Source organism: Tachysurus fulvidraco, chromosome 10, assembly GCF_022655615.1.
Source record: "Tachysurus fulvidraco isolate hzauxx_2018 chromosome 10, HZAU_PFXX_2.0, whole genome shotgun sequence".
NCBI classification, from domain to species: Eukaryota; Metazoa; Chordata; class Actinopteri; order Siluriformes; family Bagridae; genus Tachysurus; species Tachysurus fulvidraco.
In genome coordinates, this window is record NC_062527.1 from 8613649 (window position 1) to 8846161 (window position 232513).

Genomic DNA, 232513 nt, shown 5'->3' on the forward strand with positions numbered 1-232513 from the left:
TGCCAACCTTGGAAAAAAAATTTTGAGTAGCAACTTACTGCAGCGACGCGGTGCGAGGTCAGGCACATTTGCTAGGCAGTGTTGATTAAGTTCACAGGCTCACATCACAACTTTTACTATATTTTTCCTATATAAATACTGGCAAATAAAGTAAAACTTGATCTGTGCGTAAAACCTAAACTTGAGGCACAACACCGGTCAAGAACTTCTGAGGGGCATATAGTCGCTTCTTTTTAGATTTGCTTCCCTCTCCCTCCCTGTCAGTATCCTCATCTGACATCATGTGTATAACTAACTGCAAGGCACACACAAAACACACACATCATCATTCTCATGTTTTGCATAATAGGTTTGGCATGTAACAAGATTTGCATTTTATAGTACTGATGTACAAAATGTACAATAACAATACTTGAAATAATTTAGCTGCTACTAAAATAAAGATGTGCATGATCGTTTGTGTATAATATCTGCATACTATTTTAACAACTCTTTATGTATTACCATAAATTAAATTAAACTGGCGCTATGACTGGTCGAATTATTATTTTCCCAGGTTGCTGCCCAATGCGGTTAAACCCATAGGCGCATTGCCTGGTGCGCAAATGCACAGACAGTTGAACTCAAAGGCATCAATGGTTTTTTACAATGCCATTGTAAAAACCAGTTTAAAACTCTTCAACGCTACAAGCGGAGAGCCATCAAAACAATTTGGTTTTCATCTGTCTCTGTCCGTCTTCAATTCTTCTTACAGTGACTGTTTTTTTTTTTTTTTTTACAAGTCATGACCTAACGTTTCAAAGGTAAATGGCCAGAATTGTGAATTTCATCCATTTTAATAAGCCTGCCGAACCACAGGCGTCGTTAGACTCCTTTACTGGGGCATGTGCCCAAGTGTCCGGTGTTGTGCCTCAAGTTTAACTTTTACGCACAGATCAAGTTTTACTTTATTTGCCAGTATTTATATAGGAAACGTAAGTCATGCCTGTAAACGCATTGCCGTCGTACTTTAACGGAAAAGACAAACTGGCGCGAGCACGCAGACATCAATATCCGCGAGCATCTGTGTCCCTTTTATAGCACTCAGTCATGCTATAACATGACGAAACTAATGTCATTTTTTAAATTTCAATCGTATTCTGACTCGATTGTTACTGGCTCCTGTAGATCACATCTGATGGACATCAGATTTTTTTGTGAAAAGCAGGGAAATAGAAGCAGAAAGGATGAGGGAGGTATTATTATATGATCAGCCAGTCAAAATAGTGAAGTCTAGAGTCTTGCATTATTGCTGAGAAAATTAACACATGTATGTGTTGTCAGATATGAAGTTACTGTTTGGTTCATTAGATCTAATTTATGGTAATACATAAAGAGTTGTTAAAATAGTATGCAGATATTATACACAAACGATCATGCACATAACGTTATACTCTTTATTTTAGTAGCAGCTAAATTATTTCAAGTATTGTTATTGTACATTTTGTACATCAGTACTATAAAATGCAAATCTTCTTACATGCCAAACCTATTATGCAAAACATGAGAATGATGATGTGTGCGTTTTGTGTGTGCCTTGCAGTTAGTTATACACATGATGTCAGATGAGGATACTGACAGGGAGGGAGAGGGAAGCAAATCTAAAAAGAAGCGACTATATGCCCCTCAGAAGTTCTTGACCGGTGTTGTGCCTCAAGTTTAAGTTTTACGCACAGATCGAGTTTTACTTTATTTGCCAGTATTTATATAGGAAAAATATAATAAAAGTTGTGATGAGTGAGCCTGTGAACTTAATCAACACTGCCTAGCAAATGTGCCTGACCTCGCACCGCGTCGCTGCAGTAAGTTGCTACTCAAAAATTTTTTCCAAGGTTGGCAGGTCTGGTTTGGTTTAGAAGTATTTTTCATAATGACCAGAGTTTAATCCAAAATAAATTCTATGGTATGATTTGAAGTCCACATGCACAAGAATGTACAAGAATAAATAGAGGCTAAACATGTTCTTGCATAGGACAGACCAGGATCTATATATCTCTATAAGAATAAAGATTGCTGTTAAAAAGAAAAGAGAGATTAGGTGTCAAAATTGTGCCTACCCAAAATATTGATTGCAATTTTACCAATAATTTTAAAATTATTAATTTTATTTTAGAAAACAAAAGTTTTCTGTTTTGTGCTTTAAACCAGGAAGGGTGAAGGGCAACAAATATTTCTTCTAAAACATGTTTAGCCAGCCAATATGAACCAAATCTTTTTGAAAACATACAGGACAACATACAGTTAACACAGACAAAAGTGTTACCTGCACTTTTTTGCATGCAGGACCTCACAGACACCCATGATTGGCGAATGTTCTTTGATTGACAGTGTGATATCCATCCCATCCAGAAATCACTGCCAATCTGAGGTGGCTGTGGCATCATCAAGAATCAAACTCACAATCAGGAGCCAAAGTGCTTCTAATTCTTGAGGGGACTGTATACTCAGATACTTAGTGGCATTAAAATAAATAAAATATGTAAGCTCACATAGTCAGAAAAAAGGGGTGAACTAACTAGCTTTTCTAGTTTCTAGTTCTATTCATGAATTATTCGTACAGCTATAACTGCACACATATTGCACAGTTTGCTCCTTGATTAGGCATCATTTCATGGAGCTCCCCCAGCAAAAATGAGTTCTAGGGCAGCTTGGATGTCTCCTCCAGTGGCCTGTAGGGCTCGCAGAATCAGCTCCTCGTCCTGGATTCCCATATCACGCAGTTGCTGGAGCTGAGATTGCCACTGACTCTAAACAAACACATATCCACATCCACCTAATGTCAGATTTAAAATAAACTACAAACCAGGCTACACATCTTATGAAAACATTTATAAATAATGATACCATTTGAGGGAACTCACCTGTAGAGACGATATGTTAGACACCTGTAAGGCTTGCTGTAGTGCCTGGTTAAAAAGGTCATTTGTTATCGGAGTTCCTGCAGGGATCGGGGAAACCCCTGAAGAAGCTCCCTAGTCAGAATGTTTAAATATAAATGAGAATAAACAAATTCAGAAGTTGCCACTTAACTTAATAGAAAGATATTTTGTTCTATATTTCCTAAAGTTATTTAAATAAAACAAATAATAAAATTTGTATCACAAATCTCCATTATAGTGTAGACTATCAGGTCTACTTTACTTCATTAGCCCAAATTAGCCAAAGTATATGTGTACAGTTATACACACAAGACAATCTGCTACATATTTGGAGGAATATTATTAACTGATAAATTAGATATGATTATATACAATCCTGTATCTTTCACAGAGCAACTGCTATTAGTCTTTCCATTCATTCAATTTCAATTGAACAAAATAACATACCTGGTTTCCTATGGTAGGTGTAACAGCACTGCTTTCTGGAGTGCTGGCTAGGGCCAGAGCTGTAGCAAGTTCACTCTGTGTGATTGGCCTGGGACCTACTGCACCACTGTAACCTAATGAAGCAGGCCTCAGTCCCGAAGAACCTGCAGAACTTGAGGATGGACCACTGCGAGTCCCCTGTAACAGATCAGAACTGTTAACTGAGTGACAAGAACATAATGCAACTGTATGATAAATATGTCTTTAAATGTCTTCAATTATGGCTTACAGACTGGAATTCATCCTCATCGTCTGACATGCCTTCGAAGAGAAATCCACCTGCAGATGAAATAAGAATTTATGCAGCAGTGCTTTAGAATACCTTTAGAATACACCTCAACCCGAATTATAGACATAACTGTGATTTTAAGTAGTTTTGAGGTGATTCCAGTATCGTTTTCCGTACATGTATATGTACCCAGAATTTATTCTAAATAAGGTCCTTTTAATGCCTTGAATATATTTTGGAATGTACAACATCCATTTACATTTACGCCATTTGGCAGTCCATCAACACTCATTCAGAATATTGTCTTGCCCTAGCAGCAGAACACTAAAGATGTATATAAATAAAAGATCTTATTTAAAACCATGTTTTACCTGGCATCTCACTGTAGGAGCTGGAGGATGCATTTCTAGAAGAGCTGGCACTCTGCTGGGTGGGAACACTGCCAGCTACAGAATGCAGCACCAATATAATGGCATTAACCAATGCTGGGTGAGAACTAATCAACCTAGTGGAGGCATAAGAAGATGGGGAAATAAACCTACTTTTAATTTACTACTTGTATCATTTTAAGAACAGTGTAATTCAGCTGGACAGAACAGGGAGTGCATACTGCCAGAAAAGAAATGAAATATGGGTAGGGTTTAAAGTGTCCCATTAATTTACTCACATGTCAAGCATGTTTGGATCTGAGAATTGCACAAAGAGGTCCTTATCTTGAAGCACAGCTAAAAGAATAAACTTCATATTATAAAGCAGTAGGAATAGTATAATCATTGACAGTAGAACTGTAAATAATTGTCTGTCATGCACATTGTATTGTATCGTGTCAGTTGTGTACATTCCTGCATCAAGGAAACTCTTGGTACAATTGTACTAAAAATACAATGAATGCAAGTTCTCAGAAGGTAAGAATAAAGAGGAAGCCTTACCAAGGGCGACTGCATCAGTGCTCAAACCAGGTGTCGCCACAATGATTTGATCCAAAGACTCCTTGTTGTTCAGCATCTTAAAAACCTGAATGAAAGACAAAAATATACAGTCTTTACTAAACAAATCAATTCCTTCAAACAGAATAAATTTGTGGTACAAAAGCTAATCATACTGAGTCTCTGTATGCTGTGCTGGTGTGAAGAGCTGTCTGCAGGACACGAAATTCTCTTGCGGCCGTCACCCTGTCCACGGGCTCTAAAATAATACGAGAAGGAGACGCATTGAAAAACAGTATAGATTAAAGATCAAACATCTTTGCAAACCTGACTGACAATGAAAACCTGCTAAGCTCTAAACCTAAAAGCATACACAACCTAATCGATATACACAAAACACAGCTCTACCGTTGCAACCTGGTGCAAACCGTGCAAGGCAGAAGACAGTGCAAACAAAAAAATACAAGACATTACACAAAAGACACGGTGAAAAAAAAATGTTGTAAACAATGCATCTAGACATAAAGTGTCATAGTGGGAGATAATGCGCTAAAACAATACTATGAATTATTAACATAATATGGTCAGCTGTGCACATACAGTACAGGGACATTGATAGACAGTCTGCTATCAGTACAATACTGTACGTTATAGTGTTTTGTACATACAGAGTGTTGTGTTTGTGGTGTTACTACAAGTCAGTGTCAGGACAGATGCTTACCTGGGTGGATCTCAGGTTCAGGCCATGACTTTCTCAGGATGTGGACTGTTGATCCTGATTGGATCCCATAAGAGTCTAACGTCAGTTCATCCCTCAGCTTCCTGCCACAATACACCAACTCTGAAATGTACATATGTTGGAATTTAAGCATGTCACATGACACAGGTTCAAATGTATCGATTATAAAGGTGATTGACTCACCTATAAGCTCAGGATCTGGAATCGCGTCCGGTATCTGAACTGAAACGAGCTGCTTAAGAGTCGCAACACGATACTGACCAGGTGGGACATCACCGGGCTCAGCCTCTGGGAACTGAAGCACTGACTTCGGAAGAGAAGGCTGGTCTATTAACTTCAGCGACAAACGCCACTCAGAAACCGCCATGTTTCCGGTTTTAAAGGCAAATCAATGAGAAATATTTCACTATCGCTACTATTTTGTTCTTAATAAAAGACTGACAGCAAATTGGTGTTAAAATAACGAGCAACAGTGCTAAGGAGAGCTAATACGTATCAGACGTACCTGGGTATAGTAACTAAGCTAGCACACTAGCAGAATCGTCTTTGTTTACGTTTGTGCGTCATGACGTACTGCAGTGAACGTTACGGCGTTTATGGGATTTGTAGTCGAAGTGACTTTAAACGCGCCATGTTTTGTTTTGTAGTTTTTAGATTATTATTATTATTATTACCTGTCTGTGAACGAGCGGGGTCGCTGTTGTGCACAAATAATAAATATAAATAGAAAAAAAGAAGGAATGATGGGAATACAGTAAATCCATAAATAAATCAAATAAGATAAATTGGGTGTCGGTTATAAATTGTTTTATATATGTGCAATTAAATGTAAATATTGCTGTTTACAATTTGCTTAATTGTTTAATTTACGTCATCGTTAGCAGGACTCTTTCTATTCAGTCAACATCCTTGGAATATTTTCTAAGGCTGAGCTTTGTGGGGTTTTTTGTTTTGTTTTGTTTTGTTGCTGTCATGCTGTTGTCCACAGATGGTCGCTTGGTTGCTTGTGCTTTTCAGTGAGTCTCATTGCCACAGAGCATACAGAGCAGGGCTGACGGAGACTGGGACAACCTGCAATCCACTCAAGCCAAAGCTGCAAATCCAATTTACCTTGATATGTCAGGTGATACTCACAAAAATCCAGGATTTTCCAGGATTAGATGAAATCAACACCAGTTTGGTCCATTTAACAACACAGGCTCTAAAAGCAACCTACAAAATGGCAGATTTTTAAGTGTTAAGCCTGAAATCTCCCGTAGGTTCAATGCACACTGAGACCAGATTGATCACTTACCAGTCACCTAATCCTGGCTCTAAAGTGCTCTGCAGCAATGAAAGAAGATGCCATGGCAAACTTGTTCACCCGCTGAGCCATCACAATGCATCTTCCTTTTATACAAATAAATATCTGTTGTCTTATTTGAAGGGCTGTTGTCTTATTTGAAGGGCTAATTTTGGATTAGTGCTGGCTTGCATGAAATTGCATAATTTCATTATGAATTTTGCATATATTTAGGATTTCTTTACTTATTGACAATGTGAAATGACTGAGTTTCACATGTTTTATTCTAAAAACTGTTGTGAGGGGATCAGTAATTTATAAAATACCGGTACCTATATCCGTGCCATGATAAAAGTCATATAGATCACATGTTGTCTTCATTCTGATGTCTGACATGAACATTATCTGAAGCTCTTGACTTAAACCTGCATGGTTTTTATGCACTGTGCTGCTGCCACATCATTGGCTGATTAGATGACTGCATGAATGTACATGTGTTCCTAATAAAATGGACAGTGAGTGTATGATTTGATAGAACAGGATTTTCAGAATACTTGTTTAAATGCCACTTACATGAGTTCCTCTAATAAAATTAGTTCTCATCCATCCAGCATAAAATATGTAATTAAAATATGTGAATATGTAATTTCACACCCCAGAATATAACCTAACTTATAATTGGGTCACAAGAATATTAAATGAATTGATTCACACTCTCACTACATAATAATAACTATTAATTAGAAACATGTTTAAATTACATTAAGTATAAGCAATTGAATCATGTTTTTGATGAGACATTTTATGTAATCAGTGTAGCACACCTATGACATCCAAATATCATAAAGATTGTCCATGTACTGTATTAATCAGTGAAGGCATGTACATCTGCCCAATAAAACAACAATTATTTATACTAGTGATCCACATTACAACTCTGATTCTTTCATGTTTCTTTGTAACACGCTTTTTTAGCTGTACTGAACTGTGCAAATTTTGATCAAGTCATTAATCAGAGTAGAAACCAGGTATATCAACTTACAACTTCTATTATTAACCCATACATTTATTACTAATCCATTTACTAAGATATTCTTTGTTTGTCTAGCTAATTAAAGAAATAAGCAAATGAGGGCAAGGCCTCTTTATTTCTGTTTAGTTGATATTACTTATCAGAACTCACAAAGATAACTAAGGCATCCCTTACATAAGCACCAGCTACAAATTTGCAGACTGCAAAACCAAATCCGTCCTCTGCAAATCAGATCAGTCCTTTATCAAAACTTTGATTTATTTTGGATCATATTCCATTTTAAATTATTATTGTTTTTCAATAGTTGATTTAAGACACAACATGATATGAAATCTAAAGAAGATTCTTTTTTCACCTACTTTCTGGAAATAAATGTGATTAAATCTGACTTTAATCGCTTGTGTTTCTGTAGAGGTGCTGCTCAAAAAAGGCCAGAGTTTTGTGCCAGGAATCTTCCTGAGCTTGACTATGAGCCTTTGTCTGTCCACCCCACAGCACCATCACTGAAACAAAATCCATTATAACCATTAAAATTCAATCCTTGTAATCTTTTTAACAACGTTTCAACTAATACTTAATATTTATGTGCAGTGATCAGCTCAGGGTTTGTAAACCTACTAAAGAGCCTCCGAGAAAATAATCTGTTGTACACATTATTTCAATTAACAAGGATGATTAACAAGGTAAAATTAAACGCTGTGAAAATGTTTAACTCTTTATCAGTCATTTCTATTATTCACAATGGTCTAAACTGGTCAATTCAAGAGCACAGCATATGTAGTTAATTATTCTTCGGTCAATACGTAACCTGTAGTCCCTGTCCCTGCCATCATGAAGTTACTGGCTCGGCAATGTGGAGTGTAAGGAGGTTCTATAAGGTGGCCGGCTCCTGGGTAGGACAGAACGGTCAAGAAGTGACTATTACCAACTCGCTCCATCATCTGCTTCATCTGATAAGGGAAATGGGACAAGGGTAAAGGGATGGGTTGGACACTGCACCATAAATCACGTTTATGCTATAGGTGTGATCTGGAAGCCCACAACTCTGCCATTATTTATTTACTTTAAAAGAGAAAAGTAAACTTGTCAGTTTTTAGTCAAAGAATGAATGAAAAAAAAATGCTTAAAAAATATTTAAATTGTGCAGTAGTGTGGAACAAAATCGATCACGAAACTATACAAGTGCCTCTACTCACGTCATCTGCTGACTCTGATGCAGGGCAATTTTGATCATCTTCCCCAACAATCAATAAAACAGGACATTTAATACGACCCACCTGATTAAAGCAAACTGTTATTCAGACCGCAAAAAATCAGAACATTAAAAAATATATACTCTTTTATGAACCCTTACGTCAAGTTTGTTCAGAGTGTCAACTGGTATTGGTTTCAGAGATTCTCGCCAAATCTGCCTCTTTTCCTCATCATAATGCATTTTCTGGCTCATTCTTACAGTAGGAACATAGAATATTTGTTTTAACTTAAACTGTCTATAAGCAGGAAAAAATAAATATCTACACTTTAAGACAACTTCATGCTGCAAGACAACTGCAATAATGCATGACAACATGAAATGTGTGCATTTGTAAAAGGTGTGCTTGTATACACTGTGATTGTTTACAAATCTTTAGTCTTGGTATACAGAAAGCTTTGGGCTCAACTGTAGGTATAAGCATGTGTTGGGATTTCTGTCATTTTACCACTCACGTTTTTATCAGTCCTGACATATCAACCCTTGATCCGCTGACAGGTAGAACATGGCTACCACTAATACAGACAATACACCTGGGCTGAAAAAGAGTAAGTAATAGCAAGTAACTCACATTAAAACACCAATAAAATGTCAGATAAATGGAAGACACAACATAGAGTAATATACATAAGCTTCACACAAATTCTATATAAACACATTCAAATGAGTCTCTTAAGCAAATGCTTTTTTTAAATCAAATGTACTGTCATAATAAAAATATATTTTAAATATATTGTCCTGGTCTACCTTTATCACTGAAGAATATATTGCCATGTGCATGGACAAGAAAGCCCCATATGACAAACCCAAAATGGCGACTCTTTCAGGGGACACCTTTGGATGTTGCCTCAGCACATTGATGGCTGCCTAAGAAATTACATTGGATGCCATGTTGTAACAGTTCATTTAAGTGTGTCTTTTCTTCAACAATTTGATTTCATTCATTCATTCATTTTCTACCGCTTATCCTAACTTCTCGTGTCAATTTGATTTTATTTTTTATAAATTCACAACTACACTACCCATATGTTGTAATATAAAGTCCAATACCTCAAAATATTCAATCCCCACAGTCCGTGGCTTGCCAAAAGCATCCTTTTGGTCACTATACTCTAAAGATAATGCGACGTAGCCTTTAGATGCTAGTAGAGCAGAACGATACTCCACTAGACCCCCTCCTCCACCCCAGAGGTCCAGCACAGCTGGAAAAGGACCAGGACCTGGAGAAAAGTATATGCACTGCAGTACACAGTCACAACTTCATCTCATCCATCTAACCTCCTATTACAGAAGGGTTATACCTGGTGGGATAAAAAGGGTCCCCTTTAATCCTTTCTCTGTAACATCAACTCTCTGGACACCAGGGGCCATGTACCACCGCTGTGCCACAACTGATGCTATCGGTGTCTTCTCCTGGAATCTGTCTGTTAATTGGCCTTTGTACACAGATATGTGTAGATCAGTCTGTGCCTGGACATCCTTCTTCCTATACCTTTCATATGTGTAAACACACACACACACACACACACACACACACACACACACACACGCAGATTAAAACTGAAATATCCGTATCTGGCAGATCTGAATTTCTTTACAAATGACAGAAGTCAGAAATATCTGATCTGTGCTGATGTCCACAAGTAAGCATTATCTGAAATTGTTGCCAATAATTCATCTCTGTTTTTCAATGGAGACTGTAATAGCAATATTAAAGTCACATTAAAGTCACTCAATATTGCAAAAATAAGTGTAAGGAAAAGTTAAATAAACTGCTGAGTACACTGAGGAGCAAAAAATATAAGCATTAGAAACACAAAATTCACTGCATCACTGCTAAGGCCAATGACAAGATGAGTCACTTAAGTAATACACTGTATTCATGCCACACAAGCATTTTGATGCACACATTTTATTTAAATATTTCTTATGAAATGTGTTAATCTATTAATCTGGACTTGTGACAAATAACGTGTGTAATGTGTGCTTACAAGGTGACTGTGCACATATTTAAATACTTAATAACATGTTAAGCACAAGTGCACTGAACCCAAAACAGGAATACACCCTGAACCACCATGCACTTATTCACACTCTCATTTACCTGCAATTTTATTATATCCAGTTACCTACACGTGTTTTTCAACTTATGCATCCAAACAACCTCTCTGTGAAGTGCAAAATTTGAGTAAACGTTTAAGAATGTCTTGGTAATTGAAAAGCACTGAATTAATGCAGGCATTTCACAAATTTACTGTTATCACAAAATTTCACAAATTTACTGTTATCAAAAAACTATTATTCTAATAACCTTTAGATTTTGTTTTATGAATCCAATTGAACTTGTAACTGTACAACTAAGTGTTTTGTTTTTACAAAGATCCCATCAACCTTGTATGAACTTGAAGATAATTATTGTATTCATTCTCAGTGTTATTTACACATTCACAGCCATTTTATTCAAACAAACAAACAAACAAACAAATAAATAAAAAAATAAATGAAATAACATCTAGATATATGTATTTCTAGATATGTGGGGACTTTTAACCCAATGATTTGTTGATGAGCTTGCAGCACCTTTAAAAACAAATAATGCTACATGTGTTCAAATGAGTCCAAATGAACCTGTTCACATTATGCTGAAGTTAATAAATATGACTTTTAAATTCCTAATAAAAATGGGTTTTGCCATTTCATTTTTTTAATCACTTCTCAATAAATGAATGTTTAGAAATGTGCATTTTGGTATTTTCTATTTTATGGGCCTTGCAATCTGCACTGAATTTCACATTATCGATTTGTACTTGATAAGAAGTCATTACACTTGGCAATAATCCTTCAATTTTCCCATCCTATAGGCCTAAATTAGGATGCTGTTGAGCCAGAAGGACCACTCAATGTCATATTAAAATTAAACTAGAAATCAGTAATGCTGTATTTAGATACACTGAAGAAGAAAAAAAAGGTAATTTACTGTCTGGGACGTGTTTTACCTGAGGCCTGTCCTGCTTTCAGGAATAGGTCTCATACTCCACAGCAGACCCATGGGTTCAACTCCATCATATGATCCACCAAGACTGGCATCTTTAGACACTGAAACACAACAAATTGTGCGTTAATTCTTACCTGTTGCAAAAAAAAAAATTAAAAACTGGACGAGACATTAACGTTCATTACATTATTTACATGCACCTGTGACATTTCCTGTCTCATTGCTAACATAGTGACCAAAACCTTCCCAAAAATCCCCATCCTCAGACTGGAACTGCGCGTGCAGTGTAACATGAACCCCGGGCAGTAAACCCTGCACGCGCACGTCGAACCGTTCATCCACCATACAGCGAAGCGGACGAACCGAAAGCAACGGGCGGAGAAATTGTTTGATCATTTTGTACCGAAGTCTGTCTTTGAAGTTCTCTTGTAGCTTTCGTTGCACTTGAAACACAAGGAACTGTGTTTTCTATAGCGCACTACACAGCCACTTGAAATAAACACAGACTCGAGTGCAATGAGTTCGGCCTCAACTTCTACTAGTCTCCACCCTTCCACACATGGACTATTATTGGTCCATCATTTTACACGGAAGTCCAGAAAGTACGTGCATTATATATAATCACTATATTATATAAAAAACACAAAATTCATTACTGGACACAGAACACTACTCATGGAATACCTTAGCACAAACTTATTTAGGACAGTGTTAGATCTGAAGCCATGCAACCCAAAGGGTACGTAGGGGATTGCTACTGAACCTGGGTGGCAGTGTGGTGTTTGACTCTTTTTCCCAAACAATTTGCAATTTTATTTAGCAATAAATCAGCGCAACAGGTAGCATTGACACCTCACAGCTCTAGGGTACCTGGTAAAGTCCGTGTTCTTCTAGGTTCTCATGTCTTCTCGGTTCACATGTCAGGAGGTGAACTAGCTACTCTGAAGGTCTAGCCACTCTAGGTGTGAATTTATAAGTGTGTGAATTTACAGAATTAACTAGAGAGAGAGAGAGAGAGAGAGAGAGAGAGAGAGAGAGAGAGAGAGAGAGAGAGAGAGAGAGAGAGAGTCAATACATGGTCTATAAGGTATAGTAGTATACATGTTAATTAAGGCTGCCAACTCTCACGACTCACGCAATTGACCCAAAACACCCCATATTCTCACGCAGACTCGTGCAGCAGTGAGGAAAAATATTGCGCCTCATGATCTCGCAAAGCAACGCGCAGAGACCAGACAGACAGTGTAGTGAGTTTTTGTGACAATTGTGAGGGAAACTGTGTAGTCAGCCGTTCTCCCTCCCATCTGCACTGTGTGAATTGTGAACGCAGGCAGGTCAGTGAGTTACAGGGCGCTCCGTGTCTCCGTCCAGTTTAGGCTAGTAACTAAAAGGCCTATGCTGTTATATAGTTTATATAGAATTAAGTTAGCATTAGCAGAGTTGTTTGTTTTGCAGCACTGAGCAGTTATTTTATATAACTTTATCATAAAAAAAAACTACAAAAGCATTTCCAGATGACAAATATCTGGACATGCCTAGTAGTTAATGTTAATTATTGTTTTCTAAGAACAGAATGTCAAGTCAACATCCCATATTAAAATGATTTTATTTATATCAATCACAACTCATCAATCATGTCCAGATATTTGACTGGTGGCCATCCAAATCAATGATTAAGGCTGCAAAATCAGCCACCAGCACTTACAATAGAGCACATGTTAATCACATGTTAATCCTATTTCTGTAAAATGTTTGTGAAAATTAAATTTAATGTAAATTTCCCAAGAAATTCTGTACAGATACCAAATACTTTGACAATCGATATATACTTAATACACTTCTGCTAATGAAAAGGATTTTGTGTTTGTATTTTTTCCACACCAAGCCACGCCCCTCAACAAGCCCCTCCCCATAACCAAAACCCCGCCCCCCAGAATGTCACGCTAAGCTGAACTCAAATGTTGGCAGCCTCGTTTAATGGTATACAGGGGCGGTTCTAGATCTCAGCCACTCTAAAACTATAAGTATAATTTTTATTTCAAAAATAAAAAATAAAAATTACGTTAAAACGCAGGACATGTCGTCCATAGGAAAGAAAGTTTGATCAGTTTGATCCAAGAGCGAATTTTTTCACTTTGCTATTACGCGCGTGCGCTGTAGTCTTTCATTAGTACGTGATCAGCTGTCTGCTTTATTTGAACGGAGAAGCACAGGAACGCGCAGCGTGCACGTCAGTCAGAGCTGAAGGCGTTAAGAAAACGTTAAAACCGCAAAGCCGGCAACCAAAAGCAGGGAAATTTCACTATTCTTATTACCAGAGTTGATAGCACAAACAAAATATTAATGCAAACAAACAATTCAATATTAAATAAAACATAATATTTATTGATTTGGTCTTTGTCTTGTGATTTTGTTTTTTATTAATGACTGCATTCATTGGACACACTGTTTGTAGAGAATGCACACATACATGAACTGATTTGATTCAAGACTGGCATCATAACACCATGCATAAAATTTTGGTGTCCACTTTTGCCATTTTAAATAATACCATAACTTTTGGCTTACTATGTATTCATATAATATATAATATAAAACTCTTCTTGTTTTAAATTCTCACTGAGGGCTAAAACCCCTAAAGATGAAATCCTAGAACCACCCCTGATGGTATACATATACATTTGCATGACAAAACTACTACAGAATGTGATTTTTACATTTGGAAGATGTGTCAATTGTAAACCTGCAGGGCTAATTGGTTTTACACACAAGCACTTTATTTGGCAAAACAGCTTAGCTTCCTGGGTGAGATGATCAACTAATCATGCTGTTTACAACAATTGATTTATGTTATCAGGGTGTATTTTCTCATACGGCTGCTGAGTCTGGTGTTATAACTTCCGAGTTATTTTATTTGGCACCCTGTTGAATATTACTGTTGTTTATGTTTGGCCTCTTTTCAGGTCGATTGTTTTATTTTCTAACTATTTGGAAATGATTACAAGGTTAAATTATTTTAGGAATGTGCAGATACAATCTTCCTAATCTCCAATTTTTTGGCCTCTCATGAACAATTCAATGTTACAATCCACTGTTTTAATTATGTGACTTTTAATAAATATTGCTCACAACTATTTAGCAAGAGTTACCATTTAAAGCTATAGAAGAGCCACCGATAAGTAAACCTTCATTTGGTTTGCTGGTGTGACCCACTAAAGCCCATGTAGAACATATGTGGAGAATTCTGAGTAACAGGACAAAATGATCAGAAACAGAAACATCTTTACTTAAGTTTAATAGATAGGGTCCTTCATATTCTTTATGTGTGAGAAGAAATGGGGGATCCAGTAATATGGTCAGTGTTATTTACACTGTCTGTGGAAAGCTGTAGCTACAGTATGTCCATCTTCTCAGACTTCCCAGTTTTTGGCAGTTAATCCAGCTTGGTCCCTTTCCCATATATTCATTTTCAAACATACTGATATTTAAGTACTGACTTGATGGCAAGGTAACTCGTTAGCAGTTTGGAGTGAGTAATAATCGATGTTCTCATAGAAAGTCCTGTCCTCACCATGGGAATATTATGTCAGGCAAAGCTGTGTTTATGCTATCTTGCTGTTATGCACAATAACAGATGGTTGCTTGGTTGGATGTACATTTCAATGAGTGCCATTTGCCACAGTGCACACACTACACTCTATGGAGCAGGACTTATACAGCCTGGGGAAACCTGGACAGAGTAGGCATGAAATAGTTACAGTCCACACATTTCTCACCCTGAAAACTGGGCCATCCAATTCAATCAAAAGAAAAACATGAAACAATACTGACACCCTTGCTAAAGGTAGCAGACAGCGAATATCTCATCCTGAAGCAATAGCCCAGAATTCTTACTCTTGGGAAGCCTCTGTGTCGATTTCTTTAGTGTTTGACTGTTGAGAGGGCTCCATATGAAGCTTTTTTAGAAGGCTAAAAACCCATAGCTGTCCAAAATATCACTAAGGGATTTTATGTAAAGTTTTGATGAATTTTTATTTAATTATAATTATTTATTGACTGTCACTTCTGTCAGCACAAAATGTCATTAAAAAAAACATAATTGAACAATTCTCTTGAATTTTGTAAATGAGTGCAGTGCATTTAGATCAGCTGATCTGAGATGCCACTTAGATTGTGGTGTCTCTATAGTGGAGAGGCAAAGCAGAAACTGGAATAAATGTAAAAGGAATTATTTAGTAAGACAGTTAAGGAAAGTAAATATCCTATTTTCATGTCCCTGTTCTGCATGTCAGGTTTTTTTGTTTTTTTTTTGTTTGGTTTTGGTAGACGATTACAATATATAGTATACTCCCTTATACTGTATTTAAAATATATTTCCTAGTTTCTACAATAAAAACTGTAGGGATATTTATATAATCTAAAAACCAGTTTGGTGCATAAGGGTATAAAAAAGTACAGGAATAAATAAAAAATCATTTAGTCAAAAGAAAGGGGAAATATCATATGGATACATTCACATATATATTTCTAATACGGTTAAGTACACAGTTAGATTCATAATTTAGCAAAGTTTGCTATATAGATTAAAATTTACTGACATCCCCTGCTTAAGCATGCATGCATAGCACAGTTCATTTCATACAAGTAGTAAATGTTTTTAGATGCGTTCAGATGCAGCTCGTTGCCTGGCAGGACTGTGGGGCAATGCAGTTTGTGTACTCTTATCACAAACTGTTTGAGTGCTGCAGCTCTGCAGGGATTTTTTCTTTGAAACTGGACTCAACTGATATTTGCGGCCTGATCGGGGTGTCAAGGCAGAACCTAACCTCGAAGGCCTCAGAGGAGAGGATGAAAACACAGAGTCACTGGAAGAGAATCTAGAGGATCTTCTGCCACCACTTTCTTCATCAAATTCATCATCATCACAACATAAAGCATGATGCTCTACACTGTCATATGAATGTATTTCGTCCCTTCTCCTAAAGAGCCAAGAAGCATTTGGCCATGTGGGTCCATTTAGGGCAGGTAAGTCTCCACAGCTCCGTCGGTACAGGACTGGTACTTGTAATGTTGCAGAGTCACAGTTGTGTAATAAGTGGGTTAGACCATTGCTTTCATAATTAGGCTCAACTTTCAAAAGGTTGCCCAGTGCTCTCTCACTGCTGTTTTCACTGCAAGTCAGAATAAATTTGTCATCCTCTGTGTCCTCTTCAGCATCCACATCAATGTATGCTGTCAGGTTGTCAATTTGTCCCACTACCTGTAGAAACATAGGAAACTTTCAATGTTTGTGTGGATGCTTGTATATCTTATGGATATTTTTAACACATGCTCATTCATATACGAGTATGTTTCTATTAAGTTTTAACATTAATACAGAATTAGAATAAGAACAAAGTTATCAAAAACTTTTTCTTATTAAAAGCCTGTGATCCTGGCAACTGGTTAAGCAAGCGAGTGAGGTTTGATTTGAGTGACTTGAGGCCCGAAAAAGTCCAATTTAAGCAGAAATATCACAAAAGACAACAACTCAAGGGTGTAAATTGCCACCTGCTCTGCATCTGTGGCTCAAGCTTGAACACACACACACAAAACAGGGGCATCAGTGCAAGTGAAATGACACCGAGAGATGAGGCAAAGTTTGAGAGCTGAAATTTGTGGAATGACTGCACATATATTCACCAACTAAAAAATTGGTATAAATACAAATTAATAAGTAAATGTGGGTGGGTTTTGTTTTAATCCTAAAAAATTGTAAATTTGAAAGTATGAAATAATGCTATAAATTGTGTGTATTCTAAATAATAAAGACAACTGTTCACTCAGTGCTCTCAGCGCATATCAAACATTTTGCTTGAATAAAAGATAAAGGCATTCGACTGAAGCAGATGCTCAGAGAAAAGAAATACAAATAAAAACTCTTCAGACGTCGACGCAAGTTTGGTTCATACATGCCTCTAATGATGTTTATGAACCACTTATGCTACAGATCTGAGACAAAAGAAGAAACATGAAAAAATAATAAGCAATCATTAATCAGCAGTAATATGATTGAGCAAACATTATAAATCATTCTTATATAAACAGTGGTATTATTTATGGCTGATCTTATCTCTCATGAAAGGCAAACTGAGATGATAGAAAATCAACATCAAGAAATACTATTTAATTGTAAATAGTTATATATGTATAAATAAAGCCAGCCATGTAAAGAAAATGTAATGTAATACTGAAATGAGCAACAGAGCTATACTGACTGGTTAATTTTATCCAGTCCTGGTGTACAGTATATAGAGCTGCATGACAAGACCACATCCCAGATTAAACACCTATAGGAGATTTTTGACTGACTTATTTTGGAAGAATGTTGTTTATCCAATGAGTACATTTCCAAAGACATGCAGGACCTGTTCTGTTGGCTCTTAATAAGACACTTTAAGGTAATATTGTCTATATGCACAGGTACAGTAATGCAACTCCCAACTCTTGCAAATGCCGTATGTAGTTTTGTGGATTTAGTTTGTGTGTAAGTGTGTGTAAGTGTGTGTGTGTGTGTGTGTGTGTGTGTGTGTGTGTGTGTGTGTGTGTGTGTGTGTGTGTGTGTGTGTGTGTGTGTGTGTGTGTGTGTGTGTGTGTGTGTGTGTTTACCTCTCTAAGCTCTCTAGCCACATCCTTCAGCTCATTAAGGATGTCCTCCAGCTGTTCCATTACCATCCTTATGTGAGTACAGATGCACTTCCTCCGATCCAAACTCTCTGTTATTCCCAGAGATCCTAATAGCTCTCTGTGGAACATCCTTCACGTGGATACACCAGTAGCCAAAAAGGCAGAGGATCCTGGGCTTCATATCTGGAGCCCCCTAAAGGCATGACGGTTTTTCCATTAAAAGCTATGCTGTCACCTTGTCTGCGAGACACCTCACAATACTGTGTGTGGCTGTAAAGAGAGTTGGATGTTTTTGAGTGATCTAAGAATATACATCAGGTTAAAAATATTGGAAGATGAAGGGACTGGGTAATATGACAACAATAAAAAATTTACCAGTTAAATTAATTTAAAATGTACAAGATCTTTGTTTCTGTAGACCTTTTAGTTAAATAAAGATTTATGATAAGGATAAGGATAAAAATTTTGCTACTCTAGAAAACCTTATGAAAATGTGCTTATTGATTCATCATTTTCTATATGATTTGTACTCACAGACTTGTACAAGCGAATATATTTTCCATATTGGTAGGTGATTATTCCCTTCGAGTAGTTATCCAGTCATGCTTCTTTATGGAGAGATGAAATTATATCCACGAGAAAAAGCCTTTGACAATCTGAGCCTTTGACAATGTCCAACTTGACCCCAGGAGGAAACAAAGTAGGAGTCTCAGCAGAACACCTCAGCTTCACTGAGAGAGTGAGACAGAAAACAGAAGAGCTGGCCCATTCATTTCCAAACATGCTGCACTTTCATTAAACATCACTTCAGTAGCCATCCCTGGTGGTTTTTCATAGCCGCAGTGGTCTGTGTTTTGGTTTTTGGTAGCTTTGAAGATATAGAAATCAAAGCATGGGTGCTTGGAAGTGTCCATTAAAGACTGCTATGAGGTTGTGTGCTGCTCTGCTGCATCTACACTGTGTACTGCACCTCTCATCTCCATCAGTTTGAGCTCAAACAGTTTGAAGCAGGCTTTAGTTCACTGCTTCTAGCCCCCCTACCTTTTCCCCTTCTCTCCGTCTCTCTCTCACTAACTCACTCACTCACTTACTCTTGCCTTCTCTCTCATCTTCTTCCTCACGCAGCTTTAAAAATGTATTTCCTATGTTTTCCTCAGATGCTGTTCCTCTCATAGACGTATTATCTTTTTTCATAGTCGTTGCCATACACAAACTATGTTTATAATCGAAGCGTATCACTTCCTTCACACTTCAGACACTCACACATCCTTCCTCTTCAATCTTTCACAGAGCTTTCCACCTCAATCATGGAAGAAAATTAATTTCATTCAGTGTTGCAGTGCCAGAGATGAATGCGCTGTTGCGGCAGTGGAAGCTTGGCAAATGATTCCATTAAATACATTAATGAAAAGCATGGAAACAGGAAACCACTCCTGCTCCAGTTCCTGGTGCTGCTGTAATTATATACGATGTTGTTCTTCCTCAAAAGATCATAAAGCACACCATGAAAAGTAAATTGACTGACAGAAGCTCCTAGCAAATCTGGAAAATACAATCTCCTGCACTGAGCTATTTTAGTACATTCCCCAGGCATGAATTTCACAATGGACTCCATAATTTGTGAGATTAATCGACCCATTTATTAACAGCAGGGTACATTGAAATAAATAGATATCAATATCTGAAACCAAAGGACTAGAGTTGATTGTTGTTCATGTTTATAAATTATATTTCCAGTCATGACTGTTGCCAGGATGTCAAATGAATTGTGACAAAGTTCTACAAATACTTTTGGAGCTGTGTTTTACTTGCTCTGTTAAACCTGATTCAGTTTTCAGAAAGGCTCCATTCTCCTGAAAGCTGAGTTCTGAATTCTATCATGTTTCTATCTGTGTATCCATGTATCATGTAGTTACCTGATATTCTGGGGTGTGTGTGTGTGTGTGTGTGTGTGTGTGTGTGTGTGTGTGTGTGTGTGTGTGTGTGTGTGTGTGTGTGTGTGTGTGTGTGTGTGTGTGTGTGTGTGTGTGTGTGTGTGTGTGTTTGTGTACAGTGCACAGTTTCTTTTCTTTTCTTCTTATGTCCTATATGTATGTGTGTATATATACATATATACATATATAAATATATATATACAGTTCCAGAACCTTTTCCCTGAACTTACTCTTTGTATGGAAAAAAATGAAAGATTCAACGATTTTAGCTGATAATGCCTCCTGTTTTAATTAAATCTTCCATGTGAAGGAAATAGTGTTCAGCCACCTTTTCTCACTACTTAGAGGCGACAAAGGAAGCCACGTCACAAAAAAACAGTTGTTCTAATGTGGTAAAATCAATTTTAGATCATGAAGTAATTTTAGGAGAAAATAATACATAATTTATCACATGTGGCCCTTCAGACATCAAGCACAGCTACAACCTTCTCTGATTCTGGGATAGAATGCATTAATGTAAATGTATTTTCTATACCAAGAGTCTTTCTGCCCTCTGCTGGAGAAACCTGTGATAATAAATCTATGAAATGAAAATTCTGTCTAACAAAAAACAACAATATCTCTTTACTATTTAAAAAATACAACCTTTTTTTTTAAATAATAATTTAGTCGCTTGGTTCTTTAGTTACCATACAATAGATCTAAGATTGCTTTTTTATCAGTTAACACATTTTAACCCATCATTTATATCAGAAAGGAATGTTTATTATACCAACATAAAGCAAGGAAATTAAAAAAGAAAAAGAGAAAAATAAAACCCTTAATGTGGACTTTATGTAGCTCTTTCCCTGAAGTCAACAATACATTCCATGTTGGGATGGACAGCAGTAACATCAACATCAACAACACACAAATAACATCTATCTATACATGGCACAAGGTTTGATTAGAGTGGCAGGTTTACCAAGCACCAAATAACACACCATACACAGACAACTACCTTTTTAGTTCTATCAACTGCCACTCATTCACTTTACACTATAAACAAGACTTTATCTATTTTTAACAGTGTTACTATATATGCATTGAGACTTTAGTAGGTGTTGGCAATAGACACTGGGCTTTGCTACTGCTGGTGCATCTGACATCAAACTTGATGTCAATACAATTTCATCACTTTACTCGTTACACTTTTATCAGATATTTTTACCTCAGTAAACTCTGCACTGGAAATACCAAATGGGAATTCAAGTCTGAAGTCAGCATTTCTATGGCAGTAGAAAGCTGTGGACAACAGCAGGGAATTAAATCGCTCTAGGAAGTTTTACATTTTATGCTGATCCAGTTTCATGGACATTCAAGAAAACTGGCAACTTCTACAACACTGTGCATAAAGCCCTAAACTTGGTCCTTGTCCTTGTAACTAGAGCCAAAGACAATACCTGTGAAACAGCTATGATACACTGAACATAAATGCCTCACACACCTGCTGGAAGATAATAGCAATTATAAATAAAAGTCTTTACAGGGGTCAAATTAGAGAACCGCAAACATACACATAAATATACACATGATAAATAAGCACATGGACCATTTCACAGTTCTTGGGATGAGGTGCTACTTTACAAGCCTTGTTTAAGATATTTTGATTACATACTTCATAAACTGTACATGTATAGAGTAATCTTGATCTATCAATGTATTCGTTTTCTTATACCAGTTTCATTTAAGCAGACTTAAGAGTATATAAAGACTGTTTAGTTCTGTAGCTTAAAATCTAACCCCATCCCACTAACTTATTCAGACTATAAGTTCAAAGGGTCACTATAAACATGAATTCATAACAATAGTCTGTCCTGTATTGATTACACAAATTACACGTAGTGAATTATAACAGCCTTATCACTCCACAATGATTCAATGATTTACATATATTCAAAACCATGAATATGAGAATTTGTCACAACAAGTAATAGTCACTATATCATTGCAAATATTTACACAAAAATAAGTATCACTGTAAAATCCATATTCCCTTTAGGAAGTAAGAAAATGCTGAGTTTTAATGGATTTACAATAATTCCTGTGTAATTCAAACAGGGACTAGTGTGCTTTACTTGTAGGTATTTAACTCCTGCTTCCTTCAATGAATGTCTAAACAAAATATGTCAATATATTTGTAGATGTATTCACCAAAATGGACCATACAGTTCACAAATTTGGAATTAATTATAATATAACGAAGCTGAAGTAGAATAATATTTCACTGCATCAGTGGCAAAGGTAATGATAAAATAGATTATGCAGGAAGTGATTTAGAACAAATCAGTATTTCATGGCTCACTGATTCATTATTTAGACTACAAAGTCCTGTTTATTTAAAGGTGTTAGGACACACTTCAGTTGTTCTAAGATATAATCTAAAGACCATTCTAAAGCCAGCATGTTTTTGTAAATGCAGACCTTGACCGATTTTTATCAAAATTTTCCCAAGGTTGAAATTTCACCAGTAAAAAGAACTACTTGAATTCTATTTGAGGTACTGTACAAAGAAATAACAATATGACCAAACTGTAAAAAATTGGTAAAATAAATCAGAAAATATTAGCCACATTTCTGCACTCTGGATAATCACAAAACCAATCAATCGAAAGTAAGTTTATAAATGTATGGCTATTTGTGTCCTAGCAGGCAAACTAGAATGAGGTAATTTTAAAAAAAGACTTAGTGTAAGGCAAATTATGAGGCTGGATTAAAACTGGCTCAGCAACTGAAATGCAAAAGAAACTGTGACACTTTCTGTATTTATTACTTTCACATAAATAACTTAACTGACTTACAATTATTACTCCTAGGGTTAGCCTTTAGCTGATTTAATGTTAAATATCCATATAGAAATACAAAGATACAGATGGCTCATCAAGTTCTCTAATATTACTTAGACACAATGGAATGTTTGCTCAATTAAGTCATTGGGGAATTGAATATAATCATTACAAATGTCTTGATACCACAAAGATCTGTTACTAGTAGAGACTAGAGTACTGTAGCATGTCTCAACTCGTGTCCCGGAGGCCCACTGGAACAAGCTTTTGCTGCTCTCAAACATTCTTGATTCATTCTGCAGGAGCATAATTAGCTTCTGAGGTGAACCAAGTGTGTTAGAAGAAAGAAACAAAGTACAGGGCAGTGGGCCTCTTGGGTAAGAGTTAAGAAAACCTAGTCTTTAAAACAAAAGAAATACTTCACACTACCATACACAACAAGTGAGAAGATTTTTTAATGTCTTATCGTATTGATTTTTTTTTTATTAAATCGATCATTTATTTGCTTTAGTTATTCTTTCTAACTTCCTCTTTCTCTCTCTCCAGCACCCTTGTAAGGCCAGGTTTATACTTGCTTTTAACTATGCACATGCGTATGGAAGATGGCATCAACCCATATACTGTGTTTATTCAATGTGCTGATTGTGCATGTTTGAGGTGATCATTAATGCAGGTAAGTATTCAGTACTTAAAAAGTTATAGTGCAATTTGATATAATATCTGCCAGACTGAACAAACTAAAAGACTTAGGTACTATTCTACTTTTTGTGCATTAACACCAATCAATTTCCCTACTACAGGAAAAAGAAAAGTCTGTTTTGCATACAACATAGAAACCTGATGGACAAGGATGTATGTTTTGGCACTGATATGCCCTCTGGTATGACGTAGATGTTGTTGGTTCACTCAAGTGGTGCGAGTCCTCACACACAAGCATAGTCAAGTGTCAAGTATAAAACAAGCCTAACACATCTAACGGTTTCCTACTAAATACACATTACATGGGGTCATCATAGTTGTAAGTTGGAGGGGCTGAGTACTGTTGGCCCTGCATTGTCCCCTGGGCTGCACCCATAGCTGCCTGCTGGGCTGCTTGTTGTACATGGGGGTTTTTCCAAGCACCTGATGTCCATTCCTCCTGGGCCTTGCTCATGCTCCCTCCACTGCCACGGTAGAGGTTATGGACCTGCACACAAAAAGGTATATCTTTTTTGTTTCTTTCTATATACAGAAATAGTCAAGTATTGAAATTAGTATTAGTGTACCACCTTATTATAAACATCATTAGAGGATTTATTTTTATACAGAACAGTTTACTAATGACACAGTATACACTTGAGCAGTTGATGACTATGGGCCTTAATCAAGGTCCTTTTATCGGTGAGCATGGGTATTGCAAATAAGAAAATGATGAACTGTTTCCCATATCTTAAAGTGAGTGGGGTACCTTGGTAAGGGCGATGAAAGACAGTACAGCAACAGCTGTGAACATAATAGTTGGAATCAGCATCACCACAGCAGAGCCGATATTAGTGCTAAAGAATGTGATGGTGGCCAGCCACCCGCTGTAATGGAGCAAGACATGAACACATTAGAATAATGATGACCTCACTTTAGCTACCAGCTCTAACAATAAATATCTAAATAAACTCAGGTACCACAATTAGAACCTTTTTGTAAACTTCACTTCCAAAGCTCTTACCAGACTCCCCAGCCTGGGATGCCCACTGTCTGGATGATACTGATCACAACCTGAGCCATAAACACGAAGAAAAATGCCATGAAGTTGAAAGAGCTGTCAGTCCTGAAAAAAGAGAAAGGCTAAGAGTTATAACCCATCCACTCATCCATTTTCTGTACCATCCTTCATTATCCTACACAGGATCGTAGGGGGAACCTGGAGCCTGTCTCAGGAGACACAGGGCACAAGCACAGAGAGAACATGTTACAGGGCATGATGTGTGTACTAAGCCACTGTGCCCCCTTCCCATGCATTATACATACAATAATTATAACTGGCATACTTTCAAATTATAAGGAATTTATATGGTACATTGTTGTCTTAATAAGCTAAGGGAGATTAAACAGTGACGCAGATTTTTTTTATACTGACAGGAAATGTAAACAGCAAAATGTCTATCTATCTGTTTTCTCTGAGACTCAATTTACAACTACTTTATGTGTATTGTGTCTGTATTGTACCCTGATAGAATTTTAACCATAATTTAGGTAAACACATTGGCCAGACTTAAATCTGATACCTGCGTTAAAATTTAATTGTAAATCATCTTATTACATTCAACCACCAAATTGAAATCCTGTGAAAGTAAAAGTATACTTATGCATCTACTGGTTGTCCTGTGAGTGATCAATTGTAAAGCTGTGTTTTCCCGTATTGATTACTTCAATGCCATGTTGGCTGGGATGTCTAAAGCTACCCTAAACAAATTACAAGTAGTGCAAAATTCAGCGACTAGAATACTCACTAGAACTAAGTTAAAACATCACATTACCCGTTTTGGAGTCCTTGCTTTGGCTCCCCGTTAGGTTTAGGGTTGATTTTAAGATTCTGATGCTCACCTACAAGGCCTTACATGGGTTGGCTCCTCAATATCTGACTGAGCTTTTAATTCCTTATATTCCATCTTGCGACCTTCGTTCTTTTAACTGGTCTTTTTAACTGTTCCTTTAACCTTCGATCCTTCGTTTAAATATTGATGGGAGATAGGGCCTTCTCTTCACTAGCTCCAAAACTGTGGAATTCTTTACCAACTGAGATCAGGCAAGCAACATCTCTTGGTACTTTTAAATCTCAATTTAAAACTCACTTTTTTTAGGGTAGCTTTTAATTTGACTAATTTGTAATTTTACATAGTGCTTATTTTATAGTTTAGTTTGTTGTTTTAATTTTAATCATTATATTATGTGTGTATTTTTCTTGTTTTTATTTTGCTTTTGTAAAGCGCTTTGAGATGTTCTTTTAAAGGTGCTATAGAAAATAAAGGTTATCATTATTATATTATTATTATTATAAAATGTGCCTGGGTGTCCATTTACACTTTTATTTTATGTTGTAAATGTATGTAAAATCTCCATTGGGATATAATCATGATACTGCAGTGTATATAGGGGTAAGAAACTGTAGGTTATTAATGTGGGAAATGCAACAAGTATATTAGTAGGATACGCATACATGTTTGTTTAAACTCACTTAAAAGCTTTATAGATGGGCCGAAACCAGCACACATAAGAGCAAGGGGTGAAGAGGAGAAGCCACAATATAGCCATTCCAAAGTTAGTGGCCCCGCCCCCACCACACATCCATGCCAGACAGCCAATCAGATTCATCGCCAAGGTAGCACTGTGCACTAAGAGAGAGAATAAACTAAGGTAAATGCCATGTAGTAGTTTACAAACACTGCAAAAAGTAATTTTAAAGATTACATAAAGAAATTAACTCAAGAGCCACTTACTATTTCTTGTCATACATAAGCTTACATAACTCTTATAAATTCTCAATTCTCTTTGGTCAGAAACTGTTAATGAATTTTCTGTTGATGATATTGTTTTTTACAATTTGCACCTTCAACACTAATGCAGGTTTTATATTAATGCACTTATTCTAATACACTAATGTGTCTAAAGTAATAACTTTAAAACAGCAACTTATATGTCTGAATGCCACATAAACAGAAAATAAAATAAAATGTGTGTTTAAAAATTGTTGATATAAGTGACGTTTTCTGTAAGGAGTCATTTATTTTTTGGAAAGACACTCCACTATCAGGGCTTTGTAACAGTCACAGATGATATGCTGTCTTTATGTTTTCTGGCCGGAAATGTCTGCAGGAAGTCTTCTGGTTTTGCACTTTCACAGTTACTAACCAAGCTGCATTTTAAATGTTGTTGTTTTAAAGTAATAGGAAAAAGATATTGTGGTGAGGAAATTATGGTTTCTGGATGTTATAAGTGTGAGTATTATGTATAATGTATGATAATTACCTATTAACAGATCAAATTAACAGATGTTATGTTTTATTCCTTATCATACTCTGAATAATTTATCTTATTACATAAATTCTACTGCTTATTATTCAGCAGCATTTAAAGCCTACATAAGCTAATTAATATTCCATAGATTAATGACAATAACTATTTCTAAAGTGTAGCAAGTTCTTACTGTACATGGTTAAATACAATACAGTTTGACAATTACAACACAATCTGAAATACACAGCAAGAGAATTTAATTTAATATCCAGTGCTTTCAACCAATCTGCAAAACTGTGCTGTATTGTTTTGAGTGAAAACACAGCTGCCATTGTTGGGCCAAACAGTACACAGCTCATTCAGAAACTGTAACTATGACAAAACCATGAATGTCAAAAGATTTATAAACTTACAAATCCATAGGTGGTACAAGCGCTTGCACATAGTGCGGCATTGATCTGGGATCTCGTTGAAGTCTTGGTAAAAGCATGGCTTCAGAGGAATGAAACGGGGGAGAGGTGGAAAATTGTTTTCTGGGGCTGTAAAGTGTATATTGCAAGTCAGTCATTGAATGAATAAATCATTCTTAAACAAAGAAAATTCTATTTTAATAAAAATTGATATTATTACAGAAATATGTATGGAAAGACATAACAGTTGTGTTTATAATATATTCCTAAATGTATCCTATCTACATAAATAAACTCTTACCTGCCATGAAGATGCTTTTTTTAGATTGCTGATGTCAGATGTCAATATTCTGTAACCTAAATGAAACACTGTCCATGAGCACACATTTTACTAACAATTACTGCATGGTCATAAGATAATTTCCAATGAATTCTCTGAAGAGCATCCAGCTCCGGCGAGGGCTACGCACTAACTGTTTATTACTGTACAGTGTAGTAAATTTAACGTGTATGGGTGGACTACTATTTTGACACTCTTTTGTGTCCCTACTCTGGGTTTTCGAACGTAGCCTTCATCTATTTCCTGAGGAGGCGCTCGCACACTGCCTGCAATATCACGCCCCCTAGTGGTCTGAATAAAACATACCCAAAAGGCCTCCTACAAGATTTAAAACCGTGTAGCATCAGTAACAGATTAGAGCTTTATCAATACTACCACCCTATGTTATTAATCAAATGTTTAAATGTAGCTAAATTCGCTGGATTCTGCGTCTCTTCAGACATAAAAAGCTTTATGTTCTTCCTAAGATGATGATGTACTCTATAGAGCCTATCTATAGGCGTCCTGGGGACAGGGCTGGCATCTGCCGACCAGGAAAAGGGAAATCCTGGGAAGCGGAAAAACGACTACCGACCATCCAGAAAAAAAAAATTCCAAACATGATTCACCAGAAATTTGGTTACTTTTCTAGCAGCATCGGTATGTTATCCCAGTGAAGGACAAACCTCCGCGGTTCACGAGCGAATGAATAGCCTGATGATCATACTGGCGAAGAGAATCCTGTAGGCCATCATACATCTTACTTACTTACTTACATCTCAATCCTGTAGGCCATCTTACTTCTTACATGTTACAGCTAGCTATAAGACAGGGTAGCCTGGTACAACCAGTCTAAAATGATGAGTCTGAGCGTTTCTCTGATTCAGAGAGATTGGTGTGGAGGTCGGGGAGACCGCCCTTCAGGAGAGGATACCAAACTCCACCAGATATATTCATACATCACTGGATACACTTGGTTCCCGATTTTTACCCTAAATATATACATATCTCTTACATCACATATTTATTTTATTCTGTAAAGGTTGGGTAAACCATCGGATGGGAAACATCATCTTACCTCTTTCCTTAGGCTAACCACGAACGCTGATTCGTCGACTCCGATAGACTTTCCATTCAAGGTGACTTTTCATTAAACAGCTGAGACTCTTTTCGTCAAATGCCTGGTTTCATTTCCTCTTATTTTGGATTTGAGAGTGAAAAAAAACAATCACGTCACGAGCCTCCTACACGCCGTGTGTCGCCTAGCCTCCGTTCCGCCTCGCCTCAGATATAGGGACGGTGATGATGCTGATGATGATGTTGATGATGCTTCAGATATTCGACCAACGAGCAGAGCCGCTCAGTGATCGCGATACTTTATTCCTGTAGCTTCTCTCCGGTCTATCAGCTCCTCTGTTCAGTATGCCCACCAGTCGCTCTCCTTGGTGCTGAAGCAGATTGTATATATCATATTTATATCTCATATTTTAATCTACAATTGTATTTGTTTGGTGCTTTTAAAGAACACAATGAAGAAAAGCAACTTTACATAAATATATAAATATAAATAAACTCTAAGTATAAATCTATAAATCTATTCCTAATAAGAAGGCCAGATGCAAGAGTAGCAAGGAAAATCCCAGAGGCAATATTAGGAATATATGAGGAACCAGAGTGGAACAGGAACCCATCGTCTTCTGGGTGACACAGTGTAGAAAGATTCTGAAGAGAAAGAGTCAAAAGTGCAATCGTGTAACCTGATGGCTGATGAGTTGATGAGCAACTTATAAATAAAAGCATTAGGGTTCATTATAGTTTGCAAATGAAGTGAGATTTGCTGGAAGTTATCGATCTCATTGATCTTTAGGCTGTTCATGTGGAGCCATCCTCAGTAGCAGCAAAAGGTTTTCAGGTGAAATCAGGAAATCAGGTTGGATTATAGATATTGTATAAAATATAATAGCTCATCCACAGAGGCTTATGTAATTTAGCCTAATAATGAACGGCTTAAAAAGTAGTATGTAACAAATAAAAACCATGAAACCATTAGGCCATGAAACTTTCTGCAGTCTAATTTGCTTACAAGACTTTGTAAAAGTAAGTTTTGTGACAGGATTTTGCACTTTATTGTTTTACAGTAATATGACTAGATGCATATGACAAGACACATATTACTAAGTTCATGAGAGACAGAAAATACAAGCTGTTTAAGGAACATATGTTTAGTGCCCTTCATTAAAAATTAAATTGGTAGCTTTTGGAACTTACATGTGCAATGTCAGTTATAAAAGACTGTAGAACAATCCAAAATAATACACTCTGCTTTGGATATGTTCTCATAATTTCTCAGTTTAGCAAATCTATTGAAGAATACACTAGGAGATCAGAATGCAAACTATAATAGTGCCATTTTAGAGAAAGTTCAGTAAGTACACCAGCAAACTACAAACCTTTCTGAAAAAACTTTGTTATTAAAATAATAACACATGCAATGAGCAATATTTTGAGCTGAAACATATGGAATCATTGTATAATTTGAGCACAACATCTTTTCAATCATACACTGGGCTTTTTCCCTTCTCAACAGCTTCACATGCAGTTCAAAAGGATTTAAGTCAATTCAAGTCAGTCATTCATTCATTATTGTTATTTCAACCATATATATAGCTGTTGCAGTACACCGTGAAATGAGACAAAGTTTCTCCAGGATCATGGTGCGACATAAAACAAAGACAGAGCTAAGGACTTAGTAAGTAGGTCTAGCCACATAAAGTGCATCTGTGCAATCTGGTGCAAACAGTGCAGGACAAGACAAACAAGACAGTGCAGGACAAAAGACAGTGCAAACAAAAAATACAAGACAAACACAAAAGACAATACACAAAAGACAGCCCCAGCCAGTGTAAATACTGTATGTTCAATCAAAATTATGTGTGCATAAATACTGGAATGAATACAGTATTATAGCAGCAGTTACCTGAGATATACTATAGTAAAGGATTGTGCAAAACAGCAATCGACTGAAATGTGAGACAGCATGTGCAAAGAGAGAAAAACAGTGTGCAAAACAGCATATAAACAGTTTTATAGATATATAAATATAAATATAGAAGAGTGTGTATATGGTGTAGGCCTGTGCAGTCCACACAGTTGATGTGTGTGTGTGTGTGTGTGTGTGTGTGTGTGTGTGTGTGTGTGTGTGTGTGTGTGTGTGTGTGTGTGTGTGTGTGTGTGTGTGTGTGAGTATTGTGCTCTTTACAGTTCTGTTCAGTTATTAAGGAGTCTGATGACTTGTGGAAAGAAACTGTTACACAGTCTGGTCGTACCTTTTCCCAGATGGCAGGAGGGTGAAGAGTGTGTGAGGGGTGTGTGGGATCATCCACAGTGCTGTTGGCTTTGTGGATGCAGCCTGTGGTGTAAATGTCCCTGACAGAGTGAAGGGAGACGCCAATGATCTTCTCAGCTGTACTCACTGTCTGCTGCAGGGTCTTTTTCGATCCGAGATGGTGCAGTTCCCAAACCAGACAGTGATGCAGCTGCTCAGAATGCTCTCAATGGTCCCTCTGTAAAAAGTAGTCAGGATGGGGGGAGGGAGATGTGCCTTTCTCAGCCTTCTTAAGAAGTAGAGATGCTGCTGGGCTTTCTTGGTGATGGAGCTGTTTTTTTTGTTTGTTTGTGTTTTTTTAACAAAAATAACAACAACGAAAATATCTATATTTGAAATGGCAAGACCAACAATTATTGTTTCTTCTATACAATGAAGACATATGGGTTGGATTGAAATGAGAAGATGTTGGAATTTCAGCTTTCATTTCCTGATATTTACATTTACTTTAGATGTGTTAACATGTGTTAAACTTAGAACATCTATTGCAAATAGAAACTTGAAGTAAATTATAGTGAATAACACTTAATATTTGGCCACATATCCCTTTCTTCCAACAACTGCATCAAGCTGGTAATCCACTGACATCACCAAATTTTTCTTTTCTTGTTATTTTTTCCAAACCTCCAAAAATGTTTTTGTCATCAACTGCTATTATTTCATTTGCGTCTTTTCTTTCCAGGACTCAGTGCATGTCTCTCAAGTTGTTCCACTCCAATCTTGGCATAACGTTTTGACGGACCTCGCTTTGTGTATAGGAGCAGGGTTGAGATGGAAAAAATTTTAGGGTAGTGTAGGAAAAGCTTAATGGTATTTCTTAAAAAACTATGTAATGTTTAATAAATACAGATACTAATATCTAAAGGTTTGCAAACTTTATTTTGTTTTATGTAGCTTTATGTCTTTAGGTAGCACCAAGGTCCAAGGTTTATATATAAAAACGTCTTGATTCAACTCTTAAATCATAATTGTGTGCTTCCAACTTTCAAGTTTAGAAACTGCAAGTATGCCTGTTATGGTTATCAGAATTTTTTCATATTGTCACACACATGTTCATTCTAAAAATGCATTGCCATTTTTTTTTATAATCAACAACAATAACAAGTAATAATGTACCTTGCTTTTGTCTTCTATTTTGTGCTCTGTAAACAAGAAAACTGTAAACCCAATGAACACAGTGCATACTGTAAATGAGATGAGATCATTAAATGTAGTTCTAACCAAAATATGTTAAGACTAATATTACATGGACGGGATTTTTCATGCATTTAATGTACAGCTTTGTGTTATATTGTTAAGTATCTGTTACTTAAACACACCCAGTCGGATTAAGTATGAACTTTAGCCTGGACTCAACACAGTACACGACACAGGCAAGAGACAGAAGCTGCGTGTCTCTTGTTGTTGTTACACGGTCTCCATTTTCTATCCACGCCAAGACTGAAAAACTGACACAAAATCCTAAATACAGTCTTTGTGTTATGCTGGAAAAGATTTTACAGAATGAAAAAATGGTGAACAGTCAGGAGAAATAACAGCAGGACAGGACACACACTCTGATGACTGTGTCGGCTGAGCTGTAACTCTTTAGCGACGTGAGTAACATTAGCTAGTTTTCAGCTAGCAAGAGGTTTTACTTAATATTTACAACATTTGTCAGCGAACACCAGAATATTTTTGCAAGCCTGTCACTAATCTACGCCACGTTTATCCATATATTTCTAATATGGTTATCTTTGGTTAAATGAAGTACGTGGATTTAGGTCGAACTTGCTAATAACAATTCATGCTAGTAACTGTTACCTTGTCGCTTCATAACATGTAAGATAATAATAATTATAATAACAATAGGACAAAGTATCCTATCAAAATAAATTATCTGGGTGTTAAAACTAGAAGTTTATTTAGGATTTATCGACGTGAAGATGTTTAGCACGAGCTAACTTCAAACTCACTGCCCTTTTAGTTAGCTTGTTAGCTTCAATTAGCTTGGTCCTAAAATGCTAACATATGTGCTACAGCTGTGCAGGAAAAACATTAAAACCAGGCCGTGAATCAGAAACTAAGGTCAAACCAATATAAATATATAAACAAATATAGTTTTGTTTAAAAACAAAGATGAAAAGAATGTTCCTGACCTTTGTTTCAATAAAAGGTCTACTTAGCACCTTAAAACTCTAAAGACTGGTGGCAGGGCAGAACAAGACAATACAGATACCTGAGTTCACAATGAAATCTGAGATATTTTAGAAAAATAAGTTTTAAAATTGGATTTAGAAATGCTTGTTGCAGGGGGTGACTTCATAAAAATGTTCTATAGTCTTATGGCTACAACAGAAAACACAGATGAACACATCAGGAATTGTGGAAGCCATTAAAAAGCAACTGGTTTGGGAAAGTTCCTTTCTTAGGGGTGGAATGGAGGCAGATGATTGTCTCTGTTAAATCTCTCTTTGAACCAGCTGTGATGGATTTTCTAGATTAGCAAAGGTTGTTAAATAATACATGTAAAAAATAAAAGTGTAAAAATGAATGAAATGGTTGTGTGCAGCAGTATTACCTGGAAAACGTACACCTCACAACTAAACTTATTTGCTTAACAAATTTTAAGGCTAAATTAAAAATAACAAAGCCCTGGTCTTGCCAGAATGGCGAGCATATAAATGTTGGTGTTTTTTTTTTTTTAATGTAGTGGAAACGGATTTATGTTCCTAACCCTTGTTTGTTTTGAAGTGTTGGGAATGCAGCCACCTCTAGCACCAGCCACAGTCAGAGAGCTGGTGCGCTCCCATCTCCATCTTGACCCTGTTGCTGCAGATTTGCGGTGCAGTCTTTTTGTGGCTGCTGTGCAGAACTACAAGCGTGACTCTGTCCTGAGACCATTCCCACCTGGATACCTAAGAGGAGAGATAAAGGATTTTGAAGAGTTGGTGAGTGATCTGTTTGTTCATTTTTGATTGTGACTCAGCATAACACTTAATGAATTGGCTTTTGCTAAAAACAAGGTGAAGTATGCAGCATCCAGCCTACAGAATGAATTACTGTAGCATTAATTCACTCAGTTCAAATATTCATCACAAGCCAGCCTGAACTTTATGGGAAAACATCTTGTGGCTCTTACAGCAAAGAGATGTGAGCTCCTTGCCATGCGTTAGAGACTTGGTCCGATTGGGACCAGGAGATGGAGATCATCATCTGGCACTAGTACACTGGGTACTGTCCTCAAAGAGTTTTGCTATAAAGACCATCCAGAAAGAAGAGGTGCTTCTCACATTTGAACATTGATGATTGTAAATATTAGCTGAAAATGGCCTATATTGTGTCATCAATAATTGTGTTTCTTCACTTTCTTTTTTATTCTGTTTCTTTAAATTATGCAATTTAAGTGGACCAGACTCAGCCAACTGACACAAAATGCAGGTGTCTCCTCTCCTGTGCCAGACTTCCTCTTTGAGTTGGAATACTGTGAACAGATGAATTCAAAGTTCGAGAAGACACGGGCAGGACGGGACGTTATCTATGCATTCCATGGCAGCCGACTGGAGAACTTCCATTCAATTATTCACAATGGTCTGCATTGCCATTTGAATAAGGTCAGTGCCTGTAATGCATGTCTTTGTCTTGGCCTAACCCAGGGTATTTAAATTGTAGATTATTGTATCGTGTAAGGGTGAGTTTAAAAATACCAAAATAATAGGATTGTATTAAGTATCCTTCGTGCTATTCTTTACTCATTTTGCATAGGCACTCCACTTATTAAATACACTAAAAGAGAGCACATGTTTATAAAACAAACAGCAGATGAGCCAATTGACATTTGCTTTTTTAAACTCTAATATTAACTGCCATGTTTTGAAAGCCAGTACTCTTTCCAGCCTAGTTCACATTAGTAATGTTTTGGATCATGCTCATTGTGTTTGAAAGATGCACTTGTACAGAGACTTCCCCATCTTCTGACAAGTTAAATGAAGAGTTTCAAATTAATCAAAATATTGTCCAGGTTCTAAAAAGAGGACGTCATGGAGAATGAAGTCTGAGTACATCTAGTCTAACCTAAGAAGAATTTTGCACTCCAACAAGTAATAATACTTCATTTTACTGTGGTCTGTAGTATATTCAGGCAAACTAGCATTTCTGTTCTATCTTATTCTATCTTCTGTTCTGAGTATCACCACGGACTTTTGTTTTTGAATGTAACACACAATATCTTAATTGTATTGCATGTGGTTCAGCTGGCATTAATCAATAATATAATGTTTAGCTCTGTCTTCTGCTTCACTGGCTAGTATTTTGAACATCTATAGTATTTAATGAATCAATAGTTTGTTAGCTGTTGGGAGGGGAATATAACTTTTACATCTCTCCTTCCCTTATCGACTTCCTTTGGACATAAGACCTAGAACATACCCAGATAGTTATTTCAGCATTTGAATAGTGGCACCTCAGTTACCTAAACCAGGTACCAGAATACCCATGCAGCTCTATATTAATGCTGTCTTTTTCCTTTCAGACCTCACTATTTGGGGAAGGCACTTACCTAACCAGTGACCTTAGTATGGCTTTCCTCTACAGTCCCCATGGAAATGGATGGTGTGACAGTGTCCTTGGGCCAGTACTAAGCTGTATTGCCTTGTGTGAGATCATTGATCATCCAGATGTGAAGTGTCAGGTAAAGAAAAAAGGTAATGTACCACAGATCAAGAACAGTGGTGCCATATGCTATTAAATGGTTTGTAAATGTTACATGCCATGATAATGACCTATGTTTTTTCTTCTAAATGCAATACTTAGCAATAGTTTTATGCTATACCTTGGCCTATATATTTTTTTTTAATTAAAGAGAGTTTGGTTTATTTTAACTTGGAATGTTTAAGTATTCAAATATTTTGTTTTGTTTTAAATATATTATATTTTCATTTGGAATATTTTAGACTCCGAGAACGTTGATCGCAAGCGTTTGAGGGCAAAGAACAGCGAGGGTGGGGATGTGCCAGAGAAGTACTTTGTGGTGACCAATAATGAGCTGCTGAGAGTAAAGTACCTGCTCGTTTACTCCCAGAAACGTTACAGAACCAGGTGAGACATTTTCTTGTATATTCTGCTTGAAGGTGGTTGGGGTTGTATAATTTGTAATAAATCACATACTGTATATACCACAGAATTTAGCATTTTCTATAGTAGGCCAAAGTATAGTTAGAACAGCAGGTTGTGAGGATGACTTGGAGGGAGATTTGTGAGATTTTGACAAAGTATTTTTAGGAATACTTGAAAGAAAAGAGGATTGTGAAGAAAAACTGTATTTAGAGTTAAATGAATTAACTTCCATTTCTGTGTTTGATTCTTTTCAGTTTTAAGTAAACCCACATAGAGACAGTGTATTTAATTTTAGTAATATTTATGCTAATTAATTTTACTCTATTTTCTTTGAGCGTTATGTAAGCTTTTTCTTTTTCTTTATACTTCTAACTATTTCTTTTAAAAAAAAAATTTCCAGACATGCTCAAGGGACATCGTGGCTGGTCAGACACCATTTTGCCATTATGATGGGTCTCTACCTTCTACTCCTCATATTCATTGGTGCCTTCAATTCTACTAGTTTTCAGTCATTTTGGCACCGAATATTCAGATGATCTAACTTTTCCATCACATTTGCCTCATTTCCAAAGTGCCTTTTTCTTTGGTTCACAAAGATCACTTAAGCATTTAGTTTAAGACATGCAATGAACTTAATGCTCAGGAAACACTGAACATTTTATCCATCACTTCACATGTACAGTACAAGTTGAACTGCAATCACATTTTAATATGAATATGCATTTATTAGCTTTTTATTTCAATGCATAATGTGTCATTTACATCTTGGGAAACCATGTGGGAGATAAAGCCCTGCTTGTCTAGGCTGTGGCATTTTTTTTAACACTGTGGCATGTAGCTTGCTATAATATTTTTTTGGTATAATACTGGAATAATTACATTAGCTGAACAACCAAATTATGAGAGGCAAAGTGCTGTCCTCTTTCTACCTGTCTACAGGACTGTGCTTGGCCAAGGTCAGTAGCTGCTTACTTAAAATGCTTATGTCTGCTATAAAAAGTTACTGTTTATAGACTGAATACTGCATTTACAATATAGTTAATTTGGGAACTTTTTTAAATCTTTATTGTTTAATTTCCTAAATATGACTAACAGACGGACATGAAACTAGGACCAATTGTGTATAATAATTAATGAAATTTTACAAAAAAATAATGTACATTCAAGATATTATTTTTACAGTTATAACAAACACAACATTGTTGTCTTCATGTAATGTCACAAATATTGACCATTGACCTATTTTTCTGTGAAAAACCTCTTGAATAGTTTACACTTAATAAACGCATATCTTTCCAGAATTTGGTCATGTTTTTTAAGAGTTCAAGTACATAATATTAGTTGGTGTCTTTGTTGTACTGTTTTATTGTACCAGACAACCTAAAGGTTTTTTCCTCCATTGTTATCAGTCAAAAACAGCTGCAATCTTCCTATCATGGTAGTGGCGATAGTAGCTGATAAAAAATATGTATGAAGCTTTGATCTTTGATAATGCAGCATTGTTGAAGTGTACTGAAAGGTTGCACTTATTGTTACAATCATGCATTCATTCATCTTCAGTAACCGTTTTTTCCTGGTCAGGGCCGCAGTGGAGCCGGTGCCGTTCATGGTAACAAGCACAAAGTGGGGTAGTTTTCATCAAAAAAGCACAAAACAATTTGTGTGTTAATTCATACATAAATGAAAAAATCACAACAATGTTTGGGGTTTTTGTCCAATATATTTTAGTTTACATCGAGCAGAATGATTAGCAGTTTTGATGATTTTATGTTTTAATGCTTATTGATACAGTTACAGAGATCTTCCCATGCTCACCAGCAGTCAAGTATCAACCCAATGTTTTGCACCTCATAAACCCATAAATCTCTATTTCTCAGACGGGTTTATCAGAATTGACTATTTCCTCTGCTTGTGGATTGTGATATAAACCAGACATCAAAAGGAACAGACTGCTATTGTCTAAGCTTTTTTCTGGCTTGTGGATCAGTGTCTTATTATGGCCCCATAAATCCCAAGTTATTCAGTAACAGCCCACCAGGCATGAGAGATTGTCCCAGGTGGGCATCTTATTCTCAGAGGTCGCATTGTCTCAATACTTAACTATCTGATCTTATCAGTCCCATTCAGAAATGGCTGCAAAGAAGAGAAAAATCAAATAAAAGCAACACATCAACATCAAATGACTTTTATAATTTCATTCAATTTATTTAAAAAAAAGAAAATCCATTTATTTAATACCGGCATTGATTGAATCTCTTAAAAACATCTAAAAATAAAGCCCATGTTTTATAAATACAAATGCACAGGAATAAATCACATTGTATAAACTGATTCAATTTGCTATCTGTGATCTGCAATCACAAAGGTTAAAAAAAATGAATCATGTAAAAATAGCTGCCTTAATATGCTACATTTTTTAAATCAGTCGATCATGTTGGAGCAGGTCCCGTACAAATGCAGAATTATTCTGCTGCATCTGGACAAGCAGGAGCCAGACACATGAAGAAGCCCTCACTGTTGCTCTGTTGGATAAAATTTAAATTAAACTTTAAATGGTGGAATTTGTTGATTATCTGTATACAAAATGCCACGTTTTATTCTGCAATGTGCGTTTTATTCTGCAATGTGCAGTTTAATCGTATTCACCTGCAGGTTTTGGTGGCAGACTGCCTGTCTGTGCACCTCCACGTGGCTGTGCACACACCTCCCAAAACGATGCAGGCAGGAATGGTCTGTTTGTGCACAAGCCTGAGAACACACTGGACGTCTGAGTATCAAACAGCTGGAGCAGGTGGTGTGTTGACAGAAACCTCCACACTCGCGCTTTTCCACTGACACAGACCTGAAATGGTGCACAGACTACACTGTCTACATTTTTGACAATTTCTATTTGAGATTGAGATTAAGTTGAGTTAGGGCAACATTTCCAAGTACAGACTATAAATAAGAATAAATATTTTATTTTTATCCAGACTTTAGTAGTTGGTGGAGATAAAGCACTATATATGTATAGTATATTTATACCTGGCAGAGCAGATTTCATTGGGGTTTGCCTGACAGAATTCCCATGTACAGTCTGGACGACAAGTGTCTCTTTCAAGGACTTCCAGTACTGAATTGACACACAATCAATGAATGTAACAAGATAAGGTAATTAATACTGGTTAAAATGACAAAGTTTAATTCCCACATAATATAAAAAAATATCCAGAAAAGAGCAGAAACAATATAAAATTTTAAGGTACTGAGTCAAATTGACAAAGTATACCCATGTCCTTTTGTAACTGTAACTTATTGCAGATGATGTATATGCCCGTGTATTTAATGAAAATAATTAAATACTCATTTCATTCTTCAATATATAGCAATGAGTATATCGGTCTATTAAAGGATTTCCTGAATGTTTTATTTCTTCATAGCTCAGGAATTTAATTGATCCTGATGTTAACATTTTTTGAATAACAAAAAATGAAAGAAAAAAAAACGATCCACACACTTTTAAAAAGCTCTTCACTGCCACAGTACTGGAAATGTAATAGCAGACAGGCTCCAATTATGTGGGAAACAAATAAAAGATTTTTATTATTACAGCTTGTGAGCTGATGATTAGGTGCTTTTTGATTTCCTGGCTGAGATGCTGAAGGCTAGACAACACACATACACGCGCGCACACACACGCGCGACTACATTGAGAAACTTACCTGATTTGCAGATCCCCTTGCTCTCTGCTTCTGGCTTACTCTCAGCAGGTTCCTGGTACACACACACCAAGCCTTCATCACACTTCCCCAGGTAGTCCCATGTTCCTCCACAGCTCTCTCCGGCTTGTTTTGCACATGCAGGGCAGCAGCCACAGACGCCTGTAGTTACACCACCCTTACACTGGAGCCTCAGTGCCCTTCTTGGCGAACAGTGGATGCGCTCACAGGGTGGACAATGCAAGGCTTGGAGAGTGCTCGAAGGGCTTGGAGTGCTCCGTACACTACACATGACAGTCACTGCAGTACAAACCACACTGAAATAGTGCAATGCTTTGTAACCCATGATGGCATAAAGTGGCCTGAACCATCACCTCCCTTTTTAATATAAAGATCCCTACATCAGCTGTAGTCACACACTTACAAGTCCTCCACCCCCCCAACAGCCAATGGATGAAGGAGTATCACAGAAACATTTTACTGTTAATTACCCCAAGTCTTATCTTTACAGTCTCTATGCTATGCTTCTCTTTTTTTTCTTTCAAACCCCATTTCTACCTTTTAAGCAATTTGAGATAAGTTGGTACGTAGTGAAAAGACTGGCCCCTTTGTCAAGTAGTCAATAGAGAGCGGCAATTCTGTGAACGATCAAGATAATCACCTCTTCCAACAAAGAATAGATTAGGTCATTGGCAGGTTATCTGAGGAGAGTTTGTGTGTACCAAGTCAGTATGATTGTAATAAAACTCCATGCAGACCTCAACACCTTGACCACTGTTAAGTGTTTATCTTGGATGCAATGTGTTTCATAAGGTGTAAACCTAGTGCAGTATTATCCAACAAGGTAAATCATATAAAATGTCAGTGAACTAAAATTAGAAATGTTTTTTATTTTAATCAGTGTTTTAGTACCATTCCCAACAGTGATTTGACTGCAAAATGCATTGAGAGAGATCACAACGATTTATTTCTCGAAGACTTTTATTAAATTAGATCTCTATAAAACACAGCAGAAGGCTAACGTTCGTTATGCAGACAGTAAAATTTCGTCACGCAAATCTTTCACTTTAAAAATGGAAATTCCCAAGTTCCACCAGAAGACGTCTTGTACGCACTTCGTTTATAAAGTAACCATAATAATAATCGTAAAATCTCTTGTAACAATACCCACCTGCATGGTTTAGTGATACTGTGCATAAAGGAACATGTTAGAACCGCAAACATACCATGACCTTTCAAAAATTAGCGCTGTAAATGAAACAATTTACACACCTTAACAAAACACCATTATTTTAAACGAGTGATTGAATATAGTTCCATAGTTCTGAATCAATGGAAGGCAATCATCAGCTGCTCTGTCTGTGCAGGTAGAAATAAGCTTTGTCGGAGTTGATACACTACACTCAACACGTTAGGCTCAATGTCATCGTCACAGATTTAAACATGATCACCTAGAAGTTAAAAAAAAAGAAACTGCTTACAAAACTTCCATAAATGTGACTGTTTTCTACGGTAATGCTTTACATTAAGCTTCATTTGAAAGAACATTACGTATGAACATTACTCAAGAGGAACTAAATACGTGTATTAATGATGTAATAATCCTTAGATAAATACAGTATACAGACACTGACCGATGTTTATTGTATCCATGACTAAAACGAAGTCAGCAGAAATGAACAATAATGAATTTAAACTATGTTCCTTCATTCTCAGCTTTGCCAGTTTACCAGTCAGACATTTTTGATTTGTTATGGAGTTGAGGGGGGGGTACTGGTTAATGTAGGTTGAGTATTTGGCTTGTTTGGTTAGTTCGTTAAAAAAAGGTTTGTTACACGCGTCCGTTAATGTTATGTATTAATTCTGCTGTTCAGGTAAACTAAATGATGTCAGTTAAGGGAAACTTAATGTAAAGCAGTACTGCTTTTAAGAGCGATCACTTCATGTGTAGTCTTACTCAGCAAAAGTAGTGACCAGTAATGTGTATAAATGTCATATGCAAGGACAGCAGAAATGCGATCAAAATACATAACAGACATTTTTTTTTTCTTCTGAAATTTGCATAGAATGTCAAATTTATTTTAATGTCAAGTAGCTCTTTTAAACAGTAATACTGTCAACTCGTTTATACACTTTCATGTGAAGCGTCTGCTCCACGTCGGTCAGTTTTCTCTTTTTACTTTCACACTTTTACTTAAAAGACGTTACCTGATTGTGACCTTTTTTTTCCACAGCAAACACTAGAATGACTTATAGTCAAAATAAGCCGGAGAAAGATGCTTCACTTAAGTCTTTCTCAGAGTAAACCACTTAAGCTTAGGCTAGTGTGTTACATGGGATATGGTTCAGTGTTTCTAGCTTGATTCTGGACGTTGGTCTGGCTGTAGGGAGAGAGGTCATGCGCTGTAGAGGTGTATGATTCATCACTCAAAGAATATCATGGGTTACGAAGCAGGGGTCACATGAAATCCTCAAAGTCTTGTGCATAACCTCCGTCAAACTCGCCGTAGTCACCAAAGTCATCTTTCATCTTGGCTTTTAAACCGCCTCCAGGTAAACCGCCTTTCTTTTTCTTCTTTCCTTTATTTTGCTGTTTATTTATCATTGACCAAGAGAAAGAAATAACCCAGAAAGTGGTTAGGCAACAAACTATAAACAATTTAAATGTCACGGTTAATCTTGTGTTGTTTGGGTTAAGTTAGTGTGCCGGTAGCAGACGTTTTTGACTGTCTGTTAAATTTGATTCCGTCTGTTACAGAATAAAGTGACCCTTCTATACTAACGTACATAATCTACTGATTTTACACACACACATACAGTCACCAAATCACTGATTAGGGACGCCTACTCATTCGTATGATTATCTAACTGATCTAAATCAGCCAATCGTGTTTCAGCAGCACAATGTGTACAATCAAGCAAATACAGAGCTTCAGTTAATGTTCATATGAAACATAGGAACAGTGAAGAAAATGGTGTGATCTCAGTGATTGTGGCCTGGTTGTTGAAGCTATTTCAGAAACTGCTGATCATCTGGGATTTTCTAGAAAACAATCTCTTGGGGAAAAAAAATAAATAATAAAAAAAAAGGTTTACACAAAACGGTCCAAAAAACATCAAAATTGTGACAATTCTGCTGGTTGAATTGTCTTGATGATGAGATCAGAGAACACGAGCAAAAAAAGTAACGCACGCGTGAGCAAAAAAACATCTCCAATCGTACAGAACATCCAACCTTACGGCACATGAGATACGAGAGCAGAAAACCACATTGGATTCCAATCCTGTCAGCCAAGAAGAAAAAATCGGAGGCTAGAGTGAACACAGGAGCATCAAAACTAGACAGCTGAAGATTGTAATCTTCAACTCAGCAGTATCCTAAATGCTACTAATAATAACCAGCCATCTGGCACCAACAATCAAGCCCCAGTCAACTTAACTGAGATGACACGTATCCCTCGTTCTATAGGTCGATGTGTTCAATCGCTTATTAATAAATGTCGTATGTATTAGATAAACAATAAGCAGAAAATATCAGATCGCTTCTGTATTGCACTAGAATCCAGACGGCATACCTTTTCTTGCCTCTGCTTCTCGCTGAGTAACACTGTGAGCGAGTTGTTGATTTTCTTTAAGTCTTCGACTTCCACTAGAACAGATTACAAGTCACAGCTGAAACGTGTGTAAGAACACCGAGACGCAGATGCAGACAAACACGTCAGACCTGGATTTGATTGTGTTACTAAACAGGTGATGACGTTGTGTATGAGCCAAACTCACATGAAAGACACAGGTCTCTAAACAGTGACTCTAAGAAGCTGGAGTAGTGTATCGACTTCTCGTACAGAGATATTTTCTCTTTCAGCAACCGCTCAAACTCTGTAAAGTCGTCTTTGGAGGAAGGGCTCATGGCATCTATTCCTGTTACGTTATTCGATACGATACCTAACGGGGAAACCAATGGCATTATCAAAAGTATGTAATAGGTAGATGAATATGTTTAGACATCGTTCATAATAATAATAATAACAATAAATAACAAAGCTAATATGTATAAACTAATGACTGTGCACTAAATGCCTGGAGATATAAAGGCATCACTCACCAAATACCTCTTTGGCTAGTTCCAAATCTGAATCCTCCTGAAGCTTCTTCAGTCTAAGTTTTTCTGCCAGCTCCTCCTCAGGTGGGTATTCTGTGCTGTCTTGAGATTCCTCTAACTGCTATACACACAGTCGTCATCAATTAACGCTACGCAATCAATTACCACGATAATACTATAATGAATAGTTTTATTAGGGCCTGGTTTTAGAGCAAGACGGCCCAAATGCTTCACACACACATGACAAAGATAACAATATAAAGGAGCTTTTTTTTTTCTCCCCTTATGTTCCCTTGGGTTAGGACAAGACAGAGAGAACTGATGGTATATATTAATGAATCCGATGCCCCAGAAACAAACAGACGTCAGCACTCAAGCACGCTTTTAATGCAGAAGCAAAAATATATATACAGTATATAATAATAATAATAATAATAATAATAATCTGTGGAAATATCAGTTCAGTGTGGAAATCTAACAATTTCGAAAACTAATATTTAGAAGGTGGGGCACGTTGGCTTAGTGGTTAACATGTTCGCCTCACACCTCCAGGATTGGGGGTTCGATTCCCGCCTTGCATGTTCTCCCCGTGCCTCGGGGGTTTCCTCTGGGTACTCTGGTTTCCTTTCCCGGTCCAAAGACATGCATGGTAGGTTGATTGGCATCTCTGGAAAATTGTCCTGAGTGTGTGACTGTGTGAGTGAATGAGAGTGTGTGTGTGCGTTGCGATGGGTTGGCACTCAGTCCAGGGTGTATCCTGCCTTGATGCCCGATGACGCCTGAGATAAGTTCGGATAAGCGGTAGAAAATGAATGAATTAATGAATATTTAGAAGGTTCGACACAAGAACTAAGGTTTAGCTAATGCTTATTCACACAAAGTAAAATTTTCTGATAGGAATAACGATTAACAATTGCGGAGGTTTACACACACATCATACATCACCAAGGCTCTCAACGCAGGGTCTGTGGCTTTTAAAAAAACCTTACAGGTGGAGAAAACATAGCACAAAATGTCCTCGGTTTGACCGAATGAGTTTAATCCGGACCTGAATGACTGACAAAGCAAACTCGATCCTATCCAACCTTTAGAATAAATGTTATGTGGATCAAGTGTTTAGAAATAAAAAGCTTCATGGTTCTAATAAATACCCCAAATAGTTTTTCCACATATAAAAATACTGATTCGAAACAGTTTCGTTTGTAACCACAGTTTAAAGGATCCCTGGCTACACCATGTTTAACAACACCTGATCTAGAGCATGTTATTTTTGTCCTGCTGCACTCGAGTCAATCCACGGTTTCGACTAGTCCGTGAATGTCTATAGTCGCTGACTAAACACTGTTCTCGTAGGCTTATCTATCTCTACACCTTTCTGTTTAGAAGCCTAATACGTTAGCATGCACGCTGCATTCATGCCCTTCTCGTTCGGTCGGTTTTGTGGTGTGTGAGATAAAGAATAACTCTATTGTGTGTTTGAGCAAGAGGAAAAAAATTGTCTGTGTTAAGATAAAAGTGCGCTCATTTATGCCACGAGCATCAGCAACGCTACAAAGTAAACGCACAACCGTACAAACATTACATTCTCCTTCTCCGCTGTATTCACACACGTGCACTATGGCACCATTAACGTTAATTAAGGTGAAGGCAGCACCTGTGCAGGAACACACTCTTACCTAACATATATAACAGAAGAAAAAAAGAAATAAACTGTTCAGGACATGCTTCGCTCACCTGCTTTTGAAACTCCTCTTGTTTTTTCTTTTGTAAACTCTCCTTCTCTTTGATTTTATCACTAAGTTTTTTCTTCTCTGGTGGCTTTGTGACTGCAACTAAGAAGTAAAAATGTATGAATCAAAACAAAACAAGCTGAAAAGTTGGACTGCTTAAAGTAAAGGGGCTTTAATTCACCTGTTTTTGTCTCGGTCAATTTGTCTTCTTCCTCCTCTTCATCATCCCAGTTATCCTGAAGGAAAATACAGATAAACAAATCTATCTTTATAAGAGAAAAACGTGTGTAAAGAATATAACATGTCAGAGTTTACTGTTATAGGGAAATCAAATATAAGGTGATGAGACTTGACTGGTCTTGAAGTGGAGACATGACCCTAATCTTCACCTTTTTAATTGTAACATTGGTTTATTCTGCTATTTTTCCAACACTGCATTTCTTTTATATTCCCCCTTCTCTAGATTTTCTACCTAATTTAGTTCATGGCCAATTCCAAGCATCACGCAGCTCACCCTATCACACGATATCTAGCAACCAGGAAGGGTGTAGGGACGTGGACGTGGGTAGATAGCATATTGTTTCAAGCATAGGATCTGTTCTCCAATACACGTGTAGGGAGGTGATCAGACAAACTGTCTCTTGTGTAACATCAGTGACAGAGTAACACACTTATATGTGTTATATACTATCTACCAGCTTCCACAGGCATGAGCTCACAGACTCTCATGAAAGACTAGCGTCGCTGTGACCTACAGGAGAGAGAGTATGACAAATGGTGTGTCCATTTTTAATCGATTGTTGTGGGAACTTCAGAAAAAAAAAAAAAAAAAAAAAAAAAAAGATGATTATTACCAGTATCACTTACAATATAGCAGAGGATCAGAGGACATTCCCTCAACCGGCCCATCATTTTTTAAATCCCTCAAACTTAAAAAATTCAAAAACGATTTATTCATGTTACTAGAAAACCTTAAAAATCCTTAACTATTACAAATCTCGATAAACCTGTCATCCGGGCACTCATTCACGCCCAAACAAACGTGTGTATGTGATCTGGGACCTACCTACCTACCTACCTACTTACTTACTATGTTTACTCGGTGCTCTCTTTGTGCACAGGAGTATTGTTATGCTGGAACATGTTTGGGGCTCTTACTTTCAGTAAAGGTTCATATCAATGCTTAAAATATATTCTAGACAACTCTGTGCCTTCATTATTGTAGTAACAGTCTGGAGAAGAAGCACATGTGTGTGTGTGTGTGTGTGTGTGTGTGTGTGTGTGTGTGTGTGTGTGTGTGTGTGTATGTTGCTCAGGTGTCTACACACTTTTGCCCATGGAGTGTATGTTTGATTCATTATCCCAGATAACAGCCTCATATACATTACAAGACCCTGATACTTATAGTGTACTGCTTTTCTGTTTGGGGAACAATAAGTAATATCGTTATAAGAACATGTTTGCTTTCTTATTCAGTCACTTTCATCAGATTAGCTAGCATTGCTAACCAGGAGAGATCATCGCCTCAGCTTGCTAGCTAGCTTGGGAAAGAAGCGATCGACACTTAAAGGTTGCTTTACTTTACCAGCCGTCAGGTGACTAAGAGGAAAGACGATGTGTAACGTGTGGGAGAAACGATGCTCAGTCCAAACAGTGAGCTGAGTTACTAACTTTGACGTCTTCATCCTCATCCTCGCCTTCCCACTTGTCATGACCTGGCGCCTTCTTGATGGGTTCCTCTGGCTCAAAACTGTCGGTATCTGTGGCAGAAAGGAGAAAGAGTTGCATTAGACAAGACGGCGACAAGCTGTTACACAAACCGTACGTGTGTTCTGGATACCGAAAGCGTGAACAAACAGCAGACAAAGCTGTGTCTTTCTCACCCCAAGAATCGGCGTCCGCCATTTCGAAAGGACCACTGAAGTGTAGTGTGGTGAACAGACCACAACAAAGTGACTTCCGCCGGGGAACTGCTGAAATGTTTCAAAAGTAAAGTTCATACTGTCATTCTACTAATATTACCATTACTACAGATAATAATAATAATAATAATAATAATAATAATAATAATAATAATAATAATAATAATAACCATATCATCATAATCATAATTATAATTATAATAATCATCATCATCACATCATCATCATCATCATCATAATCATCATCATCACATCATCATAATCATAATCATCATCATCAGATCATCATAATCATAATCATCATATCATCAACATCATCGTTGTTGTCGTGTTGACTTGGTGTATGCATGGAGTTTGCATGTTCTCTCAGTGCTTTTGGAGTTTCCTTTGGGTGCTCTGGTTTCCTCCCCCACTCCAGTGGCATGTGTTGTAGGCTGTCTGACATATCTAAATTGTCTAGTGTAGTGTGTGTGTGTGTGTGTGTGTGTGTGTGTGTGTGTGTGTGTGTGTGTGTGTGTGTGTGTGTGTGTGTGTGTGTTATTGTTTCACGTGATGGGCTGGCACCCATCTATCATGTCTTCTGCCTTGCAATAGACAGTCCATTGGGTAGACACCAGCCTCTCTGTGAGCCTGTATAGGATAAGCTGGAAGATGAAGATGGATGGATAGGTAGATAAATGAATTGATTGTGGTACTGGTGTTCCAGCCAAGTGAATCATCATGCCTTGAATCCAGTGCATCTATTGCATCCAGACCCTAGCCTGGAAAACGGTTACTGATAATAGATTTATTATTATTATTATTATTATTATTATTATTATTATTATTATTATTATTATTATTATTATTATTATTATTATTATTATTATTATTATTATTATTATTTGTTTGTTTGTTTGTTTTTATTCTGATTATTCTGATTCTGAATTATTTATGATTCTGGAGATTATAATGAAATCTTGAAATCTTGAGGTGTATATGATTCACATTTCCTCACAGACCTGCTGCTGGTTTCTTTTTATAGGTCTCTTTAGGGAAAAGCCTATTTTGAGAATTTAAACCAATTTAAATGCAATAACGTTGTCCAGGCATTGGAAATGAAAAGTAAATTGCTTAAGTTCCTGCAAGAATGTGCTCATAATAAAATCTACATATACTGTGATATCAGATGTTTTTAATATTTTGCACAAGATCTCAGGTTTTCATTTAGCCAGAAAAGATCCACTTATTTAAACAGCTTATCTTGGTCTTTATACAATTTATGTGTGGCTCTTATTTGGATAGAAAAGAGGCATATATGAGAGAATAAAAATTACTTACAGAGAATTGTTTACAAACGAAATTAATTGGCCCAGTATCACAATCACTGTACAAAATAATAATAATAATAATAATAATAATAATAATAATAATAATAATAATAATAATAATAACAACAATACATTTCATGTTATTGTTGTTATTATTATTATTATTATTATTGTTATTATTATTATTATTATTATTATTATATTTTTTGTATATGTACTGTGGTGGGATGCAGGCTGCTGTGAAGTAGGGATACCTTTGGCATTATCTATCTATCTATCTATCTATCTATCTATCTATCTATCTATCTATCTATCTATCTATCTATCTATCTATTTGCTCATTCATTTATTTATTTGTGTATGTCCATAACCAAAAGAGTTTTATTCTTCTTATACCACAGCAATTTGCCAGCACTGACATCTATTCATCCATTTTCTGTAGTGCTTATCCTGGTGTTTTGGGGAACCTAGAGCTGTTCGCAGGGGAACACCACAGACATTGTATATGCACTATGGACAATTTAGAGATGCCAATCAGCCTACAGTACATGTCTTTGGACTGGGGGAGGAAACCAGAGTACTCAGAAGATTTACAATTATGTTGGTCTTCTGTGTAACAAGTTTGTTCTTGTAATCTCTTCTATTACATTCATTCAGACAGGCAGGTCCCCATTAAAAACTCTTTCCAGCTTGCACTTATGTTTCTTTTGTATAACGTATAAGTTATTACATTCTTATACAGTATATACAATATATCAGTAATCTAATTGTCGCTAGAAAGATGCAGAATGCATGAGATTATGGCTGCACAATGACTTTTATTTTGATCTGTAGCACCTGTCCTGGTTTTCAGCATTGCTCGTGCGTTTAATGTTGCTGGCTTTGTCCAGGTTTCCTGCAATTGCTGCGGTTACCATCGATACGGGATGGCTACTGGAATTCTCCTTGTTTAATGAGGTAAAAAGGTAAAATGAATGCAACATGATATCAATTTATTTTAATGCACGGTTTGAAGCGCCACAACATTTTTTTTCATAGGGTCGCTTGCATGCGTAAAAGGCATCCGTTTTGTTTGGCGCTGTTTCTTTAAGAGATTAAGGCTCTGTCCCGGGATGCTGTGTGTGTGTGTGTGTGTGTGTGTGTGTGTGTGTGTGTGTGTGTGTGTGTGTGTGTGTGTGTGTGTGTGTGTGTGTGTGTGTGTGTGTGTGTGTGTGTGTGTGTGTGTGTGTGTGCGCGCGCGTGCGTGTGTGTGTGTGTGTGTGTGCGTGTGTGTGTGTGTGTGTGTGTGCGCGCGCGCGCTGCATCCACGTTCCTATACCTTTATACCTTATACCTTTCCCCTCAACCACGCTTTAATCCAAGCTCCCAACGCCCAACCTTCTGGATCCTCTGGTAAGCTCGTTTAAAAAGTATAGCCTGTGTGAAAATGCGTAGAATGTGTGTGTGTGGTGTTTTCATTAGTCATGTTTTCTGTGAGTGGCTGCAATCCTTGGACACAATTACGTGGGGAAAACAAGACAACTGCACCAAAACAGAAGAGTGTTATGTCTGCAGTGTGGGATATAATGTCTGTGCTTTATGTTTGTTATGACGCATCCCTAAGGTCTGTGGGCGAATGAATGCAAAAGACAGCCTGGGAGTCTAATCTGAGATTTTCACACGGACTGTGTCAAATGTTATTGTTGAAAAAACAAATGATGAAGTAAATATATTTTCCATCTTTACACATGCAATTCTTTCTATCTCTCTCTCTCTGTATCTCTCTCTCTCTGTATCTCTCTGTATATCTCTCTCTCTCTCTCTCTCTCTCTCTCTCTCTCTCTCTGCCTCTCTCTCTCTCTGCCTCTCTCTCTGCATCTGCCTCTCTCTCTCTTTCTCTGCCCCTCTCTCTCTTTCTCTGCCTCTCTCTCTCTCTGTCTCTCTCTCTTTCTCTGCCCCTTCTCTCTCTTTCTCTGCCTCTCTCTCTCTCTCTCTCTCTCTCTCTCTCTCTCTCTCTCTCTCTCTCCATGTAAATGATACACGCAATCTCAGGCTCATTTTATGCTGAAGGTCCTGTACAAACTTACAGTGTGAAGTAATGTTATCTGAAACAGCTTCTGTTATATTCACTCAATATATTTTATTTTTCCCCTATTCATATTGCTCTGTTTAACCAAAAGTATGCAGACACCTAAGCATCACCACACTGTCTTTCCAAAAAACAGGTGCCACAAAATCTGAAGAACAAAATTCTATTGGGTGTCTTGATATGCTGTAGCATTGCAATTTCCTTTCACCGAAAAGAGGCCCAGCATGTTCCAGCATCAGGATGCTTCTGTGCACAAGGAGAGCTCCATAAAGACCTGGTTTGCCAAAGTTGGAGTGGAAGAACATTGAAGAACGTGCCCTGACCCTGACCTGCTGTAATACTTTTGTGGCTGAATAAGCACAAAATATTTCCCCACAGCCATACTCCAAAATCCTTCCCAGAATAGTGGAGGTTATTATAACAGCTGAATTGGAACCTTCAAAAAACATATATGAATGTGATTGGTCAGGTGTTTGCATACTTTCATCCATATAGTGTATGTAGAGCTTTCTGTAATGACTATTTATTGACCCATTGTGGGAAAAATGATTTCTCAGGAGTTACTGAAGTCTACATCAGCGTGTAGGCTAAACATACTGACATATGACACTTAATTGTGATGACCTTTCTCAGATTTTAGTTTAGATAAAGATTGTTCAGCGGATAGTGTTGCTATCTCATATCTACAGTTTCCCTGGATCAATCCTGAGCTCAGGTTACTGTCTACACAAAGTTACTGTCTATACGAACACATGAAAGCAAGTTTCATTTGTTCTCCTCACATGGGCTTCCTTAAGGGTCTTTGGTTTCCTTTCCCAAAAACATAACATAACAGTAGGTGGTCACTATAAATTGCAGCAAGGTTTGAATGACTATCTAAATAAACGTGTGCATGATTCTCTTCAGTGAAGTCCAACCAAGGTGCCTAGGATAAACTGGTTACCGATGATGAATGAATGAGTTTATGTAAAAATTGTCATTCTAGGGATAGTCATATGTTTCAGAAATATCCTTCAGGATAACCTGATCAGCCTCCTGCTGAATGGAACCCATGGGGAAGAGTCCAGATCCACTGTGTTATATCTCACTGTTGGCTTGTAAACATCTGGGGATCCCTCAGAATGGGTTAGATTTTGTGACCGGGGATTTCACACTTAACTTTTCACCCGCTTGCTATGACCTACTCCAGGAAAAGTTGAAGGAAAATGAATAAATAAATGAAAGAATGAACAAGCTATTCTGCTGTGACTATGAATATGTTACTGTACTTCTGTAACTCAACTGTTTTATGCTTTGTTTTACAGCACTGTAGGAATCCCGCTGAAGCCAGTTATGGCTCTCAGACAAAGCCAGGGTTCCGGGGAAGTTCCTGATCATACACAATGTGTCTCATCTCTACCAGAGCAGACAGCTAAACACTTCAGAGACGGAGGGGATCCTGAAGAACATCATAGTAGTAACACAGAAAGCCAGTCAAGCACACCAGTCCCAGCTAGCTTTTGTCCCATTGATGGCTCTGTCTCAGGGGAAGATTTCGATCATAGGGATAGCTTTATCCATCATGACAGCATGGAGGAAGACTCACTGTCTGAATATGATAATGTGGGCTCAGAGGAGGAAGAAGAGCATGACTATGAGGAAGATGAGGAACTGCGTACAGATGCAGATGGGATGACTTACTATGTTCACTGTTGCCCTGAAGATGAAAGCTATTTGGAAGGAATAGACTGTCACGTGGGTACTGAAAGTAATAATAGACCAAGTACTTCCAGAGAACCAGATACTCAAGGAAATTCAGGAGATACCTGGGAATTCTCTGAGGGGTTTTATGAAGTGATCCAGCAAGGTACAGAGGAGCTAGTCCACAAATGTCCCGAGCCTATTACAAAGTCTACTTTCATTCAGGCTCCCATGGCTGAGGATGAAGAAGACGAAGAAGAAGACGCAGATGATGTAGACGAAGAAGACAACGATGATGATGATGATGCAGTGGAGGAAGATGAAACATATTTTGATTATGAACAAGAGAAGGCAGGAGGAAATCAGGATGAAAATGTCTATAAAGGACAATGTGATTTAGAGGAGGACAGTAAAAATCCAATCCAGGGTTCAAATTACAGTAACGGACTGATTAGAGCAGAAGCGGACTTAAGTAGAGATTACAGAGTGGATAAAAGCATCCCAGAGAAGTGTAAGGGTGATGCTCAGAGGTCATTAACTGGTCACAGAGAAAGTAATAAAAAGAGCAATAGTGAAGTTAAAGTTGATTATTCAGGAAACGAATTGGGCAGGGTAGATAAAACCTCAAAACCAGGGTCGATATTCAGAGGGCATCAGATTTGTAAGGAGGACAGAGGCAGCAGAAACTGCAGGCTTAATGCTATGACCAAACCTGAAGACACTGAGAATAGAGATTTTAAAAAGAGACATTCGTACAGAGATGATGGACGAGAAGAAAGAGAAGACAGGTGTTCACATGTGGGGAGTAACAGTCCTGAAGGTAGTATAGGCAAGGGACATGGATGTCCTCATAGCTATAGAGCAAAGAGCAGAAGGGATAGGGAATGGTCAGTGGACACAGACAAGGATATGAATCAGATTGTAAATGAAGTAAAAACAAAAATGAACGTAGGACCTCAGAGCACGGGGACAGATAGGAGTATAGCTAAGAAGTCATGTGATGACAAAAGGATTTCAGAAAATTCACAAGTATCACTGCAGAAAAACCAGACCAGTCCCCGTAAAGAAGACAACAAAGGCCAGGTAACAGTTGAAATCATTGCATGTTGGGTACCTTTTTTTTTTAAATTGAAGTTTATCTTCAGGAATCTCCTAGAGATTTAAATGGCATAATTTAAAGTTTTACACAATCCTCAGGCAACTCAAAGCAGCCCACAGCACTGCACAGTGAATCCACAGTCTGAAACGAACACGTCGGCAAGCAACCATAATCAGGTAAGACACCAGCAACAGACAGGAGTTTCCTTTTCTCCTGTTCTAGAAATGCCACCACTCTGTAATATTTGAAACCTATGTGAATCTGCAGTTTAACAGATTTCCTTTGCGTTACAGCAAGGAAAGAGAAATCACTCTTTCCCAAGCTTTGTGGATGGTAAGCATTTATTGTTCTATTTTCATTCAAGAGCTATATGTTCAAAACATAGTGAGTAAATAAATAATTAAAAATGTTATATGTATGTAATATGTGTGTTTTGTATGTACTGTGATTATGTAAATGAAATAATTGACAGATACAATAAATAGAGAAATAGATGTGTTAAGATCCCCAAGTGGATATTTGGGTCAAAATGCCTATTCATATGTTTTTTTATGTCAAAACTATTAGAGAGGTTTTTCTGACTCTTATGTAGTCCCAGGCCCATGTGAACCGGAGGACCTCATCGACGGGATCATCTTTGCCGCTAACTACCTCGGGTCCACTCAACTTTTCTCAGACAGAAACCCGTCCAAGAGTGTACGAATGATGCAAGCTCAGGAAGCTGTGGACAAAGTAAAGGTGGTGTTATAAAAACTTTCACGAAAGCTTTAGAAGCCTTACATCCATATCTAACCTTAAATAAACATAAGAAATCACGATCGTCTTGTGGCCGTTATGCTGAATGATGGTTGGGGAAAATGTCTACTCCGGCCACAAGATGTAGCCATAACTCTTCTGTTGTGTGTTTTAGTGTGTGGATAAAGAGAGCCAGAGCCCGATTGAGGTTGACCTCTTCATTTCAACAAAGGCCATCAAAGTGCTCAATGCTGACACGCAGGTAAGCAGTGTTCTAACTCACCATATTAGTAAAAATAAGAGTTTGCACGAAGGTTTGCCCTTAACCACAGTTAACCAGACTCTACATACAGTGTTACTGAAGATACAGATTTCAGTACTCAGAATGCAAAAACATTTCACATTGTCAAATTGAAAAATTAAAAACTAGCTGCTAACGGTAGGAAATATCCTAAACTGAAATATCTTTCTCCTTTTTTTTTTCTCCGAATAAGCTTATGTTGATTTCTCTATGGAATGGAATTATCCAAAAACTTCAACAAAGTGTGACATTCACAACAGGAAAGCACACTTAGTTAACAAGGTTTTAGATATCTTTAGAAAGACTGTTTTTTGCAGCCACATTTGTTAAACTGGCTCCTTCCCCAAGATGGTATTTAAAGGAAGATAGCCTAGGCAGGATTTAAAAGTCATTTTGGATGTTTGCCAAAACTTCAACCACACCGACACTTGACACACTTTTCTAGGCCACCATACACATAAAACCATGTTAAAGTTATATATAAAACAAATTATTGTATACTTTAGCGTTTTTTTTAGAACAGTATGTTAGCTGATATTGTATCGCTTCTGTTTCAGGAAACAATGGTAGACGACGCTCTTCGGACCATCTCCTACATAGCAGACATTGGAAGCGTGGTTGTCTTGATGGCTCGCAGGCGAGTGTCGCAGTCTGCTGCACTCGACTGTAATGAAACCAGCCTGAACTCTGCAGAGGGCAGGAAGCAGTACCGAATGATCTGTTACGTCTTTGAGTCTGAGGATGTAAGTCAAGACTTTACCCTTATTGCAAACTGATACCATAATATTGCTTATATAAGAGATTAGATGCAACTTTTTTCATTTTTTTCTCTTGTGTAGATGCTCAAACGATAATGCTCGTTTATTACCACTTCATGTGTAAAAACACAAGCAGTAATCGTTATAGTACATTTTATAAATGTTTGGCAAATGGCCACATGCTATCTGGTCATAAATCAGGTTAAATCCATAAATTCTAGGCCTTGTTTTATCATTTCATGTAATTATTACTAATCCGTATAATTTCCGTGTGCCTGATTGTAGATTGTAGCCTGATTGTCTCAGTGCAGCAGGAGCAATGCCCTGAAAAGTGTATGATTATGTAATTGCTCATGACCTCACTTTCATTCTGTGATTTGACTTGACTGAGCATGCTACCTCACTCAAGTATTCTCCTTTCTTCTGAGCTTTCACTCTCCCCTTCCCGTCTTCAGGCCCAGCTCATTGCACAGTCCATTGGGCAGGCGTTTAGCATGGCCTACCAAGAATTTCTGAGAGCAAATGGGATCAACCCTAAGGATCTCAGCCAGAAAGACTACAGTGATATTCTTAATTCACAAGAGATGTACAACGATGATCTCATCCACTTTTCAAACTCTGAGAACTGTAAAGAGGTATGGGGGTAATAAAGCTGCATAGACAGCATTCTGTACAAAATAACAGTTAGTGTAGGGCATTCTGTTTCCTCCCCTCCCTGTTGATCCTGCCCTGTCTTTTCTCTTTTGGTAGCTGCACCTGGAAAAGCAGAAAGGAGAGATTCTTGGGGTTGTGATAGTGGAGTCTGGCTGGGGGTCTATCCTACCCACAGTTATCTTGGCTTGCATGCTGAACAGTGGGCCAGCTGCACGTTCAGGGAAGCTCAACGTGGGCGATCAGATAATGGCTGTCAATGACACGAGTCTGGTGGGCTTGCCGCTAGCCACATGCCAGGGCATCATCAAGGTTTTTATGCATTTTTATAAATATATGTTATGCTTACTTGTTTTTCTCTCTATTTTTTTTTTTTATTTAAAGCAAACTTACCCTGTTAGAAATTCAGAACATTATTTATGCATTGTAAATTTCTCTATTAGCTGTATTTCGTTTAAAAATGAGTCAAGTGCAAGGCGACGTGTGTATACAGTGGTAAATAAATAATTTGCATTTTCGTCTCACTTAATACATAATTTGCATCTTGAGCCCACTTAATGCACTTAATACATAAAAGTCAGGACACTAGTGGAAAATAGAACCTAAAACCATGAGTCCATATATTTAATGTAAAAGAAAGAAAGAAAGAGATCGAGTGACTGCAAAAGCCATGACATATGACTTGCTTCATTTTCGTACTCATCAATGCAGTATGGATTTGGAGGAAAAAATTCCTGAGAATTTATAATTGATACATTACAGAATACCTTTGTACTGATTTACAAGGTAAGGAACACAAACCATGCCCGTAAAATCCCCCTACAGCAATAAAAGGCTACTTCTGTTTTTCTGAGTAATAGTTTGATACAATTTATGCTTTCACTTCAGAATAAGATTATGGGAATGTTGTTTATGATGGTGCTTACAGTTCTGTGTGTGTGTTTGTTTATTCTAGGGCTTGAAGAATCAGTTACAGGTAAAGCTGAGTGTAGTAAGCTGTCCTCCTGTGACCATGGTGCTAATAAAGAGACCAGATCTGCAGTACCCTTTAGGCTTCAGTGTACAGAATGGCATAGTGAGTACACTAGCAGGACGCTATGCATGCACTATGTTGACTAATATTACTAGAAGTGCATTGTATGGTTTGTATTTACTGGTACAAATGAACTGTCTTTCTAGATCTGCAGCCTGATGCGAGGTGGAATTGCAGAACGAGGAGGAGTGCGCGTGGGTCATAGAATAATTGAAATAAATGGACAGAGTGTAGTTGCCATGGCACATGAGAAAATTGTCCATGCCCTATCGGTGTCTGTCGGAGAGGTCGGCGTTCTCTTATAAGATTTAAACTCTTATGTATGTTGACGTTACTTGAGACTCATAATGCTTTATCTCTTACCAACAGATTCATATGAAAACGATGCCAGCTGTGATGTTCAGACTGCTAACTGGACAGGAAACGCCAATGTACATCTAACGGCAATGCCGGTGCTCTGGAAGCTCTGTAATGCTCTGCCCTGCCTGTGCTACTCAAAACAAATCTAGAATAAGGAATTCTTTGCCTTGTCACCCTGGAGGAACTCCTAAAGGTTTTATGTAGAACCCTACTGTATACCAGAGTGTTTCCCTACCCTTCCAAGTAGAAAACTAAAATTCCTCCAAAACCTTTTTTTCCCTCACGTGTAGATTTAACCTCTCTTACAATCTGTTCTGTGAACACAGCATCATTGTTGTGCATTCTGCTAATATACTAATTCAGTCTCAGTACATTCAATAGAGAAACTGACATCAGGCCTAATCCTTATTTAATCGTGCTCTCCTGTGCATTTACAGTGTGTATGCTTCGTCATAAAAAGAGAACACTAAGGGCAAGCTATTTTTAATGCTCACGTTGGGGCAAGGTTTATGTTGTAGTGTTAAATAAGGTGTTTAGGTCTAACACTGACAAAAAAAATACAAGAATCTCAGAATAAATTGGTCTTGCAAGGCTCAAAAGACCATGGTAGTTGAATGAATCTTCTGAATGGTAGTCTCCTTTTTTTTTTTTTTTTTTTTTTTTAACCTTGGGGAAATACAATGCATGATTGTGTTCCATGCAGGCGAGCTGCAGCTTATAGAATGTCAGCTCATCTCTGTCAGTCCTAGTAAACAAATACCGCTCTAGTCATATCAAGTCGACCCTGATGGTTGTAGTTCCTCTGCTTGCTCTGACGTGCATGATTATTTTTTAATATATTGGGATTTATTTTTAATGCTGTACATAGTAGACTTGTTTATCAGCTGACTTTTTATTTACTAAGACTAGATATCTATGCAGATTCTTCAGCTGATCTGAGAATAATGCTATTCATGCTCATATTTATCCATTAATGTTTCGTTCATTTCATAAAACCTGAGTCATTTGGGGAGGATCGCCTGACTTCCAAAGAAGAATTAATTACCAAAACAAATAGAATATATTTTAATACCATCATATGACACACTGGGCTGATTTAAATCACATCATATTATGTTGTAATTGAATCTGTTCCTTTGTCCTTCCACCTCCACTCAAAATGCCTACAGTTTTTGGGTGCCATGAATACAACGCAATGCAAAAAAATAAAGTTTCACCACAGCTACATGCTGGATGTACAGTAATTGGCCTTGGGGAGCACCTATAAACTTTAGTTACAGCATTAAGAGTCCATTAGAAAGAACATGGGAAATTGTTGATTGACTTGAGCAGTATAAACATTGATATGAAGGTTTAATTAGTTTTTATATCTAACAACACAAAAACATCCCTATACCTATGTGGAAGTGAGTGTTTTTATATGAAGGATGTGCATCTATTTCAGTATTACCCTGCGAAAATAATACCAAACAAATATGGTGACGGTGACGCACATTGGCGAGCAAATTAACTCACCAGATCTGTGAAGGTGAATCATACATATAAATAATACAGTGCATATAAGATATGCTTTACTCACTGGAGTTACCTGGGCTAGCAACCTAAGCCAGGTGACTGTACTAGAAAACATAAAAGAAATATAAGGAATATGAGGAGCTGGCATTATAATTCAACATAAGAGTGGGATGCATGTTTTTGTTGTTGTTTTTTTGCATTATTAATTTGATTGCTCTGTACACAATGTTTTTCATGTATATTTTATTTTTTCTCAAGTTAAACAAATGTATGTACATATTTACACATATATGTATGTATGTGACATTACAACAAAAAAAATTACATTTTTATTTACAGCAATCCACAGCTAAGAAAACAAACAAAAAATCTTCATTTTGAAGGATGTGTTATTTTCAAGTATGGGAAAAATAATGGCTTCGATGGCTTCGGCTTTAAAGCTTCTGTGGAAACATGTAAAGATTTTCAGGAATCATAAAAGGTTTATATTGGTTACAGTGATAAAGATATTTCATAAGGGCATGTAGACTTACAGTTAAAGAGGAGATCTGCTGTGGTTCCTGGTTCATTCTTTTTACACTCACGCCTTCTAAACTCACTCCATCTAAGAAGCTGGTGTTGATGTAGCCTTCTGATATTGAGTACATGTCATTATCATCATCCTCATCCACCCCGACACTGAAAGCTTCCCTCATCTTCTCTGGAATCAGGCAATCCAACAGAATAACTACAAAACCAATCGCTGCACACAATAAACCTGTAAACCAGAAAAGCGTGTTATTCATAAAAGAGCTGCTTTTCTCTTTTGAGAATTATAATATCTTTAATTAATGTTTCATGTATAGTCTACATCACATCACCCAGTATGCCAGAAAGACAAGTGTTAAATCACTATGTTTGACACAGAATACGTACCAGTGGCGATGGCTAACCAAAAGGAATGGCTATATACAGGTTCAAAGGATTCCGTGCCTATAGAGAAGCTGCACTGTGGGATGTTGTATATTGTGGAAAAGGAGGCCAAGGAGAAGAAGATAAAAGCTGCTGTAGCAACCATCATGAAGCCGCCGTAGAGGATGACTGGCATTGAGAAGAGGATGTTGGCCACTATCCAGCAGCAAAAAGCTGTCCTGTGGGAAAGAGAGAGAGACACCATTCTTTACTGTACCTGTTTGCATTTGTTGAATAGGCCTTGTCTCTACATTCTGAAGACGGTGTCAACGATCACGGTGTCAGTGATCACAGTGTCTTACCACAAGGTGGCCGAAGCGTATCTGCCCGAGTACTGGTACTGATAGATGAGACTGCAGGGGCTGTCGAGGGTGAACTTCTCAGCAATGTACAGGATGGGGTTGGGAAGACCTTTTTCCAGGGCATAGTAATAATCATCACCTCTGACACCAGACCATGTGAACATTTCATTGTAGTCTATAGTCTCGTTGAACTGTACCACAGGATCTCCTACAGGGACAGAAATAAATATTGAATATACGAAGCCTCCTTTGATCAGATCGAACTTATCTCATTTGCTCATTTGATTGCGTTTTTTGAAAAATTCATCGCATTATATTTATAAGTCGCAGTTTAGACAGAGTTTCTGGTCAACTGACCTCTGAGTGTGATGTTAATTCCATACAGGCCCACATGCAGACCCACCTCAGCATTCACCACAGCATTACTGAAGGATTTGTACGTAGTGTTGGCCTTCAACCACCCTTCAGCCCAGTCACAGGTAAAGTTTAAAGCTGTAACAGGAAGCAATGACTTCATTCTCAGTCTATAAAGCTATCATTTCAGTAACACTTTCTTATTTCCAGCTTAATGCATGACTTAAACAGTTTCACTAGGTTTCCAGATTATTTATTTGTCATTATCAAGACATATCCCAATTCAAATCATTTACAATACTGTTATATAAGGTGAAAAAACAACAACAAATGAATGGTTATTTGATATGTTTTAAAAAGTTAGGTTATAAAATACTCACCAACTATAACCACTCCTACAAATAAGCTTAGAATTATCCTGAATGTCCAAAGAATCCTCTGAAAAGAGAGGAAAAAACATCTGTAACTTGAGCTTGCAATTAGTAAAATCCTGACAAGCAAAAACAAGATTTTTTTCTTTTAAACTGGTACAAGGAGCCTCTAAGTGATGTGTTCTTTGTTGATGGGCTCTTGTATTTGAGTGCCCTTACCGATCGGCCACGTATCCCGGGCACAATGAGGAGCAAGGTGACAAGCAGAGTCAAGAAAACCAGGATGACAGCGAAAAGGCTGCCGCTGAAAATGAACGAGGTTCTTTGTAGCGGATAGAATGGGTAAATGTCATCGTAGAAAGTCATCTTCTCTCCAAATCCGTGCGCTAAAGCTAAAAGCACACCGTGCCACAGTGAGAAAGCTCAGTTACCGGTAGATACTCAGATAAGATCCTGCTGAGTGCATCATCTCTGATTTAATAATGACTTCATTACAAACATCTTGGGGGAAAATGTTGCCATAGCCTGTTTATGTGCTTACGTATAAAAACAAATTGAAAAATTACTTGCAAAATGACAAAAATCAGTGCTAATTCCTATTATTATGGTCATTTCTGATGTAGACTTTTAGCTTAAAAAAACAACAACAAAGAACCCTTTTAGCTTCAAATAAGCTAAAAGTTCTACTGAAAGTAATCATTGTGTCTTACCTGTAAGAACAAGAAACAACGCAAAGTGTGCACAAAGCGTGCAGGATAGTCGCAGTCCAGGGGGAATTGTCTTTCCCAGGCGGTGTGCATCTTTTATATCCGACTTCATTTGCATAGACGGTAGGTTCAAGAATGGAGGTGTCAACCAGCAATGACCATCCCTTCTCTGATAAGTCTAGCACTTTGTTTCAGCCGCGCGTAATCTTCAGTTTTGCGCGTTTACTCCCTGCATATTTTTCCTGCGCGCACTCAGATAACACTGCTCAGACTCTCCAGTGCTCGCTCCTGCCTGCAATGTGACGTGTGCCAACAGGAAATCGAACCTTTTCTTAGTTTCTCCTGCTTTTTTTTTTTAAGCTGAATTCTCATTTCCTGCTTCTGAGTGATTTCTGACTGTTCTCAGAGTTCTCTAGGTGCCTTGTCTCCTAAAGAGCTTCACTTGGCTGCGTCTTTGTCCAGAATGGGTTTGCTCTGGAGCGCATGCTGGACACTAATCGTGCTGTCTCTGACAGTCTGTGCAACAGGTAAGCAAAGTGAATGGTCCTTTAATTAATATGATTATAAGAATGAGTGTTCACCCTGTGGGACCTTATGCTTGACTAATGCTATATTCCTGCCTAGTGATTATATCTATTAGCCAGACTGATACAATCCTAATTTGTAAAACATGAGGTACAAAGACAGAGCAGATCCAGCAGGTGCACTGGGAGGGAAAAGCTTATGGAATATACAGACAGTGCAGAACTCTAATCTGTTCTTTAATGCATGAGTGATTGCAGCCATAGAATTTGAATGACGCAATGAAGTAAGCTTAAATTTAGCTTTTATAACTTTTTATTGTTACTTTACTGTAAACCTTACTGTTCACATGTGCAATATATCAGCTGTTTACGACCTCTAAATAATATTTTATTGTATCACGTATGCTAATGTTAATATTCTTTTATATTTCTGTGTATGCTCTTTTTCTTTTTACCATTTAATGCACCATAAGGACAATTTCACTGTACCCTGTGCAATGACAATAAAGAATCTCTCTCTCTCTCTCTCTCTCTCTCTCTCTCTCTCTCTCTCTCTCTCTCTCTCTCTCTCTCTCTCTCTCTCTCTCTCATCTCTCTGTCTTTAAGAAATGACAACAAACTCAGATCACCATACCCATAATATTTGTGCACATGTGACTGATAAGACAGGTATATTACCAGTCACCAATTGGACACTGTTGATCAATTAACCTAACTATTATACATTATTTGAATTACATTTTTGAAAAAGCAAAACACAAATCTGAGAGGTAAAAGATTCTGATTTGGCACGGTAAATAAAGTATTGAACTGATAGATTCCAAGGTATAAATGTTATAGTTAAGAGCATCTAATACATATTACTTTAGCACTGCTAGTATAAAGTAAAACCCATATGTACTTGATGAACTTGACCTATTGTTAGTTCTTGGAGCTAATTAGATTAAATACAATTTTTATGGATTTATATCAATTCTCAATCTCATAGATGTATTGTCAGTGGATTAGTGATTTACAGTGTTTCTTTATGAATACTTTGTTTTGACTATACAGGCCCACAATACACAGTACAGTGATATACTCTATATGGCCAAATGTTTGTGGACACCTGACCATCACCCATTTGTGAACATCCCATTCCAGAACATCCCAATCTAGTCTACCGTTTCTTTTAGAATAATCCCACACTTATCTGGGAAGGTTTTAGTGTATGGTTGTGTGGATCAGGGCAGAATCATTAATGAGGTCAGGCACTTACACAGAGTTTCCATCCAATTGCTTACACACAATTGGGACTCGTGGTTGCATCATATGTTTCTGATATGGGGTCATTGCTTAACTAGGGTGATTCATCTACTATGTTATTTATGCCTTCATTGTAGTTGTCTTTTCTGTCAATCAGACTCTGGCATTACATGGGAAGTTCAGCGATATGACGGCTGGTATAATAACTTGGCCAACCATCGTCGTGGAACAGCAGGTAACAACCTGATATATAGCTAGCGGTAAAGTAAACTATGCTAGAATATAAGATAAAAAGGTTTCTCGTTGGTTTTTGGGTGATTAAGGGTTGAACATGGAATGTATTTGAAATGGAAAACCTTCTGTTGTAGCTACTAACCAAAAACACTTTGAGCTAGTGAGAAGTAGTCTTCATCTAAGGAGCCTAATTGCAGCACTGTGAATGTTTGTTGAACAGGTGCACCTCTTATGCGCCTCCTGTCCGCTCACTACTCAGACGGAGTTTTTCAAATTCACGGATTGCATCTACCCAATGCACGGCTAATCAGTAACACAGTGTCACGTGGCCCCTCAGGCTACCTATCAGTCCAGAACCGAACAGTTCTTTCATTGTTTTTTGGTGAGTGACACCTTCATTACACACATATAAGTTTACTATAGCAAAAGTTGTCAGACAATTTATGCTGACAGTCCTGGATTTTTTTTGACTGAAGCATTATACAATGTTTCATTCTGACACAAATATAAAATATCCTGCTGGCCATTAGGTTTTCATGTGGTGTATGAGATTGTGGAATCTCGAAGACCTGGTTGCCCTGCTGAGTTCATGCACATCCCAGTCCCAAAGGATGACCCTGTCTTTGGCAGTAACTCCACAGAGCAGGTCATTCTCCAGTTCCAGCGTGTACAGTGGGACCATAGTAGTGGACAGAGTCCAAACAATCCTAGAAAACAGGTAAAACCTAACGAAGAGCTGAGCATACTGAATTTAGGAACTATGCCTGGATACCAAAATTTAAAGCCATTGATTTATTTTGTACATAATAAATGAAGTAACATAAAATATATTCATGACTGATAGAATAGAAAAAGTGTCCAGGTGTTTATAGAAACATTTCTGGTGTAGAAATTAACTCGTTTAGCGACTAATAGACATTTAATATATTTTATCCAATTTAAACTCCCAAACCTACTGTATATTACTCACTTTTGTGCATATCTTTTATATCAGTTTCTAACATGCTTCAGGTGAGTAACTAAAAAACCTGATCGCTCATTTCTTTAACAGGTGAACCAAGTGACAGCATGGATTGATGGCAGCTCAATCTATGGCACCTCCAGTTCTTGGTGTGATACCCTGAGGAGTTTCCATGGAGGACGTCTGTCTGCAGGCTCTTTTAAAATGCCAAAGAAGACAACCAGTAGCAATTTCATGTGGAGCCCTCCAAATCCCTGCACTGGACAGACAGGTCCAGAGGGGCTCTATGGTAAAAACATTAGCGAATTAAAGTTTTAGGCCTTTGGGTAATTTCAGCTGCAGTTAGGATGGTGGAGTTTCAACATGATACCTCTACTGAAGTGTATGTTTTCTATGTTTATTCAGACTAATAACAGTACAATGTTTTCTGAAAGTTTAGAATGACCTCATTTATCCCATAAAACAGGCTCAATCTTCAAAACAAGTCTTTTTATGTTGTCCACCTGGTCCTACTTTTTTGCTAAACCTCATCAAATCCTACAATTACTGTATATTGTTGTTGTTTGTGTTGGCTTTTTATGGTGCTTTATTTCTGCCACATAATCTGTGGTAATGCATGTCTCAATGAACTTAAGTCCTTGAGCAATGTCTAGATAGCAAAATGCTATCCTAGAGAGCTTGTCAGCTTTAAGAAACATGTTTACCAAATTGTCAGATGTGTTCCTTAAGAATTGCATATATCACATATCACAAGATTTCTTTCAGTAGCCAGAGCTCTATATGCAAATTATATAAACAGAAGACATATCAGAGTCAGGTTTACTGGCCAAGTATGTTTTTACACACACAATGAATTTGGTACCGGCTCAAAAGTACAGACATAAGACGTATAGTGATTTTCAAAACATCTACCAGTTTCAGGCAAACATGTAAAATAAACAGTGCAGGTGTGAAGCATCTTAATCTTGTGTTTTGTATTGTGTTTACTGATTATTATGTCTTCACAGAATTTGGGAATGCCTGGGCCAATGAGAATATCTTCACAGTAGCCGAGGCAATTGTTTGGTTTCGTTACCATAATTATCTTGCTACTCAACTCCACAAGGAACACCCATCGTGGTCAGATGAGGAGCTTTTCCAAAATGCCAGGAAGAGGGTTATTGCCACATTTCAGGTAGAAAGAAAAGTCATCTGTTATTTAGAAGCCACAAGGAGTCGAGGGAAGTATCAATTTGTTAGTCTGTCCACCTGTATGGTTGCCTCATGCACTTTCTGCAACAGGGCTTAAGCCAGTTTTTGTTTGACTTACAAGCTACTTCGGGTGCAAAATAAATAACTGCCCAAGTCATGAGTCAGTTCATGATACTGAAAGGTGAAGAAAACTATGGACTTTAACAAGAGTCGATACAATAGACAGATTAGTATTTGATATGTTTGTATGGTTTATCTCTCCATAAACAACGCTATACTCTTTTCTTCGTTTATTAGAACATCGCATTCTATGAATGGCTGCCTGCATATCTAGGAGTCTCAGTGTCTCCATACCCAGGTGAGAGGTCAAAGGAACAATGTGTGTGTGTGTGTGTGTGTGTGTGTGTGTGTGTGTGTGTGTGTGTGTGTGTGTGTGTGTGTGTGTGTGTGTGTGTGTGTGTGTGTGTGTGTGTGTGAGAGAGAGAGAGAGAGAAAGTTTCTATATATTGTTTGGAACCAAATATTTCCACAAGGATAGGAATATCTGATCTTTTTGACTGTGTCACTGTTTGTTTCTTTCTTATGTTTAGGCAACTTTTATGTAAAAACAAAACAAAACAAAAAAAAAAAAAAAAAAAAAAGACAAGTGTAGATATAGCATTAATTTGCTCTTTTAATAATTATTTCAACGGAAGGTCCTCACAAGAAATATATTATAGACATGTGTGCGTGCAGGTGTGCATGTGTGTGTGTGTGTGTGTGTGTGTGTGTGTGTGTACAACATGTGGTTAGCTGACATGCTCTACTTAGCTGTGGTTCAGTGAGTTACCACTTGAGGTTCTGTTTAATGGGCACAATGGGCTTTAGCTACGTCAGTGAAGGTTAACGTAAGTCAGGGTTATAATTTCTGCTGAGGAAGCTATTTTTTTGGATTATCCTTCCTGAAGAAACAGAACATTTATAGTCTTAAAGGATGTATCAAACATTTAAATTAAGTTTTCATTAGAATTCAGATGCATTCCATAGAAACTTTTTTGCCCAAATCTGACTTGTCATAACAGTGCATCATAGATAGACTTGTGTACATGCAGTAATCTGGTAACACTGACTAAATCATTTATTGAATGCAATCATGATTTTCTTGAAAAACACTTCTAGGCTATCAGCAATCTGTGGATCCAGGAATTTCTCCAGAGTTTCAGATTGTAACAACGTGTTTTGATTTAACTCTGCTGCCCTCTGGTGTTTATATGAGGTAACACATTAAAAAACACACTTTGGTTCTATAATGTAGATTCCTTGATTTGAATTGGTTGTGTATTCCTCAGGGATGTTTAAAAATTCACATTTTTTTTTATTTATTGATTTATTATATTTTTAGAAACAGAACTTGTCACTACAGAAAAGTTGTGAACTCTGATGGGAGTACCTCTCCAGCACTGCGCTTTTGCAACAGCTTTTGGAACAGAGATGTGAGTCAAGCATAAAAAAAAAAGTTTTTTATTCTTTTTACATTTGAGATCAAAACTATTTCAAATGTAAAGATGAAGCAGCTTTTTAAAATTTGATTCCTTTCTCTAGAACCCAAATTTAAATTCTGGCCAAGATGTGGATGATCTGATAATGGGTATGGCTTCACAGACAGCTGAGAGAGAGGACAACATAATTGCTGAGGATATTCGAGGTTACTCTTTTTTGTTGCTCCCTTCTCCTCTAGTTATTCTAATGAAGTGATCAATATATATACCTTCATGTGACCTACAATGTAGTGAGTGTACATCGTGTATAACAGTGTAAATTTGGTGTTCCCTCAAAATAACTCAACACACAGCCATTAATGTCTAAACCGCTTGCCACAAAAGTGAGTACACCCGTAAGTGAAAATGTCCAAATTGGGCCCAAAGTCTCAATATTTTTTGTGGCCACCAATATTTTCCAGCACTGCCTTAACCATTTTGGGCATGGAGTTCACCAGAGCATAAAAGGTTGCTGGGAGTCCTCTTCCACTCCTCCATGAGGACATTACAGAGCTGGTGGATGTTAGAGACCTTTTTTGTAACTATTTAATTAGTCAGACAATAAGACAAGACTAAATTGTGATAAAATTATAATATAAATTGGTCATTTCCTCTCTTTTACCTTTGCTGTGCAGATTACATGTACGGTTCCTTGCAGTTATCACGCACTGATGCCGTGGCTATGGCCATTCAGAGAGGGCGAGATTTTGGGCTGAACAACTATAACCATGTTAGAGAGGCCCTCAACCTTCCACCTGTCAAGAACTGGGGAGAGATTAATCCCAACCTGAACAAAACTAATCCAGAGGTAAAATACATTTATTCATGAAATATAATATTTATTAACTACATCTATATTGCTTTCCTCTAACATTCCAGTCTTTTTTTCAATATCTGGTTTTGTTGTAGTTATTTTTGGAGCTGTCAAAGCTGTACGAAAATGATATCAACAAGTTGGAGCTGTTTGTAGGAGTTTTGCTGGAGATAAATCAGGGACCAGGTCCAGTGATTTCCTCCATTGTCCAGGACCAGTTTGAACGCATCAGAAATGCAGACCGATTCTGGTTTGAAAACCAACAAAATGGGTAGGATATTAATTACATGAAAAACATGTCACATTTGCTTATTATTTTCTGTGAATTTTTTTTTTAATTAACCTGCTGAATCTCAAGCAAGAATTTCTATTGCAAGAATTTTGTAGATTAATTCTAAAGGAGAGCATTTTATAACCTGGGTTTTATACTGTAGCATTCTACACTGTACTGATTAACCTCATGGATGCATCCTAAAACTAATAATGGCTTCAGTGGTGCACTAAGCATTTATTTAGCGTGGTAGTGTACAGTTTGGTACTGGGGTCCAAATATCTGGTGAAAAAGCCAAACCTCTTCTGCTGTTTTGGCTAAAACTGAATAGCCAAAAATCAGAATAATAAATGTACACACCAAAGTGAGTAAACTCCTCAAATGACTCACTCTAGCCTTAGGTGAAATACACACAAACAACTTGTATTAATCCATAGCTGGCTATAATCAGCTTAACAACCTCTCAGCCGGCAATATAGCAATACAATATAACCTAATAAGTCAGTATCATGAATAAAAAATAAAAGTACCCTTCATCGAATTTGAGAATTTTTCAGCAAGAAAAAAAGATTTCTAAATGAAACATTTCACGAATCTTAGCTGATATATGATGTCTGTGTACACGATACTGACGTTTATTGCCTTAAAGTTGGCTTTCTGTGCTTTCTTCACAGCTTGTTTACAGAGGAGGAGATCCAAGCTATCCGAAAAACCACATATTATGATGTACTTCTTAGGACCACGACCGCAAAGAGTGGAGACCTACAAGAGAACGTGTTTTTTTGGCAAGATGGTACAATTAACTCAAAACACACATATCACCCATTATTACTTGTACTTAATGCTTTCAGATATTTCAACCACTCATTCTCTGTCACCAACAGGTGATCCCTGCCCTCAGCCTCAGCCAATCACAGCCTCTATGCTTTACCCTTGTATTAAGGCTACTACTATGAGCTATTTTGACAGTGGCAGCAAAGCAAGCTTTGGTATTTTTGTCATTGCCGTTTTCTTCTTCCCTGTAGGTCAGTACGCCTGTAAACGTGTGTATTCATTTAGATAAAAAGCCAAAATCTTTTAACTCTCATCAGTGGTTCAAAAATATACTTATTTGTTGTTCCTCTTTAAATTTAAACAGTGAGTTTCCTCATGGCTTACGTAGTGGCCTATATGCGGAAAACCAAGTACAAAAGGTTTCTGAAAAGGACCCAAGGCCTCACAAGAGACAAAAAAAACCACACTCATGGAATCCGAGGTAGTTTGTTCAGCCCATATTATTTCTACTTCATCTGGTGTTATCAGAGAAGTGTTAAAAAAGGCAATTCTTCCTGTGCTCATTATTTGTCCAGCCTATGAGTGGCAAGGATATTCGGAGTCTCCTCAGTGTGTCAGTCTGGAGATTGATGAAAAGAAACGGCTTCAGATTTATGGGGAAAATGGGTCCCCTGTGCGCACTCATAACATCGGCACTCAAGACCTCCTCGAGGTGTTTTTGTCCAACGATCACCAGCACCGTGCCCTACTTCTGAAGATCCCCAAGGAATATGATCTGGTAGGAAATAATTCCGCTGAATATTTTCACATATTTAAATCCACTACAAATCAGATGCAGTAGTAAAATCTGATGTGTTAAGATGTCAGCTGTGAAAATGCAGTAATCCGAATGTATTCAAAATGTCTTCAGGTTTTGTTTTTTGAGAACATTGTGCAGAGAACAGAGTTTGTGGAACAGCTGCAGTCTACCCTGAAGGAAATGAGCCAGAATCTTATAGTGACCGAGATGAGCGAGAAAGAATTGCTGAAGGAAGCTGTGAACAAAGAGCAGCGAGCTCAGATCGTAGAGACTTTTTTCAGGCATGCATTTGCAAAGGTAGAGACTGGAGACCCCAATTAGTGATTATGCATGTGCTTTTGTGTGTGTTAGCTTGAGCCTGCTTCCTGCTGCAATAGAATTTGTATATGAATTTGAAGGTTTTTTTTAAATTATTTCTTTCTGTGCCTTAGATACTAGATATTGCTAAAAGTGATGCAGGAGACCTTAGTGGTGTATCCTCCAAGAGAACTAAAGAAGCTCTTCAGTGTGAACTCACAGGATCTGAGTTTGCCAATGCACTTGGGATGAAACCTGACTCGCCTTTTGTGGAGTCCATGTTTTCTCTGGCAGATAAGGATGGCAATGGATACCTCTCTTTTCAAGAGTTCTTCGATGTTCTGGTCATTTTCATGAAAGGTCAACTTATTACCATTATGTCTGGCCCGATAAAGGACGTGTTCTTAACGTGTTATCTATTGCTTTTGAATACTGTTTAAACCTCATTGTAACCTTGTTTTTTTCTCAGGAACCCCAGAGGAGAAGTCCAAGCTCCTGTTTTCCATGCATGACATTAAAGGAGAAGGTTTCCTGTCTAAGGAAGATTTTTGTTCTTTACTCAGGTAAATATTCTTTTTTGAACTCTAATGATCAATGAATTTGTCATAGTGTTCATTGTATAAAGCCTTACTTAGAATTATTTTAGATTGCAGTTTGCAATTCATTTCCAAATTTTCAGGATATCCATCCAGGTCAAGTTTTCCCTTGTATTTCCTTATATCTGCATAGGTCTTTTTTGGAGATATCCAGTAATGTCCTCTCTAAGAACCAGGCAGAGGAGGCTATAGCAGCTATGCTTCATGCTGCAGGCTTTGAAAACAAAGATCATATCACCTGGAAAGACTTTCATCTCTTATTACAAGATCATGAGAATGTCCTGCAGTTTGCGCAACTTAACATCAAAGGTGTTTTTATCTGAAGATCACATCAGCATATTGCGCTCAAAGTCTCTTTAATGCAATTCACTTTGTGTACAAACCATCTAAAAGGTCGATTTTGCCATCTGCTTATTCTTGTATCTTATTTCCAAGCTGTTTCTGAATGTAACGGCTCTCTGTCCCCCGCTGAGCTCAATTTCCTTTTTGATAGCATCACTGTTGAGCAGCTCAGTGTAATTGGAAGCATTCAACTTTGTGATACAGCTATACAAATAGCCAGATGGTAGCTCATAATTTTTCTATACTAGTGAGAATGTGGTTAATTGTCCAATATCCATCCTGTTTTTAGGTTCTGCTGAGCTGGTGTTTAATTTGCTGTTTCTTGTGCTATCTTTGTCATATAACTGCAGGAATGGAAATGCATTACATGAACAGACTGAGCCAACATCGTGTATCTTTTATTGTCACAAAGAATCAGAGGTAAATATTAAAAAAAAAAAAAAAAGTGTTTTCAGATTGATCTCAAATGATGTATTTGTTCACAATATGAACATCTGTCTTCTTTTATTTTTTCAGTTCCTCTTTTAGAAAAGATGGTGACTTTGTATACAATTGTCCTGTAGATGATGGCCAGGAACTTCGCCAAAGAAAAAAGTGAGATTTTAAGTAACTTGTTTTTCCCCTAGTATTCTGTTTGAAATGACCGGTTTCTTATCTAATGAATGCCATTTAGGAGTACAAAGACATCACAGATTATGAGATTGCTGCCTTATTGTTTTACAAACATGATCTATTATTTGTCATGTCACATGTCCAGATATCCATGCCTGATTACAGTATGATCCACTGGGCTTTACCTAAGCTACAGTGATCCCTGTAATTTTCAGATTACCATCCTAAAACCAGCTGTGTTTGTGGGCTTGATGTAATGCAATGACATGATGTCTGCTAAATTTCACTATGAATTAAATCCCGTTTTAACCAGTCATATATGGTCTGAATACCTGGCATGTGGAATCACTTGAAGTAAGAGTTTATAATCACCTAATAGTGTACTCATTACTCATTTTTTTCCAGATTGGGCTTCTCCAACCCTAAGCTGTATGTAAAGCCTCAGAGAGCACGCTACATCAGGAGTCGTGTCGAACAGAAGATCCAACAGTTTAAACGTTTTGTGGAAAACTACCGTCGCCATATTGTATGCATTGGTGTCATCTATGGGATCACTGTTGGGGTTGTTCTGGAGAGATGCTATTGTGAGTCTATGTAACCAAAATTGCTGCAGAGTTTACATCATAAATCACGAGTTTGTTAAGCATATTTTAGATTTGTATTGATTTATTTACTAAATGTCTGTCGTTGAATTGATTTGAATTTAATTCAAACTAATCTCTCTGTTTGTAGTCTACGGTTTTCAGGCTCGCACTTCCGGTGTAACAGAATCCTCTATGGTGGGCATCATAGTGTCCCGAGGTTCTGCTGCTGCCGTCTCTTTCTTGTTTCCCTACATGCTCCTCACAGTGTGTCGCAATCTCATAACCATGTGCAGGGAAACCTTCCTCAACAGATTCATTCCCTTTGACTCTGCTATAGATCTGCATCGCCTCATGGCTATGACGGCTATCGTCCTTACAGGTCAGGGACGTAAAGGTTAAAACTTCTTGGAAAAATTTTGGTTGCTATTGTGCTTGGGTTAATTGTGTATAGTGCGTATAGTCTCCATATCACATGCACTTAGAAATCACACATGGAATTCAAGAAGTAAAACAATGGTAATCTGAGATGGTTTGACATAGTTTTTGTCAGCTATACGGGGAAATACGGGATAATTGATTTGTTTACACTGCAACTATGAACATGTTTAATCTACACAGCACGTTTCAGAGTCATTTCTTATTTAACAACAGGAGCTAGTGTCTTATGTTTTGCTGTATAATAATGTGTGTGAATCACTCATTTGGTACTTCAGGATTTCACATTTTAATGATCATTATTCTAACATGTATTAATTCTCATCCTATAGTTACACACAGCTTGGGACATTTAGTCAATTTCTACGTATTTTCTGTCAGCGAGCTCAGCATCCTTGCCTGCATATTTCCCCAAGTGTTTTCCAATAATGGGTAAATTGTCAATATTTTTGTTCATATTGACTTTACACAAAATAACCATAAGCTTACACTGCTGGAAAGACCCATGTCTGAGAATACATGTGCAAATTGTTTACAGGTCAGAGCAACCATTAAGATGGACCTTTTGGTTCTTTTGTACAGTACCAGGTAGGGCTACTGTTTACTGTGTGTGTAGTAGTGGTTTAAGGGTGTGTACAAGTATTTTATGTCTCATTTAAGGGTGTGTGCATGTATTTTATATCTCATTCTTACTCTTCTTTTCTTGCAGGCATAACAGGAATCATTCTTCTCTTTTTCCTAGCCTTTATGTATGTCTTTGCCTCGCACTACTTCAGACGTATTAGTTTCAGAGGGTTTTGGATCACACACTATATTTATGTGCTTATTTATGTCCTGGTGAGAAAAAAAACCTGAATAATCTGATAAGCTTTACTAGGGTGAGATGCTGTTTTGTGGTAGGACTATTAAATAAAGAAATGCTCTATGGTGTTTTTTTTCCGGGCAGACAGTGATTCATGGCAGCTTTGCCCTCCTTCAAGAGCCACGATTTCACATCTACCTGATCCCTCCTGCACTGCTCTTCCTCCTGGATAAGCTCATCAGCCTCAGCAGGAAGAAGGTGGAGATCCCGGTGCTGAATGCTGAGCTGCTCCCCTCAGGTACTGGATATTACATATATGCTTAAGAAACAGCAGCATATGCTTCAGGATTTATTTTTCCTAATCTGCTTTAGCTACTTTCCGTCATGGTGTGAGTCACTATTTGGATTTCCTCTATGGCAGGTGTGACATATCTAGAATTTAAGCGCCCCCAGGGATTTACCTACCGTTCAGGACAGTGGGTGCGTGTGGCCTGTCTGGAGTTGGGCTCAGATGAGTACCACCCCTTCACACTGACCTCAGCACCTCATGAGGACACCCTCAGCCTGCATATCCGCGCTGTGGGACCATGGACCAGCAAGTTGCGAGAGATCTACAACATGGAGAGACTGAAGGATCTCGGGACTTATCCTAAAGTAGGAGGCAGCATTTCTACAGTATATTTTTTTAATCTTTTTTTTTCAGCTCTGCATAAAGCAAACTTGTTTAATAAATGTAGTTAACTCCATTACTTAATTTAATTGCTAATTCAGTTCTGATTTGGGGGGCTTGCTAAAACATTTTTATCTCCTCAGCTGTATCTGGATGGACCATTTGGGGAGGGCCACCAGGAGTGGAAAGACTTTGAGGTGTCCGTTCTAGTGGGAGGAGGCATTGGAGTAACTCCATTTGCTTCCATACTAAAGGATCTAGTTTTCAAATCTTCTGCAAAACTCAAAGTTCAATGCAAAAAGGTACTGTAATGTAATCAATCGACATTGTCTTTCATCAAAACACATTTTCAACAGTTTATATGACTCTTTAGCATTTGCCTTGACTTTATAATTGATTTTATTAGTACCTTGCTGTTAGAGAATAAAATTTGCCCGATCTTTCTACAGGTTTATTTTATCTGGGTGACACGGACTCAGCGTCAGTTTGAGTGGGTGTTGGATCTCATAAGAGAAGTTGAGGAGATGGATTCACAGGAGCTGGTGTCTGTACACATCTATATCACTCAGCTGGCAGAGAAGTTTGACCTGAGGACCACCATGCTTGTAGGGAACTTCTCCAAAATGAAATGTTGTAAACAAAAATGCACACTTTTGAACTAATGAACTAGCCGATGTTACCCTGCATAATTATATTTACACTATATTCATTTTAGTGATATAGATTTATAACCCTAAATTTTTTTTCTCTTAACCCTTAGTATGTATGTGAGCGTCATTTCCAGAAGGTGTCGAACCGGAGTCTGTTTACTGGCCTGCGTTCTGTCACACACTTTGGTCGCCCACCATTTTTGGCTTTCTTCAGCTCCCTACAGGAAGTTCACCCAGAGGTGCCATGCATTCTTAGACATATCTGCTATAACTATTGTTAGGTCACAATTTTCCATTTGTGTAAGCTGCTGCTAGTAATAAGATCTCTAGCCCATTAATAATTCAGAAAAGATCAACTTGATATTGATGATTCACCCCATGATAACTCATTTGAGCTTATACAATATGGGCATTTATATATAATTTACCATTATTTAAAATATTCATCCATCTACTTTTAATATTTCCAATGAATTAGGTTGTACAAGTTATTATACATTGACCTTTATTTAATCTGAACAAACTGAATGTCTCCTAACCCCTAATTCCTTTATTTCATTTCATTGCTGAAGGTGGGGAAGATAGGTGTCTTCAGCTGTGGTCCACCAGGACTGACAAAGAATGTAGAGAAAGCCTGCCAGCAGATAAACAAACGAGATCAAGCACATTTCATTCATCATTTTGAGAACTTCTAACTTGACTGTTTGCTCCTAGATTTGTGGTTGGATAACAATACTCTGTTCAGTTACTAACAATTTACTGACCTTCGTTTTACTTCATACGTTCTTCAGATGAGGAAGATCAAGCAGATTACATAATTTATTTTAAAACATCTAACTTGATTATTGATCTGAAATGTACTGTTACTAACAATGAACAATAAAAATAACTAGTTATAAATGTGTTGATGTTATGAGATGCATTGAATTTACTTGGTAGCATAGTGCAATACTGTTAGAGATTTCTTTTTAAGTTGTCCATTTTTTAGAGATTTAAATGTGATTCATGTAATTCAATTTTCCTTCTGAGCTTCAGTGTGATAAAGGGCAATTTGTGCTTAATATATGATACTTGAATACTAAATAAAATTTCAATGAAAGAGGCATTTCTGTATATTAGACCTATAACATGATTCATTGGGTGTTATAGTAATACCAGCTGCAAAAGATATTGGTGCAAAAACTCTTAAACAAAGCTGCAGACACACAGCACACACAGAAGTGGTTAAATAAAGACTTTAGTTACTAACGTCCTGCTCAATTAAACATACAAAAAAGGCTTTAGTTACTAACGTCCTGCTCAATTAAACATACAAACATACACTCATCATATACAGTACAATTAAACACAAACATACACTCATCATATAGAATATCAATATACAAAAAAACCTAAAAGAATACTACTACTAATAAAAAGAATAATAAATGAATAATATACAGTGTCTTGTCAAGCTAAGGTAATAATGTCTAGTCAGATGTGACTAGTGAATGTCTTTTTTGTGACCTTTCCTCCAAATTGTACTACTGTCATACGTTTACCCAGAATCTGTGTGACCTAACATTTGTGTATTCATCTTTGTGCCAGATTATTCTATATCGATAAGAGTGTGTATGCGCACCAAATAATAAGGATAACTACATAATAATTAACCCTCCATACTGCTTCACAAGAGTTTCACAAAACTTCACTCCCAGTCATTAACTGCTATCAAATGACAGAAAACAAAGAAAGGTTTCTCAACACATGAAAGTTGCAACCTTATAACCTTTTCATAGTACCAGTACCTTCCTTATAGCAAATACCCAGCTCCCATTTCCCTCTGAGTGTATTTCTTTTCAATAAATACAATAGTTGTAGCAGAAATTTTAGCAGAAGTGTTAAGATAAGCAAGACATTAAGGAAATACAAGGATAATTTATGAAGTAATTAATCAGTTAACAACCACCATTGTAAAAAAAAAAAAAAAAAAAAAAAAAGAATCGGATCTCCTCCAAAGGTCTTATCACTGTGATACATGTCACACATTAAGTTGTACTAAATAGGCTCCTTGGGTGCAGCTATCTCTCTGAGGAAGACAAACCTCCATTGTAATACCTAATCCTATTTACAAGAGTTTGACAAGTGAATGACAAGAATGTGCATTAATACAAACTACAGAAATAGGCAAGAACTTGAATACCCAGGAAGGACAATTTTATTCACTCTGGTCATAAAGAATCATGTTTGGGTTTCAACAGAAAGCAAAAAAAAATGTTAGGTTAACCGTTTTTTTGTTAGATTAACTTTTTTTTATACAATGTTTGCGTTTGATTACAGATTTCTCCATATTTCTGATTCTGGAAATATTGTCTAGCATCAAGACCACAGCATAAACCAACTGTAGTACAATTTGGTTACTCTTAAATACGTAAGCATCTAATGAATAGTTTTCTTTTGAGAAATTCAATAGTAAGTACGTGTTCTCATTCATGAGTGAAGTATCAATGCTGGTGCCTAATGAAATTGCTTGTCCATGGGTCAACTGTAAATGAACTGTTAGCCTGGACATGTAATCTGCTGGTTCTGGGTGCCTGGACTTGCAAATTATTTCTTCTGTACCTGCTAAGAAAGATCAGAGCAAATTAATGGCAAGGAGAGGCTTAGAGATTGAAGTAGAGATTGTTTAGAAATACCAGTTACTCAGAACTAAATATTATTGGTGTGTGTTAGGTCAGTCTGTTAGTTACAGTAGGTTGGTGGATAAGTGCAATACATTTGTGGAGTCTTTCTTGCATCGATTGCACCTTTATATATCATTATCATTGAATTAGTAATCATTTACAGCCATGTATTCTAATGTCACAGCACCGTTTAATGGAGAGGTAAATATTCCATGACAAATATATAACACAGGACTATACACACTTAGACAAACGGATACATCCTCGGTTCGGATTCAAACATTTAAGGAAAACATTTGTATCAAATGTTGACAATAACTACTAATAACATAGTGAATATTACTATTACTACTAATACTAGATTTTATAGTTTATAATAATAATAATAATAACAACAACAACAATAATAATAATAATAATAATAATAACAACAACAACAACAACAATAATAATAATAATAATAATAATAATAATAATAATAATAATAATAATAATAATAATAATAATAATAATAATAAAAGTTAAATTCATGTATACCGGGATACATCAAGTAGTAGAGACACTAAAAAAACATGAAATCATGCTTGTAAATAACAATAGATGTAAGAGCAAAATAACTAAATAGTTTTACTAGGTACTTATGGGTTGTAAGTAAGTAAGACTTCACAGGCTGATACTATCAAATTGCAGGCTGATTGTACATAAACCTTTAGTTATCATAAAACGTTATTTCAGGTATAGTGAGGCAAGCTTTTTCAAATTGTGGATTTGTATGTAAGAGTACGGGCCATGAGATAAAACCGTTGATTAGCTATTGCAATCTCAATGTCACTTATTAACCCAAAACGTAATCAAGGCAACTGAACAATCTTTGTATGAAGGCTATTATTAAAAAATTAATACTGATTGATACAAGTAGTGCTACACGTTCTGGGAATGTGCCCTAACGATAGGTACACACTTATCATTGTCCATTTTATCTAAATGAGTGTGCACAACCTTGTTATCAAATTAATCATGAATTGTAATAATAGTTTACTAAAGCCTGCGATGGGTTGGCACTCCGTCCAGGGTGTATCCTGCCTTGATGCCCGATGACGCCTGAGATAGGCACAGGCTCCCCGTGACCCGTGAAGTTCGGATAAGCGGTAGAAAATGAGTGAATGCGTAAGTGAGTGAGTTTACTAAAGCAATTGACTGCTTTCATCAGGTTAAAAAATGGGATCTTGGATCGCACATCATTTGCAATCTGACCTTTTTTTGACTTTGTTGTTACGACATTTGGCGGACGACCTTATGCAGAGTGACTCACATCTTACCTCTTTTATATGCAATTGGGTGTTAACAGCCATGCTCAGGGCCCCAGAGGTGGTAGATTGGTAGTCCTGGGATTCAAGCTCACAACCTTCTGATCAGTAGGCCAACGCTTTACCTCAGGCTACCACATCCACTCTAGATCTGTCTTATTGGTTGGAAGTAATCAAAGTTACTATTCTGTAATTAATGAGCTGAATGTTCAGGAAGAAGCGATTTTCTGTTTGTATTTTTTTCCAGATATTTTAATAAATCTACTTTCTGTTCATTTTAAAATGCAGTATACAATATGTTGTGATCTGATGTGATGCAATGTTGAAATGATATGCCTGATTATATTGTAGCTTTGGCATTTACAATAAAGTGTTTATTTGGCAGCTGAATAAAATTTGAAATAAACAGAAACAACACACTATATCATGGAATGAATGTTTGTCAGTTAATAATCCTTTTGACTTAATATTTCAGGACGTCGCTTGCTGGTAATTATACTGTAGTGGAAGAATAAAAGAAACTAGAGCACATGTTTTTAAAAATAAAGAAGAGGTAGTAAAGAACTACTAAAAATCAGGTATGTTAAGAGCAGAGAAAAGATTAAAAGGGGTACTTCAGGACCAGGACTGGGAACATGTGGACTACATCAACAGTTTAATGCAAATGTCAGGTGTACATGAAGTGGTAATTAATGCCATCTACTGGTACAGTTACCCAAGTGAATCAGAATCGGAGCCAACTGGGCAAAGGATTGCTATCTATTGATTATCTGGTCATCTTATTTTTACTGTCTGATCCCAATTTTGGTGCTTTTAAGCTGTAAAATGTATGATAATTTTATCATTTTTCATTATATATGTGCTGTTTATTGTCTTTATGACATATCAGGATGAATTAATGCTTTAATTAAAGATATAAATAATATCAATATAATGTTTAGTAAAGGGATAAAAAACATCATTCAATTGCATTTTACAAATTAACTTGAACAAAAAGAGGACACTACTTAACACAAAGGTAATCCTCTTATAGTGTGTAAGCATCAGGCTTAAATTCTGCCACTGTTCTGACTGTATTACTTCTCCAGACATTTTCTGTGTACAAAGCTTACTTAATGTGGAAGCAACACCTGTATGGTGAAATATGTGCTTTCAGTTTTTTGGCAATAGTATGGACAGAACTGGTGAAGAAGTCTTAGTGGAAAGATTTAGAACAAAGATGCTCGGGAGAAGCACGATGAAATGGTACGAGCAGAGGACCAAGAAACCAAAGAACGAAGCAAAGAAAGCAAGATGCTGGAAGAAAAAGAAAAGGGTCGTCAGGATACTGAAGCAACACAGAGAGCTGATCCTAAATGAACTAGATGTGAACAAGGTGCTTTCCTGTTTGTTGTACAAGAAGGTCTTTTCTCTCAGTGAATATACAGAGCTTCTGGGCCAGGAGTCCAGCAGAAAGAGGGCAGAGCTTTTCTTGGATCAGATAATGGATAAAGGCCCAGATGCTTTTTACTCCTTCTGCTCTGTGCTGGAGGAAGTGTCTCCTCACCTGCTCACATGCTTGCTGTTGGGACATGAAGGTATTCCCGTCTAGCTAACACCAGTAAATTGTTAATTCTGGAAAAGGTGAATGCCTAATCTGTCTCATTTTCATCTTTTGAGGAGAATATAGGGTAGGTTATGACTTTTATAAGCATTACTGTAGAGAATCATTAATAGAAAAGAATAACCTGCACAGAAATGCCAGTTAAAATACGTGCTTACTTCCAGATGACAATTACAGAAATGTTCAATTGTTGTATACAAAAAGGACAAATGAAATACATAGGATTTTTTTTTTTTTTACAAAATGAACCTCCTTTATTTTTGTTAAATTTAATTTAATCACAGAAATATTTTTATTGACATGAAAACAACATATTTCTGCTAAAGAGACCAATAAATTATAGTTATAATCCCAGAGTCTTCACCATCTGCTGACAGAATAAACTTAAAACAAACTAAACCACCAACTGCCTGCTCAACTACCTGAGATTTGTACTGATTTTATACTGCAGACATGCAGAGGAAACCTCACTAAACCTGAACAGGCCACTAAGGCAGAAAATAGCCACCTAAATCCACACCACTGAGCAGATTACCAGCTAACCACTGAGAGCAGCCATAGCAAGAAGAATTCATCTTATTGAACTCAAAGGACACAGATTACCAGTAATAGCCTTTAAATTCAGTTAAAGATTTGGAATTGGGGAAAAATACCAGACAGATTTACAGTAGTTAATGTTAGCAATTACATTAATATTCTGTGTTCAGTAAAATTAGAATTAGAATGAAATGCCCTTATAACACTGTTCATCACCTGTGAACTTGGATTAAAACCATACAATGCTTTTTGAACAAATAAACAATGAGAAATTCCTTGCAATGTAAAAATAATTGCATCTGAATGTATGAAAACAAGTGTTCAACACTCACACTTGATTTATACCAATGTTTATAGTTGTATTTTTTTATGTCAAAATATTACCCATGGCAGATAAATACATGGCAGATTAATTTTAATTAATGCAGTTTGCATAAAACTATTAACTGACTAATCAATGAAATCAACCATTTCTCCAATCAATCATTTATAGATGGCTCGGGTGGACAAAATAAGGAGCAGGGACAGAATCTGCCTTCTCAAACTCAGGAAGATCTCTTTTCCAAAGAAGAGGGTACAGTTTGCTATCCCCCTTTGTATACGGATCCTCTTTTTGATACGCGGTAAGACTTCACTTGTTTGGCAAAAGGTTTCCTCCAGCTTCCATTAGAGCTTTTCTCAAAACGGATCCAAAACAGAACAGAGAGAATCATTTCTAAACACATTGAAGTACACAGCTTCACCATGACTAATTGAGTGGTCAATGGATATGAGACAGGATCTATTATATAGCTTTTATCTAGGGGAGCACGGTGGCTTAGTGGTTAGCATGTTCACCTCACACCTTCAGGGTTGGGGGTTCGATTCCCACCTCCGCCTTGTGCGTGCACGGAGTTTGCATGTTCTCCCCGTGCCTCGGGGGTTTCCTCCGGGTACTCCGGTTTCCTCCCCCAGTCCAAAGTGCATGCATGGTAGGTTGATTGGCATCTAGTGTGTGATTGCGTGAGTGAATGAGAGTGTGTGTGCCCTGCGATGGGTTGGCACTCTGTCCAGGGTGTATCCTGCCTTGATGCCCAATGATGCCTGGCTCCCCATGACCCGAGGTAGTTCGGATAAGCGGTAGAAAATGAGTGAGAGTGAGTGAGTGAGTACTGTAGTTTATAATCTACAATGTATTCCACATATTATAGCAGATTGGATAATAATGATATGTTATAAATATCATTATATTATATAAATACATATATGTACAGTGTACATAAACCTACACTGTGTACTTGTGTATACTTGTGAAATAGGTGTTACTTCCATTTCTGCTAAGCCATGTCATGCCTTTTTGTCATGGCTGTATTTTGTCAATGTGATTTTGTGTAAATTCGGTAAAGATAATGCCTTTTTACTCAATAGGATCAGATTTAGTTTAAAAAGCACTAGGTGTCTCTTATATATTATGTTCAACTATTCTTTCACCACTTCATATTCACTCTCTTACCATTTTTTCTTACCTTGTACAGGTATTCTCCACATTAAGTATGTAACTAAATAATTAATTTACCCTGGCCACATTCAGCATTTTTAATTCTTCCTTTAGTGCATCGAGGGACTAACCACCTACTGGGTTATTAACTAGCTTTAAATGAAATGACTCTAGGAGTGATGCAAAAGTAATTACGGTTTCCAAAGTAAGCCCAACGGCTCTTTGTGGCATGGCAGATGGGCCTCGTTTAACTGATTACATCTATGATTTGATTAAATTCTACTTTTAGTCCCATGTACCACAGAGTCATCCTGTTATCAAGGTCATTTGAAAATTTGCCCTTAGCTCTGGACACTTGCTTACATCACCATTATAAGGTTGCTTACCTCAACATTCATTTTTGCTTTCAAATACTGTATGCATCTTTGTGGATATGACTGTGGGCATTTATTAGGCTTGGGGGAGGTTTTTGCATTTTCCTTCCCTGAAGCTACAGTATATAGAGTTTGTTGTTTTTTATCTTGTTTTTAAATGCATATCATCAGATGTGTGGTGACTAACAGTGGCATTGCATGCGCATGTGTAGGTGCAGGGTGAAATGCGCAGATGCCTGTGAAGGGTTTGTGTGTGTCTATATGTTTATAAAGTACTCAAAATATGTCTGAGTATTGTAGGGACCTGGAGGACAGGACTGGGATATGGGTGAAGTACATCAATATGAGTGTGCAAAATGAAAGAATGAAATGTTTGCTTTCCATTGGAATTTGAACTCTATCGATGATGCAAGCCATCCTTTGCCTGGAGCAAATTGAAGAAAATTGCCCATGTTCTCTCTCTCTCTCTCTCTCTCTCTCTCTCTCTCTCTCTCTCTCTCTCTCTCTCTCTCTCTCTCTCTCTCTCTCTCTCTCTCTCTCTATCTATCTATCTATCTATATATATATATATATATATATATATATATATATATATATATATATATCCTGTCAGTCACAGTGACAGTAAGAGTGGGTTTCTGCAAGCTCATGCATGTGGAAGAGAGTAGGCAGTAAGGCATTCCCCTTTTATGCTGCCCTGTGATGTAGCATGGGCATCAGTTCAAAAAGATGCAGTTGGCTGGCTTTGTGTACCTTGGTGAAAGCACATGTTATGCTTCACCCTTCCACTTATCCATGTTGCATGTTAGTGGAAATCTGGCCAGTGCATAGGGGTTGGCAGATGACCAAATCTGGGAGAAAATGGGGGTAGCAAAAGCTCAGGACACACGCACACACACACACACACACACACACACACACACACACACACACACACACACACACACACACACACACACAAACACACACACACACACACACACACACACACACACACACACACACACACGCGCACACACATATTTAGGATAGAGCCACACACACATAGAAATAAAGTTAAAGGCTGGACAATCAGAATGAATCAGATGTACAAAAAAGCACAGACAGCAGAAAAACATGCTTATGGATAGAACTGAGAGAGCGATGCAGTGTTCCAGCATTTCTAATCTGGCTTCTTCTTTTAAAATTCAGTGACACACTCTAATAAACAGGGTCATTCAGAAATGCTCAGCTGCTGACACAATACACCGGTTATTAGAAGCTTGTCTTATCTTATTATAATTCCTTTTTTTTTTGTCTTTCAAAATACACGTGTTCACATGAAGGCGTACAGTATATAGGAATGTATGTAAACAAATAACCTTTTTTTTATGCATTATATGTCACTCTAAAACTACATCTTTCAGAATCTGTTGTTGTGTCAAACAGAATAAACCTTGGAATTTCTCTGTACATCTCTGTTCGTAGATATCGAGTATATATAGATTTTGCCATAAGCTCTGCTTCTGCTTGACATTTGGATGTAAGCTGTGTGTGTACTTGCTGTGTGTTAACTCATTTGTGCATGTGTGGCACTGAGAGCATGTGTAATTGTGTGTTTATGTGTGCATCAATAAGGTTGTTTTAGCCTGGTGCAGTCTGACAGGCCTTCACTTCCTTTTTGTCATGCTTTAATCCAGTGAACCATCATTTCAAGCAAATTATAATAAAAGCCAGGATCCACACTCACACTCTCACTCCCACACACACACACACACACACACACACGCACACACACACACACACACACACATAAACTCACGAATGTTCTTGCTGAATAGAAAGGAAATTAATTGCTATGGCAGGTTCAGCATTGCAGGGATGGCTACAATATTTATCTGTTGGGTTTTTCAATCTGTCCATGCCTGTCCGGTGTTGTTAACTTTCTTGCTGACTTCAACCAAACATGCTCCTCTAAATCATAGCCCCAGGCTTCACTCAGCAGGCGCATGCTATGTGCAAGGACATATTCTGCCTGGCCTTATTCTTCAGCTCACTACCATCACTAAAACTTTTCAATATATGAAGTAAATTAAATACATTATTCAATGTTACCTTTTTTTTTGGCTTACTCTATACTACTGTATGTTATAAATTAATTAATTTCCTTCCTGACTTAAATCACATGTATGTGCTTTCACAGTTTTCACTGCTGACACAAAAAGAACATGAGCCAAAGCCAAAAAGCAGTTAACATATTTGCTCTTGAGCCAAAGTCCTTTATACATAGTGGATGTCTGCAGAATCCAGGTCCTTATTGGTTAAAAATAACTAGGCTGAAATTCTGGTCTCTTAGGTTTAAAGAATGGGAGAAAGAGAGAGGGATGGGAACGAGAGAGTGAGGGAGAGAGAGAGAACAAGAGAAAGAGAGGTTGTGCTCTACTCCAATGACTCACCTCACAGCACAGAGCAAGAGAGAGCACTGCGACAGCAACGAAGTGTGACTTGTGTGTGTGTATGTGTGTGTGTGTGTGTGGTGTGCATAGAAGTGTGTGTATTGGAATTTATGTGATATTTAAGCATGTGGCTAAGCCTGATTGTGTTTCTACTGGTGCAGTGTACTCATGTGGAGAGGACCTTCCTGGCATCTCCTTTGTTTGGTGCAAAAAGCTATAAATCACACTGTTCCAGCTGGAGAAAGCTCAGGTCTAGCTTTCACCTCAGGGATTCGGCTTTGAGCCCTACAAACGATTCCTGATCTCTTTTTTTTCTACATAGGAAACCAAGGAGTGGAGATAGGCCACAGGAAGGAGGTCATTTTACACTTGTCCTATTTAATCGAATTTAAATGATTTATACCTGACATTGTGGAACCTAAAATGTGAAAAATTGTACAAATAATAATAATAATAATAATAATAATAATAATAATAATAATAATAATAATAATAATAATAATAATAATAATAATAATAATAACATGGTGCTCAAAAAATGAGCAAAATATTCAAGTCTGGATTCAATATCACACCAAAAATCAAACAATTGAAACTACAGGCTGATCCAGTTTGCATAAATTTCATCCCGGCAACTCATAATGTAAGTTAGAAGTGTGTATGACCCCCTTGTGCCCCCATGTGTCTGGGTATGTTCCTGATGAGCTTCTCAGTGAGCTTCTGGACAGCCTGTGGTGCTACTTGGTGGATTTGGATGCTCTGATACATAACATCCCAGAGGTTTTCAAATGGATTTAGGTCAGGGGAATGTGAGGGCCATGCTTTCTTCATTCAGAAACTGACTAAAAGGGTATTGCCATCACCAGGAGGAATGATTCCTCCTGAACCAAGACAATGACTGAGGATTTCATCCCAGTACATAACAGCATTAAAGGTGTCATGTCTGTCACATGCTGAGTGTGAACCTGCTCTCTTCCTTGAAGAGAACGGGGCACCAATTGCAGACCTGCCAATTTTTGTGTTTTCTGGAAATGCCAATCAAGCTGCATGGTGCTGAGCTGTGGGCACAGGTCATACTGAAGAATATCAGGCCCTCATGCAACCCTCAAGGAGTCTATTTCTAACAATTTGGTAATTTTGTAGGACCCTGCTAGTGTGCCTCCTTTTCCTTCTTGGACAAAGGTGCAGTTACTGGTCCTATTGCTGGGCTGTCGACTTTTGATCCCTGATCAGCTCTTTTCATGTAACGACTCATACTCCTGGCATCTACTCCATGCTATTGAAACTGGTGCTGGGAGACACTCCACACCTCTTTGCTACAGCACATATGGATGTACTGTCCTGGAGGAGCTGCACTACCTGCTGACTAGCTGACATTGCTTTATTATACAGCTTGTGACAAGGAAACTAAAAAAACACAAAACTAGAGACAAATCAGTCAGGAAGGTAAAAAGAGTTTGTGTTGCCACCACTTGCAAAGCAATTCTGTTTTGGGGGTTGTCTTGTTGTTGCCTCACCAGGAACATAAAATTTATTCACAATCGCTTATGGTTCCTAGATTCATATCACTGAGGTTTAAATAACTTGGTTTTATATGTTGATGATTAAATGTTAAATGTTAAATCCTAATAATCATTTAAATGAATAAGCTGTGATTTTGATGTGATTTTCTTTAGCATTATTTAGCATCAGCGATCGTTGTGTCTCTCTCTCTCTCTCTCTCTCTGTGTGTGTGTGTGTGTGTGTGTGTGTGTGTGTGTGTGTGTGTGTGTGTGTGTGTGTGTGTGTGTGTGTGTGTGTGTGTGTGTGTGTGTGTGTGTGTGTGCACCCCTGGGGAGTACTATAAGGAGCAGACCTGGTGCTGCAGCAGAAAGTGTGCATGAATGAGAGGATGCATTAGGGCCTCAGACTGCAGCAGGAACATTGCTTGTGACCTAGTGCTATCTAAGCATTGTGATATATCCCACAGTCCCACTGTGCCACAGTTTCTGTGCCCGTGCTTCAGCAACCCACCATTCTCTCTCAAACCCAGGCACATATATTTCTCTATAGTATATTTATAAGGACTGCATTTTAATCTTTGATTTTATGAAATGAAATGAAAGCAGGACAAATTCAGCATTAAGAATATTGTCCATGTTGGCTACTTATGTATTTATTATGTAGCTTTATGCACTAATTTAGAATTATTGCATGTACTGTATATATGGGCTGTACCAGTCTTCTGAAGCAAACAGATCCAAATTTTCTCTATCAAAAATATTACATTTAAAAACTATCCAAACAGGATAAGATTTTGTTTGTAGCACATATGATTAGTTCATTTTTTTTTTTTTTTTTTACATGAATAAGTACAAAACAGTGTTAAATAGCTCAATATTTTATAAGGTTCATTCATAACACAAGTTCTATAGATTGGTGGAAAACATTTTAGTACAATGACAAAGTTCATAATAATGACATAAAAATGACACAGTAATGACACAAAGTTTTAAGCCTTTGCTCAGTCACCTATGAAGTAATTACTCCTACTGCCTGCAGTAATTATTGTATGATATCATTTGTCGTGGGCAAAAAGGTTTTTTTAATTCTCCTTGATTGGGTGAAATAAAATACTAGGCCATATGCTTGCAGACTGATATAGCTTGACGTCACAAGCCTAATTACACTCATCCTTGAAATAGATTCAGCATGAACTATTTCTGCTTAATGTTCCCTTCCAATACCTCGAGCCTTAGCTCTCAACCCAGCGACTGACAATCTGCCTCTTATATAGGCATAAATACTGCTAAAGATAACTCTGCAGCATTTATTTCTTAGACAGCATTCATTTTATAAATTTGTACCATATGGAATCCAGTCATTACAATGATCAAGCGTTATTATAAAGAATCGACTATCTCTGTGTAATAGGTTCCACTCTGAATATTTTAAGCAAGGCAACAGAGAGAAACTTGAGACTGGGTACAGCACAGTGACTATGTTTGCAGAATGCACATTTATGGACACTATATGGACAAAAGTATTAGGACACACCTCTTTTTCTTAATTACTGAATCCAGGTGTTTCAATGACACCCATTGCCACAGGTGTATACAAATCAAGCACCCAGCCAGTCTACATTTACAAACCTTTGTGAAAAAATGGATCATTCTGAAGAGCTCAGTGAATTCAAGCATGGTACTGTTGTGACCTTTGTAATGTCAGTTTTAGGAAATGACTGTTCACTAGTGCACAAATCAGTCCATCCCAAAACAGTCGGCTTAGTTTGGTGTGGGAAAACATTGCCAAAATCTTGTTGAAAGCCTACCCAGAAGAGTGGAAGATTTTATTGCTGCAAATGGGGCCAACTCCATATAAATATCTATGTATTTAGAATATAGTGTAATAAAATTCCTGGTTGGTGCAATGGTAAGGTGTCTCAGTAATTTTTTCCATACATGTATAATTATGGTAGTCTATTAACATAAGAAACGGTATTGGATTTTTTTTATCTTGAACGTTTTAATACTTGATACCAAGTACCAATATGATCATTTGGGCATTGAATGGTGGTGAATTCATAACCTGTCAAATCAACATGTTTCATATAAAAGCAAAAAGCACACAAATGCAGAAAATCACAAACAATATTCAATAAATTTAAAAAAAACTTCAATTTCAATCAAAATTCCATCAATTCTTAATTGTCTATCTTCATGGAAATTATTTTGAATATACAGATTGTTAGACGTGCTTGATTATGTACAAACTGGTTTTCTGGTCTAAATCAGAAAGCCATGTCAATAACCACAATCCATATAAAAAATATTTAACCACAATAAATGTTAGCAGGAATGTACTTTTAAGGAACATGGTTTCATATTTCATCCATTTGAACCACAACAGGTGGATATTCTGTTGAGCATAAATGCTGGAATTTTTCAAGAAAGGCACATAGTAAAGTATGATTTAGACTACATTTGTGGCTGCAGGTACTGTAACAGTGCAGGTTTACACATTTTTAGTGTTTTTCAGTAGAATCCTATAAAGCCTTCTTAGCTTAGAAATGCTTTTAACCTGGAAAAGGGCTATTTTAATAATGTCAAAATATCATCCTGAGATTAAAACAAAAGCCTGGGGGTAAAAAATCATAGCAAGGTGCTTGTCTATGGCTGATAGATGAGCTTCTACGTAATCAGAAAATGTCTACATCTACTAATTTTTAGCTTCTTTAGTGTCTGTTGTCCTTTACTCTGCTTTATTAAAGTGGTGTCAGGTTTGGCTAAAACCAGTTGTGTGTGAAGCTAATACAATGTTTCTGAATAATTACAGCTGGTAATTACACCTAGAGGTAGCACATAAAGCATACAAAAAACATTCAGTAGCCCCAGAGAGAAGCCCTACCTTTGTACTCATTAAGAGTTCACCAGTTACTTTCAGATATGATCAGATCCTGGAAGGAGCTTTCTGTAACTTTTTTATCTGTCTAATACAATATAGTGATTTATGATATCAAGAGCAAGAACTATTATTAAATAATACAATCAAAAGATGCAACCTTAATTGAAGAATATCTTGGAGATAAAAAGAATTGTATTGGGCTTTAAGTTCATTGTTTTAACAAGGATCAGTTTTTGTGTTTGAAGGCATCAGATCTAGCAAAGAACATAAAATGATTGGAGGAACAAAGAACATCGGTTTGAACTACATACTAAAGGAATCAACAACCAGACAGCATATATGGCTCATTTTTAAATTATTCTGGAGCTGAGACCCTAAACACTAGTTTCCTTCAACGAAGCCATTTAAAGCCCAGTCAACCAAATATGTCTCAGGTTTACTGCACAAAATACCTCAATATCTCAATGTACTAGCTATATTTCATTGTTTTACTGCTAGCATTGTGGAATCCCTACAATCTACAGAACCAGAAGACAATCCTAGCTGTGGGACACCAATGAGAGAATTTTGTGCCAACCTTTGCTGGATGCTGGATATATGCAAATTGGACTCTTTTCTATCTACTGGTGTCACTCTGAGTCAGTCGTCAATGAAACCCTGGGTATGAGAATGCTGAATTCAGACCCACAAAGCCAGAGTGGCTTTGTCTGTACAGACAAAAGCCAGAGTGGCTTTGTCTGTACAATATCTTTTGGTCACCAAGCCTGGTTCTGCATTTAATGCCCATAAAGGTCCTGCCTGCCTTCCACAAACTTAAGGCAAAGATGGTCATACTGTCAAACTTAGGTCCTCATCATTATCAGACTCCATCAAAGTGGCTGACTTTTTTATCTAATGCTTTGCGAGGGTGGAACTGAAGCTAATCTTCTACACCAATGTGTGCCAGATATTATTATGCTTTCCTAACAGCTTCAGCTAGGCCACCAAGCACAGTACCTGTCAACTTACGACAGCATCCGCAGTAGTAATTCCCCTAGGCCTGCTGAAGCTACAGGATTTTCAGAAGTGGGTTATCAGGCTACGTCTGGACCCCAAATGCAATAACTAGAAATGTGTCCTTGTCACCTTGGGCCAAGTTCCTAGCTTGTGGAAGACACAGTATTCCTAACGAAGGGGTCTACTTAAGAGTGTTTCCCCACTGAAGAGAGATAATCACTATAGACTCTTACTTTACAGTTTGGGGATAAATGAGGTGACACTCGAACACGTGTCATGTAGCCTTCAAGAGTAAGGACAAATGACAAATGACAAATAAGACATCACAAGAACATTAACAAAGATGCCAATAACTTCAAATATTATGCTAAGAAGGACAATTTACACCAAACATACAATACATTTGTAATTTTAATAAATTAATCTTAATAATGAATCTTTCCTTTCAAAGACTACATTAAGAAATGGCTTTTTTGAAATACATGGAAATGACAATACCTTAAAGTAATCACATGTAAACAGAAATAATTGTTACCATATTTCCACAGTATAATGTGGGAAAGTTTGAACTCTTTACATTTACATTTACATTTACATTTATATTTACAGCATTTGGCAGATGCCCTTATCCAGAGTGATGTACATAAGTGCTTAAATCTCTAACATTGAATACATTAATGCTGGTTCACTAGGTTACATACTTAAGATACCATGAGTTTAAAACATTTGTTCAAAGTTACAATAAAAAAGTGTCAAAGGTTTGTTTTTTTTTGTTTTTTTGTTTTTTTAATGCAAAAGATAAGTAAAGAAGTGCTAGTTGAAGTGTTTCCTGAATAAGTAGGTCTTCAATCGCCGTTTGAAAATAGCCAGTGACTCAGCTGTCCGGACCTCTAGGGTCTTTACTGTAAGGAGTAGTCTCGTAAGAAAAGTCTCTCATAGAAACTTATAGATTGGGACTAATTGAAGGAGAAGTTAGAAATTAATAGTTAACTTTTTTTGGTCTGTTGGGCTGCCACAAGTCTCTGGAGTAACTTTATAGAGTATCTGCTGAACCCATACTAGATGGCTTCAACATCCTTCTTCCAAATGACATTCACTCAGTTAGCATTGTGATGATGTATAAATATCAGTCCAAAATCTTCATAGGAACTTAGCTGGGTTGATGTTTGGTGACCGTGAAAGTCACTGCATATGATGTGTATCGTTTTCATAATCATTAAACTATCCATGTTGTCCTTGTGCACTCTGGATATGAGCAATGTCATCCTGAAGGGCCCACTACAACCATGATCAACATATTTCCGCTTAGGATGAAAGTAATCAGTTAGAAGATCTGTTTCTTTTTCTTTCCTTCATGGACTTGAACCATGCCAGCAAAATGTCTCCAGTAACATTCGAGCCTTTGTTGTTTTTGTCACCCTTAGACTATTTCATTGCAATATCAAATAAAAGACGGAATATTCCTCTAAGCTTTAATGAAGCGACTTGCCTTCCCATGTTCACACACACACACACACACACACACACACACACACACACACACACACACACACACACACACACACACACACACACACACACACGCTTCCCTAGACCGTGGACGGACGCTTGGATGCTGCGGAGAAACGCAGGCGCGTGTGTGAGGCGGAGCGCGTTAAGCTGAGTGGCGCGCGTTTGGCGAGAGGAGGAGGAGGAGGAGGAGAGCAGAATGTGCATTTCCGGGCTAATACCGAGCGCAGCGGCGGTGTGTGTGTATATGTGTGTGTGTTTAGCTGTACGGCGGTGTGAGAGAGAGATTTGGTGGAGAGTCTGATGGCTCCTCTTGCTCGCCTTCTCCGCGGGGAGTGTACGTCCTGTCCGTTCAGTCGTGTTCGAAATGGCGCTGTGAAGATGGTGATAATGATGATGATGATAATGATGATGATGATGAAGATGATGAAGATTATGCTGAACGAGGAAGACGCGCCAGGAGCGGACGCCAGAGAGTAGGAAGGAGAGCGCAGATCTAGCGGTACCTGTGCTTTTGTTTTTGGTTCGGATTTTTTTTTATATAATTATTATTTTTTATTTTGCAAAGCAGCGATCAATACCATGGTGAACTATCAGAAATACATAACTGTTATGCAGCTGGCCTTAGGTGTGACAGCCACCAACCGAGACCGTAGTCTGCCGCCGAGAAAGCATATGTGGTGAGTATGAGGCTCAGTGCGGGTGGCCATGCACCCTATAGGATGGTGGGGGGAAAAAATAGAAATCAGAGAAGGAGGGAGGAAAGGATGGCGCTTTAGGCTGTAATACAGGCGCTACTTCTTCCACGGAAGACCAGACAGACTCTCTTTCAGTGGCGAACACAAATCTCTGGCCACTTTCACTGGGTAACAGATAGGTACAGTCTGTAGAACGCGTGTGTTTTGGGACTGTATGGAGACTATACAGTACTAAGACTAGACAACATGATTCACTCTTGAGCTAACACTAGTCTAGCTGGACCAGCATGAAGGAAATTCAACATTCAGGATGATGCTTCTGTAGTCACGTTTAGCTTATGGATGTGGTCCTGATGCTGCATCACATTAATCTCACTGGACCTATATTAGTATGATGGCATGCTCTTTATGTTTTTGTTTAAGCTCTAGTGACTAAATGTGCTCTTTCTTCTTACTCACCTGTCTTCTTCTCACTTCATTCGTAAACCGTTGTCTTGTGATCATCTACCCATTTTCATTGCTGTGCTGATTCCCTAAAATGTTCCTAATAAAATTTCATTTATACTGTACATGCTTTATGTGTCTCTACTTCACCACCATGTATTGTTTACAACCTGTACCATTTTCATTAAACAAAAAAAAAAATCTTATCCACTGTGCAGTCACCTATTTGTTACCATACCACATTTGTCTGTGTCTCATGCTTTCTGTCTCTTTAAGATTCATTTGCTTAGCTTTAGCATTTGTGCACCTTAATTTTTGTGAAATATGAGTGTTCTGAGACCTCCCTCTATGTGTAGGAAGATAATCCAAGTAGGATTACACTTTGGCTTAAAAGATAACAGGGCTGTTAATTAATCGTAAGTATTGGCCACCGAGATTTGTGCAGGCTTATTTTCAAAATGGATGACCAGTGTGTACACTAGAAAGCAGTATGAATCTTCAACATACACTAAATCAAATTATATTTTATATTTTACAACATAATAAGCGAATGTAGGACTTATTTATATTTTTTAAAAAAATAAAATCTTAGTAAAAAAAAAATCAAAAAAATATTTTTTTGGTCTGGTATTTTTAATGTCTGTTCAGACACGAATATCTCCAGAAGATGGTGATTTTTCTGCAGTATTGAACAACTCTTTGTTATCTTTTTGTACAAATGTACACTATTCAGAATTAAAACCCCTTAAAAGCCTTCAGAATATTTATTATTCTATTATATTTATAGCCTAAAGAATATTTCTCCTCCACACAAGACTATCATTTATATTTGGTTATAAACAAGGTTTATACTTAAACGTGAAATATTACTTAGACAGATCTATTCAGAAAGTCTGTGACCTTCCAGCATGTTTTTTTTTTTTTTTTACTTCGAGAAGATGGTTATCGGGGTCAAGAGGAAATGCTGTTTCCAGATCACTACAATTACAAACCATCAAAGAATAATGCTAATTTAGGTTTGGCAGTGTGTGATGTTAACATATATGGGAAAAAAACATTTTGAATGTTGCATATTTTGGATGCACTTGTTGAGCTGGAATGACCGAAGGAACAGGATTAATCTTCAAGAAAATCAAAAAATGTAAACAGTAATGATTCTTACTTGACTTTTTATAGTAAGCATTCTTATAATTACTTTATGTAATTATACAAAATTATATTTATTTTGTGCGTAATGAAAACAGGATAGGTAAGCTTATAAACCAATATTTAAAAATGCTCTTAAAATAAAAAGCAATAAATGCCAAACCATGTTTTTATCTATAGGTGACAGTTGTGCTGAAACATCAGTCCCCGAACGTCAGCCGGTCGATCTGAGGTTGCTAACATGACAGATAGCAAAACCTTGTTTGTAAATAGTTCATTTTTTGTAAAAAAAATAAAATAATTTTTATTATAGTTAAGTTTATTAATTATTTACAGGTGGCAAAGTATGAAATCGTTCCTGATTTGCTGTTTAGAGAAAGTTCATCAGCTCACTGTTCTAGGACAGTTATTAAAATACATAAGAAACAAAACAAAGGTACTGAAACTAAACTAGATTTTAACCAAATCTGATTAAAGGGGTTTGTTAAGAGACAAGTTAGGCACTTCATTTTAGCTCATCTGTGCTAATAAATCCTTTGAGCAGTTTCGGCATGGTTAATCAGATATTTTAAATCTCCACCAGAGACCACTTAATTCCTCCACTTTCAGTAGCTACATTCGGTTTGTTCTTAGGTGAGACTCCCTGCCTGGGATTTTATAACTGGCCACTTTCTACCAGAGGACCTCAGAACATCTGACCTGGAAAAGAGGTAAAGGATGTACACACAGGATGGGATGTGGAGGATATTAGCAAGAGATTATTATCCATTTAAAGTTTAGCAATATAAAGACAGAGTGATTACTCTAGGAATATTAGCATAAGATATATTATGTGTACTATCCTTTTTTCCATGTTCTTTTAATGAATTTAGTGAAAATGCAGAATTACTGTAAGACAGTAAAGTTGGAGGGATGTTGTGTATGTATAAAATGTGCTGTCCATTTCTGCCCAGTTTGTTCTGGATCAGTGCATTTAGTGAAAATGGCTTTTTGAAAGCTGTCTGTAGAGAATAAGGGGGGAAAAAAAGACAGAATTGTGAGAATGAAGCTTTTCCCTGAGACATAATAAATAATAACAAAGCAGATGTTCTTAACAAACTATCCGAGAGATTAGCTGTAACCTTGTGTAAAGAATTTAGTCTTTTTATTTATTTATTTTTAAATTTTATATGTGTGTGTCACTGTGTTACTTGGGTTTGTTTGCATGATGACATATGTACCTAATGCAACATCTCATGTGTCTCCATTACGCTCCATTCTTTCATACGGAAGAGGACTAAAAATACATTATAAATTACCAATTGTAACACACTTACACTCACCTTCTCAGCTGTCTATGTAACCATTCATCTTTTGCACTTAATCATCCTCTGTTCTCACTTGAAGCTGTTGTGTCATTAACTTCATTAAACTCTGAGCAATTAGTGGTCATCTGTAGGTGAACAGAATACTAAGAGATCTGCCTTCCTGTGCAGAACTTGTGAGGGCAGAATACACATGATTGCACTGCTTCACAACATCCTGCTCTCAAGCAGATTTGCCCACTGGACTTTACCTATCTGTTTGTAGCTAGAGTTACGGTAATTATTGTGATTATTCCAGTAGCTGTAGTGCTGATGGGAGTGAATGAGTCAGAGAGTGATGATCAGCCTCCTCTTTGGCCGTGTAGTACGTATTGACCTGCTCTTCGGGCAGCACCCATTATTACTTAGGCTAATTATACCTGATGATCGTGTAAGGCAAATGAGAAGAGGGTTGTATGGCTGTATGTAAGGTACTTTATGATCTAACACACTTCCTCACTGACTACCTCTTGGCTTTTATTTGCACTATAATTAGAAGATTAGGCATTTGCTTTCCATTAGGCACAGGCTCCCCATGACCCGAGGTAGTTCGGATAAGCGGTAGAAAATGAGTGAGTGAGAGTGAGTGATTGGACAGATATGTAACTGTCCTGACTGCAGTATGTGCACTATGCCTAATCCAGAGAACACATTTCCTACTATATATGCTATATGCTATTTCCTATATGTCACCACTTCATTTTGAAAATAATGTAGCCTGCTATTCTACGCTTCCCCACTAGTCTTCTCCAAGAGGCTTTTAGCTCAAATGCCTGATAGAGGTGAACTGAAAGTCATACTGTTCTGCCTCTGACTTCTTAGTTTTCTCTTAAAGACTTTTTGTCCACATTTCCATCTTTTTTTCATTGGTTCTTCTACATTTCTTAGTGTGATAGTAAGATGACAGATTACAGTACAGTACCTTTTTCATTTTCTGCCTAGAAATTAGACATAGCATACCGGAGTATCCCTTAATCTGCTATTTAAAATAGATCCTCTTTGGCAGCATTAGAAAACAGATTTGTGTTTTACAGTAATGAAAACTCAAGGAAACTCAAAGACACTCAATGAGTTAAAACATCACTGGATTGGACAAGAATAGAATAGAATAGAATAGAATAGAATAGAATAGAATAGAATAGAATAGAATAGAAGCCTTTACTATTGCCACATATACATTACAGCAGAGTGGAATTCTTTTCTTCACATACACCAACTGAGGAGATTGGGGTCAGAGTGCAGGGGCAGCTATGATACAGTGCCCCTGGAGCAGGGAGGGTTAAGGGCCTTGCTCAAGGGCCCAGCAGTGGCAGCTTAGCTGTGCTGGGCCTTGAACCTCGATTCTCCGATCAACAACCCAGAGCCTTAACCAGTTGTGCCTTAACTGATAGAAATAGATTTAGAAGGAAATAGATTTAGCTTTTCTATTTAAATTATTCCCAGGAATTTTGGGTCCTTTTATTTGCAGCAATTGCATTCACACCTTCACTAAATAAACAACATTAGCTCCTTATTAAAATGCTAGCAATTTCTTTTAATGTTATTCAGCAACTGCTATGATTTATTCAATAGCTACAGTACTGACATGAGAGGTTTGTTAAACAGTTAGACATGTCCTGGGTTTAAAGTACTGTATGACAATATTTATTTTTTTCAAAATACAACATATAAATATAATGAATATATATGAATTTGAGGATTTTTTTGCAAAAAACTACTTAAATTGGTGAAATTCTAAACATGTCATTTTTTTTCTTCTACATATATTTACTTTGTATGATAGCTGTACTAAAGTAGTTAGACCAGCTATGCTGTATGGGTTAGAGACTGTAGCAGTGAGGAAAAGACATGAGGCAGAGATGGAGGTAGCAGTGATGAGGATGTTGAGGTTCTCTTTCGGAGTGACGAGGATGGAAAGGATTAGGAACGAGCACATCAGCGGGACACCTCAGGTTGGCTGTTTTGGGGACAAGGTCAGAGAGGCTAGATTGAGATGGTTTGGACATATACAGAGGAGGGAGATGGTCATATTGGTAGAAGAACGTTGGAGATGGAACTACAGGAAAGAGGTCAAAAGGAAGGCCAAAGAGGAGATACATGGATGTGATAAAAAAGAAGACATGAAGGTAATTGGTGCGAGAGTAGAGGATGTCGAAGATAGACAGAGGTGGAAACTGAAGATCTGCTGTGGCGACCCCTAAAGGGAAAAGCAGAAAGTAGTAGTAGTAGAAGAAGAAGAAGAAGAAGAAGAAGAAGAAGAACAACAACAACAACAACAACAACAACAACAACAACAACAACATAGCTGTACTCATGTTCATGAATCAGAGAGGGCTTTGGCTGGAAGAACATTCTGTTTTCACCTCATTTTTAATGTTTCCAGTGAATCCTATTTTTCCGTAGTGTCAGGGTTGCCAGGATCAGCTGAAATGGCAGATTCAGAACTCTTGACTTAAGTCTGTGTTCTCAAGAATTCTACTGTATAATTAATGTATGGCTTTGCATGTGAGATGCTTTGAAGTCCAATAAAAGTAAATGTGGCATGGATTTATTGATGATTGGATTTTAATAAACAAGTTAATGACTGTGTGGTATTAATTTGACAAGAAAATTGTTTAACATAAATTTGGTTCTGTATCATTGAACAGCAAGCGCCACAGGTTTGTTTGAATTTCATGGGGGTGTCTGAGGCACGATATGTAAACTGACATCCCCTTGGATGCTGTTATGTAATTTCATCTTGCCAGTTGTGCTTACACTATTTCTGATATAATGGCTGTTTTTTATTAATGTAGATGATAATACTGTGTGTGAATGTTCTGCAGGTTGATTTTATGTGTTTTTGTGCACGGAGTCAACTGTTCATTCAGGGGTGGATGAAGGACATTGTTCCTTTTTGCCATTTAAAATGTTGACTTAAAATATTAAAATATTGTTTCTAATTTCTTTTTTTTCTAAAATGACTTTAGAACCATATATAGAGCCACAATCATGTTTTATTCCATGTTACATATTTAGAATAGAAATCCTATCTAGAGACAAACTAAATTATGTGAGTGTGTGTGTGTATGTGTGTGTGTGTGTGTGTGAGAGAGAGAGAGAGAGAGAGAGAGAGAGAGAGAGAGAGAGAGAGAGAGAGAGAGAGAGAACAAGTGAGAGAGAGAACAATAGAGAGGTTAATGTCATTTTATTATGATTCTACACTGTAATACAAAGTATGTGCTAGCGTAAAGTGCGAATATGATAAATGAGCAGTAGTTTTTTTTTCCAATAACAGACATCGCAAAACCACGTTTATTGTTTTATGGATATTAAAATATTTTACTCGCATTGCCATGAAACAGTATAGAACACTACAGTTCATACAAAATGGACTGACATTGTACTATACAGTATAAAGTATGTATGTAATATGTACTATGTTATATGATGTAGTATTTCGGCTTCTCTCTGTTTGGGGTCGCCACAGCACTATGTGGTACCTAATGTGATTCAAAAATGTGCTTTACTTGAAATACAAAGAACATACTGATATCTACTGTAACAATATGTTCTTTAATAAAATCTGACATATCTTTCTTTCTTTTCCTTTTTGCGCTCAAATTCCAGGATTTTTCCCAAACACGAAAAAGATAAATACGGGCCAGCTGTGTAAGTTGCTTTGTTTTTTTTTCCTTTATTGACAGAATTACAGATCAGTTTATTCAGGACAATGTCTAAACATAACTTCTTGTGTTTGTTTCTAGGTACTACCCTAAGATCCACAAATTCATTGGCAACCCAGAATCTCTCTCTATAGTGGGTGACTCAGAAGATTCAGCGCAAGGCAAACCATCGCTGCGTAGAATCAAGGGACGAATCCACCGCAGCAAGAGCCTGGACAGTATCGACCTACTGGACTCCAATGTGAGTTAAAGACTGCACTGCGAGCAATAATTTGAGTGTGTATGTGTGTGTGTGTGTGTGTGTGTGTGTGTGTGTGTGTGTGTGTGTGTGTGTGAGTGTGTGTGTGTGTAGTAGTAGTAGTAGTAGAAGTAGTAGAGATGATGCTCAAGTGAATGTGACTCTTGTGACTCTTATTCACCACAGTGACACAATAGCATTAAGCTTTTTTTTTTTTTGCTTAATTAATTCCAAACATTAATGTTTACATGAACTTTATTTTTATTTTAATATTTTAAAACAACATGGCCTAACAGTTACAATATTTACAAATTATTAACAATTTATATGAACAGGGGTGAGGAAAGTATTTGAACCCTATTTAAAACTTTTCAACCAAACTAATCCTACTGCATGCCTACAGCTCTAACCTTTCCTCCATTACGTACTGTATTATAAATGCTTACTGCTTAAAATCAGCCAGTATGCACTGTTTGTGTAAACATTTCAAGTGCTTCATAGATTATTTATGATGTCTTTCTAAACGTTAAGTCTAACTGATCATGCTGTGCCTTATTAGATTCTTCACCAAATAATGCGCATCATGATTACACACAAATTACTGTCCTTCCCTTGGGTGTTTTGTGGAAACTCTATGGCATTACTATCATTATGAGTCATCCATCATTCGTTTTCCATTTTAAAATGTTGCAGGTGTGTGAGATTCTCTATGCATGACCACACCGCCTCATACCTATATTGTGGTGATTAGAGTGGGATTAGATGGCAATCCAGGGGGTTGATGCCTACTCTTAGTTTACACACACCAATGTGACTGTGGCTTAACTACACCATACACTGAGTGTAACCATATGTGACACCTCTGGGTGTTACAATGTGTGTTTAAGTATCATCTGTGTGTAGCCATAACTGCCTTTGTAGTTATAGCACCTTCTTATTTTCAGACTAATGTAATGATACACTTTGAAAGCCTTCCGTTATTTGTTGAGAGAGCTAAAGGGTATCTTGATTTTAACCGTAGTTTAACAGTATTTTACTTTAATAGCAAACTGTACACGTAAAGGACAATTATACGAATGGTTTGCATTTTACGACCGACACTGTACAGTACATGTCAGTCCTGACAATGAGAAAAGTTTGTTTTTCTATAAAAATCTAGACTTATTTGTGTTTGTGTTATGTGTGTTGGATTTTGATTGGGAGTCAGTGACCGCCGTTTGGCTTCAGTGATATAAAAGCAATTTTACTGGTTATTTCAAGCATCTTGGAGTGTTTGTGATAGTTTTTCTGTAGCTTTTTGTTTTATCAAGTGCTTCTGTAGCTCACTTCAATCATATTTATTATTATACTCTCTTTAATGACAAACATCTCTCTAATATTACATTTTCCCGAACTGATTTTTTTAATGAATAACTTTCAAAGTGCGCTTTCTTATAAACGAATACTAATGATATTGATTTGGTATGAAATATTAGTGCACAGTATGCAACAACGTCAAATATCCTGTAGATGTACATGACTAGTTCCCCAAATATATGATGAAAATTATTTTGTGAACATAGTTTTTGAAAACAAGAATCAATTCTATGTATCATAAACTAAAATTTGAAATGACTCAACCAGATAATTAAAAAGATTTTGACTGTTATGTTTTGTTAAATCTGTTGTTTGTGTTGTGGAGGGAAACAGGTCGTCCCTGTATAGTCTAATGGCAGGCTGAATTTAATGCCAGGATTCAGCATTAACCTGATGCTGGGGTTAAGCAGCATTAATGCTACCCACAAACCTGCTTGCCTTAGAGAGGTACTTTTTATTTTTAGATCTTTTTAGTGCTCATTAAAATCTTATTTTGAATTCAGGTTTAAAAGCAAGGATCCCTGTGAAACAAGGATATACCACAGATTGGATCGTGAAGCATTTCAAATGCACATATATTAGTATAGATACAATGGTCTAACACGCATACACACAGAGAAATTTGCTGACAAAACACAGCACAGTGAATGAGAGTAATGGCCCAGAATACACTGAGCGAGTGAATGCTCGAGTGCTGCCACTTGCTCTGCTTCATGAAAGAGAGCATTTCAAACCAGCCGTGGTACGAAGAACGGTACAGTTTACAACCGGTACTAAGTTTAAACATAAACCATGAATCACAACCTTTAACAATGCAGTTCGTAAATGTGAATTTCGATTATTGCTCCTATGTGCTGAAATGCAAATGGTTGCATAATAAACGTCTGGGTATTGCATCATGTTTATGGATTGATATGATAATGTCGTGCTGTTGTTGTTGTTGTTGTTGTTGTTGTTGTTGTTGTTGTTGTTGTTGTTGTTAAAAAAATCTGTGTTTGGAGATAGGTCATATTTTTGGCACTGTTCCCACTCCTGTTGTCACTTGTGTTGGCGAGCAGTACTCTCACACATGGAGAGGCTGAATTGGTCGGTAGTGCAAAGGCTGCAGAAAGCTGCACGCCTCATCACAAAGGCAGGCGAGGGAGGAGACAAGAAAGAACTGCAGCACCGGCAAATGCATCACAGAAGCCTGCAGTTGATCAAAAGCCTCTTTCTCTCTCTCTAATGTTCTCTCTCTCTCTCTCTCTCTCTCTCTCTCTCTCTCTCTCTCTCTCTCTCTCTCTCTCTCTCTCTCTCTCTCTCTCACTATCTCTCTCTCTATGTGTGTGTTGTATATGTCCTGTATTATCAGACTTTCTCTCTGGACGCCTGGCTTGCTATGTTGTCATCTTTGTTGCCGTCCTTCCATCCATTTTCTTCTTCTCTCTTGATATTCTTTGATTTCATTCTCACCCAATCACCCAATCCAGTGCCTAATCAATCAAAGCCTTGCACTCCATTTCACCTTCGTTCCACACCACTGTGTTTTCATTTTCATTCCAATTTGAAGGGCAAGCTCCATATCGAACATACGGACATATACTAGGATGAGATGTGCAGTTCATATGACACCTTTTTTTGTCTTATTATATCACAGTACTAACTGCAAGGTTTATTATTCCTCTTAATTTGTTCCTACCTCTTTGGTTTAATTTATGTGAGCTGATTACCCCAGCGTTGTGTCATTTTCACATTTATGTATGTTTCCATTATCAATATTTTTTGCATAGTTAGAATCGATTGAAATGTGCTTGCTACATTCATGACCCTTTAGGCATTAATATAAAGAATTCATTCTGGGAAATGTTTCCTCACATATTTTCAAAAACTCTCAAGTACAAAGCTGGACACAGAGGAAACTAGTAGATTGCTAGTAGGGTTGACTGAAGTAGGATTATGTTAATTTAGAGCTATGTGATATTTTAGAGGCAGTGACATTACTTATGATCTGGATTTGGTATATATGTTATTATTTTCCCCTTAACTCTTGGAAAGGTTTGTTCATATGTTGTGTTATAGTGTGATTGGAATATGAATGCTCTACTTGTCCCTCCCCTTTCCCTTTTTCTCCCCAGGAAAAATCCCCAGTGTAAGCATTTATAAACCAGCTCAGCTTTAGGAAAGTGCTGCAGCTGCATTTGCTGCAGGAGCAAGACTGCAGCTGAATTAACCAATATGCATATTCAGAAGACTGCATGAGAGTGAGTGTGTGTGTGTGTGTGTGTGTGTGAGAGAGAGAGAGAGAGAGAGAGAGAGAGAGAGAGAGAGAGAGAGAGAGAGAGAGAGAGAGACAGAGATGTTGACAGTGTGCCAGTGCACGTGAGGAGGAGGGACTAAAGGGACTATCCTGATGTGCAGTGATCATGGAGGGAGGGAGGTGGAGGGGAAGGGTGAAGAAAGGAGAGCAGACAAGAAGAACTAGATGGGAGGGGAGCAAAGAAGTGTAGTGGTGTATTCTTCTCATGTGACACAAGAACAGAATGTGTGGGTTGCTTGCCTTTTGTAGAGGTGGGAAGATGAGAGAGCTGTCCTGAGTGAGGAATGAGCTGTGGGAGGATGGGGAAAGGGAGGGAGAGACAAATAGACGGAACAGGAAAGTAGAAAAAGTACCTTGAGTGGGTTTGAATATCAGGAGCTTGCAGGGGAGGAGGTAAAAGTGGTTTCATGTGCCAGATGAGAGGCAGGGAATTGTAGAAGAAAAAGGTTTATGCTCTTTCATTCTTACACTGGAGCAGGAAAGTGTGTGAATATGTGTGTCATGCAGTGAAGGTTGAGAACGAGGAGAAATATGTGTGGTAGTTTGTACTGGAAGTTTGGGTTTAATACACAAATATTCTGGTTTAACATTGTGTCATTGCTATAACCTGATGATGTCATTATGGTGTACCATGTGACTGATATGTGGTCATGCATAAAGTATGTGTGTTCATGTGTGAAGATATCTGCTTGTGTGTGTGCTGAGTGAAAACGTGATGTTTACCAGGTTGTATTCACAACCACAGGGGGTTATGTTGAAAACAGGCCAGATGTGAGGTGATACCATGGGGCTGATAAAATCTGGGAGCGAGAGCAGGCCATGTGGCTGTATGTACCCCTGCAAACATAACATATGTCACATTTCCTTTGCCTTCTACATACATCCAACAATGTTTTCTAATGCAGTTGATCAAACAATTACACTAGTATTCAGTGCAGAATTAAAATTTTCTGCAAAACCTGATATAAACGGTGTTAAATCTTAAGAAGCTTCAAATCTGTTTGTTCTTTACATCTCATTACAGACGCAGTAATGGAGTCTGTAAAGCATATAGACATTCTATAATAACCTGATTCACCTCTAATGCTGCAGAGGAAAAAGCACCTGTCCAATGACAAATCTAGTAGAGCCATTGTCATCCCACACAGAGCTTTATTGATGGTGGTGCCAATCCATACACAGTCACTCTTTCAGCATCTAAATCATCTGTGCGAATCAGACCACCACATCAGAATTGAGGAATAGCTCTAAAGCTACCTGCTAAAATTTGATGTTCCATAATGAATATCATATATCAGTTTTAATAACTGTTTACAGTTATACTGCTTACTTTCAGTCTAGTTTGTGTTCACGTACATTCCTAGCTCATCAATTCTCTGCAATATGGAGCGCATTACAGACATTCTTGTTAAGAAGATTCTTGTTAAGCCAGTTTTAATGCAGACATTATGAGTGAATGTCCTGTTAATTGCCTATACAGAGTACACTGGCTATAACTCAAGACCAACATTTGTCCGTAGGTCCCAAAGAGAATTAATGGAAAGAATTGTCATTGTTAATCTTGGTCAGAGTTCAGCTATATTGCCTGGTGTTTAAAATCACCTCCTAAATTTTGCCATTCTGCCAAAAAAAACAAAAAACTAACTAGAAATGATTAGCCATTTTTAACCGAAGGTTTGAATATAATCTAATTGATCATGTGCGATATCTTTTTAAATTCCTCTGCAAGTCTGGTTAATATCTTCTATCTTGTAGAATTTTTTTTCGACTTTGAACCATGTTTTATGAACACGCTTATAGTGTACTGTTTGCTTTTAGTAAACAGCTGCTTGTGAGCTTTGAGAGCGACATTTAATATTGACTTCCTGCCCAACCCCCTGCCATCTTCAGCTTGTTGTTAATTTACTCTAATGGGATAGATTCTGCCTTCTTCTGCCGAATGCTATTAGATTCTTTCTGAGATTTAAAACACAAAGATTTAGGGAAATTATTTAATGCAGTGTGTGCGTGTGCGTGCATGTGTGTGTGTGTGTGTGTGTGTGTGTGTGTGTGTGTGTGTGTGTGTGTGTGTGTGTGTGTGTGCGTGCGTGCGTGTGCGTGTGCGTGTGTGTGTTTGGAAGCACTGGTCTTCGTCAGTAGCCAGACCCTGCAGTGAAGCTTCCTGGAGTTTCACAAAGGTAGTCTGATCCACTACAATTACACTGCAGTGAAATCCTATTCAATCATCACAACCATGCTGTTGTATCAAAAAACCAACTGCATTATGCACCACAGCGTACTTGTCCTTCTCATAAGCATGCCTAGTGTGCCTATACAAATATGTCCTTGATTCAATGTCAATAGCTAACTGGTTTAGTTATCCTTTTGTTATTACTTGTAGATATAGTGCATATGAATTATATGCCCATATTATAAAAATACTTGTGTGGGCCCTGGCTGAAATGTAACCATACCTTTGGAAATAAAGAATTTAAATAAATCCTAAACACTAATCCTGAGAAAAAAGACCAAGTACCATAAGATAACTATAAAACAGTTATCAGAAGTTTAAATACTAAAAAAAAACCTTGAAATGACTAGCATCTACGTGCACAATGCCAGTTTACCAGACCTACATACTTTCTTTTTGTGTATGTGTTGCTTTTTCAGTAAAATACAGTTGTGTATCTTGCATTTTTGGTCTTTGTCCCCATCATTCTGTTATGTATGTGCCTAAGCATAGAGTAAGAGCCCTCAGTGTCCAGGGTTTTTTTTTTTGTGCTGCGTGGTTGGATGCTGTAGCACTCCTCGTCCTAGAGAGACACCATATGCTACCAAGAGCTTTTGCATTATATAAAACAGCGATAAAAATATACATCTTCATATTCACAAACCAAATAGGAAGAGAAATTTTTTATCTTGTTTGCTTTTTTTAGCTAAGGAATGTAGTCCATTCAATATTTGCTGTAAAAAATATATTTCAGGAAATTCTCCTTTAGAGACTTTAACTTCTTTTGCTAAAAGATAGTAACTGATTGTATGACAGAAATATTTTTATATAATATGCAATACTGTAACTCTAAATGTATAAAGTATTTGTTCACTTTGTATTGAGTGTCCCAAATATCGATATAGGTAAAAATAAACAATATGATAAAAATATGTATGTGACATGACGTGACATGACATACAGTACGGCTAAGTACGGTGACCCATACTCAGAATTCGTTCTCTGCGTTTAACCCATCCAAAGTGCACACACACAGCAGTGAACACAAACACACCGTGAACACACACCCGGAGCAGTGGGCAGCCTTTTATGCTGCGGCGCCCGGGGAGCAGTTGGGGAGTTCGGTACCTTGCACAAGGGCACCTCAGTCATGGTATTGCCGGCCTGACACTCGAACCCACAACCTTAGGGTTAGGAGTCAAACTCTCTAACCATTAGGCCACGACTTGTAAAGTTGCAGATGGATTTACAGAGCTATTGTAAATCTAATGTAATGTAAGTTTTTTTAGACTTGGATTTTTATGATCTGATCGTTTTTACAAAACAATTATTTACATTTTGTCTGAGACTGCATTTACATGTTAATTACACATGAACAACTCATTTATTGTTAAATGTGTAACTTTATTTACATTATTTACATTTTCATATAAGCAGCATATTTATGTGCAGTTTGCATGTAGATACTGTGGCATTACAGCTTCTGATTTTGTTGGGTGAGAATCTTTTTTAACACAATTATTTGCACAAGAATTATTTCTATGTAACACTGTTCTGTTCAAACTGGCAGGACATGACAGTCATCAATGTCAAACGGACGTCGATTAATGTAATGTATTCCTGTAATCCATCTGAAAAGGTGCATATGTCCTCAGTACATAAATATTATATATTTCTGAGACTAGGTCTTGTCGAAGGCTGCAACAGAGACATCAGGCGTCATGTCCATGGAGTAGAGTAGAGTAGTCAGGGCCAGTAAGTCCAAGGTGCAGTCAAGCTCCTGCAGAGGGCAGGATTTCGCTATTAAAACAGACAGCAAGTGCAAGGAGAATAATGACCTCACTACTCTGGCACTCCATTGTCAGCACATTCAGTGTTCTCAAAGAGGGGGATCAGAGTGGTTTAGGATGCTGAACTGTGTGCCTTACTTTTCCCATGCAAGTCACGTAGCCTTCTATATTGTCTCATGGAGTCTTGAGGAAAGTGTTTCACAAAGTCAAACAATAATAGATTCACTATAAGAGGAGTTGGATTGTTCAGTTTTTCATCAGTATGTGAGGTAATTTAGTGCAAAATTAGTAGTTTTTTAGCACAGGGAAATTACAGAATTGCTTTGATTCATATTTACAATATATTATAATGTACAGTTGATGACAGTTTACAGTGTGGAGTGTTGTTTTATTTAAATAAAACCCTTTATGGACTGATTGATTCAAAATATTTCATATATTCAGCTGGGAATTTGAGAAAAGGTCTTTAATAAATCTGGTCCTGTCACTCTCCTTGGGAGTGACTCACCCCGCTCTCACCACTGCCCCCTGGTGATTAATACACATGCCTTCTTCCTCTGTCTTCTCCCAATGCCCCCTCATAGCATAACCCTTTACAATCAGACCTATCTTCACTCTGTCACTGCTCATTTGGATTCCATAAGACTATCGAATTTGTATAAACATTCACCAACCATATGAAACACAGGTGAAAATAAATAGAATTGATCTCCTAAGGCATTTGAAGTGAAAGAGATTTATTGTGTTGTCAAGCTTTTTGCGCAGTGCGGTAGATTACCCCAGGGATGATTTTTCTTCCACAACCTCTTCGCTCCTACCCCCAGCTACCTCATCCCAGGATAGGAGCAACCAATCACAGCCTACATATTTGCTAATTGTTTTACCCTTGTCATCCAAGCATGCACCTTTGACTGGCAACAGAAACATCAATCAACAGAGACATTAGAGACTATTGAACGTGATAAAGGGGAATAATTATTTCCATTAGGACACTCTGAGTAAAGTGGAATGTTTCCCATAAAAGGCCATAAGGTGTGTTATAAAGACAAAATGGGGAGTTCATTCCAACGCATCTCTCTGTTCAGGCTTGTGATTTTTAAAGTTTAAGTTTTACTATTTAAACCCACTGCTACTTCTAAAGGAACTGAAATGATGTGACTGGAAACTGGTGTTTCATTCAGTATGATTTACTCCACATAAACTCACAGTTATGGTTTCTTCACACTTATAATACTATAAAATTATAAATAGAATATTAACTTATTATATTAAGCAAGTTTATGCTGTGGAATGGATGATGGATGATTGAGTTTTTGACCATCCAACCTGTGGCATCAGACTGGAATTACATGTGAGTGGAGCAATCAAGTTCTCCTTTTAGTGTATGAACATGGATTGATGGATGGATCTATCCTGATCTATGCAGTGTTTTCCAGCTGATTCAGATCTATGGAAGTGATGAGTGAGCACTGGTAATTAGCCCTCTAAGGAACAGTTCTTTGTTACACAATTAAAGCTTCTTGTAAGTGTCAAAAGTGATGATTGTGTTATATTCTTTACCTCAAGAAGATATAGGTAAAGGAAGAGAAGTGCCAGAAATGTTTCTCACGTGCTGAATCCAGATGTGCTGAGAATAAATTCAGCTGGACAACAGTTGCAGAATAGGCATTTGTGGAACTGAAAATCTGTTCAATCTTCAGATACTCAATGGTCTAGCAATAGCAAGAGTTTAGCAAGCAATGTAAAGACAATGTAGTGTACCAATTGCACTTTGTATGCTGATTTCGTAAAGTTTATCTTTTATGTGAATTTCGATACTTAAACCACTTTTTATGCACATGACAATAAACCTGGAACTTTCAAACCAGGGGCAAATCAGTTTGAGATGTGTTGTGTATGGAAATGCACACTGAATTGTTTGTATGTATGTTTTTTTTTTTATTCGCTCTGCTCCTGAAGGAATTCTGACCAATTCAGCTTTTGACCCGCTCCCGCAGAAAATCCAGAAGATCAGTCCCGCCCACTTATACAGTTATTTTTACATGGGTTGTATAATAGCAATGTTTGTCAGGTTAGGACATTGGAGTATGTGAAAGATTGGAGTATATGGAGTAATTATTTCATCATGGACTTCCAGGTCTTTGAGGAAAACACAATGGTACCAATTCCTGGACTTCCAACAGCCATTCAGACCACATTGTCTCAGTTTCATTGCAAAGTCTGACTATTGAGGTTGCCAGTTCATTTCCAGTGAAGTATAGAAGCTATTCTTGTTTGAGTCAGTGACTAGTAGAAAGACTGAAAAGGGAACACCATCAGTGTTGCTTAGTTCTTGTAAACTTTCTACCTCAGAAAAAAATACATTTCAAGATCATTAATTAGTATTCTTCCACCAAACTGCCTTCTAGTTCCTCCAGTTATTCAATAGATACCGGTGTTCCCCTGGAAACAGAGCCAGCATGAGGTATAATACTGCCAGTATGGGTTCATTATGGCGAGGATATTCAGAGAAGCCACAGATAACTTCCATAGGATTGACTGCTGTTACATTATATTATATTATATTATATTATATTATATTATATTATATTATATTATATTATATTATATTATATTATATTATATTGGATTAGATTATTATGACAGGTACATACTCAAAGTTATAGTTCTAGTTCAGATTGTGCCTGTTAATTGACACAACCTGTAAAACTGAAGAGCTGTACAGTCATAATGTTGTTGGCAGTGTAAATCTGCATCCAGTGATCAGTGCATGAACAAAATACTCAAAAAGGTATCCTGAACAATAAGTAACAGGTTTTTTGGGTTGTTTTTTTTTTTTAAAAAAAACACATACATTTTTTAGCTGTAAAGTTCTTAATAAATTAGATGAGGTGTGTAAGCTTAGGCCTTTAATTAAAATGTGCAGGATAAAACATCTCCAGGAGAAGGGCTGGGCAGCAGTGATTTGAGGTGACTAAAACTCTAGCTATTATTAGTTGATCCAATATTTCCTGATGGTTCAGCTGTCTGCTTGTACCTATGATAATATTTATTTGACCTGCCAGATGTCAGGCTCTGTCCATTGAGCTTCAGCCTCTGTTCACTGAACCTCTCACATTTAGTTATGCAAATTTCGAAAGATAGCAAACTGACAGTTTCATCAAATGTTTGTGTCATCTAAATTACAGTGCTGCCCTTTACTACATCATTCTGAGTTTGCTCACTTATCTGTCTATGGCAACAAAATCCCAAGACATTACTCCTTAGGGGTTCTCAGTTCTAGATATTAATCTTAATGATAGATGAGAAAGAAAGAGCTGTTTAGACAGGCTGAAAGAGTAACCTGAGTCCAGGTTTATGTCATTATGTGAGCATATAGAAATATCAAATACAAACATATATATTAATATGTAACTCCCATGTCCCATCTAATCTGTTACCTAAATTCAATATTCTTCATTTATTCCTGGAAAATATTGTTTTCATATACCATGAAATGTATGTGTAATGATTTATAGCATGTCAGACAAAGGTGCTAGATATATTCCTTGTATGTTGTTGGTATAAAACCAGGAAGAATTTGTTAAGAACAGGAGCATTTGTGCTTGGAGTTGTAAGTAGAGTTACGATTAAAAATAAATAAAATTGGACTAATAATTCCCCTAAGAGCTATCGATAGACCAGTAGGCACAAAATCAGTCTGCTTTCAAATCAATCCCTTAATTGCTTTACAGTGAGGCTGTTGTATAACAGCTGACGGGACAAAAATCTGTTGAGTAGGACCTGTTTCTCTACTCATGAAAACAGAAATCGAAAAAGGGAAATATCTATTACATAAATTTCAGTACTTTATCTGTGATTTGACCTTTATACAATTATCATTCTCTAAACTATTGACCTAGAATTAAATGATTTAATTCAACCCGGTTTGTGGTGCAGACAAAACCACATATGTATGTAACCAAGATAATTTTCTAAATAAAAATGAAGATCATTTAATAATATGTTTGGAATAATTAATCAGTAAGAATATCCAAGATGAAGACAGTTCAAATCTTTAAGCTGAAATGTTCACCTTTTCGTGGCCCAACTCTATATTGTTATCTGGTGAATGCACGATAACTTAATAATCACTTGGCATTAGATGTTGTTATGCTAAGCATTAGTGAGTATACCAGTGTGATGTCATACGAGTACATCTGGCACCAAGCATTATCCTGGACTAGAAAAGCTTGAGGATTTACAGTTTGTTGTTTTTTGTTGAGTGATACTCTGTTATTCCATAGTGGCTTTGTGTGGGTCAGAACCGCAGTTGCTTAAGGTCAAGAGTTAAGCAAGAGTTGTAAAGTTCCGAGTCTCATTAAGGTGTTAATCCAAATTTACAAGTCGTACTGTTGCTGTCTAAGCAGTTGGCAAAGCCTGAACATTGAGGTTATGAATTTCAAAATCTCATACTGTACATTCATTGCAAGACTTACTGGACTATCAGCTCTTACTAGCTAGTAATTCTTGCCAAAAGCCAAATGCTGTAATGAGCTTGGTAATCTTCCCACAGAATGTGTGATTCACGTTTATTATCCAACTAGATGTTACATATTTCAACCATACAGTACATAAAGACAGTATACTTTTTGTATTTAAATTTGAACAGAATTTAGGAATAATTAGAGAATCAAACAGTATTTTAAACTGGAAATGTTTATCTGCACGGTAAATATAACTCTGTAAATATCTGTAAATTATCTGCAGTTCTGTTCTCCATAAGCAACAGTGTACTTCATTGCTCTTATGCCTCACTGAGCAATTGATATCATCATCATTTCACCCAGGCTGATTTAGTATATTGTAAACAGGCTTTCTGTATTGCTGATGCTAGCACATTCACCATATATATAAGTAATATTCGGAAGAACATTACTTGTTGGGTGGCACTTGCCCTGAACAGAAAACAGCTATACACAACAATGTAGATGATATAGAGACAACACCTAACTGACACCATGCTTCATGTTCCAGCATCTTATTACCATTATATTTGTTTAATGTATAAATATGACCTTGTCACAGCATAACAGACACCACACTGGTTGGCTTCCTCTCTATTGGTTTTGTCTCTTTATCCTCCAGTGGGATCAGCATGAGGTCTCCTTACGTCAGCAATGTTGCAGGACCCTTGTCTCCGCTTGGCTCACCCTGAGACAGAATCTCCCCTGTGCTCATTAGTGTTAGAGATAAAAGGTGACAGTGGTGTTCAGGGGAGATACAAAGAGCACAATAGCCCTGCGCTACGGAAATGTGCTTACTCTGATGCAAATGTTTTCATTAAATTATTTATCATGCTTTACCATATTTGCAGAGATCCCTAGTTAGACTAAAGTCAGTTTTTCATGCAAGACAAATCTTAATCTCTAGCCCAAAAGCAGGCTATAATCATCTCTGGCTGCTGGATTAGTCTGTTGTCCTCCTAATGCATGCTTAGATTTGAATAACATTAGTCATTGTGGTGCTTTGTAAAGGTTTCCAAAGATGGCTCCAGATGACAAAACCACCAGTAAACCTCTAAAGTGTAGGACCATAAATAACTTTGGCCCCCCCTTGTCCTGATTAAGACAGTGTCTTTTGTGTTCTTCTTGCTGGGCCTTCTGGGTCTTTGCCTTGTCTGTTGCTTCATACTGTTTCTGCTGAAAGCTTGAACATGGACGGCACACGCAGAGGACATCCGGCACAGTCCACACTGCTTTTTGCTTATGCAGCTAATGACAATAATTCACTCTCTAAGCTCCTGATTATCATCTCCTGATGTAAAAAAAAAAAACCCACCAGATGCTGCAGTACAACACTAGCTATTTTTGTTATTTTTCCTCAAAGCTATAATAGGGAATGCATCCCATTTGTACTTTTGTTGTTAATTATCAGATCTTTTACATAAGCCTGCTGTTGAACCCTAAGATTGATGGACAGAGGATCCTGTATGTTTTTTATTGTGATGTCAGAAGCAATTTAGCTTTGTTATACAATAGCCTGTGTTATGAAAAGCAGGCCAGGGCACTGACAGTGCTTCCAGAGGAATGGCGTAAACGAGTTTGAGAAACGGTATAGATCTGACACCATCAACATCGGTATAAGGATAAGGCACAATTTACAAAACTACACAACAACTGTTTTACTTAATTCCTCATTGATCTCTTTGTGTACAATTGTAAAAAGGCTTTTGCTTTGCCATACAGCATCAAACTGAGTTATGCTTAGCAGTTTGGATGCAAGCTAAACGCTTTCTGGATTATGGGGCTGTGTATCTTGCTTATGGGTCCATTATATACCTATGCAGTTGTCTGCAGTAAAGCTGGTTGATTTACTCTCCCATATTCAGGTATAGTGATTTCTTTCCGAAAGAACTGTTGAACGAGCAAAATTTTAAATTAGCACAGATTTTTCCCCAAGTCAATAACAATATCAGAACTCCAGAAACAAGTATTGTGTGATACCTGACACCGATCCTGACAACCTTTATGTAACCGAGCGACTCCCTGCCATCTACTTTTATTACCTTACCCAAAACATCAGAGGCATGACGGTGGCTTGCTGTAACAGAAGATGTATGTATCCTCTGTCCACATGTCAGATCTGTCTCTTTATGAACGCTCATGGTGTAAAACATGTCTAATACCGGTTTAAAGCATCGAAACAGAAAATTGCATTAAAATTTTTTTTTCAAAAAGAAGCCATGTACTGATAGATATATAGCTATATTCTGTTAGAGGATTAAATTCTTATTCATGTGGTAATACACGTTATTCACTTGTAAATAGCACTATTTCTTTTCACTCATGCATCTTCACAAGTGAGCATAATCCGTGAATACTACAGAAATTGAGTAGAGAGGCAAATGAAAGAGGCTGAGGTTTCCTGTGTGGTTAGATGGTCACAACCACATGTAAAGTTGCCTTTGCTACAGTACTTTACAGTTACACTGAGCTTCCATGTAAAGCTCTTGTGCGTTGTACGGACTGAATCATTTCTCCCACTCGGAGTGCGGCGTCACATTTTCACATCCATATCTTTATTCGTTCAGTCGTGTTCATGTGAGCAGGGAGCTGAACCTGGCTCTGCAGTTTGTGTTAATATTGGGAATACGTCACCGCTCATAGATAGGTTTTACAGTAAGGCGACGTGCTTTGCGCTCTTGATTTTCGTCCCCCCCTTTGGAGTAAGGAATGGACTTTCCCAGACAGACATGTCACGGCGCTATGAGAAAAGCCGAGCCGTCCTGTGTGTCTGCCATTGCAGTTCAGCGGTAAAGCGTCGGAGGACGTTAAAGCGGCTTTTCTCGCGTGTGTGAAAGGATATTTCAGTCAGGAAGATTTGAATACATTGGTTTGGACGAGTTCCACCCGGAAAGGATTACATTTAGTCGTTACCGATAGGGTGTTTGCTCCGGTCCGCTACAGAAGGAGCTCACCGGGAACTTTGGACGGTTACACCGCGGCTGACATGTTGCTCTCCGGCCACAGAGGGCGGCTGAGTTATCAACTCTAGCCCGGCGCTGCGGCACCTGGCCGGGGGGGAAACCAAACATTTTACGCTTTGTTTTTGGTTTTTTCTCTGAACAAGCAAACGTAGCTCGTTGTGTTTTATAAACGCTACACCAACTTCGAGGAGCTGAAGGAAGAACAAAATGTCTGCCAGGGCTGCATCTACAAAGGTAACGCTCTGTTTCTCTTTAGGTTTTAATATGGACCTTTTTATAACGTAAACGTTACACGATCACGATTCGATTTCCAACGACCGCAGGATAAAGCATCAAATCAACGGCATCTCAGGACCAGCCGTTAGTTAGCCGGCTGCCTCCTCAGACTGAGGTCGGTATAACTAGCACTGGCGTTAGCTACTGACTCTAGGAATAACAGGTAACGCAGATAATACATCTATAAATACGTACAGACATATTATATTACATAATAGTCTATGTGACGATAATATCTTCATCAAACATCGTCCTCGGCAGTGAGAAACTAGCTAGCTAACGTTTTTCGCCGCTCACGTCAGGTGTTTAAATAACTAACGTTGCGATTTGAAGTTTTAAATTCGTCACCAAGCAGATACTTTACCACAAATGCAATATTTTCAATAGGGAGACTTATTTTTTGAGTTTAGTTTACATTACTATTTAGCTACAGAAATCACTTGTGTGTTGCTGTTGAGTCGAGTACAAAAGTTAGTCACTGACTAGTTAACAAACTTTTGATAAACAGTTTTTAGGGGTAAATATCTTGCTAGGTAAACACACAGCAGGTGTTTGATTTTTTTTTTTTTATACATATGTTGGCTTTTTTTTTTTTTCTGAGTAGATTTGTGATGATGAGTTTTAACCACACAGCCAAGCAGAAACTGTTTTGAAGTGAAGGATCTCCTCCTACTATGAAACGCAGTGTTATTTAACATGGGCGTGTTTGTGTTTCGGGTGAAACTTTAGCTGAAGTTCAGGAAGGCTGAAAGTGTCTGTCCTACCCTTCCTATCAGTGATGCACTGTGTGTCATGATCTACAGGCTGAATATTTGTTTTAATCACCCAATAACCTGGTCCAGGTGACGCATAGAGCCTTTCCCACATGTGTTATATTTAATCTATATTATTGCAAGTTGTGAAACTTGGGCTGGATTAATTTTTTATTGCTCATGTATGTGTGATATTTTTAACCGGAGCAGATATCCCTCCAACACGTCGAGTAATTCCTGTGATGATGTTGGCCATCATAAGAGAACAAAACACTTGTCTGAAAACATGTCACACACTGTTGTGTATTTGCACCTCATGTGGTTGTTGCCTGCTTGCACTATGGTCCTGAGGAAACGTTGTATACAAGCCGTGCAGAGGAATAACACAAACACGTGTGTTGAACTAGTGGCTTTCCTATAGTTAGCCGTACTGATCTGTATGAAATCGGTTAGAATGCAAACCTTAGAATTTTTAAAAACTTTCCACACTCACAGTGGATAAAACTGGGAAACAGCATTAAACTTAGACTAGCATACACACAGTCATGTTGATGTGAGAAAAATACTCTTTCCTGTTGAAACAGTTAATCTTTTTTATTGTGGTACTTCTACAGAAGGTACAGTGTATTTTCTTTACATGAATATTATTATTATTTGTTTTGCAGTTAAGGTGAACAAGGCATGTGAACGCTCCAACATGCTGCCCAGTTTTGTTTTGTTTGCCCAGTAACTAAACACACTTGAAAGTATAGTATAGATGTATATCCTGCTTTTTTTTAAGTGCATTAATACAGATTTATCTGCTTCTAACAAAATTTCTAAAGCGTATAATTGTGTTTCTGCGAACTCCGTGAAACCTCAGCAAGTCATTGGCTTTATTCTAGCTATGAGACGTGGTGTTCACTGTGTGAACAAGGAGGAGAAATATACGACAGGAATTTATGGTGCTTGGTTATGTCATTGTTTCCATTGTTTTCCTGGTGCTGAAAGTTTTTGTTTTTTATGCAAACAAATGAATCCACCTAATAAAACGTGCCTAAGCCTTGTGTGTACTTCAGCTGGAGGTAGGATTCCCAAAGACTAAAGACTGCTTAGGTATATTATCCACTTGCGTTACTTAAAATTACGTTTAATTATTATGTTTGTTGTAGTTTGTTTTCTTGTTTTTGAACCTATTTGTCTGCTGGTCAATGACAAATTAAGGTTTTCCCAAAATAAGTATTCAACTATACATTTGCATGTTTTTGAGCTGATTGAGTTAATCTCTCTTTTATACATGGTGAGAGTCAGGGGTGGGACAATAGAAATGTTCCCCACTATGCATAATCTCCTAAAAAATGTGAGTATTTATGTGGTTGGCAGATTAGAGGGAAAAGGCAAACATTTGCTTTTTTATTTTCTTCTAACCAGTCTGGGAAAAATTATTTCTCTAAACATCATTATTATTTTGATTGAAAAAAAAAGTGATTTTTGTAGCGAAATTTTCAATAGTTGGAATTTTCCTTTTCTCCGACTAACAAGTGATTTAGCATCCTTATTTTCTAATATTATAAAGTGTAATCTTATTAATAATAGTTATTTGTGGTTGTATCAGCCCTAAACATAATTTATTTCAGAATAGGTGCCTTTTTTTGAAAATGTGCAGCACATCAGCATCCAGACGTATCTGTATTTTAAAAGCTTTAATTTTTCTGTCTCTTCTTTCAGGCCGAAATGAGCAGTGACATTTTTATAGATAATCAATTGATTTCTCTTTCATTGTTTACCAGTTCAGCTGTTAGGATTTTAGTAAGAATTTATAAGTGTTTGTACATAGTGCTTAATTCTGATCGCCTAATCTCAGAGCATTGTATGATGCCTCTGCACAATCTGAGTGGAATGAAAATCCAGTGAAATGGATGTGCTGAGACATGAGATCCCAAAATAGAGCCGTCATAGTGTTTTCAGTGATGCTGCTGCTGCTGCTCTGAGCTCAGTGCCTCCAGTGAAACAAGAACACATGCAGTAGTTTATAAAACACTTAAATGGACTCTAGAGAACATGATGAGGGTAAGAATGATGGGTTCTCATTTGCTCTCTGTTGTTTCTTCCTTTATGAAACAGTTTGAGTTTAGAGATGATTACTGAGGTGTTAGCTATTGAAGCATGTGCACATTTGGGGAACTCGATGTTAGATACAGATATTATGGTGTTAATGTTGCTGAACGTGGCTGTGAAAAGTAAGATTTAATCAGTAGCTTTTCCTGTCCTGTCAGCAGGAGTGTTTTTTTGGTTCTTTTTCCCCCTTCATATTTTCATATATGGTGTTTTTGCCGCCAAAGGTGTGCTGAGTTTGGGGAAATGTGATGCTTGATGTAACTGTCAAAATGGCAACATGCAAAACACAAAGGTATGCAAATGTCTGAGAGAGTTAAAACGTGCCCCGTCATCTCGGGTACAACTGTGACTAAAATCTCTTATTTGCATTTTGACTATTTATGGGTTGGTGCTGTAAGAAGATTCACATGTTACTTTTTACGTGTTTAAGATAAGGATATGAGTATCCAGTTTCTTGGACTCCATGAAGACAAACAAAGACGTGTGACACACAGATACTGTGGTTCTTCAGATGGGGTAAAACCACATACTAAACATATGCAGTCATGCATTCCCCCCCCACAACTCCTCCTTGTTTCATGCACTCCCATTTGTACTCTGACATCATCCGTCTTTCCGTGTATGCAAAAGGGAGGGAGTTTTGCTGACTATACTAGTATGAAATGTAGGTTGTACATTCACTAGCTGCTCCCAGGGTGTGTCCTCTTCGCACGTTCACAAACACCTTGCGCTGATGACTTTCTTGGGGTCATAGGTCACCAGTGACACGTGGCACTAATGAAGACTGTATTTCCTGCTGGCTGGTGTAGTATTACCTAGCTGGTTGTCAGCAGGACGTAGGCCTTATGGTGTGTACACATGGTTTTACCTTACAGATGGTGCACATGGATCTACACACGTATACACAGCCTTGTCTCAGCCTTTCTATCGTAGTACTACAAGTTAACTTAACTGAAATACCAGCTACCAGTTTTCCAGCATTTCTTTCTGAGGTTTGTTTGATGACCAAGAAAAGATATTCCATGCAGTTAACTTATTTGTCTGTCAGTTTTACACACGGTGGACTGAAGTTCCTGTAGATTTAGCAAAAAAATAAATACATTTTAATTTTAATAAATTTTTTTTTGGAACAACAACAAAGATAATGCCATTATTCATTCATTCATTTTCAGTAACCATCAGGGTCACAGTGCTACTGAGCAGCATCCTGTTCAGGATTGTAGGGGGTCAGGATCCTGTTTACGCTGAATGGTATGATTCATGGCGATGATGATGGCAGTATTGTTATTGCTATTGCTCAAAATGCAAAATAAAAACAAATGGAATAATGATGAAATGGAAAAGGTTCTTTTGCTTTTTTTTCCCTGGATGTATATTACTTTAAATTTATACCCCACTTATACACAGAGTTATGAAAACGGCATTACAGAGAGAAGTTAAAGGTAGAGTCAGTTTTGTGGAGTAATTTGGAGTAACGGAGTGTTTAGGCATACAGTTCAAAGAGACTCGTCATTTTTAACTGAGAGTATACCTTCTGCTGACATGAGTAATAGAACCATCAGCAGCTAGATGTGGGCGTGTCCAGTGAGGCAAACAAACCTTTAATAGTATTTTTTCTTTCTTTTCATTAAGCACCTCCAGCCTACCACATTTAAGTGGGTTTTTTTTTTCTATTCACCATCAGTGCTCATTACACACACTGCAGAATAGTGGTATAAGAACACACATATGTTTAGTATACCGTTTCTGTCTACTCCTGCCCTAACTGGTCTTTTTCATGCACATTAAAATATCACCACACTTGACTTCTTCTGACAAGCTTCACTGCAATCTAACAAACTGGATCCCTCTTGAGTTTTTTAGTAAACATAACCAAGCGATGGAGCCGGGCCTTGTGGCATAGACATGCATTTTAATGTAATAAAAGCTCGATTTTATTTTTCATCAGGCCAAAGAAAAATGGGTTCGCATTGTATTCAGAATCATTTTTAAATAACCGATTAGTCGCTTACATAAAAAAAATTATTGATTAGTCAAATTCTTGTGCACATTACTCGCCAAAGCAGCCTTATGTATGATGATGATGAGGGCTTGAGGATGTGAGTTAAATTGTGTACTAAATTAAGTGTTTCCTTTCATCTTCTGTCTATTGATACAAGGTGAGAAACCTTTTTCACGCCATGACATTACACCTCCTGTGTACAGATGTGAACAGGAAATCCAAAGATTGATCTTATGTTCTCATTAATCTCTCTTACTGAAACAAGATCCCTGCTGTCTATATATCAGGTGAGGTACCTTTCATACTTTTGTCAGCTCATACATCACTGAGAGTAATGTGTGTATGTGAGGGGATGTTAGTGTTATATTTTATCTTTTCAGTTGTAAAACTCTTAAAGTCTAATTAAATTAAAACCGAAGTAATGTTTTGCCTTATTAGCGTAATAATATCCCAAATAAAAGTTATCTGCACTCAAGCTTTAACATGCTGCATTTACCTGCTTCCCTGTGCATGACCGTTATGGGGTTCATTATGTATGTCCTTGAAGCTTCACTCAACAGGGTGTTTACAGACCCTACAAAATAAACCGGCACAAGCACACCGGATCTGGTCGGCTCTAAACCTGGCTTAAAGCGGGGGGGTTTTTTTTGTGGTGCTTTTGTGTCTTGCCGTGTGTAAGGTTTTCGAACATTCTGGAACAAAAGCAAAGGCATCACAGTTATGCATGTTAAGCTGGTTTTACCTGCAGTGTGAGAGTAATGCTATGCCTAGTTACAGCTACAGATTTAATACTAGTGTGGTCCTTCTTGTTCCACTGGATTCTTTCTCAGGGGATCACAGTGTGCATCAATAAGCATAACTAGTGTATTATTAATGCCCTTTAACGAAACATTCATTATTCCTAAAGGTGTGGAAAGAATTGTTCATGAATTTCCTTTCACAGTTTAGAAAAGTATGTAATCTTACAACTTGCTGGATTTTAAACTTTTTTCATTCTTTATCATTGAGCAGAAAGCCAAGGTTAATGTATTGCATTATATTAAGCGAACTAAAGTTAGATATCCTATAATCTCATGGCAAGTCTTGATCAATAATGTGACATGATTTGTAGTGTGACAAAGACTAGGGTTCTGGTCATCACTGTTGGCCTTGGTGAACTTTACAATGTAAAATATGTTGATGTGATTTAAGCTTCGTCATGCATGCTCTTCATCCTCTCCATATGCGACCATAGCTTTACGCATTGCCTATCTGCTCTTGAAGGTAGCATAGCATCAGCAGCTCTGAGCTATTTATAGCCTTTCGATCTATAGAAGAGCAGCTTCACCCGAGCTTGATATACGTATTTCCTCCATATTTTTTCCTAAAGGATTGATATTTACAAATTCCAATCTCTGCTCTGAGCAAAGGCTGACTTTTTTTGCCTTCCTTAGGTGCATGTTTGCAGATAAACACGGATATACAGGACACTCTTTACATGTTTACACAATTGTTAGCATTCTATAGAGCCTTGTTTGCTTATTACACTGGATGTGGGCCATGTTCACGTTTGCTCTGTGTCAGCATGGCTTCAATATAGAGTCAGGAAAGGAAAACGCGCATGGAATCTGTCAGCACTCCCAGCCCGGGTAGTGACACACATTCCATGATGACTGTGTGCCAGAAAGCTTGTAGACAAGCTTTGTGTTTGTGTGTGTTTGGAGTTATACAGACCCCATTTCTGTCACTCCAGACCTTTACACCTCTGAGAGATTGACGATCTGTATGATCTACAGCAGCTACCAGGCTACTTATCCCAGCTGGTTCACCTGTATGTAAAATATCTAAAAGGACTCTTGCTGTTTGTGCGTCTGTGCACTAGAGACTGAGCTAGATTGAAAAGCCACCTTGGCACAAGTTCTAAGGAAACCATGCTGTGTTAACCTCGCTATGCAGCATATTGGACTTGTATGCCAGTGGAGTTCCCAACCGGGTGTGATATGCAAAAGTCACGGCTTCCGAATCAGTGACGTTGACGCATTTTAATATGTCCTGTTGTCCTTTAATTTAGATCAAATCATTTTCACTTGTATGTGGGGGAACCTGTAAAATTCTCCCACAGACAGATTTGAGTTCATTTAAAATGATGTGATGGATTTCATTCTATCCAATTAATTCTCTGCAACCACTAGAATAACTATTGCTGAGTGTAACAAGAACTGTCTCTCATGGCACTGTAGGGGTTAAGGCCAGTACAGCACTTTACACTGCAGATGGATCTGTGCTCCTACTGAACAGAGGTCTACAGTGTAGCACAACTGCAGCTCCCCTCCCTCTATGCACACTCCAGAATGCTGCCAGGCCGCTGGGATTTATTTGTGTGTGTGCGCGCGAGAGAGAGAGGGAGGGACAGACAGACAGAGGGAGAGAGAGGAGAAAGAGACTGAACAAGAGACATAGGTGCAGATGGAGATAGATCTAAAAAAAAAATTATTTGCCTGTGTTTTCAGCCGAGGAAGGAAGAGTGTGGAGCTATTTTGAGTTGCAATCAAATGTGGAATTAAATCAGTTGTTCTTAGTGAAAGTCTTGGTCTTCTACTGAAGATGAAGCTTCTGTCAGTGGACAATTAATCCTGCAGCATCCTCCACTGGAAGGTGTGTGGGAGTTTGGAGGTAGAGATGATTAGTCTTCTGTGGTGAGGACACAAACTGCTGTAAGTAGATAGTTGAGTAAAAACTGTTGCTCACTACGCGCAATCTAATTTTATCATCTGGAAATGCAGCTGATACGATTCCATGTAATTACGCTTGTATGTTCATATAGACCTTTACGTTGTCCAACATCATATTGCTATGTTTTGTTTTGATTCTAATCTACAAACTAGCTGTCTGTAATATTTAAAAAAGAGAATCGTTGATGTATGTACATGGACATATGTGTGCACTTAATGTCACAGTATCCCCTGGTGCGCCATTCTTCCTGTATCATGTTATGACCTCTACTGTCACAGGATTTCTAGCACTAGCATTTCTAGTCCCTAGCTAGTGGACATTTACCATACGTCAGCAGAATGACACCCATTTTTCATAAATAGCGGCATGTTTTACAGGTTGTTTGTGTGTATGAGGGAGAGCCTGCAGTACTATACACAGTGTGTTTTAAAGTGCACCTCTTTGTACTATATTCAGCAGGTTGGCTGTTTTTACACTTTTTATTGTAGAGGTATTGATGCTGCTGTTTCTGTGTTATGACTGATCAACATGCTCGTTGTTTTGTAGTAAAACATCTGACCAGTGAAATCTTGATTGAAGATGCCTTATGGTGACACAGTTATTTGGTGTCTGAAGGTATTCATTTTCCTCTGCTGACAGTAAATCCTTGTTCTGCAGCTAGGCTCTCTGTTAAAACTAGGGCACTTGTTCATTCTCCTCTGTACATGAATCGGTAATTTCTGACATTGTAAGCAGTGCCGGTAAAAACGGCTGGTCACAATTCACACTTTAACCGCTATTGCACTTTATAATGCATTAGATTTAGTCTAAGAATGTAAGCTGTGTAGGTAAATGCTGGTTTAGGCAAATAATCTTGATAGATGGATAGGTAGACCAACTCTTTTTGTCCGTCATTATGCAAGTATAATGTTAAACAGCACACAATATACTGCCATAGCTCTTTGTAACTTGATAATGACTAAATAGCTTCTACTGTCATTTGCATTTATTCATTTGCCAAGTTCTTTTATCCAACAATGTGTGAGTGAGACGAGTTACAGGCCACACGTACAGCTGAACAAGGGTTAAAGGCCTAATAGCTAAGGGGCTTATACTGACAATTTTCCTCATCAATAGCTCAAACTGTTACTGCATCTCACTGTAGTGACTCCTGCATAACAAAGACCTTTGCATGCACAGAAAACCATTTAAATATATCTCTAACTGACGGAATTGTACATCTTTTGACCACCCTGAGTCATGCTTTGCGATCACATTTTGACAGGCAGCCAAGATCCATACCGAGATCCAAGTGCATTTGGCATTATAACGATGGGAAAATACTGTGATAATTGAAGAGCATTTACTAATAAAAGCCAACTTTTTACAGCTTGTATATGCTGTAAAGGTAAACAAACAATCAAGGCACAGTGTGCATGTGTGTGTGTTTTTTGAAAGCTTCTATCTTGATAGTTTTATTTTACTGTCTAAACAGCAATCTTTCCCCACGGGAAGTCTAATACTCTTGCTACCCCATTAGGCTTACCACTGGGGAGAGGGGAAAATATGCTGTGGGACTGTACCGATCTCAGGCCAAGTGCTTGGATACCATTCTAGGATAGAGAACATAACTAAACATGTCACAGTGGGGATAATGTGTAGTGAGAAATCTACACCCTATAAACCTATAGATACATTATTTACCCGATTGGCTGAACCACTGCTGAGTTTCTCAGGACTCGACAGGAATGTATAACATGTCTGAATGGCAGTCAAAGGTCTCTGTTCCAGGTGTTCTGTTTTGAAATACATTTAAAGTTAAAGCTTATTTTCTTAAACTGTTCTCCGAATGACTCCGAATGTTCACTGACTCTTTTCTGCTTATTTAAATGTAGTGCAAACTGTTGTCCTATCAGAGTAATATTATTATCTAATTCCATTATTGACTAGTTGAGATTTATAAAAAAAAAAAAAGTTTATAAAATCAGTTTGAAGTGGTTATATATATATATATATATATATATATATATATATATATATATATATATATATATATATATATATGTTTTTTTTTTTGTTTTTTTTTTTAGTGTTCCTGTGTCCACTGTAGCCTCAGACTCCTGTTACTGGCTCACAGGAGTGGAACCTGGTGTAGCCCAATTAAATCAATCTTCTAAGATGTATTTCTGTTAACCATTGTAGTAAATTTGTTTAGAATTATTCGAGTCCTGTCAGCGCAAACCATTCTGATCATTCAGGCTGATGGTACATGGTTTAATTCAATTTCATTAGAATAGCACTTCACAATGGACGTGGTCACAAATCATCCTTTTCTTTTTAGATTACAGGAATCTAAAAAAAAATGTAAGAATGTAAATGAGAATTTAAATTACATTTAAATTTGTCTGGTTGCATAATTGTATGAATGGTGTACAAGTGTTCCTATTAAATTGGCCCGGGAGTTTATATAATGCAGTAACGCACAAATAGTAATATGCTGATGTGATAACTCTTTCATCCCATCTGCTCTACTCTTATTGATGAGCTGATTTTTGACAACTTTTTGCCTTTTTTTATTTTATTTAGAGTGTGCTTGGCCCCAGTCTCTCGTTAGAGCTGCACTCAGCTGTCTGATCCATCTGTGTGTGTAGGCCCAAATGGCCCTGCTTCAGTCTCAGCCTGCAGCCCCCTTAGTGGAGAGAGCTGTCAGCTGACACTTGTGCCAGGCTCCTTCCTACACTGTGGAAATCTCGATTGGCTTAGGTTTACAGTAGAAGCTGAATGGCCTCACTAAATGTGCAACTAAAGCCTTCTGGTTTTCTGGATCTGTGAAAAAGCAAAAGTGTGAGATTGTGGCTTCTATTGCTAGGTTGTATTAGATTGGAGCAATATAGCTTCTATTGCTATGTGTTTTTTTTTTGTTTTTGTTTGTTTGTTTGTTTGTTTTTTAACTGTATTGACTAGTATGCTTATTCAGGTATGTTCATCAAAAATCATTGTGTCATGATCATTTTACCATCATTCAATGAATACTTTCAGTAATGATGATGCACCATGTCACAAAACAAAAATCAGCTCAAACTGGTTTCATGAACATCACAATGAGTTCATTGTATTTTAGTGGCTTCCCAGTGACCATATTTGAATCCAGTAGAACAGCTCGGGGTTGCGGTAGAACAGGATTATGGAATTTGCAGCATGAAAGTGTATCATACAATTCCTTGAGATTTTTCAGGTGCAGTCATATCAATATGGACCCGAATCTCAAAGGAATGTGTTGGAAATCCTGAGGAATCCATGACATGTAGTTTTAAGAGGAAAAAGACCCTTCTATTTGTTGCTATAGTGTTTCTAAGTGCTTGATGAATGTGCTATATGAGACACATTTTTTACTGATGGTTACATGTATAGTTATTTCATACTTGGCATGTCTTTAAAGAGACACTATAACATATACATACATAGAAAAAATCTGGTATTCATTATCTAGCAATCAGGATATTTTGTGTTTTGTCTTATTTATAAGAATGTATTTTATTTTACTATATTAATGCGTTAAGTCATTTAATGTATTTTATTACATTATAAATAATTGGATATTTTAAGTTTTTTTTTCTATAACATTAAGACTAAAACAGATTTATAAATACAAGAGAAATCCATGGTTCATTTATAAGATGAAAAAACACAGGTATATTTCATTTGTTATTATCCCATGATGCTCTGAGTGTACTACGTAAGACTGGAATGATTTGATGATCTTACGGAAGAACCAAGGTTCGCTGATCAACTCCTAGTGAGACCTGAACTGCAGTCAGCCATTGTTGTAAGTTCCAGAAGAATAACTGTCTTGGTCACTGAAAGTTTTTCAATAAATACACTGATCTCAAGCCCTCAAAGAAACTGACCCTGTCATATTTCGACTTCGGAAACTCACCTGTTTCTAAGAAATGGAAAGAAAGACTAGTCAACAAAATGATGGAACACAGCAATGTTTTTTCTACTCACGAGTTTGATGTAGGCTACAGTAAAAGCACGCAACAATCTATCAAAACGAATGATGACAAACCATTTCGAGAAAGATCTTGTCGTCTGCCACATGCAGATCTGGAAGCTCTCAGACAAGATCTGTCAGAACTAAAAGGAGCTGGCATAATCACTGAGTCGCGCAGTCTGTATGCATCCCCTATAGTAGTCGTTTGAAATAAAAACGTCAAGATCCGGATGTGTGTGGACTAAACAGGCGCACTATCCCTGATCAATACACGGTGCCTAAAATCGAAGATGCACTGTCTTGTCTAAATGGAACCAAATGGTTTAGCTTAGATCTCCGAATTGGATACTACTAACTACTCCTCTTTGAGGTGGGCCTTAAGCTGTCGCTAGACAAAAGCCAGTTTTGTCAACCATCTTTGTTCTATGTTGGCCACATTGTGTCGAATGACAGTGTCTGCAGATCCAAAGAAAACAGAAGCAGTCACTACTTCGGCCCAGATCAGCCACTGTAACTGCTTTACGATCATTCCTGGGATTCTGCGGATATTACAGATGCTTTGTCAAAGATTATTCCAAAGTTGCTTTTCCTCTGAACAAACTTTTGTCCGGTTACCCACCTCCTGCGAAAAGGTCCAAGAAAAAGCTGCAACAATCCTATCTCAATCCATCAGACCCATTTGGTTGTCGGTGGGACGACAAATGCGAGGCTGCTTTCGAGGAAGACTTACTGACGCTCCCGTGCTGGCCTTTGCAAATCCCCAGTTACCCTATGTGCTACACGTTGATACTAGTGAGAAGGACGAGGAGGAGTTTTATACAAAGGCCGAGGTAAATGGGCTCAGACCAGTTGCTTTCATTAGTTGCAGCCTAACTCCATCCGAATGTCACTATCCTGCACAGACCCCTGGGTTTCAACACCTCATGTTGTGGAAAATTAAATGTCCAACATACCTGTGTTTTGGCTGAGACCAGAAGATGGAAATGAACCTGTCAAAATCCTCCATCGTAACCATATTTTGCCCCTGGGGCAGAAAGCATGTTTGAATCCAGTGTGAAAACCCAGATCCTGTCCCAAGGAGAAAAATAAGGCAGAGGAAAAGACAAAACAAGAACAAAGGCTATGACCAACTTGGTTGAAAACCCTGAAGTGTCAGAACAAGAAAACAAGAAGGATGAATACACTGGCTAAGAGGAGGAAGAACTTGGGCTATGGTATGCCATGCCATTAGCAGTACAAAATACCTTAAAAGATACAGAAACGTCAGAATCATTCAGTCTAGATCTTGATATTCAACGTGAAAATCACACTGCAGAGTTACAACCTGTTCAGGAACGAGAAGCCGACAGAGAAGAGACTAGAACTGGCACAGTTGAACACTCTGATCTACAAGATGCAAGTAACACCGAGACAGAGACTCAAGAAACTATAACGCCTGATACAGAACCTGACTCTCAAGATGACGACTAATAGTAAGACTGGAAGATCTCAAAAACTTAGGAAAGCTCCTTTTAGACTTACCAATGACACCCCAGGTAGTAATAGTATTGTTTCCCCTACAGTTAAAAATGTTTTCTGTTTATACCAGTGGATAAAATCCCCCTTAATAATATTAGTGAGGTTTACCTCATGTGATTATCTACCAAGCCATGAGAGCATGACATTTTTTTAGGTAGGGAGAGTGTAATAACCTGATTATCCAGCAATCGTGATAGTGTTCGTCTTGTATTTATAAGAATGTATTTTATTTCCCATGTTAAGTTATTAAATGTATTTTACTACATTATAAATAATTAGATAATTTAGATCAGTGGTCCCCAACCTTTTTTTTTCGCCGCGGACCGGTCAATGTTTGATAATTTTACCGCGGTCCGCTGGGGGTGGGGGGTGGCGGCTGTACAGTTAAATTAAAATAATTTTAATTTAATTGTATTTAATCATGCCTTTTTAACTCACTACAACGCTAAATCAATGAGAACCCTGAGCTTGTTTCTTTGCAACGAGACGGTTCCATCTGGGGTAATAGGAAACGTAAAAGGTATTCCGCCATGACTTTAAAACACCGGCAGAGTTTCTAACGACGTCTGTTTCGTACTCATTTTTGCTAATTTGTGGGTTAAATTTGAGCAAACACAATATACACATACACCAAGCACTGTTAAACATGAGAAAGTACCGGTGAACAGAGAGAAGAGCGATACACACCTTCTCTCCACCAAAGCTACAACACCACTGCCGCTTGTAGCCGCTCAGCTCCAGACGTCACCTAAACCCGGCCCGCATGCGCAGTATTGGTGCGGCTTTAGGTGACGTCTCTCAGTTAACCTCTCGGCCATGGAAAGTCGCACAAACCCGAGAGAAATACACCACAGTAAATAAAATGGAAATAATTTAATGTTCCTTGGGCGGCCCGGTACCATTTGGTCCACGGACCGGTACCGGTCCGCGGCTCGGGGATTAGGGACAACTGATTTAGATCACATGTTTTTCCCTATAACGTTAAGATTAAAACGCACGTTTTTAACGTTTTAAATACAAATTCATAGATAATTTTTAAGATGGAAAAAAAATCCCAGGTATATTTCATTTGTTATTGTCCCATGATGCTCGGAGTGTACTAGGTAAAACCGGAAGCTTAGAAGTAGAGCGAGGACAAATCGAGAAAAGAACATGTGATGCCGATGCTCGCAGAAGGTTTTAAACAAAAATAAGTGATTTAAAGACGCGTTTCAGCGAACTTGGAAATTTGTTTCTCGCTCCAGTGGACCGCGAGGAATTCGTGGACGACCCACGAAGGGAGGGAGTGAGTTGATTTGAATTGTGTTTCCGAGGACGGAGCTAAGAGCGCTAAGCTAAGCTAAAGTTAGCATTGCCGAATTTGTGTTCAGTACCTCATGGAGAGCCGAACGGGAGGAGATTCAGGACTCCCCTGCGTCGAGGACAACAGCTAGGGAAGCGGGATTCTGTGCGCACATCTTCATTGCTCCTTAAGACCACGAGGATGAGAGATATCTTCAGACTGGTAGGATCCTGTGTATGATTGAATCCTATGTATTTTCCAAAGGATTTGAGCTCCAACGCGCGCCGACGGTCTTAATTACAAGCAAATAAAAACTCTAAAACCTCTTGACTCGAGGTTAAAACTTGAATCAAAAACATCCTTTTATATTTAATGAGTAATCCTATGCTCACACTTTTCCAATTAATTAATACAAAGAGCCTAAAATGCATTTTGTGTGTGTCTGTCTGTCTGTCTGTCTGTGTGTGTGTGTGTGTCTGTGTGTGTCACATCTCCATTGTAAACAATACATTAGAAAGAATAATTACAAATTAACTGGAAACTTAAGGTACATATTTTGAGTTATTCGATTATTATGATTTCTGGGTAGCCTTTAATTGTTTTAAAGGTGACACTTTGACCCTAGACAGTTTTTATACATCAGAATGTCTCTTTTGCCATTAGTGTTAATTGGAAATTGAATAGTTATATCAAATAGTTTATATCAAATAGTTATTCTCTTATTATAATGAGCCTGGTGGTGAAAGGGTTACATTTACAATAACTACTTCACTGTTAAAGAAACCAAGGCTTGTGCCTGAAAATGGTGTCCCTAGATTTAAGGTGGGGCATGCCATGAATACATGAGTAATATAAATGTACAGTAGCTGAAGGCCAGATTTAGCTGTGCAAAATCATGTTTAATACCAACAGAACATTGCAGTTGTCTGTTTAATCCAAACCACATGCATTCCACATGAACTACTGGCAAAAAACTTAGCTATCAAGAATACAAATGGCAAAATATGTTCGGACTAAAACATGGGGGATACAGACGTCCAGAAAATTGGGCCACCCTGTAAAATGTAAGCTGAGACCGGGAACTGAATAAGCCACAATAAATCGGCAGAAATGCTTTTTGCCCCAAAATTGCTTTGTATTGAAGGTTCATCAGTTTCCAGCATGGTCTGATCCATATAAGTATAATCTACCTTTCACAAAACTTCTATATTTGTATGTAGTTTTTTTGTTGTTTTTGTTTTTAGAAAGCAGCTTGTTATGCAAATGAACTAGAATCTCAATTTGTTTTCGTTCATAACAGAACTTAATTTTTGGCTTTCAGTTTTCCTTTTACCTTCGTCTTCATTTTCAATACTCCGTAAGCATCCTTGAAAAGCAAGTTGGTGATTTTAGACTTAAAGAAATTGTGCCATTCTGCCTACATCTGTATAAAAAAATTTACTTGTTCTTTATTACAGGCTATAGTCATGAACAAGTCTGTTTTAGATGGATATTAGTGAAATTAATAATCAAATGAAAAATATCCATATCCTACAGAACTCCGGTGAAACAATAGTTGTTTCCTCATTCAGTATATTTCCTACACTTCTAGTTTCCCACAACTTTTCACCTGCTGTACAATTAGAAATTCGAGACAAGTTTTTGTTTTTAAGTAATACTCCATTTCTGATGCTTCATTGCGCTTTAATATTCCCCGAAATGAGATCACTTGGCCAGTGTGCTCACCTCATAAGAGACAGCAGCTGAATGAGAGTGAGCGTACCGTGGATAATTTAGGAAGTATGCTTTCTCAGGCACTTGTTTTTTCCAGACAGTGAGATGGGCAATTGAATAACATTTAATATTAGGATAAAGGCTCACAAGTGACTCAGGTTTGTGTCATGGCTGTGTCACAGCAATCCCAGCTGAGAGTCTAATGAGCATACTTGGCCCACCTTTGGAAGTAGGAAGGTTGGCGTTCCTCTCTCCCGTGACACTTACAGCTTTGTTTGCCAGTCGTGGGAGTCAGCTTGCTTTTTTTCTTTCTTTTCTCTATACTGAATAAGGTACAGTAGCTGCTGCTTAAGATGCAGTGTGGTTGACCTCAACATTCTCAGATGAAATTTGTTCGCCTTTATCCTCAAAGTACAGCAGTCAACAGAAGGGTAAAGAGAGAAATTTGTGTTTAACCTAGCAAGGCCCGTTTACTTTTATCCATCATACTTCATCGCCCACATCCACTGGAGGCTGTTAAATTACGGTAAAGCTGTGCAGTCTTCTCCTGTTCTCCTGCCAGGGTTTTATTGGTGCTGTGTTGCAGAGATGGCAGAAAGAGACTGGCTAAGTAATTGTGTTTGGGTTAGAGGCGCAGAGGAATGGACTGCGGTGTGGAATGTCTGCCTGGCAGAAATGCCCACTGAATCCTCCCAACCCCACTGCTAAGATGAAGGTCTGAAAACCCATCCATCACAGAGATGCATGCTCCTGTCAGATGAGGTTCTTAGTTAAAGCTTTCTAAAGGACCTGCATACTTTCTGTTTGTTTAGTTCAGCCACAGCTATCCCATTGTCCTGGGGTATGTTGCACTCTGCAGTCACAAGCTTCCCCTTAGACTTCTAGCTTGTTTAAACAATGCCAAAGGAAGACATTAAGGAAGTGTTTACTAAAGACTTCCTCTCTGATTATGAACTCATTCATCTGAATGTACAGCAAGCTGAAGATTGCAGGGGTTTTTCATGTACACTGATATGCAGTATATCATAATTATTAGGTGAGAGTATGTGGTTTGCTTGTTTCTTACAGTCTTACAAATGTCAAGTTTCACTTGTTACCTAGAATGTATATTGGGAAAGCCCAAACGTGTAGGGATGAGGGATGACTGTTCATAGGAGTGCAGGTGTGTGTATGCGTGTGAAAAAGAGAAGGACATTAAGCACCACTTAATATGTGGATATCCTGCCAGGTGCAGCCTACAGGCCTTGTTAAATCGACACCAGCTCATCCTTTCTGACTGGCCTTAGTGGTCTCTCTTGGCACTTTTGACTGGATTAATGGAGTATTGCCCTTTGCAGAGCATCTCATGCTAAAGTCTGCTGTGCTTATCACTAGTGGAATTAAGTTAAAGTTGGTTAACCATAATGTCCTATAATATAACAACACTGTTGTTTTGGGTTGTTTTCCGGAAAGAATGCAAAAATGCATGAATGAATAAATAAATGTTCAAAATGTGCTTTTTGATTTCTCGTTATTGCATCTAACAGTATAAGTGAGGAAGGAAGAATAGCATTGCGAAAGAACCTATCACTGTGCAGCACATCAAGGTCATTTAGACTCTCGGGGAAATCATGTAGTCATGCACCGGCTAATAGGAGCCCAAGGAAAACACAAACACTAGTTTAGAAACATTCCGATGCTGTGCTGCTGCTGAGATTCAAGTGTATTTTAAGGCACGACATCCCTTCAGGGCATGCAGGATGTTAATTTGGAAGTAAATCTCACAACTTATGCTTTGATTGTCTTCTCTTTTTCCTAAAGCAGAGTGCAGCAATGGAGGAGACGGTGATATGGGAGCAGCACACAGTAACTTTACACAGGGTGGGTATTGTTTCATTTTTTGTTTTTTGATGTTTGTTTTCTTCCTTTAACATGATATTGTGAAATATCCAATCTCTTGTGTTCCACTGAACCATAATTTGGTCAGTTTCCTAAATTAGTCAAGGTCATTATAAAGTCCTATTGATGTCTCTAATTGAGAGAATTGGACTGTATAAAGTAAGGCTTCTGCACTTTGTCACTGGTAGCAATATCTTCCCTAAAAATATAGTCCCTGCTTGCATTATAAGGCCTTTTGTATTGCCATTATTCTATAACCTTTTTCTGTATCTGCTTGATCATCACTACCTTCCTTTATCTTACCTTCTCTCCAGTTTGCATTCTTTTTTCCTAAGTGATCTGATCTGGTGATCTGAGCGGAGAGTAAAACAAGTGTAACTGTTCACAATATAGAAAATTAAAATTGGAACCTAAATGAATGTTTCAGCTATTTTTTTTTATTTGTTTGTTTGTTTGTTTGTTATGCATTTTAAAAAGACAAAAATAATGTTACATTTTCGGAAAAGAAATAATAAAAGCACTGTTGTGCAATTTGCAAAATAAAAACCTCAACATCATGAAGGCATAATCATCAAACATTTTTCACAGAGGATCCCAAATGACCTGCTATTCATTGCTTTTTGGCTCTGCCTAAGGTGTAGCAAGTAATAATAAGGTATAATTAGTGTAGTGAAAGCAATTTGATTAGATTCACCCAGAAGAAAATGTCATGGAAGAACAGCGCCACATATAAAGGGGGGAAATACATTTTCTCTTTACATGCTTAAACAATGGTAAAAACTACTTTTAGCACAGGATGACTTATATAAATCCATCACTAGTCTACAGCATGAGCTTGACTCAGTGTTCACACACAGTAAGTTTAAGTGGCATCATCAGTTTTCTACTTTAAAGCTCTTCATTTATCACCGTTCTTCATGATGTGTTCATTGTGGAACATGATGTTAAAACCTGATTAAAAATGCAGCCGTCTGAGTAGCGTGTAAGAAAACGTAATTGTGCAACATTTTAAAGTTTGTCACTGTGTAGGACGATCTTTTTCTACTCGTAACCTCATGGAATCCTCTCTGCAGGCTCCAGGGTTTGGGTTTGGAATTGCCATCTCAGGCGGGAGGGACAACCCCCACTTCCAGAGTGGAGAGACGTCTATAGTCATCTCTGATGTGCTCAAGGGAGGGCCAGCAGAGGGCCTACTGCAGTAAGACACTGTTTTCTAGCTTATACATTAAATTGTCTTAAACACAGTTTAATAAAGGTTTACGGTTGAAATATGTTTATATGGTCAAAGTGTATATAGTGAACCTATTGTCCACTTGTATAAATAGTGCTTTTTATTTATTTATTTATTCATTTATTCATTCATTCATTCATTCATTTATTCATTCATTCATTCCAAGAAAAGCTTCCTGAGTGAATGTCTTCATGAAACTAGAAGAGTTTTTCTTTTCATTTTAATGCATAATTCTTTATGCTACTACATAGTGTTAATGTCTGCGTTATTATTCTAATGTAAAATATAAATTTTATGAGCATTTGCCCAGACCCTTTGCCGATAGTGGGAGTTATGTCTCATATAACACACACTTAAGCCCGAATATAGTCAGTTAAATAAGACGACTGCCTCCAGAAAACAATGCTTGCTAATATAATACAATATCTACACCAACAATGTGCCTACACACAGGTCTATTTGAGACTGACATCTGTTTAGCAGTAAGCATGTAATGATTGAGATTTTCAGTTTGCAAAAAACAGCTTTTCTTACTAGGCTACATTATTTATAATACATTATTTATGACTAAGGAAGCAAATTTAAGGTACCAGTTGTCATGATTTCCCTGATCAAACATTCTGCTTGAACCCAGAAGGTGTTGATGTTAAATGTAAAATTCAATTTAATGCTCAACTCCTGCTTGAAACTTCTACACACTTGGCATACATAAGAGGCTTTTTTTCTTTCAGGACATAAATTATTATGCAAAAATTTAGCATCACATACTCGCAGGAACTGTAGGCAAAGAAATCTTATTATTATTATTATTATTATTATCATTATTATTATTATTATTATTATTATATAGCAGTTTGATATTGGAGATGACCTTGATCCTAGATCTGATACAGAGGAGAAAGATTGAATCCAATCCAACACTGTAACAAATCCTGCCTGAAATATCACAGACTCGCAGCTTGTAGCACAGTGTAACATAAAGCAGCTTGAAGTAGGTCACGCAGTAATAACAGAAGACACCCAAGTTACCATTTTACAAATTGCTAGCCTGGGTACCTGGGACAAACTTATTACACTTCCAGGCTGTCAGTCTTTATTCATATGTAACTTTCTCCAGTGCAAAAACCAGAAAAGGAAACACTTTCTTATGACTTTTGCAGATCAAATGTTTTCATTTGGCATGTATGTTGAAATGTAAATATACGGACTGATGCACTTCATTCCACTCATAAAAACACCACAGATCCTCCACCATACATACAGGGAGAAGTTAAATAGAAATGTATATATTTGATAAGGTTTTTATTCATTCATTCATTCATTCATTCATTCATTCATACCTTCCTCCTGTGTGTATATATGTATGTTTGTTTACATTTACTACAGTTAAAGGCTTAATATTTTACACCAAGGGTGCCATTAAGTCTGGAGCCGGCCTGCTAGCACAATATGCAGTAACTTAATAACTAGACATTTTAAGAGAATATTTCAGCAACTAGCCAGATTCATAATATCGTTTATATGCAGTAAAGATGGAACATGCCTCATGGCTTAAATCTTGGCAACAACATGCTGAATTTTTTTTTTTATTGAGGGCACAGACATGATGTTGCGTCAGAAACCTCTTTGGCAGAGGATATATGGAGCATGACTGCCCTTCCCAGGAATTCATAATATTTGTCCATTTCCAAAAAAGTAGGTTTAATTCTTAGTTTCACAAGGAAGTTTTTAGGCTTATTATTTATTTGTATATATTTTTGGGTTGGTTATTTTTCCTAGCTCATTCCGTCATTGTTACTTCACTGATTCACACAAGACTTGTATAAGGTTTAAGTTTAAAAATCAATAATATTTTGGTGTTTGGAGCAATATCACAATGAGTAGAATAGACTTGATTTCTATATCCCTCCAGTACCTGGTACCTGTAGTCAGTTCTGTTTATGTTCCCAATCTGGAAGATTTTGAAAATATGAAGTGCAAATCAGCCCCTGTAGTGCATGGCTGGCATTAGGCAGTGCTACCTGTTATTTAGCTTAACATAAATATTAATAATGCTCTGTTATGTCCTCACAGGGAGAATGACAGGGTTGTCACGGTTAACTCTGTCTCCATGGATAACGTGGAACATGCATATGCGGTGCAACAGCTACGGAAAAGCGGAAAGAACGCAAAAATAGTAAGTTTTTAGTGTGTGCAAGGTTTGTTTTCCTGTTCAGCTGTGCTTCTGTTTCAACTTGTGCTAATGCATAATATAAAAATGTCAAGAGGCAAGTCATAGCACAAACTAAAGTTAACTTACAGTAAAAATTCTTGGAATTTGCTCAGACAATAACCGAAATATTTCGTTCTTCCTCTCTTTCTTTCTCCCCATCAGACCATCAGACGAAAGAGGAAGGTTCAGGTCCCCTCAGGACGTCACGGAGAGCGAGAAACCATGTCTGAGCATGACGAGGATGATGACAGTTATGAAGACGAGATCTATGAAGTGCGGAGTGGGCGGAGTGGGTACGGCGGAGGAGGGGCCAGCGGAAGACGCAGCGCTAGAGGCGATCGACAGGGCACAAGACGGGAGCGGGACAGAGAACGTAGCGCCTCTAGAGACAGGAGCATGTCTCCACGCTCAGAGCGCCACTCCGTCTCTTCCAACCTGGCTTCCCGTCCAGCCAAGGTCACACTTGTCAAGTCTCGCAAGAATGAAGGTTAGCTTCACAACGTCAGACTGACCGTTAGCTCCTCTTAATTTATAGTTGAACTAAAATGTTGTGGTTTTGGCTTGTAATTAGAGAATGAGGTATATTATTAGAGACTAACAAAAAGGAATTGGCAAAAGAATAGATGAATGTTACTAAATAAGTATACTAACATGGCGCGCATGTTTGTTCCTGCTCTTCACTCTTATAAGCAGAATATGGCCTTCGCCTGGCCAGCCACATCTTTGTGAAGGATATCTCTCCCGAGAGCCTGGCTGCCAGGGACGGCAACATCCAGGAAGGAGATGTGGTGCTGAAGGTGAGAGAGCATACGACTGCTAGAAATGAGAAGTGTGGTAAAATCTGATTAAACAAGGATCGATATGGCCAAGTGATGAAAGCCTGAGATGTCCATTTTCATTAGGTTTGCAGAAATAGTATACATTTTGATGCTCAAAGTAAACAGCAAGAAAACTGTTAATTCCTGTGTGCCAACTTGGTTTGCAAATACATATTTGTGAAGGTTGCAGACATTATTGTTTACTGAAAAAAATCGGTGAGATTTGAGAAGGGCCTACTACAGGTTGTTCATGGACAAGGCCAGCGCAATAGCTTCTAAAAATTTCAGAAATAAGTTTTTGTAAATGTAAACAAAGTGACCTTGGTCTACAATGTTTACATCACACTGGGATTCCAGCTATTGTAGTTTTGTTGTTGTTTTTGATCACATTTTTCTATTGTATAGTGAGTACATGCTTGTGTAAGAGCACTGTTATTTATAGTCTAAAGGACCTTTTGGTTATCATCAAGTTCTCCTCATGTTCGTTTAGCTTCAGTGAAATGTTTGCTCAGAGGAAAGAACTCTAGGCTCTGTGAAGTAGAGAAACAGCCAGATGATGTGGGCCATCAACAAGGAGTTGTGTTTATGTGGTTGTGAATATTCAAGTTTTCAGGTGCTGCATGTCATAACTGCACTGCAACAAATGTAGCATGTGTATGGCAGGTACACAGGGAGTGGTACATTTTTTTTTATTACCCATGTATATCACACAATGTTTGGGTTTTAATCATTGCCAGAATGCATGCTGCTATGCATTAGTTTGCACTTTACATTTGAATGTAGGTGATAAGAGCTAGTTAGTTTCAAATCATTGACATGTGTGCCACCTGCGGAATTGGATTTTTTGTAGTGTGAAAATGTCTCCTAAATATTTTGCAACATCTCATCTTAGATAAATGGCACGGTGACGGAGAACCTCTCCCTGATAGATGCTAAGAAGCTGATTGAAAGGTCGAAGGGCAAGTTGAAGATGGTTGTGCAGAGAGACGAGAGAGCCACATTGCTTAACATCCCTGATCTAGATGACAGCATCCCCTCAGCCAATGCTTCCGATAGAGATGGTTAGTATTCCTGTTTCTAAGTATAATGCATGCACCGTTTTAGTTCTCAAGTTTGTTTGTTTTTGTTTTTTTTGGTATTTAATGTGCCTTAAAGATGATTGTTTTATCTGAAGACTTATTAGTAAGTTATGTATGCTAGTTATAGTATTAGTATGTTATGCTTTTCACTTGGAAATCTAATGTTTTGTTGTCTTTGTTGACAGATATTTCAGATATCCACTCTGTAGCATCTGATCATTCGAACCGATCCCATGACAAGAAGAGGAGCAGTCGCTCTCGTTCCCCAGACCGGCGCTCTGAGCCCTCAGACCATTCCAGACATTCTCCTCCACAAATCAGCAATGGCAGGTCTGTGCTCATGCTCTCGCTCTCTCTCGCTCTTTCTCACTCCTGCGCTCTCTCTCTCTCCTCACACTTTCCTTCTGCTTTTTCACACTTCAGGAGGTAACATTTTTTAATGTAAAAATGATCCAATTTTTTATTTTCTCCATATTCAATTGAATGTATTATTATTTTTATTATTATTATTATTATTATTATTATTCTGAATCAGAACCACACGATTCCCGTTGCACAGAATTCAGCCAATGTAAGTGACTCAGATGTGATTTGCAAGCATCCCATCAGACCTGTAGCATGCTTTACCTCAAACACTACCAACTTATTTAGTTTTCTTTTCCTAATGAGCCATTTGTGTTTTTTATAAATGAGTTTGGTTTACCATATATGCTAAATGGAAGCTTAATAAATGAAAGATTGCCATGGGAAGATTTCATTAAGAATGTCTCTCCTCACATGCTTTTTCATGGTCGCTGTATGGCCTGGTTCTCTTTTCCCAGCGGGTTATCAGTAGAGGAAGTTTGTTTTAAAGTGTCAATCTATCCTCCTTCCTCTTCCCCTTCTCACTACAGGTTCAATTTTACACACACGGGAGTTGAATAAAACGAATAGATTGATAGTGATGCTATTATAATTATTAACAAGACAACCTATATATATGTGTGTATATAATAGTGCAGCAATAAGGTTAGCAGAAACTGGAAATTTTTCTCCTTGAATTTTCTCTTCCAGGATTCGATAGTATTCCAAATAAAGCTGGACCACTGAATAATTATGATAACATTTAACATTTACTTTTTTAATCTTCCTAACGAGGCCATGGTTCCATTTAGTGAAACAATAGACAGGATAGCATTTATTTGTGTGTTTGTTGGTTTAAACAGTTGGCATGTGAACGCAGCATTACACTTAGTTGTCTGTATAACGTCCTTTTTTATTGCCCATACTAACTGCTGGGAAGAATATTAATCAGCGTCATGAATTAAACAGGACCACATGTGGAGACGTGTGCCTGCATTTAGACAGGAACAGCAGTAAAGCGAGAGGGTTTTTTGCAGCCTATAAACACTGCTTTCCATTTGCCCAATATGACATTAAAGGTTACTGAATGGTTACACTCTGGTTCTCTGTGGCCATGTGCTGATTTTTCAAGGGCCAATTTCTCATTTAGCACTCAGGACCAGTACCACTCCACCTGGTCGGTCTCTCTCTCTCTCTCTCTCTCTCTCTCTCTCTCTCTCTCTCTCTCTCTCTCTCTCTCTCTCATCATCCTCCATCACTCCAGATCAGATGGGCTGGTCTAAATATAACCCAGCCAAAGGAGCAACAAAACACAGCTGTGACCTTCAAGACTACCTAACTGCTATAGCCTTGCATTGTCCTTGTCTTGTGCTCTCTCTCGCTATCTTCCCCCCCAACCCCTCCACCCTCTTGCAGCAGTTTCTCTTTTACAGTAAACAGTGTTTTATTGAGTGTGTTCTTTGTTGATAATGACGGAATGCCATGTGATTTTGTTGTCTGCCTTTTTTTGGCCAAAAGGCATGCATTAATCCTTAAAAATGCTTAGTGAAAAATTCACTTACCATTTCTTTGCTTCACATTCAACACTGCTTCATCATATAGACATGTGTTCGATGTACAGACTGTTTACGTCTTTATTCCTTGGTATTTTAGATGTACCGAAAATGATGACGATTTGTTGGAACTAAGCATCGCTTTGCATCTTAACCCAAAACCTTGTCCTTGTATTTACAGTCACAGAAGTCGTGATGAGGATCGAATCTCAAAGCCTCTCCCCTTGCCGGCTAAAATGGTGGAGGAGACTCATAAAGCACTGGAACAGACTGGGACCAGAGAGGAGAAACAGCTCCCCCCCCTGCCAGGTCAGAGTTCAGATTAATATCCTGACCTATCTGTCATCGGCATGCATTAATGAATTGATGCATTTATTTAATTATTTGAAAGCAAACACTTGTAATATGAAATGATTCTTTTACCATGTGCATTTTCTGAGAAGCATTTGAAAGGTTTTAGCTAAAAGTTGAGACTGAGTGCGTGTGCAATATGATTTGTATTAGTTTTGACACTTTCTGCCTGTAGAATTCTGCTGTGTGGGGGCTTTAACCTGTTTTAACAGGAAAGCCACTTTATGTGGGTTTGTCTGTGTTTGTGTGTTTAATGTTTACTGGTCTTTTATAGAGCCAAAGCCTGTGTATGCCCAGCCTGGCCAGCCTGATGTGGATTTGCCAGTTAGTCCAGCAGATGCTCCTGTGCCCAGTGTAGCCCATGATGACAGCATCTTACGGTACCCTTTTCCCTCTATATAATCATGCAGAGTTGAGAAAAACTTGCTATACAAAGGGATTTGAAGTCATATATTTTATGTTCTGACTTATTTCTCCAGGCCTAGTATGAAGTTGGTAAAGTTTAAGAAGGGTGAGAGCGTGGGGCTACGGCTGGCTGGGGGCAATGATGTGGGCATTTTTGTGGCTGGTGTGTTGGAGGACAGTCCTGCTGCTAAAGAAGGCCTCGAGGAGGGAGACCAGATACTCAGGGTGAGGCCTCCTTACTGTCTCATGCCTAATAAAAATAGTTGTTATAATAACTGTTAATAAAAGTTTTAGTGTATATATTATTATATTACTCACGTACGTGTATATGTGTGTGTTTCAATGTGTCATAACACATTGTGATTATAGTTTAGTGCTGGTGAAGGATGAGTGGATCTTTTTAGTATTCAGGTTTTATGCCTTTATGCTTTTAGGGGTTGTATGATGGCAGCTTTAGTTTTATGGCGGGCTCCATTCCCAAGCTCTGTTTTGCGTGCCATGTAAATGCTCTTAAACCTTAGAATGCACCAAAATACTTTTACTTTCTTGGTGGTTTCCCCAGTGATATGGGCTGTTCTCTTGTCTGGCTGCCAAAAGTGCCTGCTTGTGTATGTCTCCTACACTCTGAATCCATTTTTGAGAACAATGAACAGTAACTTTCTCTGTAAAGCACAGTCATTTTATGAATGGTTTCCATGTTCTCTGTGTCTGTTGTAGGTTAATTATTTTTTATTAATAGACCAATGATCAGGGACGATTCTTTTGATGTTCTCAGGTCAATAATGTCGACTTTGCAAACATCATCCGTGAAGAAGCTGTGCTGTTTCTTTTGGATCTGCCCAAAGGAGATGATGTCACCATCCTGGCCCAGAAAAAGAAAGATGGTGAGGATGTCGAAATATCATTAAACATTTTGTTCGATTTCCTGTGATCGAATGAAAACTCGCGTACTTATTCATCTTTTCATTATCTAAATTAAAAACAGACATAAGACATTGGTTTTTTCTCTCTCCTATGCTGACACACATCTTTTGCTCTGTAGTGTACAGACGAATTGTGGAGTCGGATGTGGGCGACTCATTTTATATTCGGACTCATTTTGAGTACGAGAAAGAGTCTCCGTATGGCCTGAGTTTTAATAAGGGTGAGGTGTTCCGAGTTGTAGATACCCTTTACAATGGCAAGCTGGGGTCCTGGCTTGCCATTCGGATTGGCAAGAACCACCAGGAGGTGGAGAGGGGCATCATTCCCAACAAGAACAGGTACTGGTAGTCTATAGTGTCTATAGTAAAAGGATGTAGTCATTTTATTGACTTCTTTTATATAATACTATCACCCATAAAAATGTTTTGGGATAGAATAGACAATGTGTAACAGATGCTTTATAGCATGTTATATGGGTGGTGCTTTACAATTTTGCTACAAATCCCCATTATACTCCCTCATTTTGTGTTGTGTCCTCAAGAGCGGAGCAACTCTCCAGTGTGCAGTACACGCTTCCAAAGACAGCAGGAGGCGATAGGGCAGACTTCTGGAGGTTCCGTGGCCTTAGGAGCTCCAAGAGGAACCTGAGGAAAAGTAGAGAGGATCTCTCTGCTCAGCCTGTCCAAACTAAATTCCCCGCCTATGAGAGAGTAGTACTCAGAGAAGGTGAAGGATTGTTCTAACAACTATTTATGACTTAATTTTTTTTTTTGAGTATTGATTTATTGTGCACTGTATCTGTGTCTATTTCCCCCAATAACCTGCTTTGTTCTTATTTTTTCTTGATTAGCTGGTTTCCTGAGACCTGTAGTTGTGTTCGGTCCCATTGCTGATGTTGCAAGAGAGAAACTTTCAAGGGAGGAAACGGACATCTTTGAGCTTGCCAGTGAGCATAGTTTACATTTTATATGTTATTATTATACCTGTGGAGCAACAGGCAGCAGTATGCATGCAGTGCGTATATCAAGTATACAGTGTAAATGCAGCTGATATAAACACCTCGCCAATTGTATCTTTCATGGCCTAAATTTGTGTCTTGTCAACAGAGAGTGAGCCCAGAGATGCAGGCACGGACCAGCGCAGTTCTGGAATCATCCGTCTCCATACCATTAAACAGATTATTGATAGAGTGAGTATCTGAGTGCTTACTGCAGCATGTAACACTTAGCTACATATTACCTCTGCAGTCTGATTCTTTACTAATTCTATACTAAAATGACCACTTTGTCTGTGTAATCTCTGCTAGGATAAACATGCAGTGTTGGACATCACCCCTAATGCTGTGGACCGTCTAAACTATGCCCAGTGGTACCCCATCGTGGTGTTTCTGAACCCAGACAGCAAACAGGGTGTGAAGAACATGAGGACCAGGCTTTGTCCTGAGTCCAGAAAGAGTGCAAGGAAACTGTATGAGCGTGCCCTCAAACTGAGGAAGAACAACCACCATCTTTTCACAAGTATGTGCAGACACTGCAGAATATATAAATTAAATAATCTTCATTTCTGCTTAGCCTCTGAAAGAAGATTTACTACATGAGTATTTATTTTAGCAGTGGTGCAGTTAAGATTGATTTTCTCTCTGTCTCTCACCCTTTCTCTAATTAGCCACTATTAATTTAAACAACATGAACGATGGATGGTATGGAGCTCTGAAAGAGACCATCCAGCAACAGCAGAACCAGCTGGTCTGGGTTTCTGAGGGCAAGGTAAGCCAATCACCAGTCCATGTTTTACTTCTGTGCTACAATATCGACGAGATAAATATTTGGTCTGAATAATACTACTTCAAAATGCTTTGAGACAAAGAGTATCCTAGTTTTAGTGGCTTGATTAAGTGCGGTGCATGAGGAGATAATTTGAGGGAAATTATTGTTTTATTTTCATTCAGATAGGTATTCAGACACTTTTAATAAATGCAGTAAAGACTTTTTTTTTATTGTAAAACTTCATTTTTGTTTGACAATAGGTAGAAATGACCTCAGTAACTGGGGGAAGATTAGTCTGGCTGTTCATTTGTATTGAAATCAACATTATGATTTGATCGTTATTTTACTGAATTTACTTATTTTTTTTGTAGACTTCTTCATAAAATAAATTGTAAACTGCAAAATAATTGTGGTCTGCTCCACAATATTATTTCCAGGCTGATGGAGCTCCAGAGGATGACTTGGACATCCATGATGACCGCTTGTCCTACCTCTCAGCACCAGGCAGTGAGTACAGCATGTACAGTACCGACAGTCGCCACACGTCTGACTACGAGGACACGGACACTGAGGGTGGTGCCTATACAGACCAGGAGCTGGATGAGACCCTGAACGATGAGGTGGGCTTACCCAGTGAGCCTGCTATCACCCGCTCTTCAGAGCCTGTGCGAGAGGATCCACCCGTCATTCAAGACGTTCCAGCCTACCCCAGTTACCAGCATGCAGCTCCCCAACCTGAGCCCACAAACCGCATCGAGTCTGCTGGATTTAAGATTCCTGCTCCCCAGCAGGTACAGTACATTAGTTCTGGAGTAAAGTAAAGTTCCAGTAAAATTCTAATTATGAGACATTAAGTTGTCTGCAAATATTTTCCAGCATTCAGTAGTAGACTCTGTGTTCAGTTCTAAACTTAGCAGAACTTAACTTATACACACACTTAGATTGTGAAATGTCATCATGCAGGTTATGTTTTACATATACATGCTGTTCAGATGGTATCACTTTTACAAGGGGTCCTTGGGTAAATCCACCCTCTAAAGGAGATATTTAGTTTTTTTAAGTAAAAATTTTGTCTAAAGTCATAGTCAGATTCTCTTAGCCACCTCTTTTCTCTAATCTATAGATTGGATTAGATTGATTTATTAAACAACTACAACATACTGTGAATGTCTCTCTCTGTGTCTCTGAATCCATAGTAATGTCCTCTGTGTGCAACAGTTTTATCATGAAAGGGACAAGAACGTTTGCAGATATTCCCCATAACAAATACCATCTGAATAGAGATGTATTTTTAGATCAGCCATTTCTTAAATGCTTTCTGTAAGGTTAAAGACTTTCCTGTTGTTGAGGACTACCTTGTGTGCAATAATGCTAACCATCATATTGATTCATGGGCAGTACTTGGTGTGGTTGATTTAGCAGCCTGAAGATGTCCCGCATAAATTAAAAAGGCATAGTGTAAAAAAAAAAAAAATCCACAGAGCAGTTTGAGTGCTTATAGTAATGTGCGTTTGGTGGCATGTGTCTATAACCTATGTGCCCCATACTCTACAGCAGGCTGAGGCTGCTGTGGCCCTGCCCTCCTTCCCCCCTGCAGTGGCATCAGTGCCCCCTGCTGTTGAGCCCACCGCACCACTAGCGGGTACGAAATCCACGGAGCCACCTGGCACCGCTCAGGCCGACTCACTTAACCTTCCCGCCCCAGAACCCGAGTCCCAGCCCGATCCTGAGCTCGCTCAGGCCCCAACACACGACCCCCACCAGTCGCTCGCGCCCAGCCCACATCCAAAGGTACCACCAGTAGCATCACTGTGAGCTGGACCCGGGCACAACCCGCTTCAGCCTGGTTCAGCCCCGCTCGCTCACTCTTTTCAAGCTGCCTGTTTCTTGCACAATGCTATTTCCTTCCACACTTCTGTCTGCATGTGTACTATGCAAACCCATTTCTGTGCTGTGTGTGCCTCTGCCACCTCGAGAGTATGGGTGACTGGTACACATGCAGCTGATGTGTGAGGGAAAAGGAAGAGGTCCTGCCACATGTGATCCTAGGAAAGAGGCCTCTCACTAGTCTCTTCACTCTTACCTCTCCTACCTTTTGCATGGCTCCTATTGTTGAGATTTCTTTTAGCTTGTTCTGTTTGTAGAAGTAGTATTAAAAAGAATTAGAACATTTTGTCATAGAAGTAGAAGCTGCACCACCCGACACCGTAGATGTTGTAGTATAATAAGGAGTTGCAAATGGAACATTGTCTTATTTGCAAGAATGATTCTGTAGATGCATGTCAGTCTAACCTGCAGACAGTATTCATAAAAGTATCAAAGGAATTAATACAAATTGTTATAGTTATTATTGTTTGTTTTAATGTATAAAAAATAATAACTAGCAAACGCATTTAAACTTTAACTCTAAATGCATAATTGAATGCAGTTCTTTTTTTTTATTGTACAATTTTACTGTCTTCAGGCTATGGAAATTTTGAAAGTAGCTTTTCAGGCATGAATAAGCAATTAATGTTTCGTCGAAATTTATTCAAGCTGATAGTCTTCCAGTTGGAGATATAATATTCTTTTGGCTGTCATTACTGAAAGGCTTCTTATCAAATTGTATAGACATGTAGATCTGGATGTGTTAAACGAAGATAATCTGCCTGTTCTTTGCATAATAATCACATTGTATATAAGCTTTTTTTTTCTGCAAAAGGTTATGTGCAAGTTTGATGATTGATCTGTCTTGACAGTCTTATTTTGAACAGCTTTTGCTGTTTTGCTTTATATTTTTCCCTAAAATTATTAATAATTTGTGTGTCTTCCTTTTATATTGGGTCTAGTTCCAGATCACTTTATAGACATAAGATCTCTTAGGTGCTCATTTTGTCTGTGTTTGCTGTTCTGTTCTCAGCAGATGTATAAGAAGGATCTGTACAGTGTGGATGAGCCTGTGCGGGTAAATCACATGATGAAGCCCCAGCAGCCACAATCCATAGCTCCCCCATCCTCTCTGTCCTACAGCCACCAGCCTGTGTACCAGGACAAACAGCCATACCGAGAGTACGACCACCCGCCTTACGGCTATGATGGTGGCAGCTACGCACAACCAAAGCCTCACAACTTCAACACGCACATGCACTATGACAACCGCGTGCCTCATTATGAGGAACTGTGGCCCCAGTATGACCAGCAGTCCTCGGCCCAGCCTCCTCCTCCTCCTCCTCCAGCTGGGTCAGGCTATCCTCAGGGCCACCAGCCTCCCACTTTGAGCTACGAGCCCCGTTCTCCCTATGAGGATGGGCCTACGCAGGACTATAGCCCTCCTCAGCCTCGCTATGATGAGCCACCTGTGGCTTATGATAGCCGACCACTACGGCATGGAAAACCAGGGCCTGTTCGCTATGAGGATCCTCCTCCTCCCTCGGTTGTGTATGACGCACGCTCTCCTTATGAACCAGAGGTTCATGGTTTGCCCATCAATAACCCCCGCTCCCCTGACCCTCCTAAGCAGTATTATGGAGATGCATCTTTGAGACCTACATACAACCCAGGGCTACCAAATCGTGGCTACAAACCAGGGCAACATGAACCTCTGAATTCTGATCCTCCAGTTCCTCCTCCAAAACCTGAAGTTGTGCTTTCCCCTGGGGAGCCAATACACACTGCAACTGATAAACCACTGCCTCCTCCAGCCAGAGACGATCCAGAGGAGGAGGATCCTGCCATGAAACCTCAGTCTGTTCTGAACAGGGTCAAGATGTTTGAGAATAAGCGCTCTGTGAGTGTAGACAGAGCCAAAGAGGCTGGAGATGTTCCAGGGATCAGGGTATGTCTTTCTTTTCATAACTTATGAAACAAAGTAGGTGTTAGCAATTAAAAGCAGTAATTTGTTGTATTTCTGTTTAGATATACTGTTTATTTAAAGGGGGGGGGGGTTCTTTTGATATTTGTTAAATTTTAAATTGGTGTCATTTTCTGATGTAGCCCACAGATATCCCCAAACCTGTAACTGCCCCTGGCCCAGTATCCAAGGCCAACTCTCTCAACAACTTGGAACAAGAGAAACCTGCATATAGGTAAACAAAATAATCTGCTTTGTATGCAAACCTATGTCATAATCACAAATTTATATTAACAGGATTTTATAATGCATTCTGCATGTGTTTTAGCTTTGTGTGGGGGTAAAACTTAACGTGTCTTAGTGTCTTAATTTTAATTGTCGTCTTCTTACATAGGGCTCCAGAGCCACAAAAACCTCGCTTAGGAGATGAGGCAGTTCGCACCAACCACTATGACCCCGATGAAGATGAAGAGTATTACAGAAAACAGCTATCCTACTTTGACCGCCGCAGCTTTGACAATAAGTCTGTGACTCAACCTGCAGTCAATCGTTTCCATGATATTGCTAAACCTGCACAGCCTCAGCTAGGATACCCTTATAACAGGTATAGACCATAATAAAGATGTATTCAATTCGAATGTAGAGGTATGACTGTAAACATTGATGGCAGATAAGGCATGATAAGGACAAAGCAGACAGTTACTATATGTGACAGGATGATTTGGCATTTTTCAGACAAAACTATTTCCTTTCTGATTAATGTCTGCTGTTTATGACTACCTTAGATTTACATTAATTGGTAGTTTGATAAGTTTATAGTCTTATTCATACTTGAATGTGCATCTATTTTAATCATATGTTTAAACAACCATGTTACTCAGGACAGAGTCAGGGGAGAAGGTGAGCCCTGTGGAGAAGAGATATGAGCCAGTCCCACAAGTTAACCCTGTACCAACTCCTTATGGCCAGTCAGGACCTGCTGTCCCACCCACATCCCTACCCAAACTCAGCAATGCAGAAGGTAACAGTTAAAATCACATGCTGCTCATCGTTTGTAAGTAGTGTAATGCAATGCTACTTTATGTATCTTTATTTGTTTAGTATGCCAAATAACTGCACCTGTATCTATTTTCTGTCAATGTTAGTTGCTTCTATTTCACAAAGTATAAACATGTGTTGAATCTCTGGTTGCAGTCACATGCCTTGTCTATGCTATAACTCCAGTGAAGTTTAGGAAAAGAAAAAAAAAAAAATACAGCTGTTCCTTCTTTCACAGTGAACTCTCTCCCAGATCCCCACAATTCCCCCAAAGGCAAACCTGAATTGTCTACTCTCCGCCCTCCTACCCGGGATGACCCAGTCCAAGGCAACTACCTTCCCCAAAAGTCTCCAGTTAATGGGACTGACATCCCACCCAAGACTCTAAGTGTCCCTGCTCCCACCAGTTACAACCGCTATGTTCCAAAGCCTTACACGAGCACTGCACGGCCATTCGAGCGCAAGTTTGAGAGCCCTAAATTCAACCACAACCTTCTGCCCAATGACACCCAGACCAAGCCAATCGTGGTGAACAACAACGTCAAAACCCACCTCTCACCTCAACCCCAGGACACAGATAGTGGAGTGGACACATTCACTCGCACTATGGACAACAGGCCCAAATATCAGCACAACAATGTCAACGCTATCCCGAAAGCTATCCCTGTCAGGTAAAATGCCTCACCCTGTGCTTCTTATTTCTTTGCATTAGCTTCTTTATCACGTTCAGGTTTGAGTAAATGAGCCCTTTCTCTTTCAGCCCCAATGCACTGGATGATGATGATGAAGATGAAGGACACACTGTGGTTGCTACAGCACGGGGTATCTTTAATTGTAACGGTGGCGTATTGAGCTCAATCGAGACGGGTGTGAGTATTATCATCCCCCAGGGAGCCATTCCTGAAAGTGTGGAGCAGGAGATCTACTTTAAAGTGTGCAGAGATAACAGCATCCTGCCTCCACTGGACAAGGAGAAAGGTTTGTATCCCAGTTTAATAAAGACCTGACAAATTGTATCCAGTTCTACTTTAGTGATTCCTGATATGCTGTTAAGTAATTAAGGATGAGTTTTAAATCAAAGAGCAAACAGATCCTGCTGTTATAATGCCTTTAGACAATATCCGACGTTTTCAAGCCTTCTCTCACTTGTGTGTTCTTGCAGGTGAAACTCTGCTCAGCCCCCTGGTCATGTGTGGGCCTCATGGTCTGAAGTTCCTGAAGCCAGTGGAGCTGCGCTTGCCACACTGTGCGTCTATGACCCCTGATGGTTGGTCTTTTGCTCTAAAATCCTCCGACTCCTCGTCGGGTACGCTGTCCTTTCTCTGGCCTTCTGAGTTTCTTTGGGTCTTGAGAGTGGTAATTACTGGGGATGTATCAATCTAATAATGTTTCAATATCTGAGTGATGGTGACCAAAAGTGTTGGATCTGTATTCAGTCAGACAGAGTTACCAGTGTGCTGATGTAGGTGCTTCAGTTTGTATTGTGCTAGCTTGGGATATGTAGATCATGTTTAACTATAGCCACGACAGTCTGTTGATGTGACTGCAGCTATATAGTTTCATAAATGGATCTGAAAGTGTGCTTTCACACTTGCCTTTATTTTTTTCCAACTACATTTTTGCATGTAATCCCGTTAGATGCGGCTGCTAGCAGGATAAAAGTTGCTGCTGCTGTAAGTTCAATGCAGTGTTTTGTAACTTCACTGAGTGATGTTAAAAGCATTTTACATCCCAATCAGGTCTCAAGGTGACAGGCAAGTGAGGAACAATCAACATGGAGAACAGACATTAGTCTTGAATGAATATTCAGTATGTTGATTTGTAACCAAAATAAGAACTTGGCTATTTTTGGGACATTCACTACTTTGTGATGTGATGTCTCATTTTACCTATGGTTAGAGTACACCAAGCATAAATAGATATTAGACGATTTATTTCAGTCTGGTATATAAGATGCTTGTGTGATTACATGTACATTTTTTGTAAATAGTCTAGTGCACCAAAAGTTGTTTTTTTTGACGCAACCCTCCCATTTTATCCGGGCTTTTGACCGGCACGGAGTGTTAACTCTTCAGTGGCTGGATTAGCTCCCTGCCTGGAAATTGAACACGGGCCACGGCAATGAGAAAATGGGATCCTGCCACTGGACCACGAGTGGATGGAAAAAAATGTTTAATGTTCTGTCGTAGCAGATTAGAGGACCACCACCATCACCACACCTGCCCAGCATTCACTTTTAATCACATCATACTTGTGATATTCTGCATGGCCTAGTAACATTGACTTTCCTTTAGCAGACTTTCGGATGTCCGTCAATAAGCAGAGCAGGATAGTACAAAAATGTTTTGGTTTTATTTAATAGGGTTGATACATCCCTGGTGGATATGGTACTGATTCAGCATGGGTGTCATCTTGGCTATCATTCCATTTCTCTTTCCATTACAATTTCACTCTTCTGTTCTTCCATATGACGCTTGTGGAGTTAAACGAAATGTTTCAGCAATATGATTCTAAAACATTGTTGATGCAATAGATTTACACACTAAGGCCTTTACAATACGTTTACAAGAGTGGGAAAAAACTAAAATATTGAGCAGTATTTTACCATTTAATTTTGGTTGTCTAATCATACCTAGAAAGGGTGTGTGTGGGAGCAGGTTTTCATTCCATCCAAGCAGAAGCTATACCTGACTCCACCTATTTAATTTGTTGTTCTTGGCTTTGAGTAAACAGGTGGTGTCAGGCGTGGCTCCAGCTTGGGTGGGATGAAAACCTGCACCCACACCGGCCATTTCTGAAGATGATTATTCACCCATCTATTTTATGGACACTCGTGTTCACATTTACACCTTATTTTCTCAAATATTTGCAGCCAGTTGAAATAAATTCCACAGACCTCCTAAGTACAGATTTAATTCATGAACATGATCCAACTATTCAGATATTAGGCTCAGTATTGAAATCTATATTAACCTCCTATGACCTGGTGTCCACATCACATTGCATCTAAAATGCAAGCCAAACCAAAGCTCGGGTCTTAGGAGGTTAAAGTTCTTTCCGGAACTTTCACCCCACAGCAAAATGTTTGAACCAGCTAATGCCTGCAAAACTCAATAATAGATATAATACTAGTGTACCATGTTTTATTATTAAAAATCTACCATTATTATTAATCATGGACCCCTTGTTCTTGCTTCATGGACTCCTGCAGGTCCCCAGGACTTTGGCAAAGTTGTATTTTGTGTGTTTAAGGTTTAAATCCATGGTTTTCAATGTCACTTTGTGTTTATCTTCTGATTTCTCTGCAGGTGACCCCAAATGCTGGCAGAATAAATCTCTCCCAGGGGACCCCAATTACCTGGTGGGCGCTAACTGTGTGTCTGTGCTCATTGACCACTTCTGAAGAGGGTGACAGCTGGTCTGTTACTGAAAGGCAAAGTGTCAGTGGAGAACATTACGAAGTCCCGTCCCCCCCCCCCCCTCCCTTCTCTCCTCCCCACTACAATGGAGTCATTCTTTTCTCTTGTTTTCTTGAGAGTTGCAAGACAAAGTTTATTTGCTTGGAGGACAAGGAGAGCACCTCCCTCTGGTGCTGAATCCCCACAAAACTCATTCTTATTGTTCTTGTTTTGGTGCTTGAAGGCTTGCCAAATATGAAACAGAATAGGACAGAATAAGAGTTTATTAAAGGAAAAGAATGCATGGCCAGTACTACAGACAGAAATGATCCCATTTGACATTTTGTTTAAATTGTTTCCAAAAAAATAACGGCAAAGACAATTATGTGAAGAAAGAAAATAAATAATTTGTTTTAAGTATTGAAGTTCTGCATCTATGCTGACAAACAGAAAAAGTTTCATGCGTACCTTTTTTGTTTGTGAAGTCTGTGGTCATGCGTGTGTTGTTTTCGTGGGTGAACATGAGGACTGCTGTGGATCTGCATAATTCTGAGCCTATTTTCTGGGCACTTGAACATGAAGGACCCAAACTGTTATGAAGAATTGTTTCCGAAGGATTAGAACCTTTGCGCTCATTGCTGATGAACTTCCTCCACGGGCTTAAAATGGGCTCTACATATTGAACAGACCTTTTTCTAGTGATGTTTAACCATAGATGAACACACTGGCAAAACTCCTGCTGTCTAGAGATCTATGCATGTGCTACGACTCAGGTCCAGACGCCTGCTACTACGTTCAGAACACCAACCTCCCCATCTTTACACTGCGAGCAGTGATGCCTTACCTGCATATTAACATTAAGTTAACAAAAACCACATGCAAACTTTACGTTTAACTTGTTGAGTGAAATTATGAAGGATATTTAAATTCTCTGACCATCTGACACCCATTATATTAGTGGATTGGATTTGGCACACCAGTACTCAAGGCTAATGAACAGGTATGCTTTATTTTACTGCTATGCATATGAAGTCAACAGATATACAAACACAAGGATATGTTTAAATTATAGCTGTATATACTGCTAGCACATGGCCTTGGTTCGCTGTAAATGAACTTTTGTACATTTTTGTTATTTTGTATTAAAAAGATTAAGATGGATGGGTGGGGGGGTCTTTAAGAAAAAGTAAAACAAAACAAAACAAAAACACTACATTGGTTATGTTTGTATTAAACTAATACCCCTGAGCCTTGGAACTAAACTTAGCAGTAATCAAAAATTTAAAATGGAAAAAAAAAAGAAATTTTCTACCATCATATACATAAATCTCTACTCAATGGCATTTTTAACAGTAAGAACACAAAACATTTTTATTCTTATTTACTGAATAGGAAAGTGCTCGGTTTCAATAATTTAATGACTCTGTACTTCAGACGGGGCCGCTGTGGTGAGTGGTCCTGTACTTTGTGATACTGGATGCTGTATTGTGTGCCCTGAAATGTATTTTTGTACTAGTAAACAATTTAATAAGGCACATCAGTACTCTTTTTTTTTTTTTTTTCTTTTTCTTTTTTTCTTTTGATATAAAACAGCTTCTACCCAATCTGAGTTTCTTTTCTTTACGAGGCTGACCTTTTTGTTTTTCTTTTTTTTTTAATATTTTTTTGCTGCACATTTCTAAATATACCACTGTATTAAATAAATTCATTTTTAAAGTATTGCCACATGCTTCTAGTGTCAGCACTGTCAATAACTGTAGAACAGTGAGCATGTATCCAGTGTGAAAACGGTACAAAGTTTAGCTTGACGCTATCTCTCGGGGTAGTGACCCTCAGCAGTGGATAAAAAGAGCACAAGCGGCGGTAATGCTGATAAGTACTTACACTCAGATTTGAGCTGCATTTAGAAATTCTCTAGGCTTCATTTCCCAAGTCGGCCTTTGCCCTACTTCCACCGGCTCCATCGTTAGTACAGCTGTGAGCCGGGGAGAAAAAATGTGGACTATTCTCATGGTAACACACACAAACCACTAAATGAAATTTAAACCATGTGAGAGTGATGGAAGTATATTTATTATTACTTATAAAACAGAATGTACACTTCTCAAAACAGTCCTATTAAACGTGCTCCGTTTTATTAATCATTTTCACAGCAAAAGTTTGTTAACTAAATTAGTCACTGGACATTAAAAACTGACAAAGATGAAACCAGGCTCCTCCCTGAGATTAGTCTGTAACTAGTTTAGCTTTCACTAGAGTTTTTCCACAAAAACCACACAAAACACCCTTGAATTTTTAAAGCATACTCGTATTATTTCATTTCCAGACTTAAAGTTTAATGTCTCCTGCAATCAATGAATTATAAATATCTTGCGTGAGGGCAACGTATTTCTTTTGAGCTAGATCGAGGAAGTAGAGCGGGTCGCGAATGAGAGCTGGATCAAAGCCTTCCTCTACCAGCTTCACCTTTTTCATCTTGAAAGTTCCTGTGAGTTCTAAAGAACTCTGAAAGACAAATGTGCTTTGATGAAAATCTCGAGCCTCGGCTTGATACCAAGAAAGACAGAGAGCAACACGATCGGCAGGACCGGGTTCTAAACAACACGTCTTACCTGAATGCGAATGAAACGGGGTGTGGCGTAAACTGGTAGATAGTTAACTACGACTCTAGACGTGTCGATGCCATCAAACTCCTTCCCTTCTTTTAACACTATAGCTGCCATTCCAATCCTTCCTTCATGACCTTAAAATGGAGGGAAAAATAGAACAGAACCTAAATGCAGTAAACACTTGATTTGGTGTCGTTCATGTATAAACCACCGTGGGTTTTACCTTTGACTGCGACGCCGTAGACGTTTGCTTCCTCGATGCAGTCCACCATACTGAGAATATCAGCTACCTCAGTTGTGGCTACATTTTCACCTTTCCATCTGCAAATCACACCAAAAGCTTGATCATTCAGAGGAATACAATCATTACATGTTTTAACAAGAATGTGTATGCACAAACTGACAATTTATACAGCTATTTCTGGAATAGTTTATCCTTTAGAAAAACCGGTGGCCGTTTACCTGAAAGTGTCTCCAACCCGATCATGGAAGTAGACAAAGTTTTCGTCGTCAATTTTCAGCAAGTCTCCGCTGTTGAAATAGAGATCGCCTTTAACAAAAACGTCTCGGAGTCTTTTCTTTTCTGTCTGCTGCTTGTTTCCGGCATAACCAACAAATGGAGACTTGATGGTGATTTTCCCAATCAGCAGTCCAGGCTCACCTGCAAGATCATTTCTATTATCTATATTAATACATAAATAAATGAACGCATGCATGCAAACAGGCTGATAAGTCGAGCTGACCTGGAGCTGCTGGCACACAAAATCCATCGGCGTTCCTCACAGGCTCCTCTTTCTCAATGTCAAACTTGATCAGGGAGTAGGGGAAGAATTTCTAACAGACAACATATTGAACTGAGCTTATTCACAACGCTCTTCCATTAAGCTTCTCTCCAACACTCTGAATTAAAGCGTCTTAAAGAGTACCTTGTGGAGGAAGTTAACCCGGCCTACCACTCCAACCTTTGTGGTGTAGTTAATAAACCCGATGTTTCCCTCGGTGGCAGCGTAGAGCTCTCTGACGTAAATGTTCCCGAAACGATTCAAAAAGTCATTCCACACGTCAGCTCTTACACCGTTACCTATAGCGATCTTTACGTTGTGGTCTCGGTCATTATCTCTCTACAGGAAGTATCACAAATAGATATTAAAAGTTAAAAAACAAGTAATAAATATTGTGTTCTGAACATGCAATTATTAATCATACGTCAGCATACACACACACGTGTGTGTGTGCGTGTGTGTGTATGTTAGACCATAGTCCACAATAGTTTAGCTGAAAAGAAGCCTATAAGCATGAATACATGCATCAGGTCAACAGAGAAACTGCTCTCATGTATCAGTAAATAAACCGTGTCTTATGTTACATACAGTAGAAACAAAATGCTGACCTTCGGTGTATTGCAGAGGTAACGCATTGTTTCTCCAATGTACTGCATCGCTGTAACATTATACTTCCTGCAGTCGTCCCAGAACTGAGAGGCAGAAAATTTTCTCCGCAGAACAAAAGAGTTCCCTAAAACCAGCACAGGAATATTACAAACAACACACGACATATAGGTTCATCCTTCAGTTAATGTAAAATATAACGTGTGGTGTGATGCAGGATGTTCTGCAGTTTGTATTCCTCGTATAAGACACAGCGATTGGCCAATGATTGTAACCATGCAGTGTAACATTTTACAGATACTTTTAATGATAGAGAAGATCCACAAAGCAAGTTAAATCCTGTTAATTCTACATAAGAAATAGCTATAGGAGTTGTTTGATCACAAGTTCATAAGAAACAAAAATGAAGCATTTCATGTAATAGACGCCACAAAACTCCTGCAGCCTGAAAACATTCCCATGACAAAGGACAAGTATGTGCACTGGAACCTCCTCCTTCAATGTTGCATAAAGATCTCCTCACATAATACAACAAATCAACAATTCCTCGTTTTATTTATTGAATAATAACTTTTTATGTGTTTTTTTTTTTTATCAGGCTTAGATTATGTAGAGTGTCTGCTATACAAGTTGCAGTGGAAGTCTTACTACGCAATCAACACAGAAGGAAGACGCTGCTCATGATGTTATAGAAAATCAATCCACCTCATCCTACCAATCAGATGTGAGAACCGCATTATAAACTATATTTATTTGTTTAGAATATTGTAGTATTCAAAATATCCTACTATATAATATTCTGATGAATTGTAGAGGCAATAAAAAAAAAACCGCAGCATTCAGCAGAAAACTACCTCTCTCGATACAGCCGGTGAATCCGATGAGGAAGCCAGCGCTGTGGTACAATGGCAGGTTGATGTAAAATATGTCTTCGGATGTGACTCCAGAAACACCCTGGATAAATGAAGCAGCCCAAACTCTCTCATGAGTCACCGTGGCTGCTTTAGGCAAACCTAAAGCCAAAGCAAGACAGACTCAACAACTGAGGAAATAACCATGAACATTCTAGCTACATTGATTTGCTGAGTTTGTGACACCGTAGCGTCTGATTCTACTGCACATGAAACCATTCAGTGAGACCTCATGCCCTGTTGTATGTAGGGGGTCTGCCATCCTGGAAGAAACTTACTAATATCATAATAGAAATGTTTCATCAAACAGTACAGAAAATAATTCAGTAGCTGTCTCTTCATTTGCATAACCAAAGTAGGACCAAATGTTTCACATGACATGACAGCCACCGGCTTTCCTTTCATTTGCCACTTGTAATAAAAACTGGTTCTTTTGTTTAGTGCGTGTTAAGAGTAAATACAGTGTTGCATAAAAGACTCATCATCTGTGTAGTTTGTTACCGGTGGTTCCAGATGTGTAGATATACAGCGCCGTGCTGCGGCATGTAACATTAGCCCTGAGTGATGGAGACAGAGCTTTATCAGGTGCCTGTGTGATGGCCTCAGAGATGCCTTGAATGCCATCTGTGCTGCATGCATCAGAGAGCACATACACGCTGATGCTCTTCTCTTTCAACGCAGGCAAAATTTCTTCAACTGCACTGCAGAGCTCTGCAGGAGAACATACAAGTCATCAGTTCAACTCTAACTCAAACATGTACATCTTCAGGGTCAATAATGAGAGAGGCTATAAACTCTACTATAGAGCCAAATTACTCGGTCAACTTATACAGACTCGGTCAACTCCAGAATTATTGGCATCTTTCATGAAAATGTATGTAACCTGAATAACCGATGCAATTTATTTGAACTTTTCAACAAAAAAGCAATAATTCTAATTCTAATCCCTAATTGTAAAACAATTAGGGATTAGATTCTGCCATGTTCTGCCATACAGATTCTGCCATGTTTTTAACAAGTTTGGAAACACTTGCAGAGGATGCTGGATTTAATGAAGAACAAGTCTGTTTCCATTCTCTGGTTTGTGCATGTTAGCTAACAAAGATGAAAACATTTGATTTAGTCCCTGAATCATTTCATCTATTTCTATATACAGACAATGGTCATAATGTCCAAAAATGTCCTTGGCAATGTGCTTAAGTATCTTCTTTAAGCCAAATTTTCACCTGCTTTTTTATATCATGGCCTTGTTTATCTAATTCATCCGCTGAATCTTGAAATGGGATGCAAAAAGAATTTTACATGACCATTTGAAGTATTTATAGGTGGAAAAAAGTCCTATTCTCAGCTCTTGCATTTATTAAATTATTCAAATGTGTACAGTAATATTTATTAATCGTAGCTTTCTATTCTCACAAAAATAGAAACAACTGATATGCCTCATTTTTTTTTGCAGTTATTCATTTAATTAGCATTTCAAATGATCAGCCAAATAGGCTAGATCACCATATTATTTATAATGTAGGATAATGTGGGAGGATTGATATACACAGCTGCCAAATAAAAGACCAGAGGTAGAGAATCACTGTATATCCATTACACTGTGCACTGATACACTGAGTAACACAATCATTTCAATGAATGCCACTTTTACCTTCTGCTACTATCAGTACACTTGCACCACAGCATGAGAAGCAGTGCAGAAGGGATTTAGATCTGATGTTAAAGTTGAGTAAAGCAGTAGAACAGCCGAGTTTAGCCAATCCGAGCCAGATCCAGATAAAACAAGGCTCATTGCCTAGGAATAAGGCCACAATGTCACCCTCTTTCAGCCCAGCAACCTTCTGCAAAGCATGAGCCGCTTTATTACTCTGTCTGTCCACGTCTGAATACGTGTGCGTCTCATCCATGAAGTGAATGAATGGTTTGTGCGGATGTTTCAACACGGCATCTAGAAAACAGTCGAGAATGCTGTAAAAGCGAGCTCTTCTCTTATAGAGCTCCAGGCGCAGTCCATAGAGCGCAGCCTTCAGCATGTAGGCGCAGTCCTGGGTGAAGTATGGACACAGTGTCCTGAGCACAGCAGGCAGCACACACAGCCCAGCCACAAGGAAAGTCATCCACACGTACATGTCCATGCGAGCAAGCAAATCAAGGTGATAGGAAAAGAAAAGAAAAGAAATGTGCAGCAGCACTAAGAAGCTCGGAAGTAACAAGCTTCACAAAAACAGCCCAGACAGATGGGAGTAATCAATCCTTTACCCTAGTTCGCTTCAGGGGTTGCCAGATTAAAACGTCTAATCCACTTGGAAGTGGATTTAGTTTATAAGTTTCTCTTACTGATCCAGGAAATATATATACATATACATATATATATATGTGTGTGTGTGTGTGTGTGTGTGTGTATACACATAGTATATGTTGCAAATGATATTATACTAACATGTAATTATTGTGAAATTGGGATAATGGCACAGTGATACTGTGAGTGTTCATTGTGTTAGTTCTGTTCCCTGCTGAAGTGGGAGGAGTTGTAGAGTTTGATGGACATTAAAAAAAATAAAAAATTTATTTCAGGCTGGCAAAAAATAGGTCATGTTCTAGGATGAAATAATGTGATAATTGCAAATTGTAACATAATAGAACATTTTAAATAATATAGTATTATTCACTGAAATATTGTAGTATATAAAATGTTTTTTAAACAAAAGTCTTTTACTAAAATTCTAATATGCAGCAAAAACTCCACTAACTGATCCACAAAACTTTACACTGTACATCCAGTCATGATTATGTATTTATATCTAATGACTGTAGCACATCACCCTGTAATCCACAACGATTAAATGACGCTTAAAGAACATTTCACTGTTCACAATATATACCCAGTATATATTCCCTCTCTTCCACATCCTAGGCTAGAAGTCAGAGATATACACAACAACTAGAAGGAATAATCTTATCTAAGCTTTTAAAAATGTAAGGATCCTGAAGTATCGAGTTGTTGCTTATGGAAAAACACAAAGGAAACTACATAAAACATCTGAAATACCCACTTATAAAAATAAACAGTGCAGTCTGCAGATTTTTCTGTAACGTGGCAACCGCATTCTTTAGCTTAAACTTTGAGTGGGTGGAGTTTGTAATGGAATGTACAAGTCTGTGCTCTGGGCTTAAAGGAAAGTGTTACACTAAGATTTTATACTAATGTCTGCAAGACTGCAAACTGCTTAATGTAATCAACAAATCATTCACAAAGTGTCTGAGGCACATAGTTTAATTTCATTTAAAATTGCCTGTTATATGCAGCTCACATGCTGACAGGTAAATGACCAGCATTAAGTTTTTATGAAATGTCAGATAAGTTAGTGAGACATTTCAACTTTAATTTACAAAAGGCAGTAAAAAAAATAAAAAATCCAGACAATCACGTGACAAAAACATTCAGTCAAATCACAGTGCAACTGGCTCACACAAAAATAAGTACACAAAAACAATACATAAAAACAATTAGGACAGATGGCATTTTATTGCTGAATCTTAAGACACTGGGCTGTCAAACCCACTGTCCTGCTGACACAGTGTGAATTGTGAGAGTAAACTCTTAGGACAAGCTTTACGGATTGCCACATCTTCTGAGCCTGGTATTGGCTGCCTGCTCTTTGTCAATTTAATGCCTGTGTTCTTCATAGGTTTCACCCCAGATGTTTTTCTGGCAATCTCTTTGTAAACAGTTACATCAGAATTATCGCCTATGGTGCTTCCAAAGTCCAGATCGTCTTCAGCAGGGCCAGATTGTGAGAGTGAGTTCAATGGCTCTGAATTTTTGCCTGGATAGGAGTGCATAAGATGAATGTTACTGGTAAAAGTGGACCCATTACTGGATAAACTCCAATCACTCTGACCATCATCTCTCACAGGTGCCTCTTCAAGTAGTAAAGGGTGAACAGTCGCCTGAGGAGTAAAACGCTCACTGGCTTTTCCTGCTTCTGCCCCCATCAGGTACTCCTCCCTGCTATGCTTCCTTAGGGTCACATTCACAGAGCCAACAGTACTGAAATGCACACTGGGTGAAGCAATTTCCCCGAAGGATTTGGCATGAGGAGAGTGTTGTGTCTTTAGGGTGGCCTGTTCGGTTACTTCAGGACCTTCAGCGTTCGTCTTCACAGGATTTAAGTTGGTCCGAGAGGCCTTGCCTGAAGTTATGCCCGAATAAATTTGGCTTGATGCAGCACATGGCACTTTGGCAGGATGGTCGACTCTAGTGTTTTCTGTAGAGTTTGATGATAGTTCTGTGAAAAACATTTCACAGATAAACGTGAGGATTTTCACCACCACTACATAATACTAACAATCCACAAACAAATATAATAATAATAAATAATATGTACCTTGTACTTCCTGATTTCTTGGAACTTTCTTTTTGGCTACAGGTGTCTCCAGCACTTTAGCCATGGCAGCTAGTTTACTGGCAGCATTGATAATTTTCTTCTCAGGGCTGAGTTTTAAAGAGACAGGCAAGTAATGAGGTCAAGATTTTTGATGAGGCAGTGGTTTGAAAAAAGGATTTAAAAATAAGAAAGCAGACAGGCTGAAAGAAACACGTACCCAGTAGTCTGGCCCCCCTCCTCCAGAAGCTCCTGCAGGCAGCTGAGGTAGTACCTGCGCATCCTACGGGCCGTGTCCTGTCTCTCTCTCAGGACCTCAGCTCTGATCAGCTCAGCCGCTCGCTCTTTGCTGTCCTGCAGGTAACGCAGCATGTCACCTGCACAACATGTTAGTATTAAGTACAGACACAATGCCAACAATGCTAACCACAATGTAAAACAGTTCTTCAGAAATAGCAGAGTAAACTAATAATACACAGACCTCTTATTTTTTGCACAGCTTTCATATATTGTTCATTCATTTCTTCAAGGCCAGCATGAAGATTTTGTTGACTGACTGCACCACTGTAACAAATCATAACCACAGAATTCAACCTTGCATGCACGGTCAAAGGCAGATAAATGTTTATATTTTATCAAGCAAAAAACATTTTTGAAAGGACAAACACTGACTCCTTGGAGGCAGATAATTTGGCCTGCTCAACTGCTTTTACATGAGCTTCCTTCTCTTTTTGCAAAGTTTCTTCGTGTTCTTCTATAAAAAAAAAAGTATGCATTAACTCATACTGATCTACATGTACACATTCATAAATATAAAATATATTTATGTTAATATTTGGCACATGTGAAAGCTACAGCGGAGTACTAACAACCTTTGAGTTTGCACAGAGTGCTCTTGTGCTCTCGGACTGTGTGCTGGAGCTGACGACAGGCCTTCTCCAAATGCCTCTGGAGCTCTTGATTCTTCTTCTGGAGCTTGACTATGGTGTCATTACAACACTTACCGCTACAGGCTCCTTCTTTCCTTTTATCCAATGAGCCTGTAAAGTAGAAAATGCAAGTGTTTGTTTCACCTTAAAAAAATTCATGATCTCAAATAATAAGAGCGGTAAATTCTAGCAGAAGGATATACTGTACATACGGATATGATTCAGCTCCTTTTCATGTTGTTCTTCGGTTTCCTTTAGAACATGCCTCAACTTCTCCTCACTGCTCTGTAGCATAAAATATATTGTAATAGAGAAACAATACATGATTATGTGTCACATATGAAGAAAAGAGTCATCAAAACAGGTTAAAACCTGCAGTTTATGGAACACTCCAGTATTTTCAACCTTATCTCTGTTCACTGTCTTTACATATGCATCTGTTCATGTCCAAGAATTTTAACTTGATATGTGAATATTCAAAAAATCCATTTACCTGAAACTTGTCTTACAAACTTCATAACTGTACCGTTGATTTCGCATTATATATATATTTTCTAAATGTTTGGCTGAATAGTTGAAGCATTCTACATAACTACACTTTTTTCAGCACTGGGTAATGTGATCATTATTGTTTATTGCAACCCATATGCTATAGACGTGGTAGATTTAGATAGTTGAGGAACTGGGATGAAGAAAGATTTGAGCTTGTCTGTCCATTGATTATTTTTGTAGTAGAGGCACTATATTTGCAAACACTAACATTACAAACCTTCACCAAGTCCTGCTTGGTGTTATTTATAGCTGTTGCCAGTGCTTGTCTGCACAGGTTCCTCAGTCTAGCTCTCACACCACCTTCACTGCTCCATCGCTCCTTAGCGACTTCTCTCTGCTCCTGGACCTCCTTCAGCACCTCCTTTAATTCCGCCAGCACCTCCTCCATTGATTGCTGCCGTTCTTCCTGCAACCTGTTTTGTGAGTAACGATGTGGTTTTGCAAACAGTGTATAGAACTTTACAGGATTGTGACACTATGCTTAGATCAATGTTAATCAGTCACAGTGGTCTTTGATCATTACTTGAGCTGTTGCTGACTCCTCCACTCCTGCTCCTTGCTCCACAAGGCTTCCTGTAGCTGTGCTTGCCCCTGTCTGAGAGCCTCCTCTCGAGTCTCTTTTATTCTTCTCTCCAGCTGTGCCTGATGCTTTTCCTTTACGCTCTCTTGGTCTCCCTGGAATTGCATCTTAAGGCATGAAATTTCTTCCTGCTTTTCAGTGTTCCACAAAGCTCGGGCTGCAGAGAGCTCAGCTTTGAGGAGTGCCTTCTGCTCCTCACCAGAATCCTCCAGTTGAGTTTTCAGGTGATTCACCTGCTTCTGAAGCTCCTGAATTCTGCACACATTGTCCTCTAGTTCCTTGCATTTTCTAGTTATTGTCTCCTGGCATTTGTCTTCAACTGCATTTATTGCTGAAGACACCTGGTTGATGCAGATTAAAAAAAAAAAAAAAAATCAGCTAATAAATAGGTCTTCTGCTTAAGTAACCCCCATTATTAATGTAAAAGGTGGTCACAATAAAGTAAGATTAAAATTAACAAGGTGAAAATGACATATCTTAAACAGAAGGGGCTACAGCAATAGTGTACAACAAAGTGTTTCTGAATTTAATTTTCCCTAAATTCTAGTCAGTTGTTGTTGGAAAGGAATTTCAGCTTTTGTATATGGCTTTAAATTCAACAAACCTGCTCTTGAATGTGTTGCTGATGTAGCGTCTCCCACTGTTCTCTCTCGGTCTGCAAATTGGCTTTGTACTCTGGGAGGGAGGACATCTCTTGGAGCCAGCGATTACGAGCCCTGGACACAGCCCTTTCAACCTTCAAAGGACACAAAGAGAGAAGTGGTGTAGTGATGTCCTGAGAATCTAAACAGAATTATAGGATTAACTGATGTGGTCATTGTGCACAGAGCAAAAAAGAGCGCTGTGTATTTCATGACCTTTGGTGCTGGCAAAAACTTGGCTGCAGTATAAGGCATGATTGTGATTGTGTCCAATCAAATTCTTTCATACCCTTTAAACAATATTCACACTGAGCATTGATATTTTATAATAAGATGCCAATAGTTTTCAGTAGAAATACTTCACGTGGATTTAAATTAATAATAATAATGTCAGGAGACATTAAAAAACAAAGGCTAGAAAATGTCAAACAGGACAGGAAAGGATTCTACAGATTTACTTATAGGTTCAAGGAAAACAGAATGACATGGTGAACAGTTATTTAAAAAATAAGAAGAAACTTTTTGATGGTGTGATGCGGCCAGATGATAATCAAGAGGACTTGATTATTCTCTTAGAACAGCATGTTGTTAAAAGGAATTATTTCTCTTACAGCAATTTGTCTTTTATTGTAATTGTTTCATGTACTATTGAACAAGTGATATGTATTAATCATTTAATGTTGTAGAATGACCATGAAGGTTAGTTTCTGTTGTTAGCCATGCTGTTATAGAAAACAATATCTTATATCAGATTTAAAAGCAGTTCAAATTAGTTCTTAGACATGTCAACTGTCCAACTTAGTATGCACATCATTCATTCTGAGCAGTAGTAGCTCAGTATTTAAGATGTCATGAGTTATAAGAGAAAGTTAAAATCCCAGGACTGCCAAGCTACCATAGGCCTTTAACCCTCAACAGACTGTAGAATTGAGATAAGGGCTGTATAAGGATGTCTGCCAAATACTGTAAATGTGATTGCAATCATATTTAGAACTGATGGCACAAATTTCATTTATTTAGTTAGCAGTTTAAAGCAGTACATACGTTAATAACAGTTCATGTTAATACCAGCAACTTACTCTTTTTCCCCACCAAACATAGAGCCCTAAGCGCTGTGTGAAATTTACCTGTAATGTTGTGTCCTGTACATGTTTCTGCTGCAGCTCTCTCTCTTTACTTCTCAGTGCCACCTCCACAGCTTTTTTGAGCTTGCCATCAGTCTCTTGCTCCAGCGCCATCCTCTGGGCACTGAGTCTGTCTTCCAGCTGCTCCAGGGAGAGAAGCTGGGATACAGAATCCCTAGTGTCTGTCTGAGAAGAGTTATCCTGTGTTCCTGTAGATTTGGCTTTTTGTTTTTCCATCATGGCCTCTTCCAGTTTTTGCTCCCACTTCTTTAAGTGACATAAAGGACACACACTCAAGCATAAGCTCAACACTTCAAATGTATTATATTTGGTAAATTTGCTACTCACTTCTTGCTGTTCTTCTTGCCAGATCTTTTTGACAGAGACTAGCTGCTTAGTGACCCGCAACTGTATCTCTGTCTCTTTGTCTTTGGCCCACTGAGCCTTAAGCTGGGTAACAGCCTCCTGGTGTTGGGAAGCCAAATCTGCCTTCTGCTTCTCCAGAGCCTCCTCAGTCTCCTGTCGTCTCTTTATCTGCGGAACATAAAATAAATATAATGTTTGTGATTTAATTTGAAATACCATTCTGTGAGATTCATATGAAATTAATAATGTAATTCAGATCTATTTCTTATGTTGCTGAATTGATCACCTCATTGTCTTTCATGTTTATTTCCTCATCAATTCTGCTCTGAAGGTTGTCCTCAAGTTTATCCTTTTCCTTGCAAACAGAGATGTAACATTCCTGCACAGCTAATACTTCTTGCCTTAGGTCAGCTAATTTAGATCTGTGTACAGTATGCACAAGAAAGTTAACTTACACAACTTGAATTATATCAAAATTATATACAAGTATAAGGATATATTATTTGGCAGATATCTTTGAACATGTCACTTACTCCAGCTGCTGGATGTGCTGTTGATGCTGGGCAGTAAGCTGCTCAATATGTGCGGTGTGTTCCTGGGTGAGCTCTGTACGAACACACTGAACCACATCATCTCTGTACTGCTGCTGGGTTCTCTCATATCTGAAAACACACCGCCAATGATGAATCTAATCTCTCATCACACATTTCCCCAAATAAAACATGTCGTACCTCTCTGCAGCCTCCTGTTTCTCCTGGTCCAGTTCCTGAATCATCTCCCTCATCTTGGTGCAGAGCTCAGCATTAGCCGCTTTCACCTTTTCCTCAGTCTGCTTCAGCTCCTTATTTCTCGACTCTAGTGCCTGCGATTGAAATACAAGCCTCATTTAAACACAAAAACAATAAATCCTGTGCTGAACAAATCAAAATCTGGGCATACATTCACTTCCTAAAAGCTAGTGTTAATAGAAGGTTGAAATGCATTCAAATACAATGCATCCTGAGAGGAGTAAGAACCACTGGTTACACAATTAGGCTTTTTTTGTTGTTGTTAAAATGCATCCAAGAAAAAGAACTCTGTGGCGGAGAGTGACTAATAAATCCACCCATCATTATAGCTGACATGTCTAATTATTCTAGAATGGATTCTCTGCATAATGTGCTATTAGTATGACCTCCAACAGAGTCCTGGCCTTTTATAAAATTTGGCCATTATTTTTTATAGGTCACCTTTAATGGAAGATCAAATTTGTGATATTAAAGCCTGATTGTTGTGAATGTTTTACTGAGGAAACCATATTCCCAAATAACACAAGAGTAGAAAAAGAAAAGATTTGCATATGGACCTCGACTTTCTTCTGCAGTTGCTGTCGTTCCTCTTCCAGTCTTGCAATCTCTTTGTGAGGGGTCAGGTTCGATTGCTCCAAAAGCTTTTCTAGGCTGTTTTCCCTAACCTGCAATGTTCACAAGAGTACACAGCATACAGCTTATGGAACCACAGGCTTATTTTATGTATAGAAAATACTGTGCACATACATATAAGAGACTTTATTTACCACAGAGTCTTTAGCATTTTTCTCAGCTCCTTGTAGCTGAGTCTGCAGCTGTTCCACACGACTGTGTGATATCTGGAGCTCTTTCTGTAAGCGGGAGATCGTCTCCCTTTTTGTTTTCAGTTGCACTAGACACCGCTGCAGCTCAGTTTTTAGTTCTTTCACATAGTCCTCCTTTGGCACGCTAGAGTCTGACAGGACAGGAGTGCTAAAAACAAGAGAAAGAGGCTATAATAATCTAATAAGCTCTGAATCACTGAATCCAACAATGTTATTAAATGATTATATAAATTTCTGAGATATTATGCAAAACTATTTACCTATGATTTCTGCCATCTTTCCACTTAACTCTCTTAATACCAAGATCTATGTAGGATTCAGACAGCTGATTTTCCCAGTTTGGGTTTGAGTCCAAAGAAACTGCTCCAAGCTTCACAGCTGACTCATACAGGGTGATCTGCTCTTTCAACTCATTTAACTCTTCCTATGGAGATATGATGAGTAACTACAAAACTGAAAGCAGTCAATACTACACTACTTTTAGATGACTTGTACAAGAAAAAAAAGAAAAAGGAGGACTGGTTCACGTACTTGTAGCACTTTGTTCATATTCTCACTTATGTTACGACTAGACTGGGTCTGCTGTAGCTTTATCTGCATCTGGCTCATCTCTTGCACACACCCTAAAAAAGACCAACAGTTTTAATATAATGTCTGGATCAGTTGAAGTACTGGTCTAATCTAAATGCCTACAGAAAATTTTATATATAACCTCTGTGATGTTCATGGAACACATAGGAGTGTTAGAGTGTAGATTTGAATATTGCAGGTTTCGAACATGTGGGTATTTCAAACAATAGTCAGTCAAAGCAATTAACTGTGCAGCCCTACCCCAATAAAGAAAATATAAATCCACAACATATGGCACTCAAAATATAACCTCCGAGTTACCACCATTTTTAAGGTAATTGCTAAGAACTCTGCAATGTTATTTACATTTTGGTGAAATGATTCAACTGAATTAACATTGCACAGAAAAATTACCACAGACAGCCACACAGCCACAGACAGCCACACACAGACAGCCAGCCATACACAGACACACACAGACACAGACACACACACACAGACACAGACACACACAGACACAGACCACACCACGCAGACACACACGCAGACACACACGCAGACACACACGCAGACACACACGCAGACACACACGCAGACACACACGCAGACACACACGCAGACACACAGACCAGTTTGAAGCAGCTTGGCACACTGCTGCTGGCTCTCCTCCAAACGCTGTGTGAGGGCATTGATGACTGCAGCTCTGTCCACCTGCTCTTCCTCTCTCTGCCTCTCCAGCTGCTTCACCTGCTCTCGCAGCCTCTGGGCCAACTGTACCTGTCATGCATGCACACACATACAGTACATCACTTTGCTTTCATGCAGCTTCAGAATGTAAGGTCCACAAGGACTTGCAGCGCCCTCTACTGAAATCACTGAACATTTTGTGATAAAGAAAGGTACTTAAACATAATATTACAAAAATATGATAAACAAACACATTGAGATCTTTATTGGGAACAACCGTACACCTACTCTTTCAATAGAGTACTCCTACGCTTACTCTTGCAATCATCTGCTCAACAAGATTGTAACCAATCAACAGATGGGCTACAACAGTAGAAGGCCATGTTTGGTTCAACTTGTGTTAGTCAAATACAGACAGCAGAGGCTGCTGTGGGCACTGGCTCACAAAACTGGAGAGTTGAAGAGTGGAAAAACATTGCCTAGTCTAATGAATGATGATCTCTTGTTATACTTAAGCACATGCTGGTAGGCTCAGAATTTGGCACCAACAGCATGAATCCATGGGCCCAACCTGCCTTATGTCAACAGTCCAGGCTGGTGGAGGTTGTTTGGTGGTGTGGGGAATGTTTCATTTTTACACTTGTTGGGCCTTTGAAAACCAATCAATCACCACTTGAATGCCATAAACTATATGTAGAAAAGACCTATTTCAGTATAGTTGACCATGTGCATCCCTTTATGACCACAATTTTCCCAACTTGTTTCATGAACATGTGTTCAGTGTTCTTCAGTTGCCTTCCTAGTCCCTGGTTCTGAACCCAATAGAACACCTCTATGACTTGATAGGCTAGGAAAGCTGCAGCTTACAAATGCACCTGAAACATCTGCAGGAATTTTGTGATGCACTTGTGTCAACATTGACCAAAATATCTGGGATCAGTATATAGCATTCCTAATAAAGTGCTCAGTAAGTGTAACACTGATACTAATACTGTAGACCAGATAAGCTGGTTGGTGGACATCTCTAAGAACACCTCTATGTGCTCGCAAACGTATGATGAGTATGGTTCAGAAGTGAACTAACCTGCTCCTCCAGATTTTGACTATGTGTATCCAATTTTTGTTGTAGAGCAAGCACTCTAGTTTCATGCTGTTCCTTCATAGTAGCCATGTCTCGGTCATGCTGCTCTCGTGCTCGCGTCAGTGTGTCAGAGCGACGTAGCTCCATCATCTGCTGCTGCAGACTGTCTACTGTTGCCTGTGCAGCAGACTGCTTCTTCATGTTCTACAACAATAATCAACAGAAGGCTCTTGCTCAGCTACAGACACATAGTTTGAATGCAGAGGGCAATATGTGATTCATGATGCTGCAGTTAGACCTCCTGTTCTCGCTCTGTAAGGGTCTGAATCTGTCGCTCCAAAGACATGACTTTCGCTTGTAGTCGAGACTCCCTCTCTTTTGCCTCCTCTAGGAGATGACTAGACTCCTTCAGTGATACTGTTAGCCCATCCTTTTCATCTAGGTAAGAGAAAAGTAAAAATACAATTACTTGGAAAACATTTTAGTATATAATCATAATTCTTCTAGGCTTAATTTCAACATAATTAACTATCACATGGATTAGAAAGTAACTGCTGTGAGAAATGTTATGGAAATTGAATGAAATGTTATTTACTGTCTATTTAAATAAATAAATGAATAAATGAATAAATAAACAAATAAACAAAAAAAAAAAACCCCCCAAAAAAAAAAGCCCCAGTAGTTAAAATATGGATTCATAGTTTAAAAATGGTCAATAGGACTGAGTGGCACTGTCTGCTCAGAGACAAAATGGACCTCTGCGTTACTGGCCAGATACCAAAACATGGAAAATAATTTTTGGTATCCCTTAGATGTTAGCTTACCTTTTACGATGGCAAACTGATGCTCAAGATATCTCATTTTACGCCTGCTATCTTCCAGTTTCTGCTCAAGGTCCTCAATCTGCCTTAATTGAGCCTTGTTTAAAATCCTCAACTGAGCAGATTCCTGAGCATCAACAGTAGCTAAAACAAAATATTTCACATTTGAAAATTATCCATTAACTGTTTTTATTATCAGCATTCAATATATTAGATTCAGTTTTATTTGTATAGCACTTTTCTCAATGGCTATTGTCTCATATATTTGAAAGCAAACCTCCCTCACGTGACTTACTTGGTGATGAATCAAGAAAGTCTCTTTGCAGCTGGTCAAAGTGGCCATTTTGATGAGATGACTGAATGTTGAACATATTTTGTCTTGCTGGCTTATGTGGCTGGTAGCTGGCTTTGTAACAGTCGAGATCTTGGCTGTCAGTTATCCCATTATCAAATTTCTGGAAATATTACAAAAATGTTAAATGTAAGTTTCATATTAGTTATATATCATAATGTACACCAATATACACAGTACATTATAGCAGAAAGTATCCAGTATTACCTGAAAGTAGTTCCTGACAATGGAATGTTCTCCATAGTCTTGGCCATCTGCTTGAGCATGATGACCTGCGTGTAGGTAAGCTTCCTGTTCATAGTCCTCCTCAACAGAGTTGCTGCTGGTTCCATTAGATACTGCAGTCCCACTAGAGGTGTAGACATATTCTCCAGACTCATACTGATAGTTCTGACCTTGGTGTGCATCCCAGCCATGGGTTAAATGATCTGTCGTTCCCTGGAGGTGATGAGCATGATCAGGGCCATAAATATAACCCTGATGATCGGACTGGGTATAAGCATTCCCAGGATTCTACAAAAAGACAAAAAATTGTTAGAGATCTTGTCAATAACTAAATCAATAAAACGCTAGGATTTTCAAACATTGAACAAGAGGCAGCAGGTGATTTGTGAATGATGGCCACTTTGTAATCATTTAGAGAACAAATATTATTAAATCACAAAAATGGGATAAATTATTTTGACTTTTATGGAATTAACAATACTGACGATTAGTTAGGAGCCACAGGAATACAATATTAAACTAACAAAATGGATAAAACATCACACTGGATGTTTGCTTGCACAGGCATCAAGGTTCATCTTAATTTTAAACCACCATGTAAACACTATCATGATGGTTGGTTTCCTTCAGTCATACTAACACCTGAATTATAAGAAATAAACTCACCATTTCAGCTGAAGGAGGCTGTGGTTGATCAGATTGTCCATTCCAAGCATGCTGTAGTCTGACATACATAAAAACAAATCATACATTTCTGAAAGACAGAACAAAATCACTGGTAAAATGAAATGAGCTGATTGAGCGTAACGGTCTTCCTTTACCGGTCATTGTCTCTTTGAGGACTGCAGGTTGAGTAGTCCAGCTCTGGTGAGGAGTCGTGACTATCCTCCAGCATATCATCGGGGAGGTCTGTCAAGAGCTTTTGCAGCTAGAGAGCACAAGTTATTCAGAATTTGTCAGACAATGTACCAAAAAATTGCATGGCAGCTTTCAGACAACACATAGGAAACCATAGCAACCGCTGAAATAAACACCACCACCCAGTTTTTCTACACAAACAGGCCTATCATTAGACTATCTATACTGCTGAACAATATATGCCATACTAATGACTTTAAACGGACATGTGAAAAAAAAAAAGCCAACATAGTGAACCATACGGTATTTACAGGCACCATAAATAACAGGGTATTCCAAAAGATACAGGGGGTTAAAAATAAAGTATTAACCAGACAGACTTACTCTCCATAAAGAGTGCTGAATCAACCTGACATCTTCCACAGTTTCCTCACACACAAACACACTCACATGTTCAAGCATTTAGGCTGAACAGAGACCTCAAAGCCACAGTCCTTAGTTGTGTCCAAACCATACACTTCCAAGTTCCAGTTGTTTAGATGTACAAAGTCCTGTGATTAAGCAGACTTAAGGAAATAAATAAAAAAACCTGAACATTTTGTGCACTGTCCTGGCCTGAAGCTTGCCTATTGTCTGGCTATACATTCTGGTTAACTGGAGCAGAAACATTTCTCCCTTATTGTGGAGAAACGTTTTACAAAACCTGCTATGCAAATAACCTTGAGTGCTACATTGGTTTAGCTGTTATTACAACTATTCCTAGATCAGTCAAATCATCTGCACTAAGCAGTATAGTCCACTGTGCAAAAAATAAATCCTCTTGTAAGCTCACAATATTGCTTTCCTCTTCACTTAGACTACAAGTCCAGAAAACGAAGCGCATGCTGACAAAGTCATCGCAGACACGCCTGACAGCACTTCACTTCAGCCAATAATAGTTCAGGTCCATCATGCAACAGATTTCTAAAGCATGAGTCACAGTCTACATGTATCTGATTGGAAGAATTTGGCCTTTAAACACAAACACATCAAGGTTTCTACTAACTGAAAACAATCAAGTAAATATAGCAGACAATGTTTATTTAATACCTTTATTAGTTGATTATTTGGTTTTCCACTCACTTTGAATTTTTATTTTACTGCATAATTAGTGACAACAGAGTTGGGTTTCCAATAGTAATAACAACTCAGAGTTTGTGATATTAATCAGAATCATTGTTTAGGGATTAACCTGTAACTACATTTTTGAATTAGTTTTTCAATTCAGGTTTAATTCAAATCTTGTAACTAGACTTAGGCATTTACATTTTAATTGTGCCACACTTTTAAATCTGTGCTTCCCAAATACACGATTTATTCACTTAAGTCAAACCTCTGCTGTTTTACTTAAAATAAGAACAATCAAATGTGCACATCTACATCATGACTTTTTGTTTAGTGATGTTGGAAGTTTGTTTTGGTGAAATGATGCATTTCTGACAAAACTTACACGCATATACAGAGCAGCCATTTAACCAACATATAACACCTCCAAAAAATGGCTACAGGCAAAAGACATCAAACTAAATAGATAACGCAATTAAACTTTTGGCACTTCATCTCCTTTAATGGATGATGGTGATGATGATGATGACAGATTTAGTTATTTCATGGCATGTACCAAAGCATCAGCATGAGAAAAAATAAACAAACAAAAAATATTGAAATTAAAAAGAGGTAGAGAAAGAAAACCATTATGATGATTTTGCTTTAAAAATTAATAAAAAATCAATTTTGTATTATACAATAAAATAAGGTTGGTCATTTGTGTCTGTACCAAAACGATTCTGCTTAGGTTTGGATTCACTGGGTCACGTGATAAGGAAGCTGCTTTGTCATTTAAATTGGTAATTTATTGACAGTCCCTAAGACATGCAGCTAAATATCTGTCTAATATCCAACTTCAAACTACCTTCACCTCGATCTCCTGTAGGAAAGTGTGTGTGTGTGTGTGTGTGTGTGTGAGTGTGAGTGTGAGTGTGAGTGTGAGAGAGAGAGAGAGAGAGAGAGAGAGAGAAGAGAGCTTCTTCGAAGGGGCGTGTGTTGTGTGAGCTTCTTTGAAGGGGCGTGTGTGTGTGTGTGTGTGTGTGTGTTAACTGCCAGGATGAAGCCTGTATGTATAAAAGGTGTTTACAGAACTGCCAGGCAACATGTAGTAGGAGACATATTAAATTACCTCCTGCTCCCTGGCATGGTCCTCTTCATCACATTCCTCTTCCTCTTCATGCAGTGTTTGTAACGCAGCGCTGTCAAAATCGATGGACATCTAAAAACAGACAGATGTTGTCTAGCAGTCATCGAACACCTACAATCAGTAATGTGAGCCCTATAAATCCAGCCATTTCCTTATTAACTAGTCCCTCTGGTTAGCAATAACAACACGTCTGACTATTTAACATTCGCAGTCGGTTATACAGCAGAGAGATAGAAAGCTATATCTTACCTTTATTATATGAATAAATGATCCAGATTTAAATTTTCAGCCGTTAATTCGGTTAATCTCCATAACGGTTAGTTGTTAGCTTCTCAGTCATAACATTAGCATCGCATTCAACAGGTAACTGCACCAAACGACAAATAACCAGTTAGTTACGCGTTTAAAAGCCTCATTAACAAAACTCCTACAGTTCGAACGGTCGTTTTTATCTAACAGCGACGTTACACACGTCAATAACAAACTCGTTTGCAGATTAGATCCAACAATACGGTGTCTAAGCTACAACACAAGCTACAAGGAGCCATTATTGAAACATGGCGCTCTGAACAGCGGCAAAAATTCTGGAAGCTCATTGGCTGGTCGGTGTATGACGTCTTACGCGTTCTTGCATGCGTTTACGTAATACATTAAGAAAAACCATAAATTAAAAGATCTCTAACTTTCTTCATGTTAATTATTGTTAAAATGAATTATTCTCTCACCCCTCATTATTGATTAGGTTTAATATGAAAATGTCTAAAATAATATTATGGGAGCTTATTGGACTAATACATCATCATCACCATCATCATCATCATTTCCTCCACCCACAAATCTACATTATCTTAAACTTGGTTTAAAGTTGTTCATAATTTGTATTGAGGGACCAGACAATATGCTCCTTGGATATCACAAACCCCACTTTAAAAATATCAATACAACACATAATCTAACATTGTGCAACAAATTTTCATAAAACATACATAATATATACATTTTCCTCCTTCCCCTGCATAAAACATACATTTCAGTTATTTTCTGAAGCAATAAATGCATCATTTTATTTATTGATCAAATATGAAACAATAGAACACAAGTTATGTCCAGCGGTGAAGTTTCAAATTCAACCCATCTGTAATTTAACTGAGATTCATCACTGTATTCTCATGCTATGACTCAACCATTCTTAGAGGTACAATCTTTTTTCCACTCACCCAAATCCTATTTATTTGTGGAAACCAGAAGAAACTGAGCAAGTATTTTTCACTGGTGCTATAGTCCATCTTTCTAAACCACGGAAAGGGGATCTTTAAGCAAAAACAAAACATGCTTTGACAGTGTTCAACAGATAAACATTCTTCCTTTTATTACAGAGCATCACCACACCTCTAAAAAAAAAAGTAAAACGTATCTTTCAAATGTTTGCTATAACCAAATGTCAAGACGTGTGAATAAAATAACAACTCCCAAGATGATTCCGATAATACAGTCTAAAGAACAGACTTTTCAGAACAACAGATTTTCTTTGGGCATTTCTGTGTTGTTTAGGATTTATAAAGCTGTTGGGGTTTAAGTATCAGCAGCTGCATAACACAAACTAAGCAGTTTAAGCGCACACTTCATGTCATGTCATTCATTGATCAGGGGATTTGGGACCTGAAAGGAGTTTGTGTCTCTGACAGCCCTTTGAGCCATCTGGGTGTCTGGAGAACGGACTGTTTTTCTCAGTTTTGAGTGGTCACTCAAGCCAGTTTACTGACAATGGCCTGGTTGAGTGAATTCAGCTGATTGGTCCATTTGTCTAGCGCTGTATATCGAGCACCACCTCTCTTCTGGTGATCGAGCTCCAACAGCTGGTTGACCTGGTCAATGCGGCCATTGATTGTGCTGAAACATTAAATCAATCATATACATCATATCATAATCATATATATATCATTAGTACCAGTATATCCTTTACAAAAGAATATCATTATTTATAAGATATTATATTACAAATAATATATGACAACTTACTTGTCTAATATACACTGCACTAGCAAGCTTTCCACATCCACGACATCGATGTTTAGTTCCTGCAGAAAAAAGCCATCAAGTCAAAACACAATAATTGAACTTTCAACAAAAAAGTTCAGTTCTACGGAAAAAATATTACCTTTGAAATGAACGGTATGTGTATCCTAGTGTAAGGCTTAATTAATTTGATGAGCACTTGCGTTCTTATGTTCCGTAACAGCTCTAAAAATAAAAAAATAAAAAGAAGACATGTTCAGTCACATTTACTAACTAGGGGATCAGTGTATTTGTTCCATTTCGAGTTGCAAGTCAGACTCACCTTCAATATGTTCTCTGATGAAGGGGTCATCCATTATGTTACTGTGATTTGTCTTCAAGATTTTCTCAAACTCTGTGATGTCATTGTTCTGGTAGGCACTGGGATTAAACAAACAAAAAAATTAGACAAAAATCTGCTATAATCTACACTGTTTTCAAAAAGAAAACATTTTAAGATAATTATTTAATGATTAAATTATGATGATTAAATTATATGTAAAGGGATGTGTGATTATAAGCTCCCTGGACAAAAGAAAAAGAGTCATGTCCACCTACAATAGCATTTTATTGTACAATGTTTACAGACTGTGCTTCTAGGCAAATGTAACTTGGTATTTCCAAACCCTGAAACAACCATATTTGCTTTTATCTAATTGTCACAACAGACTGTACAGCAGGTAAAACACAGGCAGCCATGCTAAAGTGCAGCTCAGTAAGTAGAAATGACTTTTTTTTTTGGGTCTGGGAAGCTTATGTAATTTGTTATATATAAATCTGTCTTTATGCTGCCTTACCTTACCAAGTTCGTCATTGCTAGTATTTCTGGGTCATTCTTGTAGGGTTTTGCCTAGCCACAAAACAACATTTTAGAAAATCCCAATTATTCCAACAACAAACCGACAACAGAAAGATGCCAAATAATATTCTCATTACCTCTTGAGAATCAAATGGGTTTATTCCTGACTTCATCAGCATGTTGGCCAAGACCAAGTACTTTAAACATGTAGTTCGTCTGGGGCTTCCAGATTCATCGTAATTTTTGAATGCTTCAAAAAAGTCTGTGTGCGCCTTCTCAAACTCTCCCTCCCTTAAATGCATTTTTCCACCACATTCTAGATCAGAGAGCATGCAGACAGACACACACACAGACAGAAAGCAAGACACACACACACAGACAGAAAGCAAGACACACACACACAGACAGAAAGCAAGACACACACACACAGACAGAAAGCAAGACACACACACAGACAAAGAAAGACATACAAAGAAAGAGACACTCATACAGACAAAGAAAGGAGACACACAGAGACAAAGAAAGAGACACACACACAGAGACAAAGAAAGAGACACACACAGAGACAAAGAAAGAGACACACACACAGAGACAAAGAAAGAGACACACACAGAGACAAAGAAAGAGACACACACACAGAGACAAAGAAAGACACACACACAGACAAAGAAAGACACATACAAAGAAAGACACACAGACAAAAAGACACACAGAAAGACACAGATATGGAAACGGTCATTTGGGTTGCCACAGTAAGACACATCATTCCTTTGTTATTAATATTTTGAAATAAATGATTTAGGAAACAAGAAATAGATATTGGAAGAAACCAAATACCTCGGATAACTCCCATGATGAGTGGATGTGGGATTGCTGACTTGATGTGTAAAGACTGCTCATAAAGGGCTTTTAGCTTCTTGTTGTTTTTCTGGGCTGTGTACATCTGAATTTCCAAAGCGTAAATCTCCAGCAACTGTGTACCTTTCTTCAGATCATCTTCACCATCGTCAGTCTTCACAAAGCCAATACCAACAATTACAATCAAATGACACTTCATCTAAACATCAAAATGTCCACATCGGTGATCTTTTACCTGACATGACTGGTGCAACTGCCTGAGAATTTTCTGAAGTTTTCCATACTCTTCTCTCTCCAAGTACAACTTGCCTAACTGGATTGAGATGAACACATTGTAGAATTTTAACTCTAATATGTTGGAAATGCAGCAAAATTAGTTCCTGGCATATACATCAATACGAGGGACACATATATACTTTGCTAGTATGAAAAATGAGTCATTTTAGCTAAGGTTATAACCATCATAAATACCTTCGTATTGGTTTTAAACCACAGTCTGTCGTTTTTGGCATCTTTTAATGCTTCTAGAGTCGTCTCATAAAATTCTTGAAGCAAGTCCATCTGTAATGAGGAGCAACAAGAAATTCACAAAGGTTTTTTTTTTTACACAGAGTTTAAATGACTTTCTAAATGCAACATATTTGAAACGCATTCATTAAAGAAATCATAAACGTTCCTGATTCAAATTATTTACTGCATTACATTACTACATTAAAAATTACATGTGTACTTTTGTATGAAAATTAATAAAACATATTTACACTGATGTTTACTCGATAAATTCAAGTAAACTTAAGCAAATTAACTTTAATTAAAAAACTTAAGCAAATTAAATTGAAAATTAAATTGAAATTAATTGTATCCGGATGTTGATAACTTAAGATCGATCTTTTATTTATTTATTTTTCCGCCCTCATGTCTGAATTTTGCAAATTAATCTTTAAAACATTTTTATCTTTAAAACATGTTTATTAAGGTATTCGTATTAAAATTAAATAACTGATGACATGAACATGTGTTTCTGCAGGCCATTAGTGTTAGTTACCTTATTAACGCTATTTAAGGTGTATTAACGATGATGCTTATGATTTGTTCAAGGTAACAAATGTATTACATAATGTGTGTTAAGGGAAAAGTAAAGCGTTACCATGGATACAATACCTGTTTGGAGGTTGAAATATAATCTAGAATAGAGTTGATAGATTTCTCAGAGTAGTTCCTTGTGACAGCACTTCGTATATACGTCAATAGCTGTTTGTATCGGTTCATCATTTCCGGGAAGTTTGTCTGAATGGGAAAAAAATAAACATTTATTAAAAAAAAAAAAAAATTTTTTTTGTTGTCATCACCATTAAAGCATTTTTTTTTTTTTTTTTTTACAAATTTCAAATCTGTGTGATGGCTTGGCTTCTTACCAACTTAAAATTTATTTTGATCATCTGTTTTAATGCTTTGAAACCCCATTCTCCTTTTTCACCCTCAAGCTCCAACACCTAGAGTTCAGAAAATAATGCGGTTGTTTCTTTTACAGCAAACTTTTAAAAAAATATATGATAAAATAACTTATTTAAACAGAGTGCTGAGTGCTGCTTTACCTTCTGAAAGCTGCTCAAAGCAGCTTTGGGATCATCTTCCTTTAGGGCTTTAGAATTATAGTACTGATTTTCCAAGTCAACATTTGGCTCGGAGTTGCTGTCCTCTGAGTATTCCTGAAATGGAAACAGAGAACAGAGGAAGATTCTGAAAGATTATCAGCAGCGTGTTTTTTGCATCCCATCACTGTGCTAAGCAGCTCTTTTGTAAAGTAATTCCCAGTCAGATGGGAACATCAGTCCCATTCACTGCACTGCCAAACTTGAAACTTCATAACAGAAATATTTCAACTCAAGCCAAATCCATCTTCTTACAATATAGAGCATTTATAAAGTGGAGGCAGTATTTTGGTGCAGCTAGTTAAACATCCGCACTCTGCTGAATTCCCGACAAAAATTTACAGAAATACCAAAACTACGATAAGCTTAGGTTTCTCTTAAAGTTTGTGCAACTATAACTATTTTAGAGACTTCTTACACATACTGCACATTTATTTAAACCAGGTACTAAAAAATGAGGACTAACACCTAGACTAATTGTACAATTTATGACATGTTTTAAAAGCACTTATTCAAGTCCTTATTAAAATCAATTATTCAAACGGCAGTTCAATTCAAGTTAACGTTACTGAAATTTATTTTCCAGTTATCAATTAAAGCTATTTTATTTAAGTGAACAGTAAAACAGGCTAATAACTATAATACCTGAACTAGATCTAGTTGTGCTTTTAAGCAAACAAAACCACATTCAGAGGATTCTAAACATATAGTCCTGTGGCTCCGAAGTGAGCAAAAAAAAGATCACTTTTTAAAAAGCCATTTATTCACTCCGATTTTTTCATTCGCCTATTTTGTCCTTGTATACCTTTATCTCTTGACCTTTTTTTTTATAGACTTCTTTGTAGACATTTTTAGCATGTCTTCTTTCTGTCAGTACCATTATCACAGCAGATAATTTAAATCCTCAAGTTTCCTCCCTTGTTCCTAAAACGTGTTTGTGTGTGTGTGTGTGTGTGTGTGTGTGTGTGTGTGTATATATATTATCCTGAGATGGACTGACATCCCAGCTCAGTGTTCCTTTTTTTGGATCCACTGCAACACTGACAATTAAGTAGTTTCTGAAGATGAATAAACGAATTCTGAAGTTTTTACTTAACCTAAATAAAATGTATACTTTCAATTCTTCTTTATCTTAATATTATTATAACAAAGTTCTCTTGGCTTCAGTTGAAAGCTTTACTGTCTTTATATACACTGCCACAATGTCAGTACATGTGTCAGTGTATTATGCTGAAGAAATATCTACCAGGTTGTAATTTCACTTTGGACGTGCAGTGAGTGAGACAGTGACAGCTCTCAAGCTGCACAGAGCTACAGCTAACAAGCGTTTAGCATTCTGTAAAATACTGCACAGTGTAGCGGCAAAAACATATTTATACACTTTAACAACTATATAAGTGCAGTTATTTTAGCTAGACTTTGATAAATAAACCAGAAGAGCAGCTAAGTGAACACATGAAAAGCTACAGCTATAACAATAACTAACATAAGGTAGCTTGGCTAGCTACTAGGCTACGGTTGCTAAGCTAGCTATACAGTCAGAGGGAGAACTAGCTAGCATGCTAACATGTTAGCCGTATTGTGTCATGCTAGATGTATACAAAAACAAATGATTTGCTTATAAAATGTAACGTGAATATAAAATTGCGCAATTTACTTCATTTACCAGATCGTAATCTTCTTCATCGTCGCACATGAAATCATCTTCCATGTCAGACATTTTGACCGGTGAATAGGGCCGAAACACTCCCACAATCCTCCGCGCTTCAAAATAATCACCGTGTACGACGTAGTGCGCATGCGGAAAACACCTTATGTTTGCTCTGAACCCAAGTCAGCTGTGCGCCATCTTTTTTATCCTAGTCAATGAACTGTTTGAATTGTGAAACCGATCTCAGGTCTGTTTAACGTCTGCAAGCAACTTAAAGCTCTTTGAATGAAGTCCCCTTCTTCCGTATAGCTGGAAAAAACATATTCCGGATATGATTGTCACCTGATAAACTGCTCCAGTTGGAGAAAAGGGTTTTTTAGACTGTTTACGATATCGTATCTGTGTCAATAATGGCAGTAAATCCACCCAAAATCAAGGTGCTTCTCAGCGACAGGTATGTTAGTAACTCCTCAGTGTATAGACTTAAGTTTGCATGAGCAGAAGTAATATAATGTAATTGTGTTAAATGTGTCAGTGACATATAAGCAATCACAACAAATCTCCTCCAAAATCTACTCTGGCTTAAATGTTTTCCTTTTTAATGTTGTTACAGATTTTTCCATCATGCCTCCTGACACATGTAGACAAAAAAACTATATAAATAATTTACAAACATTTGGTTCATTTTATTTAGTTTATTATCTAATTAACTAATCAACCAATTAACCAAACAATTAATTAATTAATTAGTTAGTTAGTTAGTCCACACAGATAACAACATTCTAAGACGACGGTGCAGAAATAAACCAATTAGTTTCATCAAACGACTACAGATAACACCCATATTCATATTCTGTAGTTTTACGTCATATACTATATATATACTACTATGGATGTCAGTTTTTCCCCCTGATTTGTTCTGCAGTAGAAAACTCGTGATAATAATACTGTCACGTGACATTTAATATTACACACTAGCAGTATTTTTTGAGTTGAGTTGGGGGAAGAGCCCCCAGTAGCTCCCAACACACACACACACACACACACACACACACACACACACACACACACACACACAATGTGTCTATGATCTTTTTTTTAAATAATATCATGTAAGGATTTTCCTACTGGTCTTGGGTTTTGTGTTCGACACCGTTTTACTCATTGCTAGTTTAAGTGCAGAAAAAAGGTAAATGCAAAATTCTATTTGTGTCCCACTGATATTACATTTACGTAAAATACAATCCACATACATAAAGTGTTTTTAACAACCTCCTATGCGTTTATTTTAGAACAAATTCATAAAACAATAAAATCTCTATATCTGCAACAGTTGCATGTCACAGCCTACTGAGACTTCACTTTCTCTTCATTCAGAATCACTAAATAATCTACAAATTAACCTCTTATGCTTGAAACATACGTTTACATGATTATTTTATATTCTGAAAGTTTTGGGAATATAAGTCAGAATTTTATGAAAAGTTTCTGATCCCTTTTCTTTATTTTCAGCGATAGTGTGCTATTAAATGATGTGGCCACATTGAAAGTATAAATATGTTAACCAATGAATGTCTAAAAATAAATGAATAATTAAAAATGTTATGCCATTTCAAGCTTTACTATATCCTCATTAATGTGTTATTACAACACAACTTAATCATGCATCCATTGTTAACGAGTGTACAGTTGTCTCACAACAGCAATAAAGACAAGAGATATGCAAAAATACCAGACTGTTTTTGCCTTTTCTGTTTTTTATTTTGAAATAAAAAATGAATTGCTTGTTTTGTGGCTAGTGGCTAAACTGTTTAACATATAAAATGTACACTAGAAAAAGAACCCAAGACCCCTTTGTAACTTGTTTAGCCAATTATCTGCAGTAGATGGCAGTAAGACTGCCAGTAAGAACTACATTATAAAACAAAAAGAAAAATAAGCAGAGAAATGTCGCACAGGTTTTACTTCCAGTGGCATAAAGACAAATTTTATGTGTTAAAAATATGTGTTCTTGTGAACACACAACACCTCAATTATTTTTTTACTTGTAATAATCTGTGTGATTATTATAAATTTTCCTTATATTGTGTGTTTCCCATTACAGACTTCAAAAACTGAAAAAGGCATTTATTGGAAAGTATGAAGAAACCCCTCTGTTTTATGCTTGTGCTCCTGGCAGAGTGAATTTAATAGGTCGGTTATTTTTGTCTCTCAAATTATATATGCTATGCATTGTACTGATTATATCATTATATTATACTCATTACAGGAGAACACATCGACTATTGTGGTTATGCCGTCCTCCCAATGGCTATCGAGCAGAATATACTTGCTGCTGTTTCCATGAGCAACTCTCAGACAATCCAACTGGCCAACATTGATCCCAAATACAAGTAAGTGTATCAGTTTCCAAGGAGTGTCTTGACATAACATGAAGATGGCACTGTTGAGTAATTTTACTAAATAACTGCTGTGTTTGTTTGTGTGTGTGTGTGGGGGGGGGGGGGTTCTGAAGGGATTTCACAGTGTCTGTCAGTGAAATCACCATAGATCCAGCAAATCCTCAATGGCATTATTACTTTCTTTGTGGAGTCAAAGGTGTTCAGGTGAGAGAAGCAGATACCTCATCCTTAAAGTAAAGATCTAATGTTTTAGTTGGTTTGTTTCGTTTTTTCTTATTGATTGGGGTGTAACTGGTAAAAAGTCTTAACATTTTAAATACATTATGTTTTATACATTTTTCAACATTTCAGGAACAGTTGAGCTTGTCTTCTCTGGCTGGGATTCGGTGTGTTGTGGATGGAACGATTCCAGCTAGTTCAGGCCTGTCTAGTTCCAGCGCACTTGTGTGCTGTGCTGGCCTGGTCACGATGGAAGCCAACCAAAAATCTGTCTCCAAAGTAAAACAGAATCATTATTCATCTCTTTTGGCTGTGAATTTCCAATGTTTATTATATAATGAGATGACACTGTAACTTTGGGCTCTGTACAAACCATCTATAGACTGAATCATGAGCCAGTTATTAGGCTGTCAACATTATGGGCTTAAGGGACAACATGAGGTCTAAAATGATCTACTAAACTCAAGTGTTATGATGTGTACAATCCAACTGAAGCTAAATAGACTTGCTGCAAGTCTGTAGATTTCTTCTAAACTATGGGTGTGTCTCAATCAGCTCCCTAGTTGGTGACTCAGTAATATTGTACCCAGGCTAGGATACTGGTAATGACCCTGGCACATTACACATTGGGAAACTGACTCAATTTTCAGTCACTTAAAAAACCCATAAATATTTAAATCTAAATATCAAAAGGCGTAAACTGTGATCCTTTCTCTAGCATTAGTTCATAGGCTGATTAAGTCACTCAAAGGTTGCTAACAGCCTCTAGATGGTTTGTTGACTGTAGATGGTCTACAGTGTACTAAATCCATATATTGTGAATCATTTCTACACATAAGGCACACATCAGAGTAAAATCCTACCTTATTTCTGACAGGTTTTGTTGGCTGAGACATGTGCTAAGTGTGAACACTATATTGGAACTGAAGGAGGAGGGATGGATCAGTCCATATCTTTCCTTGCTGAAGAGGGAACTGTAATAAATTTTATTATCATCCCTATGCGTTCAGTTTGTGTAAATTATGACCTAATAGCTTAAAGCGTATAAACACCTATGCTTCCTATATGATGATGTAGTAGTGCATCTGAGACACATTTGTTCTTTGTTTCTTGATTATCTGGTTATCACTCAAGGCAAAGCTGATAGAGTTCAATCCCCTGAGGAGCACAGATGTGAAGCTCCCAGATGGCGCTGTCTTTGTGATCGCTAACAGTTGCGTGGAAATGAACAAGGCAGCCACGTCACACTTCAACATTAGAGTGGTGGAATGCCGCATTGCTACGAAGGTGAGAAGCTCATCATATTTCACTGCATTTTATTGCTCATTAAAAAAGAAGATGTAGCCTTTGAGTAGCTAATTGTACCTTTTTAAAATATTGATTGAGCTTATTTATGTGTACATATTTTTTTAAGATATCAAAAAAAATGTAATTGCAAGAACTACAGCATAATCTCTCACAGTTAATCTTAATGAAATGGTGTAAAACTAGATGATCTAAAAGGAAACTTATTCACTTTTCACATGCTCACAGATACTGGCTAAAGTCAGAGGCCTGGATTGTAGCAGCTTTCAGAAGCTGGGAGAACTACAGACACAACTGGGCTCAAGTCTGAGCAAGATGATGGAATTGGTGGAGGAAGTCCTTCACCCTGAGCCTTACAGCAGAGAAGAAATTTGCAGTATTCTGGGAATCACTTCTCAGCAGTTGTGTGACGATATCTTGAGTGCTAACACAAAGCATGGTAAGGACATCTATTGAATTAAGAATCTGGACCATCTGAAGCTTCCATTTACATGTAATTAGATCAAATACATTAGTCCCTGTTTTTCTTGTTACTTCAGTGACCCACTTCAAGCTGTACCAGCGGGCCAGGCATGTTTACAGTGAAGCAGCACGGGTGCTGCATTTCAAGGCTGTTTGTGATTCTGCACCCGCTGATGCTGTTCTACAGCTCGGTGAGCTAATGAACCAAAGCCATACTAGCTGCAGAGACTTGTATGAGTGTAGCTGCCCAGAGCTGGACCAGCTGGTGGATATTTGTCGGTGAGTGAGAGGAAAATCTCTTGCAGTAAGTCTTAAGTGTCAAACTGAGCCATGTCAAATAAATGGGGTTGCAAAGAGTGAGGCTACTTTGCATTTATGATATACTAAAGATGCGCTACCTAACGTGAAATATTGGGAAATAATAAATAGAGGTATTCAATTTGAAAAAATAATCACTGTGTTTTTAGTTTTTTCATTTAATTCACTATTTAAAAATGCATATCCCTTTGAACCTCTCCAGGCTGTCAAATCCCATTTACATGGTTGGATATCCAACAAGATGGGAGATGGTGGTAATTTAACTGGTATAAGTAGTTCCACCTTTTATTTCATGTCTTAGTCTTATTTATTTATTTTAATACTATTATTTTTGATTTTGATTTAATTTTTGCCTCGTGGCCCCCATCTTCCCAGTCTGGTTTCCTGCCAATTTCCATCCACTAGCTAACTCTCTCCCTCCCCTATCATATACCTACCCACCAGTGAGAGGGAATTCTACCACATGCATCCTCTGAGATACATGACACCAGCCACTTTGAACTGCTGCTCATGCTGCATTACAGGGCAGCGTATTACTCTTGGAAGAAGCCTCTATCTGCATTCTTCCACACTTGAGCTCACAGATGCCAGTGATTAGCTAGTGTTGCTGTGATTGACAGGGCAATTCTGCTCTTGACTCCCAGCCACAGATATCTGCCACCATCAGGATTCAACCTGCAATCTCCTGACATCCAGATTTGAACCCAATTCAGCTCATTATTTAAAAAAAACATTTTTTTTAATCTTTGTTGAAATAAATTGTAATACTGATATAAGATTAATAACATGGTGTTCTCCACAGGGAGGCAGGTGCAGTGGGTTCCAGGTTAACAGGTGCTGGATGGGGAGGCTGTGCTGTTTCCATGGTACCCACTGAAAGGATAGATTCTTTTCTTCGGACAGTGAAGGACGGCTACTACATGCCTGATGCTCGACGTGCAGCTCTGCTAAAGCAAAGCCTTTTTGTAACAAGGCCAGCGGGAGGAGCAGCTATTTTTACAGAATTATAAAATCAAATGGAGAAACATGATTTATTGATTTTTCATTCATGACCAAACTATCAATTTTATTGCTTCCTATCTTTGCCGTTTAAAGGGATAACAGTGTATATTACTTTATCTTGTGGGTCTGATTCAATCTAATTTTGTACAAGGTGCCTGAAGTATGCCGTGGTTAAAAAATTTTATAAGAGTGCTGTGTGTCTTCATGTGTGGTTTCTGCATAGTTTAAGCAGGAGGAAGCTGTTGGATGTTTGCCAAGGTACTAACTAAATAACTAACGTTCCCAAAATCTCAGTCTCTACATGAATGTATTATGATTTAATGAAAACCTTGTGCCCTGAGCAAATGTTTACTGATACATTCTGTGCTTAAATGAAATTACTAAAGTAAACAGATCACAGAAATGAACAAGTTTAGAATGGACATTTTATGTGTCATATAAAAGTAAAATGGCTTGTATAAAATCCATGCATATAAATAAAAACCACAAACAATTTGCATGGTCTTCATTGACAAAATTCACAGCAGGATATTCTCATACATTCTAAACATATGGTACGTTAAATTAAAGGAGGCAAACTGTACATAAACAAAACCACCTACAATTTTCATAGTTTTAAATGAAAAAAAAACCACAAATGTTTTCTAACATAGAATTTTGAAATAAACATTCTTTACTTAAATTAAATGTTCTGTACATCAGGTATAACATGTAAAAACAAAACAGAAACAGAATTGATAGCAGAGTGATAAATCCTGGACGAAACTCAAAAATATACTTCTTTTACTGAGATTCAAATAAAAAGGCACAAATATTTCCTTTTGGAAAAGGACAGTGAAACAAATGCCCAATTTGTCACTCTTTCTGTAGACAGCATAGTCACTGTTTACAGCTTTACCTGTCGGTGGAGATGGATGAAAGGCACATCTGTGTAGCCTCTGAATTATAACATTAATCTTCTGCACTTTTGCCCTTTTCATCATTCTGTGGTCTGCACGCAAACTTGATGCTGACTACAACGGTGGATAATGAGTAATAAACGGTGTATGTTCATATAGAGGGGTCTATATGTACAACCGGTGTCGCGGCTAAGCTTTTTTCCACTTTAATGCCAGAACCAAGACCATCAGCACATGCTGTGCTCTATTGATGATAATAACAATTCACAAGTGATCTACATTTCTAGTCTAAATCTTACATTGTGCAGTTTATTACAAATAATCAATGTCATTGTAACGTCATAGGGCAATAGGGTTATTTTTGTTCACTGATGTTTAATGATCTGTTCTTAAAGATCTTTTAAACAACATATTATATGAAAACCTTTACTACATCTGATGTGTATTTAAAATCATTAAGCAAAGTTACAAACGAAACAAAATCGAGCAATACAACCAGTTGTCAATGAAACATTACAATTATTCAAGTAGAGGTATTACTGTATCAGTAAATGTAAACTCCTTAAACCCTGTCTTTGATAATAACATTGGTCTTAAATGCTTTCTTTTAAAATGGGAGGCTCGAAGTGTCTGAAACCTACAAGTTGGTCATAGCAATAAAACTAATTATAAATAACATAAATCCTGAGAGGACTGTAGTTTACCAGTACCTCATATAATTGCATTGAAATTATGCACGCAGAAAACTCGATTGCTCAGCAATATCTGGAAGCATATGAAGGGCTTTAGAGAAATTCTCCAAAAAGGTGGATGTCTGAAGCAACATTTCTGCATCTGCATGCTCGTCTCAGTCAGTTGGGGAAATGAAATAGAAACTAAATACTGTTCTTCAGAGCCACTGAATCGGAACACATAATTTGATAGAAGTGCCCGAAGAAAACAGAGTACATTTGCATGAACAAGGATATTAGTTAAGGAAGGTTGGTTTATCTGTGCTTCATTATGCTTGCTCTTTGGAGTCTCTCCTGTGCAATGCTGCTGTTGTTTTAGTGCCACCCCATGCGCAAGCTGTTTGACCACCCAGAACTGCTCTCTGTGTAGTCCAGCACTGAGCAGTGTTGCCTGGAGTGTTCTGTGCTTTATGTTACACTGGGATGAAATAAAATATTCAGATTCTGTAGTTGTATTTGTAGCACAACCTTTTCCTGGAGTACCTACAAGTGTACCTGATTCAGCTCCCTGCTTTTGGACAAGGCTACAGAAAAATCCCCTTAACTTCACTGAGCTAGGATTTTTCAGTTTGCCCTACATATTGTATTGTCTGCCAGTTGATCAGATTGTGTACAGTGTCTCTATACTGTGCTTGCTTCCATGTCTGAAGTGCTCTGTAACTCCAGAATACACAGTCTCATCTGCAGTTGTTTTATGGTTCATGTCCGTTTCCTTTTTCGCTACGTTCTCCATCCAACTGGAACTGCTATTGATTCTCTGTGGAGATGAGCCAGGGAAAGCTGAAGTAGCAGAAGTGGGGACCTTCATATTCTTGCCAGAGGTAATGAGCTCCCCATATCCCTGCTGGTGGGCAAAGGCGTAGGCTGATCGGCGGGAACTTGTCCTGCGCACTCGTCTCAGGTTCTGCTCCTGAGGCCCCTGCTTCCTGCTGGCCTGCTGGAGCAAACGTACCTGTAGAACAGAGGAAAGCAGTTACTTTCATGGTTCAGAATTAAAGCACACCACCTGATTTTGAATGTCAAATACTTGCTTTGTCAGTTTGTGTAGGTTGAAGGTCTGTCCTGAGAAATCGTATAGCCACAACCGGCATTATACACACCACTGTTACAAGGAGAATCACAAGCCAAACACTTTTTTCATTCAAGGAGTTTCGTGCTGCGCCTAAAATAAAAGAAACACGTCATGTGACAGGTGCCTTGGGAGCTCTTCAGTTGGCACACTAGCAATCTAAATATGGAAATCTTAACAACAGACTGAGTTACTCTGTCAGGCTATAACAGTGGTGTTATGTTACACTCACCTACAAATGGAAACTGGTTTGGAAATATTCTGAAGATGCCATCGCTGTTCATTGCAAACAGTATAGCGAAATACATGGCTAGACTACCCCCTATAAAGAAGTGGTTCACAGCAGTCCAGTAGTTTGTGTCAAGACCAATCTGAAAGAGAAACTTAGCACTCAGAGACAAGAGAATCTCAATAAAAAGCATCTGAGAGTTCCATTCTAAAACCTGCTATGATACAGCTATGAGGAATACAGTGTGGTGCATATCCATAATTATATAAGGATTTAATTCAATGCTGTTGGTTGTCATACTGCTTTAAAAAAATTTTGTTTGCAATGTTAGCCTGTCTCTGGTTATTGACAAGTATGTGAGAGACGTGAGTCTGGTGATATCAGGTCACTGTGTCCATCAATGCATAAAGGGACATTTATATTGTCTGGAGATTAGATTAGATTAGATTAGATTTAACTTTATTGTCACTGACCAGAGTACAAGTACAAAGCCAGTGAAATGGAGTTAGCATCTAAGCAGAAGTCAGAAACAGCAATTAGCATGTAAAGTGCAAATGAGACAATGAGGCAGCTTCTCAAAAGATATGTACAAATGGATTGGAGTTAATGTTACAAATAATAAAATTTGCTTTCAATAACGACATCTCTCTATCAACTAAATTATATGTGCCTTAAAATGATATTAATACATTTATTATACCACATTCACCGTCACATTCTGTAATTTTTTTTATTTTTTTTTACAAAATCTTATATGTTTCTAAATTATAGCACTTTCTGTAAACTCTTATTTGAATATACTCTATTAAATATACTTATATATTTGTTTGTGTAAGAGCTAGAGAAAAATATTGTCACCTGGACGCTAACCACGATGACCAGTGAGGTTGCTATAGTAACGGCAAAGGATTGCTGATCAGATATATGGGAGCCGTCATCTCGCACAGCAGTCAGGAAAGCCCCATAGGGGATAAAGAAGAGGACGAATGAAGTGTACACGCCCTGGATGGTGCACATGAAGAACTTTCGCTTGTTGAACAAGAGATTGAGCTGCCCAGGTTGGTACAAGTTAGGGTAGCGCAGACTGTAATGCTCATTCACATCCTGTCAGAAATCAATAACATTTTCTTGTTTACTTTAACATTCTGGAGCTAAGAGAATTATTTGAGAGAGTGAGTGTCGATTTCTGACCTGGTCAAACAAGCCCATGGCAAGAACAGGCAAAGATGTGTAGACTATGTTGAACAGGGTGATGAACCACTGGTCATATACAGTCTGTGATACAAAACAACGAATAAATATTCATATATTTGTGATATTTCTGCATTAGCATTTACTGGATAGATTAGGGGCTTACCTGAGCAGAGAAGCCACACAGAAACCCAAACCAGAAATGCACCAGTGTGAAAGCAAAGTTCTTGTAGAAGAAGTAGCAGAGGAAGTTACACATGCGGTGGTAGGACCAACGGCCATGGACCAGCAGGAGGCGCTGCAGGTAGCGAAACTGGGCAAATGAGTAGTCTGAGGCCAGAACAGCCTGCATGCCCTCCTGCCCACTGATACCCACACCAATGTGGGCCGCTGGAGAGAACAGTTCACCACAGATCACCTAGGTAACCACTGCTTCATATATGGCAGCTCTGAATACACTGAGGTCTAAATGAAGTCATCATACATTTTAACTGCATAGAGCTTATATTCAATCAGTGTGTTATGATCTGAGATATGTAGTTCTACCAAATGTTAAACATACATTCAAAAAAGGTATGATAGAAGAAATATAACAAAAATAACAAAAGAATTGTCTAATTTTAGATATGTGCCTGATCATATAATTTATACATATACATTTTCCATGCAGCTAGTGTATCACCATGTTATTGTTCATATAAGGTTTAATTCTAGTATCATGACTGAATACATTATCAGTCTTACTCTTGATCATGCTGACATCATTAGCTCCGTCCCCGATGGCCAAGGTAACAGCTCTTTTATGCCTCTTGACCAGCTCCACCACCTGAGCTTTCTGTAGAGGAGTTACCCTACAGCAGATCACAGTCTTACATAAGCAGGCCACTTCCAACAGGATCTGCTCCAGGTCTGCCTCCAGTGCATGGGCCTGTAGACCAGAGATCAGACGTCAGTCTGCTATGAGATCTTAGACCAGTATGAACATCAATATGTTCTGCACGGTATCAGTGATAACTAACTAACCACAAGGCTATTATATTGCTTCAGGGTTTTCACTAATGTATACATTTGTCTGTAATTATAAATGTGTGGCTGTCTGGGAAAACACTTTGCATGGTCAAATTTCAACATTTTCTGCTAAATAAACGGTAGTTCTAAAAATCACAGGCTCTCCTGCTTGGAAATTTGTGTTTTATTTGCAGCCTATCACAGAATTCAAGTGGAATCTAAGTTTTTCCAGACTGCAACATAAATATTAAATATTAAAAAATAAGGCCAGCTGATAAACTGAAGATTAAATGACCTAATTGCTAATGTAAAATCCTCCTAGACAGTAGAAATAGATAAAAGCAGCATGCTTTCCATTTTCAAATAAATAATCCATGAGAGTCATGAAATTAATTCTTAAATTATTTTGCTTTTATACAACAAGAACACAAGTCTTCTTACCAAGCTGTGTCCATTAATGATAAGTGCATATTCTGCAATAATGGTTTCCTCAAACACAGAGTCACTGGCATACATATCAGTCTTTCCCTCATCCTGGCCACCGGTGAACCTCTCTTTGTTAGGACCCATAATTCTTTCTTTGGCATTTCTGAGCATTCAACAACAGCAAGAATCAGAATAAAGAACTGAAATACATTTCACAAAATGATCACGGAAGGCAAATTCATTAATTCATTCGTTCATACATTCATTCATTCTTTATCGTTCATCGCTTTATCCGAGCTTCTCGGGTCACGGGGAGCCTGTGCCTATCTCAGGCGTCATTGGGCATCAAGGCAGGATTCACCATGGACGGAGTGCCAACCCATCGCAGGGCACACACACTCTCATTCACTTACACACTATGGACAATTTTCCAGATATGCCAATCAACCTTCCATGCATGTCTTTGGACCGGGGGAGGAAACTGGAGTATATATAAGGAAACCCCCGAGGCACAGGGAGAACATGCAAACTCCACACACACAAGGCGGAGGCGGGAATCGAACCCCCAACCCTGGAGGTGTGAGGCAAACGTGCTAACCACTAAGCCATCGTGCCCCCCTTGGAAGGCAAATTAGTGATTAGAAAAGTTATACTTATTATTATGGGGTTGCATGTATAACCTTACAATAAAGCAGTAAAAAATTGAAATATGTGTTTGAAAATAGTGATGAAAAATCTCCCCAAGATGAGAAGACAACTACAAAGTTAAGGACTTAGTTTTTAGTTGTTCAGCTGTTGTTTTTAGCACTCAGTCAACCATTAGCTAAACTGACTGTGCAAGTTACCTAAGCTCCTGCTGAACCTCCAGCGTGGTGTGACCTGAGATTATGAACACCTCGTTCATGTCATCTCTCAACATGTTACAGGAGTAGCCAATATTCATTGCTGTCTCTAAAAAAATAAGAAGCATTTTGAAACAGTTATGAAAAACATTCTGTATTAAACTAAGACTTTACAGAGATTACCACTGATTATGCTCACCTAGTTTGTCCCCAGTGAGAACCCAGATCTTAATATTGGCCAGGGTCAAGCAGCTAATAGTTTCAGGCACTCCTTCTTGTAATTTATCTTCAATGGCTGTAGCTCCAAGAAGCTTATTTAAAAAAAGAGTCACAGCATGTATTGTTGTGTAGAGACACATTTACATCTTTCTCACATAATACATATGCAGACAAGTAACGAATTTAAGATTAAAAAAAAAAGTGGCACAGTTGCCCACCCACTATGGGGACATTTTTCTGTCTTGAATCCACTTGTCCCCTTAAAGAGAAGAGTCATTATAAAATCAATATAAAGTTATTCTTTGTATTTTTCCAATGATGAAACATTTAACAGGATTTAATGGGAGTGGTTTCTTCCAGATTGACAATGTCTTCATTCACAGGACACAAAAACACACTGAATGAAGTAGGATGTAAATTATAGGCTATGACCTTCACAGTCAACAGATCTCAACCTAATAAAACACCTACTGGAGATTTTGGACTGATATATTATATTGTGTTTTCCATCACCATCATTAAAACACAATTTGAAGGAATATCCATAAAAGGAATCCATAAAATGTTTATTCCTCCAGTGAAGTTCCAGAGATGTGTAGAATTTGTGTGGAGGTGTAGTGAATAACTGTAGAACTGTGTTTACTTAAAATTGTCATCTCTGTTTATAATTTATCTACACTGTACATTGAACACATATCTATCTACTGCACACATACAGTACACTCACAAGCTGTCCTGGGTTCTGCTCTTACCATAAGTCCCTGTTCTATCTCCTCATAGAGAGCCCCAAGTCTCTCTTCTCTGTTCTCCAGTACTGTGCTGGCAAATAGCAGCTTCTTCATCCACTCATCAAACATGTCCTCATCTAAATCCTTATAGGCCAGAGCTAACGTCCTCAAACCTTCACCAGCAAACTCCTTCACCAAAGAGACATTAAAGGGCCAAATCAATGGAGAGAAATTGCAGAAATATTACAATCAATCCAAAAGAATATTTATCCCATTTAAAGAAGAGCTAGCACATATATCAATGTACATTTGCATATTTTATTACCCGGTTTAATTTCCCGGTTATACAGTAGCTCTATAAAACATAATTGGCATCCATTCAGTACAGGATTAAATACAGTTTCTCCTCTCTAGAGAATGAATACTAATTGTTATTTGAGAAACTGTAAAATTAAATAAATAACAGATGCCAGAGCGACAGCCTGTGGTAAAAGACACTTTTACAGTTTTAAAACGAATCTTAAACCGCTTAAACAAGTCTGAAAGAGCGCTTTTATTGAAAATGTGAGTTTACAGTAAGGTGATGTTTTTTTTATAGATAAAACAAAACATTATAAATGAGCTTTGTGAACATGAGATTTAATTCAATTCAATTTAATTCAAGTTTATTTGTATAGCGCTCTGTCTCAAAGCAGCTTTACAGAACATAAACATAGAACAGAAGGTAAACATAAGGAATAATATAAAGAATTAATGTAATAAAAATTCAAGATTATTATTAGATATATAAGATTTAGTTAGTGTTCAGTAGGTAAAATAGAAAAGAACAAACTCACATCAAGGTGTTCTGAGGTAGTGTACATAAGGTCCTCATTGGATGGGTCTAGCCTGTCAAAAATGATTGTGTCAGCTCCTTTAGAGTAAAGCTTCAAATGCCCCCTTGGATTTCTCACTGTATTAAAGAAAGGACTGACCATCTTATTGTGTTCACATAGTCATATAACATTTAAAACACAATGCACAATACAACACAAAATACAAATGATTAGACAAGCTTATTTTTGCTGGACTACAGTCTGCTGATTATTAGACAAGTCAGCCACATCACCATAGTAAGTACTGATGCACTGATCTGAAATATTCCTGGAAGACCCTAAAAGCTGGTATTTTATAAAATATTATAGATATAATCTCACAATTCTGAATTCATAAATATTTTTAACTAAACTTTGGTTGCATTAACACATCTCCACATAAAAATAGCACATAGATAGGCACATTAAAAAAAGCATATATACGGATCTGGCAAGAAACTCCTGAAATACAAAGAAAAATCAATACAAAAGACTTTTCTCAGTTAGAAAATAAGCCCAAAAGGAAAAGATCTCTTTTGAAACTTGAAAATGGTCTGATGTAAACTAAGTAATTATGTTTAGTAACTATAATGTTCATGTCCATATAATATTTATATATAAATATATAATATTTATTTATTTGTTTGTTTGTTTGTTTGTTTGTTTGTTTATCTTTTGGTAAATTGCTGTCCCATGTTTTGCATGCATATTGATGTCAAGAGTGACTTTCAAAGTCTGTCAGCAATGAACCAGTCAGTTTTCCAGCAACAAAATACCTAAATATGTTTAACTGATAAGAATGCTACTGTGTACATAAGTAAATGAAATCAGCCTCACCAATAACACTCATTCTCTTCCGGACATTGTTAAAATCCAATATAGCTATAAGCTGGTAGGTGACAGGTTGTCCCATCTCATACAAGGTAATGGTTTCTGGTGTTCTGGCTCGAAATACAAATCCGAAATTGCGGGCTGCAGTAACCAAAGCTCCTTCATCTGGTGATTGAGCCTGATAGACCAGTTCCCCTAGGACAGATTTAAGATAAAAGTCTTTACTAAGACACTCAGTATAGCACAGAAGGACTGCAAGGTTCTCAGATATAGTCTACAAGATAACTTGAACTATGAGCCAGTTACTAAAACAAGTATCTTTGTTAATCATGAAGAGTTTACCTTCATTTCTCTCTTCAGGCATAACTGTATGGCACAGAGCTAGCAACCTGAAAAATTCCTGCACCAAGGGCTCCTCCAATTTAATGGCCTCCACTAGGCTGCTGTCATAGAAACGAAACTTCCTGTCCATAAGTGGGTTGAAGGAGAAATCCACATATGGTGTTTTCTAAACAGTGAGAATAACAAAGAGTTGTGACTCGTTATCCCTACGGTGGTTTACTTGCCTTAAATTGTGTCAGGGATTTGGATCTGAAATTATATTACATAGTAAATTCTACCTCTGTGATATCCACTTTGTGTCCAAACTCATCATATACATCACCTACATATGAATAGATTTCAGTTAGCAAAGTAAAGCATGGTTGTTCAAAAAAGGTACATTATTTGTGTTAGAGTGGAATGTAAAATCTAAATGTATATACTCACCATATGTCTTGCCATTGATGGAACATTTATTGAAAACCATAATGTTTTGAGTGAGAGTCCCTGTTTTATCTGAGAAGATGAACTCCACTTGGCCCAGCTCCTCGTTCAGGGTGGTGGTTCTTGCTTCGGCCGGAGTGTCCTTAGAACTGTAGTACATCTTACGGTCCCAGTTTATAAAATAACTATGGCCTAGACGTAGCACCTCAACACTGCAGATAGTAAAATTAAAACTATAAATTTAAACTCACTGGCCATTTTAGCAGGAACAAATCTACCTAAGCTCATGTATGAAATGAACAAATCAGCAAATCGTGTGACTGCATCACAATGCACAAAATTATGTCATAATCATCACAAAAAATACTAGAAAATTTAATCTTCAACTATCTTGCTTTGCTGATTCTGTGCCCACTGTAGCCTCAGATTTCTGTTGACTAACAGAAATGGAACCTGACTTAGTCTATTGCTGTTCCAGCCCATGCACTACAAAGATTTTAGTGTTGTGTATTTTTAAAATGCTTTTCTGTTCATTCCATTCCTAAAGATTGGTTATTGAGTGTTACTGTAGCCTTCCTGCCAGCTCAAATCTGGCTATTCTCCTCTGACCTCACTAATCAAAGCACAAAGCTTTTACATACTTTTTTAAAATTTATTTTACTGTTTAAAATGAACTATTTCACGTCCATTCTGTGTAAACCGTACAGACTGTTTTAAATCCCAATCAAACACTCGAACCAGACTGTTTAGCACCAACATCCATGCCACAAGCAAAGTAACAAAGATCAAATTTTTCCTCAATTTTGTCTGATGTGGAAATAAACTAAAGTTCTTGACATGGGTTTACATTATTTAATACATTGCGCTGCTACCACATGATTGGCTGATTCAAATAATTGAGTGAACATGCAGGTGTACAGAGAATGGGCAAAATCTTTTCCGACAGTAAATCTTAACAAAATACAACATCCTGTGTTGGCAACTGACAAGTCAACATAAGGTTGCAAAAACTGTCTGAGAAATACTAAGAGCTATTCAAATTGGTACTAATATTTAGATAATAATCGGGCTCTGTAATCAGCAAATAAGTATTCGATTGGTTACATAGTCTAACGAATCATAAAAATTCTCTATAAAGAGACGTCTCTGAAGGACTACTGCAACATCACCACATACCTAACATAAAGAGAAATGGGAACAACAGTGTTGAGAATGATGATGTAAGACCAGAAAGTGAGGAATCCAGAAAGGACAGCACTGCTTAGCAGTTCATCCCAAAGAAGGTATGCCCAGAAGTTTTGCCCAACTTTTTCCTCCCAGATGGTGTTCCCTATAGCCAGAATGATCCCCATACAGATAAGAAATCCGAAGATCTGCAAACCAAAGAATCTATATCAACACTTTTGCTTACTAAAAACCAAAATCACTCAGCTTATAGCCTGCATCTGAAATCAGTAATTGTTCTTTTTGTAGACTGTAGATTTCAGCTTGCACAAGCAGACACACAATAAACTCATTTCTCGAACGATGAGTAATTCTGATGCAAAATGCAGACAAAACCCTGCATATAAAGTACTCACCCACAGTACTAAAGTGTTCATCAGCTTGTCAATGCTGGTCCTTTTGAATTTTGTCCTCCCACAGTTCTGCATCAGTTTGGTTTGGAGCCCTTACAAAAACACACCACCAATCATTGTTACTCATTACACATTAATAAATAAATCCAAAGTACCAAATACAATGTGGCTGCATAGGAGAGTAGATCTAAAGCTATTTGGAAGTACTTAAATGATCACAAAAAAAGGAAAAGTACCAGCAAAGATGACCAGGCCAAAACACCACTCAGTGTTTCTTAGAATACACCCTCTCAGCAACATTTTCTCATTGTCCAGGGGATACTTGTTGTCTTTCCAGTACAGAGTCCCAGTAAATCTGTCCAGTTTATTATTAGGAGGCTCACATATAACTTCTCCTGATAGACAAAAAATTAAAACACAATGTTAAATCAGTAAATTTTGAGGTATTGTATATGTACATGAGTATACTTGGTGTACATAAATGTACACCATGTTAAATCTGTGATCTTTGAGTTCCTTTGTGCACACTTTTTGAACCTTTTTTACAAATGTGTATGCTTGCTAAGTTACATACATCTGACATATACGCTCACCATTCACGTTATTAGGAACACCTGTACACCCGCACATTTATACAGTTATCCGGTCATTTAATCACGTGGCTGGAGCACGATGAATGAACTCATGCAGATACAGATCAAGAGCTTCAGTGAAAGTTCAGAACAGGGAAAATAGGGCACGGATGTTGGTGCCAGATGGGCTGGTTTAGGCATTTCAGAAACAGCAGATCTCCCACATACAAATGTATAACTGCATGATTGTATAAGTTTATTCCTGTGGTATTCCTAATAAATTGGATAGTAAGTGTATAAACACATCATACTGTAAAATGTTACAGGAGTCTACAATACTTTACAGTGGCATACAGAAATCTATCACGCTCAAAAGCTTAATGAAGAAAGTCTGATATGGCACCTTCACACTAGTTCAAGCATACAACTGTTAGTGCTAGACATACACTAAATCTAATCAGTGCGAGAATGAGAATAGCTGCTGTGTGTGAGCTCAGCTTGAAAGTACATCTGTAATGATAGTGCACTACTCATGTTCGGAAATACCATCGAAATCTGCAAGCTTGGCAACGTCTGCTCCGAGGTCTGAGGTTACAGTCAAAGCTTGGCGCACCTTCAGGTTTGTCTCTCTGTTAAAACCAAAATTCATGGAGAAGCTTTTTTACACAGGTGATGGGAGTTTAATAACTATAAAGGAGAAGCTGGAAGGCATTAGACACTAAATCTGTCAGCAATGATTAATGTGCCTTGATACAGTAGCATACTCTTACCCATCTAACTCTGCTGTCTCAATATAGCACAGCCCATAGGGTTCACTGCTGGAGAGCAGGAGCAGATCAGCCTATCGATCCCACAAAAAACAGAGAAATGTGTGGATAAATAAATCAAGCACTCCAGTAAGGCTTTCATAGTGCCACTTCTGATGTCACTCATCATATAAGTTCATATGAGATACGTTAGAGGCCTATTTCCAATACTACGGTAACATCTCAGGCGAGAGTTGATTTCATTTATATTTGACATGAATGCTCAATAACATAATGAAAGGTATTCATTTCAAATCCATTGAATTTACTTTTTTAGCACATTTCCGAAAGACAGACACTTACAGCAACAAACTGGTTGTTCTCAAGTTTTATAATGTCTCCAACTCTAACATTCATCCATTTCTCATTCTGTAACCTGCAGAATAACAAAGACACAAGACATTTCCTCTATCTAGGACTCATCACAATTTTTATTTGTTAAGTATCTTAGCTGATAACACTATAAAAAGTATTAAAAAATTTGACTTACTTTCCATTGATGAGTACCTGAGACTGGCGTGTGTTGACTTGTTGATCACTTTTATGGCGGAACTGGAACACAAGTGAAAAATGACTTCTAATGAAAATCTAATGAGGCTAAGGAAGTTCTACAAAATAGAAGTGTACTACAAAATGTTCTGTTGAAATTGGTGTACCAGTTTTTTGTTCAAATCTATGAAAATTCTAGGATAAATTGGCAATTTACATAGTAATTATAATAGAAAGATAAATGCATTATCTGTAAATGGTGAGGGAAATGAAGACAAAATAATCAATACGATATATACTATAATATAATGTAACAGGATGCTGTGAAAAACAAAGTATGACTAACATCTTCAGTGGATACAGAGCCTATCAACAGGAACACTAGGCATTAGGCTGGAATACACCATAGATGGGAAGCCAGTCCATTGTACACACAAACACACATGTTAAAAGATTGGGGCAATTTCGACGGTTCACTAATTCACCATGTTTTGGGGTAATTTTCAGTAACCGATATGGACATAGGAAGAACATGCAGAGATTAATCCAAGCTCAGAACCCTTGAGTTGGCGATATTACCCGCTGTGTCACAGTGCTGCCTATGAAACATTTTAAATGGGATTCTAATTGAATCCGATGCATTCTATCTAACCTATTTTCATATACAGTGAACATATTGTAAACGTTAGCAATTAATTAAAAAAATGATAAAACTCAGCATGTCAGCACACAGAACAGATGCTCACATAGTCATCAGTTGCATCTTTTACAGCAGTGATAGTCAGTACCAACACCAAAGGCACAATAGTGGTAAACCAGGACAGAGAGGAGATCTCGGGGATTAGCTATTAACATAGAATCAGACAGAAACATCATATAATTACTATTAGCAAGAGCTTAATTATTATCTAATGAATTCCATACAAAATTTTAAAACAGATAAAACTGGGTCTGAGAATCACTGTTTATCTGCAATAAAAACTGTGTTTTGTTTTTGAGAAAACATACCTGTAGAATTAGCAGAACAAAGAAGTATGCGTTGGCAAACCGTTGAAACTGCTCAAACAAGTTAATAGGTAGAAAGGTATAGAAGGTATACTTTGCTGTCTTGATGTGATTGTCCTGGAGAAGAACAAAATATCATTACAGCAAAAATAAATCATTGTTGATATGATTAATAATGATCACTTTTAATCAGATTTAATCATGCTCTAAATTTTATGTGTCTGATTCTAAGAATGCTGCAGAATATCTATCTGATCATTATCGCTTACATTCAGTACACAACAAAAGTAAACACACCCCTTTTCAATATCATTATAATGTCAGGAATGACAGTTAATTTGACTTTATTTATTTTTAGTGAAAAATTAAAGCTAAAGGAATCCACTGTAGCACAAATCTGTGGAGATATATTCTGTCATACCTCCCTGATGATGCTTCTCAGCTTTTCCTTGCATATACTCCCCTATTTTCTGCTTTAAGTTTATCTAAGATATTCTATAAGATTCAGATCATGAATTGGGGCATGATGTTTTCTTTTTTCTTTTTTTTTCTACTTTAAAACCTCTTGTGTGCTTCTCCATTGTGTTTAGGGATATTTTCTGGTCTTTACATTCAGTAGCATTCATTTACATTTCTGCCATTTGGCAGATGCCCTTATACAGAGTGACCCTTTTCTTCAGTTTATACATATTTTATACTATATTGAGAGTTAAGAGCTTTGCTTAGGGGCCCAGCAGTGGCAGCTTTTTGGACCTGGGATTTGAACTCATAACCGTCTGGTCATAATTTCCACAATATAATTTCCAAACAAAAGGCTTGTATATTTAAAATTTAACCTTTAACTAGAAATTGCATCACAGGATGTACTCACTTTTGTTTTGCTTGCTCCTACTTTATCTTATACAATCCTAAAGTATGTAGGTAATCGTAAGAACTATTCACATACAGTATAATTTCAGTAACATACTGCATTTTATGACAGAACTTAAACATCAGATGGAAAATAACTTACAGCGTAACTGAACTTCTCATTGTAGTCACGGTCATTGGCTCTAACATGGCGTTCCTCTTCTTAAAAGAAGAAAATTATTAGGGGGTTAAAAAACATGTCATTGGGACTGTATTTTCTAACAAACATAAATACAATTTAGAACAATCCCTCTAGCATTATTTCAACTATCTCATATTTAACCCACTTAAATTCAAATTCTTGGTTCAGGTCCTTTGCAGTAATTATATAAAATTGGATGGAGTTGTAATGAAACCCTGTTCACTACACGACCAACATCAGTTATAACAACCTGTTTTGTTTTTGATTTCTGTTTCTCTGGCTTTCTCCCAGTCACAAACTCCTATAAGCCGTACTTTTATCATAGAACCATAAACAGATAAATAGAAATAAACCATGTTTAATAGTTTAGAAATCCTCTCTTGATATTCTTTGCATACTTTATTCTCCTCTCTATGCCCATGAACCCATACAGCACTACCTTGTCCATGCTCTTTGGAGCGCAGGTTCCAGCCTCCTCTCCATGGCACTAAGGTCCACAGCCATCTCTCTGCCATTGTCTGCCTGCACTGTCATTCTTATACAGCACAAACAAGGTTTGTCAATCAGCCAATTCAAATTCCACTGTACACCACCGAAGCACATCACTACACACTAATCATACCAGTCACCTACACACATTTATATGCATGGCATCAGCATTTCTCTTGGGCAGGTAATTATACTAATATTACAGTCGCTTTAGTCTTCAATATGGAATGTAATGGACACTGCCTGCACTTGCCTGAATGTCTAACAGACAGAGACGTATTAACCTTAGCCATTGCTGTGGAATGCCAAAGTTCATGGGGTGTAAAGTAATTATTCTATGGCTAATCATTGAGAAGCTGTGAACAGCAGGGTGCTGTGCTCTCTACTCTTATAAGTGCATCGTTTTACATTATATCTAAAAAAAAATTCTACAAGCACATGCATAATGTTATCTCAAATAAAAAACTGTCCAGAAATAAAGCTTTAAAACAAAAATATGTCCAGGTGGCAAAATGATTTTAGTCAAAAATCCTCATGCAGGCCAAAGTAGAGTTTTAAGTAAAGTAAAATAGAGTCTAGTAACGACTCTGTATTGATTCAAATTTAGCAAATCTCTGCTGACATAATGCCAAGACATCACCTCTAAAATGCTTAAACAGGAATCCTGCTGGAGAGTTCTTAAAATATAAAGTCTCATATTACACTAATATTACTGCAACCTCCAAACTGTGTTACCATAAATGCTCAAAGTCCTCCACATTTACCCCTTTAAAATGAGAACAGCATCATTTCAAGCACAAACAGCTATTTCATAGTTAATACTGACAGTTTAAAACATGAATATAAGTTTGAAATTTCCCCCAAGCAAACCCTCAGCACAATAGATAATGGAATTAGTATTTCAAAGCAGGTGCCACTAAGTGTTAATTATTAATCAGTGTTTAGTTGGACGCGTCTGATCTGTTTACACCTTTGGTTAGTATTTGTTACCGAATCCACAGCACAGACATAATCACCAGCAAGGTCCTGATAACAATATATAAAATAACAGGCTGATCATAAAATATAAATGTATAGCCAGCATCTGACGCATACTACCAACATCCAGACATTAATTTTATAATTGTAAATTTTACAAAATCTTGTAAATATGGGACATCCCCTTCCAAATTAGCATCTTTTGACTAACATAACACAAAGATTCTATGTTGTACCACTTCCTATATAATAAATCGGGAAAATTGAATACATCTAGATGATGGAGATATCAGTAAGCAACACTTTTTCCTCTCAAGTAAATATCTAATAACAGAAGAAAAAACTCTTATTTGAAGCTTCAAAAGCAAAACCAGCTTTAATTTTTATACATCACAAACAAGGTTTGTCACCCAAACTTTACCTTGCATTTAATCTAAAAATGACACAAAGTAGTATCAGTTCTCACCAATACAAACCCACAGAGAGTGAGCCAACAAAAATAAAACGTAGAGAATATCACCTGCAGGTTTGACCTTTATGTCCATTTCTGTCATCCACATCCACAACAATGGCCTCCAAATAGCCTCAAGGTAATATGTGTGTAAAAGTGAACACATGTATACATTCTTACTCCAGTGTGTGAAGAGAGGATAATTTAATGATCTCTGGTTTACACAAGGTCTCAAAGACAAAGCATTGCGTCATTGGAGAGTTCCTGTTACTTATTCCCGCCCACCATTAAGAAATGTGCGGGCATGCATAAAGGAGAGATTCACACAACACTTATGATCACACAACGAATCATCTCAGAAGAAGAATCTCCAACTTATCTCTGCAGAGCAGCAGAGTGTACAATAAATAGCTAGTCAGTAGTATTCATAGATGTGTTGTACATGTGCCTTGTTTGATAAGGATTGATTAAGGACGTAGCTGTATATCATGAGATTTTTCATTTGTATGTGCCAGTAACAACATCTTCAGAAAGTGGCACCAAGGTTTCCAGGCAACAAGACCTGAAACAAAATGACCTCAACTAAAACAGACAGAGAGCTTAATACACAATGGACTACAAACAGTCAGTGATATATACAGTATATATATATATGTGTGTGTGTGTGTGTGTGTGTGTGTGTGTGTGTGTGTGTGTGTGTGTGTGTGTGTGTGTGTGTGTGTGTGTGTGTGTGTGTGTGTGTGTGTGTGTGCTCTTTCTAAACATTTTATTCTGAGAGAATTACCTGCCCAAGAGTGTTAATAATAAAATGTTAATAATACCTAGACCTACATCAAAATTCTCACATTCAATAAATAATTTCAATATATTTACATAAATATACATTTACACATATATATTACAGTGAAATCTACATAATTATAAATGTTAGTTCTTACCAATGTAAATGTTCTTCTTCCAAATAGCCATAACATCAGACTACCACCAACTGTTCCCAAGGATTCCTCTAGAAAACAACATAAGCATGAACATATATCCTCACTGAATTTAAAAGCAAAATTTTAATGAACAAAAAATATGTTGTGCAAAATCTAGTGCTGATTTTGGATTTTAATTCTTTGAGAACAATCTTAACCATTTACACTTTATGCTGGTAATTTAGTTATTAATTAACCTGTAATTAGCATAAAGTAACCAGACAGTAAAGCTAATGGAAATGTATTAGGTGAAAAGAGTGAAGAATGTCTGGACACACCGTCAAGTCCTGGATGATTAAGAGAAGAGCTGAAGTGAATGAATCATATCTAACAAAACCAAGCCTATGGTTGCACAAATTTCTTAATATTCAGCAATGAATTTATAAACTGAATATAGAGAAACAGCTCCATTTATTTGGAGGGCATCCACCGCATGTGAGATATTTAATATCACGCGCTGATTATTATGCTGAATAATTGTCCTTTAGAGATGTACTCAGCACTGGGAACTGGAGAGGTCGCCTTAATGAGAACCCAGTGGAACTGCAGCCAATAGAAACCCAGTGACTCTCTGAGAGGCCTGGGAATAAACAGGTAAGTAAACACTTACGCCCAAGATTTAAAAGTCGTTCATTTGACTTCATACAGTGACACTGCATTATTAAGTTTAGATGTTATACAAAGGTAGACATACTGTATAGACAAGCAATGGATCCTGTGTGTGTGTGTGTGTGTGTGTGTGTGTGTGTGTGTGTGTGTGTGTGTGTGTGTGTGTGTGTGTGTTTAATACCATATGCACCTAATGATATTTTATTTCACAAGACATATTTAACACATCCATTTCAGAAGTTCACAATATAAGATAATCTAGTAGACATGGCAGGTTGTTGAATTGCGTCATCATCACCTAACGGTGGTTTTCATCATGGCACCTCAACAACAACATTCCACATAAACAAAGCCGTGGTGTCAATTTAAATAACATTCATCTGCATTCAGGTGAAGCAATGTACAAACATCTTGTGAAGACACCCATAGTAGACAGGTTTGACTGCTCTTAATATTTAAAATATTAAAGTTATTTAGCTTACTAGCTTGGAGTATGTATGTTTGTATGGATGTATATATAAGTATGTATGTATATATATGAATAAATAAAGTATAAATAAATATACTTTATATATATATATATATACACACACACACACACACATATATATATATATGTATGTATGTATGTATATATAAGTATGAATAAATAAAGAATATATATGTATATGTATATATATGTGTGTGTGTGTGTGTGTGTGTGTGTGTGTGTGTGTGTGTGTGTGTGTGTGTGTGTGTGTGTGTGTGTGTGTGTGTGTGTGTGTGTACCTGATGATGTACTCTTCAGCCTCTTCAGCACCAAACACATAAGGACCTGCAGGCGAATAACGCAGCGCCACAGCACAGCCTCCTCTACACTGAATTCATTACGCTTTACCGCCGCCGAGCATATCGCCTAAGATTCCTATTTCCACTGTATAAACATGAATTTGCACGCAGACACCGCAGGGTTTACACAGACTTGCGTAAAAAGGAAGCAAAGCATTTTACCGAAATCTCGCTCCAGACATGATGCTGCTCCGGTGTCCTTATCCACAAACACAACTGCTCTCTCTCTCTCTCTCTCTCTCTCTCTCAGACACACACACGCACGCACAGGCGCGCGCGCGCGCGCACACACACACACACACACACACACACACACACACACACACACACACACACACACACACACACACACACACACTCACACCCAGGCGCACTCGTCCAGGCGCACACGTCTTACTGTCCTTGTGAGGACCTTCCGTTAATTGGTACACAATTTACAGGAATTTTTTAGACAGTTAATTGATCACATGCCACTATGCTACACCTAAATCTCACTAGGATTCATGGTCAGATTTGGTCATTTATCCTGTTATTCTCTATGTTAGTGTCTATTGGAAAAAGACGTCAACTGCTTTACTTGTATTACATATAAATGCTTTTCAAGTCAAGTCAAGAAGCTTTTACTGTCATTTCAACCATATAGCTGTTGCAGTACATGGTGAAATGAGACAACGTTTCTCCAGGATCAGGGTGCTACATAAAACAAAGACAGAGCTATAAGGACTTTGTAAGTTAGTCCCAGATACATAAAGTTCAACTGTGCAATCTGGTGCAACAGTGCGAGACAAAAGACAGTGCAAACAAAAAACATTACACAAAAGACAATACAGATGAGGCTATTTAATTGATCCACGAGTTATGTAATAAAAAAAATCTTCATGGGGCCCTGACAAATACCTCTTCAAGACATAAACCTTGAGACATTTGGACAACCAATATATACAGTCATATGCAAAAGTTTATGGACCTCTGACAATTTCCATGATTTTCATTTATAAAAATTTGGGTGTTTGGATCAGCAATTTCATTATCAGTTCAAGTTCAAGTTAGCTTTATTGTCATTCTGCTACATGTTGGGACATACAGTGGAACGAGATGCTGTGTCTCACAGGTCAACGGTGTAACATACATAAAGACATAAAACATAAAACAACAACGAAGCAGGGGCAGGTATGAACTATGCCATCAGTACAAACAATACACTCTATGTATTTGACAGATACACAGGCCAGAGCAAGAACAGACTATACAGCTAGTACAAACTATACAAACTATGCAATAGCATACTGTACATAGACTTTCAATAAATAAATAAGTGGACTATACAATGCTTTCCTTGATATTGTAAATGTGCAACACGAGCATGTAAACGTGTACTGTCTGTGGTTGTACACTGTTTTTGTTTTTGATGTGCCAGTGTGCTAATGCTTTGGCGAGTGCGGCTGGTGGCGGTCAGGTGGGTTAGGTCACAGGAGGCCTGTGTGTTTTCAGGGGTGGCAGTGGTGGTTTGAGTTCAGGGCTCTCACAGCTTGGGAGAAGAAGCTGTTCCTCAATCTGGCAGAGCATGCTCTGATGCTCCTGTACTTTCTTCCTGATGTTAGGAGCTGAAAGATGTTGTTGGAGGCATGGGTAGGGACCCCCACCATGCTGTTGGCCCTGCTGAGGCATCGCGTCATGAAGATGTCCTTGATAGAGGGGAGAGGGGCGCCGATGATCTTTGCAGCTGCATTCACTATCCGCTGAAGGGTCTTACGGTCTGCTGCACTGCAGTTCCCGTGACAGACAGTGATGCAGTTGGTCAGCACGCTCTTTATGGTTCCTCTGTAGAAGGTGGTGAGGATGGGTGGAGGGAGACATGCTCTCTTCAGGTGGTGGAGAAAGTGCAGCTGCTGATGTGCCTTCTTGGAGAGTCACCATGTGTTGTTGGACCAGGTGAGATTCTCTGTTACAGTATGTGCACCCCCAGGAATTTTGTGCCGCTGGCCCTCTCTACTGTTCCGTTGTTGATGGTCATTGGTCGATGCTCGGCAGAGTTTCTTCTGAAGTCCATCACAAACTCCTTTGTCTTCTCCACATTGAGGGACAAGTTATTTGTTGCACACCATTTAGCCAGCTGAGCCACTTCTTCTCTGTAGTGCATTTCCTCGTTGTTGTTGATGAGACCGTTCACAGTTGTGTCATCGGCAAACTTGACGATGCGGTTGGAGCTGAAGTTTGCAGTGCAGTCGTGTGTCAGCAGCGTACAGAGCAGTGGGCTGAGAACACAGCCTTGTGGTGCACCTGTGCTCAGTATGGTAGTGCTTGATGTTTTTTGGCCGACACGCACTGACTGTGGTCTTCCAGTTAGAAAGTCCAGGATCCAATTACAGAGGGAGTTGCTAAGGCCCAGCAGTTGCAGTTTTTGGATGAGCTGTTTTGGGATTATTGTATTGAATGCTGAGCTGAAATCTATGAACAGCATTCTAACGTGGGAGTTTTTATTTTCAAGGTGTGTGAGGGCTAGGTGGAGGCTAAGGGCAATTGCATTGTCTGTGGATCGGTTCTGGTGATATGCAAACTGGAGCAGATCGAGGGTTTTGGGGAGACTGGTTGTTATATTTTTCTGAACCGGTTTTGTGCGTATCAGGAGTGGTCTGTATGCAGGGATTAGGATAACAGAGATGTGATCTGAGATCCCGAGGTGAGGGCGAAGCTCAGCCCTGTATGCATGCTTCTCTGTAGTGTAAACCAAGTCCAGTATATTATTTCCCCTTGTTCCCCTTGGTAGAACTTCGGTAACACTGTCTTTAAGTTGGTGTGGTCACTGGCTATTATGAGAAAGGCATCGGGGCTGTGTGTTTGAAGTTCAGCTTGTGCAGTGTGTCCTTAGCATTAGCACACGGGGGAATGTACAGTACACCGGTACAATAACAACGGCTTTAAACTAGTCTTTATTAATATACACACACAGTCCACCTCCACGTGACTTACCAGACAGTGTTTTGTTCCCATAGCATGCTGGCCCATATAGCTGAATGGGCGGTATGTTGTTGTTCAGCCATGTCTCAGTGAAAACAAACACACAACAATCCCTTGTCTCGTGGTATGTTGAGCGACTGAGTTGGATTAATCCAGTTTGTTTTCCAGAGAGCAAATGTTAGAGAGCATGATCTATGATCTATCAAATAACTGAAGGACACAGTAATATTTCAGTAGTGAAATGAGGTTTATTGGATTAACAGAAAATGTGCAATAAGAATCAAAACAAAATTAGACAGGTGCATAAATTTGTGCACCCTTGCCATTTTGTTGATTTGAATACCTGTAACTACTTACCTGTATACCTAAAACTAACTTACCACTGATTAATTGGAACACACAATTGGTTTGGTGAGCTCATTAAGCCTTGAACTTCATAGACAGGTGCATCCAATCATGAGAGAAGGTATTTAAGGTGGACAATTGCAAGTTGTTGTTCTCTTTGACTCTCCTCTGAAGAGTTGCAACATGGAGGCCTCAAAACAACTCTCAAATGACCTGAAAACATTATGGTTTAGGGGAAGGCTACAAAAAGTTATTGCAGAGATATAAGCTGTCAGTGTCCACTGTGAGGAACATAGTGAGGAAATGGAAGACCACAGGCACAGTTCTTGTTAAGGCCAGAAGTGGCAGGCCATGTAAAATGTTTAAGAGGCAAAGGCGAAGGATGGTGAGAACAGTCAAACAGCACACAGACCACCTCCAAAAACCTACATCTACTTGCTGCAGACCTTGCTGCAGCGCACTTTGCACAAGTTGAAGCTGTACAGGAGAGTCTTTTCTGCACACAGGCCACAAACTGAGTCGCTCTAGGTATGCAAAAGCACGTTTGGATAATCCAGCTTCATTTTGGAGTAAGGTGCTGTGGAGTGATGAAACAAAAGAACACAGCATTTCAAGAAAAACACTTGCTACCCACAATAAAATTTGATGGAGGTTCCATCATGCTGTGGGGCTGTGTGGTCAGTGCCGGTACTGAGAATCTGGTTAAAGTTAAGGGTTGCATGGATTCCACTTAAGATCAGCAGATTCTTGAGAATAATGTTGAGGAATCAGTAACAAAGTTGAAGTTACGCCAGGGCTGGATGTTTCAACAAGACAACGACCCAAAACTCTGCTCAAAATATACTTGGCATTTATGCAGAGGAGCAAGTACAATGTTCTGGAATGGCCATCCCAGGCCCCAGACCTGAATATCATTGATCATCTGTGGGGTGATTTGAAGCAGGCTGTCCATGCTTGGCAACCATCAAACTTAACTGAACTGGAGATGTTTAGTAAGGAGAAATGGTTCAAAATACATTCATCTAGAATCCAGACACTCATTACAGGCTATAGGAAGCGTCTATAGGAAGGCTGTTATTTCTGCTAAAGGAGGCTCTACTAAATATTGATGTGATTTCTGTTGGGGTGCCCAAATTTATGCACCTGTCTAATTTCATTTTGATGCATATTGCGCATTTTCTTTTAATCCAATAAACTTCATTTCACTACTGAAATATTACTGTGTCCTTCAGTTATTTGTTAGATCAGAATGAAATTGCTGATCCAAACACCCAAATATTTATAAATAAAAATCATGGAAATTGAATTTTGCATACGACTGTAATAAAAAACAACAGCCCAGACACACACACACACACACACACACACACACACACACACACACACACACACACACACACACAAATGTTGCAGCACATTTTCCCTATAGGCCATGACTAACACTTTTGCTTGAGAACAAACATACCCGTTGATAATATGGAAACTATTGAGTTACAATAACAACTGTCTTGCACTCTTTATTCTTCCCTCCATCTATGAAAACTCAAACTTGAAACACACCGAATATATTTATATTGAAGTAGTTGTGATATGCTTAGGGATTCTGGTGCTAATTCTTTGGATGGTGCTGTACTTTCACTATTCCTCTGAGAGTTGTGTGCTGCGTTGACGTCAAGGGGACCTTTCTAGAGCTGTTAGAATGGAGTTCAGTAGGAGAAATTATCCACAATATCAAACATGAGCATTGTGATCAGCTTTCTCTATTAGCCCATAAGATAAATCTTCTTCTTCTTCTTCTTCTACCGCTTATCCGGGGCCGGGTCGTGGGGGCAGCAGTCTAAGCAGGGATGCCCAGACTTCCCTCTCCCCAGACACTTCCTCCAGCTCTTCCGGGAGAATACCGAGGCGTTCCCAGGCCAGCCGAGAGACGTAGTCCCTCCAGCGTGTCCTAGGTCTTCCCCAGGGCCTCCTCCCGGTTGGACATGCCCGGAACACCTCCCCAGGGAGGCGTCCAGGAGGCATCCGAAACAGATGCCCGAGCCACCTCAGCTGACTCCTCTCGATGTGGAGGAGCAGCGGCTCTACTCTGAGCTCCTCCCGAGTGACCGAGCTCCTCGCCCTATCTCTAAGGGAGTGCCCAGCCACCCTGCGGAGGAAACTCATTTCGGCCGCCTGTATCCGGGATCTCGTCCTTTCGGTCATGACCCAAAGCTCATGACCATAGGTGAGGGTAGGAACGTAGATCGACCGGTAAATAGAGAGCTTCGCCTTGTGGCTCAGCTCTTTCTTCACCACAACAGATCGGTATATCGACCGCATCACTGCAGAAGATACACCAATCCGCCTGTCGATCTCCCGCTCCATCCTTCCCTCACTCGTAAACGAGACCCCAAGATACTTAAACTCCTCCACTTGAGGCAGGAGCTCTCCACCAACCTGAAGGGGGCAAGCCACCCTTTTCCGACTGAGAACCATGGCCTCGGACTTGGAGGTGCTGATTCTCATCCCCGCCGCTTCACACTCGGCTGCAAACCGTCCCAGTGCACGCTGAAGGTCCTGGTTTGAGGAACCAACGGGACAACATCATCTGCAAAAAGCAGAGACGAAATCCTGTGGTCCCCAAACCGGACCCCCTCCGGCCCCATACTGCGCCTAGAAATCCTGTCCATATAAGTAATGAACAGGACCGGTGACAAAGGGCAGCCCTGCCGGAGTCCAACATGCACCGGGGATAAGTCTGACTTACTGCCGGCAATGCGAACCAAACTCCTGCTCCGGTCATATAGGGACCGGACAGCCCTTAACAGAGGGCCCCGGACCCCATACTCACAGAGCACCCCCCACAGGTCACCACGAGGGACACAGTCGAAAGCCTTCTCCAAATCCACAAAACACATGTGAACTGGTTGGGCAAACTCCCATGAACCCTCCAGCAACCTGGCGAGGGTATAGAGCTGGTCCAGTGTTCCATGACCAGGACGAAACCCGCATTGTTCCTCCTGAATCTGAGGTTCGACTATCGGCCGAATTCTCCTCTCCAGTACCCTGGCATAGACTTTTCCGGGGAGGCTGAGGAGTGTGATCCCCTATAGTTGGAAGACACCCTCCGGTCCCCCTTCTTAAACAGAGGGACCACCACCCCAGTCTGCCAGTCCAGAGGCACTGTCCCCAACCTCCATGCGATGTTACAGAGGCGTGTCAACCAAGACAGCCCCACAACATCCAGAGACTTGAGGTACTCAGGGCGGATCTCATCTACCCCCGGTGCCTTGCCACTGAGGAGCTTCTCAACTACCTCAGTGACCTCAGCTTGGGGAATCAACGAGTCCACAACTGAGCCCCCGCCCTCTGCTTCCTCAGTGGAAGACATGTCGGTGGGGTTGAGGAGATCCTCGAAGTATTCCTTCCACCGTCCGAGGATGTCCCCAGTCGAAGTCAGCAGATTCCCACTCCCACTGTAAACAGTGTGAGCAGGGCACTGCTTCCCCCTCCTGAGGTGCCGGACGGTTTGCCAGAATTTCTTCGAGGCCAACCGATAGTCCTTCTCCATGGCCTCAGCGAACTCCTCCCAGACCCGAGTTTTTGCCTCCGTAACCACCCGGGCTGAAGCTCGCTTGGCCTTTCGGTACCTATCAGCTGCCTCCGGAGTCCCCCGAGCCAACCAGGCTCAATAGGACTCCTTCTTCAGCTTGACGGCATCCCTTACTTCCGGGGTCCACGACCGGGTTCGGGGATTGCCACCACAACAGGCACCGGAGACCTTACGGCCACAGCTCCGAGCGGCCGCGTCGACAATGGAGGTGGAGAACATGGTCCACTCGGACTCAATGTCTCCAACCTCCCTCGGAATCTGATTGAAGCTCTGCCGGAGGTGGGAGTTGAAGATCTCTCTGACCGGAGACTCTGTCAAACGTTCCCAGCAGACCCTCACAGTACGTTTGGGTCTGCCAAGCCTGTCCAACTTCCTCCCCCGCCATCGGATCCAACTCACCACCAGGTGGTGATCAGTTGACAGCTCCACCCCTCTCTTTACCCGAGTGTCCAAGACATACGGCCGGAGGTCAGATGAAACAACCACAAAGTCGATCATCTACTTCCGACCTAGGGTGTCCTGGTGCCATGTGTACTGATGGCCACCCTTATGCTTGAACATGGTGTTCGTTATGGACAAACTGTGACTAGCACAGAAGTCCAATAACAAAACACCACTCGGGTTCAGGTCGGGGGGGCCGTTCCTCCCAATCACGCCCCTCCAGGTGTCACTGTCACTGCCCACGTGAGCGTTGAAGTCCCCCAGTAGAACGACGGAGTCCCCGGTCGGAGCACTTTCCAGCACCCCTTCCAGACACGCCAAGAAGGTCGGGTACTCTACACTGCCATTTGGCCCATAAGCACAAATGACCATGAGAGACCTATCACCGACCCGAAGGCGCAGGGAAAGGACCCTCTCGTTCACCGGGGTGAACTCCAACACATGGTTGCTGAGCTGGGGAGCTATGAGCAAGCCCACACCAGCCCGCCGCCTCTCACCATGGGCAACTCCAGAGTAGTAGAGAGTCCAGCCTCTCTCAAGGAGTTGGATTCCAGAGCCCAAGCTGTGTGTGGAGGTGAGCCCAACTATATCTAGTCGGTATCTCTCAACCTCCCGCACCAGCTCAGGCTCCTTCCCCCCAGCGAGGTGACATTCCATGTCCCTAGTGCCAGATTCTGTGTCTGGGGATTGGGTCGCCGAGGCCCCCGCCTTCGACTGCCACCCAATCCACATTGCACCGAACCCTTATAAGATAAATAAATAAATAAAATATAAAAAAAGAGCTATTCCTTCTTTTCATCATTTGTCTGTAACGTAGCAATGGAAAATAGAAAGAAAAAGAAGTGAAGACAGCAGACATTAGACTCAAATATATTTTAATTGAACTAAATTTGACTAAATTGTGCATTAAGTTTTGTATAACAGATTTGAGATTCTGAAGTGTCTTGATGCCCGATGACGCCTGGGATAGGCACAGGCTCCCCGTGACCCGAGTAGTTCGGATAAAGCGGTAGAAAATGAGTGAGTGAGTGAGTGAGATTCTGAAGTTTCTCAGTAAATATCGCCATCTAGCGGCGAAATATTATAACGCGCATATATTATAACAGAATTAAGAATCAACGTATAAAATGTCTTATTTAATATAATAAATAATACAATATATTCCAAAGCTTGTTAATACCATTATTTTTTTAATTACCATGTTTACCATGTCGATACCCTACCAAAACCCTTTTCTCAGCCAATCAATGCAGACCAACATGGGAAAGAAAATAATACAGACACCATTTTAGTTTGTGCTATGACGGTTTGACATGACACACAGAAACACAGAAAAGGTAAAGTTTCAGAACATCTCGACACTCAATAGAGTTTTAAGGTGGACGCCTTCATCCAAAACCCCCCTAAAAATGAACAGAGGTCAGAAATAAAAAAAGCAGAAATAATATTCCAGAAGCAATGAATAAACAAACAAACAAACAAACAAACAAATAAATGTTTAAAATAATAATAATAATAATCTTCTTTGAAACTTTCATTTTGATTTGAATCTTATTATTTGCATTTCCATACTTTGTTTTTACATTTTAAAAATGAATATTTTGCTTGTCGATTTTTATTATTTTATTAAAAAATAAAATTAACTCTATATGGCGCAAACGTAACTCCTCTTTCCTGCTAGCTAGACATGAGAATCGACTCCACACCTTGACCTAAAAGAGCCGGTTCAAAGAATCGATTCGTTCGTAAAACGTGCAGTACAGCTCAGAGAGCAAAGTAAACAGGAACTGAGTGGAGCTGCACAGTGGCACGGATCACCCTATTCACACTAAAGCCTACGGTAAGTGCACGTTACAATAGACACTCTGGACTAAGGTGTTATGTGTTGGATAAATAAAAACATGTGCATGGGTTAAGTATTAAAGCTTCTTGGATGTGGGGTATTCTTTAGTGTTCATTTGAGCCCAGCTCTACTAAAGACATTATTGGTGTTAAATAAACACGTGGTCATTACTGTACAGCAAATATTTCAACATACTGGGGTGCATTCAAACGCAGTATGAATGCAAAAATGCTTTGTATGGACTGAAAATCCAAATGCTTTGTATGGACTGCCAAATGTATGTCTGTTATCTGGGATCTATGTTTGCTTCCTATTACATTGTAACGTGATGCTTTACCGACTGCTTATTGTTGCTGTTGTTTACAAAAAAAAAGCTGATTTAAAGCTTTAAAGCTGATTACAATGAGGACACGAGCCTTAATTTTTTAATGTTCAGGTACCTGGGGGAAGAGAAGGAAAGGTAGAATTAATTCAGGTTCTAAAGCTTGTTAGTCTAGGATTTGGTTTTCTCTTCCAAAATGGTGTTTTCTCAAAATAAGAACTGGTGATTGGATGATTTTCATTTTGGTCTTGCAGATCATGGTGACTCAGCATTCGAACACAAAAAGTTTTGTTTTGTGCAGAGTCGAAGTGTAAACTGCATTCCTGAGACACGAACAAGTTGTCACAGTCTTTCAGATTAATTACGACTCTTAAGGATTGAAAATGGACCCTGAACAGGAAAACATCATGACCTTTTCTCTCTTTCACTTGTGCAATCTGTGAAAGACAGGTTCTTACTTGTCTTTGCCCATCTTTTTTCAGATCAGACTGCAGGAACATGGCATCTGCCTTAACTCAAGTAGCTCTGGTTAGAAAATGTAACAGATGTCTTTACTCTGTAAGATCCCACTTCCACACCGGCAATGGATTGTCCTCCAAAGACCATTATAAGGTTGTGGTGCTTGGAGGTGGCAGTGGTGGTATTGCGATGGGAGCCCGTATGAAAAGAAAAGTTGGCGCAGAGCACGTGGCTATTGTGGAGCCCAGCGAGGTATAGTGTACTACAGCCTTTCACCAGTTTTATACACTTATTTTCTTTTGAAAATATCTGGAAAATAGATTTTTAGATGATTTCATCCACAGTGAACTGCAAGTAGAGCTAGATTACAAGCCTCTGGTTGAGCAAATTACTCAGATACTTAAACATAAAATGGATCTCAGATGAAAATAATGGGAGTTAAATAACACTCAAAGTAAGTGGGCACTGCCTGGGTCCTGAGTGTGTGGTGTTTTATTGACTGGGTGATTATGGTAAATATGATCATATTCATATAATATGATACAATACACAAAATGAACCATGATATTTAGGCTTGATAAAAGATTTTTTATAAAAGAACTTTTAATGGGTGGAGATAGTAATAAAAAAAAGAACAGCCTAATGAGATATACTTTATCACAAGATCCGCTTCTTATTGCCCTGCCCTAGATAGGATCCATGTCAGTCAGTATTACTACAAAGGAAAGGCAATTTTATTGCAGCTATAGAGTGCTTTAAAACTTTTTTGGATTTTCTCTCACTTTAAAAATTAGACGCATGCAATACTCACTATATTAGAATGACTTTGAAGTTCTTTAACCTTTTACAATTTCCTTTAATACATAATGTTGTGTTCAGTTTTGTGATTATGGCACATCTCGTATTTTTGTTTCTGTTACAGATGCATTATTACCAGCCCATGTGGACATTAGTAGGGGCAGGATCTAAAACTATTAGTGCATCTGGACGTTCTACTGCCAGTGTGATGCCCTCTGGAGTCAAATGGGTCAAATCCAGAGTCCTGAAGTTTGACCCTAAAAACAACACTGTCTTCACAGAGTCTGGGAAAGAAGTAAGAAAAGATTTGTACCTAGGATTAGCACATCTACTGTAACAAGTAAAACAAGGAACCATGATATTATAGCCGTTTTATTGTGAAGTTGCTGTGGTTAAGCAATAAGCACTGTAGGTGTGGCTGGTCACCAGTATTTACTGGAACTGTGCTGGAAAGTAAATTAGTCATTGGGAATAGATGTGATTTTACATTGTGAAGAATTTTTTGATCATTCTCGCAAACATAGCCAGCTGATAAATCTGCTGCAGTGTGTGTAACCAGAATGCAGTTGATTGTACTGTATATTATATCTCTTCTTAGATTTCCTATGACTACCTGGTTGTAGCACTGGGCCTCCAACTGCACTATGAGAAGGTACTTTTTTTATTACAGAAAAACACCTAACAATTGATGTTTGCATAATTACCCTGTAGATCACAATGCAGGCTAATAACACTAATAAGACCTTAATAAGACTGGAAATGATATAGCACAATAACATCAAATATAATTAAAGCTTGAAAATGACTAAAATGACTTTAATTTTGTCCATATCCATTTTATACATTTTATTTAGGATTTATTGTAATATTGTACTTCATTAGCATGCAAAGCACATAAAGGTTAAAATATAAAGCACAACAGCATAATACACCGAACACTCCTTTACCATTATAAAAGGATTCTGTGATAATCATATATCACCTGTTTTGGTATTGTGAGCACATTCTAAGATCTATATAGCCCACTGTAAAAATAATGCTTATCAACCTATCATTATTTTTGGAATTCCATGATAATTAACTACTGCTTCTGCTTTTGTTGGATTTCAGATTAAAGGACTTCCAGAAGGTTTAGAACATCCAAAAATTGGGTCAAATTATTCCCTGGCAACAGTGGAGAAGACATGGAAAGCATTACAGAACTTCAAGGAGGGAAATGCTGTGTTTTCCTTTCCCAACACTCCTGTGAAGTGTGGAGGAGCTCCTCAGAAGATCATGTACCTTACCGATTCCTACATGAGAAAGGTGTTTATAGATGAGTGTATGTGGAGAAAGTAGACAAAAAAAGTAGTCGGTATAATAGATAATATTCATTTAATGCAGTTGGGTTAAATTTATAGTTATTTTAAAAATCTGAAGACTAACAGGTTTGTGAATAATGACTGTGAATATTATGAAATTTTGTGTTGTAAGACAGGAAAGCGGTCGAAAGCCAACATCATTTACAACACATCATTACCTGTGTTGTTTGGTGTTAAGAAATATGCCGATGCACTCTGGGAAATTGTGAAAAATCGTGATCTGAATGTAAACCTCAGACACAACCTTATAGAGGTCCGAGCCGACAAGCAGGAAGCAGTATTTGAGAACCTTGATAAACCTGGAGAAACAAAGGTTTTTGAGGTAAGAGGTCCATGATGCTTGATTCAACATAAGAGCAACTATGTGTTTATTCACTTTTAAGATGTCTTCTCCATTTTTTGTGTAGTATGAGATGCTCCATGTTACCCCTCCTATGGGACCACCACCGGTGCTCAAGGGATCTTCGTTGGAGGATGAAAGTGGCTGGCTTGATGTAAATAAAGAAACCCTTCAGCATAAGACGTTCTCTAACGTCTTTGGAATTGGGGACTGCACCAATCTTCCAACTTCCAAAACCGCAGCTGCTGTAGGTAAGCTATGGATAAAGTTAGTCTCTTCTGTAAATTATACTCCTCTGTATTTGTATCTTTTATCATATTAAGATTTAAGATCTGTGTGCGATAAGAGAAGTGTGATTGAATGGGCATTGTTGCTTCACATCATTGGAAAAACACAGAATTTCTTTATTCCAGTTAAAAAAAGGAATAGCTATTTCTGTACATTAATTAATACTGTCTTTCTGTTTTTATAGCTGCTCAAACGGCTGTCCTTGATAGGACCATTACCAAAGTGATGAAAAAAGAAAAGCCTGACAAAAAGGTGAGCATGAATGAGTTGAACAGAAAGCAAGTTTAAGCAACTTGTCCTAATTCACCAATCATGGTTATATAAATGCATTTACGTCTTTACAGTATGATGGCTATACCTCTTGCCCTTTGGTGACCAGTTACAATACAGTCATCTTGGCAGAGTTTGACTATAATGGACAACCTCTGGAGACTTTCCCAGTCGATCAGGGCAAAGAAAGCAGAATTATGTATCATATGAAAGCTGATATAATGCCCCATCTGTACTGGCATGGTCTTCTCAGGTGAGTTCTGTTCATTCAGTTTTAGACAATGAAACCCTTGTGTTATCTCTTAAGAGATATGTTTCTCTAATTTATTGTTTTTGTTCTTAAAGGGGACTTTGGGGAGGCCCGGGACCATACAGAAAAATCATGCACCTTGGGATGAAATAGAGACTGCTAGAAATCACTCAAAAATAATAAAATTAATTGTTTCACATTTTAACTTTCAAATACACAATGGGTGACGTATAAAGAAAAAAATAACATTACCGAAACTGCATACTATCCAGTGTAAATATTTCCAATGTGAACATTTACTGTGACTGTTTTTTAAATATATTTTTTGAAGTAATTGAGATGAACGGTACGTTTAAAACAACGTACCTCAGCACTGTTGAAATCCCAGATGGATAATCAGAATGTTAATTGCTTCATTTTCTATAACAGAAGCTCAAAATCTCACACTGGCTGTAATTCAAATCACAGTTTTTATTCTTGTGTTCATAGTAATAGGTTTTATGATCATATTTATAGTACACCTTACACACTCGTGTATGACAGACACAACACACAAACAAAAAACTTAACAGTGATAATTGATATGAGGGTTTTCTGTAAGGAGACTTCTTTAGGATTTATGGAAGGAGTCTCCAGTGTCAGGGCTCGTGAACATGTGTAAGATTTTATTGTATTAACTGAATTGAAGAAATAAAAAGAAGACAGTTAGGGAACAATTGTTTCTACCCATAGCTGATAACTTCTTTAAACTTAGTTCCTGTTAACAAAAAAAAAAGTTGAAAAATGAAACCCATTTGTGTTAGGTAATAAATACCTGACCATTACTTCTACAGCATTGTTGTATAAGAGGAATAAAACATGACTGGGCAGCATAGTGGTGGTGCACTGTTACATCCTCACAGCTCTAGAGTCATCAGAGCTCAGGTCTATACAGAGATTCTACTTCTCCCTGTGTCTTCACTGGTTCCCTTCTACTTTTTAAAAAGAGTCAGGTGGGCGAATTGACCACAATAAATTCCCTTTAAATTGCTCTATAATGGACTGTGTTCTCTCTGGGTGGATTCTCAAACTATACACCGAAACCTAGTCGTGTTTGAATGAATGAATCAATGAATGAATGAAAGTTCTATTCCTTACAGAATTCAGCCATGGTACTTTACTTTGAAACCTGCAGTTTGTACATTATGTCAAAACTAAAACTTGTTTATATGTGTTTAAGTTATAATAATACAATAGATGTCATCTCGTATACATGCGTTACTCATATACGTATTATTAGTATGTGTAAATATAACAGTCTAAACATGAGTAGATTAGGTTTGTGTGTGTGAGAGAGAGAGAGAGAGAGAGAGAGAGAGAGAGAGAGAGAGAGAAAGGGAGAGAAAGGGAGACAGATAGACACACAGAGAGAGAGGATTTCTCAGCTGCGCTGAAGTAAAGTTTTGCTCATGCGCAAGACGGTGCGTTCATAATCATCCGGGTTCTTTCAAGAGCGTCTCGGTGAGGAGGCGGGAAATGGCGTCCCAAGAAGCAGTGGGAGAGGTATGTGTCGTTCCGTGACTCATACTGGACAGACGCGTGAAGGACAGAGACTTTTCTAGCGGTCTCCGTCGTAGTGGCTCCATCCACAGCCACTGCAGGATTGTACTGGTGTAACCCTTGGCGTGTAAGTACCGCGCTAAATGCTCTAGAGTTTTGTCAGTACTCACGCTGTCGTGCACAAACGGCCACGGCTGCAGTGTGCGTTCAAATCTCGCGTCTTCGAACCTTTACACGGTTCGTGTGTAGCACAAGACAGCTCATTAACTCCGGCAGGATGGAAAGCCGCCGTTTATCTGAGAAAAACCCGTTGGCGAAATTCTGGACGTGTCTGCGATCGCTGTTTGTTTCCCCAGTGCGAGGTTGAACATGACAAAGCTCTATGCACTGCGCGAGCGGCGCTGCAGCCAGCAATGTCGCGACACAGCTGGAATTTGAACAGCCAACTAATCGCTAGCTCATTAGCATTAGCATTCGTAGCGTCGCTATTTCAAACATAGACTCGGAAAACGTGTTTTCAGGTCATGATCTCGACCGTGATCTTCACAGTGGGCGTTTAAGTAACAAAACGCTTTACAGCTGATCAGAAACCACGTGATAAACAAACCGTTGTTTTTTTAAACGTTCACACGGCTAACGCAGGCTAATTACGCGGTGGAATAACAGCTAACTAGCTAACAAATTATATTCGTTAAGTTGCTAGCTAACGGGATTGCAAGCTCACGTACTTCGTTGGAGTTTTTTTTTTATTATAGACATTAACTGGGACTCGCTGTTCGGTGTATCGTATTAAAATAAACAGCTAATCCTAGTCGCTTAAATACATTATTAGCCTTAGCATCATACAGCCAAGTAGCTAAGATGCTAACCAAGGAGACATGTTTTCACCCCGCCCACTTTGTCCAATTCGGGTGTTATGCTGCTGTTTTGATTTTTTACTTTACTACAAACCGATAATATCTGACACATCGAGCTTCTGGGTATTAAAGAAAAACAACCATATGTATTATATTATTATATTCTATATATTTGTATAATTATATAATATAGTGCTGTTGCTATCGCGATTCTGGTTTGAATTTTTTCGGTTAGTTTGATATTAAACGGTTGTCTTCGTGCTGACGTCACAGATATGATTGCTAGTTCAGTTTTAGTGTTTTTTCTTTTATTTTTTGGACAAATAAATTAGTGTTTGATATGAATAAAGGATTTATATAGCTTAAATGTAAGATTAATGTCAGGTTTGACTGAGTGGGGGAAAAGTCCTGACAAATAGTGGATATTAGTACTGAAGTGGTGGAGAGACCTGATAATCAATAACAAGTGTGATGATCTGAGGCATAGTGCTGATGGTGAAGTGGAAAAACTAAAGATCTGAATTCCTCCTGAGGAACCAGTTGCAGTCTCTGTGACCTCCAAGTTCAGCAAGTGATGTTGAATCAAAATGAACGTTTACAGCATGAACAGTGAACAGAGTATCATCATTAACTTGTTAATTGTCAGTAAGGTTTGTCTGAAGAGGTAACTAACTATACGTCAGTCATCAGATTTAGTTTGGGTAAACAGAAGACAGATATGATGAGGTCTGTGTTCCTTCTCTGTTCCTTGATTTTGTAGCTTGAATGCTGGAGATCAAAATCATGGAAATCAGTTCCAATGACTTGCTTTCCAAAGTAAGTTGAACGCAGCATTAGCATGGGAGAAATGGAACAGTTTGAGCAAGTAAATAAATCAAACGTTTAGTAAAGTGAAAATCAACCAGCATGACAGAGAAGAGGCTAAAAACTTCTTTATTTTTTATTTTATTGCCAGTTTATTTTTTTTAACACAGCAAAGTCTATCAAGGTTGGTGTTTTCTTTAATAAAATATATATATAAAATATATTTTTTTATTTCAATTTGGTGATCTTCCTGTCTTTCAGTCTTACATGTGACTTTTGGGACAATGAGGCTGAGAGTGCGCAAAGCATCTCAGCAGCCAAGCAGCACCCCACCACCTGCCCGTACCACCAAGGCCAAGAGGAAGCACTCTGAAGTGGAGCACACCAGGTCCTCCGGAGGAGCCACCATGCAGAAGAGTGACACTGGCATCTTCTCCACCATCAAGAGATTCATCAGGGGTAATTCTGTCAAGGTGGGTTAGTACGGTTTTTAAACAGCGTTTGCGTATACTAGTCACGATAATGAAGAAGCTGTACAGTTATTGTTCTTTTTCTTTAAAATTTCAAATCATTTAAAAGTTGCCCACTTCGTTCACATTAGGTGGAGCAGTGTACCCCTGCGAAGAAGAGCCGTGTGGATTGTGATTCTGACAGTAACTTGATCACATCCACCCCACCCACTGGGAACCTGTCCAGCAGAGCTAACCCTAGAACTCGCAGAAAAGGACCTGCCAATGGAGGTGAGTTAAAAGTATCGTACAGTGTATGTGTGTGTGAATATGTGTGTGTGTGTATGTATGTATGTATGTGTATATATATATATATATATGTGTGTGTATATATATATATATATATATGTGTGTTTATATATATATATATATATATATATATATATATATATATATGTGTGTGTGTAGATATCTCGTACAAAGTTTTGCCACTGAAACACAAGGAATTTAAATTTAATTTGACTACACAGTATAATACCATTTAATAACTAGCAAATAGCATTTATTTCCATTTACTAAATTAAGGTAAAAAAAAATTAATGAATAAAAAAATGTTCTTACTTAAACCCATCTCACATTTTCAATAAAAGCTGTTTGTTTTTGATTCAAGTATTGCTGTAATTGAAGGTTATTTAAAAAAAATGTACACTGGAATCATAAAGTGGGCTTATTAACCAACGACCATGACTAGATGGTTAACTAGTGGAGATTTCATGTCTATAAATAAGACAATTGGAAGCTTCATGTTGACTAACGTCATAGAATTTGACATGGGTAGAATAAATTACTACTACTTTGTCAGTTTCTTTTTATTAGTAGTATTACTTTTCAAACAAGCCATATTTCAAAACAGGCCTAATGTTTCTTACCCTCTATCTAGTCTCAGATGATCTGCCTTAACTAAGTAATTTACTTAAATGTATGCAATCTGATAAGCTGCAAAGAGGATCTTCTACAGACGCTATGCAGGATCAGGTTTACAACACTAGAGTAGCCAAATGATAGCCTTTTATTTATTGATTGATTGATTGATTGATTTGATTATTATTTTTTTTGCATGGTTATTGGCTCAGAATTTTTTTTCCCTTTGCTGGGCCTGCATCCATATCACGTTTCACAGTTGATGACTAGAATATGAGCTGTCGATTCTCTTCTTTCAGACACCATGGCATGTCAGAGTAAACTGGTGAAGCCCAATGGGAAGTTGGAGGTGCAGACTGAAGCCCCCAGCAGTCCACCTCGCTCCACCCTACTAGGAACCATCTTTTCTCCGGTTTTCAACTTCTTCTCACCAGCCAACAAAAATGGTAATTGGTCAGAAATATTTTTTTTAATCTGTATTTTTTTTTTTACCTCATGGTGTTATTAGTAAATATTTTACTTTGGGACCTTTGACTCTATCTTTAGAATAGAGAGCTACAGTGGGATCAGCAGTAGCAAAGAAAATTATGTTGGGCTAGTAAGCCAATAGTATTTATGTGTAAACTCAGTGTTTGTATTTGGCTTAAATTGTTCTGTTTAAGTGCAAGTAATGGCATTTTATACAGGTAGTAGAGTTTGATGACTGCTTTGTAATATGTAACTTGCAATGTGATGCATTTTGATATTTAGTCAACCATGCCATTTCTAAAAAAGTTAGTTTGGCTAGTGGTAAAGCTATTAGTACAAGTACAAGTCTGCAGAATCCGTGACTGATTTTTGAAGCTCTTTTAGTATTAGTATTAATAGTAGTCCCACAAATGCCACAGTTTTGAAAAAAAATTCTGTTTTCCATTAGCTACATCAGGCTCAGACTCCCCGGGGCAGGCAGTCGAGGCTGAGGAGATTGTTAAGCAGCTGGACATGGAACAGCTGGAGGAGACCCCTACTAGCACTACCACAGACAGTAGCAGAGACATCACATTTGACCCAGCACTAAACCCAAGACCTCTGCTGCCTACAGATGCAACTGAGGAAGAGGGGGAGATTGTTACTGAGGCAGATATGCCACCTTTGACAGGTAAAAAGAAAAATCTCATTATCTAAACAAAAACAATGCAATCAATTGTTAGACCATGCTTTAGTTAAATGACTAAAATAAACCAGAGCTATTTTATGGTTTCTGATAGTGGTTGGATCCAACAACAATTACCCGGATGTTCCAACCTCGCCCCCTGCAGAGGGGACATATGAAGAAGACTGGGAGGTTTTTGATCCGTAAGTGGGGAAAACAGTCAGTAATAAATCTTAATTGGCTCTATATTGCCCACTGTGCCTATGTCTCTAATTTCTGGGCCCCCACAGCTATTTCTTCATTAAGCATGTTCCACCATTGACCGAGGAGCAGCTTACACGCAAGCCAGCACTTCCACTCAAGACCAGGAGTACTCCAGAGTTCTCTCTCGTCCTGGATCTGGTGAGTTTAGACTGAAATGATTGCTGTTTCAGAATAAACTTTTTGTTGAGTATTGTAGATTATCTTACCTTTTTTTTTTTTTTAACCAAAACTATTGCTAGCTAAACTTTAAGAATAGCAGTAGAATAAGAATTTTTTTGTTTGTGTTTTGTAATTCAATATTTTTTGTTTTTGATTTTTTTCCTGAAAATTCCTGCAGGCTTTGCTTAAACCCAGTTAGTTAGTATTTGTACAAGTATTTGAATTACTAATGTCCAGTGAGTGGATTTTTGATAGATGGGCATAAGCACCCCTTCCTTTGAATAAATGTGTACAGCAGTGGTGCTCAGTTACACTAAAGTGCAGTCATCCTTTTTAAATCTTTTGTTTATGCATTTTAAAATGAATGCTTGATTTAATTATAACAAGCTAGCGTATGATATGATTGCAACTTGTTAGCTATTTTTCTTTTGCTGCATGAAACTGTTCATTGTCTTCATCTCATGAAGTGAAATTACAATCACTGTAAATTTAGAAAACGTAGATATTAATTTGCATGTTCAGCAGGGAACGGTTGAGTTTAGTTTAACAGTCTTGAGGGTATCGGTTGATGCTCTATTTTTTTTTCCAGGATGAGACATTGGTCCACTGCAGTCTGAATGAGCTGGAGGATGCAGCACTGACATTTCCTGTGCTTTTTCAAGACGTCATTTACCAGGTAAAATGGTGTACACTTGTTACTGTATTACTTGAAGTCCATTAGGCATGTGTCATACACCAACTAGTACTGTACTCTTTCAAATACAAGGAATGTACCCTCTGAACTGAAGGTAATACATTTTTAAAGGTAATTTTAATGTGCTGGCAAATGCAAATTTTGTCTCTGATTATTAATTGACTGTCTTCAATTTCCTGCTTCTTTTAATCCTTGCGAGTTAACAAAGATCTCTTCTCTTTTAGTACTCAAGTTAAATAGCTGCAAATAAATCTTTCTTAAGTTTAATTAGTGTGTATTGTAACAGTATAAAATATGGTTTGAAATGTTGCACCCAGTTACAGGTGTGCAATTCTGATTAGAATTTACAAAAGGAAAAGTTTTAAGACGTACTTCTGCACTCCATTGTAAAGGCATTGTTAGCTGTTAATAAAGTGCAATGTATTATAATGTGATTTGTTTCTTTTGTAATATGATTGAGGTGATCTGTAATAAGCAAGTCTTTTTTTTCTTCTTCTTCTTTTCTTTTTAAGGTGTATGTACGGTTGCGGCCATTCTTCAGAGAGTTTCTAGAGCGCATGTCACAAATCTATGAGGTAAGACTCACCACATTTTCCCATGTGTGCATATTTACTATTCAATATCCAGATTGTTTTCAAATTTAAAACAAGACCTTATGCTCTTTTTGCAATGTGCATAATTGAAGTTTAAAAAATTCATAATGCAGCTAGTGTTCCGCCTAAATTTGGTGTCCCTTTTATTGTTTCTGAGTCAAAGCATTCAATGTTCATAATTTTTTACAAGTAATCTAAACAACTTCAGAAATAAAGTATATCAAGGTTCATAGGACATTAATAAAGTCTAAAGTAGTGTAGAATTTTTGAGACAAAATTTGATTTAAAAACAATTATTTAAAAAAAAATCTAATAAAACACCAGAGACTACAGGATAGATTTTTTTTTTTTTGAGCAAATTCTGAAAAATACTTTCGGCTTGGAAGCTCATATCGGGGGTCGGTTTATTTTGAGCATATAAATATATCCAGGCTTTTCAACTGTGTATATGGGTGGAATATCTTTAGCGATGTAACGTGCCACAGCATCAGTAATATCTTTCCATCGAGGCCCCTGCATAAAATACAGTGGGAAAATGTGTCCGCTATGTTTATCTGCTTTTTAGCCTTGTTTTGGGGCTGATGCTGTGTTGTTTAGCTCGCAGCACCACACACCTCCCATTCAACAGTGGTTCTGTTTGAGGGTTTTGGCCTGTTCAATGTCTGAAGTTGCGGACCCGAACCATTTACATACCACTGAAGAAACCACACCTTTCTTGGACACAAGCTCTTTGGTTTTGTCAGAGCAAGCTGCCATGTTGTATTTCGTATTTCCCATGTGTGGAAAATCGATTTTCTTTTCTCAACATCGACATAAACCACAAATTAATTAATCGATAACAAGTAATCGTGCAGCTCTAGTCTAAAGTTAAACAAACAGATAGTCATTACTGAATATTTAACCATCTGTTTTTTATATTTCCTCCGTTCCACTATTATTCTAGTAACACTTTTTAATGTGTACATACAATTTAATCTATACTACATATGTCATTCTGTTACACTGTGGAGATTGTCACTAAAACAAATTCCTCGCATGTGAAAACATGCCTGGCAATAAAGCTGATTCTGATTCGAATTTTTTTTTTTTTTTTTTTTTCTTTTTTTTTTTTTTTTTTTTACAGATTATTCTTTTTACTGCTTCCAAGAAAGTGTATGCTGACAAGCTGTTGAACATTCTGGATCCTAAGAAACAGCTGGTTAGGTCAGTTGCTTTTTTTCCACAAGTGTTACCTTGTCTGTCTGTATATCTGTCTGTCCCTCTGTAATAAATAAGGCTACCTTGCCACTTTGTACCACCTTTTATTGTAAAAGTTTGCTTTGTGTGGTGTTCTGCTTTTTTTTTTGTGCCATTGTTATAGTGTATTGTAAAGAACCACTTATTCTACTTCTGACTAGGCACAGATTGTTTCGTGAGCATTGCGTATGTGTCCAAGGAAACTACATCAAAGACCTTAACATACTAGGGAGAGATTTGTCCAAAACTATAATAATTGACAACTCGCCTCAAGCCTTTGCATACCAGGTTAGTCGGCTTGCTCTTTTGCTTGTTTTTGTTTGTGTTTGGGAGAATGTGACGCTCAGATTGTGTGTCTGCTTTTTGCAGCTGTCCAATGGCATCCCCATTGAAAGCTGGTTTGTAGACAAGAATGACAATGAGCTCCTGAAGCTGGTCCCTTTCTTGGAGAAGCTGGTGGAATTGGTAAGTGTATGTGCATGCTTAAGCAGATGGATTGTTTTTATTGTTTGCTATCTGGTGATCACAAGAAAATATTTTTATTTGATCTGCTGTGCTGATTATCGACTCTTATTGGATAAGTGGATCATTTTAATGATGTGTGTCTGTACCCTTTCATGCAGAATGAAGATGTTCGGCCACACATAAGAGAGAAGTTCCGCTTGCACGACCTCTTACCCCCTGATTGAGGCATCTGATGCTCGCAGATCCGTCTGACTGTTTTAGTAAATTGGATTTTCCAAAAATGGGGGGACAGAAATGTACACAACTTTGAACTCTAATGAGGATTTCAACTACCATTTTACTTTTCCCAATTATGTTTTATGTGGAAATGGGGGTGGGTTGTCAAATTTTAAAGGAATGACTTTTGGGTATGCATACATTTTATATAAACATGTGAATATAATTGTAATTGAAGGAAAGATCAAAATTTCTCAGCTTTGACTGCCTAGCCACTCTACAGATATTTGTATGGCCTGGCAATGGAGGAGACTCAAAGCAAGTTTCTGTTCCCTTTTTTTGCCTAAATTGGACTTCATGTAAAGTGCTGTGGAGAAGAGGACTGATGTCACTCCTTTTGGTGCTCAAGGGGACACTCTGCCCTCACTAGCCATTGATCATTCAACCTTTCGGAATGGCCAGTTAATTATGGTTTCATAAACATATAAATATATACATATTCAGTTGTGTGTATATGTATATATAACATTTGTACATATGTATTTTCCTGTCAGGTTTGTAAAACGTTCCTTTTGCTCTTGAGTTCAACATGCATTCCTTTTAGTTGGAAGGCTTGTTTGATAGATATGCTGACTTTTTATTGATTTTTACTATAGGTTTGAAGTTTTATTTTTAAATGGCTTCTCTTATGCTTTGTTTTATAAATGCTTTTAGACTGGTTTTAAAAAAGAAAAGAAAAAGGCATCCAGTCATCTGTAAGATGCGTAGCATAATGATGGGAGTGGGGTGGGTGGGTGTCATAATAATGTAAATCACAAAACTGTCTTTACTGCCTCTTGTGTATTATTCGCTGATATGACAAATGAATCAAGGCATTTGGTTTATGACTTTCACTTCGTATGTTCTTTGGGGAGTTTTAATGTTTTTATTCAATTGTTAGTTTGTTTTATATGCCAAGTATAGGTAAAATGTAAAATGCTCTATGTGCTTTTGATTGCTTTTTCTGTGAAAATAATGCCTGGTCTCTTCAAGAAATGTCTGGTAAATGTAGCACCAGCACATGGACTAGCCTGATCGCTGCACATGCGTCATATTCAGTGTTTTTCTCTAGCCAATTCAATCTTGCTTTTGAACTCAGTCCACTGTTTTAGGAATCATGTACAATTCTACCTCTCTTTGAAGGGTAGACCCTGCATTTCATTCAGTGTTACCCCAATGTTTTTTTCTATGGACATTAATACATTATTTTTATGTATCAGCATGACTGAAATGGCTGGTTTTTTTTGTTGTTTTTTTGTTTGTTTTTTTGTTTTTTTACTTTTCATTGCAGTGACTAGTAAGGGCTTTTTCTTTCCTTTTCCTATAAAAATGAATGTAGCTTGTGGAGAACTTTTAAAAGCTGCTTATTGCAAGTTGAATATTTTCACGTCATTTTGCACAAAATATTTCACTCATTTTTAATACCGAAATAGTGTTTGATTTGCCAAAAAAAAAAAAAAATCTACATCTAAAAGTTAGTAAATAGCAGACCAAGGAATGTCATTTAGAGATAAGCAATGATGAGAAATATCTACATTGTTATTGTTTATTATTAGGTTGGTGAAATCATAAGAATAGAGATCTGGTCATTCCCTAAATTGCCCTACAGTAAAATTGGCCAGTTTGAACAGTCAGTGGTAGTCATTCATTTATTGGTAATATCAATACGTGCATATGATCGCAGAACAATGCCAAGGCACTTCTGAGTAACAAATACAGTTGCAGTATTGGTGTTGGATTTCTTAACATCAACAGAAACATCTTGTTTAATTTTAGAAGCCAGTATTTGGGTGCATCTTGCATTCAGAACCCCCAGTTAAAGCATCTCATAGCCCAAGGTTCCCTGATTTAATTTTGAGCTCAGGTTAATATCTGAAAGTTTTGTGCATTTATTTATTTATTTTTATTTTCTCCTTAAATTGGTTTGCTCACACAATATGAACCATATTCGATAAATTAACTAAATGAACAGTTGTTGAAGATGGATATATGGTTATTTACAGCAACACATGCCATTAGCAATAGAATAAAATTATTCGATACTAGGGTTTATTTTTATGTCCTGTATAGATATCTTGAGAAACTTTCATAGGTATTTGTTTTAAATTGAATTCAGGTAGTTATTAAATGTTGGCAAAAATTCTGAATGTCCCATGTTCAGTTTAACAGTGTGGACTTAAAAGTGGATTAAATCTCAATGCATTTGTTCCATACAGGTCCATTAGCTTAACGTGTTTTGAAGAATTTTTTTCTGTAGTTGAGCGAATAGTAACATTTGTCTTGGGGCATTTAAACACAAAGTTGTATGTCTTTGGACATACATGCAAAAGGTAGCATTGCTGACCATCATTACTGTGGTCAACCATTTAATACTGAGCTTCAGTTATTGTTTGTGTGGAGATTCTGTGCATATGTTACTTGTGTCCATCTACATTATAGGTTCCCAACCGTGCTCCTAGAGTATCTCTCTAACTGCATCTCATTGTTGTATTCGGCCCAAATTTATTAGTGTAGAAAATGACCGGCCATGTTATTTATGCGCTCTCAGTAATAAGCTATGAAACTGTGCCTTCCCTGTTTGCTGGGATTTTACCATTAAAGGTATATGGCTATTCATTTTACATACATAAAAAGGTTTAAATTATTTAACTTCTAGGGCAGTGGTCTTTTTATATACCTTACTTTTTTTTTTCTTTTTTTTTTATAAAGATTTTTAGGTAAGCAAATACATAGTACAATTTAGAGCATTTTCTGGTATGTAGGTATATTTATGAAGTATGTACACTCATTTGCCATTTTAACACATTAGGGATGTGGAAGCCTAGTGTTTAAGGTGTTGGTTAAGAGTTTAAGATTTCTTAAGTGTTTAAGATTTCCAGGTCCACCAAGCTGACAGTTCTGGGCCCCTGAGCAAGACCCTTGGCCCTCAATTGCCCAGTTGTATAAAATAAATTAGATAAAATGTAAGTCGCTCTGAATAAAGGTGTCTGCTAAATAATATAAATGTAATACATACCTGTACACCTGCTCATTCATGCAGAGACCAAAGCAACCATTTATATGGGTGCTG

At 38.0% G+C, this 232513-nt stretch overlaps 18 protein-coding genes and 1 long non-coding RNA gene across 48 annotated transcripts in view; 7 read left to right on the plus strand and 12 right to left on the minus strand.

Moving 5' to 3' along the window:
• Positions 1–12384, minus strand: part of LOC113660149 — a 19876-nt gene extending 7492 nt beyond the window's left edge. The window contains exons 1-20 of the mRNA XM_047819774.1: positions 12061–12384; positions 11862–11961; positions 10167–10357; positions 9916–10085; positions 9613–9732; positions 9321–9403; positions 8968–9061; positions 8810–8890; positions 8422–8563; positions 8012–8116; positions 7764–7834; positions 5482–5632; positions 5281–5400; positions 4736–4818; positions 4563–4647; positions 4005–4079; positions 3634–3683; positions 3366–3542; positions 2901–3011; positions 2709–2786 (exon numbers count right to left, since the gene is read on the minus strand). Of these exons, the coding sequence (XP_047675730.1) occupies positions 2709–2786; positions 2901–3011; positions 3366–3542; positions 3634–3683; positions 4005–4079; positions 4563–4647; positions 4736–4818; positions 5281–5400; positions 5482–5632; positions 7764–7834; positions 8012–8116; positions 8422–8563; positions 8810–8890; positions 8968–9061; positions 9321–9403; positions 9613–9732; positions 9916–10085; positions 10167–10357; positions 11862–11961; positions 12061–12256 (2283 nt within the window). The 5' untranslated portion in view covers positions 12257–12384. The remainder of the gene's footprint in view (positions 1–2708; positions 2787–2900; positions 3012–3365; positions 3543–3633; positions 3684–4004; positions 4080–4562; positions 4648–4735; positions 4819–5280; positions 5401–5481; positions 5633–7763; positions 7835–8011; positions 8117–8421; positions 8564–8809; positions 8891–8967; positions 9062–9320; positions 9404–9612; positions 9733–9915; positions 10086–10166; positions 10358–11861; positions 11962–12060) is intronic.
• ubl7a (ubiquitin-like 7a (bone marrow stromal cell-derived)) lies at positions 2124–5936 on the minus strand. 2 transcript variants are annotated; one of them, XM_027173181.2, is made up of 10 exons: positions 5482–5936; positions 5281–5400; positions 4736–4818; positions 4563–4647; positions 4301–4358; positions 4005–4138; positions 3634–3683; positions 3366–3542; positions 2901–2945; positions 2124–2786 (listed from the first exon to the last, which is right to left on the minus strand). In XM_027173181.2, the coding sequence occupies exons 1-10, from the start codon at positions 5663–5665 to the stop codon at positions 2649–2651; spliced, it is 1074 nt and encodes a 357-aa protein (XP_027028982.1). In that variant the 5' UTR covers positions 5666–5936; the 3' UTR covers positions 2124–2648. The 2 variants fall into 2 exon arrangements, with proteins under 2 accessions (XP_027028982.1, XP_027028981.1); XM_027173180.2 differs by having other exon boundaries at positions 2901–3011; positions 5482–5919.
• Positions 12385–14463: 2079 nt separating the features above from the next.
• Positions 14464–19860, minus strand: LOC113659965 (inhibitory synaptic factor 1). The gene is made up of 3 exons (XM_027173072.2): positions 19061–19860; positions 18509–18796; positions 14464–17120 (listed from the first exon to the last, which is right to left on the minus strand). The coding sequence occupies exons 2-3, from the start codon at positions 18653–18655 to the stop codon at positions 16518–16520; spliced, it is 750 nt and encodes a 249-aa protein (XP_027028873.2). The 5' UTR covers positions 18656–18796; positions 19061–19860; the 3' UTR covers positions 14464–16517.
• A 3371-nt stretch (positions 19861–23231) lies between these two features.
• Positions 23232–29307, minus strand: scamp5a (secretory carrier membrane protein 5a). 2 transcript variants are annotated; one of them, XM_027173100.2, is made up of 7 exons: positions 29083–29307; positions 27987–28042; positions 27689–27814; positions 26497–26653; positions 24988–25089; positions 24733–24850; positions 23232–24471 (listed from the first exon to the last, which is right to left on the minus strand). In XM_027173100.2, exons 2-7 carry the CDS (start codon positions 27991–27993, stop codon positions 24283–24285), a joined length of 699 nt encoding a protein of 232 aa, XP_027028901.1. In that variant the 5' UTR covers positions 27994–28042; positions 29083–29307; the 3' UTR covers positions 23232–24282. The 2 variants fall into 2 exon arrangements, with proteins under 2 accessions (XP_027028901.1, XP_027028900.1); XM_027173099.2 differs by lacking the exon at positions 29083–29307 and having other exon boundaries at positions 27987–28188.
• Positions 29308–32726: 3419 nt separating this feature from the next.
• Positions 32727–37784, plus strand: parp16 (poly (ADP-ribose) polymerase family, member 16). The gene is made up of 7 exons (XM_047819661.1): positions 32727–32984; positions 34123–34319; positions 34513–34650; positions 34776–34982; positions 35900–36071; positions 36321–36465; positions 36884–37784. The coding sequence occupies exons 2-7, from the start codon at positions 34131–34133 to the stop codon at positions 37017–37019; spliced, it is 987 nt and encodes a 328-aa protein (XP_047675617.1). The 5' UTR covers positions 32727–32984; positions 34123–34130; the 3' UTR covers positions 37020–37784.
• An 879-nt stretch (positions 37785–38663) lies between these two features.
• On the minus strand, positions 38664–41058 carry si:ch73-330k17.3 (IGFBP domain-containing protein). Its single transcript, XM_027173101.2, has 4 exons — positions 40185–41058; positions 39508–39595; positions 39130–39325; positions 38664–39005 (listed from the first exon to the last, which is right to left on the minus strand). The coding sequence occupies exons 1-4, from the start codon at positions 40525–40527 to the stop codon at positions 38946–38948; spliced, it is 687 nt and encodes a 228-aa protein (XP_027028902.2). The 5' UTR covers positions 40528–41058; the 3' UTR covers positions 38664–38945.
• Positions 41059–41144: 86 nt separating this feature from the next.
• On the minus strand, positions 41145–47990 carry eif3ja (eukaryotic translation initiation factor 3, subunit Ja). Of its 2 annotated transcripts, none has more exons than XM_027173098.2 (8): positions 47897–47990; positions 47685–47773; positions 46195–46249; positions 46018–46115; positions 44287–44401; positions 43962–44126; positions 43757–43830; positions 41145–42771 (listed from the first exon to the last, which is right to left on the minus strand). In XM_027173098.2, the coding sequence occupies exons 1-8, from the start codon at positions 47916–47918 to the stop codon at positions 42640–42642; spliced, it is 750 nt and encodes a 249-aa protein (XP_027028899.1). In that variant the 5' UTR covers positions 47919–47990; the 3' UTR covers positions 41145–42639. The 2 variants fall into 2 exon arrangements, with proteins under 2 accessions (XP_027028899.1, XP_027028898.1); XM_027173097.2 differs by having other exon boundaries at positions 44287–44404.
• A 2102-nt stretch (positions 47991–50092) lies between these two features.
• Positions 50093–58532, plus strand: apba2a (amyloid beta (A4) precursor protein-binding, family A, member 2a). Of its 3 annotated transcripts, none has more exons than XM_047820139.1 (12): positions 50093–50202; positions 52618–54076; positions 54191–54268; positions 54386–54425; positions 54685–54830; positions 55003–55089; positions 55686–55871; positions 56342–56521; positions 56637–56849; positions 57493–57612; positions 57717–57857; positions 57940–58532. In XM_047820139.1, the coding sequence occupies exons 1-12, from the start codon at positions 50198–50200 to the stop codon at positions 58009–58011; spliced, it is 2727 nt and encodes a 908-aa protein (XP_047676095.1). In that variant the 5' UTR covers positions 50093–50197; the 3' UTR covers positions 58012–58532. The 3 variants fall into 3 exon arrangements, with proteins under 3 accessions (XP_047676095.1, XP_047676094.1, XP_047676096.1); XM_047820138.1 differs by having other exon boundaries at positions 50099–50210; XM_047820140.1 differs by lacking the exon at positions 50093–50202 and adding an exon at positions 50473–50637.
• A 1218-nt stretch (positions 58533–59750) lies between these two features.
• duox2 (dual oxidase 2) lies at positions 59751–62425 on the minus strand. Of its 2 annotated transcripts, XM_027173096.2 has the most exons (8): positions 62134–62425; positions 61643–61815; positions 61433–61490; positions 61056–61190; positions 60699–60906; positions 60361–60575; positions 59979–60202; positions 59751–59888 (listed from the first exon to the last, which is right to left on the minus strand). In XM_027173096.2, the coding sequence occupies exons 1-8, from the start codon at positions 62246–62248 to the stop codon at positions 59880–59882; spliced, it is 1137 nt and encodes a 378-aa protein (XP_027028897.2). In that variant the 5' UTR covers positions 62249–62425; the 3' UTR covers positions 59751–59879. The 2 variants fall into 2 exon arrangements, with proteins under 2 accessions (XP_027028897.2, XP_027028896.2); XM_027173095.2 differs by having other exon boundaries at positions 59867–60202.
• A 168-nt stretch (positions 62426–62593) lies between these two features.
• Positions 62594–76490, plus strand: duox (dual oxidase). Its single transcript, XM_027173450.2, has 33 exons — positions 62594–62657; positions 64057–64134; positions 64354–64515; positions 64664–64851; positions 65185–65383; positions 66102–66268; positions 66583–66643; positions 67444–67540; positions 67667–67757; positions 67867–67969; positions 68438–68610; positions 68712–68887; positions 69562–69680; positions 69772–69912; positions 70026–70142; positions 70237–70439; positions 70572–70757; positions 70892–71117; positions 71227–71320; positions 71487–71662; positions 72046–72115; positions 72212–72289; positions 72713–72891; positions 73040–73270; positions 73659–73758; positions 73865–73914; positions 74036–74163; positions 74273–74426; positions 74550–74782; positions 74942–75100; positions 75248–75403; positions 75559–75687; positions 76021–76490. The coding sequence occupies exons 1-33, from the start codon at positions 62594–62596 to the stop codon at positions 76141–76143; spliced, it is 4611 nt and encodes a 1536-aa protein (XP_027029251.2). The 3' UTR covers positions 76144–76490.
• Positions 76491–92917: 16427 nt separating this feature from the next.
• On the plus strand, positions 92918–154253 carry tjp1b (tight junction protein 1b). 15 transcript variants are annotated; one of them, XM_027173135.2, is made up of 30 exons: positions 92918–93412; positions 99973–100014; positions 100110–100269; positions 133511–133570; positions 134662–134786; positions 136893–136995; positions 137194–137518; positions 137725–137828; positions 138742–138910; positions 139114–139258; positions 141005–141132; positions 141449–141554; positions 141654–141804; positions 142355–142463; positions 142622–142841; positions 143045–143229; positions 143354–143449; positions 143610–143692; positions 143810–144020; positions 144169–144269; positions 144707–145060; positions 145824–146060; positions 147169–148083; positions 148242–148333; positions 148493–148702; positions 148980–149119; positions 149375–149807; positions 149897–150114; positions 150299–150442; positions 152445–154253. In XM_027173135.2, the coding sequence occupies exons 1-30, from the start codon at positions 93315–93317 to the stop codon at positions 152537–152539; spliced, it is 5559 nt and encodes a 1852-aa protein (XP_027028936.1). In that variant the 5' UTR covers positions 92918–93314; the 3' UTR covers positions 152540–154253. The 15 variants fall into 15 exon arrangements, with proteins under 15 accessions (XP_027028936.1, XP_027028937.1, XP_027028934.1 ...); XM_027173136.2 differs by having other exon boundaries at positions 133514–133570; XM_027173133.2 differs by having other exon boundaries at positions 92919–93412; positions 137722–137828.
• LOC113659998 lies at positions 107581–129458 on the minus strand. Its single transcript, XR_003444732.2, has 3 exons — positions 129403–129458; positions 128151–128265; positions 107581–107907 (listed from the first exon to the last, which is right to left on the minus strand). It is a non-coding gene; the product is annotated as an uncharacterized LOC113659998 (long non-coding RNA).
• A 332-nt stretch (positions 154254–154585) lies between the features above and the next one.
• Positions 154586–159720, minus strand: zgc:101540 (hsFATP2a_ACSVL_like domain-containing protein). Its single transcript, XM_027173157.2, has 10 exons — positions 159097–159720; positions 157944–158153; positions 157386–157544; positions 156534–156658; positions 156070–156264; positions 155887–155977; positions 155606–155804; positions 155367–155464; positions 155147–155277; positions 154586–155039 (listed from the first exon to the last, which is right to left on the minus strand). The coding sequence occupies exons 1-10, from the start codon at positions 159578–159580 to the stop codon at positions 154863–154865; spliced, it is 1869 nt and encodes a 622-aa protein (XP_027028958.2). The 5' UTR covers positions 159581–159720; the 3' UTR covers positions 154586–154862.
• Positions 159721–160703: 983 nt separating this feature from the next.
• cep152 (centrosomal protein 152) lies at positions 160704–175041 on the minus strand. Of its 3 annotated transcripts, XM_027173152.2 has the most exons (29): positions 174711–175040; positions 174444–174533; positions 172192–172298; positions 172037–172094; positions 171353–171658; positions 171089–171248; positions 170797–170937; positions 170271–170410; positions 169976–170176; positions 168834–168981; positions 168166–168257; positions 167895–168058; positions 167578–167782; positions 167368–167475; positions 166754–166884; positions 166556–166684; positions 166309–166444; positions 166005–166190; positions 165660–165923; positions 164496–164627; positions 163835–164232; positions 163529–163724; positions 162972–163044; positions 162703–162870; positions 162503–162584; positions 162312–162394; positions 162051–162207; positions 161834–161940; positions 160704–161734 (listed from the first exon to the last, which is right to left on the minus strand). In XM_027173152.2, the coding sequence occupies exons 2-29, from the start codon at positions 174531–174533 to the stop codon at positions 160983–160985; spliced, it is 4914 nt and encodes a 1637-aa protein (XP_027028953.2). In that variant the 5' UTR covers positions 174711–175040; the 3' UTR covers positions 160704–160982. The 3 variants fall into 3 exon arrangements, with proteins under 3 accessions (XP_027028953.2, XP_027028951.2, XP_027028950.2); XM_027173150.2 differs by having other exon boundaries at positions 162503–162581; positions 165660–166190; positions 174711–175041; XM_027173149.2 differs by having other exon boundaries at positions 165660–166190.
• Positions 175042–175804: 763 nt separating this feature from the next.
• On the minus strand, positions 175805–181684 carry cops2 (COP9 signalosome subunit 2). 3 transcript variants are annotated; one of them, XM_027173160.2, is made up of 13 exons: positions 181492–181684; positions 179769–179882; positions 179589–179666; positions 179335–179460; positions 178645–178734; positions 178409–178486; positions 178153–178327; positions 177453–177631; positions 177314–177366; positions 176800–176897; positions 176620–176702; positions 176481–176539; positions 175805–176351 (listed from the first exon to the last, which is right to left on the minus strand). In XM_027173160.2, exons 1-13 carry the CDS (start codon positions 181543–181545, stop codon positions 176207–176209), a joined length of 1332 nt encoding a protein of 443 aa, XP_027028961.1. In that variant the 5' UTR covers positions 181546–181684; the 3' UTR covers positions 175805–176206. The 3 variants fall into 3 exon arrangements, with proteins under 3 accessions (XP_027028961.1, XP_027028960.1, XP_047675591.1); XM_027173159.2 differs by having other exon boundaries at positions 181483–181619; XM_047819635.1 differs by having other exon boundaries at positions 179769–179913; positions 181483–181502.
• A 14-nt stretch (positions 181685–181698) lies between these two features.
• Positions 181699–187373, plus strand: galk2 (galactokinase 2). The gene is made up of 10 exons (XM_027173158.2): positions 181699–181930; positions 183581–183669; positions 183746–183869; positions 183992–184082; positions 184230–184376; positions 184975–185073; positions 185232–185384; positions 185631–185841; positions 185942–186143; positions 186985–187373. Exons 1-10 carry the CDS (start codon positions 181887–181889, stop codon positions 187190–187192), a joined length of 1368 nt encoding a protein of 455 aa, XP_027028959.2. The 5' UTR covers positions 181699–181886; the 3' UTR covers positions 187193–187373.
• Positions 187374–187591: 218 nt separating this feature from the next.
• Positions 187592–206979, minus strand: atp8b4 (ATPase phospholipid transporting 8B4). Of its 5 annotated transcripts, XM_027173153.2 has the most exons (29): positions 206749–206979; positions 205333–205400; positions 202916–203011; positions 202438–202496; positions 201429–201542; positions 201167–201265; positions 200422–200483; positions 200235–200307; positions 199896–199966; positions 199672–199754; positions 198790–198948; positions 198557–198645; positions 198153–198349; positions 196980–197188; positions 196832–196875; positions 196554–196719; positions 196218–196406; positions 195363–195478; positions 194551–194715; positions 193779–193890; positions 193583–193688; positions 192753–192900; positions 192048–192231; positions 191470–191693; positions 191304–191387; positions 190971–191216; positions 190116–190254; positions 189846–189976; positions 187592–189766 (listed from the first exon to the last, which is right to left on the minus strand). In XM_027173153.2, exons 3-29 carry the CDS (start codon positions 202989–202991, stop codon positions 189416–189418), a joined length of 3696 nt encoding a protein of 1231 aa, XP_027028954.2. In that variant the 5' UTR covers positions 202992–203011; positions 205333–205400; positions 206749–206979; the 3' UTR covers positions 187592–189415. The 5 variants fall into 5 exon arrangements, with proteins under 5 accessions (XP_027028954.2, XP_027028957.2, XP_047675590.1 ...); XM_027173156.2 differs by lacking the exon at positions 202916–203011; XM_047819634.1 differs by lacking the exons at positions 205333–205400; positions 206749–206979 and adding an exon at positions 204464–205039.
• Positions 206980–215833: 8854 nt separating this feature from the next.
• sqor (sulfide quinone oxidoreductase) lies at positions 215834–221105 on the plus strand. The gene is made up of 10 exons (XM_027173300.2): positions 215834–215984; positions 216792–217020; positions 217691–217861; positions 218165–218218; positions 218677–218871; positions 219040–219249; positions 219335–219518; positions 219740–219807; positions 219900–220078; positions 220171–221105. Exons 2-10 carry the CDS (start codon positions 216808–216810, stop codon positions 220226–220228), a joined length of 1332 nt encoding a protein of 443 aa, XP_027029101.2. The 5' UTR covers positions 215834–215984; positions 216792–216807; the 3' UTR covers positions 220229–221105.
• A 388-nt stretch (positions 221106–221493) lies between these two features.
• Positions 221494–230662, plus strand: ctdspl2a (CTD (carboxy-terminal domain, RNA polymerase II, polypeptide A) small phosphatase like 2a). Of its 2 annotated transcripts, none has more exons than XM_027173297.2 (13): positions 221494–221741; positions 223537–223748; positions 223877–224015; positions 224945–225091; positions 225562–225783; positions 225893–225980; positions 226068–226179; positions 226790–226876; positions 227407–227469; positions 228611–228690; positions 228885–229011; positions 229093–229188; positions 229347–230662. In XM_027173297.2, exons 2-13 carry the CDS (start codon positions 223560–223562, stop codon positions 229410–229412), a joined length of 1416 nt encoding a protein of 471 aa, XP_027029098.1. In that variant the 5' UTR covers positions 221494–221741; positions 223537–223559; the 3' UTR covers positions 229413–230662. The 2 variants fall into 2 exon arrangements, with proteins under 2 accessions (XP_027029098.1, XP_027029099.1); XM_027173298.2 differs by lacking the exon at positions 221494–221741 and adding an exon at positions 222669–223459.
• The last annotated feature ends 1851 nt before the right edge of the window (positions 230663–232513 follow it).

Excerpts from the sequence above, each read along its gene's own strand:
- LOC113659965 (XM_027173072.2), bottom strand. The coding sequence starts at position 18,655 with ATGTTCCACAGAGAGCTATTAGGATCTCTGGGAATAACAGAGAGTTTG. Across the intron at positions 17,121-18,508 it reads TGGCTAGAGAGCTTAGAGAG|GTAGTGGGACAAATTGACAA; the intron begins GTAAACACACAC and ends ATGTTTCTACAG.
- scamp5a (XM_027173100.2), bottom strand. Across the intron at positions 26,654-27,688 it reads CTTGTACCACCTATGGATTT|TGCACAGTGCTACCTTGGCG; the intron begins GTAAGTTTATAA and ends TCTCTCTCTTAG. Across the intron at positions 25,090-26,496 it reads CCCATCTATAAAGCTTTTAA|GACTGACAGCTCTTTCAACT; the intron begins GTGAGTTTAAAC and ends CTCTTTTTTCAG.
- duox (XM_027173450.2), top strand. The coding sequence starts at position 62,594 with ATGGGTTTGCTCTGGAGCGCATGCTGGACACTAATCGTGCTGTCTCTG. Across the intron at positions 71,663-72,045 it reads TGCGCAACTTAACATCAAAG|GAATGGAAATGCATTACATG; the intron begins GTGTTTTTATCT and ends ATATAACTGCAG. Across the intron at positions 72,892-73,039 it reads TGTTCTGGAGAGATGCTATT|TCTACGGTTTTCAGGCTCGC; the intron begins GTGAGTCTATGT and ends CTCTGTTTGTAG.
- sqor (XM_027173300.2), top strand. The coding sequence starts at position 216,808 with ATGGCATCTGCCTTAACTCAAGTAGCTCTGGTTAGAAAATGTAACAGA. Across the intron at positions 217,862-218,164 it reads TCACAGAGTCTGGGAAAGAA|ATTTCCTATGACTACCTGGT; the intron begins GTAAGAAAAGAT and ends ATCTCTTCTTAG. Across the intron at positions 219,519-219,739 it reads CAAAACCGCAGCTGCTGTAG|CTGCTCAAACGGCTGTCCTT; the intron begins GTAAGCTATGGA and ends CTGTTTTTATAG.
- duox2 (XM_027173095.2), bottom strand. The coding sequence starts at position 62,248 with ATGCAAATGAAGTCGGATATAAAAGATGCACACCGCCTGGGAAAGACA. Across the intron at positions 61,816-62,133 it reads GTTGTTTCTTGTTCTTACAG|CTTTAGCGCACGGATTTGGA; the intron begins GTAAGACACAAT and ends GTGTGCTTTTAG. Across the intron at positions 61,491-61,642 it reads CCGGGATACGTGGCCGATCG|AGGATTCTTTGGACATTCAG; the intron begins GTAAGGGCACTC and ends CTCTCTTTTCAG.
- atp8b4 (XM_047819632.1), bottom strand. The coding sequence starts at position 204,560 with ATGTGTTCACTTTTACACACATATTACCTTGAGGCTATTTGGAGGCCA. Across the intron at positions 196,407-196,553 it reads GCCTGAAGAGAGAAATGAAG|GGGAACTGGTCTATCAGGCT; the intron begins GTAAACTCTTCA and ends AATCTGTCCTAG. Across the intron at positions 191,217-191,303 it reads CCATGGGCTTGTTTGACCAG|GATGTGAATGAGCATTACAG; the intron begins GTCAGAAATCGA and ends GATTTCTGACAG.
- cep152 (XM_027173149.2), bottom strand. The coding sequence starts at position 174,533 with ATGTCCATCGATTTTGACAGCGCTGCGTTACAAACACTGCATGAAGAG. Across the intron at positions 167,476-167,577 it reads AAAATGCTAAAGACTCTGTG|GTTAGGGAAAACAGCCTAGA; the intron begins GTAAATAAAGTC and ends TGAACATTGCAG. Across the intron at positions 163,045-163,528 it reads CCAAGCAGGACTTGGTGAAG|AGCAGTGAGGAGAAGTTGAG; the intron begins GTTTGTAATGTT and ends TTTATGCTACAG.
- apba2a (XM_047820138.1), top strand. The coding sequence starts at position 50,116 with ATGTTGCTGGCTTTGTCCAGGTTTCCTGCAATTGCTGCGGTTACCATC. Across the intron at positions 50,211-52,617 it reads TTGTTTAATGAGGTAAAAAG|CACTGTAGGAATCCCGCTGA; the intron begins GTAAAATGAATG and ends TTTGTTTTACAG. Across the intron at positions 54,426-54,684 it reads TTTCCCAAGCTTTGTGGATG|TCCCAGGCCCATGTGAACCG; the intron begins GTAAGCATTTAT and ends ACTCTTATGTAG.
- eif3ja (XM_027173097.2), bottom strand. The coding sequence starts at position 47,918 with ATGGCGGACGCCGATTCTTGGG. Across the intron at positions 44,405-46,017 it reads AAGAGGAGTTTCAAAAGCAG|CAGTTAGAGGAATCTCAAGA; the intron begins GTGAGCGAAGCA and ends CTGTGTGTATAG. Across the intron at positions 43,831-43,961 it reads TAGAGACCTGTGTCTTTCAT|TGGAAGTCGAAGACTTAAAG; the intron begins GTGAGTTTGGCT and ends AATCTGTTCTAG.
- zgc:101540 (XM_027173157.2), bottom strand. The coding sequence starts at position 159,580 with ATGGACATGTACGTGTGGATGACTTTCCTTGTGGCTGGGCTGTGTGTG. Across the intron at positions 155,978-156,069 it reads GGGTTAACTTCCTCCACAAG|AAATTCTTCCCCTACTCCCT; the intron begins GTACTCTTTAAG and ends GTTGTCTGTTAG. Across the intron at positions 155,278-155,366 it reads CTACGGCGTCGCAGTCAAAG|GTCATGAAGGAAGGATTGGA; the intron begins GTAAAACCCACG and ends CTCCATTTTAAG.
- parp16 (XM_047819661.1), top strand. The coding sequence starts at position 34,131 with ATGCAGCCACCTCTAGCACCAGCCACAGTCAGAGAGCTGGTGCGCTCC. Across the intron at positions 34,320-34,512 it reads TAAAGGATTTTGAAGAGTTG|CAAAGAGATGTGAGCTCCTT; the intron begins GTGAGTGATCTG and ends TGGCTCTTACAG. Across the intron at positions 34,651-34,775 it reads AGACCATCCAGAAAGAAGAG|TGGACCAGACTCAGCCAACT; the intron begins GTGCTTCTCACA and ends ATGCAATTTAAG.
- ctdspl2a (XM_027173297.2), top strand. The coding sequence starts at position 223,560 with ATGAGGCTGAGAGTGCGCAAAGCATCTCAGCAGCCAAGCAGCACCCCA. Across the intron at positions 225,092-225,561 it reads CTCACCAGCCAACAAAAATG|CTACATCAGGCTCAGACTCC; the intron begins GTAATTGGTCAG and ends GTTTTCCATTAG. Across the intron at positions 226,180-226,789 it reads TCTCTCTCGTCCTGGATCTG|GATGAGACATTGGTCCACTG; the intron begins GTGAGTTTAGAC and ends TTTTTTTTCCAG.
- tjp1b (XM_027173133.2), top strand. The coding sequence starts at position 93,315 with ATGGTGAACTATCAGAAATACATAACTGTTATGCAGCTGGCCTTAGGT. Across the intron at positions 141,805-142,354 it reads AGGGAGACCAGATACTCAGG|GTCAATAATGTCGACTTTGC; the intron begins GTGAGGCCTCCT and ends TGATGTTCTCAG. Across the intron at positions 148,703-148,979 it reads CTAGGATACCCTTATAACAG|GACAGAGTCAGGGGAGAAGG; the intron begins GTATAGACCATA and ends CATGTTACTCAG.
- ubl7a (XM_027173180.2), bottom strand. The coding sequence starts at position 5,665 with ATGGCGGTTTCTGAGTGGCGTTTGTCGCTGAAGTTAATAGACCAGCCT. Across the intron at positions 4,139-4,300 it reads GATCCAAACATGCTTGACAT|GTTGATTAGTTCTCACCCAG; the intron begins GTGAGTAAATTA and ends TGCCTCCACTAG. Across the intron at positions 2,787-2,900 it reads CTAACATATCGTCTCTACAG|AGTCAGTGGCAATCTCAGCT; the intron begins GTGAGTTCCCTC and ends GTGTTTGTTTAG.
- si:ch73-330k17.3 (XM_027173101.2), bottom strand. The coding sequence starts at position 40,527 with ATGGGTTACAAAGCATTGCACTATTTCAGTGTGGTTTGTACTGCAGTG. Across the intron at positions 39,596-40,184 it reads CAAGGGGATCTGCAAATCAG|TACTGGAAGTCCTTGAAAGA; the intron begins GTAAGTTTCTCA and ends GTGTCAATTCAG. Across the intron at positions 39,326-39,507 it reads AATGAAATCTGCTCTGCCAG|GTCTGTGTCAGTGGAAAAGC; the intron begins GTATAAATATAC and ends GCACCATTTCAG.
- galk2 (XM_027173158.2), top strand. The coding sequence starts at position 181,887 with ATGGCAGTAAATCCACCCAAAATCAAGGTGCTTCTCAGCGACAG. Across the intron at positions 183,870-183,991 it reads AACATTGATCCCAAATACAA|GGATTTCACAGTGTCTGTCA; the intron begins GTAAGTGTATCA and ends GGGGTTCTGAAG. Across the intron at positions 184,083-184,229 it reads GTGGAGTCAAAGGTGTTCAG|GAACAGTTGAGCTTGTCTTC; the intron begins GTGAGAGAAGCA and ends TCAACATTTCAG.
- cops2 (XM_027173159.2), bottom strand. The coding sequence starts at position 181,545 with ATGTCTGACATGGAAGATGATTTCATGTGCGACGATGAAGAAGATTAC. Across the intron at positions 179,461-179,588 it reads TCAAAATAAATTTTAAGTTG|ACAAACTTCCCGGAAATGAT; the intron begins GTAAGAAGCCAA and ends TTTCCCATTCAG. Across the intron at positions 178,735-179,334 it reads ATATTTCAACCTCCAAACAG|ATGGACTTGCTTCAAGAATT; the intron begins GTATTGTATCCA and ends TCCTCATTACAG.